The 243,793-nt window shown below is 38.9% G+C and overlaps 1 protein-coding gene across 2 annotated transcripts; it reads left to right on the top strand.

Annotated features, from left to right (window-relative positions):
• The first annotated feature begins 22,001 nt into the window (after nucleotides 1-22,001).
• LOC150076324 (rho GTPase-activating protein 20-like) lies at nucleotides 22,002-240,459 on the top strand. Of its 2 annotated transcripts, none has more exons than XM_090387127.1 (9): nucleotides 22,002-22,359; nucleotides 102,421-102,481; nucleotides 106,220-106,381; nucleotides 130,467-130,576; nucleotides 130,706-130,898; nucleotides 131,796-131,943; nucleotides 195,658-195,794; nucleotides 213,823-214,044; nucleotides 240,339-240,459. In XM_090387127.1, exons 1-9 carry the CDS (start codon nucleotides 22,325-22,327, stop codon nucleotides 240,414-240,416), a joined length of 1,146 nt encoding a protein of 381 aa, XP_090243253.1. In that variant the 5' UTR covers nucleotides 22,002-22,324; the 3' UTR covers nucleotides 240,417-240,459. The 2 variants fall into 2 exon arrangements, with proteins under 2 accessions (XP_090243253.1, XP_090243254.1); XM_090387128.1 differs by lacking the exon at nucleotides 22,002-22,359 and adding an exon at nucleotides 44,282-44,378.
• The last annotated feature ends 3,334 nt before the right edge of the window (nucleotides 240,460-243,793 follow it).

Consider the following 243,793-nt stretch of genomic DNA (forward strand, 5'->3'; position numbering starts at 1 on the left):
ATGTCGGCAGCGACGCTGCGTGGTCTAGATCGGTGTGTTCCAATCCGGTCACTGATTCAGTCCAGGATTGTGTTATTTCATGCAGTTGAATTCCGCGTCCGTTTCTCTAGATTCAAATGTAGATGTTGTTCTTTGTTAGAAGTGCGTAGTCACATTTTGTGATGGTGTTTCAGCTTCCGTGATTAGGCGGGCTTAATTCTTGTCTCTGTCCTTAGTCTTGTCATAATATAGTGTTGCTTTGTTACTCCTCTGCAGTTTTCTTTCATGTTATTCAGTTTCAGTCTCTGAGTCTTCATTCGCGTTTTGATTGGGTTGTGGGTTCATTTGTTGAGATTGTATGGTTCAACGCCTAGCGAATAATTCCTGTGCATAATCAGTGAAGGCTGTGTATGATTCTTTGTCATCCAAGATATATTGTTCCTGGTCTTTGGGGGAGTGTTTCGATTTTGTCACCGGTTGACATCGGAGGTCGTCATATTGGTGGCAGTCAAACATTAGTTTAGTCCACGTTTCTTGTTGCAGTCTGGATCGTCTGATATTCCCAGTGCGGTTAGTTTGGAATTTAGGGCGCCATGTCCTGTGAGCAGGTAAGTTGCAAATAGACCTGGTGCATACCAAGTTGGGAGCTTTGACTGGAATCTGTTCACAGTGGGGAAAAACTTCCTGGTTATCCGGCCTTTTGTAGAGGTACCCCACCGCGTTTACCACAACTGCAGCAAGTGGGCTTGAAGCCTTGTTTTTTCTGCTGCACGGTTGTTTCCTGGGTTTGCATGTTTGCATGTGTTGTTTCCTTGCGGAGTTGTTGTAATTCATGGCTCCACCATGACATAGCCCCTGGTTTCGGCCGTTTTCTTTTGATCGAGATGTTGGCAGCCTCTGTAACGATTCCTGTGATGGTCATTTGTAGGTCATCAGGGTTTCTGGCAGTGGTTAGTTCTTGTACGCTGGCAGTGGTTAGTTCTTGTATTGTGTTAGTTCTTGATGCAAGTTCCTGTTGAGTTGATAGGTCAGGACCCTATGGTCGGATGTAGTCCAGGCGTCCTGGACCGTCCAATCAGTGATGTTGCCTGCTATATTTCGGGTGGCGAGGGAGACGTCGATTGTTGCCAGTTCTCACCATTCTGTTACAATATACTGAAGACCAATCTTAACTTTCCTAAAGTCTCTATTTGTTATTAGTCTTTCAGATGAACCAACAATTCTTCATCAATACAAACACTATATTCAATTATCTATCCTTAAAACATAATCAAAACTTCTCATATAAACCTTACTACCCTTCTAACACATTATAATCATTTGAACAACAATTTAATCTATTACTTATCCTTCGTTTCCTTTGCATTTTACAATAACCTTTTTTAACATAAAAACTCTGTTAGTATATATAATTTACTTCAGAGATAATTTATCTATCATTTTACTTCTAGTGCTACCCCCCCCCTTTTTTTTAATTAATTACTAAATGTTTCACTAACAGTCGTTAACTTACAGTACTTACTATATTTCTCACCTACTTCTATCTTTTTTCTTTCCTTTCCAGGGAGGTTTCAACCTTCCATTTTTGGCTCTCTGAGGATCTCCTTCATCTGCTTCACCTGAATCTGCTACAGATAATTTTTAGGAACTCTTCGCTGCATGGGACTGGCGTCCTTTCTTCACCTTATTCGGGCTACCATCCATTCGCTGCTTCCTTCTCATCGAGCTACTAATTCCGCATTTTCGCTCCTTCTCTCTCCACCTTATTAAAACTTATTCACGAAAAGAAAACTCACAGGGCATCTCACACTAACTCCTTCTCTACTCCACTTTTTACAGCTCATCCACAAGGAGATAGCTCATAGGGTGCCACCCTCGCTTCTTCGCTCCACCTATTAAGAACTTATTAAATTAAGAAATATTTCCCAGCGCTCGTTGCATTCGGGTCACTACCCTTGTCTTTCTTCCGATGTGGATTAGACTATAGCATACAGCCACTGCTCTTGTCTTCCAATGACGTACAGGCTTATTCCCCTTACACTCCATAATTTCTAACACGACAAAAAACTCAACTGTCAACTGTTACCAACTCATATTTTCTACCACGACCAAACACTCAACTGTTTGTCCTAACTCATTTTTCCAAACGCCGAAAAGAATCTCAACTTTGTCTCTCCCTAACTCATTTCCATAAACACACACATAAACTCAACTCGGGGTTCTGTGTGTTTCCTACTCAGTCACTTTTTTTAACCCATTTCGACAAACACCGACAAAACTCAACTGTGACAATCCCATTTTCTTGACTATCCCATTTTCAGAAACACCGACAAGAATCTCAACTTTGTCATCTCTCTCTCTCCCCTTTCACTCACCTTTTTCATCTGAATTACGTAACGCCCTTGTTCTGAGTCTTAACCAATCTTTCTCATTTTATCAAATTTCACTCTGTTCTTATTTTCCTGTTTTATTTTCTCAAGCTGACTCCTTATTGCTCGATCTAACTTCTTACTTTAAGAAATTTGTAAAATTTCTCAGGCTGTCTGTACCTTTGAAGTCAGATGCTTTAGCAGACTAATTTCACACGATCTACAAAACTTGCCATCACCGACAGCCAGACGCCAGTCTTAACTCTAATTCCAGCAATTTTCCCGTATTTACTACCTGTCTCTTCTCCAGATATCACCGATCAAAGAAATGTCCCGACAGTACCATGTCCCATTGTTTTCCAGAGTTAACACCTATTACCAACAGCAGTTGCTACTCGTTTCCATTGTTTTGGTTTGTCTGTGTGCTGGGAGTCGAGTGTACCCAGGTTGCTAATAGCCTTTCAGCTTACCGCTACCCTACTATAAACGTTGTCTAATTTAATCCTTTTTTTTTTTTTTTTTTCTATGAGAACCCCAAACACGAGAGGTATTAGAACGTATAGTACTTAGTACCGTGCTTGGGTTGGAGGTTGAGAAGACGAAAGAAGATATTTGTTGATATTGGACTTGAACTTCTGTAGATTGTAATTTTCAGGAAATACGTATGAAGGAAGGTTGTTCCAGAAAACGGCAGTTGAATGAATAAATGAGGAAGATGAAAAGTTGGTTCTGTGGGTTTGACGTTGGACAGTAAATGGATGTTGGCTGGTGGCGGCACGTGTTCGGACTGTTTTAAAAGAGAGAGAGCAGGAATTATAGAAGCCAATTCAGAAGAACAGTGCCCATGGAAGTATCTGGAAGAGGCATGCAGCAGAAACAGTGCGTCTATGAGAAAGCGAGTGGAGAGACTCTGTTAGAGATGAATCATTAATTAACCTAACTGCCCTCTTCTGAATGGAATCAAGAAGCCTGAGAGAAGTTTTGGGGGCACCACCCCAGATGTGGGAACAATATTCCATGGCAGGGCGGATTTGCGATTTATACAGAGTGAGCAGCTGTTTGGAAGAAACGTAACGCCGAGAGCGAAACAGAAAACCAAGTTTTTTAGATGCAGAGGAAGCAATAGTTGTAATGTGCTTGTGCCAAGAGAGATTAGAAGTCAGGGTAATCCCCAAAAGAGATATATCATTTTGCCTAGAAATCGGAGTGTCACTAAAGATAAGCATAGGAGCAGAAGAATCCTTTTTGCGAGATATAAGACAAGATTGAGTTTTAGAAGGGTTGAAATCAACTAAGTTGTCTTTGCCCCACTGGAGAATTACCTGAAGATCGGCATTTAAGGAATTGGCAGCAGATTTTCGAGAAGTTTAAGCTGATTGAGCTGGACAAGGTTTCTCAAAATGGAAAGTTGAATGCAATGTGCTATCATCGGCAAAACTATGGATAGGATTTCCAGTCAATGGAAGAAGGTCATTGATATTCAAGAGGAAAAGAGTTGGGGAAAGAACTGAACCTTGGGGGACACCGGCATTAGTGGAGAAGTTAGAAGACAGAGAGCCATCTACCATCACCCTCAGTGAGCGATCAGAGAGAAAACTGGATAACCAATTACTAAAAACAGTTGGCAAACCATAAGATGGAAGCTTGTTTAGAAGACCTTTATGCCAAACACGATCAAAAGACTTTGAGATGTCAAGAGCAACTACTTGTGTTTCACCAAACCTTTCCATTGAATTAGTCCATAAATGGGTAACATAAGCCAGAATATCGCCAGTGGATCGACACTGACGGAATCCATACTGGCGATCGTTGATCAGACGGAAGGTTTCTAGGTAGTTTAAGAGTTGGCGGTTAATTGATTTCTCCATTACTTTAGAAAGAGTAGAAGTAATTGCAATGGGACGATAATTGGATGGGAGGGATTAGTCACCCTTTTGAGGAACTGGCTGGATATGAGCAAATTTCCAAGCAGAAGGAAAAACACCTTTGGAATAAGAAAGTGAAAAAAGGCGGCAAAGAATAGGAGTAAGTTCAGGAGCACAGGTTTTGAGAACAAGTGGAGAAATACCATCAGGACCTGGAGCTTTCTTAGCATCAAGATTCATCAAAATCCTTCTGATATCCTTTTGACGGAAGACCACAGGAGGCATTGAATGGAGCGTGTTAGGAATGGTGGGTGGGAGGTATTTTACCAAGATCATTAATACATGAGCTTGAAGAAAAATGGGATGCTAGCAGGTCAGCTTTATCCTTGGCTGAAGTGACAACAGAACCATCTGGTTTGGACAGAGGTGGGAGCAGAGATGGGCAAAAGTTGCGGCCAATAGCTTTGGCAAGAGACCAGAATGCTCGGCTACCATTAGGGCAAGAAGCAAGTTTTCTACTCTTAGCCTGTTCAAACTCTAGTTTGGACTGATTAATAACTGCTTTACAATTGTTGCGAGCTTTGGTGTAGGCAGAAAATGAAACTGAAGAATTAGAAACAAGCCAATTACGATATGCAACATTCTTCTCTTGGACAGCCTTAGCACATTTATTGGAAAACCAAGGTTTAGATAAAGGACGAGATTTTAAAGTGGAGTGTGGGATAAAGGATTCCATTCCTGCAAGAATAATTTCACTGACACGATCTGAGCAAACGTTGACATCAGAAGTTTTGAAACAGTAATCAGACCAAGGAAAAGAAGAAAAGAAGTCTCGCAGGTCATCCCATTTTGCATTCTTGTAATGCCAAACAATACGAGGTTGGGAATAGCCATGAGATAAAGGTTCCATTGGAGAAGAGACAATCACCAAGTTGTGATCTGAAGTGCCTAAAGGACCTCTCACTTCAACCTTGTACTTAGAAGGGTTGTTTGTGAGAAAAAGATCAAGCGTATTGGCTGTATGATTATGATTGTCCGGTATTCTTGTAGGTAAATGAACAATCTGTGCTAGGTCATTAGTAATTGCAAAAGCCTCAGCATCTCGACCTACTGGGTCGGTGTGACTAGAAAACGGAAGCCAGCTGGAGTTGTGAACGTTAAAATCACCAAGGAAAATTACCTCACTGTTAGGAAAGCTGGACTGGAGAAAGTCAAGTTGCAAAGAGAGGAAGTCAAAGAGCTCCAAGTGATTAGTGGAGTTGGGAGAACGGTAGAGACAACAGATGAATTTTACACAATGAGGTAGACAGATTTTAAGCCAGAGAAGGTCAAAGAGAGGAGATTCCAAATTGCCAAATCTCTGACAGGGAATATCAGAACGGACATATGCACAAGTACCACCTTTGAGGCGAAAGGAATCATACAGCAAATAATTTGGACATCTGAGATGAGCAATAGTTGAATCAACTGATAACTGAGATTCAGTCAGAAAAAGTACATGAGGTTTGGATGACTGCAAGTGGAAATGGACATCGTTGAGATTGGAATTGAGACCACGTATATTTGTGAAATGAATTAGGAAGTCCTTGGGAGGTTTAGATCTTTTCGCAGATAAGCTTGCTCTATTATTTTGACAATTCATGGTGTATTCAATAGTAAGAAAAAGTGGGTGGGACATGCTGTATGAAGTAATGAATTTTTTGGATATGGCGTACATGTGGTAAGAATATACCCAGATCCTTGACATAACGTGGCCACGACAATGCCCCCCCGCATACACACTACTCGGACTCCCTCCAGTCACTATCTGGCAGAGTAGAGGTAGCAAGATTATACACTAGCTGATCCGGAAGCCTCCTAGAGAGTTACCAATAGGTTTGCTATTGTCCGGTGTACTATCTAGCGGCCGGCCTGCGAACACCGTTTTAGAGCTGTACCCTCGAAATGTAAGGAATATTGGGTCTCGCCACGACATTCATCATAACCTCAAAAATCATCAATCACACTGCATGATGGAAGAGATAGGGAAGGGTTGGTCGGAACTTAGCTCTAGAGACTAAACATGGGTTCCACCACTTCAAGCCTCCAATAAGCAAAGTGGTGGTATTTCACCGGTTGATGAGAGTCATCTACCACCTAGTACTGCCTGGTAACATAGAGGGGCGGCGTACCTCCATGTGGTGTGGGCGCCACACCTCGACCCCTGCTTACGTTGGTTCACACCTGGGTGGTCCCCCACCATGTACTTGTGCATGAAGGTTATACCCAGGATTACTAACAGTCCCACCATCGTGAAGGTGCAAGCAGAGGATTTGGCTGTCATAGAATGACCTTAGTAATATCCTTGACTTGTAGGGTTTCGCTGCCCCATATTGCTATATTATAAGTTTTAATTTAAATTAATCTCACTTTTCTATAAAATAATATACTTGTAAGATTTTGCATCCTACAAGCCTGTTCTAAATCGAGTTGGAACTGATTACTAACTGTTTTGCAATCGTGCTTCTTGTTCATCTATCCAATGTGATATTCTTATATTGACAACTTTAGCACATTTGTTTGTAAACTAAGGTTTAGATATGGGATGAGATTTTAGGATAGAATGCGGAACAAAGGATTTCATCTTTACAAGAATAATTTAACTGACACGATGTGAACAAAAATTGTTGTCAGAAGATTTAAAAGAGTGATCCGACCAAGCAAAAGAAGAATATAAATCACGCAGCTCATCCTGTTTAGTATTCCTGTAATGCCAGATGATAGGCTGGGAATGGCCGTGAGAGAGATGCTTCATTGGAACAGAGCTCATTACAAACTTGTGAGCAGAAGCGCCAAGAGGACCATTAATATTGATCCTGTAATTGGAAGTGTTGTTAGCCAGAAAAGATTAAGGGTGTTGGGGTGTGGTTAGGTTTGTCTGGTATTCCGTTTGGTAAATGAAGACTATGTGAAGTCATTAGTACTTGGTAAATGCCTGGGCATCTCGATTAGTTAAGTCCGTGTGACTAGTAAACTGAAACCAGCTGGAGTAGTGAACATAAAAATGACTAAAGTTTTACTTTACTTGTTGGGAAATTTAGGCTGGTGAAAGTCGAGTTGGGGTGAAGTACGTTTGCTTGGCAGGCATCTATTCAAATGTAATCGCATTCATAGTAGCAAATGAATGTTCCAACAAAATCTGAAGTTCCGGTCGCCTCTCTTGCCCCCTAAGCAGATTTCACTATACCTGAAACATGCTGCTATTGCAGTTCGTTATGTGTATGGGATGCTCTCCTTTTCAGGATTTAGATTTTTTCCGTTATTTTTTCCATCCCGGATATATTCGGGTAGACACCCATGACAGCATCTGGCTTTTTTTGCTCCCATGGTGGGCTCACCTATATGTTGATGTGTGACATCTATAGAATTTATGGTATAAAAATGGCTACAGAATCTATTTTTTCTAATAAGCAACCTACTTTTGATTAGAGATCTATGAATAAAGATGAAGATTTTTTTTTTCTGTGCACTGGTTATTTCTATACGCCGTTTAAGAGTCCTTCAGCACCTTGTTTTTTTAAATAAGCCATATTAAAATATTTGATTTAGCTTACCGATAATGGATGCCTTGCTGAACGATTTTAATCTTTCTGAATGTTTATAATAATGATTTTAATGCTATTAACAACTTTCCTTCTAATGCTAGAACCAACAATTCTTAAATAAATTTTCTGTTTATACTTCGGGACGACCAGACGAGTTCACAAAATAGAGAAAATACAAGAAACAGCACCGTATTTACAGTCGCGGGCTTAAACCTCGGCCACTCAAAGCACATAACTTATGCACATATCCCTAACCACTCGGCTACGGCAGCTCCAACCAACGTAATATGAAAGTAGAGATAAAAGAAATGTGTGTCCAAATTGAGACCATCTAGATATTTCATCTTTGAGCAAGTCTAAATACGTTCCCATTATTCATTTTTATTTCAGTAAGCGTTAGCGCCATTAATTGCATTAATGGCGCTAACGATATATGAAAGGAAGAAGTACCTGTCCTTTTCCAGTTACGAATGCAAAAATAAGTATTCTTGCTATAAATACAATTCATCCTATTTTGACTAGATTATAAACTTCTGCGGCTTCGGATTTTATCATCCTTAATTTGAAACCACCGATCATATGAAGGCTAGACAGTGCACCGCTGTCTGTCCCAGAGATAATTCTCTGTGGGCGGAATTGTGGGATTGATGGGTCTTTCGTTGTTAACGGTTCAACAGGTGCGAGCGCTATCACTGCAACAAATCTCATTTGTTGCTGTGATTAACAGAACTCTCGCATGTTTTTTTTTTTTAATTCTTCACGAGACGACAACCTTCCCAGTATATCTGTAACAAGTTGTAGTCATCCTAAATAGCCCTGAAAATATTTAGCAGCTGTAATTTCATCTCTGCACTGAGTTCAACACATTAAATGATTTTCGTAATAATTTTCACTTTAATTATATGTAAATTAATGTGATTAAATTAAATTCAAAATCAGTTCTAATTTAAATTGGGTTTTAAAACAGTTGTGATGAAATATATATCTGAAAAAATATCCAATAAAAAATATCCAACCTTTATATATCTGATCCGGAACTCAGCCCAGCTTGGGGCATTATTTCCGATGGGGAAAAAGGTTCCAAGACGCATGTTTTCGCTCTTTGCGACGATTTCAAGGACCACATTAATCGCGTAACTCCAGGAATACTGTAAATGTAGTTTGCCCAATAAATTATCAGTAGTGTCATTCGTTAATCGTTAGCTGTTATTAATGCTACGTTTTTCAAACTTAATATTTAGGCTGGGATAAGGAATTGTCTTCTTAGATAACAATACAGTCACCTCTGGTATACTTTAAAGATAAATATTTAATATCAACTGGTTGGCCTTAAGTCAAGTGTTTCAGGCTATTACATTTTGATAAGAGTTAGTGCTACCCACAAACACCTACTATAAAATATATACATGTGTCTATATATATATATATATGTATGTGTACTCACACAACTCTTTTTTGTGTTTCCGTTTCTTTCTTTCCTTTTTTTTTTGTTTAAGAAGTGGGACTATTTGCATTGTTATTAATACTTAATATCAGTGCATGATCGGTGATAACTGCACTGATGTTTTGTTAAGACAGGTTAATTTTTTTTTTCCGATGCTGCTAAAGGGAAAACATTTTCCCTTAAAATGGGTTTTGTTATTACAAACATCAACTTCTAACATAAACATTCAATGGGGATTTTGCTTTTCTGTTGAGGTTAGATGATTCTTATGAATTTTTTCCTGATTACAAAAATGAAAACAATTTGTCACAACACAATTTAGATGTAATTTTATTTTTAAAATTTTTTTTGCTTTGTTTTAGTTTTTTAGACTGTTAAAAAGGCTATAATCTCCTGGAAAACATTTCTGCCTTTTTCAGCCGTCATAAAAGGCTTCGCTATGTACAGGGCCATATAAAGATTCTTCGTGGCATAATGGTAGTTGGAGAAGGATAGGTTTCAATTCCTTCAGAAGCTGGAGGGAATTCTTAAAGGCTCTTCACTCAGTTGTAATTAACTGATTATTGGGAGTGGAACAGGAACTCATCCCCAGTTATTCTGAGTTTTTCATCCAAAAAGGTTTATTGCTTGCCATCCTTTTGGAAAAAGGCTGGGTTCTAAAAAAAAAAAAAAAAGGCAGTGCATATCATCTTAATTAACTCACTTCAATTTTTCCTGGTATTTCACAAGTATTTGTTCAATTCCATCTTTAAATATAGATAATTTCCCATCCCCACAAATAGGAGGTGGGAAATTAGAAAACCACCACCAACAGTCAGTCAGTTAATCTTCCCCTAAGCACAAATTTCTGAAACTGTCCTATTTTAATTTTATGTCCCTTTTAGAAGTTTTAAACACTTCATATACACTGGTGTTCAAAGAAAGTGCATCACATTTCTAACCTTCTTAAAGGCTCTTCACAATGGTACGTTTGCATTAATGACTAGCATCACAAATAGAAATATAAACAAGAGATATTTATTAATAGTTAAGGCAAATCTAAGTAATATTTGACAGATGCTCTCAAAATATTCCAAAATGAGCATTTGTAACCTTTATACAACAGTATTGGTAAACACGACAATTATGGCTGAAGAGTTATCAGAAGACCCTCAGTTTGCTTTCTTTTATCATTTTAAATGGAAAACAAAATGAAAAGTTCTGCAGGTGCAAACTAATATTTAATTGAACCGCCTCTGGCCCTGATGACAGCTGCACACCGTCGAGGCATTGACAAGATCAATTTCTGAAGATAATCAACTGATAGTTTGTGGTTCCAAACACGAATTATGGCTTCCTGAAGTTCACGAAGGGTCTTTGGTTTCTTTCTGGCAACTGCAGATTCCACACGATGCCAACAGTTCTCTATAGGATCCAGGTCCGGGCTGTTTCCTGGCCAGCTAAGAGTTGTAATGGACTGTTCTTCCAACCATTTTTTTCACCTGTAACAAATGTGAAAACATTACTGTCGAACCTCTAATGAAGAAATGAAGCTAAGGTAACTACAGAAGTGCCTACTGGCACTTTTCGCCCGATGACAAGTCGAGTCTGGGTCGTCCTGAAAGATGCCGTTACTTGGCAGGTTGAAATGATCTCCAATGGTTGGCAGCAAAATGCCTTCCAATCTAGCCAAGTGTCCATTGGCATTTACGGAACCTTTTATATACTGCAGGTGACCTACTACGCGATACGAAATGCACCCCCATATCATTTGGCTGGTAGGGAATTTCACTGTGGACACTATACAGTCTGGATGGTATTCTCCACCACGTCTACGGCGAATCGTTTGTCTCCGATTAGAGCCATGCATGTTGAAGTTCTTCTCATCCGAGAAAATAACTGACTTCCACTGCTCGGGGGTCCATTTGACATGCTCCTTACACCAAATTAATCGGGACATTTTAATTTTTTGTGTGAGGAGGGGCTTCTTCTTAGGACGTCGTCCTAAGAAGAAGAAAAAGTCCATTTTTGAAGAGGCGTCTTCTGACTGTTACTGCACTTGCTACCACTCCTGCATGTTCTTCCCATTCTCTTTTCAGCCAGACGAAGAAAGTTTACGGTTTTTAAGGCATAAGCGCTTCAAAACGCGGTCCTGTTTTGGCGTAGAGGCTCGTTTGCGTCCAGTTCCTTTTTTCCTATCAGTAGAATCAGTATTCTTGAGTTTGGAAAGAAATCTACTCACTGTCGACTGATTACAAGACACTCTATAAGCAATATGACTGGAAGAACATTCTCCCTCACGTAAAGCAACAGTGGCACTCTTTTTTCGTGGTGTCAACTGCACATAACTCGCCATCCTGACACAAGCAAGCAAGGAATGGCTGCAATTCTTGCAGAGCGTGCTTATAAAGCTGAAAATAATAGCTGATGCAATATTACGTTATCAACCACACGTGTCAATCTTATCTGATGCAATCTGTAAGACATATTGCCATATATTTATGTTATTCGACGACAATTACAATTTTAAGGGGTGATTCACTTTTTTTGAACACAGGTGTAGGTCACTATGCAGATTTCTTGTTTCCAAATATTGCAATTTGCAGAATTAATAATTATTATTATTATTTTTTTTTTTGTAAGAATACTGCTTTTTGCCCGTAATTATTATGGTTACCCGTCTCCGTATCCTTAAAATGAAAATATCAAACCTTTATATTGAAGATTTAGCCTTTGCGTTATACAGGGTTTCTCTAAAATATTGGAACAAACGTTTAGGGGAGGTTGGTAACATCTAAAGGAATGGGAATCGCATTGGAAACGTGACCGTAAGTCGGTAAATGGCGTTGTTCTTCAGTTCGCGAAAGGGAAATTTTCTGGTTTACTCATTCAAGCAGTAGTCGCCGCACGAAGAGCATGCATCGATATACGAACTGTGAGTTGGCAGACATGCACCTAGTGTATGGATTAGCAGAGGGCAATGGACGAGTTGCTCAACGAATTTATGGAGAACGCTTCCCAGCCAGACATGTACGGGACCACCGTTTGTTTGCGCGTGTGCATCAAAATTTGTGCGATTATGGGTCATTTAGAGGTAACAGGAGTAGTGTGGGCAGACCACGTTCGACGCGAACTCCCGCCATGGAAGAAAGTGTGTTGAATGCTGTCCAGAATAATCCTACTACCAGCACACGTGCCGTTGCCTCTGCCTTAGGAGTGTCTCGTTGCAGTGTAGAACGTGTCTGGCACGACGATTCCTTACACCCCTTTCATCTCAAAAGGGTTCAGTTACTGTTCCCCCAAGATCATCCTGCACGTATGGCTTTTGCGCAGTGGTTTCTCCAAGAAAGTGTTCAAGACTTGAATTTTCCAACCTATGTTATGGTCACGGATCAGGCTTATTTCACTCGGGAAGGCTTATTCAATCAGCATTATGCTCATGTGTGGGCTCACGACAACTCACAACATCGCTTCGCAATAAATGTGTGGGCAGGTATGGTCGGTGACTACTTAGTCGGCCCATACCTGTTACCATCCCGCATGAACTCCGCTAAATATCGGATCTTTCTTGAACAAGTTCTACCAGGGTTACTTGACGATGTTCCAACAAATGTGAGACGCAACATTTGGTTTCAACATGACGGGGCGCCTGCCCATTATGGAAGGTGTGTTCGTGACCAATTGAACAGGCGTTTTGGGCGTCGATGGATTGGCTGTGGTGGACTCATTGCCTGGCCCGCACGCTCACCTGATTTATCGAGCCTTGATTTCTTTCTGTGGGGAGCCCTCGAATCTATCGTGTATATATCGCCTGTGGAGACGGAAATGGATCTCGTGGCGAGACTCGTCTGCGCTGCTGCTACTGTCAAAGAAACTCTACGGGTGTTCGACCGTGTCTGCCAATCTATGTTGCGTCGGTGTCACGTATGCATCGTGTCTCATGGTGGAACCTTCGAGCATCTGTTGTAACATCATGAAATGCATCCATCTCGTACTCCATTGTTAATAATATTATGTCAAATAAATGTTTGCCACTAATTACTGTGTTGTGTCGTTTGTGCCTCTGCTACTACTTTCCCGTGACGTTTCCGGTTATGGGTTCCTATGTGATTCACATTCTTTTACATGTTACCTAACTCCCCTAAATGTTTGTACCAGTATTTTTGAGATACCCTGTATAACGGAATAATAATTTCATTTTCTCTGATGGCATGTTTATTGCATATCAATAATAGAATCCCATGAGCTATCTTAAAAACCTGTTGGTTTGTTGTTTTTAGTTTCCGCACTGCTGATATCTACTGTATAATGATTCTTAACCTCTTTCATTACAAATTATATATTATCATTAATTACGCTACTGACATTCTTATCACCAAACTTAGACCATAAACTTAAAATTTCGCCATCAGTGTCATTAATAATATCTTAAACAGTAATATCCTCAGTACTAAACCTTGTGGCATGCCCTCTTGTAAACATTGGTCCATGAAAAGCACTGGACGTTTATAACCATTCTGTTTACCATTAACTATCTCTTTATCCACGAGGAACTGTATCAAAATTCATGAGGAACTGTATCAAAAGTTTTGCTTAACTCTGAATTACATAAAAATTATTTTTTGCATTCTAGCTTATCAATTTGGTGAAACCGTGACTCAACAGAACTATATGATTTCCCCTATACCATTCCTTATTCATTTCCATTCCTGTCTAGTCGAAAATAATATTAAAATTCTTTATTAATAGAAATGTACAGGGGAACGATTTCCGCTACAGGCAACCAGATGCCTCTATTGTGTTCTTAATTAAGGATTTCATGATTTTCTCGTGTACATAGTGGCATAGTAGTATTTAGGTTCAGGCGCCACCGGTGGTTTCCCACATCTGCGCCATATGTACTCTGTGATGAAATGCGGAACTACTACACAGCCAGAAAAAAAGTGTAATGTCTGTTTAATGTAGTATTGTGCTTTTTTCTGTTGTGTCTGGCTGCTTGGCCGCGGGGCCCCTACTGGGACCCTACGTTGCCCGCCACAACCACTGGGAGGTGAGCCAGGCTGCCCATTATACTCTGGCTGCCTCTGAAAAAAGTTTTTTTTTTTTTTTTTTTTTTTTCCTGAGGAGAGCATATGGGGGAGTAAGAGAAGAAGAAGAGTCAGAATGTGGGGAACAGTAGTTGGAGTGGACCAATAGGGAAGGCAGTCCACTCTAAGGTAGAGGATGGAGAAGGGAGTTGAAAATCACAGGAGCAGGTGCTCCTGTGTGAATCCTGCACCCAGGGTGCTTGCATTACCCTACCCCAGTCGGGGATTGCAGGGGTGGCACGTTATTCTGTTCTGCCCTGAGTTCCGCAAGTCTTGCTCTTCTAGAATTGAAAACAGCCTTGGCGTAGTGCGTTAAGGCTAGGTATGTGGCCTCTTCTTGAAGTAAAGTTGACTCCTGATTGTGGGGGTTTCCTTGAATCTCTGTGAGAAATTGAAGTCTGGCATTGTCGTAAGTGAGACACTCGTACATAAGGTGTTCCCAGGATTCCTCTTCACCACAGTGGCAATATGGGTTATTTTCTATTCCCATTGCTGTTAATTTTTGCTGGAACGGTCCATGGCCTGTAAGCAGGAAGGTGACTTGCAATCCAGGCGAGTACCAGGGAGGAGGCTTTGGGGAAGTCCGACTAATTAAGGGAATAAACCTTTTGGTGATTGCTCCTTTAGGCGTTGTGTCCCATGTTTCTTGCCAGAGGTTTTGTAGGTGGTCTGCAATTTTTCTTCTTTCCTTCTTAGGGTCATTTGCATGGTTCAATTGCAGGTTTAACAATTGAGTTGGGATTCCCTTCTTCAGGCGCTGGAAGAGACCCCTCTTGACAACTTCCAGATAGAGAGGTAAGTATCCTGCAATGACTTGTAATGCAGGGGTGCTGACAGTACAGCACGCCCTGGTAACCGATAATAACATAAACCTTTGAATGGAATCAAGCTTGCGCTTGTTCCTTTCCAGGATTGCCTTTTCACACCAGATGGAGGCTCCATAGCACACAATCGGGACATATACTGCCTTATATATTAATGATAGAGCTTTATTCTTTAGGCCCCAATCCGCTCTACTAATCCGCCTTATCATTGCAGTGTATTTTCGGATTTTAGCTGACAGGTATTTAAAAGTGGGGATGGAAGGATAAGTTGGCGTCTAGACACAGGCCCAGATACTTGATTTCTGTGTAGAGACGGATCGGGGTGTTGTTAATTTTCATCACTGGTGGCCGTCGGATTTGGAGCTTTCCTTTTAGAAGGATTGACTTTGTTTTTTCACTGGAGATTGTTAATTTGTGCATGGCAGCCCAGTCTTGAAGTTTTCCCAGTGCAAAGTTGGCTTGTACTTCCAATGTGGCTCTTGTACCAGAATGAATAACCAGTACGAGATCATCAGCAAAGGCCAGGGGTTTGACCTCGCCGAGATCCATCCCCAGGAACTCATCCAAGACAATGGACCAAAGAAATGGCCCAAGAACAGAGCCCTGAGGACAGCCTCGCAGTATATTCCTGGTGACTGTTTGGTATTTGTTGGTTACCTGCACTGTTCTATTGCTGCACTGTTCTATTGCAGTTATATAGAATGCTGGACGTCTTGGCCTGCCGAAGTCTTTGAAGTATGCTGGGCCACCATAGTCGATCGAAGGCCCCCGCAAAGTCCACCATTATGGCAGAGAGTATTTAGATTCTGTCTGGGTAGCTAGAGAGATTAATCTGTGGATAGCATCTTCTGTACTGCAGCCCGTTTTAAAACCAAATTGATGCGGAGATGGTAATTGTTGCTTTTTGTAGTAGTCGGTGAGACGGGAGAGCAAAAGACGTTCTTGGAGTTTGGCCAAAACAGGAAGCAGGGCTATTGGTCTGTAAGAAGTCGGTACTTGAGGTGGTTTTTTCGGGTGTTTTAGGATTAACTTGAGTGTTGAAATTTTCCAGAAGTCAGGAAATGTTCCTTCAGCTAGGCATCTATTAAATAAACTTAAGAGAGTTATAGGATAGTGTTCTGCGAACTTTTTTACTACGTCAACTTCCAGCAAATCCAAGCCTGGGGTTTTACCCTCCTTCGTTTTGGCCAGGGCCAAATTCATTTCCAGGGATGTGAAGAGCGGTTCACTAGTATCTGATATGTATGCCCTGTTCCTGTCAATGATTTATTGTTGCTCCAGTGTCGGTGCCAAGTCATCAGTTGGGTAGATATTGTCCAGTATGTTGTTGAGAAAATCAGACCAAGAGTATGTCGAGGTTCCATCCGGCCTGAGTGTGGTTTCCAAAACTTCACCTCTGGGTAGCCTGTTTGTAATGATCCGAAATACAATGCCCCATGGATCGCCATTTCCCACTGTGGAAACTAGAGTTTGCCATGATTCCTTCTTACATCTGCGTATTTCTTTGGAATATGCATTTCTTATCACACGGTAAGCCTCTCGTGCTGCAGCTACTTCTCTCGGGGGAAGGTGTACACGGGCTCGTTGAAATGTCTTCCTGGCTAGGTGGACTCTTATTCTCAGATCTCGCAAATTTGTATTCCACCAGGGGACCGCGTACCTGTATTGTCTTCTACGCGGGATGGAAGCATCACAGGCACTCCTGATGGCAGCAGTTACCTTGGTAACGCTTTCTTCAGGTGTGAGTGTAATAGGTAATGGAATGTCTTCCGGAAAAAACTTGACCAATTCCTCTTGGAATCGACCCCAATCTGCTTTTTTGGTGTTGTATCTCACTATGTCTCTAGGAATTGGTGGTGCACGTTCCACTGAACGAACGAGGGAGATGGTACAGTTGGTTGCTTTGTATTTTTAATTTGCATATAGACAACAAGACCATGTTGTCTAGTTATGCCAAAGCAGCTATGGCTATGAAGCGCCAGTGTATTGTCTGTAAATTGTGCGTATGCTGTGGTTGATTTGTCTGTTTGCTGAACGCAAAACCAGATATATATAAGGAACATGGAACCCTCGCCTGAGATCAACTAACTTAGCCACGTTGTGTAAAATATCCATAGAAATTCTTTGCGTCGTTGGCGGGATTCGAACGCAAGACTGGTGATTATATTCACTGTGATGGTTTCTTTAGCCTGCAAAAACGGTTGTAGATTTTCCTCCCCATCATGACCGACACGGGGGAAAACGCAATCTTCTTTCGAGGCCGACTAATTCGGCTACCACGTTCAAGAAAACCTGATAAAAATTCTTCTCTCTAAAACAGGATTCCAATTAAACCTTTTCTACGCAGTTTGTAGAAACATTGATCGAACCTTGGTGCTAGTCGCGAAAGCGCCAGGTACAAATGTCTAACTTACAGACCTTTATTTACTCACTTCTCCCTCTGAACCATCTTTGTGAATAGGAGAGAAATTTCTACATCACTAATTTGTAGGAACTTTGCCTCAATACAATGTTGCTTTATTGGATAGATCCATCAGATCTTATCGATGAAACAATCTCAGGCGGAAATGCAGCGGTTTCTGTATTTATTTCGGGTTTTTCTTCTGCTAACATGCAAACCAATCCATGAACATTTGCCCGTTGGCTTATATGCGCCATTTATATACTGTATTTACCCAGCAACCGTCTTAGTGGGCTTACTGCATATATGTGTACCTTGGGACTTTATTTTAAGGAAAGATTGAGTTCCTTTCACTTTTATCCCCTAAAATAATGAGAAAAATTATGCTGTGTATAAAAATATTTTACTACTTAGTAATTAATTTGTTAATTTTATGTTTAATAGATAAAATTAATTTATTATTAATATTTTTCATTATGATTAATTTATTATTAATAAATGAATCATATAATGTTCTTTTATATTACGATAACTTTTTCACAAATGCATTTTAGTTTTTATTTGATATTTATTAATGAACTTACTGCACCAACTATTTTGCAGAATTGAAAATGATATAAAAGGCTATCAGTTAAAAAGAAGAAAAAAAAAAAGTCGGTTGAAAATAAAAAGCAGTTAGAAGGATTTTGTGGTTTCAGATTGTAAAGTTGGAAGGGCACTAAGGACTAAGCAGTCAAGACAGCAAAGTTTCTTTTAAAACCGTTAACAGCATGTTGACTCATCCTGCTGTTTGTGATTTATTTGCTATTGACTGACACTTTTAAACCTGTTTCTGCCTTGCACATATCTCTTTAGCACCATTCACTTCGCTGGGCGCGGTGTCCAAATAATTTTGGTAGATAAATTTATCTACCTGTATTTACTCTTGTAGTCAAGTGTTTCTCACTATGGTGGTTGGTTACCTATGGGACAGTGTAAGTCGTTCAGTTTGCTGTTTGTCCTTTCAACATAACTCCCACAAAATTTACTCCTTCAGTGTCCCACAGGTTAGCGACCATAACTTTTTTAGCTAAGAAAAGTTTTAAACTTGGAGGATTAATTGTTCTTTCAACGTGTATAGATTTGGAAACTTTGCAACTAGAAGCGCGAAAGTTTTACTTTTCTTTATCTTTTTTATTACAGGGTTTTAATTTTGTATGGACAAAATTCGTGTTCTTTTGTATAAAGTGTGTGTGTGTGTTGCACTTGAAACTTTGCGTAGTGCCTAGTTAGATATCTAAATAGCAGTTCATTACTAATCTGAGGAAAGGATGTTGTTATTTATTATTTGGTTTTTAGGAGCATTAGCAACTAAGGCTATATAATGCTCCGGGGATATGCGGTGGTCATTCCCTGACTTTTCCGCATCCTCTGTATTTGGTGGTGACGGGCTCGAACCCCGGTCTACATCAAGAAGCGTGTGCTATGCACTGCTGCTCCTTCCCACCTGGCTACGGAGGCGCCGTCTGAGGAAAGGAATCAAGACTTTGTGATAATGTGCAGATTCAAGAATTGCATCAGTACGCGGTTACTTCTATCTAGTGCAACGGTTCGCCAACCCAATGGGAGAGCTTGGTAGAAATATTCCAGAGAGTGCGCGAAATAATGCCTGAAATTTAAAATAATTATTATTGTAGATTAGCATTAGTAGTGGGTTATGATGCAAGAAACCAAGCTTATACAGCAGTAGCCAAAAAAAAAAAAAAAAAATTTCCCATTTCACCTATCCACTCGCTCCAAAATGTTGTCCAGTTCTTCCTTGAATTTATTTAAGCTATCAACTTCCACAACGACAGATGGAAGTTTGCTCCAGCAATCAACTATCCGCTGGCTAAAGGAAAAATTCCGCACATCTATTCTGCAACTGTCTTTCCTCAATTTGAATTTATGCCTCCTCAAGTGCGTAATCTGATCAAGAGGAACAATCCCATCAATATTGAGCTTGCTGAAACTATTCAAAGCCTTCTACAATCATGCAAGATGTCAGATCACCTTGCAGGTGCCTAGGCTCCAGACGCTGAAATTTGCAGAACTTAAGCCTTTCTTGATAAGAGCAACCCTTTGTTCCTTTCACCAAGCTCGTTGCCCTTCTCTGTACTCCTTTCAGCAGCTCTACATCCTTCCTAAAATGAGGTATCCAGATCTGTATTCAGTACTCATGGTGTGGCCTGACCACTGCCTTAAACAAGGGGATAATCACCTCCTTATCCCTGCTAGCAAAATTCCTGCATATCATTGACAAGACCTCATGAGCTGCTCTGGCACCTTGTCTGCACTGCTCAGAAAACTTCGTATCTCTCTGCACAATTACCCCAGGTCTTTTTCATTCTCCAGTACCCTGAGTGTAGTACCTTACAGTTGGCACGTTACCCAGGGGTTACTGCTGACCATATGCAGTACGTGGCATTTGTAAATGTTATACTTCAATTGCCACTTCTCAGTCCACCTGCCCAACTTTTCTAGATCCTCTTGTAATAGCGTACTGTCATTAACAACCCTGCCAACCTTTGTGTCATCTGCAAACTTGGACATTAAGCCTGATATACCTTTATCAATATCATAGAACATAGATAAATATTTAAGTGAAATTAAATGCAACAAGGCATCATATCTTTAAGATTATAATAATCTATATAATATTGGTATAAACACACCATAGACAACTCTTAAACAAAAAAACTGCGTTAGTAGTGTGAAGGGCATCATTTTTCTGTATCTCATATTGTGCTCTTCCTTCACAACGAGTTGCCATGTATTGCACTACCTCGAATAAGTAACGCGTCACTAAAAGAGAAGACGATAACTATAGAAAACAACAACGGGCCCAACACCGAACCCTAGGAGACTCCACTAATAACATTATTCCACGAAGAAGCAGTGTCCATTGATTACCACGCTCTGTCTTCTCCCACTCAATCAACCCTTTATCCATAGCAGCAGCTTGCCCTTAATGCCATACTGCTCCAATTTGTACAGCAGTCTTTCATATGCAGCAGTATTAAAAGCTAGATTTATATTTTTATAAATATTTAAAAACAGAAAGAATTTATTTACAGCATAGAGCCAATTTTGTTAAGCTTGTGGTTGGGGTCCGTGGTATATTAAGCTAAAAAGGAACTCTTAAGTCGCTAAAGTTTGGGAACCACTGATCTAGTCAGTGAGTTCAGTAGGCTCATGAGTGGCTGGACAGGCGCCTCCGTAGCCAGGTGGGAAGGAGCAGCAGTGTGTAGCACACGCTTCTTGATTAGACCGGGGTTCGAGTCTAATCAAGAAGATTATATTCCCGCATATTCCCGGAGCAATATGGCCTTAGTTGCTAATGCTCCTAAAAAAACAAACAACAACAGTGGCTGGTCAGGACGATATTTATTCCACAAAAGGTAACCTGTTTGATATGCATCAGGTACTACTGTCTTGGCTACCTCCCTTCTGGCCACTTTCCAAGTTAATGGCAAAACCAGTGAATAGCATAGAATTTCGTTCAGGTATAATCAGTCTTCACTGGACTTTTCGCAGTGTTGTGCCATTTGAAATTACGAGTTAATTGACTAAGGAGATTGTTTCAGTTTTCTAAAACTCCAGTATTAATATTCTGGAAATAGCATTATCATTTACTTCCGTAAATAAATTCCTTATCATTAATACAATTACATCATACCAGAATCACAATCCCAAGTGAAATCATGGCTATTTTAACAGCATATTACACGTCTGATTACTGTTGACGTAAGAGCTTCTACCTTGAAACAAGCTTAAGCCATTAGCATTTTGAACTGAAATTACAAATTAAACTATGGGCATAGTGACAGACGTTCTTCATGGACGGGGATTTCATACTCCCATTTGCTGAACTGTATTACTGTATTTGTATACGATAAATACCGAAGAAAAATCTTATTTATTTAAAAGAACATATTAGATTTAATAGGTTTTTGGTGTTGATCACTTTCATAATTGGTGCTGCCAGTTTACTGAGGAGAAAATAACATCGAAATTCGCTTTATCTGTTCTCTATTCATCAAGTTACATGAATAAGATAAGAGAAGATAGTGTGGAAAGAACAAAAAACCAAAAGTTTAATAGTTTTTATGTCTCGGGAACCAATTCATTGACCGGCTTACTCATACATCGCTGTTCTTACTTAAGAAGGAAGGAAGGAAAGGAAGGCAGCAAATTTAATTAAACATCGCCTCCGTATGGACTGACTTCTGTCTCGTGATGCTTCCAAATAGCGATATCTGTTTTCTTTTTCTCACCAGTGTTGTGACTACGTCATAAACGAGAGCCGCTTGTTCCCTTCCGCATCCGTTGGAGTGCGATAGGTGGCGCATCCCCCTAGGTTCGAGAGTGGAACAGTCCCGCAGTTCTGTGTGCGAAAGCCACTGCTACACCTGGTAAACACGGAATACTTGGCCGTGTTGTCAGTCGTAACTCTTGCTCTTTACCACCCACATGCACCGACCCTCCCACGTTCTTGGCAACTTGCCAGGTACGTTCGTCCGTACATACTCCAGCTCATCAACTTTCTGACCAGTCACGTGCCCAGCACGATCCTCACGCGGTGTCTGTCTCCATTGCGAACTGACCTGGAAGGTGCGTCATAGCGTCTGTTGTTTCACTCTCTGTTGTGTTGTGTTCGTCGAGAATCAGCCGACCCTGACGATAGTGGCCACGGAGAGTGACAAAGTATTCTGGCTGATGACAGGAAAAAGGTGAGGGTGGGGTCTGCTGACGGAGATGGCGGCTCGATAGGATGGGAGGCCTCACCTCACGTCGGCAACAAGAAAGGTGAGTACAAAGTTAGCACCCTCGTGTAACACTACAAAGGAGACGTTATGGCTCTGTATAGTCGGCAGTCTGCTCACTGGCCTCAGTTTTTCTCTTTTTATCTCTAAAGCGCCCTCTATTTCCGTAGTGTTCCTCGTAAAGTAGCTTCTGTATTTACCGAATTCGAAGTGTGAAGTAGACCCGGCACTGTCTACAATGTTAATGAAACACCACTGCATGCAGACAACAATTCACTCCTCATCGTTCGGCTACTCTCTTTTTGTGTAGACTTGGCATGGGGACGCCACCACACATCACTGGACTGACGTAATACCAGTTACCTGCTTCGGCCACCCCGCCACGAACTTACAGTTCTCACCGTCGGGTTCGGGCTAAAAGTGATTTTCTTCCGTCGGTGTGGTTGTTCACCCCGCTGTGTCTGGAACTAACAGGCTTGCTATCACCTAATGAGATTCTCACTTAATGTATAACTTTCTTCACTTCACTTTTGTCGGGACTAGCATTTCCATTAATCACCAGAAGCGTAAAAGAAGCCTTTTACTAGTAAACATTTGCTATGAAGAAAGTAGTAACTTTATTTACCTTTTTAACAAAAAAATTTTTGTTTGAAACTACAAAAGCATAATTTTAAATAATTACTCATGAGGATAACAAGTAAAATGAGGTACACAGTAAACTGTCTTTCTGTTGAACTACGCGACTACGATAAGAATATATTTTAAACTCTAATGCAGTAGGGCTTAAAGCCTCAAGCTGTGAAAGAGATTAGACTGTGTACTTTTTTAAAGTAATAAATTTGATGTCTTGTTCGATAGTAAACTTACATTATTGCCAAAAGTTCACATTCCAGGTTTATGTATTTTATTTATTTATTTTGCCTTCATATATTTTAGGTCTCTCGACCCACTGTGACAACTTTAATAAAGTGGGTAGAATGTTATATATTGAATCTAAAGAATGTAACTCCTTCCAGTTAAAGCTGTAATAATTATTACTATTATTAATTGCTAATTATTTCCATTACAATAATAATTGTCAACGGCCACCGTATTCGAGTGGTTAAACGCGAAGCTACAGCAGTACTACAGCAGTTTAAGTTCACCGAATATGATGATGTTTTTGTATTCTATTGCTTGAACTTTTTGACTTTAGTTTTCTTCTCGGAGTATAAACATAAAATTTTATTAGCTAAATTAAATTACAATTATGTTTATTATCATAGGTTTCTTTCCAAAGGCATCTCACAAATGAACAAACAAATACTTACAAATAGAGTGATTGCAGTGTATTTTAAGTATTTTGTTTGAGTTCTAAATTATTTCTGTTCACTAATGCATGGATTGTAGTAGTCAGATATACTTTACATCTGGACGGATATGTTCATTCACCTTATTAAGACTGCCGTATTATCTCAGACACTCTGCTGCTCCTTTGTATTTTTTAAGAGATTCTGTAGTAACTTCTCTGTAAATTGGGTTGTAGAACCACAGGTCTTGTTTAGTCTGCACCATGTTTAATGAGTGAAGTATTGCCTTTAGGAAGTGTCTTTTGAAACTAGACGGTATCTCCAGGTTGGAGAATTTCAACAGTGTCTTGCTGGGAGTCTCTAACTTACAGTGCTCTAGATTAGCGATAACCAGAGGCCTGCCAAAACTTTGTATGCGGAAAGAAGATTTGATAAATTTTTAGAAGCGCCCTCACCCTCCACAAAATATATTCTAATCTCACGAGAAGGCAGCGCAATGTACAAAGTTGTTCCCAAGTATTGCGGACAGGCTTTTTCATTAATGACGTTGAACAAATCACCGCACCGGAACCGACTTACAGATGAAAATTTGAATTCAGTCATGCGATGAACAAACAAGTATCACGCCCGATACTAAACATTTAGTTTCTGCTGTACAAGCTCAACGATCACATTAGTTAAGTATTCTTATTTTTTGAAATGTTATTTTATGATCATTATTAAAGAAGTTTAAGCTTTTGTTTTATTTAATTATTTCTTCATGTAAGAAAATATTCTACTAATTGTATGTAGCAAATAATTAGCTACATACAATTAGTAGAATATTAATATTCTACTAATTATATTAATAATATGAATATTAATGCATCAAATAATAGGAATATGATGCAAAAAAGCAAGCTTATACACCATCACCCAAAAATTCACCCATCCATTCGCTCCAAACGTTTGTCCACTTCTTTAAATTTATTTAAGCTATCAACTTCCACAACGACAGATGTAAGTTTGTTCCAGCAATCAACTACCCCCTGGCTTAAGGTAAATTTCCGCACATTTATTCGATAGTAACTAAGGTTGAGTCCATGCACCCCTCAGGTTTGTAATCTGAGCAAGAGGAAGAATCCCATCAGCATTGAGCCTGCTCAATCCATTCAAAGCATTATACACCTCAATCAGATCACCTCACAGGTACGGGTGCCTAGTCGCCAGACACTGAAATTTGCAGAACTTAAGCCTTCCTTGGTAAGAGCACCCCTTTGTTTCCCTCACCAGTCTTGTTGCCCTTCTCTCTACTCGTTCTAGCAACTCTGCATCCTTCCTAAAACGAGGCCTCAAGACCCGTACGCAGTACTCAAGGTGTGACCTGACCATTGCCTTATAATAGGGGATAATCACCTCCTTATCCCTGCTAGCAAAATTCCTGTATATCATTGACAATAACCGATTACCTGCTCTGGCAGCCTGTCTGCACTGCTCAGAAAACTTCATATCTGACTGCACAATTACCCCCAGGTCTTTTTCATTCTTCACTACCCTGAGTGTAGTAACATACAGTTGGTACATTTCTCTGGGGTTACTGCTTCCCATATGCAGTACTTTGCATTTGTCAATGTTAAACTTCAGTTGCCACTTCTCAGCCCATCTGCCCAACTAGATCCTATTGCAATAGCGTACTGGGATTAACAACCCTGCCAACCTTTGTATCATCTGCAAACCTGGACATTAAGCCTGATATACCTTCATCAATATCATTGATAAATATACAAAACAACAATGGGCCAAACACTAAACCCCGGGGGACTCCACTAATAACATTAGTCCACGAAGAGCAGTGTACATTTATTACCACTCTCTGTCTTCTCCTTCCCAACCATCCTTTTATTCATTGTAGCAACTTGCCCTTAATGCTATACTGCTCCAATTTGTACTGTGTGTAACAGTATCAAAAGCTTTCCTGAAATCCAAGTGTATAATATCAAAATTATATTTTGCATCGAGTTCCTGTGTAATTATGTGTAAAATAATGTGTTATTCCGTTTTTGCACAGTATTTGAGACTTTTGTCAAGCTCATTTCGTTCTATGTCCCACAGATCATTGTAAAATGATTATATGACCCATTCGTTTAAAAAGTTTAGCATCGCTGCTCTGGATGTTTAAGTGGTCATGTTATGGTGCGGTCACTTTCTGTAGTATATGAGTAATTCGAGAGTGTATTCCAAGTCATGAAATTTTTAGTTAATAAGTTTAAATAACAATGTTGTTTTATGCGTATCATTGCTGTATTTTTGCAGGAGGAAATTCGATTCTGCCTTCTGATTTCCTGAAGTGACAGTTCCACGTTTGTTTATCTTTAAGCAACTGATTCAACTTGTGGCCTAATGTCTCCTCCAAATAAGCTGAAGATCAGAATTCATATTATAATTCACTTTTCTTTTTCTCTCAGTAATATTTAAATATCCGAAGCAAAAGTATAAAGTGATTGAAATTTTAGCTGTTGATATCCCTGTGTTCAGTTGCTTAAATCCAGTAAGATAGTTTTTACTCTTTCCTAATTTAATGCAAAAGAGGTATTAAGTCCAGTTTAAAATGTACAATTAGGAAAAAAAAAAAAAAAAAAAACGGAATTCATCAACAAATAAAATTTTGGATACACTGTTTTAAATGAATAAATGATCATAAATCACAAAATTAAAAATATTCAAAGTATAAAACTGTAAATGTTCAAAATTTGAAACTAAGTATGCAAAAATACAGAAATCCCTCTAAACAAAACTAAGAAAGGAACGAAAAAGGTGAAGAATAATATATAGATAAATGAAGAGAAACAAGATTACACTATGATTTCCATATATTAATCTATGAGTAGGAAAATAATAAAATTTAAATATGTAAGCTAAAATTTTTCGCTTATTAAAACTTTGATTATATTTTTTGGCGCTTTCGCATGTACACAGTAATGAATTAAAACATTATGACCACTTACCTAATAGCGTTTTGGGCCGTCTTTCGGCGTGGTAATCGTTTTCACCCAGCGACTCCTCGAAACCACAGAAGGTGTCCTCAGGTAGGTATCCTGTACCAGCTGAACAGAAAGATGTTCTGTAGTTCGCGCAACGGAGTAGGGCACTGGCGTGGACTGGCAAATGCTGCGTTCCACCGCATCCCACAGATAAATAAATAATAAATTTTCTGTTTATAATCGGGGACAACCACACGGTCAGAGGAGTTCACAAGGTAGAGAGAATACAAGAAACAGCACCATATTTACCAGTCACCGGCTTGAACCCCGGTCACTCAATGCACGTGTACTTATGCACCATTGGACATGATCACTCCGCTAAATATTCCATAGAATTGATGTCAGGGGAACTTGGCAGCCAGGGAAGCACAAGAAATGCTTGGATATGATCCTTGAATTATTCCTACAAAATATTGGCCTTGTGATACGGGGCATTATCTTGTTGGAAGAGTCCAGTGCCATCTGAGTACATGGTAACCATGTAGGGAAAAACTTGGTCCGAAACAATGCGCGGGTAGGATCTGGCGGTGAGGGTGGTATGCTCACTGAGAATGAGGGGACCCAGTGACGTCCATGAAAACAACCCCAAACCATAATGCCATCGCCGCTGGACTGTTTTCGTCCAACCGTGCAGTTTGGTTGCAGCTGTTCACCCGTCTGTGGACATGATGGAGCTGTTGGAACGTTGATTCATTAGACCAGGCGACTCTTTTCCAGTCGTGCGATTTCCAGCAACGGTGCACTTGTGCCCATTTCAGACGTTGTCAATGACGGTGGTAACCATGGGCACATGAACAGGTCGCTTATTCAGTAGGCCTATCCGCAAGAGCGTCCGCTGAATGGCGTGCTCATAGACATTTCTCCGTGTGCCTTGGTTGTATTCAACCGTTGATCGAGGAGTCTCTTGTCCTGGACAGCACGTGTCAACGCCGTTCACTGCGACTGTCAACCAGTTGGTGGTCTCCTCATCCTGGTACGTTGGGTGGTTGTGTGTCCCTCTTCAGATTATTCCCGCCACCACTTCACTACCGCTGCCCTCGAACAGCTGATAAAATGCCCTCAGGTCCTTCCCTTTCTCCATTGCACGGGCTTCGTACTGACGAATTGACTTACCGTGCCGTCACTATACAGGGTGTTTCAGTTAAACGTTTCAGAACTTCTAAGAGGGGTAGGGTACATCCTGACAACTCGAAATCATATAGCAATGTGCGGTCGGAAATGCTTTCCTGAAGCGGTGTTGTACACAGAAGCACCATAAAGAAAAGAGACCGTAAGTGAGAAATCGTTTTAATAATACATGAAAAGAAGCAAAAGGTACATGGATTAAAGTAAGTGTTCGAAGTTTCTTCCACGGGCTACAATGCACGCCTCACATCTCCGACGCATGGACATCCGAACATTCTGGAATACTCCAGGCGAATTTCGAATTTCTTCGGCAGCTACTGCGATTCTTGCAACCAGCTCCTCAGCATTGTCAACAGGGGTGTCATAAACTAGCGATTTCATATGACCCCAGAAATAAAAATCAAGACATGATAGGTCGGGTGACCGAGCAGGCCAACGCACGGGACCACCACGTCCGATCCACTGTTGACCAAATGTGACATCCAGGTAGTTACGAACATCTCCGCTATAATGGGCAGGGGCTCCATCGTGTTGGAACCACATTGTCTGTTGCGTCGATGCAGAAATCTGTTCATCTCTCAAAAGTTGTGGCAATACTTGCTGCAGAAAGATCAAGTAGGTAGGTCCGGTTAGACGACACGGTAACAGGTAAGGTCCGATGAGGTGATCTCCCATAATACCGGCCCATTCATTGACCGAAAATCGAATCTGTGCTGCACGACGACTTCTGTGTACAATACCGCTTCAGGAAAGCATTTCCGACCCCACATTGCTATATGATTTCGAGTTGTCAGGATGTACCCTACCCCTCTTAGAAGTTCTGAAACGTTTAACTGAAACACCCTGTATATGTTTCCCCGGTTGGTGAGTCACTGCGTATATTGTGGGATGCGCCCATCCGTGCAGACAGGGGTGATCATAATGTTTTGGCTCATGACTGTATATACAGGGAGAAAAAAAGAAACTTAAAAAAAAAAAAAAAAAGAGCAAGCGGGAGAAGAGTAATAAATATTATACAATTGTAATTAAATTAAGCGGCTAAGTTTAAAGAACGTAAACGTATAGATTTTCATTAAATGTTCTATAAAGTTATAATCTCAGTAATTAATTGATAAGATTACTATATTTACTTTTCATTTCTATTAAACACAGAAAATGAAGAAACAAATTATTTAATTTAAAAAAAAAAAAAAGAAATTTAACGCTCCTGAAATGTAATGCATTGTGTACATTAACTGACTTGTTAAAAATAAGTAACACAGAGTAACATGAAATGGTAAAATCTGAATTACCGACAACTGAATGAAAATATTATTATTATTATTATTGCTCTTATATTATTTCTCCCTGGTTGGCGGTTCCACCTCGTGACAGATATTGCTACCAAGTACACAGGGTGGTTGTTGTTACTTCTGGTGTTACTGTTGGTCGAAGAACTCTCTGACTATCCTACAGGTGTTCAGGATTGCGATTTCTATAGTTCCTTGTAGGTGTTCGCTGGGAGACCTATTGCTGCTAGGCTATTATGTAGGGTCTTTGGCACCATACCTGTGGTTGACACGATGATCGGGATGGTCGTTACTTGTTGCATATGCCACATATCTTTGATCTCCTGTCTTAGGTTTGTGTACTTCCTAATTTTTTCCCCATGGGTTTTCTGCAAGTTGCCGGTGTTGGGTACTGCAATGTCAATCAGATAGGTAGCCTTTTCCTTCTTGTTCACAAGGGTTATGTCCGGTCTGTTGTGCGGGATTGTCCTATCAGTTATTATGGGGCGGTCCCAGTACATCTTGTGGGTTGGGGTCTCTAGGGTTCGTACTTGTACGGTACACTTTCTTCGATCAACTGGTATTTCCTTGCTAGCTTCTGGTGTATTATCCTGGCTACCTGGTCGTGTCTATGAGTGTACTCAGTTTATTATTACTATTATTATTATTAGCTATATGGTGCAAGGAAGCTTTAGGCTAATGCTACACCAGCCAAAAAAAAAAATTCCTGAGTTATCCTGAGAGAGAGAGAGAGAGAGTCAAAGAGAGTCAAAAGTAGAAGGGAATCACCAATAAAGAGAAGAATGATGATACCCAGCTCAGGACCCTGGGTGTGCCAAGCCCATACTCACCAGATGTGAGTACCTGGCCTATTTTAAACTGAAATTAAAAATGAATTAAAATACACAATTGACAGCTAGATACAGTTTCTGTAGTGAAAGAAAAACATTCAAGAAATTTGTGTCTTGCATTTTTATAATCGTTAATGATTGAAATCGTTAGATTTATGAAAGGATCCAAGTTTAAGTCATTAATAAGTTTGAGTATCCTTGTTGATCATCACCGTACTGTCTTTTAAAGTTACTTGTACAAAAATATAACGTGTGTGTTGTCGTGTTTCTTTATTTGGAACGTGGAATGACCCCCGAAATTAGAAGATTGCTTTAAAGCTCTGTAAAAATCAATAAATAAATAATAATGATAAAATCATTTGTGACGTTTCTGTGTTCTTGTAACTAAAGGGTATAATATTTATTGAAATAATCGGGATACTTTTCTTTATGAAAATGAATCTCACTATCAATTCGCAGCATTTGTTTCACTGCATTTTTTGAATCGTTTCTATTGCTGCAATTTGGGATTCCGAAGTAGGAGAACACAAAATCGAAGCATATTCCAAAACTGGAAGTAACAAAGCTACATAAAGGCTTCGATATCAAGAAATGAGCGAGTCTGGTAGACGAAATGTCTCAGAAGTCCTAATAATCGATCGCTATGCTTTATTATAGTGAAGGAATCTTGTAAATGACGCTTCGGCTAACTTATGTTCTTAAACAGTTATGAAATTTATGCAGTTCCAATATTTATTAGTTTTCATCTATTATTTTTCCTTGTTCCTGTAGCCATACTGTAATTTTTTTGGTGAGCTCAGATTCCAATTACATGAATATGATTCAGATTGCTATTGCTATTGAATGGAATTGTTCAGATAATTCAGTTATTAAATGGCATCTATTGAAACTTGTATGTAAAATAGTTGACCACATCATGGTGTAATGTTATTTAAAAGTTTAAAACACATAAACAAAAAAAAAAAAAAAAAATTCTGTGTAACGAATTTAGAGAGTATGCTTTCCATTCAAAATAGGAAGCATACCGAAAAACTTACTGCTTCAGCTATAACCAAACTCTTTTCTCATTTGAGATATAATAGGTGGAACAGGACCAGGGTATATCTGCCAGGGACAAAGGTTGATGGCGTTGTAGAGTAGATATCATCTTTTAAGGGTATAAAAGGTAATATTGTTGTACACGTTGGCACTAATGATATTTAAGTGTAGGAGACCGGCGGAATTACTTAAAAAGTACAGGTCACTGTTGGGAAAAAAAGCTGTGAGTTAGGGTTGAATTTGAAAACGTCTACAATTCTGCCCAGACACGATAAGAGGGAGTATATGATGAGAGCCTTGTTGATCAATTCGGCCCTGGAGAGATTGTGCAAGATAGGTTCAAGGGGGAGAATTTTTCTCAGCCTGGTCTGTGCTTGTTAACAGGAGAGATTGCTTGTACAGGGACGGGATACTCTTAAATGGAAAGGGTGCAAGAATATTTCCTGATGCTATCGAAGCAGAGTTAGGTGGGTCGGAATACTGCTAGCTTGGGGAATACACAGAATAATAGATTACCAGTAGCCGCTGGCAGAGGTAAAAATGATTCTTGCACTGCTTCTATTGGAATGAGCAGTAGCCTGGAAAACAAGATGCAGGGGATTCCAGAGACTGTTGGGAGTAATTGCGGATCAAGTAAATGCATGGGCTGTGTTAGGGTAGCTAAGAATAGGAACAGTTGCTTGTACACTAATACTAGGAGTTTGGTAAATAAATTTAATGAATTTTATGTGTTGTTCAAAACATCAAAGGCAGACATTGATGGGATATCAGAGACATGGCGTCAGACAGATATAAGGGACTACTGGGAGTCATTGCGGATCAAGTAAATACATGGGATGCAGAACTGGAATTTGGGGAGTACAATGTGTACAGGAAGGATAGACAGGGGAGGAGGGATTATGCTATTAGTTAAGAAACACATAAAATTCAACGAAGTACAGCCAGTAGACATGGCTGGACAGTGCAGTGTCGAGTCAGTTTGGCGTGACATAAGCAATGGGAAAGCAAAATTTAGAATAGGAGTGTGTTTTAGGCCTAATGACTCTGATGAGTATAATAAATGAATTTAAATAAATTTTCTGTGTGTACTCCGGGACGACCAAATGATCAGAGGAGTTTACAAGATACACAGAATACAAGAAACAGCACCGTATTCAGCAGTCACGGGCTTGAACACCGGTCACTCAAGGCATGTGTACTTATGCACCTGCGCGCCTGACCACTAGGCTACACAGCTGTACAAAGAAATAGAGTGGGCTAGTAAATCAGAGTGTCTTATAATGGGGGTTTTTAATTTCCCAGATATTGACTGGAATTTGTGGATTGGTCACTTACACACTAGCAAGGATTTTGTGGATTTATTGGATTGTTTTCTACCGTAGCATGTTCGAGAGGCAACTAGAGGGAGTTATTGCTGTTATTTGGTTTTTTTTAGGAGCATTAGCAACTAAGGCCATATTGCTCCGAGAATATGCAGTGGTCATTCCTGACCTTTCCGCATCCTCCGTATTTGGTGGTGACGGGCTCGAACCCCGGTCTAATCAAGAAGCGTGTGCTACGCACTGCTGCTCCTTCCCACCTGGCTACGGAGGCGCCTCTAGAGGGAGTAATACCCTTGATCTGACTATTAGTAGTGATTCTTCATGCCTGAAGAATCTGCAAATAAAGGAACCACTAGGTGGCAGTGATCACAGTGTGCTGAAGTGGGATTTACTGAAAGAGGTAACTACCATCAGGGGTAAAGGGAAGGGTTTTTGCTTTCGCAAAGGTGACTGTTGTCTGAGACAGTAATTAAATTCTATACGGTGGGACCAACTGATGATGATGTTACCAACAGCAAATTCAAAATGGGAAGCATTTAAAGAATTAATCTTGGAAGCTACTAGGCTATTCATACCAACTAAGAAATATTGTTCAAGGTTTTGGCCTAAATGGATGTCAGATGAACTAATTAGACACGTGGCAGAGAAGACAAATGCATGGGATACATATAAATTAACAGGTGACACGGAAGCCTATGATAGATACAAGCTGGTCTGTAACCAAATTACAAAGGAGGTTAGGCAGGCAAAGGCAGATTACGAGAAATATTTGGCAAAGAATGCAAAGAAAAACAGCAAAGAGTTCTTTACTTATGTAAACTCTATGAGGAAGAGGATGAATCAGATTGGTCCACTTGATATCGATGGTTCAACTGTTGATGATCCTACTCAGGTGGCTAACAAACTAAATGAGTATTTAGCATCTACATTCATACATGAGGAGTTATTCAAGGAGGGGAATGCCAGAGGTGAATTAAACTCTGGCAGTGAGCTAGATGATTTTGTAATAACTGAGAGGAAAGTGGAAGAGAAATTGTTGAAGATAAACATAAGAAAGGCACCTGGGGAGGATGGGGTATATCCAGTTATATTAAAGGAGGCAGCCAAGGCAGTAAGTAAACCATTAGCCATAATTATGACAGCTTCCTTAGACTCAGAGGAGGTACTCATGGACCGAAGATGTGCAAATGTGACCCTAGTCACAAACGAGGATCAAAGGGCGACTCAAATAATTACAGACCTGTTAGCTTATCTTCTGTTCCAGGGAAATTAATGGAGGCACTGGTTAAAGAAGCACTGCAGATTCATCTAGAGAAGACTTCAGTTATAGCTCGGACACTGCATGGGTTTATTAGGGGGAGTTTTGTCTGACCAGTTTGATTGGATACTATGGTGTGGTCACAACGGAACTGAATGCAAAGAATAACTTTGATATCATATATTTGGATCTTAGAAAGGCTTTTGATACTGTTGCACATGGAAGACTGCTGCACAAATTGGAGCAGTGTGGCATTGGAGGCAAATTGCTTCTATGAATAAAAGGATGGTTGAGTGGGAGAAGACAGAGAGTGGTAATCAATCGACACTGCTTTTAGTGGATTAATGTTATTCGTGGAGTCCCCCAGGGTTCAGTGTTGGGTCCGTTCTGTGGTACTACACTGACAGTGGTAGAGAATGAAAAGGACCTGAGGGTAATTGTGCAAGCAGGTATGAAGTGTTTTGAGCAGTGCCGGCGGTCTGCAAGAGTAGCTCATGGTGTCTTGTCAATGATATACAGTAATTTTTCTATCAGGGATAAGGAGGTGATTGTCCACTGTTGCCTCTGCGGGTTAAGTCTTATTATGGAAATGTGAATTTATTGTTAAGGAGTAATGTAATCAATAAGTGTGTGTGTGTGTGTGTGTGTGTTTTTTTTAAACTATTTTTCATTTTGTACTGTTCTGGAGAAGGGAATTTGTACTATGATCCATGCTAATTATAATACAGGATGGTTATAATTAAGCCAGTTGTATATTACGCTTGTATATCACAATGATTGCTAAAATTTCAAAATGTAATATTACAATATGATTATTAAAAAAGTTAATGAACTTGCTTCTGATGGATACAATGATACAATTGTTCAATCCTAACAACACCAGATTTACCGAGTTGAAGTGACACAATTGCCTTAAGGCGTCAAAGTGCCGGTGGCTTGAGTAACTGTGCATCAGGATTCTAGACAGACTACCTTAATCCAGCGTTGAATCCACTGGGCCTGATAGTAGATAAGGCATAAACGGAGATCTCCTTCCATATATTGCAACTTTATACGAATTTTTGGCTTAAATGTTTTCAATGCTGAAAACGCAGTCTCGAATAGTTGAAAATGGCAGCAAAATATCCGAAGCTTTTCCAGATGTTGCAAGATATTGTTCTAGGGACAGGCACATCGCAGATAAAGATCGTGAAATTTCATTTTAAACGTTGTTGCACGTTAACTGGATAGGTTCTTCCATCTCCACAGAACTGATTGATTTAATATATTACTAATTACAAAAAGACACTAATTACCACGTAACAAATGCAGCAAATTAATAAATATTATAGTAAGGGTTATGCCTGATAAGGTGCTGTTCTCCCTGGTTTCTTCATTATTTCGTATTTTTTGTCATTTGGTTTGCGTTAATTATTTGATGATAATAAATTAATTAATGTTAATTCTGTTTCTTAAGATTTAGTTCAATGTTAATTCGCAGACTTGCGTTTAGTTTAGACCTACTGATTGGTTGGAGCGTTCAGATGTGTATTTGTTAAGTTTGCTCTCCTTAAACTTATAGAGGATGTGGATATATCATATTTTATGATTTGGAGTTTAGGTTCATTATTTTCTTTCTGTTTTCGGATCGTATACGGACATCTGACTAGATAGCGGTCAGCGACTGAAATACGATTCTTTTTGGAGTTTACAAGTGTTGATGCCCCCTTGAACAGGTGCTGCTTGTGAGCTCCTTGTCTTTAATTTCATTTTTATTATGAAAATGACATTCATACTTTGAGTGTGACAGTGTCTCTCTCTCTTATTTTATGATTTAATTTAAATATTTGGGTATCTTTGGTACTCAGGTAGTAGAATACTTGTGTACTAAGAGCTGTGTCGCTTGTGTGGCTGCATGAAGCAACAAATGCACTTTACCAAGCATAATCTTAATTGTAGTATTAATTTGCTGCATTTGTTTCGTGGTAATTAGTTTCTTTTTCAAAATAGTCCTGGAGACATAAGACGTTTGTTTTTGTAATAATGCATCATATTTATTGAAGAGATCTGCGAAATAGAGTGTAACGACGCTGATATATTTTTCGTAAATATTGTGGGAAAGCAACTGGTCAGAAAAAGACCGCGGAGCAGACAAGGGTATAATCAAAATTTTTCCAGACGCTGGATTTCTATGTATTCTGTTTATCTGACTTACTTTTCTTCATATAAATTTACCATTGCAGGTACAACTAAAACACAAAATCGTGTACAGGATAACGCTTCTGCACTGCTGTTAGCACAGTTTCTTAGTTCTTCTGCAACTGTTGGAGGCTCACCGATGATCCTAAATTTACGTTTTTCTTATTTCAACACGTGATTACACCTATTATTCCAAAATGAATTGCTTTAAATTATATTCGACAGTGCGCTGTATCGAGTTATGCCGATGGTGGGATATGAGAGCGGAAGCCATACATCAGCAAATCTCGATGGTGGGATGAATGTGTTAAATTTTGTGGCATATGTTGAGTTTTTCGCAGTATGCCACTTGGGATTGTTTGTACTCTGACTGACTTTGGAAGGGAATATTATCAATATTCCCAGTGATATGTTTTGTATATCAGTTTGCTGAGCTGTTCTTTCAGCACATTTGCAATACAAATTACTATCACATTCAACGGTTTTATCTTGATAACGTGTAGCTTTCTCATACTGTGTTGTGACGATAAAATATATTGTGCTGTGTGACTGTATACAGTTTTTTTTTTTTTTTTTTTTTTTGGTGGGGGGAGGAAGGAGAGGAGTGCCAATGAATGTGAGTCATAAAAAGAGATCGATTTTGCAGTACTGCCCACACAAAGTTTGTGACTCATGTGCTCGGAATCGGCGAACACTTAGTTTTCACTATAATGATTTTTTTTTTTTTTTTTTTTTGTTTTACTCTTGTTTTAGCAGATCTCAAAGATCAAGTATGGCAGATTATGAGGCGTACGTTTTCGAAGAGTATGCTAACTTGTATCTGCTACTTAGATAGCGTCGTGGAAATGGAGCAGATGCTGTTCGACAGCATGACTTGAAATTTAAATTTCCGTTTATCTCTCTGTACGGGGTCAGATGAATTTCTATTGCAGCGGATATATACCAGCGTAACAGTTAACAATAGGCTGCGCACGTGGCAGCATGCAGCCGCGATCTCGCAACGTTCACATCAGCATCTGTGTATGTTACCCCAGAACGAATTGGGGTACTTCAGCCCAGAGCATCCCAGTTGGCCAAACCAGTAGTCATTTCTTAGCGTGGATTGTAGAGCGAGAGAGAGAGAGAGAGAGAGAGTGTGTGCACGGGTGGAGGGAGGGGACGCCGGAAACTTTACTCTAGAGCAGTGGTTTTCAGGCGTTTTTTAATAACGGCACTCCTAAGTAATATATTTTATTTTGCGGCACCCCTACTCAATTTTCTGCCTGTTAGATCCGATTCTGTCTCTTTTTATATATATATATAAAATATTTAAAAAATATATGTTATATGATATTTATTATAAAAATCACATTTCATAATACAAATTATATGCAGGGTGATTCACTACCAGTGCGACAAACTTGCAGGAGGTGTAGGGAGCACAAAGACGAATCGGACTCACATAGCATTGCAGGGTCCGAAATGCCTTCGTCATGCGGTAGAGGATGTTGAACGGGAGGTCGCGTGAACAGCGATCCCGCTGGAAGTCAGCATTTGCGAACCGGTTCCCGAGGCAGTAGGATGGACGAGTATTCAAACGTTGAACTGTCCGACATGCACCTCGCGTACGGAGCTGCGGACTGTAACGGGCGCGCCGCTCTGCGCTTGTACCAGGAACGTTTCCCGCACAGGCGTGCTCCTCATCATACGATTTTCGCACGTGTGCACAGAAGGTTACGTGAGACTGGTTGTTTCACGAGAGGTACTATGAATCGAGAGCGAACGACGAGGACGCCAGACAATGAGGAGAATGTCCTACGTCTTGCAGAAGGCAATCCGAGTACGAGTACTCGAGCGATAGGCCAATCCACTGTATGGAGGATACTGTCAACAAACCAAATGAATTCATACCATCTGCAACGCGTACAATCATTGGAGCCTGCGGATTATCCACTCCGGAGGACTTTTGCTACTTGGTTTCTTCAACAGAAACGGTTCGCAAATGCCGACTTCCAGCGGGATCGCTGTTCACGCGACCTCCCATTCAATGTCCTCTACCGCATGACGAAGGCATTTCGGAACCTTCAATACTATGTGATCCCGATTCGTCTTTGTGCCCCCTACACCTCCTGCAAGTTTGTCGCACTGGTAGTGAATCACCCTGTATATACAGTATATAATTTTATTCTTTATATAGAGGTACTAAGTAAACATCAATTATAGATCACCACAAAATTGAAAAGATGCTGTATACCTTTTTATAATGAAATAAACATATACATTAAAAAATAATAATAAGTTTAAGTAACTTAAACCCAAATTACGTGGCAACAACAACAATGTTGTTGCGGCACATTAAGGTGCCGCTGCACCCCGGTTGAAAACCACTGCTCTAGAGACTAGATGTTTTTTTTTTTTTTGTTTTTAAACTAACTTGTTATAACTTTTTTCTATTCTGTGCTAGTAATGATATTTGATTTGTAAAGATCTTTTGCTTTTCGTTATGTTCCAACTTTGAGTGGTGTTTCTCAATCTCCCCCCCCCCCCCAGTAAGTAATAGTGAATCCAGGATTACAGATTATATTGAATAAATTTTTTAATGATCAAGCCAGACTTTAGGTGTCATAGAAATGCAATATTGTTTTTCATTAAAAATTAATTGAAATTGAATCATGAATTAAGTTAAATAAAGACAGATACGTCTAGAACACAGGTTTAATTCATTTGAATGAGTTTTAATGATGAAATTTAAAATTTTCAAAAACAAAGAATGCGCATATTCATTTTAATCTCTTGAACAATGTTGTTTATACTCTCAGAGAAATATTAATTTGAATAAGTTTTAAATGATACAGGTTTATGTACATCTCAAATGAATAATTAATTTGATGTCACACTTTTATTTATACTGTCAAATAAATAAGTTGAGTAAATCTATGACATACAAGATTTAAACCAAAATTTAGAAATCAGCAAGTAGATATTTACGGGTATTTTCACCCTTGGCATCCCCGCCATTATTAGTAAAGATCGCTTACTGAGGCAACACAAAAAGCCACCACCTAGTTGTCACTGAGGCAGCACAGTATATAATGTTCGAACTAAAAAAAGATTCAAATTAGTGTTTTAAGTATTAACATTTGATTTCAAACTTAAAATATGTTATGCCACTACATTGGCAATGACTGCTGGATATAATAGTCCAGTTTCATTAGGATAACTGTAGCTAGTGCGATGTTCTCCTCTCCTATGCGTCAATATATGCGTGCGTAGAGACGGTGTTCTCTTTGTACTGAAGTCAAAAAGGAGAATAAAACAGCATTGCGACTAGTGGCAAAGCTACCATACTTCCAGGTTCTTCAGCTCAGGAGGATGAAAGGAAGGGAAGGGGATGAAGAACCAGGAAACCGATTGCTGGTTTGGTATGTTTGTTTAAGATCACTTGAGGACGTTTAGAAACCTAGTGTAAGGGGTTAATAGAATTTATAGTCTTTCTTTGCATCCCTGATCACGACAAACAGCTTTATCATGTTTTTCAAATCCCATCCCATATGCACATAATGACTGCATTGGGCTACAAAGTTTTTGCAGTCATAGTGCAAAACTGACGCATTTTCGAACCATACTTTTTCTGTAGTTCCTTGCTCTCTTTCCCGAAGAGTGCGAGAATTGAAACAACAGCTAACCCTTGAAATAATGCAAACAGTACTAGTAAAATGAATGGCACCTACAAGTCATGCACTTCAGTGAGTTCCGTTTACCAAGAACAAATCCTTATATAAATCCTCATATGAAAAATTAAATCATTATTTTGAAACAAGATCAAGAGAGAATATAAAGTTTATATTATAAATGGTATACCATTCAGTTTGGCATGATGCAAACTACATCATCAGCAAGGTTTCAAGGTTTTTCAAGGTCCTCCTGTTGCGTGCGATGAAAAATCTATTCTCGTTTGTTCTTTTGATTCATAAAACCGTCACAGACTCACAGCATTTTTATGGCTCGCAAAGCTTGAGTTTCTGAAAGAAAACTGGTTTGTCTATCTGCTCTTTTGTATATTCATCTTCGCATAGATTTCTCTTCTCTCGCTCATCATGTCATCATCAATTTGATTACAATTTCAGTTTATAAAACTTTTATGTTCGTTTCTATTAATCATTCAGTAATTGGATTTTTCATCACCACTTAAATCTGAGTTTAGTTTTAATGACCCCAGCAAAAAAGGATTTTATCAGGTTTCTAAGGTTTATAGCACTGTATCTCGTCTCCACACTTCCCAACGTTTGTGTGTGTGTGTGAGAGAGAGAGAGAGAGAGAGAGAGAGAGAGAGAGAGAGAGAGAGAGAGAGAGAGAGAGAGAGAGAGAGAGAGAGAGAGAGAGAGCACATTAAGGATAGTTTCCTGAAACGCACATCAGAATCCAGCAAGTTTCATTGACTTACAAGAACTTTAAAAGCAACTCCTTTTACTTTTCACAGTTAAGAAACTCACTAAAAGCTTAATTAAGATGGATTACCAAAGATATGTTTATAGAAGTCAATGTCAGGTACTTTCTTCTCCGATTTGAAACCGTTCTGGCAGTTTTAGAATGAATTGACCAAAAAATAAGGGTATTGCGAATTTGCACATTACTCAAAAAATGTACTAAACAAATTAATAATGGGAAACATTCAGGACTGTAGATTGCGTGTTATAAATTTTTATTGTGTACCTAGACTACTTGGGGTATTCAATACTAAATTTTGCTAAAACTGGATATTTAAACTCAACTTTTTTTAACAGAGTGATGCCTCTAGCTAATAAATTAGATATTGAATTAATTGCTGATAATTTCAGCTTGCAAATTTAATGACTCAGTAATTTTGTTGGGTATATTATTTGAATACCGTATGTGATTTTATAAGTATATTTTATACTCAAATAAGTATTATTTGAGTATATGATTTTATTCCGATTTATGTTAATTAAGAATATTAATAATGTACGAAATCTAAATTAGGCTAATCTAATAATGGGATATTGAAAGATTTCTGTACTTGCTATGATATTATTATATTGAGGGAAAAGATTTTTCCTTTCAGATTTGTGCATATCTGTATATAATTTACACCTGAGTTGGAATTTTTTTTTCTAGTTTTTTTTTTTTTTTTTTTTTAAATATTTGTTAATGATATCGATGTAGTGTTTCAAGTTTGATGTCCGAGTTTTCTGGTGATACAAAGTGGGGACCCAGTGTTAATGACAGTATTCTACTTCGAGAAGATATAATCTAAGTGAAAGGACTGAAAAGTGGCAACTGAGGTTTAGCATTGATAAATGCAAAGTACTGAATTTGGATAGCAGTAATCCGAGAATAACATACAATTCGGTTGGCACCAAACTCAAGGCCGTTAATAAGGAAAAAGACTTATGGGCAATTGCACAATCTGACATAAAATTCTGTGAGCACTGATAGAACAGCGCATGGGACTCTGTCAATGGTATCACAAGAAATTTCTAGCCAGGATATTAGGCAACATCTCAAATACTGTGTACAAGCTAGAAGCCTCATTTTACGAAGGACTTAGATCTGTTGGAAAGGGTACGGAGAAGAGCAATAAGATTAGTTTGGGTATCCTTACCAAGAGAGTATCCTTACAGAGGGTATCCTTACCAAAAAAAAAAAAAAAAACTGGGTTTTGGCAGTTGCAATCAGTGGAAACTAGACATCTGCGTCGTGATGTAATTGAGGTGTGTAAGGTTTTAAAATGATTAAGTAAACTAAATCCCGATGGCATCTTTACTCTTTCTCAGGAGTATACACAAGAGAACATAAATATAAAAAGGATGAGTAGAATAGAAGTTCTGTTATATAATGATTGTTGGAATAAACTTCGACCTAATTCTGTGGACGTGGATGAATAAATTTAAAGAAGGTTTGGACAAATTATTGGCGGGAATGGTCAAATGAAGCGGGTATCTTCTTTTCTATACAATGTATGCAATATTGTATACATTGTATAGAAGCTATTGAAATATTGTATATTTATGTACATACAATATTGTTTATATATATTTACAATACATACATACATATACAATATTTCTTCATTTTCTTTCTTTTTCTATTTATTTTTTTTTTTTTTTGTGCGATATTTCACAGTTTAAACTCGGCATACTCAGTTGATTCCCGTGGTCCCGACCTCCCTGTGGCTGGTGAAAAATTTTAATTAATTTTCATTGTCCCTACATTTCCATCCTCTTACAGTATATCTTTTCAGTTTTGTTTCTTCGGTGCTGTTAATTTTAAATAAATATGTATATGTGCATATAGAGCATACAGTTTTTTGTTTTTTTTTAAATGGTGGCCGAGTTAGTGGGTTTCATGGAGTACATGCAATTTACAGACAATACATTGATACCTCATAGCATTAGTTGTTCTGGAACACACACACACACACACACACACACACACACACACACACACACACACACACACACACACACACACACACACACACACCCTATTATATAATTGTGGATATAAATGAAATAGTGTGATGTAATGAAGTAAGCATATAAAAGAACATTTTCATTTTAAACAATAATAATGGTAATGAACGGCAGACGGTATAGGTTTAAATGAGTTTTGAGGTTATGAGCACAGGGCATTTAAATTTGATAAAAGCAGAAAATAGGTTAAATCAGCTTATTATTTGCAAGTACAGTATAAAGGCAGGATGCGCGCCAATATTTTTCCGCCTTTTTTTACAGTATAGTTTTTTGCATTCTTTATTTAATGTGCATATTGCGCTTTATTTGATAAAGCATATAGTGTGCGTAGCAGTAAAAACAAAGTGAGGCACAGTATTATGTTATGCAATGATGGAAAGGCGATACAATTGTTGAAAGTTTCATTTCGAAATCAGGTGGTGATCCAAATTTACCGGATGTGGGAATTTGTATTATTTATTGTTTATTTACTTTAAATTTCTTTTATTTATGAAATTTCCTGCTTATAATGATGTACTATATTTTTACGATAAATATCAGGAAAATATTTATAGTAATTAAATATTATATTCATTTTATTTAAAAAAAAATTGTCTTATGCAGTTGATGAAGTTGAGTAAAAGTTCATAAAGATCGAGCCCACGTTTTGGGCTCGAGGATAATGCTCTACATTCGTAAATTACTGCTAACAGTTCACTTAAAAGCCGTCCTTCGTGGCAGCTTAGTGGGCAGGATACATCACCGTTTGGAGAAGTCCGGTTCGATTCCCGTCGAAGACTGGAGGAACATTTCTAAAGTCTTCTTCAATAGAAGCTGTAGTGCGCTAGTCTCTAACGAAAGGAGTAGGGCCCCATCCCGAATTATTCCTGGTTTTTTTTTTTTCCAATTCGCGAAAAAAAAAAAAATCTGCCCGCGAACACACATTCACACACATGTAATATACATTTACCACTGTACGAGTACAATGTTGCTTTTGCAATGGGAAATGTAGTCTCCTAATCCTACTATACCTAGCTAACAAGCTCATTGCGTGATTATTATTATTTTTACTTAAAAGCCAGTTTTGTTTTCAAAATTATTTTCTACTTCTTTTGACAAAAATATATATAGAAAGAATTAAGTATTAGTTTAATAATTGCTAAAGTCCTTCGAGTTCAATTTTATTTATTTACGTGTTGGTGAGATGTAAATCCTTTATGCACACGCTGAATTAATAAATAGGTTCCAGTCGCTCTAAGGTCTTCGGATGAGCGGAACCTCGCTTGAACTTTTTTGATGGCACATCGATGAATAAATACAACATCTGTGCAGCGAAGGGTACACGACAGTGTTCCTTGGAAGAAATTCCATCGTGGTGGTAATCCTGTTTTGTTCATTGTTCAGTCCACATCATGCAGCGCGTTAATTCACGCACACACAAAGCGTGTTACATGTTTACGTGCGACCTTCCTGTTATGAAGATTCCATTTAGAACTTCGAAAACGGGATGTTCTATTTTCGTTTGGTGTGCATGACGTGCGTGCTGCTGTTCCCTTATCATGACTCTCAGCGCTGGACAAACACAGGAAAACGGACATCTGATTAACTACACATCGTTTGCATTTACCCTGAACATGAAGGTAGACTGTTATAAAATGAGTTAATCAGGTGAGGGCGACAAGTTTTGAGGGTTCGTCTGATAGGCACGCGATAATAATAAATATAACCCGGTGTTGTGAGGGACAGTGTCGATCCGGCTAGGGAGATACGTGATGAATTTCTGCTTGTAATTGGACACTATCAGGATATGAAAGGTTATCAAAGTGTGACGTTATCAAACGTCGGAAAGTTGTATTTCATGACCTTTGAATGTGCCGCTGCAATACGCTGCAATATGCTATGGAAAGCGTGAAAACAAACGTAAAACAAGATAATGAATATTTTTTGTTTCATTCACAACGCAGTTTTCTTTGAGGAACTTTGCTTGGTGTTATTTTTCCTTCTAATAGTATTCAGCATAAGTTTTGCTTCCGTCATTCCCTGATTCAGCATGCAACAGAAGCTTAATTGGCACATTTATGCGTAAGTGCGCTTGTATATTTTATGCATTGTATATGTAAAGGCAGCGCAACAGGTCGTAGTCTGAAGGTGTGGTAAAATATATTCCTTATAAGAGAGTCAAGTCCGAACAACTGATTTGTGTTTTGGGATTCTTTTATTACCCTATTAATAAGAACCAGAAGTGCTCGATAGAAGATGAGGTATGTACTTGTAGTATAGATTATTTTTAAGCATTTTAATGTTTTCTGCTTTCAGATTGAATCCATATATAGAAGCGTATGTTATAACGTGTATTCAGATCGTTTATATTGAAAAGGTTATACTTTGGCCACACTGTATTTGCTAGAAAATTAGTATTATTTAAATAGATATCAAATGCATCAGCATACTGGCTTTGAAATTATTTTACCAAAGGAGTTACAGTATATGCTTGTCATGCAGTTTTCAGATCTCTGCCGAATTATGTTTATGAACAGACTATGTACTTGATCAAGTGGCTTCGTTCTTATAAAGTATTCAGATCGTTTATATTGAAAAGGTTATACTTTGGCCACACTGTATTTGCTAGAACATTAGTATTATTTAAATAGATATCAAATGCATCAGCATACTGGCTTTGAAATTATTTTACCAAAGGAGTTACAGTATATGCTTGTCATGCAGTTTTCAGATCTCTGCCGAATTATGTTTATGAACAGACTATGTACTTGATCAAGTGGCTTCGTTCTTATAAAGTATAATCAAAGATTTTTTTTTTCACCATAAAATCACACGTCGGCAGTGAATGCTGGAGTTTTACATCTAAAATCGCAACTGTGAGTACGTTTTTGTTGAAGTGCAGTATTCTTAAATTTTTATTTCGAATTGCATAAGTATGGGGGAAGGGGGGACCTTAGCAGTGCGAAATCCAATACAGTAGCAAATTGATATCAATCACACTGGAAGACAGTTGTTAGTTCAGCCACTGCTGGGTTTAACCTACTTGCAAAAGTGGTGAATTCGCTCCTCCCTAGTAGTTATATCAAGAAGAAAGATAATGATAAACACTGCACGGAATGAAACCTAAACAATTAACTGGCTCAAGCAGTTGGGAGATAATGTAATCGTCTCGCATACGCCCAGATGATGAAATAACTGTTCCTGTGAGCAGCAAAAATAATGGCCGTTATTCAAGCGGTGATTAAAGGGATAATTAATGGCGTTCAACAACGGATATTGAATAGGCTCCATTTTTTTCCCTGTAAAAAAAAATTATTAGTGGAAAATAATAAAAATAAAAGCCACTGCCACCGAAGAAAGTAGTGGTTATTTCGTGGTTTCATCATCCATATTTAAAGAATTTTAAATTCAGTGGTTGCCGTTTGTCGTAACTATAAATTATGCATTAAGAAATCTTATTTCTTTGAAATATGTTCTTTAATAATTTCTGTTTTAATTATCGCATTCCCCCACTTCATATGGGAATACAATAACTTACCGTTGTCCAAACAGTACTACAGCATTGATCACGGACCAAGGCCGGAGTTTCTGCGGGGACTTCAAGGTTGTGGGGAACCCCGGAACAACACAATCACTGATTGTCCAGGGACCGCGATCACATTTATAAGATGTCTAAAATATATGTGCCCCAGAGTTTTCAAACTATCCAAATCCGACATTGGTCACAACCAAACTACAACAATGAAAATAAACCTGCGTAACATGTGAATTAAAAAACGTAGTTTTTGTGCTGAGTAAAATGGCAGCTTTCTCTTCTTCCACCTTCTTTTCTACTATATCTAGACATACCTTGGTACGATCGACAGTGCTTTCTTTGTTCACTTCCTTCTTCGGAGACTAGAAGAATTCTTAAATGGCTCGTAAATCTGGTAGAAAGCTTCAATTAACTCACCTCAAGCAGAGAGAGAGAGAGATCCCCGTGAGTTATTCCATGTTTAAAATCGGAGGGGGCACAACATGCAAATAGATCAGTGAACATACAAGTGTGCACATACTCATATAATAACCATAAAGACAATGTGAACTAGCATATCAGAAGAACTGGTGCATTATTATCGAAATAGTTAGTGGATTCCAAAAACCACCAGCCCAAAGCAAAGATTTTACACGATCTGTTTTAGTGAATTCAAGAATATGAAAGAAAGATACTATTGAGTGAGGATCAAATGATACTGGCATATTCTAGAATAGGAAGAGTCATGGTTCTGAAAAGTGCCTTGATAACTTTGTTCTCTATAAAGTTTTTAGCAACGTTCCTGGCCGTTTGGTTGTGAGATAACATAGGTATTAGTTTGATTAAAGAGTACTGTGCGCTCTGGATTCATTATTATTATTAAGTTACAGTTGCTCAGAGCGAAACGGGTACAAAAATATAGATTGTGACAAGTTTAATAATAGGAAATATACATATATTAGATTAGATACATACAAAAAAAAAAAAAAAAAACCCTATATTTTTGTATCCGTTTCGCTCTGAGCAACTGTAATTTAATAATAACACGTATTAGTTAATCACGTTTTGAAATTAGTTGTCCAGTTTCCTCTGGTTGTCAAAAGGAGCGATGGAAGACGGCTCTGTCCTCAAAATCTGCAGTTTATCAATGCTAGTCTACCTTAAGGCTCTATTCTTTCACCGACTGTTTTATTTTTCCCTTGTACACGAATGGACACTTTATTAGGTACGCCTACCCGAAATGGAATGTTCCTTCAGCAACATGGTACGTACAAGTGCGCGTACCATGCTATATCGCATGGTACGATCACGTGTTCGTACCATGCGAAAAAGCAGGTGAGTAGGTATGTAGGCATTTTAGTGCGAGAATGGGCAAGATGAAAGATTTAAGTGACTATGAATGTGGCACGATAGTTGGCGCCAGTATGAATGTATCAGAAACTGCAACTCCGCTGGGGTTTTCACGTGTCTTGAGTGCACCGAGAGTAGTCCAATAACCAAGTAACATCCAGGCGAATGGTGATCCTGTGGTCAAAAACAGCTCGTTGATGGAGGGGATCAACGGAGGCTGACAAGACTCGTGTCGCGTAACAGAAAGTCAGCCAAATAACAACTAAGTATAACAGTTAGTAAGGCCAGATTAAGCAAGGAAGCAGCCTTTTCCAGTATCGGCAAAAAATAAAGTAATAATAATGAGGGAAAAAAAAAACTATTTCCATTCTCGTAAGGTAGCTATTCAATTCCGCTTTGTATTTATCCAGGCGCCTCCGTAGCCAGGTGGGAAGGAGCAGCAGGGCGTAGCACACGCTTCTTGATTAGACCGGGGTTCGAGCCCGTCACCACCAAATACAGAGGATGCGGAAAGGTCAGGGAATGACCACCGCATATCCCCGGAGCAATATGGCCTTAGTTGCTAATGCTCCTGAAAACCAAATAACTAACTAACTAACTTGTATTTATCCAGATTCACTGTCTCTACTATGTTAGGAGGAAACTTATCTCAGTGTTCGACAACCCTCTGCCCATAGGTGAACTTCATGAGATCCAGTCATCTGTTATTCCCTGATATTTTATATTTGTGTCCCTTGTTTTATCCCACCTACGAGTAAGAACAGACCTTCCTCATTCATTTTACTTAAACCCCTGCAGCGCTTTATACATCCCAGTCAGATATCTCCTTAGATGTCTAATTGTCAAATTTTGTAGCCTTTCTTAAAAAATTGAATTGTTTTCTACGTTTCATTTGATATACACTTCAACAATACTGAATAGATTAACCGGGAGTATTTGTTTAGATTTACTAGTTCAGCTTGTATCACTATATATTGAGTTGTGGTCCCAAGTCACTTTATATGCCTCCTCTGCTCCAGCTATTAATCTCAGAGGATTCCTATCTGTGAATACTGTATTATCAGGTGGCTTAACCAACACCATGGAAAGCCATTTACTATTTCAAGAAGTATCGTTCACGCCAACCTGGATTGGATTCCTTTGCAACTCACCATCATGAAACTCGACATTTTCATTCCGTCAAAGTTTTCACAGGAAGAAGTTCTACATCCTCTGAGATTGGCTTCCGACCACAGTATACCCTATTGGTATAGTCAGACGCACTGCAGCCACTCAGAACAGGATAAAGAACCTTGGAGGTTCTTCCCTTCCAATACTGTTGGAATGTTCCTCACTCTGGACATAGACTGTGACCAGTTATACAGAGAACAGGCTTACCAATCCGAGGTAGTGTATCGAGTATATACACTCCTTCTTAGCCCCTACGACACTCACATTGAGCACAAGAAAGGTGCTACCGATAAAGTAAACCTGTACGTTTTCTTTTGACTATAATTATTGTTATATCTTTATGTATGTTTTATATTTAATTTATTGTGCTTGTTATATTTTATATCCAAACTTACTGTAGGACTATGGCCGGCTTTAGGGTAAGGTCGATAGGCACTGACCTAGCTAGGGCGCTTAGGTTTAGGGGGAGCCAACGCCCCCTAAACCCTGGTGCAAATTGGTAAAATTAATCATTCTAAAAAATGAAAATCTTCGCATCGGCGGGAAGGGGCGCCATATGTCCTTTAGCTGGCCCTGTGTAGAACTAATGTAATTTAAGTTAATGTAAATCTTTGTTGTGTCTGGGTATACACTTCCGGGGTGAATTTTGTACCTTGAAATCATTAAAATAATAATAAATTGATCTACTTCAAACAGATTACATAATGCAAGTGATCCTCATAATCACTAATGCGATGTGGAAGGAATCATTGGCATTATTACTGTACATTTAAGTTGTTTTAATTCTTTGAATTTTCTAGATTTTTCTTCCACACGGCACATAGTATAGTTAATTATTTGGAATGCGTATTTTTATAACTTTTTCTGATTAGGAGGTACAGCTTTTTCTATTATTATCTTTATAACATACTCGTATCTGCAATGGTTTTTACATACAGTACGTAAAACATTAAAACAATAATGATTATTTGCATGTTTCTTTTTTGGAGTTGTGAAATGTATGTTTTCCTTGGCCTCGCAAAATTTCGCTGGAGTTGTCTTTATATTTATAGTTAATATAAATGAAAGTGCAAAGCTTATTAATGCGATACTCACGATGTCTGAAATGCCTGGGGGATTCTGAATTGTGGTTTTAAAAGAGCAGTTGAGTTTGCTAACTTCCTCAAAAGGAAACTTTCAAGCTCATTGAGACTACATCCCACATTGACCTATTTTATGGTTGTTGGCACCTCGTAAAATAATTGATAGACTACACTAAGTTCCTGAATCGGAAGGACAGGTAGAATGATTCAGTATTTTATACACTCATCCGTCAATGAAATGCGAACATTCCTGATGCTTTGTTGGTGCGGTACATGGAGCTGACTGCAGTTGTTTTGAACTTTCATGCATGCAGATACATAACTTGAAAGAACTTATTTTCTTAAGATTTCCTGAGGGGAGATAATTGTTAATGAATTTGTGTTGCTTACTTTACTTTAGTTTTTTCATTGTGTTATTTTTAGTTATCTTAAGAATTTGTATCTAAATGTTTTGGAATTTTTTATTTTAAATACTATCTTTTTTACTCTACTATTGCACTTGCTGTACAGATTTTGTAACACTTGATTAATGTATAGAATTGGTTAATGTACAGTTTTACATTAACCAAATTCTTCCCTGAAAGGAGCGGGGGCTACAGAAGATTCCGGAGAATCTCCTTTAGTCCCTGAGCTTATCACAGACATTCTTCCAGGTATGACAGGCTATGGCTTCCTACCTTAGATTCTAAAACGCTGATTGAATTGATATTCAGGTGTCAATTATGAGCCAGGTGGACCGAATTTCGGTGAAGTCCGGTCGTTCTGTTAGAGCCAAATCCTCTGCTTGCATCTCGTATGCTGAAGGTACAGAGGCGTGAACTAACGTGAGCTGGTAGTCGAAGCATGGCGTCCACATCACACAAAGGAGTAACGTCCTTCGTGTCACCAGGGCAATATTAGGTGGTAGATGACGCCTATCATCCGGTGTAACATCACTACTTTGCTTATTGGAGGCTTGAAGTGGGAAAACCAATGGTTAGTCTCCAGAGTAAAGCTCCGGCACTCCCCTCTCTTCCATAATGCATTATGAGTGATGTCTTTTTGAGGTTATGATGGGTATCGTAGCCCCCTCTACTCTTATTTTAGGTAATGCGTGCACCATGTTTAACAAACTAATAGAACAAAGTATTTAAAAAAGATCTAAACCCCCTAAAAACTTCCTCATTCGTTTCCCAAATAAGTTCTAATTTCAATAATGTCCATTTCTACCTATCGTCTTCCAAGCCCCACTTATTTCTTATGACCGAATCCCAATTATCGGTTACTGCAACCACTGCTCACTTAGCTTCCCTAATTATTTGCTTTATGATTCCTTTCGCCTCGAAGGCGGTACTTGTGCATATGTCCGCTCTGATATTTCTTGTTAGAGACTTCTAATTTGGCTTCTCTTTTTGTTCTTCCCTGGCAAATCTCTCTTTCCCATTCTGTGAAGTTCCTCTATTGCCTCTATAGTTCTCCCACCTTCAATAATCGTTCTGAACTCTGACTTCCTTTCTTTGAAACTCAATTTTCTCCAATCTAACTTTCCTAACAATTAGGTTTTTGTAATATTCCTTGATAATTTTAATGTTCACAACTCCAGTTGGCTACAGTTTTCTAGTTGTACGGAGCAGATGGAATCATTAAGCTGGGAAGCATCATGTAGGATCCATTAGGTGGAATGATCATATAGCAGTAAAACAAATCCACATTATTTTTATCATGAGGGGCTAGTGCCCCTTTTAGCACTTGTCTGGGACCGCCGCTGAATGTACATGATCATAGTTGAGACCTTTGCTTTGAATATGAAATACGCAGGTCTGTTCAATGCTTGTAGCATTTCAGTAGTAGGCCGACCTGGCTACATGATCTTCAGTTTGAGCACCATTATGAACTTCTCCCGGAAATATGGACAGTGAATATGTCAAATTGAATATTAGTGAACCAACTAACTAGATGTCTGATGCCTTGGTTCCACTGCTGGTTTTAATTGCTCAGTAGTAGACTTTGTGGATACTGACGATACCATTGCACTTAATTGCTTTGTTCGTTCAAGGAATGTTCTTAAGGATTCTCTAATGACAAATTAGTTTTTTTTTTTTTTTTTTTTTTAACTCCGTGGCTGAGTTAGTCGGTCTCAGACGTAGATAGCTAGGTTTTCCCTCCCGAAACTGGGGTGTTTTCGTCCAGCAAAACGCAAATCGACCAAAGAACACACTCAATTTACAGACAATACATACAGTATGGGTAGATGTAATCATCTACCCTGATATCAAAATTTGGTTGGTTGTTGTATACTAGAAATCGATTTAAGATCTTTTGAGCTTAAAATAACACACACACACACACACACACACACACACACACACACACACACACACACACCTTGTAATTACAAGAATCCACTCCCTCTGAATTTTTCTTATGTAAAATTGTGCAATCCTTGTTGAAGGAAGACATAATTAGATGTAGATTGTGCCTTTTTAGTGTTCTCTAAATTTTTGTGTAATCTACCCGAATGCTTCACTTGATTCTTTGTCATATTGCTTCCCTCGTCGATTGGTCTGGAAGTCGGTATGACATTTTCAGTTTCCCAGAAACGATTTACTTCAATTAGTATTGTTCTATGGGGCTTGCCGGTGTGTGATAGAAAGCAATTTAGCTGTATCGCTTGTGTTTTTCCAGCATTCTCCATATATTTCGAACCATCTTGCATAAATTTTCCTTTGAATAGATTGGCATGGCTGCTTGTGTGAATAATAAGAAAGCCTTTTTTTGTATAGCCCTCTAGCTGTAAGGTTTTCGTAGTGAATTTAAATTATTGATGCAAAAAACTAAATACCTCTATCGTAAAATTGATTTTACATTTATATATTAATGTTACAATTTACATTTAACAATTATTGTTTTACATTTATTATATCACATTTACATATTAATGTTTAATAAAGACACTTTATTACATGAAAGTTTATTAACTAAAAGGATAAATTGATAGAATTCACAAGACCGTCCCAATAACTAAATAAACTTGGCTGCTTATCGGATTTCTATGTTGAATTCCATCTTCAGCCCTGGAATTTGGGTTTAGAAGAACACTAGATCATTGGAGAGAACTTGACCGTTCCTGAAATTAAAAGAATTCTTGTGGAAATTCTCTCATGATCTAGTGACCTTCAAAAACCTAAAATCCAGGACAGAAGACTGATTTCAAATTAGAAATCCGAAATATAGCCAAGTTTATTTAGTTATTTGGGCTTTTTGGATTTTGAATCTTATCGATTTATTCTATTACCAATAAACTATTAACGTGGTAAAGTGTCTTTTAGTAAATACTAATACCTAATAATTTTTTCACTTAATGAATTGTTTTAAATTCTTTAAATATTTTGTGTCAAAGGCATAATGTGGAATTCATCAAGTCTGAGAGAAGGGAGATCTACCAGAAGTAAGTTCAGCTCCTACGACTGCTAACAGATAAATGTCCTAACAGCTGTTTAGGAGCCGAACATATATCCAGTAGCTTCCCCTTCTGTCTAGATTTCATAACGAATTCCAAAAGTAATTCAAAATATTGGTATTACATGAGCTAAGTTTCCGGTTTGGAATTTGCAACTTTGATATCAATCCAATAAAAATTTTGTTTAAAAACGTGGAATCAGGTGTTTGTTATTTTGTTTTCAGAATTTGTTTTATATTCTCTTCCTTCAGTTACTCACTTTAAATAGTTTACCTCACAATTTCATATTCGCATTTTCCACTCCTCAATTCTAATGTATTAAATATTCTCATTCCTCTAAACGTTTGAAACAGTCGTTGAACTTCGTAAAACTAGCTTCGCAATATTGAGTTTCAATAAAAGTGAAGTACGGAGTACGGCTATAATAGAATTCGGAGTTAATGAGTTAATTCTCTGAATATTGAGTGAAAAGCAAAAAAAAAAAAAAAAGTCACCTAAAATACTGGAAAAACTAAAAATAAGGCTGGGCGAAATTAATGCAAACACTGTACAAATAGATGTTGAAATTATTCATCCTCATGATGCGTAATTCCTTTCTTATTATGAAACGAAGGAATATTTCCCTTGCTTTCCTGATGAAAGCAGTCAGTTACCTCTGACCATTGCCCTAAAGCTATGCTTCAGTTTAACCCATTTTTCTTTAACTTGACACGTTCTCCATTAACTTTTACCTTACTTTGATAGAGTATAAATCGCAACGTGGTCAGATAATTTAAATTGATTAAAGAGGTTTTTTTTTTTTAATCATTCTTTTCAAGCTAAACAAGCTACAACATGCTAATTCAAATAAGATTTAAGCTTCGCACTCATCTGGAATCTCAATGAAGTTCAGAATTAATTATTTTTTTTATATATCTCAGGAGAGGAACACACTGTATATTAATAAGTTAACCTAGTTTGATTAACACTGAAGTATTCATGTTTCTTACCCAAACTTTTCATCGCAGATTATAAAGTTGATCTCCTAAGGCCTTAAAAACATTTCATTAATTCAATTTATTTCTGAATTTATTTGAGGATATAAATAACTTCACAGATTCTGATTTACTTATTTTAGAAATGTTCTAATGAATTGCATTAAATTAGTATTAGTATCAGCCATATAATGCAAGGAAGCCATAGACTTTTCCTGCATTGGCAAAAAAAAAATAAATAAATAAATAAAACCAGATAAAAAAATATTTATATAAAACTCATTATGCGCTTCTCTCCTTTCGTAGATATCCGGATCACCTTTGAATTTATTCAAACTGTCAGCCTTATCTACCCGCGAAGGCAACTCGTTCCAGTAAGAAACGTTTCGCTGGCTAAAAGAAAACGTCCGACGATCTAAACCTCTTTTCCTGTAATTTGAATTTATGGTCTCTAATTCTGGAATTCTTTATAACAGTGAAAATCCTGCCTTCATTGATTTTACTAACTTCTCCCAGATTTTTATAAACCTCAATCAGTTCCTCTCTTACGTGTCTGGTTGCCAAGCTATGTAGCCCACATAATCGAATTCTTTCCTCGTACGGTCGCCCTTTTGTCAGTCCCACCATGTGAGTTTCCTGTCTTTGGACTCTTTCAAGAAGCCCAATGTCTTTTTTCAGATTAAATGTCCGTACTTGGTCACAGTATTCCAAATGTGATCTTACAATTCTTTAAACAGTGGGATTATGAGCTTTATATCTACTGGATACAGTGGCCAGCGAACCAATCCTTGGGCCACTGTTACCCACTTCTGACGTTGCACCAATCTGAATAATATCCATTAATCACAACTTTTTGTATACAGTAATCTCTCATAAGGAATTAGTCAAATGCCTTGCTAAAATTCAAATAAACTATGTAGAAATTGTTCCTTACAATTAGCTCATTAGTAATTGTGTCAAAGTAGCTCACCAGGTTAGTTAAATATTATTTTCCCCTAAACCATGTTGTGTGCTTTTCAACATGCCATTTTTATCAAAATGATCCTGGATTGCACTTTAAGATTTTCTCTACCACTGAAGTTTTACAAATCGGTCTGTGGTTACCGAATTTACTCTTAGAACCACCTTTATGTATAGGCAATACGTTGGCACTTCTCCAATTTAAAGGGATCTCTCCCGAGTCCAATGATGCCCTCATAATTAACCTCAGTGGTACATCTCACTCTCTTGCTGCCTCCCTCAAAATTACGGGTAAATGCCATCAACTCCAGGAGTTTTACTTGCCTTTAGGCTCGAAAGTTATTTCTAATAAATAGTCATCTGTAATTTCAAAATTACTAATTTCATATCGCTCATCCTCACACGCACAGCTTTCCCTCGCATCTTTACCCTCCCCCCGCTTAGAATCTGACAATCTGTTGGAAACGTCATCAGTTGTTGCTCTCAGCAACCATACCCTTGTTCTGGTCCACTTGATTCACATTCAAAACATAATTACTTTATTATACCTTATTGTAGCGTTTTTTTTTTTTTTTAAACACAGTTTCCTTCACGCCAGTGCACCGTTTACAAAGTATCAAAACCACAGCCATTGAGTTTAGATGTACGAAATTTAAAATTGAAAAAGTTACCACCAAATTTAAGATTATAGGAATTAAATAAATTTCGCAAAACTTTCACTAAACTGTCTGGCCAATTGAAATACTTTGTGTCTCCATAAACCACGTTTATTTTCTGGCTTCTTGAAAAGATAATATGTATCGTGATTTGTTTTTATGCTTTTAGTTGTAACTTATCTGACCTCATATTAATACATTAATTTTTACTTAAAGCACTGAGCATTTAAAGCATTTTATTATTTTAAGTAAACATTTTAAAATGTATTTTATATATAGTGAAGTAGAGTGGAGGAAACAATATATATGCTGCCACTGACGTAATTTTTCTTTTAATATTATGTTTCCCTCACTCGAAGTAGAACTAATGGATCCTATAATCGAGGTGGTTGATCAAATGAAACTGCATCTGATCCCTAGAACTCGTTCACATGTATTATAAATTTTATTTCAATCGGACAGGGAGGAGTGGACATACCAGTACAGACTTTTATGTCCACCGCTCCCTGATCATTTCATATACTCGCTTTTCATACGGAAAGTAGACAAATAAAATAGTCTCAGACCATTGCAAGGAATGGTATAAGTGCAACGCTTTGTTGTAAAAGTTAATCTGTTAATAGCTTTTTTATGATCTGGGAATTAACAGAAATAGTGAGTATTAGCACTCCTTTGCATCTCACTTGCCCCTCGACGTGGGCACCTGTACGTGGTGAGGGGACCTCCCAGTGATGCTGCTGGTTTTCCAGATTAGCATCACTGGGATCTAACGCCCATACCTTGGTTCCAGGATTACATCATTGGAATCCGGCGTGTGCCGCGACCCGTGTATTTCGGAAAGGGGGATCCTGGTGGTTGAGGGGCCCAGCCTTAATACACCACTTTGGCCCCTGCTTCGACAAGACGGGAGGTCCCGGAACGGCCCGACTGGGATCAATCGGCGGGTGGTTTTTTACTACTAAGGTCAACTGCGTTCCAATAAGTCTCCCTCCCTTTGGTCCTGGGACGGGATAAAGACTTATTGGTAACGTGGGTATGGTGCTCCTAAGCGAACTCGGCGTCCCATTCCTGTACGCAGTACCTGCTAGTTCACGAGTGGGCATCCCCTCGTAGGGCTCCGTGGTGGGTGAGGTACTTAGGCATCAGACACTTTTTCTTTACTCTTATGAGTAATTTAAATTCTATTTCTTTCTTCTATTTCTTCCTTCTGGATTAGAAGGGTTGGCAGGATCACCAAAATCCGTAAAACGGCTGCGTTCTGGCGATCCTTTACTCGAAGACTTAAATATAAAGCAAGCAGAAAGAATATGAAACGCGACATCCATAGGGGAATACCAATCAATGTAACACCCCACAAAACTTTGAACTCTTCACGCGGTGTCATTTCAGAGTGGGATCTTCTTCATGTCTCTGAAGAAGAGATCTGCTCTGAACTAAAAGACCAAGGAGTGACAGCTGTCAAGAGAATATCAATGCGGAAGGAAGGGAATCTCGTCCCTACCCTAGTTCTCATCCTAACATTTAACACCCCACGGCCTCCTAGTTCCATCAAGGCAGGGTATTTAAACTGCCCAGTGAGGATCTATATTCCAAACCCACTGAGGTGTTTTTAATGCCAAAAATACGGCCACTCACAAACGGCTTGTCGTGGTAACCCTGCCTGTGCTCGATGTGGTGCGAAAGACCACGAGAGCAAGGAATGTTCAGCTTCTAAACCGATCTGTGTAAATTGCCAACAAGATCATCCTGCCTACTCCAGAGCATCCCAGCCTACTCATCCTGCCTACTCCAGAGCATGGAAGGATGAAAAAGAGATCCAAAAATTGAAAACGGAGCTGAATATCTCCTACCCAGAGGCCAGAAAACGCATTCAACCAATAAGTAGCGGGAAGCCTTCATATGCCCAGAAGGTTTCTGTACTTTTATGTACTATCTCAGTCATCTCAGTTTGTGTACTATCGGTACACAAACTGAGATGACTGTACCGCCAAGAGAGTCATTCACACCGATTGCCCGCTATTTATTGAGTTCACAAAAGCCCACCAAAAAAACGCAGTCAGCTGCCACTCCTATATCCGTACCTCCTAATGCTCCACCACTACCAAAACCAAGTGGTAAAGAGCCAACAGTAATAACAGAAACAATGGATGTCCAGGACAAGGAGGTACCGGATGAATCAGTCTTGGAACTCTTTGCGGAGGAAGAAATGGACACGGGACAGCGTCTATTCTTCCCCAAAAAAAATAAATCCAAGACTGACAAAATAAAGCCCTCAGCACCTCGGAAGCCGCCTGATGGACCCACCAAGCCAAAATAATGGCTAAATTCCTACAATGGAATTGTCGTGGATTCCGGCGAAATACTGATGACATCAAGGCTCTCCTGCAAAAGCACAAGCCAGTTTGCTTTTATTTGCAGGAGACTTATCTAAAGGCAAATGACGATCCCACCATGCATAACATCACATTTTTTCGAAAGGTTAGAATTGCGGATGGTCCTGCTCATGGAGGAGTGGCTATCCTTGTGGGCAATCAGACCCCAGTTCAGCCCTTGCTAGTTACAACCAGCATAGAGGCTGTTGCAATTCGCCTTTCAGTGGGATTTTTATTAACTGTGTGCTCTATTTATTTGCCACCTGGGACTGACATCCCCCAGGAAGACCTTGATGATCTTGTAACGCAGTTGCCTCCCCCTTTCTTACTTCTCGGGGATTTTAATGGACATAACACCCTGTGGGATAGTGCTAACATCAGTGGAAGGGGACGAGTCATAGAGCGTATGCTAAATGACAATGACCTTTCCCTTCTAAATATTGGAACAAACACCTTCTTCCACATGCCTACCCGTACTTTTTCTGCCATTGATCTCTCTATCTGCTCCCCTTCTGTACTCCCTTCACTCACTTGGAAAGTGGAGGAGAATCCTTACGGAAGTGATCACTTCCCTGTGATAACCTCGTTATACAGTGAGAGACCGTGTCTTCCTTCCAGGTTACCACGGTGGAAGATTGATCAGGCTGACTGGTCTGCCTTCCAACATCAGGCAAATTTTGATCTCAGCACCGTCAGTCAAGAGCCCATCAATGATGCAGTAATGTACATCACAGAAATTATCGTCCAAGCAGCTGCGAATGCTGTTCCAAAAACATCTGCCTGGTTTCCACCATTTCCCAAACCTTGGTAGAATTCACAATGCACAGCATCAAAAAAGGCTCAAAACAAAGCGTGGGGGATATTCTGCCGATATCTTACCACGACCAAGCTTATAGCCTTTAAACGCTTACGAGCCAAAGCACGCTATATCTGCCGTCAGAGTCAAAAGGAATCGTGGATCCGTTTTACATCATCCATTAACCAGTCTACCAACTCTAAGGTAGTCGGGGATAAAATCCGGAAAATGAAGCGAAAATATACATCCCACCCTTCTTCAATCCTAGATTATAATGGATGCACTATTGCAGATCCAACTGCAATAGCCAATTCTCTTGGGGAAACATTCTCTAACATCTCTGCAACATCATCGTATTCCCAGAGTTCCTGGTTCTGAAACATAAACTCGAAAAACAGGCACTTAATTTTAAGTCTAAGAGCGTCTATCCCTACAACGGGGCATTCACTATGCAGGAACTAAAAAGAGCCCTTACTCTTTCCAAAGCAAGTGCTGTTGGACCAGATGGCATTCATTATGAAATGATTAAACATCTTTCACTAAAATCTATGGATTATCTGCTCTTTCTATATAACAGAATCTTTATTGAAGGGCAGTTTCCGGATTCCTGGCGCAAGGCAATCGTTCTTGCCTTTGCTAAGCCAGGAAAGGATCCAAAAGTCACTACCAATTATCGTCCTATTGCTCTGACTAGCTCTCTGTGTAAAATCCTGGAGAGAATGGTTAATTCTCGTTTAATATGGTACTTAGAATCAAATGACCTTCTCTCCAACATCCAGTGCGGCTTCCGAAGGAACCAGTCCACTTTGGACCATCTTATTAGACTGGAAACATCCATCCGGGATGCTTTCCTAAAACGCGAACACTTGGTGTCAGTGTTCTTTGACATGGAGAAAGCGTATGACATAACTTGGAGATTTGGCATCTTAAAAGATCTGCATAGCCTTGGTCTTAGAGGTCAACTCCCCATTTTTATTAAAAACTTTTTAGCCAATCGATCTTTCCAAGTTCGTGTGGGATCCTCACTCTCTCGTTCCTTCAGCCAAGAGGAGGGAGTACCACAAGGATCAGTATTAAGTGTCACGTTTTTTGCCATCAAAGTAAATTCCATCACAGAACAACTTCTTCTAACTGTAAACAGTGCCCTCTGTGTTGATGACTTTAGCATATTTTGTCAGTCATGCAGCATGAAGGTTATTGAAAGACAACTGCAGAAAGCCATTGATCGTCTCAACTCCTGGGCACTTGCTAATGGCTTCAGGTTCTCGCCGGAGAAGACCGTTTGCGTACACTTTTGCCGTATGCGTAATCTTCATCCTGAACCTGAATTAAGGCTCGGACAAAATGCTATTCCAGTAGCAGCGGACACAAAATTCTTGGGACTCGTATTCGATAAAAAGCTGACCTTTCTGGATCACATCCGTCAACTCCGCACAAAGCGCAGAAGAGGGCTGAATATTCTGCGCTCTCTTTCCTCAACATCTTGGGGTGCGGATCGATGCACCCTACTACGCATCTATCGTGCACTTGTACGGTCCAGACCAGATTACGGGTCCCTGGTATACAATTCGGCCAGAGACAGTGTACTTCGATGGCTGGATCCTGTCCCATCATCAGGCTCTCCGTATCGCTACTGGAGCATTTCGAACATCTCCTGTCCAGAGCTTATACGTCGAAGCAAACGAACCACCGTTATCACTTCGACGTAAGCAGTTGTCTCTAAAGTACGCCTTAAAACTGAAATCCCTGCCAGACCATCCTACGTGGCCATTCGTTTTTGAGCCACGATGGGAAAATTTGTACAACACCCGTAAGACTGCCAATCGTCCTTTTGGTATTTGTCTCCAAGAGCTACTCAAAGAAGTTAATATCAAGGTAGACAAGATTGCCCAAACACCAAAACAACCCCTTCCACCCTGGCATGCTCATGTCCAAACATGTAACTTTTCCCTTAGAAATTGGGGAAAGTCGGACACTCCATCGTCTATCTACCTGCAGCTTTATTCAGCACACCGAGCTGAACATTCTGACTTCGCACCAGTTTACACAGACGGTTCGAAGTCGGAATCATATGTGGGATCTGCCGCTGTCTTTACAGACAGCACTACATCGGAGCAGATTCCCTCTGAATGCAGCATATTTACTGCAGAACTGCACGCTATAGAGTTAGCCTTGGATGACATTAGTAAATGCCAATACCAACGGTTCATTTTATATTCTGATTCTCTCAGCGTTTTACAGGCTTTAATAACTGCGAGATATAATTCTCATCCAGTTCTGTCTAGCATTCAGCAGAAGATTCACTTCCTCCGTGAACGTGAATATGATATCCGCTTCTGCTGGATTCCTAGCCACGTTGGGATTAGTGGAAATGACTTGGCTGACTCCGCAGCCAAATCAGCAATTCCCAATAATAATCGCTGCCTGTTAGTCCCCTATACAGACTACAGGCAAATAATACACATGAAGATACACTCCCAATGGCAGGATTCGTGGAATAGACAGACTGCGAATAAATTATATCGTATAAAGCCTGTAATTGAACCGTGGCAGTCTAGTCTGCACAGGAATCGTAAGGAGGAAGTTGTTCTTGCCCGGACCCGCATAGGACATAATCATTTGACTCATTCGTTTTTGCTAAGGGCTGATGACCCTCCTATGTGTGAGTCCTGTGGCACAGATTTATCCTTGAGACACATTTTAATTGATTGTCCAGATTTTAGCAATATCCGTTTTACCGCTTTTAATCATCTGACTGAGCCGTATACACTCAGTCCGATTTTATCCGACAATGACAAGGTGTCTGCTCTTTTTAGCTTTTTGAAATCAATAAAGGTTTTTAATCGTATTTAAAATTTTTATGTTATTGTTATTTCTTTTATTGATTTACCTTTTTTATATATTTGTTATTATATATCTGGACATGGTGGCCTAATTAATTAGGTCACTGAGATGTTAAATTTTTATATATTACCTGGTCTTGGCGCATTATAGCCTTAGTTGCTAATGCGCCAATAAAATCCAAATCAAATCAAGCATCTCACTTGCATTTTAAGAGGATATAGCTAAGCCACTGGTATATCAGTTTAATGACAGTTTAATAACTGGTTTACTAGTGATTAGACACCTGCCATCCCACTTCTGTCCTTCATTAACTTGGACTAACCCAGTGGTTATCCCTGACTGCTTTATTATTTAAAAAAATATATATAAAAAAAAAAAAAAAAAAAAAATGACCAGACGTCTTTTGAACCAATTCACACCTAGCGATCAGCTAGTGGGCGAATACTGTACGTTTACCTTCTGTAAGGAGAAAATCTTTAACTGACCTCGGTATACTTTGGTTCTCTTGCTTTCGGAGAATGTTTCAGTTTATAGCACGTGAAATTTTTTTTGAAAACAAGAAAAGCCTCTGTTTTTTTTTATTAAATGTTTTGTCCTTATCTAGTTGGAATGCTGCTGTACCCTATCCATTATTATCGAAAATGATAGTGTTATTCGCTATACCTTTCTTCCTTCCCTTCCATATTGGATCACTTTCGGTTTAAAAAAAAAAAAGGTGCCATTTTGATTTTAAGCATGACCTAGACACAATGAGTTGGGTTGTTTAGCATATGTATTGAGTAGTGAAGGACATGAGGCATAATATTTGTTTCTTTGTTTCTTATGCTGACGATCTGAAGTTCTACGTGAGCTCAGATCATAATCATCAGACTCATGATATCAACCAACAAGCTTCTAGGCAGATATCGAGCTTGGAAAGTTATCTGGCCACAATAGGACTGCATCTGAGCCCTTCCAAATCAGCACAACTGACGATAACCAAGAAGAAAGCCAAAAATGATATCCAAATCTTTGTGAGTGGGGAACCGGTGCAAAAGGTGACCTCTCATACTGATCTTGGCCTCACCTGGGACGTTGGGCTCACATTTCAGCCTCACTTTGCCAGGATGAGGCAGAAGACGTACGCTGCTCTTTGGGCAGTGCGTCAAGAGCTCGTTGGTGTGCATCAGCCAGCGCTGCTTGTTCGGCACATCCTGAGGTGTATTACGCCGATTCCTCTCTATGCTTTTGAAATTTGGTCATCTGCCCCTGCCTCATACCTTCAGAAGTATCTTAGTTTAGAGTACTGGTTGCTTAGATGGATGAACAGGGTGGTAGGCCATCCCCTAACTATCTCCAGATCTATCGTACAAGCAAATCTAGGCACCACTCCCTGGAGACATATCATCATGACAAAAAATGTTCTCACGCTTGCACGGCTTATAACGAGGCGAATTGATGCTCCATCAGTATCCGCATTAATCTCTGGCCCGAGAAGGGCAAGGGGGGAGCACCCCGACTCCTGTTTCCCTCTACGTCTTATGCTGTCAAACATCGATTCCCTGAGGAACATGTTTCCAGCCAATTGTCTTCGGATCTTCAATAAATTTAGGATCCACCCTGATAGGTTCTGTGAAGACAAGCCCTACAGGAAGGAAATCCTCAAGAACTGTTACCAGATTATGAACCTATAATACTCACCTGCTCCTGGACAGACCTTTTTTTTTTTTATTTATTATTATTTTATTTATTTTTTTTTAACTTGCCTCTTTGTATATGACAAAGACTTTCTGTCTTCAAGTAATCATGTATATTACTGTATATTTTGTACATTTTTGTTTATTTAATCTGTAAAAGTCTCGGGTCGAGCACGAATGTACCCTTGTTTATTGTACATTGTGTTCCTCGCACCTTAGTCTGTATTCACACCCTTCTGGCATAGAGCCGTCCCGGGGTGACCCAAGGTTTTTGGGAAATAAACTGATTTTAATAATAATAATAATAATAATATTGTGTCCGTAAATTGCTTATATTATGAGTTGTCTGCTTTTGAGGCATAAAAATTCTAGTTCTCGGAGAAAAGACTATGCATTTATCTCGTCGATACTGAAACACGTTGTGGCCAGTTCCAGAACATTCACACTTGTCTCTCGAAGACTTATTAGAGGCAGTCTTCATGTCAACGCCACACAAGATGATCTTAAAGTGCACGGCACGGCAACTTATTTTAGAGTTCGCTGGATCTACAGAGCGGTTTGTGTCGAGATTCCGATTGAAAATCGGAATCTCAATTCCTTTTTACTTTAAGTAAACTAGTTTACATCCTGCTAACGTCGCAGAAAAAGACGCATAAAGAGGTGAGTGCCAAAAAAAAAAAAAAAAAAAAAACTAAATGTATGGGAAGACAGAATATTGCTTGTAATTGTGTATATATTTTTCGTTTTGTTTGCTGGACGAAAAATCCCGGAGGAAAAAACCTTGCAACTCTCGCGTAAGACCGATTAATTCAGCCACTTTGTGAAAATTGCATAAACATTCCTCGTGCCATTGGTGGCATTCGAACTCTGGCTTTTTTCCATCCGGTGTGGAAAAAGCTGATTATATTCACTATGCTATCTGTGATGGCCACACGTTTGGAAGTCTTTTTTATGGGCGTATGAATTAATAGCGTTGGCTGGAATCTCTTTCAACGGCTGTACAGATCTCCATGTTGATCTTGTTTGCTCTTTTTCAGGGGCAGTTGGTCCAGAATATTTTTAATTGATCATAACGCTTATCATATACATATACATACAAAAAATACAATAAAAATCTTGTTATTTGTGTTCTGTTTGATTTGAACTCTTAGTATTCCATTTTGTTTTAAAATAAACACTTTTGTTTTAAAGGTTAATTCAGAAAAACTTTCAGAATTCAGAAAAGTTTTTCTTATATTTAGAAAAATATAAGAAAAACTTTTATTCTTTTTGTAATATTTGTGTCCTACTATCATCTGTATTAATTTACGTTGCTGGATTATCAATAAATTTGCTCTTTATTATGAATTGAAACTTGAAAATATTTACATAACTACATTCTATAATTCGGACTCTCAATAGTTCAGACTACCCCTTTAGTCAGAATTATAGAATATAATTTTTATGTAAATATTTTCAAGTTGTGGTTCGCAAAAATCAAGTAAATTTATTCACAATCTAGCAAGATGTTAATTTAAATGGTATTTGAGCAAATTTAGGAAAAGTACAATTGTATGAAAATATGTATATTCAAAACACAATTGGATACAAAGAGTTCAGATGAAATAGAACCACAAATAATATATTTTTAAGAAAATATATATATTAAAGATTTCAGATTTTTTAAAGAAACTTTAATTGTGTTAAATGTTAATAACTGTTAATTTAATTAGAATTACGTTCCTAATCCTCTGTCCGTTTTAAAGAAATGGCAAATGTTCTGTCAATAAAGGATATAATTTTGTTGCCGTTTCCTAACGTCGTTCTTTATTTTTCTTAAAAACTAATAAATATGTTTCAAATTACTCTCAGATTTAGCAAATGTAATAATTGTATTGAAACAGCTTCTGCCTTCACTTTACGCTTTATCTGCAGATTTTTCTCTTTGAAATGGTGTTGCTATTTTATCTTCTTCTAGCCACACGTTCTTACATCATCTCTATATCCTCAAACTGGAAATCCGTAGTAGTACTAGCTGAAGTTTCTTCTGCCATTTCAGACTTTAATAATTATCATATCCTTCTTAATCTGAAACTGAATTCAGCTAAAACTCAATACATCAACTTCTCTTTTGCTAATTCCTGTCCAAGGTCAACCTGTATGCGCAGTTTGGGAATTTAGTTCTTGGAATCTTTTTTAGACACCTTCAAAACCCACACACAGCAGCTTCGCAAAAGAATACGAAAAATCTGACTGGTGAAGTTAGAATTAATAAAAATTAAAAATCTGAAGATTATTTTAAAATAAATAAATATTTATATATTTTTTTGGAATTACGTATGTTGCCAACCTCTGGTCAACATCTGCCGCCTCTAATTTGAAACGTATGTTTGCTAACCACCTGTTAGAAACCCAATTCCTTACGTGGGCTTGAAAACATGTTCAACATTTTTATACAGATTACGGCTTCTTGAGGAATTTAATTTTTCCTCTGTCACACGTCATGTCTTGAAGTAAGTAAGAGATTATGTAAACTTAATGATTAATCATTTAAACTTAATTTCAACTTTATATTTTTACCTTTCCTTTTGTGTAAAGGCTTCGTTGGTCTTCGTCGGAAGGATGTGCTGGGACATTTGGATGGTTTTATTTCTTTTACAGATAGTGAAACAGACAGACTTTATCATTAAGTTCTTATTTAGGGGAACCTCCATTCTGCAGAAATAAAATATATAAAAAAGAAAGCAGTCCGAAATAGGTCCGAATTAAAGAAGTTACTTTTTAAAAGATTTTTGATTTATTTATGTTTTTGTTTCTTAAAATTTGAACACACCAGTGTACCTAAACCCTCTGCCTTTCTGGTAGGGAACATTATTACGTAAGCTTTAGTCGCACTTTCTATACTACTACTAAAAGAAGACAAGAAAAATGTGTTTTTTGTAACTATAAACATTGTAATTAATTAATTAATTAATTTTAAAATTAATTTAAATATAAATTTCATTTTATATAAATATATAAAAACAAACATAACTATATTAAACATTATTAAAAGTGATAAAACTACCTTTCTTGTGGCAGCAAAATTCGCTAATACTAGTACTTTTGCCACCCTTGTAGTATAGAACTTGTAGTGGAACAGCTATAGCGTTAGGCCTGTACCCAAGGTCTACAATCCTTCGCTAATTAAACATTACCGCCCAGTCTCTAAAGTCTCAATACTACTGAAGTTATTTGAAAAAATGATGCTACCAGTCCTCACCAAACAGATCCTTGCAGATAAGTCTCCCCAGATTCATCATGCTCTCTCACCGCGATCGATGACTACAAACTCGCAACCACAAATGCCATATTATCAGCGTTCAAGAGCATTCAGGAGTTGTCCAATTACTTACTGAGATATAGAGGCTACGTTTGATGCTGTGAATGTCCCTTTTCTATTGTGGCTTTTAGAATTGTACTATCACATCCATTCTGTGCTTTCCATTCTATCCATTCTGTGCTTTCTCTCTGCTCTCCTTGGCAAGAGTTTGTTGTGATTGACATAGAAAGAAGATGCTATTGGAGGACTGTTACCGTTGGAGTTCCCCGGGGCGCCATCCTCTCTGGTTGTTATTCACTGCAATTATAGCCCAAGTAGTACGGAATAACTAACAAATCATCTCCTACGCCGATGACCTTAAGATTCTTACTCCAATTGGGCCCAGTCCCAACTTTTTTCTAACCACTAACCACATTAATAATTGTCTAATGAAAATTGCATCCTTTCTTCAGCACTTCAGCCTGATTATCAACCCCAAGAATACCAAGGTGATATTCTCTGGAAAGAACAATCCCACAGTAATCGCTCCAACTTTTGGTAACACCCAAATCCTTGTTGTAACTACGCATTCTGACTTAGGTATAATGTTTAACCTTAAATTCCGTTTTAATACTAAGCTGGATAAACTCGCATCACGAGCTTCGAGTCTGTGTTGGACAACAAAACAAAATCTGCTGCATATTAAAGATCCTGGAATAATTAAAAATACATCAGAATGATTGTCTACACACCACTATTGCACATGTCGGAAGTATGGGCTTCGGCTACCCTAATAATCAAAAAGCCTCTGAATATTGGCTACTGAAGGGGGCCAGTCGGAAGTCCAATCTGCCGCTGCAAAACAGAACGACAGCATTAGCAAATTCAATGGGGGGTTTCCCGTCTCTCCGAGACTATTGATTCCCAGAGACTGGTCGCCACAGTGAAAATGGTTGCAGTACTTATTTCTGACCCATCCATATGGGATTCGTGCTGCTGGAGAATTTCTCCCCCGGCCTTGTGGACTGCTCCAAAACTCCCCCCCCCCCCAAGAATACGAGAATTTCCATGACGGATCGTATTTCCTCCCTCTTCAGGTGTTTTCTCAGGTCTATAAACTTGATGCTGACCTTCTGAAATTTGCATGTGACAAAAGCTATAGAAAGGAAGTCTTATCCATGCAACGATAACAATTGGACTAAGCATATTCGTCTTTTTTTTTTTTTCTTTGTGTGTGTGTGTGTGTGTGTGTGAGACTTGTAGGCATATCTGGTTTTGATTCTTGCATTATGATGATGCTTCCCAAAAAGAATTAACTGTCATGTGATATACAAACTGGAGGTGTGGAGAGCTTCTCTCACTGTTTGTTATTAACTTTAAATTTTTTTGTTTGTAAATACCCTTTACTTTGTATGTAATTTTCTCTCATTGTAAATGTTAGCATAATATCTGAGACGGTCGTTCACCTCTATTTATGGTAGCAAGCGAGATTCATCTGATGTACACGGTTGAAATTCAGGTTTTTCGCATTTTCTTCAAGTTGTATTGACTCATCTATAATTCTTCCAAAGCCACCAACTACCCAACCTGGTCTTCTGCGGACCAGGTTGGGTAGTTGGTTGAGGATCTTTTGTTACATTGACTACTCTGGTCACAGTGTGCTAGTTCTTTTGTACGGTTTGTTGCGTGTTATGTTTGTAAGATTTGCATGTTTGGCTGGCTGAAATACCAAGAAAAACTCACGGCGAAACCCTACTCCATTGCCTGAGATTGGTTAACTAATGCATCGATTGAAGAGTTTTTTAAGAATTCTTCAAGTCACCAATGGGATTTTTCTCAGACCTCAAACGAGTGACTTAGCGAACTCACTATAGGCTACTGGCATGGAAGACCATAGATACAGGAAAACGTTTTCTATGCAGCATAAATTTTATTGCAGATGAAGGATTCGGACAAGCAATTGTGTTTTTAGAAGAAAATCTAGAAACTTCTATTATATAAAAATAAGTCTGCTTAAGTGGTATTTCAGCTCTCTCAAGCCATAGGAATAACAAATATCCTCAGCAGGCAAGCATTATTTGTGTTTTCGAAGATATTTTCAGTTTCACAGATGTATAAGTTTTTTCTTTATAAGTATCCGGTTAAGAACTGTGTAAGAATCGACAAAGTTTATGAAAAAGCAAAACTGTTTGCCATTGCTATTTGCTTAACGTTTGTAAGCTTATAAAGGGAGAGGGAACATTATTACAGACTTTATTGAAATAATGCCATGAATTATGTGTTAGTATTTAAGGAAAGGGTCAGTCCTTTTGATTCCAAATCCATAAGCCCTTCGAAGTTTATTGAAAGTGATTTGTACCAAATTTCATCAAAATCCGTCCATAAAAACGCACTTGTCATACTCATACTGATGGAGAGACCGATGATATCAAGTTGTTGTGTTTTAGGCGCATCAGCAACAGACCATATTCTGCCATTGTACACTGTATGTCTGTACAAGTGGCCGATTTGCACGTTGTGAAGGCTGTAAACCCCGTAATAACTCACGGAGAGAAACACTACACCTCCACTTAGCTCCTCGGCTAACTTCATCCTCAATTAGAGATGACTTTAGAAATTCTTCCAGATATCCTTGGGAATGGAACCCACATCTCTCTCTCTCTCTCTCTCTCTCCAAACGACTGACAGTTAGCGAAGCCACTATACTGTCATGGAGGACAGGATAACACGCGCGTCTTTGCTTATAAACTGCATCTGAAAAGCGAAATGGAAACATTTAGAGCAATGGTTCTCAACCTTTTTTGCCCCATGCACCCTTTTCACCATATGTCAGAATGTCATTCCCCCCTTTCCAAGATTGTCTAACTCAAAAAGCTCCAAAATCTGTGCATAAAACACAAGAAAAGGTCAAATATAACTATAAATGGAATATTTCCACAGATAAAGTGAAATATTTATCTTTATTTTTAATATAATATGTGACATCCAATAAAGCGTGATGTTCTGTAGATTATGTACAATCTGTAGAATTGTAGTTTGTAGGAAGATCAATATTCCAACAGTTTGAGTCTGTCAATCTGTGGTCCCAATTTTCCCCCCTGAAACCCTAAAATTCCCCCTGGTTGGGCACCCCTGATTTAGATCCTTACCATCAGTCAAAACATCAGCATGGTCTTGAGATAATTTTGCGGTAATATACACCTCTTTTTTTTTCTTTTTTTAAATACTTGCACGTACAAGTACAAACTTATGTCTAATCCAAAAATGAACTTTAGCTAAAATTGCTTACAGTAGTTAGAATATTTTACTTCGTTGCAGTTAAAAAAAAAAAAAAAAAAAAAAAAAAGGATTTATTGGAATTTTATTTCATAATATCATTTCATTTCATAATCTGATCATATATTCTGCCCTGGAGCTTGTATCCTAAATGTGAATATGAATTTTTGAAATATCACAAAAGCAGGATGAACCCACTCGATAGGCTAAGAAAACTCAGTAGCAGTCGAAGAACAAACCGAAGCACACAATATCGTTGGTTAAAGCCATGCGAAATTCCATGTCAAAGACTTGATTTGCTCTTAGAATCGTCACAAGAATCTGTTTTTGACATTTCAGTGAGTTAGCGTTGTTATTGCTAGTGAGGTAGAAAAGGAACTCGTCATAGGCGAGTTGAAAATTAATGGATTCTTCTATGCTCATGAGTGTGGAATGCTAACTGGCCTAAAATTAGGCCAGGTTATGGAAGTGTGTCAAAATGACGGAATTTAAAGTATTAGTTATCGGTAGGTGTAATTACCTAATGGAGTAGATATGCTATGCTGTCACATACGTATTTAGCGGACAACACTGCGCTACTATCCCGAGACCAACATATGTCACAACTTGGTTATCATTCAGGCACTGCATTTAAATGGATTAAAGTCGGAAAACACTGTGTGTGTAGCAATAAGAGTAAGTAGTTGTGGAACTATTCTCTGACCTTTCAACCTAATAAAGTGCTACGGACCGAGGACAGGTACATGTAATTGAATTATTCAATTTCGGAATGAATTTTGACTAACGCTATTTTGTGAAAAGGTTATTATAAAAAAGATCCTCTCATCCAGTTGGGAATAATATATACATATATAAATACATATCCCTCCCCCCCCTCCGAATGAAACCTAAGCCTTTTCTGCACGGTGTAAGTGTTTATTGGCAGCACTTTGGTGCTGCCAATAAATCATGTTGTTAGCCGTGAAGGGTGGTATTATTGCGTTGTAATAAAAATTATTTAAATCTTCATTTGACCATTTATGTGCCACATGATTTTTTAATATTGATTTCCATTATCAAAATCGTCTTTCTTGTGTTGAATGGAACTGCCATTCATCCAGAATTTGCAATTGCGTTGCAGAAATTATTACTGTATAATCTTTTTGAGTTATCATTTGCTTAAGTTACAAAGTTTCGGATATGCTATCCTTCTGGCGAGGAGGAGGGCGGGAAATTGTATTGATGTGTGTGCGTGGAATATTTGTCTTGTTTATTGACAGCAAGCTTTCAGTATTTTTAAAAATGCTGGATGTTTTTTAAAACAAATTAATTAATGTACGTAGTGCGTTACATTTCAGGAGCGTTATCTAATAATAATAATTCTCGATTAATTAAAAAAAACGCAGCGAGTTTTATGCGCGGACCGAGAACATTTCCTTTCTGCGCATCCGCCACATTGGTCATTGATAGCTCCAACCAGCGCGTAGCAACAGTTTCCATTGCTTCAGCTACATTATATAGTACAGGTTAACCTCTATATATGCGGTTAATTCGTGCAGTGAGTGTACAGTATATCTCTAAACCGCATATATCAAAGTTAAAAACCAATGGGAAAAATTCTAATTCATCCATGATGTTTTGGAACATTCGCCAGAAGACTTAATTTAGACCTTTAAAATACGTTTTAACTATGTACATAGATAGAAATATAAAGAATAATGAAAAGAAAGTAAGCTAAAAAACGTTTATTAAAGAAATTAGCTACAAATTGAGTGAAAAATGGATATGCTACTTTCTAGAAAAATATATTTCAAGCGTCGTTTGAATAGTTATAGCCTTCTTTTTCTCTTCATAAAATTTACGATAGCAGCTAATTCCATTTTCTATTGTTCGGCGAACTAGCATACTTCTTTTCACATTCGGATCTTAAACCATAATTTGTTGTTTAACAGTTTCCAAATTTCGAAACATCTCCTCGAATTCCTTTAATGAAATTTCTTTAGAGACATATTCCTCTCCTTTAGTTGCAATTTCTTCTTTCTCGTCGTAAGCACGCTGTTGCTCCAATTCTCTAAGATCCGTATCAGTGACTGGCTGTGAATGTAAATCCAAGTATTCTCTGATATTAGGGGAATCATCTTCAAAGCCAAGATCCTTTCCAACGCTAATTTCTTCAATAACAGCATAAACTTTTTGGGCATATTTTTTTTTTTTTGCGCTGTTAAAATTTTTTTGTTTCATAATCGGCTACACTATTCGAAATTTTAGAGGGCATATATAGAGGAATGGTATTAATTTTTGTGACCGTATTAACTGACACTCGTATTGATCGAAAACGTATATATCGAGGTTTACCTGTATATGTATAGTCTATTTAGTGTAATAAGAGCTATTATATGCTCAATATCTCCTATATTTTGCAACCTTCAATAAATAATACAGGGATTACAGGAAGATTACAGAAATAAATAATACAGGGATTACAGGAAGATTACAGAAATAAATAATACAGGGATTACAGGAAGATTACAGAAATAAATAATACAGGGATTACAGGAAGATTATAGAAATAAATAATACAGGGATTACAGGAAGATTATAGAAATAAATAATATAATAATAATAATATATAATTTATCTCGGTGTCACCTGACAAAGGGATGTCCCACAATGTTCAGTCTACAGCCCTTTTGTTCTTTCTGGCCATAGTTATTCGCACCTGCACGCCAGTAGTCGCTGTCACCATTCCCGTTGTTATTGTTTGTTCTTTGCCACGGTGGGAACTGAAATGTATCCCTAATTGCTAATAGCTTACCGCTCCCTTCTCTAATTCAATCTTGTCTAATTTTTAATTCCTTGTGAGTGACCTAGAATAATATTAGTGACTGATGTTTACTGTCCTATTTTGCTATTTCCTAAGCTTTATTTTAAATAAATCTCACTTTTTTCTAAAATATTAACATGTAAGATTTTACATCTTACAGCCGTAAGCTTAACAATAAAATAAGTCTCAAAAATTATAATAATAAAATAACAACTATTACTAAAATTATTATAGCTTAACCCCAGGGGCTCACATATGGTGAATATGGGCTTGGCACACCCAGGGTCCTGAGCTGGATATCATCATTCTTCTTTTTCTCCGTGATTCCTCCCCCCCCCACCTCCTCTCTCTCTCTCTCTCTCGGGGTAAATTCAAAAAATTTTTTTTGGCTAGTGCAGCATAAGCTTCAGGCTTTCTTGCACCATATGGCTAATAATAATAATAATTATCATATAAGGATATATTAAATGGTATGTTGCTGAGGGTTAGCACCATTCAGTACACCGAAATAATAATCAGCAAAAGCTGTTTCTGATTGATACCTGCCAGTAATAGTAAGACCTAATAATATGCTAATAGGCGTGAGTTAGAAAGATGTAAGAAAAAAGTAATTTTTAATTGACGTGTTTTATTCTTTTATTATTCTAACTCGCAGATGAATATACTGTACAGTATTTGCATTCCTATTGCTAATATAATAGTTGCCTATTATAGTTCTTCTAGTATATGTTACCCTAGTTGTGTAAGCGGTGAGGTGTTTGTTTAGAAAATCACGTCAGGTGTGGGTTTCTTTTGTAGATCATGCATGCAGCTAAGAAGATTACATAGATTTCGAAAGGAAATGTTAGGTTCTGTAAAAAAAGGTTGAAAAATAAAGCAGTTCGTTTATTGCAGAGGTATTCCAGTTAATTATCGTAGCGATTAACCAAGATCGCATCATTTCATAGAACTCAAGGACCTATCGGTGGAAGGGGAAGAAGATATGATAGAGCAGGTGCATTGTGTTCCCATTCTTCGAGCTACCGAATAACTTAAGCACACCGTTAAGCACGATCCCTATTCTGCAGATTGTTACCACCTTTCAGCTCTCTTGAACGTCGTGATCAACATGAGAGTATGGAGGCCGTTTCAAGCTGTTATATTGATTACTAATGAACTGATTAAATTTCTGTTGTATGCGCTTTATTGGCGCATGCTGTAATATTATCGTATGCACCCTGTACATGACTTCTGCTGGTTTTCAGTAGGCGTAACGACACGATTTTAGTTTTAAACATGTTAAAAATTGATTTAATTATTCTCTGTAATTTTTGTAGTAAATTATTAATATGATTTTTACGTTGGTCAGTTAACTGGTGCTAAAAAGGTTTAGAATAAAATTTTTAAAATTAAATAAGATATTAATATTTTTGTAATTATTAATAATTATGATACAAATTCGTAATTATTAATGAATAATTTTTATAAAATATTAATTTGAAAATGAAATAAAACTTGTTTTGAGAAAGCGCCATCCATCTTTGATTAAAAATGGGGGCTACTTTAAATTCCTTTTAACATGGTGGTGAATGCTTATTCCAGCCATTTTTTGAGATGACGAACCAAATAAAAACACATTCGACAGAGTGAGCACTCTAGGAACATTCGCGCAAAAGATTTGAGCGGACCACCACCTTGTTTCTGGCGGATCCAAAAAAAAAAAAAAAAAAAAAATTCTCTTAGGGCACTTTAGGGACCCCCTGCACATGCACTGAAGTCTCGTTTGGATCGGTCTGTAAACATAAATTATTGGAGGGATAGATGACAAAGACTTGATGACCTCATAAGCCGCTTTCCATTTATGGAAAGTAGGTTAAAAACGATTCAAACGAGTTTTCAATAAAATTTTTGACTGTCTTTATTCCCGCTGCAAGTCGTAAATGCCATTTTAAATTGCTAACGGTTATAAATTTTAGTTTGTTTATATCTAGCAGGAACTGGACCGTCTAGTCGTGTCATTCATCATTGAGAAGATGACGCGTCTATCAACTCGATATGGTCACATACGAAATGACACCGCTTATCTCCACAATACGCAAGTAGCATTACGTAATGCTACGTGTTCTTTATTGTATGGATGTTTCCTAGTAGTGACCTTGGGTAACATTCATTAGCATCTGGTAAATTTCGGCTAATTTAATCAGACAATGGACTGGTATAATCACATTAAAAATAAATAAATAATTATTTTCGTATGGGAAAACAAAAATACTCCTTTATATATCTCACGAACAATCTTATTGATTACAAAAGCTTATAACCGAATAAAAATTAATCCATAATCATTATTTTTGACGGTTTATTCTTTATTATTATTTTTTTATTAGCCCACTGTCGAATTGTTCTTAAACTACAGTATTCTGTTTCTAATTAGTTAGAAGAGGGGCGTTACATGGTTATTCATATTATATGGATATGAAGTAGAGTTATCGACGTTAAGCTACTACAGGTAAATATTAAGCTATTTCATTGAATGTTACAGAATTAAACACCTCAATACAAACAGTTGTTTCACTTTCGAAAAGTCAGTTACTTTCTCTTAGAATGATTCTTGGATTGATGCGGAATGGAAACTGTGACTTCTCGAAACGTCGCCAAACAGTTTAAGTGTTTTCATTTAACTTTGTGACATTCTCAGTAAAACAACTTAATCTTTACACATGATATATAAGGCGCCTCCGTAGCCAGGTGGGAAGGAGCAACAGTGCGTAGCACACGCTTCTTGATTAGACCGGGGTTCGAGCCTGTCACCACCAAATACGGAGGATGCGGAAAGGTCAGGGAATGACCACTGCATATTCCCGGAGCAATATGGCCTTAGTTGCTAATGCTCCTAAAAACCAAACAACAAACAAACAAACAAACATGATATATAGGCGATTTTTTATGTAAGGCAATTTGCAAACTAATAATATTGATTTTTTTTTTTTCAGACATGAAAAATAGTATTTTTCAATAGTAGTGGCATGAGATGCAAGAAAGCAAGTGTATGAGCTCATGCAGCATCAGCCAAAAAAAAAAAAAAAAAAAAAAAATCACAGCATTCTTGCGAGGTTGATAGGTTAAATTTATTTAACCTATCAACTTCCACAACGACAGATGGAAGTTTGTTCCAGCAATTAACCACCCGCTGGCTAAACGCAAATTTCCGCACATCTATTCTACATCTGTCCTTTCTTAATTTGAATTTATGCCCCCTTAGGTTCGTAATCTGAACAAGTGGAAGGATCCCATCAGAATTCAGCGTGCTCAACCCATTCAAGGCCTTATACATCTCAATCAGATCACCGCGCAGGTGCCTAGTCTCCAGCCATTGCAATTTGCAGAACTTAAGCCTCTCTTGGTAAGAGGATCTCTTCATTCCCCTCATTAATCTTGTTGCCCTTCTCTGTACACGCTCAAGTAAATCTACATCCTTCCTAAAATTAGGTCTCCAGACCTGTACGCAGTACTCAAGGCGTGGCCTGACCATTGCCTTATACAGAGGGACAATCACCTCCTTTTCCCTGCTAGAAAAATTCCTATATATCATTGACAAAACCTGCACTGGCAGCCTGTCTGCATTGCTCAGAAAACTTCATATCTGACTGCACAATTACTCCCAGGTTTTTTTCATTTTCTACCACCTTAAGTGTAGTACCACACAGTCGGTACGTTTCTCTGGGGTTACTTCTACCCATATGCAGTACTTTGCATTTGCCAAGGTTAAACTTCAGTTGCCACTTCTTAGCCCATCTTCCCAAATTATCTAGATCCTGTTGCAGTAGCACACTGCCATTACTGTCATTAACAACCATGCCAACCTTTGCATCATCTGCAAACTTCGACACTAAGCCTGATATACCTTCATCAATATCATTGATAAATAGACAAAACAACAGAGGACCCAACACCGAACCCTGTGGGACTCCACTAATAACATTAGTCCACGAAGAGCGCCTCCGTAGCCAGGTGGGAAGGAGCAGCAGTGCGTAGCACACGCTTCTTGATTAGACCGGGGTTCGAGCCCGTCACCACCAAATACGGAGTATGCGGAAAGGTCAAGGAATGACCACCGCACCGGAGCAATATGGCCTTAGTTGCTAATGCTCCTAAAAACCAAATAACAACAACCACGAAGAGCAGCATCCATTAATTACCACCCTCTGTCTTCTCCCACTCAACCATCCTTTTATCCATTGTAGCAACTTACCCTTAATACCATTCTGCTCAAATTTGTACAATAGTCTTCCTTGTGCAACAGTGTCAAAAGCTTTCCTGAAATCCAAATATATGATATCAAAATTATTTTTTGCCTCCAGTTCCTTTGTAACCACATCATAATATCCTATCAAATTTGTGAGACAAGAATTTCCCTTAACAAACCCATGCTGTGTCTGAATTATTGCTGCAGTCTTGTCTAGATGATCCTGCAATGCATCTTTAACCAGTGACTCCATTATTTTACCCGGAACAGAAGTGTTGCCTAAGTTTGGTGAATCGCTTGCATAAAGCAGGAAGCACGACTCCAGACTCGTTGATCATCTGTTGCAAAGGCTTTATATTAAGTTTTCATAAAGCTCTTGCCTTGTATGGGAAAAACGAAGTTTACTGTTCAGCCATCAAGAACCTAATACTTTAGGGCAAAGAATATCTTGACGGTAAACTGAGGAGCACTAGACCAGATTTCGACAGAATGAGAACGATGCATCTTTTAAACATGATTTATGAACTTTTTTTTTTTTTTTTTTTCTTGAATTGCTGCTGTTTCTTGCTTGATTAGCCATTTTGCTTTTTGAATTTTTTTAGGAACATATAAATAGTGAGAAATAAGGGAAAGATTTTTGTCAAAAACTAATCCTAGGTCTTTTTGAGTATATATATTTTTGAAACTGAAACATCTGCAATTTTAATTTCTATGTGCTTTGCTTATTTCTGTAGGAATAAGCTGTTTGAGCAGATTTGTTGGCATTTATAGTCAAATTGAAATTCTTCAAATACTTTATAATTCCGCACATCTGTAAATTCGCATCATGGCAAATGTCATCACAGGCTTTGGAAATAATAAACAACTCTAAATCATCGGCATAAGCCAGAAGATTTGGATTTTCTTGTTGTTGTTTTTGTTTTGGTTTTTAGGAGCATTAGCAACTAAGGCCATATTGCTCCGGGATATGCGGTGGGCATTCCCTGACCTTTCCGCATCTTCCGTATTTGGTGGTGACGGGTTTGAACCCCGTCTAATCAAGAAGCATGTGATACGCGCTACTGCTCCTTCCCACCTGGCTATGGAGGCGCCCTCGGATTTTCTTGTAGAAGTGGTTGTAGAGATACTGGAAATATAGTACTGAAGAGAACTAACACCCCCTTGAGGAATGTCTGTTGTGGTTGTGACGAAAATATTATCGGTATTAGTGGGGAAGAGGAGAGGTCTGTGATTTAGGCCGTGCTGCAGATAATCATTTCCTCATTGACCAGTGTGTCAATGAGGAAATGATTTTTTAGTATTTCAATGGCTTTCCTGTGATTAATGTTGTCGAAAGAACCTTTGATGTCCAAGTAAAAGATATCGCATTGTGCTTTGCGGTATTTTGAAACGCAGTTTGGATGCGCACAATGGTGTCGGCTAGGCTTGTTATTGTGGATCGCCCTCTCTGGCCAAAATGCATGTTGACAGGTGCATTAGCGAAGATCGCATCCTGAAGATATGGCAGCATGATCTTACCAATAATTTAAGTGATTATTGACGAAACAGCAGTTGGGCGATAGCCTGTACGGTTAAGTAAATTAGTATGCCGCTACAGAAACAAACGAAGAAGGGGGAGGAAATAGAGGTAAAGAATATTGCAGAAGGAATGCGTTCCTTCTGTAATCTAGAAGGAATTATAGGCTTTATGGCCTGCCGACCACAGTTGTCGCCTATTTTATATTATGTTTGTTTCATCCTATTGGTCACGTTGTTGTGGATGATTTTCGTGAAATTTCGCGTATGGATCTGCTACCATCGAGAAAGGCGTTTCGCCTCTAAGTTTAAATTAATTGACATTTTTGGAAATTTATATTATTTTGGTATTTTTACTAATTGGCGTTCTTTCTAAATTATTTTAGGAGAGCTTTCCTTGTGTAACATCCTTTATCCCGATTTATTCTTCCCCATCCTTTCCTTCGATCGTTGCTGTAGATGTACTGATTTTCTTTTCCTTTTATTCGTCAATTATTAGCATTCCATACGACTGCATATTCTTTTATATATTTTTTTCTGTCCCCCCCAAAAAAAAAAATGAATTTAAGACAGAGTTCAAATTGCAGATATGTTTCCATGTACTTGTGCATATTTTGTACCACTTTTATTTTCCCATAAGTGTAATTTTCATTCTTTCAACTGTAACTAGTTGTATGTATTCCGCTAGAAAAATGTCATAGTAAATCGTGGAACTGCAGTACAGTCTGATTTAGACTGAAAATTACACTTAAGAAATGTGATTTTTGACTGACACACTTACATCTACTGGTTCAAGGTTTAACGGTTCATTCAACCAAGTTCATCAGACCACATTACCAGCAAAGTTAAATTGTGTTGGTTTACTCGTGATGTCCAAATGCATTGTTTGCTTAGATGTAATTTAATACTCTAATGGACTGGCACAGCCTGCAACACAAAGATTTCCATGGCATAGATCAGTAACCCCAAACGAAGGTTCATTAACTTCTTCCGGGGATTTAAAAAAAAAAAAAAAAAAAAGGAAAGAAAAGAAAAGCATTAAATTAAAATGCTTGTAGTTATGTGATGAAGAAAGGAGTTTATTTCAGGTAAAAAGTACGATTTTTGCTTGCAAACCTGTTCAGACGATAACGGGAAGTAATCTTTATAAGTTCGTGAGCTATAATCAGTGCTTACCTCCACGTGGTGTGCGTGTACCTGTTATGAAGTCATTCTTTCAGGACCGGTCGTTATTTCATCAGCCACGTTTCTCATCCTGTGGAGAAGTACACTTGATGTAGTGGGAGTTGACGTCCTATGAAGCTGGATTTTCTAGTTTTGCTCCTAAATGTGTCGACTCTCGTGCTCTGTGCCACTCTGACTTGTCTGACTTGTTTATAGCACACTTTACTGTACTTCTGATCTTACTTGGTAGCAAACAGGTGAAGAGACAAACAGAACCAAAAAAAGAACAATTTTTCTGCAAAGTTCGTGAATAATTACCTTAACGGGCAAAGTATATAACAAAAGGGAATAAAGACAACCGACCCAGTTGCTGTAAAGGAAGCAAAGAGTTAAGGTACAAATATTACTCAACTAATTGTCCTACCGGAATAGAATTTCAATATTCTGTTTAAAATCAGAGATCGGACGCGCTGTGTTATCGTATAAACGGTTACACTGTAACCTTGCAATGCTGAACATGTAAACTGCACAAGTTTCTTTCACTCCAAACTTGAAAAACAAAGTTATTTCAAAACAGTAAAATTTTAAAAGCGTAATTAGTAATTTGAAGGCATTTTTGTTTCAAGAGTAAGGAGTACCGTTCTCTGGAGTGGTAAAACTGCAGAGAACGGTACCCCTTACAAAATGGCGTCGAGAAGAAGAGGCGGTAAGTGACGTACGATTCGTAACTCCGTTCACTCACTGCGTTCCCCCTCTTCTTCTCGATGACTGCACGTGGCGGATGTCACGTAATATAACAATATATCGGAGCTGAAAAACAACAGAATTAACGGCAAAATGACAATTTTTTCGGAACAGCAAGTAACAGAAATGCAATTTATTCGGGGAAGACAAAATGTCACGTAACATAACAACATCTCAGAATTAAAACGAAGAAAAATTAACAGGAAACACCAATTTTTTTTTTTCAAAACAAGAAACAAAAAGGACCGGTTTTTTGCTTGAATCCTTCCCGAAGTCGCATTAAAACCTAACCTTTTTTTCACTAAACCCAAATGAAAGTCGATTAAACACATGTCCTCTCTTAATTATTTTTTCTCCAACAACCGGTTTTTGCTTGAAGACCTCCCGGAGTCGCGTAAAAACAACCTTTTTTCACTAAACACAATTGAAAGTCGACAAACACGAGCAATTAACAATAAAATTCCTCTTCGTATATGCACAATATACCAATAGAATTTTTTTTATTGAAGAACGTAACAACTGACACAACACTAGGTTAATAAGATGGGAAAAGAAAACTCACCTCATCAATCCTGGCATGCGGGCTCGCGGCAGCAAAAAACAGCGAAAAATTTTAACTGCGGAACAGGATCTGACAGAATCTCAGTTATCGGTTGATTCAGCTACTGCTCATCTCAGTTGCCCAAATTATTCGCTGTATGATTCCTTTCGCCTCAAAGGTGGTACTTGTGCATATGTCCCTTCCGATATTCCCTGTCAGAAACTAGGTAATTTGGAATCTCCTCTTTTCGATCTACTCTGGCTTAAAATCTCTCTACCTGATTGCGTCAAATTCAGCTGTTGTCTCTACCATTCTCTCAACTCCACTAATTACTTGGAGCTCTTTGACTTCCTCTCTTTGCAACTTGACTTTCTCCAGTCCAACTTTCCTAACAGTGAGATAATTTTCCTTGGTGATTTTAATATCCACAACTCCAGCTGGCTTCCGTTTTCTAGTCACACCGACCCAACTGGTCGAGATGCTGAGGCTTTTGCAATTACTAATGACCTTGCACAGATTGTTCATTTACCTACAAGAATACCGGACAATCCTAACCATACAGCCAACGTGCTTGATCTTTTTCTCACAAACAACCCTTCTAAGTACACGGTCGAAGTGAGAGGTCCTTTAGGCACCTCAGATCACAACTTGGTGATTGTCTCTTCTCCAATGGAGCCTTTATCTCATGGCTATTCCGAACCTCGTATTGTTTGGCATTACAAGAATGCAAATTGGGATGACCTGCGAGATTTCCTTTCTTCTTTTCCTTGGTCACATTACTGTTTCAAAACTTTTGATGTCAACGTTTGCTCAGATCGTGTCAGTGAAATTATTCTTGCAGGAATGGAATCCTTTATCCCACACTCCACTTTAAAATCTCGTCCTTTATCTAAACCTTGGTTTTCCAATAAATTTACTAAGGCTGTTCAAGAGAAGAACGTTGCATATCGTAATTGGCTTGTTTCTAATTCTTCAGTTTCATTTTCTGCCTACACAAAAGCTCGCAACAATTGTAAAGTAGTTATTAATCAGTCCAAACTAGAGTTTGAACAGGCTAAGAGTAGAAAACTTGCTTCTTGCCCTAATGGTAGCCGAGCATTCTGGTCTCTTGTCAAAGCTATTGGTCGCAACTTTAGCCTATCTCTGCTCCCACCTCTGTCCAAACCAGATGGTTCTGTTACTTCAGTCAAGGATAAAGCTGATCTGCTAGCATCCCATTTTTCTTCCAACTCGTGTATTAATGATCTTGGTAAAACACCTCCGACCATTCCCAACACGCTTCATTCCATGCCTCCTGTGGTCTTCTGTCGAAAGGATGTCAGAAGTAGGGCTTACAATACCGATCAAAATCTTAATACCTGTATTTCGGTATTATTAATTTATGAAGCCGGATATTCCAAAAACAAACGTTTTTTCTCAATAAATTTTGATGACAATTATGTGCAATAAAGTAAGGGAAAAAAAATAAGTACTGTTAATTACTTGAATTCGTGTTTTAAATAAACTTTTATTGCAATAATAAATATTCTGAAAAAAATCATTAAAATACAGTTATTCTAATAACAAAAAACAAAAAAAAACCCATATTGTTACTGCAACGTTTAGTTATGTTTAAGCGTCCACACTACCTGTCCGAATAAAGCGAGCTCTTAAGAAACATAAACAATCAATAGTATGATCATTTAAAATAGATCTAATTTTGGTACATACAGTATTTGATTAGCGGCAGAAAACGCCCTTTCGGATTCTATTCTGTTACTATTGTACTGAGATAATCATAGACGATCTCAGTCCATATTTTCTAGGCTTTGAACTTTTTTAGCAAAAATAGTTAAAAGTACTGTATTTCGTTAATTTCCGACTCAAGTTCATCTTTTAAAAATCTCATTGGAGTCAGGCAATTTCTTATTTTGGAAAGAATTTGCGGAACACTGATGTTCTGTTCTATGTTGGTCTTCCATGGTTGAATTATGTTCATCATTTTCTGAAGGAGAAAGACGTTTTATTAAAACGAAGTATAATTTTTACTATAGTATCTTTACTGAGTCTGGGAGAGAGCCAAGAGTGAGGATAAGGAATAAAGAAGAGAGCAAAGAGGACAGTTAAAGAATTCTTCACATATATAAATGCAAAGAACAGAAGGACAAATCAGATTGGATTCTTATGTAATGGACGTGGGATAGTATTAGATAACATAGCTGAAGTTGCAGATGCAGATGAATTCAACAGTTACTTTGCATCGATATTTACATAAAAAAAAAACCTTTTGTGTCAATGAGATATCATGGAAGTAAAGTCGAAAAAAATGTAATTAATGATGTTGAAATTTCAAATGATTATTTAATGAGAACTTTCGCGCCTACAGGCGAGTAAGGCTCCTGTGGTTTATGGCATATATCCTATAATCTTAAACGGGGCGGGCACCAAGCAGAAGGTTGTGATAAATCGTTATTCCTCAGATTGGGTTAAAGTAAGAAGTGCGGTTCCCCAAGGATCAGTATTGGGACCACTGTTGTTTTTGATTATCTTAAATGACATCTATGAAGGGATGGAGGGCGTGAGGTCTAAACTTGCAGATGATGTAAAGATCAGTAGAGTAGTTAATGATCGCCGCCAAGCAGAGCTTCTTCAGAGTGACCTAGATAGAGTTCCGGGATGGTCAGAAAAGTGGCAGCTATGCTTTAATTCAGCAAAATGCAAGGTCTTACATCTGGGGAACAGCAACCCCAAAATAACTTATACACTTGGTGGAGTTTAACTAAAGTCAGTAGTGGAGGAACGGAACTTGGGAGTTACGATACGGTTAGACACGAAGTTGACCGAGAATTGTGGACAGGTTTCAATGTTGCATGGTGTCCTATCGATGATTTATCGAATATTTGTTAGTAGAGATAACGACGTCATAACCACATAAAGGTGATTTTATAACCTTTATGTGATTAAATTATAAACAATTTTTTTTTTTAAAATTAGTACCGAAAAACAGGTATTTTTTTTTATCAATACCAGTATTTCAATACCGGAAAAAAATGACCGGGATCCCGGTATCCGAGATCTGGTATTGTAAGCTCTAGTCAGAAGGATTTTGACGAATCTGGATGCTAAGAAAGCTCCAGGTCCTGATGGTATTTCTCCACTTGTTCTCAAACCTGTGCTCCTGAACTTACTCCTGTTCTTTGCCGCCTTTTTTCACTTTCTTATTCCAAAGGTGTTTTTCCTTCTGCTTGGAAATTTGCTCATATCCAGCCAGTTCCTCAAAAGGGTGACAAATCCCTCCCATCCAATTATCGTCCCATTGCAATTACTTCTACTCTTTCTAAAGTAATGGAGAAATCAATTAACCGCCAACTCTTAAACTACCTAGAAACCTTCCGTCTGATCAACGATCGGCAGTATGGATTCGGTCAGTGTCGATCCACTGTGGATATTCTGGCTTATGTTACCCATTTATGGACAAATTCAATGGAAAGTTCGGTGAAACACAAGCAGTTGCTCTTGAAATCTCAAAGGCTTTCGATCGTGTTTGGCATACAGGTCTTCTGAACAAGCTTCAATCTTATGGTTTGCCTACTGTTTTTTGTAATTGGTTATCCAGTTTTCTCTCCGATCGCTCACTGAGGGTGATGGTAGATGGCTCTCTGTCTTCTAACTTCTCCACTAATGCCGGTGTCCCCGAAGGTTCAGTTCTTTTCCCCACTCTTTTCCTCTTGTATATTAATGACCTTCTTCCACTGACTGGAAATCCTATCCATAGTTTTGCCGATGATAGCACATTGCATTCCGCTTTCCAGTTTGAGAAACCTTGCCCTGCTCAATCAGCTTCAACTTCTCAAAAATCTGCTACCAGTTCCTTAAATGCCGATCTCCAGTGGGGCAAAGGTAATTTAGTTGATTTCAATCCTTCTAAAACAATGTCTTGTCTTATATCTCGCAAAAAGGATTCTTTTGCTCCTATGCTTATCTTTGGTGACACTCCGATTTCTAGGCAAAATTATATATCTCTTTTGGGGATTACCATGACTTCTAATCTCTCTCGGGCACATGCACATTACAAATATTGCTTCCTCTGCATCTAAAAAAAACGTGGTTTTCTCTTTCGCTCTCGGCGTTTACTTTTCTTCCAAACAAGTGTTCACTCTGTACAAATCGCAAATCCGCCCTATAATGGAATATTGTTCCCACATCTAGGGTGGTACCCCCAAAACCTCCTCTCAGGCTTCTTGATTCCGTTCAGAAGAGGGCAGTTAGGTTAATTAATGATTCATCTCTAACAGTCTCTCCACTCTGTCTCATAGACATGCTGTTTCTGCTGCATGCCTCTTCTACAGATACTTCCATGGGTACTGTTCTTCTGAATTGGCTTTTATAATTCCCGCTCTCTCTTTCAAAACAGTCCGAACACATGCCGCCACCAGCCTACATCCATTTACTGTCCAACTTCAAACTGACAGAACCAAGTTTTCAACTTTTCAACTTCCTCGTTTATTCATTCAACTGCTGTTTTCTGGAACAACCTTCCTTCATACGTATTTCCTGAAAATTACAGTCTACAGAATATCTTCTTTCGTCTTCTCAACCTCCAACCCAAGCTCGGTACTAAGTACTATAGATTCTAATACCTGTCGTGTTTGGGGTTTACATTAAAAAAAAAAAAAAGATATAGGATACAAACACAGGACGCCACGAGGAACCACGTGGCAAGCTAACTGAATATTAATTTTTCGACACTTACGGTAATTAAAAAGATGTTAAAAGGAAAATATGAACAATTTATGAATATTTCCAAGTTTCACTTTTCTTTAACTCAGGACGATACGAGGTAACAAGCGAATATAACCAGCAAACCCAGCAAGCAAATGTGACTATACGAATTTCGCATTTACCGCTGCAATGACGTCGTGTCATGTGACGTCCTCCTGAAACGAGGGTGGGGTGTATGAGTGGGCGGAGTGAACCTGTCAATCACTGCCTTCCCCCCGCTTCTCGTCGCCATTTTGAAGGATGTACTGCTAAGAGGAGTTTGACCGAAATAGTTATTAATTATTTTTTTATCCTATCTTCCCTCCCCTTCCTACTACTGTAAGTAGTAGGAAGGGGAGGGAGGGAAATTACGTACTAAGCATTGGCGATAATAACTTTAGGATTAAGAAATAAACTTAAAATAAAAAAAAATAAATGTTCTTGTTTATACTCCGGCACGACCACCAGGTCAGTGAAGTTCACAATAAGTCAATCAATAATAATAATAAATAAATTTTCTGTTTATACTCCGGGACGACCAAATGATCAGAGGAGTTCACGAGATAGACAGAATACAAGAAACAGCGCCGTATTCAGTAGTCACGGGCTTGAACCCCTGTCACTCAAGGCACGTGTACTTATGCACCCGCGCGCATGACCACTAGGCTACGGCGACCCCCAAATACAAATTGTTAATCCCAATACGACCCAATACAAATTGTTAATCGTATTTAGCAGCCACGGGCTTGAACTCCGGTCCATTCCAACAGCGTGTGCTGCTGTACTCGCGCTTTTGACCACTCCGCTACATCAATTAAACTTGAAAAATTGCTAACTATTTTTAAAGTGATCGATTCTTTCAAATGACGAGCAAAAAGTTGGCATATTTTCATTTATAGGTAATTTAAGATACTTAGAAGTAAAAATACAGTAGTCAGGTTCTTCTGAAAAGCCAAATATAAAATTTCAGAAAAAATCCGTTCACTGAGAATTATTATATGCGGACGGATGTAGTGAGTTTTATGCAGTTGTAGAAAGCTTAAGACATTTTTTATTATTCTTAATTAAAAAAAGGCTCGACGCAGTCGAGTGGTCAACACGGGAGTGGAATAGTACGCCCGTTGGAGTTGATCGTGGTTTGAGCTCATGGCCGCTAAAGACAGTTAATAATAATACATGTATTCTTGTCAAAATGATTAGTTGCAAATTCCTCTGACCTATGTCATCATGTCGAAGTATAAATAGAACCTTTATTTGTTATATAATAAACTGCAACCGTATTTATGCATTACAGTACTCCCCTTTGTTTCCATGCTCATTGCATTCTGCATATTTACTTTCAGTTATGATAATATAATATTCAGTATTATACTGTAGCTAAAGAAAAAGAAGTGGAAAGCCACTTCAATCGGTCAATGATCCGACACTTATCCCGTGATAAGCGAAGCGAGAGATGCACTCAAAAAATTTTAAATGAGAATCAAACCGGCGAACATGAAATTCGTATTCAGCGAGGTCCTACAGTATTTTTTTATGATCTCGTCAAGACATTGCTGTCCATACGAATCACGTGTTATTGATTTCTATATTATACCCCCGTATGTCATGCGTTATTTTAAGCTGAAGAAGAACCATCGCCCCTCGAAAGCTGCTCACTGTACTTATATTTTGAAACTTTATTGATTTTGTCAGTTTCTTATTTTACTTACTGTGTTTTAACCCGCTTATTGATTTTATCAGATTTATTTTACCAAAATTATATTTTACTTATTTATTCAATTTATTAAAGTTGGTTTGTCGTATCGGTTGTTACAAGAAGCTTTCCGCGTTACGCTTTCGTGTACGGAATGACGTAAGAGAAGTTACTCCGCCAAAGGAGAAGCCTTCTTCAGAAAGTTTAGTTTTCGTGTTTAAAGCCGAAACCGCTTTAGGTTAATATAAAAAGTAAACAGTTCTGGCCCAGCCAGTGAATAGTTTTCTAAACTCAATTTCTAAGCATAATTATTATTTTTTATCCTTCGGCCTTGAGTTCTGTCTAATATAACCATCATTTAAATCCTCTGCTGGCTTTAGGGTCAGGGTCTGTTATATCCGCTCAGTTGTATGCGTGTTCACGTGCTGATTTCCATATTTGAAAACTGAAAAATTGGAATAAATTTTGTGGAGGAGAAGAATCCTTTGACCTCCACTTGTGGCTGGCCAACTACATTTCCACGATCAGAAAATCGTAAAAAGCCCTTACAGTCAGAAATAGTAATCGAACCCAAATTTTCCAAATTCGTCGCAAGGCCGCTGTCTCATGGAGGAGCTGGTCATTATTCACACCGGAGTTAAATGGTAACGTAATTTGAGTTTGCATACATGAGTCGTAGTCTGGAAGAGATTAATATTATTTAGAAATATTCTTGGTACTAGGTAACTCTGAGAGGGGAAAATTAAGTTTTACTATTAAGCAGTGTAATCTGGATCTGAAATAACGAAAATGAACAGAGTACTTAAGAATTTTGAGATAAATAAAAGTCTGAGACTCAAGTCTTTTTGAGATAGCCAGATGGGTAAAATTTTTAGTCCGGAATGCAAATAATCACTTTATTTTTATGATAATCATCACTCATTTCTTTCATTCTTCTGTACTTGTACTCCATCTGAACTGAATTTGTTAAAATAGAATTGGCGCACTACTTGTGTAGTTTGAATAGCCGATGGACAAAAAAAATTCAAAAGAAAAAACAAAATGTAATTGACTACTGTATTATATCTAGCTTAAAATTTAAAAGCGAACTGTATTTCAGGCATTCCAGTCTGTTTTTTCTTTCTTTCTTTTTATTAATTACGTGGTGGAGAGAGGAAGTCAGAGCTTCGTGCCATCCCAAAACCTGTTTTAATTGTATCGTAATGATTGCTATTTAGCTAAATGACAATTACGCGCGTTGTTTTTACACAGAAAACGATAAAAATGCTTTAAAGCTTCTTGACATTCTCTTGTTTTTGTTGCCAAGATAATATGAAAGATGCCAGTTTCTCCCAATCACTTTCGTTTCGCCATTCTTCTAGACATAATTAATTTTCTACACGCATGCACACTGCGTTCTAAATGTTTACAATATAAATATTTAGTTCCTGTATTGTAAAAAAAAAAAATTTAAAAATATTCTGCCAACATCTAAATTTTAACATCGATTATTTTTTTATCTAATATGAAGGCACTGAGTTTTTTAGAACACTCGTCCTAGTTCCTGTTCATAATTGTGACCTTATGGTGAAGGTACTTTAAAATTCCCTCTAGACTCCAAAAATAGATTTCTTTATAGCATTTTCTTTAACGATCACATATGCGATGTAACTTTTACCCTTTCTCGAAGCTACAAATAAATTTCTACTTTGCCAGTCCAGTTCGCTGATCGAAGTTTTTAGTGCACGAGTGCTTTGATGAAATTTTCCAATAATACACCGCCCACTACTCTGCACCGCAGCTATAATGATGATAATAATAAATAAAAAAAAAAAAAAAAACTTTATTTGAACTACTACTTACCTTTTAAGAAGTAGCTATCAGGATACATGGATACATTGTGTGAAGAGCAGCCGTTTCCATCTTTTTAAATCCATGTTCAAGTAATCACTCGTCTTCGCATTACTATTTTTAACCTTACAAAAAATTGCTGAAGCGCTGTGAAAGTTTAATGTATGATGACCTTTTATTTTATTATTTTATGTGTATTTTTCTGCGTTTTTCGACTGCTCGGAGTTACAGAGAATTCGAGTGTCTTTCTAAATTCCTACATGTAATTTATAATTAACCTTTATAAATATTTCCCGATTTCCTTTGGAAAACTGCTTCTTTTAATTTAACAAAAATAATTCCTTCCTACGTTTATTTCAATAAGCAAATAAACAAGAGTTTAGACTAGCTATTTTCAGTATGCTTCCTAGTTTATTTGTGCATTTATTTATATAAAACTGTAAAAATAATGCTTAATAATAAAAATAAATAAATAAAGAAAGAGATGACCGCGAATGTAAGTGGCTGGATAAGCAATATCCAACAGCATGTCGCATAATATATAAAAGCAATATGGGAGGGGGGGGGGTTGGAAGGGGGAAAACGCGCGATGAAACAAATAAATAACGAAGACAAAAGTAGAAATGAAAGGAATATGTATATAAACATTTTGAAAAAATATTAAGTATGGGACAAATACAGTCAAAGTTATAAGCCAATAAATAATAAATTTATAGCGGTTCCACCTGACCACACCGAGGCCAAAAAGATGTAAAATATCTCTACGATATACAATAATTTTTTTTTGTTCTTTTCTCTGTTTGTCCTATATCTACTTTACTTTTGCAGTTGGTTTCTCGTATAATTTTAGTGATATTTCGCAATTTTTTGACCTCGGTCGTGGTCAGGTGGCGCAGGTCTAAATTTATTATTTATTGGCTTATAACTTTGGCTGTATTTTTATACCATACCTAAAATTTTTCAAATATATATATATATATATATATATATATGAGAGAGAGGGAAAGAGAGGAGCGGGTAGATTAGTAAATCGAGTACTTGCCTTATAGATGGACTCATTTTCTATTCAAAGTCATTTAAAATCGTACATGTGGAAATGCATAGATTGACGTCATCCCCTCGCAACCCTTGTAGCTCATTCCAAAAAAAAAATATTCCCAAAAAATTACAATTTACTCTTTAGACTAACTGAACACGCCGGAATCCCAATAATACCTATTGCTATCATTGATAATGTTTAAACGATTTCCTGGTTATGAACACCGAAAATATATAGAATAGAACATGTCACATCACTCCCCCCCCCCATTTTTATTCTAGTTTAAAAAATCATCTCCTTTTAACATGGTTTTAGTTCTTTCGCACGGCCAATTTAGGGATTCAGACCATATTTATCGGGTCAATAAACTGATTTAATAATAATAGTGGAGAGACAGAGCATAATGGCCGAACAGCAGAAAGGATGCAAGCGGCTGAGCAAAGGATGCAAGGAGCAATTAACCATAGATGCTGCGGTTATGGAGCAAGCGCCGCAACATGTACACAGCCTACATCGATTACCGCAAGGCCTCATAGCTGGCTAATAGAGGCGCTGAAAATCTACAAAGTCAATCCAATAGTGACAAACTTCCTAGGAGAAACGATGGCGAAATGGAGTACTGCCATTAAGGTCGAAAACATCACAACCAGGCCAATCCCCATCAGGAGAGGAATCTTTCAGGGAGATGCCCTGAGCCCATTGTGGTTCTGTCTCGCACTTAACCCGCTATCTACCATGCTCAACAGTAGCAAGTACGGTTATAACCTCAAAGAAGGAAGGAAGAAAGAACCTGTACACCCTCACCCACCTGATGTATATGGATGACATCAAGCTCTACGCGGGAACCGAGAAGCACCTTCAGCAACTACTCCAGATCACCGAAGAATTCAGCAAGGATATTAGGATGGAATTTGGTCTAGACAAATGCAAGATCCACGGATTGCGTCAGGGAAAATTAGTCAACCGAAACTACCAGCTGCAGAGTGGTAAAGAGATCGAAGCCATGGCAGAAGGAGAGGCCTACAAATACTTGGGGATGGTGCAGTCTCAGCAGTTACAGCACAATGAAATTAAGGCCTGCCTGACCGAAAAATACCATCAGAGACTCAGACGCCTGCTGAAAGCAAAGCTGAACGGAGGGAACACAGTTAAAGCCATAAACACCTATGCAGTCCCAGTGCTAACATACTCCTTCGGGGTCATAGATTGGACTAACACTGAGCTGGAGGATATCATGAGAAAGACAAGGACAATGATGACTAAGAGCCGCCAACACCACCCGAGAGCTGCCGTGGAGAGACTGACAATTGCTCGGGAAGAAGGAGGAAGGGGCCTGATAGACCTCATTGAGCAACAGAAGGCAGCGATAGTTAACCTGAAGGTTTACTTCCAGAAACACACAGCAGCACTCCACTAGGCCATAAGGAAGATAGACAAGTCGTATACCCCACTTAACCTAAGCGAGGAGTCCCCCCCCAACCAGGAGGTACAAACGAAGCTAGAAAGATGAAAGATGGGCAGAGAAGACACTCCATGGCAGACACTACAATGATCTCCATCAGGGTCACATAGATAAAATTGCTTCCAATGCATGGTTCACGAGCGGGACGCTCTTCCCCGAGACTGAAGGATTCATGCTCGACATCCAAGACCAGGTAATCAACACCAGGAACTATAGAAAATACATCGCAAAGGAGCCCGGAATATCAGATGACACATGTCGACGATGCCACCCAACCCAACCCCAGAAACGATCCAACACATCACGCGGGGTGCAAGGTGATCACCCAGACTGAGTACACTCATAGACACGACCAGGTAGCCAGGATAATACATTAGAAGCTAGCAAGGAAATACCAGTGGATCGAAGAAAGTGTACCGTACTACAAGTACGAACCCCAGGCAGTACTAGAGGCCCCAACCCACAAGCTGTACTGGAACCGCTCCACAATAACGGATAGGACAATCCCGCACAACAGACCGGACATAACCCTTGTGGACAAGAAGGTAAAGGCTACATATATGATTGACGTAGCGGTACCCAACACTGGCAACCTTCAGAAAACCCATGGGGAAAAAAATCAGGAAGTACACGAACCTAAGACAGGAGATCAAAGAGATGTGGCATATGCAACAAGTAACGACCATCCCGATCATCGTGTCAACAACAGGTATGGTGCCAAAGATCCTACATAACAGCCTAGCAGCAACAGGTCTCCCAGCGAATACCTACAAGGAACTCCAGAAAGTCGCAATCCTGAACACCTATAGGATTGTCAGAGAGTTCCTCGACCAACAGTAACATCAGACATAACAACAACCACCCTGTGGTTGTTGTTATGTCTGATGTTACTGTTAGCAATACCCGTCACGAGGTGGAACCCCAATCAGGGAAAAATAATATAAAAGCAGCAATAATAATAATTTCACCTTTTCAGCGAGTTTTCGTTGTACTGCGCACTAATTCCAAATCAAACTGACAAAAATGTTGATAATACAAGGGATACTCAAAAAAAGTTGTCTAATTTGGTAGTAAAGAAATAACAGCCTATTTATTTTTTTCCCAATACATGTCTTCCACTTTCACTTTAAGGACAAAAAGGATATATATATAAAAAAACAAGTCTTTGTTCTAGTCTCTGAAAAAAAGCTTCCTTGAGACCGCCATCACTTGTAAATCGATGCGCACGCAGGTGTTTCTTCAGATTTCTGAAGAGAAAACAATCAGTGGAGGAACAAGTCTACAGTTTTTTATATATCAAAGCATATTTATATTGACCGTCCCTCGTAGAAAGTATCGTCACGAGATATGTCATGCCCTCGAAAGTGCACTTGCAAAAGCTGATTCGGAACAGCTGTCAGAGCGAGGACGCTTTCTTTTTAATAAATACCTAAATATTTCTCTTCGGGAGGTGTTATTTATTTGAGGGCGCAGTGAAAGAGAATTTGTAGAAATTGATGAGTGATTCTGATTGATAAACTATTCTAAAATGGTTTTTGCAGGCTTGAATAATAATAATTAAATGAAGGGACGATGACGGTCCCACTGTTCTGCATATTTCCACTGTTTCACTGTCTCTTTAATTTTGCAGGTGCAACAAGATCAGCTAGCGGTCACTAGTGTGTTTTTAACATGATAGTAAAAAAAAAAAAAAAAAAAAACACACTCAGACCATCGCTCTTTCATAATATTTAAATAATTGGAAAGCTTCCTAATCGCTTAATTTCAAGTTTATCATCATATGAAAGCAAGCAAAAGGTCTTTAAATAATAAATTGTCTTATTCAATTTATTAAAAGGAACAAAAAATTAATAAAGTGGCGTCACGAGATATGTAATGCCCTCGAGGTGCACTTGCAAAAGCTGATTCGGAACAGCTGTCAGAGCGGGGACGCTTTCTTTTTAATGAATAACAACCTAAACATTTCTTTGACTCATATTCGCTCATGTGGTTTGGTAGAGAAACTATTCCAAAGCGTCTCTATACGCGTGCGTTGATGATTTCTATGGTATGAGAGACAGTTTTTGAGAGTGGTGCATCGTTTCTCTTGGCACGTGTGTTCTATTGACTTACGACGCCACTGCATTATGTACGTAACATTTAATCATTCATAACATCGGTTATAAATAAAAATAAATATAAATCAGTAATAAATACAAAAAAGTATTTACTTCTTTTTTTTTTTTTTTTCACAATGTTACTGTGGCAGTGCCATGGCAAAGTGGCACTTTAAGTGATTTGTCACTGCTTGAGATAATATATAAAACACTTTCAAGCTGATGCGCCTCTTACAGCACAAATGTGAGCATTTATCACATTTCATCACATTACACAATATAAATTGCGATGTAAGTTCAAGTAGAGCAGTGGAACTGCTCCATTCGTTTTTTGCCATTTTAAGCCTAGGTAGAAATATGCCCTTTTAGCACAGTTTAAATTCTCTGATATGTAGAAAATATGATGTGCGACAATATAGGAAACTGTCACTGTTTCATCTTCTCTTCTCTTCCCTTCTGCTTGAACTCACTGTTGGGAAAATGTCATAATTATTAATAAAAAGTGTCCTACTTCCTCATCTCCACTCTTGTGGAGCTGCAGTTTTGAGGAGATGGGGAGGGGAAATTGTGGTAGCGGTTAACCCATAACAGCAATTCTAGTTGTGATTATAATTTTCTAAGTGAAATGACTGATACTTGCAATTCAACAGAAAATTTATCATTATAGCCGGTGTATCATTATAGCTGCTCCACTTCCAAGTACGTTATGGCAATCTTTATCGATTTTGAGGGCGCTTTTGATAATTTATGGTGGGAAAGTGCCCTCAGCAGACTCCGTTCCAATCACTGCTCTCTTCAGCTTTATAAACTTGTTAGAAACTATTTTGCTGATCGCACCGTCACCGTCATCACTAAAAGCACGAAGATTAACAGATCTGTCTCCCGTGGTTGCCCCCAAGGATCTATTTTAGGTCCCTTGATTTGGAACCTAGTTCTCGATGATTGGCTGCTTAGGACTCCTGAATTTCAAAATGTGCGACAACTTGCGTATGCAGATGACATTATCATTTTAGTGAATGGAAACTCAAGATCTGAATTAGAACTCTATGCCAATAAAGTACTCTTTGAACTATCGTCCTGGTCCTCTAAGAACAAATTAAAATTATCCCCAACAAAATCGAAGATCATGATTTTTAAACACAAATTAGACTATCGCAGACCACCAGTTGTAAAACTTGACAAGAAATCACTTCCACTTGTCCGAAGCACCAAATTTTTAGGAGTCATCATCGACGACCGCTTTTCCTTTACTGAGCATATTCAACATCTGTCTGTCAAAGTTAAGAGTTTTACCGCGATGCTGCTCCAAATTACCAGACATGACTGGGGACTGAACACTAAAACCCTACATCTATTTTACAATGCTGCCATAATCCCAATTACAACCTACGCTGCCAGCCTTTGGTTTAGACGTACTGCACTCAAAACAGTACAAACCAAGTTATCCACTATTCAACGTTGCTTTCTCCTCAGCCTACTTCACGTTTGCCGAACAGTATCAACTCCAGCTTTACAGACTCTTGCAGGCACCATACCACTTGACTTGCATGTTGTGTTTAGAGGGCTTTGCTTTTACATCCGCAAAGGCATTTCCGTGGAATTTCAGGGAATCATTGTTAACCCTCAGACTGATCCCAAAACTGAGCGAACCAGATGCTGGAATTTGTTAGTGAATACCTGGCAGAATAGATGGAATTCTACCGAAAAAGGAGCTATCACCAAAAACTTCGTTCCCGACGTAACTGCACTACTTGCATCATCCACCAGAAAATGGTTTTCACCCTCACTGTTTACCTCCTACATACTAACTGGGCATGGTTCGCTTAACGCAAAACTCTACCAATTCAGACTTTCCAATACAGTCTCCTGTCGATGTGGGCTACCGGAAGACTCTCCTCACGTACTTTTTGAATGCTCCATTTACGATGATCTAAGATCGGCTCTTAAGGCAACAGTACCAAACTTGTGTCCCGGAGGTGAGAAGATACTCATTTCTGTCAACAATTTCCAGGCCCTTCAAACCTTCTGCAATGCTGCTTTTAATCGCAGGAAGGCTCTCAACCTCAATGTTAATTCAAGAAATGAAACTGAAAATGCATCATAAATCATAATACAACTGTGCGCTGCCTCGTCGTCCTGATGACGTCATATACAAAATTGTTGTGGCTTTCAAGAACACACAAAGATTTTGACAGATGCTGCACTTCTCTGACTCATCCTTTATCAAGACTCTCTTCAACTAAACCTCTGCTCAGTGATACCGTCATCTACCAGAGACTTCTGACACCACTCCAGATTAACAGAATTCAGAATTATATCTAGAACTTGTTCCTGCCGATCATGATTGAATGACATTACAACTTCTGTTTGACAATACACCTTTTCTCTTTGTGGACCACTTTGGGCAGCACTGCATACAGATGTGGGCAAGAAATGGATAAAGATTTTATTTTTATTTTTTTTTTTTTTTTTTTTTTTTTACTTTATGCTATTCTCATCCTTATTTCTTCGTCTTCTGCTGTCCTTTCTCCTGGGAGTGTGTGTGTGTGTGTGTGTGTGTGTGTGTGTGTGTGTGTGTGTGTGTGTGTGTGTGTGTGTGCGTGCGTGCGTGCGCGCGCTGTTGCCGGCTTGCTGGCGCGGGGTTCTTTTGAATGGCTCCAAATCCTCTTTGGACATTCAGTACGTGACTGTTGAGGTTGGCCATGGTTCTTGCGCAGTTGAGGCCTACCTCCCCGTGGTGTAGACGGACACTGGGCAGGCTTTCCAGGTGATCGCCTGCCTGGTGACAAAACGGCCAGAAACAACTAAACAACACAACAACACACACACTGCACGAACATAACGTTACACACATTTCTGGCCTGTTACAGTGCTTTCTGTAACCATCACAGTGTACAAAGACGGAGATGAACTTTCGTTCAGGTGCCGTCCTACATAAGATACTATACATGTCTACATGTCTACATTATAGCCGGTGTACGGCTTAGTAGCATATCATCTCTAAAACTTTGAAAGATTTTTTAGAGAGTCATATCGAAATCTGTTTTACGATGAGTGAATGATATTGTGATTATTCGTACGACATAATTATGTTGAAAGGCAGCATTATCTTGTCTCGGCCTTTTGATATATTCACACAAAAGTGCATCCCTGTTTTGATTTTAATTTTTTTTTTGTATCTCTACTCATCCTATTTTGGGAATACTGTATTATTTCCAAAACTAGGCGGTTGTGAATAAATATTGTCATCTCACAGCTTCCAACTTCGGTCCTGTTGATCCCACCGATGAACCCCTTGGCTGTTAAAAATATAAGGGCTTATGTGAGAGTTTCTTTGAGTGATATTTCATTTGGTACTTTACATTTCGTCCGTTTCATTCATTGGAATAACAAAGGTACAAAGTGAATATAACTTTATCTTTTTCTGTCCATCGAAGAACACAGATCAGTAATTAGATGACGTAGTTGCTCTTGTTCTCGACCAGTCGCAAGTTGTTTTTCTCACACCAGGGCCCTACATATAACACAAATCTGAATCTCTCTCTCGCTCGCGCTTATAAAAGACGGAAGTTGCAACATTGTCACTCCCTGTGTCTGTCTATGAATGCAACATTTACAATAAGCACAGACAGAGATGGAGGAAACTTGAGAGCCTTCCGGGGAAATTCATTTGTTCTCCATCTTCTGACCTCACCACCATCTGTCAGTTGGCTATTCACTCTGACACTTCATTTTGTGTAGTACTGTCAGAGTCCACCAAAATGGCCAAGAACTACAAGTGGGTACGGTCATGGGCACCCAAACTGGCCGTGAACAATCAACAGTTCGTGATGAATCTTAAGAAAACAGTCAATTTTACTGATGGAAAATAAAAATGAATATACTGTACATGTATTTCAAATATTCAGGGATTTAACTGCATTTCGTTTTAAAACAAATTACTTAAGCCTTGATATCTGTTATTTCTTCTATCCTAGAAACCAAAACGTGGGGAGGAGGTGGACAGTATTGAGTAACGCCGCCGTAGCCTAGTGGTCAGGCGCGCGGGTGCATAAGTACACGTGCCTTGAGTGACCGGGGTTCAAGCCTGTGACTGCTGAATACGGTGCTGTTTCTTGTATTCTGTCTATCTTGTGAACTCCTCTGATCATTTGATCGTCCCGGAGTATAAACAGAAAATTTATTTATTTAACGGCCAAACAACCGAAAAATACTTTTGTTTCTGTATAGCGAGCACTTGAAATTTTACGGAAAAAATTTCCGAATTTCTCCGATTTTAATGAAATTTGGAATGGCTCGATGAAAGATAAAATGCCATCGGAAATCGAGTGATGGATACGATTAAGACAATAGGAGCATTTGCAAATGCGTCTAAAAATATCGGATACACAATAATATAAGAAAACGTTGTGATCTATGATATATATATATATATATATATATATATCGTTAATAATATTATATTTTATATGCAAAAATGAAATGCAAATTTTGTGATTAAAGACCAATTTGAATTTGATTGCATAAAACTATTAGAAAAAATCTCTCAAAGAAAAGCAATAATCCGTTGCGAGAGCATAATCCTTCCTAACCGAGTTGTTGGCAAAGTAAATATAACCAACTATTAACCATAATCGAATGAATCGATTATAACCTCTCGATTATACCCATGTACTAATCTAATAATTGTTCGAATGATTTGTCATAATCAAATGAATTGATATTCATTATACTGTGAAAGTTTCTAATACCGCCATGAGCTCTCCTAACAGCTTAATTTTTGCCGCTATCTTTATGGAAAGAGGTACGTTAACCGTGAGTTCAGGTTTTTGATTGGAACGGTCTAACCCAACATGCAAATAATATCCTTCCACTACACAGTTTATGCTATTCAAAAACTGAATCCAGCGGCAGTTTTCTCCTTCGTTGTATGCTGTTCAGTGGTGTGGGGGAATTGTTTTTATGCCCAAATATATAGGAAACAAACGAATATCGATTAATATTAATACTCTTATTATAGATCAGCACACCCAGAACATCAGAGAAATTTTTCCATTAGAGCCGTGGATAACAGAATAGAATACACAATTCAGGAACCATGCCAGTCTGCATGATGCCAATTTAGCCCGAAATGAGGAAATGCCATTAAACCAACATTTTTATTCATTTATTAATGTTTTCTCTTTTGTCAGAATTACCTGGGTAATTCATACGCTCCATCACCTGGGTTTAAATACGTTTTAAATACGCTCCATCACTTGGGTTTAAATGCATAATGCATTTAAACCCAGGTGATGGAGCGTATTTAAAACCCAAATGCCTGGGTTGTAAATACGCTCCATCACCCCAACAATGTCATTGATTCATTAGTCAGCCGTATCTAGTTACATCTTTTCAACAGTCGTATCTGCAGTGAAGTTGGTGGTCCAATAATCATCACAATTGTGGTGGGGGGATAGGATTATCGGTGGTAACTCCAAAGAAAGTTGTTCTTGTACAGTGAAATTATGGAGAAATGAGAGGCTATTTGTACTAAGGCAACTTCAGAGTTGCCATACTCTATATTTACATTTTGGAAAGATATATACTGCCTATATTGTGACAGTACTGTGGGAATGGATTCTACTTGTAGTAATATGGTAACATTCTCAGCAAAGGTGAACTCTAATACCGAATTAAGGCGAGCTGCCTGAACCAAGTTTAGTTTAGCTCGCCATGATTCGGCACTGGAACGCATCATCTTTCTTACCAACACAACCTTCTTCGACTGGCAGTTGATAATTGCTTTAAATGAGGGGGAGGGAAATATCATTCCCCCATCTTAAACGCCACTTCAGTTTGGAATAACAGATCCTGCATGAAATTCGGCCACATGGAACTCCTTTATGATCTACAAAGCTTGTTCAGTTTGAACATTACACCGTGGAGGTATCTCATCATTATGCGTAATTTGGCAGTCTTTCTAAACCCCCCACACCCCGAAGAAAGTAGAATCAATAATTTGGCCTCAGTCATCAATCACAGCAGACTTTAATGTCATTGTCACACAATTTTGAAATAAAACTCTTAAGTTACTGTATCTTTAAAATAATTAAGAACGCACATCGTAGTAGAGACTTCCTTGATCCAATACTGATGCACCGCAACCCATCAGAAACATCTCACTCTGACAACAGTGAATCTCTGTAGAAGCGTATTTCCTAGATATTTTCGGTATTATTTTTTATATTTTTCATGTCAGGAAAGTGATCCTTCTACTTAGTTACACGGTCTTTCCTTTTTGTGTCTTTTCTATCAAATTTTATAATTCGAAACTTAAATTTTTCCTTTGTAGCCTCATGTAGAACGTACATCCTATTGTTATTTTTTCGATCGTTACATTTTTTGGTTTATCTTTTATATAACTGTTAATGCTGCTGCTACTACCTAGCTGTCTTGGGGTGCAACTGTGACCTTTTAGGTTTTAAAACTGATTTCCGTTTATTTATTCCTTGGAGAGAGTGAAGAAGGCATGTATTTCCATGTTGGACTCTACGCGTCCGTTGTTTTGTCTTCTGCATCGTCTACTGCAGTCAAGAACTTCCTTAGTGTAGAATACTGGATCCTGTGATGGCTAAACAGGACGCTCGGAAAATATTTTAAAATATCAAGAAGCATCCTCCATACTACCTTTAACTGAACTCCTTGCGAATTAATCATAATCAGGATTAATATCATCACCCTGGAAAAATTACATCAAGAATAGGCGCACCAAACTTTTCCAAAACTATTTCGCTTCTTCGCAGCCAAAGGATAGTACACGGAACCGAGGATCAATACCTCCAGTACGATAAATTTCGTGAACCAGCTCGACATAGATATCGAGAAACTGAGTGCCAATAGATCCTGTAGAACTGCCATTTTTCAACAAGCCTACCAGCTGATGGGCTCTAGCTTTGCAGCTCTAGGAGGCTAGGGTCATCTCGAGAGATGCGCTCCGCAAATGTCAATTATATATTGTATATTTATTATATATAATTCATTGCATTTATTCCACTCTTCCATTTTCATTTTATTTATTGTCATGTTATTTCTTGTTTTAGCTACCCCACTAGCATATAATACCGTACTGGGATGAAGTTGCGCCCTTCAAATTAGTAAATAAATAAATAATGCATATGTGCTACTTTAACAGAAAATACTCCATATTGTTTATTATTAAAGTAAGTGCTGGTTATGATCCTCAGGTAACATGTGTGGTCACTATTACGAACGTTCTGCGTTCGAACCGCACGTAACCACAAAAAAAAAAAAAAAAAAGCTTATTGTTAAATACATAGTTCGATTTAGTTACCATAAAAGGAAAATCTATTTCTGAAATATGCAGAATAACTCAGGAAATGGATATCTGTCAGGGGAGAAACTTAATAGGAGTATGATTACTCCAGGTTATTACCGAGATCAGGTTCCTACGCTATTAATGAAAAAGTTCAAGATTCTTAGTGGTTTCGAAGTAAACTACTTCGAACTTAGTCAACTACTATTTCGTCATTTGTGCGTGGTTCTGTGGGGTGACGATTCGGAAGTTATTCTCAGAGTATTCTACATACTAATGAGATTCAAGTCGGAGAGTTCGGTGGCCACTTCCTTTCGGGGAAATGTTCTCACTCTGAAGAAAGTCCTCCACTGGTTGCACGTTACAGTAAAGAGTATTATCGTCCTTTAGGAGCTGAGGCCTACTGTACCCAATAAAGTCCGACATAGGGCTCAAGGATTTCTTCTGTGGTAGGTGTCGAACTCCATACATTCATTGCACATTTTATCTGTGCAGGCTATCGGGTCACCTCCTCTGTAGCCTCGATATACATCATGGATTGGCTTCGGCTCTCACTCTCACCCTTTTAGATGAAGATACATCGAGAATGGGACTGTAGCCCGAGACCTGACTCATGACCTTTGCTTTTAGGTTTGTTTGATGACGCAAGTTGAAACGGGTTCCTCTCTGCGATGACATGAGAAGGTCACAAACTAAGTTGTCTTTCATACGGACCTCTTCCGCAGCCTACCGGATACATTTCTGCTGGAGATATTCCGTCCGTAACACAGCTCTCTTCCAAACTCGGAACAGAGTTGTTGTGTTGCGTTGTGTTGCTATCTTCTTATGTCATTTGGCAATTAGGCCTGGATGATATAGACAGTGCGCCAATTAGGCCTGGATGATATAGATAGTGCGCCAATTAGGCAAACTTCCATCGGGCCACTCGTTCCTTATTACCCACACGCTATCTTTATGCTATTGTTCCATAAAAAGTTACTCAGACGTTTGATATCCGTCTGCAATCGAACTGAGTGACGCATAGTCGACCGCTATATTTAAAACAACCCATATTTGCTTATCAGCACATGTACTCATTTGATTAGCTACTTGATCCTTGTGCACAATTTCAATTCGATTTGTAAAGCGCAGGTATGCAACTTGACTATAGTCAAGTTGCATACCTGTTTGAGAGCTGCTACATGTTAGAATTCTTTCTGCACTGGAACTGGCACCATCAGAAAATGATACCTAAGATATTTTTCCTTGGTTTTCTTTCAGCCGAAAAATTTGTATTTTTTGGTGTAATGTTTCTCAGTTTTTGCCAGCAATTACATCCGAGTGCAAGTGCTATGTTAGATTTATCGAAAACTTGCTTAGCAGAAGGTACTTTGTTGTTACCAACATTACAAATCATTGATGACAAAAATTTGAAGTGTAAGTGCCTCTGTCTGTTTCTGTTTATCCATCCATTTTTAATAATATTTTACTATATAGCACATTACAGGTACTCCAACAAAATATGTAATTGAGAGAGTTCACTTAAAATGATCCAGTCATCTCATTGAAGTGATCGGATGCGATGAAATGATTCTTGATAAGTTTTCCTGAACATTAACTTGTATTTCTAAGTAACATAGTTTAATCTTTGTACAATAAGGAAACTATAATGAAAGAATAACCTTTGTTTTGCAAAATACAACTGATTCTCCTCTGAGTAAAATGCTAAGATATTCAACAACAGTAATATTCAAAAACTTTTTTTCAGGGTAAAATTTGGGCTACCCTTAGAGGAATCTTGTAAAAACGGTATCCCGCGTCCTTTGCTGGTAAGTATTTTCAATATATTTTTTCGATACTTAAATAGAATTAATATAAATAAATAATTCGAATTCGCGTTTGAATTCGAATTGATTTATTATGAATTACAATTTCAGTTCCCGTCAGTGACTGGAGAAATCTTTGCAGTGTTTTGTTAACCATCATTTGGTGGTCTGTCTAAGGGAAAGGTAGCTGTGAATTTATCATCTCCACCTAGCGGACTGTACTGAATGTAGGACCTCTGCAAAGGAGCAGCCAACATCTGGGCAGCTGCTGCCTGGTGCCCGTCCCCAGGCAGGAGTAGCCGGGCCTTGTTTTTTTTATCCTCTTACATGCCAAAGCGCACAAAATCCCGCACCCACTGGAGGTAGTGCAATAACAGTGGGTGCCAGCTATCCCGCTCCCAAGCTTGGGAGCCCGCAAAAAAAAAAAAAAAAAAAAAAACACAAGGCCGAAACTCCAAAAACCCATCGAAGTCACACAGCCGAGACAAACATTTTTAAAGAACCCTGCAGTTTTCAATAGCATTATGTATATCAGTTACCCTATTAACGTTAGCATTAACAAGGAAAGAAACTATTAACATTGATTACACATTCCAGTGAGGTTTACCAGTCTCTCTATTTGCCAGTCAAACTGTTCAAGATATTTATAGTCTGATTTAATTTCTTCCCTAGTAGGAGGATCTGAGTTCATTGGGTGGGTCTATAGAAGTTCCTCAGGCGACTTCCATGTAGAGAGTTCACATAGTATTCCTGAGCTTTAGGCTATAGGAAATGAAACCTTAAAGGTTACCTCTAAAGCGATTTATACCATTCTGCAAAATTTATACATCAGGTGACTTACCAGGAGAGGAAGTTCTCAGTATGCACTAAAACACTCGCAGTAGCACTGAGCATTCTTGCAGAAGGTTTTCCTATAAGTGTAGTTATAAATTTTCAGTTAGAAAGCAGAAATTGGAGTTTTTTTTGTGTTCAATAGGCTTGATGGCGTTTTAGATTATTGCAGGAGTCATCTTCTGGGGTAAAGATCTTATTTTATTTAGTTTTTTTAAAATAAGATTTCATAAGAGAGAAGCGTGTTGGGGTGCACAGAAGTATGGATGTTCTTAACTGTGTGGTTAAGCAATTATTTGCAATTCTTCACGGTTAGCTTCCTAATAATTTAGGTACGTTTATATACAAAGCTTCTTGGTGAGCCGTCCATCGTCACTTAGAGGAGAAAGGGGTATACCTATCACTTCCTCTTGCGTTGGTGACTATCTTCCGATATGTTCTTCCCAAAAGTAAGTTAATTTGGATCATTGTGACTCCATAGTAGAGTTTCTAGCCGCAAGTATTTTCTTGAAAACTGCCGCAGAGAACTGAAATGTAGCGAAGACATCAGAATTTGATGCCACTGTCAGGTATATTCAGGGATTTTCATGTGTTGTTTGGCGGATCCCAGAGTTCCCCCCCCCCCATAAGCCGCTATTGTACTTCTTGTGTTGAAGCTTACTCCAAAACCGGCCATTTGCATGTAGTGTTGGGCGTGTATGATGTGTTCTGGTGTTGTGTTATCGGCCGGTGCCTGGCTCTTAGCAGGTGAGAAGCAGTAACACCTGGTCACTACGTCCCTTCCCCATCCCCGCCACGTGGAGGCGGCGAGAATCAACTATCTCCTGCTGGGCAAGCCCAGAGCATAAGACCTGAGAGTGCTCGAAAAGAATGAAGTTGAAAAGGAGAAATACAAAGGGAGAAGTTTGGGAGCTGGGGAGGTAAATGGATAGAATAGAGGAGATCAACAGAGGGACTCTCCAATAATTAGAAGTGAGAAGTAGTAAAGCAAGAATAAATTTGATGCCACTGTCAATATAAAATAAAGACAGTTAGTTCGATTAAGGGAAACCTGAGTAATTTAAAAAATAAAGTAAAGACAGGGAACTCACAAGTACCGCCTCTTCAAGGGAACATCAGCTCTTCTCCGAAAAGGATAATATTTCAGTCGATCGCCATCCAGCCAAATGGCAGCGGATGTCCTTATATGATCCGAACAGAAAATAAACAATGAAGAAACAAAACTGAAATTTGTAATATATGCCATGGTCACAGTCCTCTACAGTTTAAAAAAGCAAACAAAACGCAAATTTAAACATCGACTCAGCCAATTGACTGATCTAAACCAGAAGCGGATGTGCAACTTAAAAATAAAAACTAAATCATGACAAATAGAATTAACATAAATAAATTACAATTAATTAGTTGAAACCTAGTGAAAAAGCAAGGGATGGTCATGAGCATTCAGACTAAGATGGAAAGAACGGGACAGAAGAAAGAAAAAATTAAAGGGGGAAGGAAACAAAAGAAAATGCAACAGAATGTGTTATGTCAATAACAAAATTAACTTTCGTGTAAGTTAGTGCAATGCATCATTTCTACACGCAGCCAGCTACTAAGTAACTAGGAATTGGCACCATTAAGTACATCTCGTATTGTGAATACCCTCACAACGAGTTACCGTGATATTGCACTACCTCGAATAAGTAACGCTTCACCAACGGAGAAGACTATTGTTACTTATTCTCGGCGGATACCGCCACCCAGACGGCACCGTTTCAGAGATCGTTGACTGCTCATCGGTGGGTGAGCAGGTACCCTGGTGTTGCAGTGATGACGGCTCAGTTGCGAAGTATAACTCCGCAATATGAGAAATGCCTAGTGGTGTAAAAGTAATTAAGATCATAGAGCACTTTAGGGCTGTAAGCCTCAGGTTGCTAAACAGTTAACTGACTTAACAGTTAACTAAGTTAGTGCAAGTTACACATCAGTTAACTATTTCGCAACCTGAGGCTTATAGCGTAAATTTCTCTATGATCTTAATTACTTGTACACTACTAGGCATCTCTCATTTTGTGGAGTTATACTTCGCAACTGGGTTGTCATCATTGCATCACCAGGTTATACCTGCCCACCCACCGATGAGGAGCCAACAAGCTCCCACGTTTGGGTGGTAGTATTCGCCGAGAATAAACAATAATAGTCTTCTCCATCGGCGAAGTGTTATTTATTCGCGGTAGTGCAATACGATGGTAATTTGTTGTGAAGGTATTCACAATATGAGATGTACTTAATGATGCCAATTCCTAGCTACTTAGTAGCTGGCTGCGTGTAGAAATGATGCACTTGCACTAGCTTACAAGTCAGTTAACTATTTCGCAACCTGAGGCTTAAAGCCCTAAAGTGCTCAATTAATAAAATTAACTTTACAATAAAGATAAATGGTTACGTCTTAACACTACTGTAGAAAAAGAAACACTAAATATGCCACGAAACTAATGCGAAAAATTAATGCCATGATTAAAGTTGTACATGGCAGGGAGCAATTCTGCTATCTGGTAGAAGAATCGCAACTTGTCATTTATAACGCTGATTGTAGAATTAGTTTTGTGGTATATTTTATGTTCATTTTCCTAAGATAAATTTAATTAAAAAACCAATAATTGATTATTATTATTATTATTGTGCACACTAGTTATATTTTCCATTCATGAAGCCTTAGCATTCATTGTTAAGCTGCATTATGAAGGAGCGTGCGTAAGTCTGGATCCTTACCGTATTAAAGAATTTTTTCACTTTGAAGTATGTAAATTCATTAATAAGCCGGTAACTTTAGTTTTGCTTCTTTTTTTTTATTTTTTTTGTTTATTTGTTTTACTTTTTTGTTGAAGGACGAGTGGTACATCTTAAAAGATCTGTTTTATCATATAGACCATGCTGCTGAGGTTGAACAAAGAGGCTCCCAACAAGAGGAACGTGTTTCGAGCTCCAGGTCATCATGGGAGTGTGAAGAAGCTCATTCATTTCCTGCAGAGGGGCTATTTAGTTAACATGGAGGACACGCCAGTCTATACTATTGCATCCGTACTGAAGGTAAGTTTTCTTATACAAGACATTTGGCTCAGATAACTACAGACTACCTTGAAGATAAAATCAGTGCGTTCTTCATTCCTTCGTGACGGTATAATGGTTTCGCCACTTGTCGCTCGTCTGGAGAAGGCTGGGCTCGAATCCCGGATTTACTTTGCATTAGTTTGTGACTGGAGGAATTCTTAAAAGCCCCTTAATCGATGTCAAGGGGAGAGATTTCAGGCCGTGAATTTTTCAGGGAGCACAACATGCAAATCTGCCCGTGGTTACTTGTATGTATATATATATATTGCGCGCGCGCACACACACACACACACACGATCTGATAATTCAGAGACTGACTTTGTATCTTGAAATTGCAGCATCGTAGCGACCGAATTGTTGCAATATATTCGCAACATCTCGAAATTTTAAAGCATGAATGGTCCGTTTATCTGCAGTCATTCTGAATTAGTGCTTGTTGAATAGAAAGCATTTTATGCATTTCATCATATTATAAAATGAGTGATTTTCCTGAGCATCGAATTCATATCAGATTTTGTTTCAGATTAGGGAAAAGTGCAATACAGGGTGATTCAAAAGTCTTCCATACATAAGGAATAATGTTTCTTTCTTTCTTTTTTTCTGTTTTTAGCTACCCTTCTAAAATGCCTTTGTCTAAAGAAGAGCGTATAAAAATCATTCTCATGGCCGGATCAAGTAGCTGTCGCAAAGTTTCAATGGAATTTAACAGCAAACATGGCAAGCACATCACACACGACACTGTTGCCAAACTTATTGAGAAGTTCAGAAAGACTGGAAGTGTTACTGACCAGCCGAGAAGTGGTCGCCCACGAACATCCACTAATGAAGGCACAACCGACTTGGTGCTGGCAGCGTTTGCAAAGAGTCCCCAAAAAGCACACGACGGTTGTCTGCAGAAAACAGTGTCTGCCAATCGAGTATCGTCCGCATCATGAAAAAGCACAAATGGCATCTATACAAAATACAAACGTTATAGCATCGTAGTGAAGACGACCCGGATAGGCGGATGGACTTTTCTGAATGGGCAGTAAACAAATTGGACGGAGACACACACACACTTCTCACCTGGGACCTTGTTTACTGACGAAGTCAATTTTTACGTTAACGGAGAAGTTAATCGCCAAAACTTGCATTATTGGAGTGATACCAACCCTCACTGGATGAGTCCCTCAAAGATGCAAGATGCGGGAAAACTGATGGTGGGTGCGGGATATGGGAAAACAAAATTGTCGGACCTGTTTTCTTTGACACAAATCTGAATGCTGAAATGTATCTAAACATGCTGCAAGACACTATTATGCCGTCTCTGCTAAACGAGGACGGAGAATTTCCGGCGTATTTTAAGTCGGGGAACCACCCCATTAGGTATATGCATGCACTGATGATTGTTGGATCAGCAGTTTCCAAGTTCCTAGTTTGGTCGCAATGGTCCCGTGGAGGGGCCTCCGAGGTCCTCAGACCTCAGCCCACACGATTTTTACTTGTGAGGGCACTTGAAGGTCATGGTGTACCAGGAAAAGATACGAAACATGAATCACCTAAAGAAACGTATTCGAAATACAATTACGATCAGATGTGTTAACGCGAGTTCCACATGAGTGGGAGAGACGCATCCGTATGTATTTTTAAAGGAATGACAACCATGTAGAGCAAGTTTTGTGAATAAAGTGACATTTTGTTAAAACAATTGATTATTTTCTCTATGTATGGAGACTTTGGAATCATCCTGTAGAAACCCAAGAAATTTTAATGACAGCTTTCAGAGACGGTATGTGTTATTCGACGTCTTCTCAATGGTTCACAAAGTTTAAAGAAGCCCCCCCCCCCCACGCTTCTGTCGAATGTGATTTCTCTGGCCGCCCTTTAACATCAAATCTAATGATTCAGTCGCTAGTGTTCGTGACCTGATCAGGAGTCATCGATTCAATTCAAAAAGCAATGATTCAATTTCTCTTCTTTGATCCGATCAGAGTGGTCAATGTCTAACAATCCGCGAAGTTCTAGTGAATCTGGTCTTTCTTATGGAACGTGTCAATCAATTTTAAAACAAGATTTGGGAATGCGATGCGTTTCAGCTAAATTTGTGTGTGTGTGTGGCATCCTCGTGCAGTCGACACACACAGTTTCTTCCATCATTACTGGTGACGAAACGCGAGTGTGTGATTATGACCCCCAAAAGTCTAGAAGAGTAAGACAATCTTGATCAAATGTGAAGATCATGCTTATTGTAATTTTTGATTCACAGGGCTTTCTTCGTTATGAATTTGTCCTTCATGGTCAAATAAGTGAACCAGGAACACTACAAAGCATTTCTACGGTGATTTCGTGATGCTGTTCGGAAAACACGGCTGGAAAAATTGAGCTACATGGAATTGGTACTTTCATCGTGAAAAGGCCCCTACACCTGGAGCTTTCCATTCAAGAATTTCTTGCGAAGCACTCCATCCATCACTGTGGTTTTCCCATAGGCCAGCGCACCAGATTTCTCCCTGTGATTTCTTTCCAGCTTTACGCCCCCGTGAAAGGTCACACATTTGCAGAGACTGCGGAAATTATTAATAATGCAAAATAGGAACCATTATCAACTCAAAGAACCTATTGGAATGATTCCAGAAGACTTGGAATCAGTGGATACAGTGGCAAGAAGGCTACTTCGAAAAGGAGCGAGTAGTCGATAAGCCTTATCATTTCCCAAATATTAGTTCAGATCCTGAACTTTTTGATTACATCAAGCGTGTGTGAGTGTATTTATATATATATTTTTTTCTCTGTAGGTTTACATGCTAAATATTTCTCTGCGTGAAATCGAATGGCTATTAGAATTTCAATGTAGGCGAATTTATGCCATCTTTTCAAAGTAATGATGTCCGCTGCCATTGCATTGTGGTTTGAGAGAGAGAGAGAGAGAGAGGGGGGGGGGGATAATCTTAGTAGCTATTATATACTGATTTCCATTCACCTTATATGAACGTTCCTCTGCTGTTAACGGGTTCTTTGACCAATGTCCAAACAAAATGAATAGGTCATGCATATCCGTTTCTGTTATTCCAATATCAATATTACTTTCTTATAAAATTTGAGTGGTGGTTAATGGGGTGTAATAAATATTATCGTTTTGATAACAGCCAGATAGTAATTCTACAGGGTGTCTCAAAAATATTGGTACAAACGTTTGTACCAATATTTTTGTACCAATATTTAGGGGAGGTAGGTAACATCTAAAGGAATGTGAATCGCATAGGAACCCATAACCGGAAACGTCACGGGAAAGTAGTAGCAGAGGCACAAGACAATAATTAGTGGCAAACATTTATTTGACATAATATTAACAATGGAGTACGAGATGGATGCATTTCATGATGTTACAACAGATGCTCGAAGGTTCCACCATGAGACGCGATGCATGCGTGACACCGACGCAGCATGGATTGGTGGACACTGTCGAACACACATGGAGTTTCTTTGACAGTAGCAGCAGCGCAGACGAGTCTCGCCACGAGATCCATTTCTGTCTCCACAGGCAATTCATACAAGATAGATTTGAGGGCCCTCCACAGAAAGAAATCAAGGCTCGATAAATCAGGTGAGCGTGGGGGCCAGGCACCGGGTCCACCACGGCCAATCCATCGACGCCCAAAACGCTTGTTCAAATGGTCACGAACACACCTTCCGTAATGGGCAGGCGCCCCGCCATGTTGAAACCAAATGTTGCGTCTCACACTTGCTGAAACATTGTCAAGTAACCCTGGTAGAACTTGTTCAAGAAAGATCCGATATTTAGCGGAGTTCATGCGGGATGGTAACAGGTATGGGCCGACTAAGCAGTCACCGACCATAACTGCCCACACATTTATTGCGAAGCGATGTTGTGCCGCATGGGGTCGCACACCGTGTGGGTTGTTGTGAGCCCACGCACATGAGCATTGTGCTGATTGAACAAGCCTTCCCGAGTGAAATAAGCCTGATCCGTTAACAAAACATAGGCTGGAAAATTCAAGTCTTAAACGCTTTCTTGGAGAAACCACTGTCCAAAAGCCACACGTGAAGGATGATCTTGCGGGAGCAGTAACTGAACCCTTTGGAGATGAAAGGGTTGTAAGGAATCGTCGTGCCAGACACGCTGTACACTGCAACGAGACACTCCTAAGGCAGAGGCAACGGCACGTGTGCTGGTAGTAGGATTATTCTGGACGGCATTCAACACACTTTCCTCTATGGCGGGAGTTAGCGTCGAACGTGGTCTGCCCGCACTACTCCTGTTACCTCTAAATGACCCATAATCGCACAAATTTTGATGCACACGCACAAACAAACGGTGGTTCAGTACATGTCTGTCTGGGAAGCGTTCTCCATAAATTCGTTGAGCGGCTCGTTCATTGCCCTCTGCTAATCCATACACTAGGTGCATGTCTGCCAGCTCATAGTTCGTATATCGATGCATGCTCTTCGTGGGGCGACTACTGCTTGAAACCAGAAATTTTCCCTCGCGCGAACTGATGAACAGCGCCGTGTACCGACTTTCGGTGATGTTTCCAGTTATGGATTCCTATGCGATTCACATTCCTTTAGATGTTACGTACCTCCCCTAAACGTTTTTACCAATATTTTTGAGACACCCTGTATAGTGATGCTATTTTGAATAATAACAATAAAAACAGCAAACTGGGACTTGAACACAAAGCCCGATCGGTATACATCAGATGTTACATAGGCATATTAAGCTAGACATTCCTCAACGTGACACATCGCTCAACTAGGAAAAAAATAATAAATATAAATAAAAAGTAAATAATAAATAAATAACCGTATTTCTAAATAGCCACCGGATGAGTTCTTTCATATCGAATGAGTCGAAGTGCCTTCTAACTCTTAATGAAGTTGGATCAGTTTTTACGCTTATTACCTGGCGTTTTTTTTTTATAATCTGGAGGTTATGTTGGAAATTATAAGTAAATACAGAAATATCTTTCCACATCAGCCCACTCGGCCAGCGCCATCTAGCTATTACAAAGTCCTAACACTGATTTGTGACGTTAGTAAGTACTACGAAATCTTGACGAAATGTCTCTTTTTGAAATCCTTAATTTCGACTTGTTTCATATTATTTTTTTCCTGCGTGGAATAAAGGACGGCCAACAAATAGATATTAAATTACTGATGTCAGTCGATATCAATACGATACAGATAATGCCGAAGAAATATTCGATACCGATAAATTGATTTTTCTATATTTTTATTTTGTTTTCTCATCAGTACTTGCTTTCGACGACAATATAAATAAGATCTTTATTGTAAAGTTTACCGGTACACGCAGGTATCACGACCCTACAATACCCTTTACGGCACAATGCCAGGGGTTAACAAGCGGCAGAGATAACCTCGCCGGGATTATAAAGATTAATTATAGGCAGATTATAAAAAAAAAAAAAAAAAAAAGTACTCAAAGCAGATAACATTGACTTGGAAGGAAAACTAATATAAAGTAACAAAAATAATACAAATTGTGATAACAAAAGATATTTTCCTCGAGTCCAGTTTTCTGAGAGTTTCTTGCCCAGCCATAACGATCTGAGATCAGTTGGTAGTTGTGGACACCACGTGCAGATCTAGGATGAGCCCTCTATACTTTTTATCATCTATGATTTTGAATAAGTCAGCATCTAGGGATTGAACCAGATGGAGCTTCTGATAAGGGAGGAACCGATCTTTCAAATGTAGCCTCGAAGGAAGAGCAGGAAGCTTGGGAGTGGAGCGGAGAGCTGGTTGGGGAATTCGCCAGCACACTGTGTCCCAAACGTTGGGTGCTGAGACTCTCCCGGAAATCATTTTTACAGTGAAGATGAGTCTTCTCTCGTGCATTAATACTGAAAACCTGGTTAAATTCAGCGCTTTTGCCTGCGTATTTTGCGCTGCTGTGGTGGGAGATGACACTTCCAGGTTGCCCACTTCAGGAGCCAGTATTCAGCGGCTTTTAATGGTTTAATTGTGGTGTCTGCAGCTGAGCCCCACAACTCTACTCCATACAGTACACTTCCGAAAATCATCATCCTGATATACATTTTTATCAGGTTTATGTTGTGAATGTGTAGCAAGTGCTGCTTGGCAACCCACCGTTTCTTGTTGAATTTAGCACAGAGTTCTTCTATATGATGATGGAATCGTAATTTTCTGTCGAAGATTACACCCAGATCTCTTTGCTTTTCAACGCAGGGGATCGGGACTCCGTCAATCGCAGGCTGAATTATAGTTGGTATGGGTTTAAGTGAGAATACCATGATGGCAGATTTCTCAGGGTTCACTTGCAGGTCAAAATTCGTGAGGTACTGCTGTACTTCGGGTGAGGTCTTGTTGATGGTTGCTGTGGAGTTTTTTGCTTCATCGGTCTAATTTATTTTTGTGAAGATCTTTAAGTCATCTGCATATGATATCATATCTGTTCTATTGTGTATTAGCGGGTAGTGATAGCTGTGAAAAGAATTCCAGACAGGAGTCCTTCTTGCGGAACGCCTGCTTGTATCTGTCCAGTATACCTTTGCTTTCCTATGTACATTTGGATGATTCTATTCTGAAGAAGGGATGTCAGAAACTTCAGTACTGGGCCTGTGATGTGATAGTAAATTCGAAGGAGTTTGAGCAAGACTGGGATGTGAACACTATCGAACGCAGCTTGTAGATCAAGATATGTGATTGCCATTTCTTCTTTCTCCTCAAATGATCCAAGGATGGCATTAGTAGTCATAATCAGGTTACTAACTGTTGATCTGTTTTGCAACGAATAATGAATTTGCTGCGGTTGGTTGGTTGGTTGGTTTTTAGGAGCATTAGCAACTAAGGCCATATTGCTCCGGGAAATGCGGTGGTCATTCTCTGACCTTTCCTCATCCTCCGTATTTGGTGGTGACGGGCTCGAACCCCGGTCTAATCAAGAAGTGTGTGCTATGCACTGCTGCTCCTTCCCACCTGGCTACGGAGGCGGCACAATTTGCTGCGGCCTGTGAGGGAGAGTGTGCATGGTAAGTGTTTTCAGTACTGTTTTTTTCAAACAATTTCAGTAGACACGAGGAACAAGAGATGGGTCTAAAGTGCCTGGCTTCAGTTGGCTGGGAAACTTTTGGGAGGGGCCTAACAGAATATAAATTCCATATTTGAGGGAAAAATTCTCCTTTTAATATGCTATTAAAATTATTAGGAGGGGATCACTTAGAAACGAGCTCAAACATTTAATGATAAATTGTGTTACTTTGTCGATTCCCGCTGTACCAGTTGCAGGCAACTTATTAATCACAGATAAAAGGTCTTGTCTTGTTAATTCGATGGTTTCAAGTGCATCTCTGGGCACATCATCATCAGACATGGGAATATCACTGGGCTCATGGTGGTTTTGCTGAACTCGTGCAATCAAGTCCATCCACATTTCAGGATCAAACTGTGGAGGGAGTTCACAGTATTTCTGTGGGTATAATGGACAGCCCTTACGAAGTGTGGTTTCAATGTGATGTTTTATGGCTTGAGACTTGAGGCGGTTGAAGCTTGCTCATCCTTTGGAGTACGCAGTTCGGTCCGGAGCTAGTCCTGTCATTTTCCACTGTTTGTACAGTTCCTGTTTAAGCTTAAAACTATTGCTCAGCTCAGGAGTCCACCATCCTCTCGTACGTTCAGAGATCCTTATTTTCTTTGAGGCTGCATAATTAGAAATTGTGATGAGTCGGCGAGTTAAAAAGGTCTAAGGCAAGTTGATTATCACATTGCTCAAGTGCATTCCAAGGAATTGCAGTGGCTGCTTCTAGACATTTAGTAATGTTGAGTCATTTTGGGCTCGTTATTATCTTGGTGTGGACCTGAGTCGAGACGTAATTTGGAGTCGGAAAATATAAGTTGATTAAAATTGGCATGTGATTAGATTGAAAAGCTATTTCTGTTGTAGAATCAAGTTCACAATTGCTTGATGATAGCACAAGATCAAGATGGTGGTCACCCCTGGTCGGGGAGATTATTAATCAGATGGATTCCTAATGGGTGAAGGTTATTTAGCAATCTGGACTGAAGATGAACAAGTTGAGGGGGAAAGTTAAAGTCTCCACAGATAACATGCCTTGCTGAGTGACGGAGCCAATTGGTTATCTTGTCGACGGTTTCGGCATCAGGTCCTGGAGGGGTGTATATAACTGCAAAATCAATGCGAGCAGATTTAAATTCGAATGACACAATTAGCCATTCGAACTTAGTGCTATTATAGTTCTTAGTAACAAGTATATGTGGTGTTTTGTAGAAGAGTCCCACTCCACCTCCCCTTTTGTCCTGTCTGGAGCAGAGAATCACGTTATATCCAGCCGACACTGCATATGGAAAATGCTCCTCATTTCGGCCAAGCCAGGTTTCTGTTATGCAGAGCACATGAAACTCGTGCGAAAGTAGAAGCTCTTCTACAGTTTCAAGCTTGTTACGGATGCTACGGGCATTCTGATAGAATATACAGATGCTATTATGTCTGGGGATCTTTCTTAGTACCCTCTGCGGTCTTTTTTATTTTTGAGGACGTTTCTTTCAGATATCCTAACAGGAATTATTGTGAATTGGCCTCCATCCATGATTTCGGTAGTCGATATGTCGTCAAATTCTAATACATTAATATTTATAGATGAACAGATTTATGAATACGTTAACAATTGCTTAATTAATATTAAAATTATTAATTGAAATTTTATTTAATTGAAATTATTTAAATTTTATTTAATTGAAATTATTTAAATTTTATTTAATTAATTAACATTTCAGTACTGAATAATTTATTTTTCAGTTCGAACCAAAAATCTCTTCTCAGTTGCAGAATGTTAGCAGGATTCAAATGGAGTCTAGTTTATCAGAGAGCAACAACAAAAAGCCGTTTATATTTATTTAATAACTTATTTATTTTTAACACATTAATTATTAAATACATACATGTTGCTATCGCCACCTAGTTATAAAAAAGCAACAACAAAAATATTTTGTACATAATTACGAAATACATTTTTTAGACTTGCTTTGTAAACTTTTTTTCTTGCGTTACTTTACTAATACTAAAAATACACAGGCTTGCATTACATACAAAAATCCTGAAGGTCTACATTTCTTATGACTGTGATTTAACATTATAACCTTTAAGGATGAAATATCCAAATTTGCTGTCGAACTTTAAAGTTATTCAACTTTCCTTATTTTGAAAAAAAAAAAAAAAAAAATAGCGCTTATGTATAAGTAACACACGACCCAAAGTAATTATAGGTGGGGCGCCTCCGTATCCAGGTGGGAAGGAGCAGCAGTGCGTAGTACACGCTTCTTGATTAGACTAGGGTTCGAACCCGTCACCACCAAATACAGAGGATGCGGAAAGGTCAGTGAATGACCACCGCATATCCCCGGAGCAATATGGCCTTAGTTGCTAATGTTCCTAAAATCCCAAAAAAACAACAAACAACAACAATTAGATAGGTAGGTGTATGTATGTATTTGCTTGTCACAGTGGATTATGAAACCTGAAGTTTCATAATCCACTTTGTGTGAGGAAAGCATAGCTGCGTTATTGTCACGCGTGTCATTGTAAGTTCAGTGTTTTTTGCTGTGTTGTATGAGTTTAGCACTTTGGTAACTATAATCACTTGGAACAAAGCTTTCTGGTTACCGTCCCAGGCTACGAGGAGGTGGGCCATTTACTGATAAAATAAAACTCGATTGAGCTTCCTTCCACCTGCCTAGAGGTCATGAAAGGAAAGTCCTTGATAGTTTAGAAATATCCGACGAGGGTGAAATGACTTTCTCCCTCAGAAAGGCCTGGATTTGTTGTATCGAAACCGACTGGCTTGACGTAGCCGAGTGGTCAAAGCGCTAGTGCAGTAGCACACGCTCTTTGAGTGGACTCTGGTTCAAGCCCGTAACTGGTAAATACGATTATTTAGCAGTCACGATCATACGCTAAATATGATCGATTTATTGTAAACTGCACTGACCTGGTGGTCGTTCCGGAGTATAAACAAGAAATCTTTACTGCTGGCCACCTTCACGGTTCAGAAAACGTTATATAGCATTTGTGCTATATAACGTTTTCTGTGCTATATTAATGCACACTAACATTTTGAAAATTTTAAACCATTATACAATAAACTCGTTAAAATACAGCATTTTACAACAATCTGGAATTCTTTAACGTCCAGCACATTTTACAAACAAAACAAAACAAAAAAAAAAAAAAAAACTCGCGGAAAATTTTCTTATTAAGAAAGCAGTCGCATTTATCTTTAAGAATCCATGAAAAAGGGTGTCATTTCTTTCTTTATAAGACGTTTGTTGTACTGTCTTGTCCTTTATCTGTTTTTCCTTGCTAGAAGGATTTAAACTGCATAGATAATGCAATGATCTTAATTCTCACAGCAGAAACAAAACATTATTATTCTTTGCATCCAGTTGCTCTGTTATTGTACGCTTTCAAACAGATGGCCTCACCAAAAAATTAATTGGCCATTTGTTTAAAATATGAACCTGCTGTGATATCCTGTTTCAGGACTAACTGTCACTCCTCAGGTAGCAGGTGGTTTCTAGTAATAACACTCGAACAAAACAGTTGTACAGGAATTGTTCGACGTGAACTGCCATGCAGTTTACGCAATCAGTTTAGAAGTTTTAATATAGCTAAAATTATTTGCTTTGTCTGAGTTTTGCCTCTAGAAACCTCATGCTTTTTGATGAGGAACCAATTAACAATGTCTCACCTTTTAAACAAATGGGCAGTTAACCTTTTGGCGATTCCATCTGTTTGGAAGTAGTGCAATACCAGGGCAACTTGTGACAGAGGCAAGTTTGCGTTAGGTTGTGAAAATTAAGACTATTGCTTATCTATGCATGTTTACATCCTAATGGCTGCAGAAACAGATGAAACGGCATGACAGACCTGCAGGGCATCGTAATTTTTCTGAGGCACATAGCCTTAGTTATACAACATTATGAATGTGAATTTCTCTCTTTTAGTGCTAACTTTTATTCAGTAAACTTCTTCATTTAATGCAAACTTCTCTTGCAAATTATAGCAATGTGGCTGGTCATAAAAATTGCACTACCTTGCCATACCTTGTGTGAGCCGGTGACTAGTTTTACCTTACTTTATTATTATTATTATTATTATTATTATTATTAGCCATATGGTGCAAGGAAGCCTGAGTCTTATGCTGCACCAGGCAAAAAAAAAAAAAAAAAAAATTCTGAATTATCCAGAGAGAGAGAGAGAGAGAGAGAGAGAAGTAGAATGGAATCACCAAGAAAGAGAAGAATGATAATATCCAGCTCAGGACCCCGGGTGTGCCAAGCCCATCCTCACCAGATGTAAGCCCCTTTAGAACAGATGAGAGCAAAGAGCTACAGAAAATACCCAGTGCGGATACAGCGGCAAAAAATCTATGCTTAATTAAATCTGTGGTTAATTTCTTCCATAAACAGCAACTTACTGAGGCGCACAATAAAAAAAATAATAAATAAATAAGAAGATTTAATTCTGTTCAACCAAGGTTTTTGCCTCCATTATAACTAATCATACGGCTAGTCGGCAACATGACTAAAGTAGAGGGAAAAGGAAACGCTATGAAAGGGGAAAGGCTTAGTGAGTGACCTTGAGCCACTTGTTTTTCTTTATGCTTTCTTAGTTATAAATGGCAGGAAGAAAAAAGAAACTTAGAGATCTTTGTTATTTACATGCAAGAAATTGATTGACTGAATTTCTCCATAGTACGTTATTGAAATTTGATAAAGACTTCAGGTACCCCGTTAAATTAACTCTTACCTAAGAACTTTTTTTTTTATCCTCCAATGTGGAAATTTTTTTTCGCTGAAGTATATTCATTTTTTTTTTTTTTTTCTAATGAAAACCCCAAACACGAGAGGCATTAGAACCTATAGTAGTACTTAGTACCGTGTTTGGGTTGGAGGTTGAGAAGACGAAAGAAGATACTGTATTTGTTTCTCATTATTAAATATCTCATTATTATCCATGTGTTTCTGAAACGTCTCTTAAAAATTTGAGTTTTTTTTTTTTTTTTGTCACAGATACTTTATAATCTGGTTTTTTGTAGCAGCAACTTTTCATATATGAAAACCCCAAACACGAGAAGTATTAGAACCTAGAGTACTTAGTACCATGCAGGGGTTGGAGGTTGAGAAGACGAAAAGAAGATATTTGTTGACATTAGACTTGAACTTCTGTACACTGTAATTTTCAGGAAATACGTATGAAGGAAGGTTGTTCCAGAAAACGGCAGTTGAATGAATAAACGAGGAAGATGAAAAGTTGGTTCTGTGAGTTTGAAGTTGGACAGTAAATGGATGTTGGCTGGTGGCGGCACGTGTTCGGACTGTTTTGAAAGAGAGCGCGGGAATTATAGAAGCCAATTCAGAAGAACAGTGCCCATGGAAGTATCTGTAAAAAAAGGCATGCAGCAGAAACAGAACGTATATGAGACAGAGAGTGGAGAGACTCTGTTAGAGATGAGTCATTAATTAACCTAGCTGCCCTCTTCTGAATGGAATCTAGAAGCCTGAGAGAGGTTTTGGGGAACACCTCCCCAGATGTGGGAACAATATTCCATGGTAGGGCGGATTTGTGATTTGTAAAGCGTGAACAGCTGTTTTTGGAAGAAACGTAACGCCGAGAGCGAAAGAGAAAACCAAGTTTTTTTAGATTCAGGGGAAGCAATATTTGTAACGTGCTTGTGCGAAGATTAGAAGTCAGGGTAATCCCCAAAACAGATACATCAACTTGCCTAGAAATCGGAGTGTCACCAAAGATAAGCATAGGAGCAGAAGAATCCTTTTTTGCGAGATATAAGACGGGACTGAGTTTTAGAAGGACTGAAATAAACTAAGTGTCTTTGCCCCACTGGAGAATTACCTGGAGATCGGCATTTAAGGAATTGTTAGCGGATATTCGAAAAGTTGAAGCTGATTGAGCAGGGCAAGGTTTCTCAAACTGGAAAGTGGAATGCAATGTGCTATCATCAGCAAAATTATGGATAGGATTTCAAGTAAATGGAAGAAGTCATTAATATTCTGTCTCATACTGTACCATTTAAATTGACATTACAGTGCATGATAACGTTTGATGTGACCCTGTTTATTGTTATTTGTTTATATTCAACAGACTGAACTGTTAATTCCATTTTAACCACGAGCACTACCTTTTAGTCATTATGAATGTTTGCAGATGTAAATAAGTTCAGTCCTTATTGCTTAATATTCACTGAAGTGTATTTCTTCAAACTTTCTTAACCACTCCAAAATCCGGCACCTCTCAATCCCCGAAGGTGACAAAGGGTTTACTTTAATTTTAATAATAATTAAAAATGGCTTTTTATAGTGCTGGTTTGATAGTTAAGCCCCAAGACAAAGGTGTTGGGTAGGAAATACGACCAGTTTGGTGATCGTGAAACTAAGTATGCCAGCGTCTCTCAACATAACGCGGCCCATAGATCGTTAAAAAAAAATTCTGATATATCATTTTAAAGTTAATATTTATAAACAGAAGAATTCGTTTTTGGCTTCTCTCAAATTTTGATATCCAACGTATAAATATAATTAACACTCTAATTTGTTTTTTTTTTTTTTTTGTTTTTTTTTTCCCGACCCGCTAATATAGCATGCCGACTTCAGAATACGCACAATATAAATAACTGAATAGTTTAGAGGAACCCTCGAAAACTATCATATTATCTGGGTATATATATGTTCCAGGAATAAATCCTTTGGGGTTTTGCGTCTGTGTCTGGGCTTAACTCGATGATATTTCATATAGTGAGTGCCCTTGATAATAAATTGTACGCAGTTTTTCCATTTTCATTACGTTAAGTGTATCTTATAACAGTGTGCAGGCTTTTCAATTTCCGGTAACCTTTCGTTCCTCCGTTTCTTTCTTTCTTTTTTCTTTTCTTTTTTTTTTTTAAGGCATATAACAGATTTCTGTTAGCTTGAAATCGACTTTCATTAGAATGTAAGTAAATTAACTTTCCCATTACAAAACGTAACGACAAACGAATGGCTCCATCAATGAACAGTTCAGTACACCTCAGTGTGCCTCTTGGTATGCTCATTTCAAAATAATACCACCCTGCTAAAAATTAGTCACCTGTGTAATTTTCAGTTATTAATGTGTAACCCCTCCTCTTTTCGCATGAATCATGAATTCTCAATGCTTAGGATTCACCTAGATTCATTTAATATTTTTTATCAATATTAAGCCATTCTGAAAACAATTGACCCCATAATTAATTTAGTTTTTATGGATGCCGTTGTGTTTTCACTTTCCGTTCAAGATAGCTCATATGTTCTTTGTAGAATTTAAATCTGTTCACTTGAATGGCCGATTTAAATGCCCCGTCGTTCGTTCGTGTTCTCCATATCAGTTTAAAACGGTAGATGTCCTGTGAACTGGCCAGTGTCATCCTGGAATACAGGAATATCGAAATCATAAGTGATCCTCTAACATTCAGCAGATACAACTTGAACATTCAGAATGTTTGTATAGCCAGCCTGTTTCATCCCGGTTGGTATTTCAAGTAGGGGACCCAGTTTTCCTAATAATTAAAACATCCCCAAAGCATCACTGATCCATCACCAGCTTGTACGGAATCTTGTATACAATCTGAATGAGATGCCTTCTTGATTCTCCTGCGAACTCACTGTCTGCCATCATTAGAGTATACTGTATATATACAGTATATATATATATATATATATTTTTTTTTTTTTTTTTAAATTTAATGGCGTTCCCAGCCAGCTTTCCTGGCAACCCCGCAACCTATTTACAATGCAGCAAATATACAACCACTGAATAAGTTGATATACAGTTATCTTAGATTCCCTCGTTGGGGATCAGTTCATTCTCAATATATGTCCATGTCACATGCAGTACCATGAAGGCATCTGAAAGTATAAAAGTCCCAACATAACGTTGTGATGACTTCCAAGGATCCAAGCGATAGGCAAAATTTGGATTTGTCAGACTACATCACAGCTTTCCAGTCAGTTTTTTATGGCTTTTTTTACTCACAGCTCTTAACATTGTAGTTTTTTTTATGGGGACCTTACTCCAGATATCCATATTATGCAATTTTATTCGCAGTGTTCTCTCAGAAATCGGCTGATAAGGTCTTCCGTTAACTTTTTGCAGCAGTTTTTTTCTTGTTTGAAATCGTTTTTCGTTTACTAGACGTGATAATCGTCACTGATCACGTTCACTTATCACAGACTTTCGATTAAAGTTCTGCTGTCGATTTCTGGTTTATTTGGCCTCGCACCATTCCGAAAAAACTCTTATTGCTGTTCTTTCTGAAACACCAAATTCAGCTACTTTTATTATTGAAGGGTCTTTAGACTTGACAAATGCCATCACTTCTTTTGCTACTCACAAACAACTTTCTGCGCTCTCATCTTTCTTGGTGGGTACCCTTGTCCGGTGTCTGTATTTGATCTACGTGCAGGCTTATTGGTGAAGTGCTAGGGCACAGAAGTAGCCTAGTGGTCAGGAGCGAGGGTGCATAGCATGCGTTCCTTGATTGGACCGGGGTTCAAGCCCGTGACTACTAAATACGATAAATATTTGTATTGACGATTTATTGTAAACTCTACTGACTTGGTTGTCGTGCCGGAGTATAAACAGAAAATTTATTTAGGCCTGACGTAGCCCAGTGGTCAGGAGCGAGAGTGCATAGCACGCGTTCCTTGAGTGGACCGGGGTTCAAGCCCGTGACTACTAAATACGATAAATATTTGTATTGACGATTTATTGTAAACTCTACTGACTTGGTTGTCGTGCCGGAATATAAACAGAAAATTTATTTACATGCATTTAAGTGACCGTGGTCCAAGTCCGATACTAAATACGGTGATCTTGTATTCTCTATCTTATGATCTTCTCTGACCATATTTGGTCATCCAGGAGTATTAATAACTATTAATACTCCTGGACTTTTTTTTTTTGTGAAAATTTGTTTGGTGTCACAATTGTGGAAATCTTTCATTCAAAATGTACTAGGAACTCACTCTTTTCTACTTCATTATTGTCTGAGGATGTCATGTGCGAAACGATGCGCTTTCCTCGGGAGGCTATCAGATGTGATGATCTGTACCACCAACACTAAACACATGCAATTTGGATTCCACTTTTATTTCCAGAAAGTATAACCCCAGTTTCAACGTGACGTGAACATGTGGTTCATATTTACCGTCTTTTAGTGTTGATTTAGCGCTGGTAAGTGAGATTTAATGAGCTCCTCTTGATATCGATTCTGTAATGGCAAACATTTATTCGTTAACCTATGTAAACGTAAACTTGATTTTTTTTATTGTTCTAATCACAAGCGTTTAGGATAATTCCCTTTTCGTAGTTATTAAAAACACTTGGCGTGGATCAATAAACGGGAGGGAGGGAATTGATTCCGATAGTTTCTGGAGTCACGCCGCGTGCCACCTCCAGGTGGCACGCGAGGCATCTCCAACGTAATATGTGGAACGCTGCAAGAAAAGGTTAGTTAATTATCTGAACTGTTCAGAAGAAAAGTTACAGTAAAAGTGGTGAAAATGTGAACAGCCAAGAGTTAATTCTTTGTCAACAATATTCATTGTATTCGCCTGAAGTAGGGATGTCGCGAAGAACTAGTTGTGTGCAAGTTCCAAGCCGTAATCAACATTCATTTCCAGTGTGGACAAGGAGTGAGGGATGCTGCATGTGACTAAAGGATTGACACAGATGCCGTAACATGTTACGTGTTCTGAAGTTTTCAGAGCAATAGTTATCGATAATATCCTGTATCTAATCCGCGTTTAAGAATATAATTATGGACTCCCACAACCACTCATAGTTAGTTTGAAGGTTTTTTCGTTACTTCGTAGAACAAATATTCCGCATGATATGAAAAATATAAAGTAAAACAAAAACTCACTAGAAAATATTTCTTGAACACCAAATGCTGTTAAATTCGCCAAGTTTAGTTAAGTAAGTTTACAGTGTCTTCAGTTTCACACAGAAACCAGTGAAGTATGACAGATTTTTGTATTTAATTTTTCAGTTGATAAAGAGGCTCATCGCCTTGAAAGCTACTTCGTGCTTATTTTTATCACTTTTATTTTCATACATGTTTTTTTGCTTTTATTCTCTTTATATTAATACTTTATCTTTTATTATTTTTTTGTATATTTATTGACTGTATATAATTTCAGTTTTAATTTCTACATAGTGTATTTATTTTCTTATATTTAATTTTATCTATCAGCATCCGTGTACTTAACTTATTTTTAATAAACTTTACTTATTTTGACTGTCTCGTCGGTAGAAGCAATATTTATTTCATAAATTTTTCAGTTCTTTTATTTCCATTTTTTTCCTTGAATGAAATCGTCCTTGTTTCAGGAGTATTGTGGTATTAGAAATAGTGCTATGAGTGATATAACTTCAATAAATACTGCTCGTCATTGAAACCCCCTTCACAGGAAGAATGGATGGATTAAACTGAAAATTTGCTTGAATGACTGTAACGTATATGGACGTAAACGATTAGCACATCAAGCTGAGCCCCGGTAGAGTGTCCAGTAATGAGTCTGTTGCCACCCTGACTTACCTGAAGATTTTATAAAAACTTGTGTAAGCGTTTTATAGCGCGAGCGGATATAGGAAACAAAGAAAACAGTAAGCGAATGACGTCTAAGGTTGTTTAATTCCTTTAACACCTGAAAGCGGGTCAGATCATTGGATTGTCAGAAACTGGATGGTCAAACACGGAAAATTCCATTCGTGTGGTCGCGATGCGGTATCGGCAACAATGGATACAGAAAAGTCCGACCTGTCATCAAAAAAAAAAAAAAAAGTCATTAGGATTACCCAAGAACAACTTCATCCACCAATGATATTATTTCCATAAATTATGTGTGTTTTCTGGTCGGTTTGTTTGTTTTTCTGGACGAAGTCCCCGACTTTCAGGGAGGGAAAAACCTTGCCGAACTGAGCCACTGAATAAAAAAAGCCCCCAAGTTCCGAGCAACATTAACGACGGGTCTTTTCCACCCGGAGTGGGAAGGAGTGTGATTATAATCACTGTGCTGACCACGAACCACGAGCACTGGACAAGTAGTCGTGTAGACATATATAGTATTTTATGTACATCGGCTCCAGAACGTTAGATCATCTCTGCCTTGGTGCACTGTGATAATGCAGAAATCTGTAAAACGGCCAAAAGTGTGTGTGTGTGTGTGTGTGTGTGTGTGTGTGTGTGTGTGTGGTCAGGTCTCTGGTGGCTCAGAAGAACATCAGAACTGGAGGATTGAGAGATATGCTAACTAGTAACAGAAAACACATTTGTCATAATCCACCATACCTTCAATATCTTAACGTGTGCCCGGGAGCACAATTAGCAAAGGACTGCGAGAAGTGGGGCTGCATCGTCGTCGTCTTTTGCTTCCTCACCTTTCATGCCATTCAATAAATGAATAATTGCGGACGGCTAGAATGCATCTTATTTCCCTGCGCTACTACAGATGCAGAGCTGTTTAGGTTGTTGAGTTTTAGATGCATTAGTAACTTAGGCTACATAGTGCCGTACATAATATGTCTGTAAATTGCTTGTGTTCTGTGGTTGATTTGCTGTTGGTGGACAAAAAACCCGAGTTTCCGGGAGTAAAACCATGCTACCCTCATCTGAGACCCACTTACTCAGTCACGTTGTGAAAAAGGTCCATAAAAATTCCTCGCGTCATTGACAGGATTCGAACTCAGGTCTTTTCCACCCGGTATGGAGAGAACGGTGATTATACGTATAAACGGTGTTACCTCTGAGGACAGCTGCAAAGGGAAAATTTTATTTTATTGATAAACAAGTAACCATTACCCGTGTATCTGAGAGCAGAACAATGAACAAAGATGATAACAATTATAAGAGAGAAATCCAACAGGGAAAAAAAAAAAATAAATAAATAAACATTAAATAGGTTCAAATTATACTGTATGTACAATAAGAAGTGTAGAGTAAGTTTAATTATCGGCAGAATAAAAAATAAAATAAAGAAAGAATGAATGAAATTAAACGAATGGTATCGTGTCGTCTTTAATCACGTTTCTCTTTGTGATCCAATGACTGTGGTATGCGCACCCAGACACACATACACCCACCCACGCGGAACAGAGATAATCCATCCTGCATCTGGGAGCGGTATACCGCCCCAACACTTGGAATCATGGTGTGGGGAGCTATCAGTTACCATAGTAACACCTCCAGTTACTGATGACATTACGTTAAGACTATTTTAATACCATTTTCTGCTTTTTCTACTCTCCATCCCAAATGCTATTTTCCATAGCGTAATGTGTTGCGCAGGTCTTTTCTCCGTTGTAGTATAAACTTGCTAGTGTACCAACAATTCTCAGTTATGGTGTGATGTGTCAGTTAGGAACAAATGTTCTTTGCAAGAGTTACACTAATATTTATATCCGGAGAACCCTGGCTTTCATGTAATCGTCTAGTAGTTAGTTAGGACAAATCCCGTGTTCTAAAAACTTACTCAGATGGACGTTGAGCAAATCTGCAACATCAAGATCGCGTTGTGATTATTTTCACCTTTGACTCCTTTCTATTTGATTAGAATCAAAAGCGCCGCCTTAACAGTTCTTTATCAGTAATCCATTCAAAGAAATCATGTGTCATCAGAGAGTAATCAATAGGCAAAAATTAGCAAACAAAACATGGTTTATTAAACATACTAAATTGTTACAAAATACAGTTAGACAAAACAGTGTATAAGTCTTTAGTAAAATAGCCTTGAGCTTTATACCTTTACTTATTTAGGTAACCAACGGATTAATTAATAATGGTATGGGTTTTCAACTTGTTATGTTCTTCATGAACATTTGACAGCCAAAGAGCGTTCATACATCGCGTAGCTGACGAATATTACACCACATTGGTGGAACATGTAAGATTGTAGGCCATGATTAATATTCAGTCTTAATATTTAATTATAATATTCAGTTTTAATGTTAATTAGGATTATTCAGTTTTAATATTTAATTATAATTAATTCTAATTAAATAACGTCCGGTATTCATGTACAAGTTATAGTATCTATTAAATATGAAATGCTAAGTAAAATAACAAAACTCTCATCAAAGTATGAGTGTGCGTGAGGATCGATGTCTTTAAGCACATAAAAAATATATAAAAGGGGGGGATGGAAGTATGTTCGACTTAGCGCAATTAAGTTCCGTTTATAATTAAATAACGAGGGTTAACTTACCCGAATAATTCAGCATCGCCTCAGGAACTGTAGTTACCGGACAGTAGTTCATCTCGATTCCTTCCTATATCTCATTAACGAGTTTTTTGCCTTCTTCTTCTTCCGACTTTTCGTTTCCCCTTCTTAAGAATATTTTCTTCACAATCTAAAAAAGATTATCATTGCGACGGCTCTCTATCTTAACAAAATCCTAACTCAAACTCCGCTAACTGCCCTTACAAGTCACAGCTCTTTCACCGACCAACTCTCACTGTCCAAGGCTCGGCTCCAACTGCCTCGAACTCCGACTTCAACTATTCCCACACCCTAACTGTTAACCGAACTGCCTTCCCCCCTATTTCCCTTCTAGTTAGTTTCGTCAAGCGGAAAAACATCTGGGGAACTGTATTTTTACAGCGTTCAGACTCAACCGAAAATCCGATTTATGAAAGTCGTTGAAAGAATTACATGTTTGTATGAGGCTCGCCCAAAAGCCAAAACGGACATAAAATCGTCTACTCCGACACAAGAAACTATGAAATAATAAACACTCTGCTGATGCCTGAATCAAACACAATACTAGCAGTGTTCTCCGAAAATCTAACTCCCCTGTTTTTCGTCAACAATACGCTTGCCCGCTCCGAACGAGTAAATAGCGTCGGACGGTGGTTTTGGAATTTCGTGGGTGCGGCTCTGCTCCCATGCGAAAGCGAAAGTAATTCTGCCTTCTCCGGCGAAGTAAATATCGTATGACAGATACAGTGCAGCAAAAAAGTATGAGGCCCTTGTGCCCTCTAAGAATGTACCAATACGGTTAAAAATAAATGCATTTTTAACAAATGCCAGTCCACGTACGGTTCTCATGTCATGACGGTAGTGATGAGGACATTTTTCCTTGGCCTTCACGTTCATGAGCTCGCCCATTGAATACTTGGGGTGTGACGGAGCGTTCACTGATCTCTGCCTCTCAACCTTCTAACCAGTGTTGTCCAGCTCACAGTACAAATACAAGAAGCATGCCTCAATGTTCACCAAGATGTGACATTCTCCACTTTCTCGATTCCCTACGGCATAGTTTGTCGCTAGTATCGCTGTTTATGGAGGCCATACTTTATACTTATAATAATTGCATTTTCGGTAGTAAATACTTCCGAATTGATACAGAAACTTAATTATTTTTTGTATACGTTGGTATATTCACTACAGTCATTTTGAGCTTAAAGCATATACTCCTTTTATTGTTTTTATTTTAATCAATCCGAGGCAAAGATTTCTTCCAGAAACGGCAGCATTTGCCAGAAGTAATATAACATGCAATATCTTGTTTACATAAGATATTGTATGAGATGCAACAGGGATTACCTTTATTTGTTTTGCTATAGGATGGCTTATTTCGACCAACCCTCCTAATCCAACGGGATAACAATTAATTTGTAACAACGATATAATTATAAGATTAATTAAACGTCTTCCCCACTGCCAGAACAGTAGCGGGACAACCCCATGGTATCAATATTGGACGTCCAACTCAACCCAGGGTTCCAACCACCACCACCACCCCCCTGCCAGTAAGGAAAACATCAGGTCCAGCAACATTAAAACTAAATTTAAAATTGATGTAGAAAGCTTAATTGCATATAGAGCAATATTCTCTTCATTCCTTAAGTTGGACTAAGGCTTTTCGAAACTACATGTTCACAGGAAGAAGAACAAACCAAAAAAAGTTAACCAGAATTTTTTTTTGTCCTATGTAGTACTTTTTTGTTTTTCACGCATGCGCATAAATGACCAATTTTTCTGGTTAACTTTTTTGGTTTGCTCTTCTTCCTGTGAACATCTAGTTTCGAAAAGCCTTAGTCCAACTTAAGGAATGAAGAGAATTTTGCTCTATATGCAATTAATCTTTTTACATCAATTTTAATTATAATTAAATTTTAAATTTAGTTTTAATGTTGTTGGACCTGATGTTTCCTTACTGGCAGTGGGGTGGTGGTTGGAACCCTGGGTTGAGTTGGACGTCCAATATTGATAACATGGGGTTGTCCCGCTATTGTTCTGGCAGTGGGGAAGACGTTTAATTAATTTTATAATTATATCGTTGTTACAAATTAATCGTTAACGCGTTGGACCAGGAGAGTTGATCGAAAGAAGCCATCCTATAGCAAAAAAAAAAAAAAAACATAAAGGTATAAGATAATAGAAAAATGAATAATTGAGCATTTAATAGTTCTCTATTATCAAATAAGATATTGTGTGTGTGTGTGGGGAAAGTAATGTGACTAGTAGGCAGGTTTGTAGAAAAGGATAATGTGAACTTACGGTGAGATTAAACAAAAAAGTTAACAGTTTTCAATATCGGGATCACATCACATTTAGAATTGACACATGGATTGACGTTAGCCCGAAGGAATCAAGCTAGATCCTCTCGACCAAAGTATTCCCTGCAATGATTCATAGAACGCCTACCCAGGAGCGTCAGGGAAGGGAAGCAGAAGCAACCTGGAACAAAGGAATACGTTTTACTGCATTCTGGTAGGTCTTGTCTTCGCACATCCGCTCATAGTCAGTATCTGGCTTGTCAAACTGTCCTGTGTTTTGAGAGCACATTCTTTGAAGGCACGTTAGTCTGGTTGCTTAGGTCTGAAGAGGCGAGTTATTCAGGGCTGTAGTGGAGGCTATACGTCTTATACCGTCTGGATTTTTTTAGGTGAATAGCGTATACCTTCTGGATTTATATATATATATATATATACACACGGGTATACCCTCTGGAATTTGATTAATAAACACAGTATACTCCCTGCATACGTAACATTCACAGAGTATACCTTCTGCTAATTTTGCGACTACAGCACTGGAGTTGTTACTTCTGAGTGAACTAAGCTCACTGGGCGTGATAGCATCCTTGTCATGCTTGGGACTTCAAATTGGGGTGAGACCGTGAGAGTAGTCTAGCGAGAGTGTTTGTTTTGACCAGATGAAACTGTTAAGGCGCAGGTACTAGGGAGACGGATGTTACTGACAATGGCAAATGGCTTTCCTTAGAATGCCTTTGCGTCACCACAGGATCTAATATTCGATGCCCGGGAAAATTATAAGCTGTGACTGTGCAGTAGAGGGCCAAATTGCAGAGGTATTAGCGTGAGTGATTAGTGTAGGTTGATAGACGTCAGGCAGTTCACGTTTAGCCCTCCATGGAACATCCAGGGTTTTTCTCTTGGAATTGGCAAAGCGTTGGATAAAGGAAAGCCGATCATCCCAAGATATTCATGATGCTGGATTCTGTTGATGGGTTGACTATCTAGGAGGATAGTGACATTATTTTTCCGTTTATTAATGAAGTTATTGCGCTGATTTTTTTTTTTTTTTTTTTGATTTGGTAGTTGTTGGCGCATCGGCTTCTGTGGCCATATTGCACCTCCCAAGGTTTTTGCAGTACTTTCATCCAAGCCCGAGGCGGGAATCGAACCCGCGACCTTTGGGTTGCCGGGCAGGTACTTTACCCACTCGGCTAGCCCGGTCGGCTAATATTGCACTGACTTGGACGGGTTGAGTTCTGAGCCGATGGCTTTGAGATGTAGAGTCAGTGTTCTTGAAGGATCTTACGCACTCCTAACATCCTGTGTGTTGACATCTTCAGGTCATCTGCATAGAAGAGATAAGACAGTTTCAATGATGAGCAGCGTATAGGTAGCACAGACTATAACATCTTTTTATAATGACCCTGTATCTGACATTGATTAATTTGTTGATCAGTTTTTTTAAATATTGGTTACTTTCTCCTTACTAGAAGTTTCTGCGTAAGCTTCCTGGAGGCATTTTCGGATGGGAAAATGAGGAGAAACTGTTTCATGTAATGGATGAAGAAGATATAGAAGAAAGGTTTCTTAATATTCACAGGTAAATTTTAAAAATGAATGATTAATAGCATGAATTTTTGATTAATATTGGTACTAATTATGGTCTAGGAAATGTACATTGAGAGAGAGAGAACAGAATTAGAGCACAACTTGAACTGTGCAATTCCAGAATCATCACATCACTTCCTATTGCTGCTCAACATCTTCTGGTACTTCTGTTTGGAACTTTCCGAGCCATAGCCAATAATCCTGATACAGGGATGACGTCAGAAGCATTAGGTGTGAGTGTAGCCCCAAGTGTGTTCCAGTCCTGTGTCACGGGAGGCACAATGGCCCGAATGGAGGATGTCATCAGGTTCAAGGTGAGTTGGGTTAAGTCTCTTGTTGAATCTTATATACTAAGATTCAACAAGAGACTTAACTTGGATACTGAGAAACTAGTTACATTGCGAAAAGATATCTCTTCCGGACACCCCATCATTACATTTTGACTTTTTTAATTTATTTCTCATCTATAATAAAAGTAGAGCTTTTATTATAGATGAGAAATTTTCGTATATTGTTTTCGTATATTGTTCTACAATTACCCTGCACGCTGAAAATATTTTGCTTACCTTAATATGGAAATCACGTGTGTACTAATGTTTCTGCCTCTTTTTCCGGAATTATTAATACTAGCAAATTAATTTTTTCCCCCAGAAAAAGGTTATTTGCAAATCATCATGCATTTAATTTTCTTTTCCTTTAAAGTGGGCTTCATGATTTTTTTCCCCTCGTCATTTCAGCAAAAATTGAGAAAACATATTCAGGCAGTTCAATTTTAGTTTACTATTAGTTTAATTTTATTACCAGTATGATATCTGAACTTAAAATTTTCACATTAGCAGTACTCCGTTTCTACTTGCAAAAAATTAGCAATTTTCATCGCAAGAAAATTTTACACTAAAATGAGAAATCAAATGAATAATTTTTATGGGATTGTGTCAGAAGAATATTATCCAAACGGATAACTCTTTCATGAATTGAACGAAGAAGACTTAGAAGAAAGTTTATAAGGATTCAGATAAATGTTCAAGATTAATAGAGATATAATAACAATATCTTCATCTGGATATAGTAATCTTCTTTTGGAAGACTTTGTGCTAAACTATTATGAAATTATCAATTAAACTTTTTCTTGTGTTTTATTGTGATTCCAATGTTATGAATACATAAAATTTTTCTTTCGACAGTTGATTCGACTGTTTCCTCTTTTTCAGGTAGCGACACGCATCACAAAGTTCCTAATCGATCATTTCGGGACCAATATTTTTGGCCAAGAAAATTATGAATACTACTCTCACATAACTGGCCGAGTGGGTGATTTGTCTCACAGTGTAAATAAAACATTCCAGCAACTAACAAAAAGTAAGTTCAAACACAATTCGACTAGAATAATACTTAGCATAAAATATGATTAGATGAGACTTGAGTGAATATAAAATCAAGTGGCAGAATAACTCGAAAGCTTTCAGGTATGCAGTGTTGAATTTAGATCATTCTGCTTAAGGTGTATGTGGATGATTAGTAAATCTTCAAAGGGATGCGAGTAGCGTTTCATTTGATATGTTTTTATGGAAACACATTAATCACACTAGAATATAATAACCTTGAATGAAACTATTTCGTCTTTTGGTTCATCCTCTGAATCGAACATTAAATAGACCGCTGATGACTGGGCTTAACAAGTCCGATATTGTTTTGGTTAATTTTTTATACCTCAACGGAATTCTGAAAATTGCCCACTGGGTGAAAATTCTATATCCCAAAGATTCAAGTTTCACGGTTCTCAATTTGGAACCATTCCGCTGCATAATGGAGTGGTGTTGCTGATCGGCGGTGCTTTTCACATGGCTGTTTCGTGTGTGTAATTCGAATAGTGGAGCGTTGGGCAGTCTGTGCGGTGTTGGGCAGTGGTATCGTCACCGTCCTCCCCACACCAGGTGGAAAAGGCCCCGGCTCGACGCGAGGGACTTTAGTAGTCTTTTTTTTTCAATCCGTGGCTGAGTTAGTCGGGCTCGGGCGTAGATAGCAAGGTTCCCCCCCAGAAACTGGGGTTTTTCGTCTAGCAAAACCGACTAGAGAACTGCATGATACATGAAATAAGAGTGAACGCAGAGTGAACTGCATGATACATGAAATAAGAGTGAACGCAGAGTGAACTGCATGATACATGAAATAAGGACGTATCATGCAGTTCATGGGACTCCGTATCTGCACGTTACTACAATATTGCTCTACGGCCTGAAGCGCAGTACTGTAGTAACGTGTGCACATTACAATTTCTTAAGAGAGAGTTTTGCTAATTTCATCTTGCTCTGCAGTTTTACCAGTTGATGACATCTCTATTTGGCTTTTGATAGTAAATTTTAGAATCGTATCCGAAACTCAATATAACTCATAATAATAAACGAACTTATTACTCTTCATTATATTAATAAAAAAAGACTAAGAACTTCATATCAGTACGTTATCTGTCTAACACTGCACTAATTTGTTACTAACAATTTTAATTTAATTACATTCTCATTTCTTATTCATTGCTATGATAACAATATCTTATGTCAAAGTACTTGTACTCCTATTTAGAATTTTTCTTGGCTCCTCCGTAGCCAGGTGGGCAGGAGCAGCAGTGCGTAGCATACGCTTCCTGATTAACCGGGGTTCGAGCCCGTGACCACCAAATACGGAGGATGCGGAAAGGTCAGGGAATGACCACCGCATATCCCCAGCTCGGATAAAGGGTAAGGGTTGGCGTCAGGAAGGGCATCCGGCCATAAAAAGATTTCATGCCAAAACAGTAAAAACGCTGACCTCATATATAATGGGAAAAAGGCGAGGACAAAAAAAAAAAAAAAAAAATAGAATTTTTCTTATGCCCCCAGAGGCCTGAAGACGTGGCCCAGTAGAATCGTGAAAAGTTTCCAATGTTTAAGTGTAGATTGATGTAGTAAATACATTTTTAAAATGCATTCACGTGGTAGGGGATAAATGGGCTATAGTTCCCCTTGTGATCAAAATAATGTGGATTTTTTAATGTTACGTGATAATCAAAGCTTAATGATTTTCCGGAATGCTGCTTTAGCTCCCCACCCCCCGGGAAATCCTGGGACTGCACCCAAATAATGAGTTAGCAGGGTAGCCACAGCAGCTTGTGCGCCATTAAACACCCATACCACACACACACACACACACACACACACACACACACACACAGTTAGCAGGGGAACTTTTTCAAGCATTATGTACAATCAAAATGGCTTTCGAGTTTCTTTTCCTAACCTGAAGCATCTTAACCTTATAAAAATACTCAGTGAAAATAGTAATAAATTATAGGCGAAGTATTTTTAATTTTCAATATTAAACGTAGTAAGAGGTTTTTAAAGGTTTGCACTACAAGACTATGCACAAAATAAAATAAAAATTACATCCAGGATTTTTTATAGAAGAAAATCTTTATTGTACAGTAAAAGATACAGATACAATAATGTGCCCGCCACAGCCAGGTGGCCAGGGGCTTGACAATGATATGGGGTAATATAAAAATATGTACAGTATAAAAATTTGTACAGCATAAGAGATAACATAACAATTAAAAACGTAGCATTAGCCATTCAATAGATATGAGTATGTACATAGTTGTGAGGCAGACAGTACACCAAGGTATGTACACGTTCATATGTACAAAGCACATATTTAAGCATATTCAAACAAGTCAGAATATTTCACAGTGCCAAATTGATGTTCGGTATTGCATTTTCTTGTGAAACAGTTCATCGATTTGCCTGCGACGTGCCGTTCTGCGCCTCATAACAGATAGCAGGTGGAGGTATCGGTATGAGTGGACATCAGGGGCCAAACAAAAGGGGAACAAGTTCGGCCAACGAGCGCCTGTAATTGCGATCAGAAGCGAATTTCTGCAGGTCAACTCCGATCATTAGCAGGGCTTGTACTGTAGGAAGTACTTGGCCAGGTAGGAATCTGTCACTGATCTTCAGCCTGTTCCGTTGTAGCTGAAGAAGAGGGGGTGGCTCGTAAGGAAGGAAGAGGAACATGCCACTGGCATATATCCCAGAAGTCAGGGGAATTGATTTTGCCAGCCAGCATTTTGACTGTGGTCGCAGTTCTCCTCATGCGGATTATTTGAGGCAGCCGCTTGATTTGGAGTTGGTTGGCCATGCTGATGGTCCTCTACTGAGGGGGGGAGTCGATGTTTGTGGGTTGCCCACTTCAATATCCAGTATTCACTGGCGAAGATGGGCTTCATGAGAGAAGGTACTGCGGATGCCCATATTTCAGAAGCATACAGAAAGGTAGGATACAGAACGGTTTCCAGATATCTGATTGTGGTTCTTGCGTCTGTGTTATGAAGAAGATGTTGACGGGCAATCCAGCGCATTCGGCTGATCTTGCGTAGAACACATTCGATGTGACAGTTGAACCTAAGGTTTGGGTCGAAGGTTACACCGAGATCTTTGTGTTTAGTTACACTTGGAATAGCTGCACCCTGCAGTGAGAGTTGTTTGGATGTGGGACACTTCTTCAGAGAAAAAACCATAATAACGGAAAAACCATAATATCTAATTGTATTACTGATTTTCTCATTAATATAGGTTGGTATATTGCATTTATGAGGAATACGTACTTTTCTGCTCATTTCTCGAAAGCTATCATTATACAAGGTGATTCTTCATTAAGTACTATCGTTTGGTTGGGGGAATGCATTTAATGCGTCATTAAATGCATCCCCCCAACTTTGGTTGCTCAAAGTTTTTGATCCATTTAGTTGGAATAAATTACAACTTGGTTGCTCAATTTCTAGCCCACTTTCATTGCATTTGAGACTTTAACAATGTTGTGAAAATGCAGCAGAGGCTGTGTAGTAGTATTTCAAATATTCTCAGCGACATCCCAATCAAGATGTGCCAAACTTACATTTTTAGTATGGATCGGCTGTTATGCCCTGTGAATGGAGTTGGCCATGGAGGGCATCCTGAACCATGTGCACAAACCAATCGCGCCTCCGTAGCCAGGTGGGAAGGAGCAGCAGTGCGTAGCACACGCTTCTTGATTAGACCGGGGTTCGAGCCCGTCACCACCAAATACGGAGGATGTGGAAAGGTCAAGGAATGACCACCGCATATCCCCGGAGCAATATGGCCTTAGTTGCTAATGCTCCTAAAAACTAATTAACTAACTAACTAACTAACAAACCAATCGTCATGGAGTATTAGCATAACCACAGTTGTTTGTTATTCGGTTTTTAGGAGCATTAGCAACTAAGGCCATATTGCTCCGAGGATATGCGGTGGTCATTCCCTGACTTTTCCGCATCCTCCGTATTTGGTGGTCACACGTTCGAACCCCGGTCTAATCAAGAAGTGTGCGCTACGCACTGCTGCTCCTGCCCACGGAGGCACCATAAACACAGTGACTTGTTGCATTTACACAAGAATCAAATTCTTATAGAAAGTCAGATACATATCTTTTGATGTAAAGGGCGCAGATCAGTTCTACAAACATTCTCCGTTACGAATGGCAAGACTCGAGCCCATAATCCCAGGATTTTCGATCAGTTTGTGGGCGAAGGTATGAATTCCAGAACCTTTATAATCTCTAGATGTCAGATTATTGAACCTTTCAATGACAATAATGGTTATTTTTTAATGCCTGTTATAATACTTTATACTTAAGGTTACCATAACAGACAACCTGTATTATATTTTCCACATTCTACTGGATGTATTCCAACTAATTGTCCAGAAATCGTTGCCTAAGCTCCTGGAAGATGTTCCATTAGGTATACGCACTCGCATGGAATTCATATGACTAGCCATTATAGTTATCAGGTATGCACCTCATAGGACAACTTCAAATGAAATGTACATAAGTGTTATTTTGACTCGAAACTTTGCGTAGACAAACGCTATGTTGAGTTACTAAAGTACGAAACTCGCGTAATAAGCAAAGGAACACTAGCAGGTCTCGTAATGGATATCTCAAAATGGTGTTTGTATGCACTCTTTTGTTATAATTGTAAACCATTTAAGAAACGTTTTGGGGGCTTCCTTCCCGGTGTGTTAGATGCGCAACGCATCTAACGTTCCCCTTGCACAGCCCTAAGATTTTATAACATGGTTGACACATTCACTAGGCCCTAGCCGTCTTTCACATCTGTTCATTTCACCGAGATGAACCCATAACAGCGTAACTTCGCTAGACACAAGGAAAATTGTAGCAGGTGCAATCTTTCCTTTTGCGACGCGCCGATACATGGTTATTTTTAACCTATTATAATACTTTGTACTTAAAGTTACCATAACAGACACTGTATCATATTGCCCATAGTCCACTGATGTCTTCCGACTAATGGTTACAAAGTTTGATCTGCTGTAGTGAAAAACGATGCATTTGAGAACTGATACTGATCTCATAATACTTATATAGTAGCACAATTTAGCCCAAGACGCCGATGAGCGAGCCATAAAACCAACAAGTTAAGTAATATACGCATCGCGTTACACATTTTTTGAGCCGCGTTCGATTATCAAATCGTGTATCCCAGGGATTAAACACTCCAATACTGTACTGTAAATACTCTGGTGTTCAAAGAAAGTGCATCACCTAGGAATTTCACATTTCTAACCCTTTTTCGCGATGGTATGTTACATTAATGACTAGCATCACACATAGAAATATAAACAAAAGATATTTATTAATAGTTAAGGCAAAGCTAAGTAATATTTGACAGGTGCTCTCAAAATATTCCAAAATGAGCATTTGCAACCTTTATACAACAGTTTTGGTAAACACGACAACTATGGCTGAAATGTTATCAGAAGCCCTCAATTTGCTTCAGTTTATCATTTTAAATGGAAAACAAAGTGAAAAGTTCACCAGGTGCAAACTGATATTTAGTTGAACCGCCTCTGATGACAGTAGCACACCGCCGTATCATTGACAAGATCAATTTCTGAAGATAATCAACTGATAGTTCGTGGTTCTAAACACGAATTATGGCTTCCTGAAGTTCACGAAGGGTCTTTAGTTTCTTTCTGGTAACTGCAGATTTCACGCGATGTTAACAGTTCTCTATAGGATTCAGGTCCGGCTGTTTCCTGGCCAGCTAAGAGTTACAATGGACCGTTCTTCCAACCATTATTTCCACCTGTAGCAAATGTAAAACACGTTACTGTTGAACCTCTAATGCAGAAATGAAGCTAAAGTAACTACAGCAGTGCCTACTTATTTTTCGTCCGATGACAAGGAGCAGAGTCGTCCTGAAAGATGCAGTTTCTTGGCAGGTTGAAATGGTCTCTAATGTTTGGCAGCAATTCGCCTTCCAATATAGCCAGGTATCCATTGGCATTTACGGAACCTTTTATAAACTACAGGTGACCTACTCCATAATACGAAATGCACTCCCATATCATTTGGCTGGTAGGGAATTTCACTGTGAACACCATACAGTCTGGATGGTATTCTTCACCACGTCTACGGCGAATCGTTTGCCTTCCATTAGAGCCATGCACGTTGAATTTAAAATAAAATAAATTTTCTGTTAATACTCCAGGACGACCAAACGGTCAGAGGAGTTCACAAGAGAGATAGAATACAAGAAACAGCACCGTATTCAGTAGTCACGGGCTTGAAACACGGTCACTCAAGGCACGTGTACTTTTCTTCTCATTCGAGAAAATAACTGACTTCCACTGCTCGGAGTTCCATTTGACATGCTCCTTACACCGAATTAATCGGGCCTTTTTCATTTTTTTGTGTGAGGAGGGGCTACAAATCCATTTTTTAAGAGGCGTCTTCTGACTGTTACTGCACTTGCTACTACTACTACTCCTGTATGTTCTTCCCATTCTCTTTTCGGCTCAGACGAAGAAGCTTTACGGTTTTTAAGGCATAAGCGCCCTGTTTTGGCGTAAGGACTCGTTTGCGTCCGGTTCCTTTTTTCCTATCAGCAGAACCAGTATTCTTGAGTTTGGAAAGAAATCTACTCACTGTCGACTGATTACAAGACACTCTATAAGCAGTATGACGGGAAGAATATTCTTCCTCATGTAAAGAAACAATAGCACTCTTTCTTCGTGGCGTCTGCACGTAACTGCACGGATTTATTTTTTTTTATTTTTTATTTTATTTATTTATTTTTTTTTTTGGCTGGTGCAGCATAAGCCATAGGCTTTCTTGCACCATGCGGCCGTTACTAATACTAATACTAACTCGCCATCCTGGCACAAGCAAGGAATGCTGCAACTCTTGCAGAGCGTGCTTATATAGCTGAAAGTAACAGTTGATGCGATTTTACGTCATAACCTATGCGTGTCAATGTTATCTGATGAAATATGTAAGAAATATTGCCATATACTTACGTTATTCGGACGACAATTACAATTTTAAGGGGTGATGCACTTTTTTTGAACACCAGTGTATATGCCCCAAACTTGATGTCTTGCGCGGGGATTGATCAATACTAAATGTGTGCTCCTTGTTTCATGTTAAAATATCTCGATTACATCCCTATGGGTAAGTTCGACATTATCGAGTACCTCATGATGTGAACTATCTAAAGAAACTTGTTCAAGTTTTTCAAAAACAATTAGATAACATTTATTGGTAGTGGCGATTAATACAAGGAAACAAACTTATATAGCAACAGCAAAAAAAAAAAAAATAATAATAATAATAAATAATAAATAAAATTAAATTAAAAAACAAAACAAAACATTACCCAATTTATCTGTCCATCACCATCTAATAATTTGTATAATCCTTCCTTAAATGTATTCAGACTACCCACTTCCAAAAACACCACATGGATGTTTGTTCCAACGATCAACTCTGGCTGAAAGTGAAATTTCACGAAATCTGTCTTGTATATTCATTTATAAGGTATGTTCGTGTCAGACGGCACCTGGGATTTCTCCCATTTATGCGTGTGTTCGCTGTATCGAGGACAAAAAAAAAAAAAAAAAAAAAAAATCAAATTATTGTTTTAGGGTTGCCCGTAATTAAATACATTAACCCGTATTTCGTGTCTGTAAATTGCGTATGTTCTATGGTTGATTTGCCTGTTTTGCTGGACGAAAAAACCCCAGTTACTGGGGAGAAAAACCTTGCTATCTACGCCTGAGACCAACTAACTCAGCCACGGAGTGAAAAAAGCCCATTAAAGTTCCTCGCGTCATCGACAGGATTCGAACCCAGGCCTTTTCCACCTGGTGTGTGGAGGACGGTGACGATACCACTGTGCAACCCGCGCAGACGCTGTATCAAGGACAGTACACTGTCAAGCCAGAGACTTGAAAGTGTGTGGGCCATGTCTGTGATGTGTTGTGCCCATTGTCCGGCTTATTGGCCGCCAGGCCCGTAGTGGGGGTCCGATGCTGCCCATACCTCGCCACGTGAAGGCTAGCCGGGTGTGTCCAGAATCATGACAAGTTGCTCTGGCAGGTCTTCTGCCACCTAGTTTCCTGGGAATTCAGTGGCTAGGACCTAAAAAAAAAAAAAAAAAAAAATCTACGCGTTTGACGTTAATTCTTAATAAGATTGCTGTTAGCAAATCGCTGGTTGGGGTTGGGCTAGAGAGATGAGTTAAAGGCCTGATAGATCGGGAAGAATTTTGTTGTTATTAAATTTAGACGTGTGGGCTATACGTTAGATGAAAGATAATAGTGGGAGGGAGGAGAGGGGAGGCTGAAGACTGGGGGGTAGAAGTAAGGGGTCGATAGAGGAGATGTTAGGCAGTGTGGCATGCCCATGCCACACCAGAGGGAAGTTTGGATGGCAGGTGAGGGAGACGAAGAAGAGTTATCTCCCCCTGCCATGGATAGGGTATACAGGTAGAGTGGGGGGGGAGGCTGAATACTGGGGGGTGAAAGGCAGAAGTATGGGGACGATAGAGAAGGCGACCCCAGGTGGTCAGTTAGGCAGGTCTCATGCCTCACCAGGTGAAGAGATGGGTCGGCAGGGGAGGGAGGAAACAGAGCATGTCTTCCTCCTGCCAGGGATAGGGAATTAAAGATGAATAGGGTTAGGGTACCCCATTCAGCTCGCCATATAGCATTTGGCAGCGGAGCTGCTGATGGTCCTAGTCCGTTCCCAGGAGAGATCGGACCGAAGCGTGATCGTTCATGGGATGGTTCCCGTCCGTTCTGCAGTCTTTACAGTCAAATGGTCCGGGTTTTCTTGTCGGCGTTTGTAGGGTCTTTCTTGTGTAATTTCCCATCCATGTGGTGTTTGCGTCAATGTTGTTTATAGAGTCATTTCTCATTGATTCGACTTTAGGTCCACTTCAGGGTTTAGTGGACCTAAATTATCGGAGGCCATTGGTTTCCAGGCGTCTTCTGCGGGACGATTGCCTTCGAGGTTTGTTCAATTCCTTATTGTGTCAGTGGTTGGTTGCGGTTCGCTGCGATAAGAGCCCTCTGTCTTGTGAACAGGGCCAGTGCATAGCTGGAGAAAGCCTGATATTCTTCTCTAGTGTCCAAGATCTGGTGCTCCTGGCCGTATGGTAGATACTGTATTTTGGTGATGAATGCACTACAGAGGTCGTCATAGAGCTGACAATCATGCATGAGGTGCTGCCAGATCTCCAGCCCCCCCCCCCCCGCAGGTGCAGATGGGATCTTGCTGTATTCCGAGTAGGGATAGCTTTGCATTCAGAGCTCCATGTCCTGTCAGTATGTATGTTACTTGTAGGCCTGGGGAAAACCAGGGTGGGAAGTTCGGAAAAACCCGGCCAATGTTGGGCAGAAACTTTCTGGTGATTTCGCCTTTTTGCGAGGTGGCCCATCTATCCTGCCAAACCTGCAGCAGGTGGGCATGCAGCTTTTTCTTTTCCATAGTCTTGCTATTGATGATATCGGTGGTTAATCCCAAACATGTCTGTAGGATACCCTTATCCAGGTGGTGTGTGAGGCCCCGTCGAATGATTTCTAAGTCCAGTGGAAGGACACCAGCAAGGACTTGCAGGGCATGCGTTCTCACTGTGCTGCAAGCTCGAGTAATGGTCAGAAGGATTGATCGGGGAATCGAGTGAATGATTCGTTTATTGACAACAGTTATGGCTTTGTGATACCATGCGCCAGATGAATACGTGACTATTGGGATCACAAAGCCATAACTGTTGTCAATAAACGAATCATTCACTCGATTCCCCGATCAATCCTTCACAACAGTTATGGCTTTGTGATACCATGCGCCAGATGAATACGTGACTATTGGGGTGAAGATGGTTTTATAGAAACGGCGTAGCACCCGTCTGTCTAGGCCCCAGTCTCTGCGAGTGACTCTGGCAACCAGTGCAGTGTACCGTCTGACTTTTGTGCACAAGTATTTCAGGTTGTCCTGAAATGATAGATTCGGATCTAGAATCACGCCTAGGTACTTTAGCTGCTTTGAGAATGTAATTGTTTTCTGGTCAATCTTGATTCGTGGAGGCCGCCTGAGGTTGAGGCACCCCTTGAGCAGAATGGAGTTTGTCTTTGCAGGGGATATTCTAAGTTGATTTTTCTTTGCCCATTCCTGAAGGGTGGACAGAGCCCGGTTTACCAATGTCTCCAGTTGTGCCCTTGAGTCTGCTGACACTGTTAGTAAGAGGTCGTCAGCAAAGGCCTGTGATTTTACCTCGTCAAGGTCTATGGCTAGGAAGGAGTCCATTACTACGTTCCACAGTAGTGGTCCAAGGATCGAACCCTGTGGACAGCCACGAAATGTATTCTTGGAGAGAGTTCCATAGGGAGCAACAATCCTGATGGATCTGTTTGTGAGGTAGCTCTTGATGACGCTGTAGAGGTTGCCTGGGATCCCAGCAACCCGAAGCCTTGCCAAGACGCGCGGCCAACAAAGTGAGTCGAACGCCCCAGCAAAGTCCACGGCAATCACGAGGAAATACTTCTTGGTGCATCTTCTTACTTGTTCTTGTAGGTGTGTTAAGGCGTCCAAGGCTGAGCGACCCCACCTGAAGCCAAATTGGTTGGGTGAGGCTAGGCCAGCCCTGTCATAATATTGTTGTATTCGTCCATAAAGGAAGCGTTAGAGTAGTCTACTTGCAACTGTGAGAAGTGCAATCGGTCTCTACGACTCTGGGAGGTGTGTTGGTTTGGTCGGATTTTTCAGGATTAGTTTGACGTTTGCTTTCTTCCACGAGGTCGGGAAGGTGCCACAGTGAAGACAGAAGTTGAGCAACAGGTTCGGGGCACACTCTACTGTCTTTTTGATGATTTCGGACTCCAAAAGGTCCGGTCCAGGGCATTTATTTCCTCTAATGAGGGTGGCAGCACTGTTGAGCGCCTCCACGGTGAAGTGAGGTTCTGTCGTTGCTGTTTTATAGCTTTCATTTTCTAAGCAGAGTTGGATCTGCTCTGTCGTCTCCGGTTGTATAGCTGAGTGGAAGACCTGTATCCAGGATATTGGAAATGGTCTGCTCCCAGGTTGTGGACATGCCTCCTTGGGTCAATATGGTGGCCGCAATAACTTCCCCTGGGGGGAGTTTATTCATGATCAGTTTGTAGCCGATTCCCCAGGGGTTCTCGTTTCCCGTAGTGGAGACCAGGCGCTCCCAATAATGCTGTTTACAGCTTCTGATTTGGGCTGTGTAAGTGTTCCTTGCTTCTTTGTAGCGTTGTCGGAGTACTTCGACCTCCGCCGTCGGCCAGGAGCGCCTGGCCCGCTGAAAGGCCTTTCTTCTGGTTTTGTATATTCATTTATGCAATAATGTTCATTATTGCATAAATTGGGATTGATTAACTCATGGATTCCTGAACTGCGAGTTGCAGCTCTCTGAAAAGGCGTCGCGGTTTATTTTTAAAATTTGCTTGGGTTTTAAATTTGATTATTAAATTAAACTCATTTCCAGTGAAACGGATTTACTGTATTTGTCCGGTTATAAGACGCTGTGGCGTGAAAGACGCACCCTAATTTTGTAACAGTAAATTTAAGAAAACAACTTTTGAAAAAAATTTATCGTTAATACATGGAAATTTAAAATTCAATAAAAATAAAACCCAAAAGCCAATAAAGAAAGGTATAGGATTATTACTCTTATTATCTTAGTATTATTAAACTTCAGATTCATTACTGACTTGAATCATCATTATCCTCAACATCATCATAATCATCATTATCCTCAACATCATCATAATCATCATTATCCTCAACATCATCATAATCATCATTATCCTCTTCACTAGTATCACTGTCACTCGCATACAATAAATGATGTTCAGTGCCATCCATTGCATTTCTTATACCACATTTTTAAAGGACTTGACCACAGTTTCAGTCTTAACATCATGCCATGACTTCAGCACCCATTCACACACTTGTGCTGTTGATGGACGTTTCATCTTTCCCGTAGGCGTCGTATCATGGTTCCCCTCTGCCATCCATTTATTACATTGCTCCCGCATGTTATTCTTGAATGACTTATTGATGCTGACATCTAATGGCTGTAACATGGGAAGTTAAACACCCGGAATTACCGCTAATTCTGTGTTCATCATTTCGGCCAGTTGTTTGTTTTCAGTCCTATGTGCTCTAAACTGATCCCATACTAGTAGTGCGCCTGCCATTGATTAGGGCTTAAATGTATAACTGGAATTCACTTGTTTCTCCAACAACAGCTTGGTATTTATTGAAAAGTGTACCAACGTATAGTAGTTAACTACTATACTTGAACTCTCGATTTTGCGCATGTGCTGTTTTTCCACTTTCTGGCTTCTAAGACGCAGGGCGTTTTTTAAAGGTATTTATTAGTGCATCTTATAAGCAGACAAATACAGTGTTTTAGTTGTAAGTTGTAAGTCTCTATCATTATTTTATTTTATATATAGAAATGCGGTTAATTATTGATTATAAGTGGTATATTCATGTTTTGCCCGGCAGTAACCCAAATGAAATTATTAATCTAATTCATGAAAGCCGCAGTTTTATTTACCATTTTAGGGGGTCGCGGTTTTGCAAAGTTTGAGAACCCCCGAGTTAAAAACATGGAATCTGGTGCACAAACAAGAGCATCCTAAAGAAGTCCTGAAAATTTCAAAAGAATTAAAATTACTTTTCCAAATTAATAACAATGTTTCTGTAGAGGCGAAACTCGGCAGCTGTGAATTAGAAATTTGTTCCGAACCTTCCTGGGTATTAACTGAACACATATGCTGAAAATTGATGTCGATCTAACTTTTCCTTCTCGAGTAATGCCCGAACATTCGAAACTGAAATATACCTTCATAAAATTGCTTATTCCCCCCCCCCTTTTTTTTTTTTTGATTTTTATGAAATTTAGGGTAGCTCGACGAGTTTTCCTAAACGATTCAAATATCAAATTTCCTAAAAATCTATCCACTGGGAGTAGAATCGTTTCACCTGAACGGATATGGTGAAAAAAATACGTGCTTTGCGCATTTGTAACGACTCTAGCAACAACAATAAAAATATACAAAATGTTAACTGCGGGACTTTCGCCTTTAGAAAAAACAGAAGAAACTCATCACTGTACTTGGTCAAAAGTATAGCCTCTATTGGATAAAAAAGAAAAAAAGGTATAGTAGAGTACAGATCAAGAATTAAACAAGACAATCGATATTGACTATGGTTACCTCGTATCCCTGGTCGATGTGAAAATACAGTTATACTTTGAAATTGACCACTCAGCAACATCGTTTGAGCTGAGAGTAGTTCGAATTCACGTGACTGTAAAATACGGTTAATGTCCACATGACTGGTTATAAAAAAAAGTTATTTTGTCTATGTGGTGCTACTAGCAGCATAAATAGAATTTTTAATTTTGATAACTGCTTCCTGTTTCCTTAATTAAGTACATATTAAGGTTTGGGGCTCTTTTCATAAACGAACAGAACCATTTTGCGTTTTGTTCCTTATATGTTCCTACATAGCATAACATAAAAATTTTTTTATTGATTTAGACCAGTGCTTCGCACCCTTTTTTGAATCACCGCCCCCCTAAAAAAAGCCCTCGCCAGGGCTTTTTTTTAGCCCACCAATATAAAGTAAAGCTAAATAACTGAAATAAATATTTGTCTGTTTGCCTCCAAAAACGTAAATGCAGCCCTGCATGTATGTGTGTGAATTATAAAGAAAATGATTTACTGCACTTTATTCCTTCTTCGTAAAAAATTACAACTACATAAATAAAGTCAGTTATAGTCACTTAAATTAAATCATAAAAATTAAAGTTAATTACATAAATAAGTCACGATATTAATGGAAATAGTTAATTATATTATAATATTTAATGCGATGGATGAGCTTGGTGGAGATTTATTAGCTTATCAATATTACTCTCTCTTTAAAAATTACAGCTGTGAATTACAGGCTCAGAAAAAGCGATAAGTGTTTGCATTTTTATTTACATAATTGTTATTTTATATTGTACTTAATACGTAATCTTATAGTTATAGTTACGCTGGTTATTTTTATTTTAATTTAGATAGAGTTTTTGTGGATTACTACTTCATATACGTAAAACCGTTATTTCGTTCGAATCTTGCAGCCATTGTTTTTGTATATAGTGGTAGGGAATTCCAAATTTTTAATTGAGGTAACCAGGTAGTTCTAACGTATAATTATAGAAACAGTAATACGCTGCACTGTTTCTATTAGATGCGTAGTATCGACATTTAATTAATTTAATTTATTGATCTTATTAATTTAAAATAGCATGCCCCAAACTAGAGCAGCAAAGCAACGGGCACAAATGGCAGGAGTGCTGTGACTCGGGGGAGAACTGAGGGGGGGGGGCGATTCTCCAACGCATCACAGCCTAAAAAAATGTGCAACTTGTGAAATGTTTGCCGAACTATCTGGAACGGAACATGATATTGGCATGGGGGGATGTGTGTGCGCGATGTAAAGAGTGTAAGGAAATCAGGCGACAACTTAACGTTGTTATGGGCCTATATGAGAGTTTGAAGGACAGGGTGGATGCCCTCGAAGGATCTAAATTGAGGTGCCCATCAAGCTCTCAGTTGCCGACATCAACGCCAGAGCTTGCATTTGGTCATCACGCAACACAGCGGCAACCCCCAAGGCAGAATGCGCTGGTCCCACAGGAACTATTAGTTGTTAGTGACTATTGTCAAGGAAACGGGGAACATGCATTGTAAAAAGGATAGGTGGAACAGTACCAGGGTATGTCTGCCAGGGGCAAAGGTTGATGACGTTGTAGAGCGGATATCATCTTTTAAGGGTACAAAAGGTGATATAGTTGTACACGGTGGCACTAATGATATTAAGAGTAAGAGACCGGCAGAATTACTTAACAAGTACCGGTCACTTTTGAAAAAAAGCCTGGAATTAGGGTTGAATTTGTAAGTGTCTGCAATTCTACCCAGACACGATAGAAGGGCGTATATGATGAGAGCCTTGTTGACCAATTTGGCACTGGAAAGATTGTGCAAGGCTCAAGGGGTAGAATTTTTTTCAGCCTGGTCTGTGTTTGTTAACAGGAGAGACTACTTCTACAGGGATGGGATACACTTAAATAGAAACGGTGCAAGAATATTTGCTGATGCTATCGAGGCAGTGTTAGATGGGTCGGAAAACTGATAGCTTGGTGGGGGGGGGGGTACAAGGACTAATAGTTTAACAGTAGTCGCAGGCAGAGGTGAAGATGATTCTTGCACAACTTCTATTAGAATAAGTAGCGACCTGGAGCGAGGGGTGTTGCAGGTTTCAGGGACGGATGGCAGTCATCGTGAAATAGGTGGGTATATGGGATGTGTTAGGGGGAATAGGAGCATGTATGCTTGCATCTATACCAATGTGAGAAGTATAGTAAATAAATTTGATGAATTTGAAGTGTTGGTCAAGACATCAAAGGCGGATATTATTGGGACAGCAGAGACGTGGTGTCACACAGATATAAGGAATGCAGAACTGGAATTTGGGGAGTACAATGTGTACAGAAAGGATAGACAGTATACGAAGGGAGGAGGTGTTATGCTGTTAATTAAGAAAAACATAAAATCAAAATAAGTGCACCCAGTTGATATAGATGAACAGTTCACTGTTGAGTCAGTTTGGTGTGACATAAGCATTGCGAAAGCAAAAATAAGAGTAGGAGTGTGTTATAGGTCTAATGACTCGAATGAGTACAATGAACAATTGTACAGAGAAATAGGGTTGGCTAGTAAATCAGAATGTCTTATAATGGAGGATTTTAACTTCCCAGATATTGACTGAAACTTGTGGGTTGGGCACTCACACACTAGTCAGACTTTTGTGGATTTATTGGATGATTGTTTTCTGCAGCAGCATGTTCGAGAGTAAACCAGAGAAAGTAATACTCTTGATCTGGTTATCAGCAGTGATCATTCGTGTATTAAGAATTTGCAGATAAAGGAACCACTAGGTGGCAGTGATCACATGTACTGATGTGGGATTTACTTAAAGATTTAATTACCATCAGGGGTAAAGGTGAGTACAGTGGTCTCAGAAAGTTTTTAAATTCTGTACAGTGGGATCAGCTGACGATGTTACCAACAGTAAATTCTAAGTGGGAAGCATTCGAGTAATTAATCGTGGAAGCTACTAAAAGTTTCATACCTATTAAGAAATATTGTTCAAGGTTTAGGCCTAAATGGTTATCTAATGAACTAATGAGACTCGTAACAGAGAAGAAAAATGGCATGGGATGCATACAAATTAACACGTGACACAGAAGCCTATGATAGCTACAAGTTAATCTGAAATCAGGTCACAAAGGAGGTTCGGCAGGCGAAGGCAGATTACGAGAAATCATTAGCAAAAGATGCTAAGAAAAACAGCAAGGATTTCTTTACTTATATAAACTCTAAAAGGAAGGGGATGAATCTGATTGGTCCACTCGACATCGATGGTTCGACTGTTGATGATCCTGCTCAGATTGCAAACAAACTGAATGAGTATTTTGCATCTACATTCAGACTTGAGGAATTATTAAGGTTTGAAAATGGCAGAAGGTTAACAAATTGTAGCAGGATACTTAATAATTTTGTAATAACTGAGAGCAAAGGGGAGGAGAAATTGTTGAAGTTAAACATAAGAAAAACACCTGGGGTGGATGGGATCTATCCAGTTATATTAAAGAAGGCGGCAAAGCAACTAAGCAAACCCTTAGCCATAATTACGAGAGCATCCTTGGACTCAGGGCAGCTTCCCACGGACGAGATGTGCAAATGTATCCCCAATTCACAAAGAGGGATCGAAGGGTGACACGAGTAATTACAGACCAGTTAGTTTAACTTCTGTTCCGGGTAAAATAATGGAGTCACTGGTTAAAGATGCATTGCAGGATCATCTAGACAAGACTGCAGCAATAATTCAGACACAGCATGGGTTTGTTAAGGGAAAGTCTTGTCTGACAAATTTGATAGGATATTATAATGTGGTTATAAAGGAACTGGATGCAAAAAATAATTTTGATATCATATACTGTATTTGGATTTCAGGAAAGCTTTTGACACTGTTGCGCATGGAAGGTTATTGTACAAATTGGAGCAGAACGGTATTAAGGGTAAGTTGCTACAATGGATAAAAGGATGGTTAAGTGTATCCAACCAATTTGATTGGATACTATGATGTAGTCACAAAAGAACTGGATGCAGGGAATAACTTTGATATTATATATTTGGATCTTAGAAAGGCTTTTGATACTGTTGCACATGGAAGACTGCTGCACAAATTGGAGCAGTGTGGCATTGGAGGCAAATTGCTGCTATGGATAAGGGGATGGTTGAGTGGCAGAAGACAGAGTGGTAACCAATGGACACTGCTCAACGTGGACTAATGTTATTAGTGGAGTTCCTCAAGGTTCGGTGTTGGGTCCATTGTTGTTTTCAGTGTTTATGAATGATATTGATGATGGGATATCAAGTTTAATGTCTAAGTTTGCAGATGATACAAAGGTTGGCAGGGTCGTTAAGGACACTACTGACGCTATCCTGCTGCAACAGGATCTGGAAAGGTTGAACAGATGGGCTGAGAGGTGGCAAATGAAGTTTAACATTGACAAATGTAAAGTACTACATATGGGAAACAGTAACCCCAGAGCAATGTATCAACTCTGCGGTACTACACTGACAGTGGTGGAGAATGAAAAGGACCTGGGGGTAATTGTGCAGGCAGATATGAAGTTCTCTGAGCAGTGCAGACGAGCTGCAAGAGTAGCTCATGGTGTCTTGTCAATGATATACAGGAATTTTTCTAGCAGGGATAAGGAGGTGATTATTCCCTTGTATAAGGCAATGGTTAGGCTACATCTTGAGTACTGTATACAGGTCTGGAGGCCTCATTTCAAGAAGGATGTAGAGCTGCTGGAACGGGTACAGAGAAGGGCAACAAGATTAGTAAATGGAACAAAGGGTTGCTCTTACGAAGAAAGGCTTAAGTTTTGCAAATTACAGAGTCTGGAGACTAGGCACCGGCGAGGTGATCTGATAGAGGTGTATAAGGCTTTGAATGGTTTGAGCATGCTCAATGCCAATGGGATTCTTCATCTTTCTCAGAATAATCACCTCAGAAGGCATAAATTCAAATTGAGGAAGGACGGATGTCGGATAGATGTGCGGAAATTTGCCTTTGGCCAGCGGGTGGTTGGTTGGTGGAACCGACTTCCATCACTTGTTGTTGAAGTTGATAGCCTAAACAAATTTAAAGCTCAACTGGACAGGTATTTCGAACGAACGGAGGGGTGAAATGGGAGAGGGTTTTTTTTTTTTTTTTTTTTGGCTGATGCTGAATAAGCTTGCTTTCTTGCATCATATGCCTCTACTAATGCTAACTGCTAAGTGGGAGAAGACAGAGAGTGGTAATCAATGGGTGCTGCTCTTCGTGGACTAATGTTATTAGTGGAGTCCCACAGGGTTCGGTGTTGGGTCCACTGTTGTTTTGTATATCTATCAATGATATTGATGAAGGTATATCAGGCTTAATGTCGAAGTTTGCAGATGATACAAAGGTTGGCAGGGTTGTTAATGAAGTAATGGCAGTGTGCTACTGCAACAGGATATAGATAATTTGGGCAGATGGCTTAAGAAGTGGCAACTGAAGTTTAACCTTGACAAATGCAAAGTACTGCATATGGGTAGAAATAACCCCAGAGAAACGTACCAACTGTGTGGTACTACACTTAAGGTGGTAGAAAATGAAAAAGACCTGGGAATAATTGTGCAGTCAGATATGAAGTTTTCTGAGCAATGCAGACAGGCTGCCAGGGCAGGTCATGGGGTTTTGTCAATGATATATAGGAATTTTGCTAGCAGGGAAAAGGAGGTGATTGTCCCTTTGTATAAGGGTCAGGCCACGCCTTGAGTACTGCGTACAGGTCTGGAGGCCTAATTTTAGGAAGGTTGTAGATTTACTAGAGCGTGTACAGAGAAGGGCAACAAGATTGGTGAGGGGAATGAAGGGATCCTCTTACCAAGAGAGGCTTAAGTTCTGCAAATTACAGTGGCTGGAGACTAAGCACCTGCGCGGTAATCTGATTGAAGTGTATACGGCCTTGAATGGGTTGAGCACGCTGAATTCTGATGGGATCCTTCCACTTGTTCAGATTACGAACCTAAGGGGACATAAATTCAAATTAAGAAAGGACAGATGTAGAATAGATGTGCGGAAATTTGCGTTTAGCCAGCGGGTGGTTAATTGCTGGAACAAACTTCCATCTGCCGTTGTGGAAGTTGATAGGTTCAATAAATTTAAGGAGAAACTGGACAGGCATTTGGAGGGAATGCTGTGATTTTTTTTTTTTTTTTTTTTTGTGTGATGCTGCATAAGCTCATACACTTGCTTTCTTGAATCACATGCCACTACTACTACTACTTTAATATCTGTAAGTAGAAGTCGTAAATCGCCACGTTTAACAACATCTAGATAATTTCTTTGTTTTGTCAGCGATTGAGATACAGCACTGAAACCGGTTTCGACTAGATATGGTGTTGGAAAAGAAATAAGTAATTTTTTTTCAATTCCGCACAATGCAGGATAATGGTCAGGGATTTTCTTTTGTAACCAAAATTCCTGATATGAATTTTGAAATTTTGGCTTCAGTTCAACTTCATTTTGTAATTCAATCAATTCTTCTACAAAACGTTCGCCGTCGTCATTATTTAAAAAATGATTTTTAATCCAATCTGGAATTTTCAAATTAAGGAGATCTTCGAACCTTTCCCGCATATCTCTGTGCAATATTCCTAGATGATTACAAAAAGTTAGTAGAGTTTCATCAGCTATTTTTTCTTTTTTCTCTATTTCCAACAGAGTTGGAAATTGATACAATTCATGTCGTCCTACGGTGCGCATAAAAAGCTTTAATTTTAAAATAAATGTTGAAATTTGAGTTTTCCCCTTAATAACAGTTACATCTTATCCTTGTAAATGTAAGATTCATTGAGTTGAATCTAGTAAATAAATCTGCAAGATAAGCAATATCAGTTTTCATTTTCTTGAGGTCATTACTAAGGTGATTGTTCCTATCTTCAAAAAACTCGACAACAGTATCAAAGAGTTCATAAAATCTGTTGAGACAGTTGCCTTTTGACAGCCACCGAACCTCGGAGTGCAGTAGCAATCGTTCAAAATCTTCACTGTTTTGATCACAAAGCTTTCGAAATATACGATCATTCAAAGAATGTGCTTTAATTTTGTTTATAGCAGTAATAACAGTTTGTAGAGAGTTTTGCAGTTGATCACCAAGTTTTTTCGCAACTAAATGCTGACGGTGAGTGACACAATGAACAGTAATAATATTTGGCACAGCATTTTTTAAATAAGCCATAAAACCCTTGTAACGGCCAATCATTGATGGTGCTCCATCCGCCCCCGTCGCTCCCTTTCACGCCTAATGCCTCCATGGATAATTCAAACGTCCGCCAGGGGGCGATATCGCCCACTGTGAGAAGCACTGATTTAAACGGTTCGCATAAATAAAAAATATCTATTACGAGGGTGGACTGAAAAACAATGCTTCTTATTGTATAACTTTTGTCGGAATCAGAGATAAATCAAAAAGGGAAAAAATCCTACTATACTTTACTTCTATACTATATCATATGATAAAAGGGAAAAAAAAGTAGTCTTTAATTTGATGTATTTTTTTGCACATAGCTCTAGCTAACTCGAAACATTTCGTCCAGCGCTTAACAAGTTTTTGTTCTCCGTTCAAGTAAAATTCAACTGAGAGGTTAATTATCTTTCCACGGCTGCTTGAACTTTTTCATCTATGTCAGAGCCCTCCTCGGTATGCCGGAGTAAAGCAAGAGGCAACACACAAGCCCATACCTAAAATTGGGAAAGAGGACACAGCATGGATGGAGACTAACCTACGGAAAGGGACTGATATATATTCTCAGTACCCATGCTAAAAATACCACAATAAAAAGGAATACATGCTGACTGCAGCACTGTCATTTCAGATAGTCATAACAATGGACATAAACTGTACATGTACCATAATAAACAGTACCAGGAACAAAAGACCAGTCAACCCCAACGTGGCAAAAGTCTAAGACACAACAAGTGAGTAAGGGAAATGGAGAGTATACCCTATGCCACAGAAATATGACAATAACAAGAAGTAATGATTGCAACATGGAAAACAACAAAAATAAATTCAAGGGCATGGTACTGAACTACATCCTCAGTGCCCATGTTTCAGACAACACGGTGCACTTACCACACAAGTAGTTTAGCACCATTAAGAAAATACATGTTGACTACAATAGTACCTTCTTAGGGAACCTCAACAACGGTCATAAACCTTATATGTACCACAAATTATCAGTACCAGGCTCACTCAGACCAGTTAACCCTGTCAGTGCCTGGGCCTAGGGCACATCTGGTAGGTATAGGAAGCAGTGAATAATTGTCCTAGATCATGGTAGTAGTGAATAAGTGTCCTAGATCACAGTATGAACCACAAACTATTAGTGCCAAGCTCACTAAGACCAGTTAACCCTGCCAGTGCCTGGGCCCAAGGCTCATCTGGTAGGTATCATCATCATCATCAGCCATTTTCAATCCACTGCAGGATGAAGGCCTCTCCAGCAACTTTCCAGTTCCTTCTGTTTTGAGCACTGGCCATCCATTTACTACTCAAAAACTCATGAATTTCATCTACCCACCTCCGCCTTTGTCTTCCAGGTTTTCTTCTAGCTCCTCTTGGGTACCATTCTGGTAGGTATAGGAAGTAGTGAATATTTGTCCCAGATCACAGTAGCACTGCAAGAACAAGAAGGAATGATTGAGGCATAGAAGACAACAAGAAGGGAGGAAAGGGAAGGAAAGAGAGTAGAAGGAAAAGGGGAAGAAGAGAGACAGAATAAAATCAAGGGGCAGGTCACTGAATCACATTCCCAGTGCCCATGCCTCAGACAGCTCACCCTGCAAGGAGTTAAGTGCCAATGAGAACAAAGCAGGTTGACTGCAACACTGACATCACAAATTACACCAAGGGCCAAAAACTTTGTACCTCACATCAACAGTACCAGGCACAATAAGGCCAGTTAACCCTAACATTGCCAAAGCCAAAGGCACATCAAGTGAGCAGAGGTAATGGGGTGAAATTCCCAGGTCACAATAGTATGACATGGACAACAAGCAAAGATTTGAGACATGAACAACAACAAAGAAGAAGGGAAGGGGAAGAGAAGAAACTTTGTCCCCTCATTCCCACTCTTGGTCAGGATTGAGCCCTGCAAGAGATGGAATAGTACATCCCTCCCACTCTTGGCCAGGACTGAGCCCTGTGAGAGATGGGGTATAGGGATATCGAAAAGTAAATGATAGTCCTTATATTATTATAGTTTAATTTATTTTATTTTATTTATTTTATTTTAATATATTTTACTTTATTTTATTTATTTTAATTATCTTATTTTATTTTACTTTACTTTATTTTAATTGTTTTATTTATTTTATTTTACTTTATTTTAATTGTTTTATTTATTTTATTTTATTTCATATCTAAGGGGAAATAAAACCAAAAAAGTGTGCCCTGGTAATTCTGAGGGGACCTTCCCTGATGCATTACCCGGCCACACAGGATTAACTTGATGGGACATCAGACGTCCAAAAACTTAACCACAGGACCGGATCAGTCCGTGTCCTCTTAAGATACAGTAGATCCTGGCTGCCTCCATGTGGCTAGGGATGGGAGTGAGGGGCTGTGACACAAACCTGCCACAGCCCCCTACTGCTAAATGCCAGGTGCCGGCTAACACACAACGCAAACACAACACTAATGCACACCTAATTACATATTTCATCTATCAGATGCATTTTTTTTTTTTTTTTTTTTTTGTTTTGTGTTAAATATATACGTGAAATTTTGATGCTCTTTTAAGTTCTTTTCTAAGCCGGCAACTTGGCAAAAAGCCTAACAAACGGCGGATATAGGGGAAACTCTGGAAGCCGCTAATAACTTACAAATACACTTTATCTGTATACATGTCGCGAATGGATATATATGTGAGAATGTATATAAATTGTATATAAATCTTGTATCATGTATATATAAATGGATGTATATAAATCTTGAGAATGTATATAGAATTGTGTGTATAAATAAATGAAAATAAATGTATGTCAGAGCCGGTCCTAGCTTCAGGGAACGTAATGGTTTTGGGATTTGGAATCCTTTTGAATCGAGGTTGCGGGACAGAGGCAGTTCTTAGTGTGGTGCGTTGCACCTCCCTAAGAACTGCCTCTAATTGGAGTTATATCTGTTATTTCGGAAATGTTCTTTAAGCTTGGGGAAAGAAAAAAAAATCGCTAACTGCCAAATATGGACTATATAGAGAATGCGTAACAACTTCAAATCCCAGCGAAATTCTTGCCAACGTTGCACATGGCTGAGTAGGGTTGAAGCTCGTCTCGTCATGTTGAAGCAGCATTATTGCATTGCCAGATTTTATTTAATTTAATTTATTTATTTTATTTTATTATTTTTTCTTTTTGAGCGTGTGCAAATCTCATTGTACCAGACTCGATTGTGTGTCCCCGTTTCTTTTCCAAAAATTCTGTGTAGATAACACCTATATAGAGTCCAGAAAAGCAGTTAACATCACTTTGCTGTCTAATTCTTGGAAATTATAGTGGTGAATCCAGGATTCACCTTCTAAAAAGGATCACAATGTTTAAAAGGTCAGACATTATCGACAGACAAACCCAAACACTGCACGTTGTTTGAATTGCGTGTTCAAAGGATGCTTTAGTTTAAACGTGGTCTCAGTTCCAACCTCAGTGATGTCCATTTCCACTTACAGTGTGCCAAGCCCAACTTACTTTTTCTTACAGAATTCCGATTATCGGTTGATTCTACAACTGCTCATCTCAGTTGTTGTAATTATTCGCTCAACGATTCCTTTCGCTTCAAGTTGGTACCTGTGCATATGTGCACTCTGATATTTCCTGTCAGAGACTTAGTTGGAATCTCCTCTTTTTCGTCTTCTTTGCTTAACCACATTCTGTCAAATTTATCTGTTGCCTCTATCATTCTCCGAACTCCACTAATCATTTTAATTCTTTGGCTTCCTTTCTTTGAAACTTGACTTTCTCCAGTCCAACTTTCTTAACTGAGGTAATTTTCCTTGGTAATTTTAATGTTCACAACTACAGCTGGCTTCTGTTTCTAGTCATACATATCCAAATGGTCGAGATGCTGAGGCGTTTGTAATTACTAATGACCTCTCTCAGATTGTTCATTTACCTACCAATACAAGCCAATCCTAATCACACAGCCAACACTTGATCTTTTTCTCCCTAGCAACCATTCCACGTACACGGTCGAGGTGAGTGGTCCCCTAGGCACGTCAGATCACAACTTGGTGATGGTTTCTTCTCCAATGGGGAAGAAACTTTTCTTCTGGATATTCTCAACCTCGTGTTGTCTGGTACAACAAGAATGCAAAATGGGATGAGCTGCGAGATTTCCATTCTTTTTTTCCTTGGTTGGATTACTATATCAAATCTTCTGATGTCAATGTTTGCTCAATCGTTTCAGTGAAATTATTCTTGTAGGGATGAAATTCTTTATTCCACACTCCACCTTAAAATCTCGTCCTTTAGCTGAACCTTGGCATTTTCAATACATGCGCTAAACTTATTCAACATAAGAACGTTGCATATATTGCAATTCGGTAACATACAAATCTCCAGGTTGGTTTTCAGCCTACGCCAAAGCTCGCAATAATTATAAGCGGTTATTAATCAGTTCATCCCAAACTAGATTTTGAACAGGCTAAGAGTATAAAACTTGCTTCTTGTCCAAATGGTAGTTGAGCAGTCTTGTCTCCTGCCAAAGTTGTTGGCCGCAACTTTTGCCCATCTCTACTCTCACCTCTGTTAAAACCAAATGGTTCTATTGTCGCCTCAGCTAAAGATAATGCCGACCTGTTAGCATCATACCTTTCTTCTAACTCTTGTATAGATGAGCATGGTAAACCACCTCCAACCGTTCCAAGTACACTTCATTCACTGCTTCCTGTACTCTTGCGAAAAAAAATGAGAATTTTGACCAATCTTGATGCCAAGAAAGCACAAAGAACAAGTGGTATTTCTCCACTTGTTCTCAAAACCTATGCTGTTGAGTTTCCACTGGTGTTTTTCCTTTTGCTTGGAAATTTGCTCATGTCCCTCCCATCCATTGCACTTACTTCTACTTCTTTCTAGAGTAATGGAGAAATCGATTAACTGCCAACTCCTAAACTATCTAGAAACCTTCCATCTGATCAATGATCGTCAGATGGATTCCATCAGTGTGAATCCACTGGTGATATACTGGCTTATATTATCCATCTAGGGACAGATTCAATGGAAAAGTGTGGCGAAACTCAAGCAGTTGCTCTTGATATTTCAAGGGTTTTTTTTTATCGTGTTTGGCATAAAAGTCTTCTAAATAAGCTTTCATCTTATGGTTGGCCGTTGAACTTTCGTTCAGGTGCCGTCCTACATAAGATACTATACTATACATGGTTGGCCAACTGTTTTTTGTAATTGGGTATCCAATTTTCTCTCTCACCGCTCACTGAGCTTGAACGTAGTCGGCTCTCTGTCTGTCTTCCAACCTCTCTACTAATGCTGGTATTCCCCAAGGTTCAGTTCTTTCTCCCACTCTTTTCCTTTTGTATATTAAAGACCTTCTTTCATTGACTGGAAATCCTATCCATAGTTTTGCTGATGGTAGCACATTGCATTCCACCTACCAGTTTGAGAAATCTTGCTCTGCACAAACAGCTTCAGCTCTGCACAAACAGCTTCAGCTCTGCACAAACAGCTTAAGTATCTATGGAACTTACCAGTTCCATAGATACTTATCTTCAGGTAATTTCCCAGTGGAGCAAAGATAACAGCTAATTTCAATCCTAAAACTCAGTCTTGTCTTATATCATGCATAAAGGATTCTTTTGCTCCTCTGCTTACTTTCGAGGCACTCAGATTTTTAGACAAGATCACTTATCTCTATTAGGGATTAACCCTACTTCTAATCTCTCTCGGCATAAACACATCGCAAATATTGCTTCCTCTGCATCTAAAAAACTTGGGTTTTGTCTTTCACTCTCGGCGTTACATTTATTCTAAACAGCTACTCATGTATACAAATCCCAAATCCGCCCTACCATGGAAAATTGTTTCCACATCTGAGGTGGTACCACCATAACTTCTCTCAGGCTTCTAGACTCCATTAAAAAGAGAACAGTTAGGTTAATTAATGACCCACTCTAACAAAGTCTCTCCACGATGTCTCATTGACGGCGCCTCCGTAGCCAGGTGGGCAGGAGCAGCAGTGTGTAGCACACGCTTCTTGATTAGACCGGGGTTCGAGCCCGTGATCACCAAATACGGAGGATGCGGAAAGGTCAGGGAATGACCACCACATATCCCCGGAGCAATATGGCCTTAGTTGCTAATGCTCCTAAAAACCAAATAACAAGTCTCATTGACGTTCTGTTTCTGCTGCATGCCTTTTCTGTAGATACTTCAATGGACATTGTGCTTCTGAATTGGCTTCTGTAATACCCCTTCTCTCTTCCAAACCAGTCTGACCACTTGCTGCAACCACCAGTCAGCATCATTTTACCGACTAACTTCAAACTCACAGAACCAACTTTTTTTCTTTCTCATTCAGTCCTTCAACTTCGTTTTTCTGGAACAGCCTCCTTTCACACGCATATTTCCTGAAAATCACAATTTACAAAATTCAGTCTATTGTCAACAGTATCTTCTTTCATCTTATCAACCTCAACCCATGCATGGAACTAAGTACTAAAGTATTATAGGTTGTAATACCGTTCATGTTTGAGATTTTCAATAATAATAATAATAATAAAAAAAAAAAAAAAAACCAACAACTTGTGAACGAACAACCTGACAGAAACGCTGCTGTGCATAGACTGGAATTTATAAGCTTCGTGAAGCATCATTCCTTACTGTGCCACCTAGCCCTGAAGTTATGAACTAAGGGGAATTACTTTTTATTCTGTCTTCGCTTCATGTCAGTCCTCACGTAATACTCCTGAGCCATCCGTAATTGAACTAAAGTCGAATAAATCAAATATGACAATTTATGATTTATTAATTTTTGTTTATTATCCCTCCCCTCCCCACAGACACTTATATACGAGCATCTGGAGTTAATGAAAGCGTTTCAGATGTTCGGGTATCATCGAAGTTAAAGTCGGATCGACATCAAAATTTTCACGTCTGTTCTGTTAGTCCTTTAGAAAGTTTGGCACCAATTCTGTAGTCCGTTCTCTGGGTGGCCGTAAAGTGGGATTTGTGCAGCAATACTGCTCGGAAAGTAAGGTTAAGTTACACAAAAAAAAAACGGTTTAACTTCTGTAGAGTCTACAGAAAGATTGCTATAAATTTGGAAGAGTAGTTCCGATCCTTTTCGAAATTTCCGGCCTTGTTTAGAATATTCTTATGGACCTTTGTATCAGATTTAATATTTACAAGTTACACCATTTTTCTTGTGTACCTTACCTTACCTTCCGAGCAGTATTGCTGCACAAATCCCACTTTACGGCCACCCATCACTCGAATATCGCATGGATAAGTTTTGGCATTTCCCGCCTCGGGCTTGGACCAAAGTACTGCAAAAACTTTGGAGGTGCATTATGGCCACGGAAGCCTATGCGCCAACAACTACCAAAAAAAAAAACAAAATAATAAATAATAAGTTTTGGCAAACACTTCTTACAGTATAGGAGATTATATTATGTGAGGTGTGTTATGTGACAATTAAATGCGTCTAAAATGTACATGGTTCGTGTTGGCGCCCAAAAATTTTAACCCAATTTGCATATACGTGAGCCCGTTAGAGATTGTTGTTTGTATTTTGACTGAATATTTGTTATGGAATTTCAATGAGCAAGTAGAGTAGAAAAGTTTTAAATTGGAAACCTGCTTACTAATCACCACTCCGTCACAAGGGTGTGGAACTAATAGGTGTCTATGGCTGCCATAACTTGTGCCTACCTTGTTTAAGTTACACTGACTTATGGTTTATATTGTATATTATAATGAAGATTTAAAACATAATGGCCTAATACATAATGAAAGACCACGCTAGGTTACGTTATACACGTGAACCAAATCATTGCACTGAGAGACTACGTCGTTTAAACGATCTTTACTTCCTCTTTTAGGAGTGTCAGATTCTTTCGAGCTACTACCAGAAGTTGAACTAATTATAGAATGCTTTCGTCAGTTAGCCCGATTATGTAGGCAGCCAACTGGATTTTTTTTTTTTGTGTATGTATTTATGATGTATCTGTCTTTCCGGTTGTAAACATTCTGCAGCTTCTATAACAACCCAACTGGTAGTTGAAAATACTCGGAGGTCCTTCTATATATCAGGAACGATTTGAATATCAAGAACACTGGTTATACAAGTATATTTACTTTAGGTGACTACTTATAGAGCTAGCTTTGAATAGAAACAGCTTCGTAAAACAGCCAGCGCGACTAGCTCTGTGGCTTGTATCATAATCGAACTAGACATTTTCCACACCGTGTGGTGTGGAAAAGGCCTGGTTGGAAGCACTTTGTGATTGGAAGTGAAAGGCCTTCATGGGGGGTGTCACGCCGTAGCTAAGTTAGTCTCAAGCGAAGGTTGCATGATGTTTTTTAACATAGGAAATTTGCAGACACTTCTCGTGGACTTAGATGCTTCGATGCTTATTCTAAATAACCCAACCCAACCTAACTTTAATTGGGTTCAGGTAGCTGACTTGTAGGTCAGCTACTTGTGGAAGGATCTACGTTGTACTCTGTCTTAAAATCAAAGTAGATTTTAGAGATAGGTGGTGTCTGATTATAAATACCGCGGTAGTTTCTCGTCGTATGCAATTCTGTTTTGTTTTAGTCACATGTGTTGTGTAGAAGACATTTAGAAGTTGTTTATAAGCGACTCTGCCACTTTTTGAAATGAGCTATTCAGAAGAACAGTGTTTGTATAAAACTTTGTAAAACAGCTTCAGAAGCACATGACATGTTATGAACATGTTGTACGTTATAAACATGTTTGGGGAAGATGCTTTGTGAAAAAATCAAACGTTCGGGCGGTTTTCAAGCAAAAGCCATTCATTCTGTCTGTTGGCAGTTTTCGGTCAAAAACTAAATGCATGTGGTTTCCTACCCATGCTTTACTCCCCGATTTCGCTTTCTGTAACTTCTTGTTACGGGGAGTAAGGTTAAAAGGCTGAAACTTAGAAGAGGAGAGCAACGATATGTTGAAGATTCTGTAAAAATTTTATCGCACGAGATATTTAACAGTATTACAAAAACAGAATTTGAGGCATGCTCTGTATCATGGTGGAGTCCGTGGGCTTGGTATGTCAATCCCCAAAGTGAGTATTTTGTGTGTGTGGGGGAGGGAATGGCGCAAAGTGCAGATGCGAGGATTATTCAAAAAGTAATGGCAACACGGCTGTTACAAAAAATAATAATAATAAATAAAGTAAAGAAGAAGAAGAAGAAGCTTTACAAGTATTTTACATTCCTCCAAGTAATCTGCCTCCTCCTGTGCAGCTCAATCCCAAACGTGCGGGCGCCATCTGATATCATCAACAACCTTGTTTTGTTGAAGAGTGGTGAGGGAGCGAAATGTTGTCCAAAAGCAGTGAGTTCTGTTGGATCCTTCATATTTTGGAACAAACCTGTTAAGGATTTCCCTTTTATCTCCGCTGCATTAGCACTTTAGTAGCATCGCCACATGACATCTAGCATCTTCGTTCAAGATCATTGGCATTGCATTCTAGGCTATTGCCGGCTGCAAATGCTTCGCTTGGAATGAGTGAGAATACGCTGCATATATTCCAAATGTGTTCAATGGGCGACAGATCTGTTTAATATGAAGGCCGAAGAAAAAGTCCGTATAAACTTTGCACTATTGGGATATGAGAGCCGTGTGTGAGCGGATATTGTCTGCTGTAAAATAGCGTTTAGGGGTGGAGAGTAGAAAGGGTCGAGGTACTGGTTATAGAACGGTTTTAAATAATGTTTCCGTAAACGTGTCATTAATAACGATGAAATATAACGACGGACTGCCACATAAGGTCAAAGGAGTTTACAAGATAGAGGAATAGAACCACTGTTAACTCAAAGGCGTGTGCTATTATACCCTTGTGTTTGGCCACTCGGCTACGGCGGCCTGTGGTTACGGTGCGTTATGTGTGAAGGATTAGGATCATATTAATGTTACGTAATGAAGTTTTAATAAAAATAATGAATTGAATGGAGGTATTTGGTTATATAATGGGAAGTGGGTCAGACTGGTACGAAATGTTGCAAGGGAATACCCCATCCCAAAAAAAAAGGGGGAGGGGCTATGCAATTTGTTGTGAATGACTCTATCCTTATTTATAAAATTACAGTGTTAACTTTTTTTTGTGTATCAAAAATTATATATTTTTCATACTTGGAACTTTGCCATCCATTTGGCGATCGCTACTATGCTTTAACAAAGTTTATGGTTTAAAAAAATTCTTTTGTATACCCATTAAGAACGATTAGCTTTTGGAGCGGGATGGAGAGGTAGTCGTACTTAGACAGAGAGCCATGTTAACAGCAAATGTATAAATAGCTACTGTACCGTCAGAGAAAGAAGAGTATGAGGGAAACGCAGGAGTGATTTAGAGAGACCGGCGGAACTTCTAGGGGGAAGCATCAAAAATTCTTTCACAAAGCGCGGCCCATTGGTATATCAAGCGTTAAAAAAAAGGTGATATCTTCTTGATCGTTGTTAAGATTAAAAATAAAATAGCGCAATGAGAAATTAATCTAAGTCACTTGATGGAAAATTTTTACGAAGTAAATAAAAAATCACGATGAACACAGTGTCTCAATTTAAGTTGTACGTTCTTATTGGAATGTTGCCTACTGAAATCTGATAAGCCGCACTATAATTGCTCGGTCCTTTCTGAATTCATTAAGTTGGAATAATAATGAATTTATAAATCCTCTCTGCGTGGAATTGTCCGCAGTATAAAATATAAAATAAACTTTTTTATTGCATATGATTTTAAGCGGTTCATTCTAGCAGTCCACTCAAGTTTTTCTGTAGTGCGAAAATTTTAACGCTATTTACACAGTACGCTAGCCTGAGACTCCCTTTAAGATTATCGCTTGCATTTTGGGGTGAATATTAATCATGGAATTTCGATGGACAGGCCAAATGACAGAAGTACTCGTACTTCTAGCGTGAACTAGAATAAGCAGATCGAGGAATCTATTCTTGGAACGCAGATGGCGGATGTGGTTCATTTTGTCAAAGTCACAGGGGCGCCTAGATACTTCTTTCCTATATTGGGTATCTGGGCATTTAGACATTTGAGGGTGCTGTGCTTGTTCACCGTCAGGTGGAGGATGTTTGTTCCCAATATTACAGTAAGTGAGAGGATAAAATATACACTCAGTAATCACTGAATTATGAACACCCGATCCGTTTTGGACTATGCTGCATGGCTCGCAGTACAAAAAGCCGAACAGCTTCCTATGCTATATCAGTGATAATTTGGATCTGGTTGTGCAAGTCAGAGTGATAAAGTAGCAGTTATGGGATGTAGTAAAGATATCACGGAGTTTCAAAAGGGCATGATTGCGGGAGCTCATGCATTGGGTGCTTCCATATCGGAAACGGCACGTCTTGTCGGATGTCCTCGGCCCACTGTGGTGTACAAAGAAATGGTGTCGAACAGGTCAAACCACCACTTCCTGCCGACAGAATTGTAAAGGATTATGCAAGGTGGACGTTCGTGGTGAGCCAAGGGTGCAGCGCGTTGTAAGGACAGAACAGCAGGTCATTGTGCGACAGTTGATATCGCAATACAATAAGGTGAATGCAAGAACAATATCCAAAATGATGATGTCCCGCACATCATCATGTATAGGGTTTTACAGCAGAGGACAGAGATACCCTCTCCTCATTTCGATCATCGTCAACGGGGAATGCTGAGGTATCAACAGCACGCTAGTTGAACACTTGAATCGAGTGTGCTAATGGGATGGGTCCAAATACCTAGTGCAACACGCCGACAGACGCCTTCGTGTGTGGCTCAAGCAACACGAGTCCATGGACCCATCGGGCATCATCAGCCATTTTCAATCCACTGCAGAATGAAGGCCTCTCCAGCAACTTTCCAATCCCTTCTGTTTTGAGCACTGGCCATCCATTTACTACCCAAAAACTCATGAATTTCATCTATCCATCTCCGCCTTTGTCTTCCAGGTTTTCTTCTAGCTCCTCTTGGGTACCATTCTGTTATTTTCTTAGTCCATCTGTCATCATATCTTCGAGCTATGTGTCCTGCCCAAGACCATTTTAGTTCTTTAGTTTTGATAAGAATGTCCTTTACTTGAGTTTGCTGCCTAATCCATGTGTTTCTCTTATCTAAAAGTCTGATACCCAATATAATTCGTTCCAATCTTCGCTGTGTAGTTCTCAGCTTCTCTTCCATTCTTTTGGTGAGTGCCCAAGTTTCACTTCCATAAATCATGGTGGGGAGTACACGTTGGTTCATTATTTTACGTTTCAGACAAACTGGGACATTGCTCTTCAGTATGTGACTATATTTCCTGAATGATGTCCATCCAAAATTTATTCTTCTCTTGACTTCCAGCCATTTATCATTATTACAGCTAATAACTTGTCCCAGATAAGTATATGACTCCACCTTTTCAATTACTGCTCCTTCAATCATTATTTCCCTTTCTGTGGCATACTTGTTCATCATTACTTTTGTTTTAGCCATATTCATCTTTAGTCCAAAATCCTTACTAACCATACATAACTGATTAAGATTTCCCTCTAATTCTTTGGGATCGTGGCTTATGACCACAGTGTCATCTGCAAATCGTAAATGGTTTAGGTACTCTCCGTTCACATTGACTCCTTTCTGCGACCAGTCTAATCTTCTGAAAGCTTCCTCAAGGGCAGCAATAAACAGCTTCGGAGATATTGTGTCTCCTTGTCGAACTCCTTTCTCGATTTTAAATTTGCTACTGTCTTTGTCTAGTCTAATAAAGGAGGTAGCACTCTCATATATTTTCTTCAAAATCATAATATATGGGGTATCTATGCCTTGTCTTTCCAGTGCCCGAAACATTGCCTTATGCTGTATGGAGTCAAATGCCTTTTCATAATCCACAAATGCCAGGCATAATGGTGTTTTATATTCATTTGCTTTCTCCATTAGCTGTGATATTACGTGAAGGTGATCCATAGTTGAGAATCCTGTAATAAAGCCAGCTTGCTCTTTCGGTTGATTCTCATCAAGTATTCTTTCTAATCTGTTAGTAATGACCCTTGTGAACAACTTGTAGATGTGGGATAACAAGCTAATTGGTCTATAATTTCCAATTTCTGATTTATCTCATTTCTTATGCAGCAAAACTATGATTGCATTATTCCACTGCTTAGGCGTCACACCTTTTCTAATGGTGTGACGCCTTAGAGCCTTGCCAGTTTTTGTGTTATGTCTCTTCCTCCCAATTTTAACAACTCTACAGTAACTTCATCTTCCCCCGGGGCTTTCTGATTCTTCATTTTCTTCAATGCATGTTCTACCTCATCATCAGGAAGAATATCGGGTATGGCATATGTGTTGCTACTTTGCAATCCATCTTCCCCACTGCTGGCATCATTCCCCTGCTCCTTGTATAATTCTCTATAGTAGTCTTCTGCTATTTGAATTATGCCTTCTGTGCTATTTGAATTATGCCTTCTCTGCTGTTTATAAGTACACCATCGCTATTCTTCAGTTTCAGTATCGTTTGTCTTTCTGTATTACTGCTCATGGCTGCTGATTTAAATCCTTTGTTTTCCTTTAATGCTTGTTCTACTTTTCTTGTGTTAAATCTTCTTATGTCCTCTCTGAGTCTCTTTCTAATGGCTTTGCATAACTCAGTATACTCAATTTTCTCCCTGTCAGTGTTTTTCTTGCTTTTCATTTGTTGTCTTCGGTTCATCATGACAAGTGTTTCTTGACTAATTTTTTCTTCTTTGGATTTCTCTTTCCTTGTAGGTTTCTTGGGCTTTATCACTTTCAGAAAGTTGTAATATTCCTCGTCGATATCTTGGTCCTGAGCAGTTTGCAGAAGCTCAAACTTGTTCTTAAATTCCAGTACATACTGCTTTTTCTCCTTTTCTGTTATCTCAAAGACATTTGTATTATTTACTCGAGTCAGTTTTTTCCTTTCCTACATCTATATCAAGTGTACATCTTACCATTCTACGATCACTTCCAACATTTACCTTATTCAGGACGGTAACATCATTCACAATATATCTTCTGTTAGTGAGGATGAAGTCGATTTCATTAGTAGTTAATCCATTTGGACTCTTCCATGTCCACTTTCTGTTCACCCTTTTCTTGAAAAAAAGTGTTCATTACTGACAGTCCTTGAGATTCTGCAAATTCCACGTCTTTCACCTCTTTTATTTCTTTCACCAATTCCAAAATTTCCTATAGTTCCTCTTTCTGCGCTGTTTTGCCCTTTTCCAACCTTAGCATTGAAGTCCCCCATAATAATAGTGTAGTGGGTTTTCTGCTCATCTAGAAGGCTCTCAATTTCGGTGTACATTTCTTCAACCTCTTCATCATCATCATGGCTCGATGTTGGTGCATAAATCATTATAACCTTTAGCTTGTACCTCTTAGAAATCTTGAGCATTAGTCTTGACACCCTTGGTGATGTACTTTTGAATTCCAAAATGTTGTTTTTAAAATCTTTATGGACCAGAAACCCAACTCCACCTTCACTCCTTTCACTGTTTCCATTGGTGTACAGCAGATTTCCACTTGATAAACTTATAAGTGATTCATTTCTTCTTCTTGTTTCAGCCAAACCGTTGATGTTCCAATTCACATTTTTTAATTCCTTTTCCAGCTCTAATATCCTGTCTTCACCGATGAGTGATCTTACGTTATAACAGGCCAAGTTCAGTTTCCGTGCATGGCAGCCTGGTCGTACCCAGAGATTCTTAGCACCCTCTGCTTCCACTCTGATCCTCTCGCTGCCGTAAGAGGGAGAGTGAAAGCTGCTGCGGACTGAGGGCCATTTTTTTTTTTTTTTTGTCGTGCTGTCATATGCTGGAGGGTTTGGTCTTTTCCTCTTCATGCTGACCAGGCGTCTTGAAGAGACCACTCTACACGTTCGTTGCCACCTAAGTGACGTAACAGGGCTTACCATCGAGAAGGTGTGCATGAGTGGATAATAGGGATGCAGGCCAACCGGACTTCTCGTAAATCTTCTGTAATAGAGAGATATTGGATCCATCAGTGTTTTAAGCTGAGTATCTGATAACACACAGGATACCTGTTCCCCTATAAACCCCTTATCTAGGCAGGTGGCGGTGGTTGCTTAATGTGGGGCATGTTTTGTTGGCAATAACTAGACCCATTGTACGTATGAACCAACGTTTCACTGGTAAGGTCTACCGGCAGCTCTTAGGAGACCATGAACATCGCCATGTTGCAATTTTTTACCGTAGAGAAACGGGATCTTTCAAGACGATAATGCCCGTGTCATTGGGTCCCCACTTTGCAAGGGTTGTTCGAGGAATAAATTGCAGATATCAGCCATGTTGATTTGCCTTCAAATTCGCCTGACCTTAATCCATTTGAACACCTATGGGATGTTTTGGAACGGGAAGTGAGGCGTATGGACACGCAACCGTCAACACCGTCTGCCACTTGTTTGGAGAGAGCTGGGTTCGATTTCCGTCGAACCGAACGAATTTCTAAAGGCCTTTTCAATCGAGGCTGTTAGTCGATCTCAAGCAAGGAAATATGGTTTCCGTCGTGAATTATTCTCGGTTTTTATTCCATACAAATTGGCACGTGAAAAAAAACGTTAAAGGGATATGAGATATACAAGATATTTTAAATGTCTCCTCAAACTTTGTAAGCGTGCTGCTGAACATACATGTTGATATTAGTATTAGTAATGGCCGCATGGTGCAAGAAATCCTATGGCTTATGCTGCACCAGCCAAAAAAATAAAATAAAATAAAATAAAAATATCCGAACAAAACAATGATAAAAACAAATAATAATAATAATAATAATAAATAAATAATAATAATTAATAAAAAAAAGGAAATTAAACCTATAATCCCACGCGCCTCCCCTACCTGAAGGCACCATCCAGATGCCCCTTGAATTTCCCCAAATTGTCGACCTCTACCACCCATGAAGGCAACTTATTCCAGTAATTTATAACTCGCTGGCTAAAATAAAACTTTCTGCAGTCCAATCTAAACATTTCCCCCCGTAACTTGAATTTATGTCCCCTAGTTCTAGCACAATTTATAATCTTGAAAATTTCGTCCTCATTCATTTTACTGATGCCTCTCAGAGCCTTAAATACCTCAATCAAATCTCCTCTAAGGTGTCTAGTTTCCAAACTCTGCAACCCACATATTCGAAGTCTTTCTTCATAAGGACGCCCTTTTGCAGATCTCACCAGCCTAGTTACCTGTCTTTGCACCCTTTCAAGAAGCTCGATGTCTTTCTTTAGGTGCGGTCTCCATACTTGAACACAGTGTTCCAAGTGTGGTCTAACATAAGCCTTATATAATGGGATTATCACGTCCCTATCTCTACTTGCAAAAGTTCGATAGATCATCGATAGGACACCATGGGCCTTCCTTGCAACCTGTTTACAATGCTCAGAGAATTTCATGTCTGACCGTATCGTAACACCCAAGTCCCTTTCCTCCAGTACTGGGTTTAACTTACACAGCTGCCATAGCTGCCATTTTTCTGACCATTCTATCTAGGTCTCTCTGAAGAAGCTCAGCTTGACAGTGATCATTATCTACTCCACCAATTTTAACATCATCTGTAAATTTAGACATCACGTCCTCTATCCCTTCATCAATGTCGTTTATGAAAATTAAAAACAACAGTGGTCCTAATACTGATCCTTGGGAACCCCACTTCTTACATCAACCCAACGTCATATGCACGTAGGTCTGCAAACGCTTCCCTACCGAGCTATATCCATTTTCTTTTCTTTTTTATTTTTTTTCTATAAGTTCAGGTAAAGATACTCGTAATTTTTTAATTAAAGTAATTAATGCAAATGAGAAGAAAACTTTACGTGCCTCTTTGTCAGAGATAGCGTGAGAAATTGCCTTTTTGAGCAGTAATACACGCCTTAGAGCGTTTTCTCATAAATTGTTAAACCTATTAGAAAATCCGAACTGTTTGACAATCATCCACTATCCGTGAAAATTTGTGAGAACCTTTGTGTTACGAACTGTGGTAACGTAAACAAGAACCTTGAGATATCCCCATAAGAAATCCAGTAGATATAAATTTGGCGAGCATACAGGTCATGCAGTTGGTTCCACATCCATCAGTCCAATACCCAGGATACTTATTCTCAGGCAATGAGGCTAATATATGCCAGAGTCCATTATGCACAAACCATATTTGGCCTTGAGCGTAGATGGCAGTAAAAATGGACTAATCAGATAGTCACTAACGAAGCTGATGCTGAGACTGGGTGATAACATAAGTATTTTCTTATGTCCATCAATTGTTATGAAAATTCTCTTGTGAATTTCAATTCATTTGTGAAATGTAGACAATGGAGAAAAAGACAATCGTTGCAGAAGCTTACAAAAGATGATTTGAGGATGAAAATCATCTTGTGAGAGGGCCTTCATTCTTTTCACGAGATATGAGGAAAACTGCTGCTCACAAAGGATTTACCACACAGTTGAATGTTTAACACCAGATACTGCTACTGCAATTCTCGGGGTACTTCTAGGATCTTCCTCGATTGTGTCCTCTACCTGTTTCTCTAAAGCAGTTCTGGTTCTTCCCCAGTCAGCGGAAATAGGCGAAAAGAATCCTATCTCTCGAAGAAGGCTGGACATCGTCGTTGTGGAAAAGTTCCCCTGTCGAGAAGATAAAATCTATTCTCCAGATATCTTCTGAACTGTTTTGAACAATGTCATCGAGACTACTAACTGGCAAAATACTGTAGAGGAAATCCTGGATCACCTTTTCCTTGCAACGATCCTGCTTACGATATTGCTGAATGTTCTATCTGGAGTGCCAATCTCACATATCATACCGAGGATACTGTTCCATCGTTCACGGATGATGAGCTTAAGGTTGAGCTCATAATTGTATTGAGAATCCAAAATCTGTTCTTCTCTCAAGACCTGCTTTCTCCGAGGCAATATGGCTTTTGTAGAGGTAAGTTCTGCGAAAATGCAATTGTAGATTTGCTTTTTCATGATGAGTCTTCTCGTTCTGAGTACGAACTTGCCATATTTGTTGATTTCGAAGGCACGTTTGATTCCCTCTATTGGAACAGCACCCTAGAACTTCTTACAACAGCTGGTTGCTCTATGCAGTTATTCAAGATCGTCAGTAGTTATTACCAGGACAGGAAGGTTATCTCAAATCGAAATCCCAACATGTTATCCGTGATATTTCTAGAGGGTGTCCCCAGGGTTATGGAACCCCTCATTTGGAATATTGTTTTGAATGAATGGCTATGTTATGCCTTTTCTAAGACCCTTGTCAGCGCCTATTCGGATGATTTGACCATTTTCATGAGTGGTTCATCTAGATCTGCTTTGGAAGTTCAGGCTAATTGTCTTAAATGACATTGTTAATTGGACCAAACTAAATTGGACTTGACAAAAACAAACATGGTTATTTTTAAAAACAGACTTTATAAAACTTCATCACACTTACTTACTTACTTACTTACTATCAGTTTATTAACACAAGGTTCACTGTTTTCGTCCCCCTGGTTTCCTATGCTGTTCCACAGAGTTATAAAAAAAAAAATTCAAGCTAAGCTACTATCTTTCTAAAGACGTATGCTTCTATTTATTCTTCAAGTCTTTCGCGCTGTTTCTTTTACCGCCTTGCAGGTTTTGGCTGGAACAGTGCCACTGGATTTGCACCTTGCTTTTTGAGGATCATCTTACCGTACAAGAAGAAAATCCCCATGGCATTTTAAGAATATCTATTAACTCTGAAAATGATATTAAAAGGGAAAAATTAATATACTGGCGAGAATTGATTGACATCTGGCAAACCTCGTTTGCCTCTTACCTCTTCTGCTGGCTGTATGACCCGTAGCTTCATCACTGAAATTACTTTTCTTACTAAATAAAAATTAGAGGAAATGGTTTTCAATGAGCTTTTTCACATCGTTCTTAATTACAAGACACGGGCCGATTAATGACAAATTGTTTCCATTGGGATTAAAAGATTCATATTTATGTATAAGTGGACAGGCTGAGGATTAGAAATACATTCTTTTATATATGTATATAAAAAAAAAAGAATGTAATTGTTGTAATGACTTGAGAGATGCTCTTTCTTCTTCTGTTGTTTGTATGGCTCCTGCTAACGTAACCTCTCTCCTCGACAATCAAAACTCATTTAAAGCCCTACAAGACTTCACATATAGTATATTCAACCCTAGGGAAACCTTGCAGCCTATAAATACAGATGTTATTACCATCTTATCTTCCTAATCTGACAATTTATCGCAGCTTCTTTTTCCAACAAGTCTTACCTGCTTGACTTTCAGTTTATCACTTGGTATATGGAAATACGATCATCAACGTCTGAACGTTAATCAGTTTCCTGTCATTCTTCTGGACAGACTGTGGTTCTAAAAAAGGACCTAAAACCACAGTCTGTCCAGAAGAATGTCGTATAAAGACCTTTATACGACATTAAGTGCGACTCTACTGACCATCTGTGCCTTAAAGCGATTTTTTTAAAGAACAATTTCTTGGGATTTCCAGCTTTCTGCTGCTGCAAAGATCTCTTTATGTTTTTTTACGCAGCAATACATTGTATCATCTTTTGTCAACATTATTGGATGTTGATGCCAGAATAAATAGTGTCAACACTATTTATTCTGGCATCACTATTTATTCTGACAGCAGAATTACCAGATTTATGGGTGACGACCGCCATCTGGTTTTCTTTCATTCCTGATGATGTGTCCTACCTCCTTGTACATTTTTTAAGCCATTTAAAGAGCAGGATTTTACAGACCGCCAGCTTGCTTCTTGGGGGTGGGATATACAAGGTTGTTAAAATTAAAGTATCCTTATGTAGAGGGCTCTGGAGCGAGTTCTAAAGTTAAAAACAATAAGTGGGTTCAAAAATCAATTGAACACAATTGAAATTGCGTTCAATTGATTTTTAATTATTTTTTACTGTAATGTAAGATTTTCGCTTTTTTAATTGTTTTCGTTTTAATTTCTGGAGAGTATCATACGGAAGTGTTCTACGTATCATATTGAGTATTTTATGTTTCATGTGGTATGAAGTAATAAACTGCGAATTTTCAGATTGGTGCTATAGATTGTGGCGTTAATGCTATTGTAATAGTTATAAATTAAACATTATACGCACATTATTTTACTTAGGGCATGATCCTATTTATTTTTGGATTCTTATTTGCTGTGTATTTATAACTTGAAAGGAAGGCCTTTCAGGCATTAACGGACACGACATACGTAAACAGGAAGACTCGCTTGAAGAACTCCTTCTCTCCATTTTCATAACTCTCCGGGTAATCCAAAAGGAAAATCAGGAACTAAGAGAACAAAACATGAAACTAATTGCCAGTCAGAAAGTAATGGATAAGAAACTGGACACTGTCCTAGCACAGCTACAAGATATTAACAGACCAGATAACCAGACACCTGAACATTTACGAGCTGGCCCTGCTACCTATCCTAAAGAAGCAAAGAATGAGCATGATACTCGCCTCAGGACTACCTTCCCAGGTGAAGCAAAAACAGTATTGCTCGAAGGTGATCCCTGCAGAGAACAGACACGCCCTGAAATTATGGAAAGTACAAAAAACTACTTCCCGATCATTACAAATCCAGACTGCAGAACAGAAACAGAGCAGAGACAACTGTCGCTAGCACTGCGTTACCAGCAAACCAACCCTGCATAGATATGAACCACTGCCCCAACATAGAACCATATGCACCGAAACAACCTATCAACGCACAGATGGTTACTCTCCCGTCAAAATTGGCTTACCAAAATACCTCATGCCTACACTAAAGCATAAGTTGTGACACCAATGAAAAACCCACTTATGCCAATATTGGCTCCCAGCAGCAACTCTTACAACAATCGCGACCTAAATCCCCTTGGGAAGTGACATTAATGGCCAATGATCCAACTTCTCACCAATATAGCTCTGTAAATAGAACGGTTACCCAGAGGGCTAGTCCCATTCAAGGAACAACCCCAGCATGGCCCAACAAAGCCATACCACTCGACCAATCCAACATATTGGAGACAATATAACATCCATTGAAAACAAAATCTAAAATCCTCATATCGAGACTCGGGCCTTCAAAAACCGGTGCCAATATATCTAAGTTCTTTGAGGAGCAAATAGGGATCAAGGTCGCTGTGAAACCTTTGAAAACAAGATATCCCTCCTATGCTTCATTCATTATTACTTGTAACAAACATGATGAACTAAAAGTACTGGACACTAGCACCTGGCCACTGGGAACTCTAATAAAAATGTACAAAGAACGGACCTCTTCCTCGCCCTACCGCATGAGATCGAATACAATAGAGGATAGCAACCAATGAAAACCCCATGCCAACTTGTCCCAATACTTCCCCTTAAATGCTTCTACCAAAACGTATGCAGTATCAGCAATAAACTACATCCTCTACAAACAATCACGTTACTATCTGAATATCAGTTCATCTGCTTGATCGAAACCTGGTTATCTCACGGAAGGCAACTGGATGTAATAGGCCAGCCTCTCGATTATCTCAGCCTCCATAACTCCAGGGATAACAGACGCGGCGGAGGTGTTGCACTGCTCTATTCATCTAGTTTTAAACAATTGAGATTTCAGGTGACCGAATCAGATAACTTCGAAGCCCTATGTGCTACATTTAGAAAGTATGCCATACTACTACAAATTTGTCTGGTGTACCTACCCCCCGATCATACAGAATATTTCCGGAGTGAACTACAAGCACGGATAGCAGCCAACGTAGCCCCCAATACCCCAACCTTCATTATAGGTGATTTTAATATGCCTACGCCTAGACATGATGAAGCCTCTGAAGATCTCAGAACAGTTATTGGTACATTTGGCTTAGTTCATCAAACCACACCTCCTACCAGGGAAAACCAGACACTGGATCAGTTATTCCACAATATCCCGCACCTTAATCTGACCACTGATCATTACAGCTTCCCTTCTGATCACTCTCCCATCATGTTTGAGTTCAACGTTACTAACGACTCAAACGCTGGCGAAGCATTCGGGAATGAAGTGCTGACCAAAACAGTATACTCTATCAAATACTTAAACCCAGAGATCATCTTGGCACGTCTCACAGAAATAAACTGGAAGGATCTACAGCAAGAACCAATGGACATCGCAATATCTAGCCTTGCTAACCAGCTAGTTGAAATTGCCACCCAAGGAGCATCCAAGAAAATAAAATTATCTGACAGATCCAATGCATGGTTCAATGCTGAAGTCAGAGAAGCATTCAAGAGGAAACAAAAAACTTTCAGAAAATGGAAAAAGTTTCAATACTCAGCTGACTACCAGATGTACAAGAAGGAGCGGGCAACCTTCCTTAAATACAAAAGAAAAGCAGTCCGGCAACTGGTACTCAACAGAATAAATCACTTTAAACGTATTGCATCCAAATGCAACAAAGTTTTCCGTATGGAAGAGAAGGTATTTCAGGAATGAGTATCTTTGATTTTCAACGAGGTGCCATCAGACCCAAAAAACTCCAAAACTGGGCGATTTCCTCATACACTCTAGGCAGCCCCTTTCAACTATATCTCTAACAAAGCAACACCTTATAAATACCACCAATAGACTTCCCAATAAAACTTCAATTGGTCCTGACGGATTTCCTCTATTCATGGTTAAAGTGTGCAGTGCCTTCATTGTGGAGACCCTTCTGTCAATCTTTAGTATGGAAGAGAAGGTATTTCAGGAATGAGTATCTTTGATTTTCAACGAGGTGCCATCAAACCCAAAAAACTCCAAAACTGGGCGATTTCCTCATACACTCTAGGCAGCCCCTTTCAACTATATCTCTAACAAAGCAACACCTTATAAATACCATCAATAGACTTCCCAATAAAACTTCAATTGGTCCTGACGGATTTCCTCTATTCATGGTTAAAGTGTGCAGTGCCTTCATTGTGGAGACCCTTCTGTCAATCTTTAATCAGATATTAAATTCCGGATGAATCCCGACAATACGGAATCACTACAGGGTACAACCCATACCCAAAAGAAGAAACCCTAAGGAACCTAAGGACTTCAGACCGATCTCGGTGGGCTGCACTCTATTAAAAGTGTTTGAGAAAACTGTCTTATCAGCACTGATCGAACAATGCTTCTCTCATAGATCAAAACATCTGCATACCGTGATCCCCAAAAGATCTACATATACAAACTTACTAGACATCCTGTTTAAAATTCAAACTGCTCTCAACAGTAAATCTCAGCTGGACGTCCTCTTCCTTGATATTTCATCTGCTTATGATAAACTCTCAATTCCCGCTCTCATCTACATCCTGGAAAAATACTTTGGCATTACAGGAAGTCTGCTAAAAGCCATCAACCTCATCCTTACGCCAAGACAACTCATCATCAGCCATAAATCCTTCAAACAGGAGCGTGTTATATAACGCGGGGAGTACCGCAGGGAGGTGTCCTGTTCGGTTTATGGTTCGCCGCGGCCCTTGAACCTTTCCTCTCAAGGTACACTGATTTCTCATCATATGCAGATGACCTAAAATTATATATAAAATCAAATGACCCTGAACAAACCCATCTAATAAATCAGCGAGCCGCCGTCCTGATCAACAGCCTTGTATCCTATCTACTGCAGATAGGTCTGGAGTAGATAGTCAAGGTTGGAACGATCGCGTTTGATTTAGGTAAAATTGCATGTAGAAAGCGCAGCGTGGGGTTTTACGCTGAAAACTATTTCTAGAGAGCCTAAAAGGTCGGGAAAAATTTGATATGATTTAAATTTGGACATGTGGGGCAGTCAAAATTTAAGTCACACTAAAATTTGCCCAACCTTTTAGGCTCTTTAATGAACCTCCCATAGGTAACTGTCCAGCTGACCTTTGAATTTCCCCCAAACTGTCAGCTTCTACCAACCATGTAGGTAACTTATTCCAGTAATTTATAACTCGCTGGCTAAAATAAAACTTCCTGCAATTCAATCTAAACATCTTCCCCCTTAACTTGAAATTATGACCCCTAATTCTAGAATCATTTATAACTGTGAAAATTTCATAATCATTCATTTTACTTGTGCCTCTTAGAGCCTTAAGCACCTCAATCAAGTCTCCTCTAAGGTTCCTAGTTTCCAAGCTCTGCAACCCACATATTCAAAGTCTTTCCTCATATGGACGCCCTTTTGCCGAGATCGGCAAAAGGGTGTCCATATCTCACCAGAGGAGTTACCCATCTCTGAACCCTTTCAAGAAGCTCCGTGTCTTTCTTTAGGCATGGTCTCCATACTCGAACACAGTAATCCAAGTGTAGTCTAACAATAGCCTTATATAATGGGATTATGACATCCTTATCTCCACTAGCAAATATTCGATAAATCATCGATAAGACACCATGGGTCTTCATTGTAAACTTCCACAATGCTCGGAGAACTTCATGTCTGACTGTATCATAACGCCCAAGTCCCATTCCTCCACTACTGGCGTTAGTTCAACTTCAAATGTATAAGTTATTTTCGTGTTACTGTTCCCCAGGTGTAATACCTTACACTTTGCTGGATTAAAGCATAGCCGCCATTTTTCTGACCATCCCTGAAGTCTATCTAGGTCACTCTGAAGAAGCTCTGCTTGGTGGTGATCATTTACTAATTATAAAGTTATATATATTTAGAAAACTATAACTTTATAGTTTTAAATGAAAATTCGAAGGAATGGACCCCACAAGAACCCACGAGATACCTAAGCAGAGGCCAAATAAAATCCTGTGGAGAGTAATAGACCACCTCAATCGGCAAATAATGCCACATTACCTTGACAACAATGGTGCAGCGCTGGAGACTATCCACACAGCCGTATACTGTGTTATTCCTCTGTATTTGTCCCTCTGTATAAGGCAATGGTCAGGCCACGCCTTGAGTACTGCGTTCAGGTCTGGAGGCCTCATTTTAGGAAGGAAGTCGATTTACTTGAGCATGTACAGAGAAGAGCAACAAGATTGGTGAGGGGAATGAAGGGATCCACTTACCAAGAGAGGCTTAAGTTTTGCAAATTGCAGTGGCTGGAGACTAGGCACCTCGCGGTGAGGTGTATTGATTGAGGTGTATAAGGCCTTGATGTATAAGGCGCTGATTGAGGTGTATAAGGCCTTGAATGGGTTGAGCACACTGAATTCTGATGGCATCCTTCCACTTGTTCAGATTACGAACCTAAGGGGACATAAATTCAAATTAAGATGTTATTATGTTGTTGTTATTTGGTTTTTAGGAGCATTAGCAACTAAGGCCATATTGCTCCGGGATATGCGGTGGTCATTCCCTGACCTTTCCGCATCCTCCGTATTTGGTGGTGACGGGCTCGAACCCCGGTCTAATCAAGAAGCGTGTGCTACTCACTGCTGCTCCTTCCCACCTGGCTACGGAGGCGCCTACAAATTAAGAAAAGACAGATGTAGGATAGATGTGCGGAAATTTGCCTTTAGCCAGCGGGTGTTTAATTGCTGGAACAAACTTCCATCTGTCGTTGTGGAAGTTGATTGGTTGAATAAATTTAAGGAGGAACTGAACAGGCATTTGGAGGGAATGGTGTGATTTTTTTTTTGTTCTTTTTTTTGGCTGATGCTGCATAAGCTCATACACTTGCTTTCTTCCATCTCATGCCACTACTACTACTACTACTACTACTGTGCTGCCGTAGCAGCTACTATGAAAAGAAACGACAGACCAGTAGCAGAAGAACTGAAAACATAAGAAACCACCAGCTCGGGGAAGAAGACTTCAGCAAAAGATAAAAGAATTGAGAGTCAAGATAGGTCAGTTGACCAAGTACCGACAGGGTAATAGAAGTAAGAAATTGATTGGAAAGGTGAAGAGCATCCTCAAGAGAGAGACGGCGTCCACAGCAAAAATGAGAACAGAAATCGGAGAATACTTGGACACACTGAAGCAGAACCTCGTCGCACTCAGAAAGAGACTACACCGATACAAAGAGGCTTCCCAGAGGAAAATAAACAACCGAATTTTCGATTAGGACCAAAGAGCGTTCTACAGGAAACTGGGTGAAGATGAGACAGGAAACGGACCACCCGAGAAGACGATCAAGGAGTTCTGGGGAAATATCTGGAGCAGTGAAGTAAGACATAACTGCAGAGAACCCTGGATAGAAGTAGAACGGAAGAAAACCAAGGACATACAAGAGATGTGAGAGTGGGAGATTCGAGAAGTAAAACAGTCGATCAGGAACACCCACAGCTGGCAAACCCCAGGAATTGATAACATCCACAACTACTGGTACAAGAAGCTCACTTGCACACACAAGCACCTAGCAGAGCAGTTCACTCGAATGATAAGGCACCCGGAGACAATCCCGAAGTCTCTCACTGAAGGAGTTACATATCTGAAGCCTAAAGATGAAGATTCAAGAAACCTGGCGAAATACAGGCCAATCACCTGCCTCCCAACGATGTACAAGATCCTGACCAGCTGCATAACCAAGAAGATATCAGACCACTTAGACAGTCAGAACATAATGGCAAAACAGCAGAAAGGATGCAAGGAGCAATTAACCATAGATGCCGCAGTTATGGCGTAAGCCTACAAGAAGCACCACAATCTATACATGGCCTACATCGATTACCGCAAGGCCTTCGACTCCGTACCTCATAGCTGGCTAATAGAGACCGTGAAGATCTACAAGGTCAATCCGATAGTGACAAACTTCCTAGGAACAACAATGGTGAAATGGAGTACCACCATTAAGGTCGAGAACATCACAGCCAGGCCAATCCCCATTAGAAGAGGAATCTTTCAGGGAGATGCTTGAGGCCACTGTGGTTGTCTTGCACTCAACCCAGCGGGTTGTCCACCATGCTTAACAGCAGCAAGTATGGATATAACCTCAAAGAAGGAAGAAAGAACCTGTACACCCTCACTCACCTGATTTAATTGGATGACATCGAGCTCTACGCGGCAACCGAGAAGCAACTCCAGCAACTTCTCTGGATCACCTAACAATTCAGCAAGGACATCAGGATGGAATCTGGTCTAGATAAATGCAAACCCACACACTGCTCCAGGGAAAATGAGTCGGCCGAAACTACCAGCTGCTGACTGGTAAAGAGATTGAAGCTATGACAGAAGGAGATATCTACAAATAGCTAGGGATGATGCAGGCTCAGCAGTTAGAGCACAAGGAAATCAAGAAATGCCAGACCGAAAAATATCATCAGAGACTCAGAAGCCTGCTGAAAGCAAAATTGAATGGAGGGAACACAGATAAAGCCATAAACACCTATGCAGCTCCTGTACTAACATACACCTTCGGGGGTCATTGATTAGACTAACACTGAGCTAGAAGGAGAATGATGACCAAATGAAGAAAATGAAGAAAAGGAGAATGATGACCAAAAGCCGCCAACACCACCCAAAATCTGCCATAGAAAGACTGACAATTGCCCGGGAAGAAGAAGGAAGGGGTCTGATAGACCTCATTGAGGAACAGAAGACAGTGATAGTTAACTTGAAGGATTACTTCCAGAAACACACAGTAGCATTCCAGCAGGCCATAAGGAAGATAGACAAGCGGTATACCCCACTCAACCTAAGCAAGGAGTTCCCCCCTAACCAGGAGGCACAAACGATGCTAGAAAGATAGGCAGAGAAGACAACACTCCATGGCAGACACTACAATGATCTCCATCAAGATCACAGATAAAATTGCTTCCAATGTATGGCTCACGAGCGGGACGCTCTTCCCCGAGACTGAATGATTCATGCTCGCCATCCAAGACCAGGTAATAAACACCAGAAAGTATAGAAAATACATCGCAAATGAGCCCGCAATGTCAGATGACACATGTCGATGATGCCACCTGGCCCCAGAAGCGATGCAATACATCACCACAGGTGCAAGGTGATCACCCAGACTTGAGTACACTCGTAGACACGACCAGGTAGCCAGGATAATAGATCAGAAGCTAGTGAGGAAATACCAGTTGACCAAAGAAAGTGTACCATACTACAAGTATGAATCCACAAGCTGTACTGGGACTGCGCTATAATAATGGATGAGACCATCCCGCACAACAGACCGGATATAACTGTTGTGGACAAGATGGAAAAGGCTACCTACCTGATTGACATGGTGGTGCCCAACGCTAGCAATGTCCAGAAAACCTATGAGAAAAAAATTAGGAAGTACCCGAACCTAAGACATGAAGTCAAGGAGATGTGGCATATGCAAGAAGTATCAACCATCCTGATCATCATGTCAACCACCGGTATGGTGCCAAAAATTCTACATAGCAGCAATAGGTCTCCCAGACAGCACCTACAAGGAACTCCAGAAAGTCGCAATCCTGATCACCTGTATGATAGTCAGAGATTTCCTTAACCAACAGTAACACTAGACATTACAACTACCCTGTGTACTTGGTAGCAGTATCTGTCATGGAGTGGAATCCCCCAATCAGGGAGAAATAATACAAGAGCAACAATAATAATAATATGCCAGTGTTAATGGTATGTGGTTATAAGGTGGACATTATCGCTTTGATTTAATAATAATAATAATAATAATAATAATACAGCACATTGAGTGGAGACAATAACTACATTTTTAATAACTAAGATTAGTTCATAGTTTTTCAGGTAAACGAACCCCTTCTTCAGCAAGTGAATAAATGCATATAGAATACTAACAAAATACAGATGTTAGAGATATAATAAAATAAATACTAAATGAGTTGTGCGCGCTCAGATGCACACATGGTCGCGAGATTGTGCAAACATTATTCACTAGATCGGTGTTCATTGATAGTGCACAGACGTGTATGGGATAGCTGCCAGCGTTTGACAAGTTTCAAAACTGTTGGTTCAAAGATAGAGTGTAGCGTTGAACCCTTGCAAGATTTAAGAGCTCTTTGGACAGCTCGATATATTTAACGATTCTAGCTAAAGGCATTGATGGTAGTGCCAGGATTGGTTGATCACCTCACAATCACGTCTGGGTTAAGGTCATGATGGGTTTATCAGAAATGTACTGCAATTGCGGAGTGCTAGTGTCACCTAGCGTGCTCTGCGAGGCGATCCTGAATGCATCTTGTGCTCTCCCCTATATAGCAACTGCTGCAATCATGGCAAGTTACGCGGTATACTATTCCACTACGTAAGAGAGGGGCGATGGGAGTTTTTACGTTTGAGACCAGAGGACGTAAGCTCCTACCAGGGAGTTGTATGCATTTCATGCAGTACTCCCCTAGGACCTTAGAAATCCGGTCTGACTTGCCCAAATAGTAAGGAATGTAGGCATAGTCACGTGGGGACAGCCTCGGATGAGTTGCAAGTTCTTGTGCTTTTAACAAGCATCTGTCTAATGCATGGGTTGGGTACCTGCAATTGATTAGGTTAGCTTTTACTCTGGAAATCTCGATGCGCCTAGCTTGCTCTGAGCTGGAATGGCTTCAGACTTGAGAATAGAGCATGTGCAGTGCTGTTTAGATGGCAAGGGGCATGGGCTGATCTGTAGTCGGTAAACTGCCCGCACCACATTGGCTTATGGTACACCGAGGTTTCCAGGACCACCGTGGTCCCACTCACCTCACTAGAACATCCAGGAATGGAAGGGACCCATTCACTTCTAACTGCACAGTGAATTGGATGAACAGTGATAAGGAGTTGAGGTACTCTAACAGCGTTGACTCTGAACCACGTGGGATGATGGTGAAGATATCATTAATATATCTGCACCACACTGTAATCGGTACAAGCAGGCTCAGGAATATCTGTTCCTCTAATTCCTCCATAGTGATGTTAGCAACGACTGAGTGGACAGGGGTGCCCATAGCCGTACCGTGTATTTGTTTGTACAGAGAATCGTGAAAGGTGATGACACCGCCTGACAAGCATAGGTTGAGGGCAACACAGATGTCCTCTGTAGATAGCGATGTTCTATTTGATAGGTTGTGGTCACTCTCTAGAGGTTTCCTGGTACAGACAACGGCCTGTTGGACGGAATGGATGTAAACAGAGAGACAACATCGAAGGACGCCATGATCTCGCCCAGGGACTGTAACTTCTTTGATTAGGTGAAGGAATTCCTCACTATTGTTGACTGTATGGATGGTATTTCCAAGTAGATGTGCTAGGGGTTTCACAATGTGTTTAGACAGTTCTTACATTGGCGAATTGCAACGGGACAAAATGTGTCAGAGAGGAATGCCTGGCTTGTGAACCTTTGTAAGTCCCTAAAATTGTGGAAGTTGGCAGCCCATGGCATGCAATTGCCATTGTGGCGATGTTGAAATCTTCCCAGATTTGAACCATTCATAGATCAGTTTGTTGACGTCCTAAGACTTTGATGGGTGGGTCACTTACAGACTCATAAACATTGGGACCTTGCAGGAGGACGAGAGCTTTGTCCAAATACTTCGACTGGTCTAATATAACCGTGCGACGTCCTTTGTCGGCGGGAAGCACGATGATGGTGCTGTCTTTTCTGATGGAATTAAGAGCAGCGTGCTGACGGCAGTTGAAGTTGGAGTTCGCTGGTCGTGCATGTCAAAGGACAGAGGCCATTCTGAAGCGGATGTCATTAGCAGTCTCTTCAGGGAGGTTGACTATGGATACCTCTACTCCTGTGGCGATTTGAGTGATTGGTGTTCTCGAAGGTAAGACTGAACTTCATACCAGGGCTAAGAACATTGATCTGTTCAGAGGTTAATTGCTTACTGCTTAAATTCAGAACAAAATTAGCGTTATTAGTAGGATGCTTGTTTGCTCTCAAAGAGTGAGCTTCTTTGGTTAAGTTAATAAACTCCAGCTGTTGGCGGGAACGGTAAGTGTCAGACACATGGTTGGCTTGAAAACAAAGGGTATGAATTAGGCTAGAGAATGTCGCTGGGGAGATCATACCTCTTAGTTCCTGCATAAGCCTGGATTTGTTGAAACTGGCTCTCCGAAGTTCAGTGTAAAGGTGACCAATCCGCACTTTCAAGGTTTGGAGGCTGAAGTTGAAGCAGGCATGCGAGAGTGGTTGAAGGGAGCCTTGTAACGGAAGCCTTTGGGAATTATGCGATTGGATTTGCATCTGTGTGTGTGAAGCGTAAATGCTGTTTGTTCCATGCCGGTGAGATGACGGTCTTCTAGAGTTCAGCACAAATACTGTATGCATGGAGGCTATAAAACGAATGTATAAATTGGCCTGGAGTACTGGATTCCATGGTGTGAGATAATGATAATAAAACAGCACATCAGTAGAGACAATAACTAGATTTTTAATAACTAAGATTAATTTGTAGCTTTCAGGGTAAACGAAATCCCTTCTTCAGTTTAGAAATCCTAAAACTCTATAGTTTTAGGTTCTGTAAACTTAGCCATTCAGTTTAATTACAACTGTATAATATTTATTACTCTCCTGTATACAGTAATACCTCAGTTAACGAAGTAGATGTGTTCCAGAACTTTATTTCTTTATAAGTAACTTCATTATTGGAGGTAGAAATACCATAGCAGGAATGTGGATACATTCCTACACTTAAAAAAAGAGATACATATTTTACAAAATAAATTTATTTGAAATTAAAATCACATATCATATTAAGAAATACAGTATAAAAGAAAAGTTTGCAAAAGTCAAACAGTAAACTCAAAGGCATGAAAAGAGTACAACAGAATTGTAAATAAGTAGTGCATGAGAAATCAGAACATATAGTTTTTGTTGCTGCTTTATTATAATGCCCTTGCACTTCAACAATGCTGTAAGTAGCTTATAGACCTAGTAAGGATCGTTAGTTTATTCTGAATTGAGACAGCGAGATTTGAAAGTTAATTAATACTTAAGTGTCCGTAGATATAAAGTTCGTAAGTTCCTGCCTTTGTGATACAATAGTTATATACCGTACTAGATAGCTTTAGTTGAACTTCGTTAGCAGTTAAATTGTACTTTTAAATAAATACATAATGACTTAGATTACAAACGTAACATAATTAATTATATTTAACATAATTAATAACATAACATAATTAATTATAATTAATTAATAAATGAATAGAATCATGACTCAGACCAGAGCAGCAAAGCAAAAGGCTCAAGCTAATGGAACTGCTGTGGCTCAGAGCAGAACTGAGGGGGGCAGTTGTCCTCTGACTCACAGCCTTATAAAATGCACTGTTTGCTTGATGTTTGCAGAGCAATCGGGTACGGGACATGATACTGCCATGGGGGATGTCTTTGTGTGTGCGCGCGATGCAAGGAGTGTATCGAGGCAACAACTCAGCGTTCTTGGGGGCCTATATGAGAGCTTGAAGGACAGGGTGGATGCCCTCAAAGAAACTAAATTGAGGGGCCCATCAAGCTCTCAGCTGCCCACATCAATGCCAGAGCTTGCACTTGGGCATCACGTGACACAGAGGCAGCCCCCAGGGCAGAATGCGCTGGTCCCGAAGGAACTAGTAGTTGTTGGTGACTCTATTGTCAGGGAAATGGGGAACATGCTTTGTAAAAAGGATAGGTGGAACAGGACCAGGGTATGTCTGCCAGGGGCAAAGGTTGATGACATTGTAGAGCGAATATCATCTTCTAAGGGCACAAAAGGTGATATAGTTGTACATGTTGGCACTAATGATATTAAGAGTAGAAGACTGGCAGAATTACTTAACACGTACAGGTCACTGTTGAACAAAAGCCAAGAATTAGGATTGAATTTGAAAGTGTCTGCAATTCTGCCCAGACACGATAAGAGGGAGTATATGATGAGAGCCTTATCGATCAATTCGGCCCTGGAAAGATTGTGCAAGGCTCAAGGGGTAGAATTTTTTTCAGCCTGGACTGTACGTGTTAACAGGAGAGACTGCTTCTACAGGGATGGGATACACTTAAATAGAAAGGGTGCAAGAATATTTGCTGATGCTATCGAGGCAGTGTTAGGTGGGTTGGAAAACTGCTAGCTTGGGCGGAGACAAAGACCAATAGATTGACAGTAGCCACTGGCAGAGGTGAAAGAGATTCTTGCACTGCTTCTATTAGAATGAGCAGAAGCCTGAAAAACAAGATGCTTGAAATTTCAGAGACTGCTGGGAGCCATTGCGGTACAAGTAAATACATGGGTTGTGTTAGGGTAGCTAAGAATAGAAACAGGTGTAAGTATACTTGCGTGTACACCAATGCTAGGAGTTTAGTAAACAAATTTGATGAATTTGAGGTATTGCTCAAAACATCAAAGGCAGATATTGTTGGGATATCAGAGACGTTGTGTCACACAGATATAAGGGATGCAGAACTGGAATTTGGGGAGTACAACGTCTACAGAAAGGATAGACAGGATAGGAAGGGGGGGAGGGGTTATGCTATTAGTTAAGAAACACATAAAAACCAAGGAAGTGAAGCCAGTCGACATCGCTGGACAGTGCAGTGTTGAGTCAGTTTGGTGTGACATAAGCATTGGGAGATCAAAATTCAGAGTAGGAATGTGCTATAGGCCTAATGACTCTGATGAGTATAATAAGAAACTGTACAGGGAAATAGAGTGGGCCAGTAAATCAGAGAGTCTTATAATGGGAGATTTTAATTTCCCAGATATTGACTTTAATTTGGGGGCTGGTCACTCACACACTAGCAGGGCTTTTGTGGATTTCTTGGACGATTGTTTTCTACATCAGCATGTTCGGGAGGCAACTAGAGGAAGTAATACTCTTGATTTGATTATCAGCAGTGATTCTTCATGCATTAAGAATCTGCAGATAAATGAACCACTAGGTGGCAGTGATCACAGTGTGCTGAAGTGGGATTTACTCAAAGAGGTAACTACCATTAGGGGTAAAGGGAAGGGTTATTGCTTCCGTAAAGGCGACTACGATGGACTGAGACAGTATTTAAATTCTATACAGTGGGACCAACTGATGATGTTACCAACAGCAAATTCAAAATGGGAAGCATTCAAAGAACTTATCTTGGAAGCTACTAGGCTTTACATACCAACTAAGAAATATTGTTCAAGGTTTAGGCCAAAATGGATGTCAGATGAACTAATGAGGCATATGGCAGAGAAGAAAAATGCATGGGATACATACAAATTAACACATGACACAGAAGCCTATGATAGATACAAGTTGATATGCAACCAAGTTACAAAGGAGGTTAGGCAGGCGAAGGCAGATTACGAGAAATCCTTGGCAAGGGATGCAAAGAAAAACAGCAAAGAGTTCTTTACTTATGTAAACTCTAGAAGGAAGGGGATGAATCAGATTGGTCCACTTGATATTGATGGGTCAACTGTTGATGATCCTGCTCAGGTAGCTAACAAACTAAATGAATATTTTGCATCGACATTCACACATGAGGAGTTATTCAGCGAGAGGAATGCCAGAGGTGTATTCAACTCTAGCAGTAAGCTACAGAATCTTGAAATAACTGAGAGTAAGGTGGAGGAGAAATTGTTGAAGATAAACACAAGAAAGGCACCCGGGGCGGATGGCATCTATCCAGTTATATTAAAGGAGGCAGCAAAGGAAGTAAGCAAACCCTAACCATAATTATGAGAGCTTCCTTGGACTCAGGGGAGGTACCCATAGACTGGAAATGTGAAAATGTGACCCCAATTCACAAAGGAGGATCAAAGGCTGACACAAGTAATTATAGACCTTTGAGCTTAACTTCTGTTCCAGGAAAATTAATGGAGGCACTGGTTAAAGAAGCAAGGTGACTCTATTGTCAGGGAAACGGGGAACATGCTTTGTAAAAAGGATAGGTGGAACAGGACCAGGGTATGTCTGCCAGGGGCAAAGGTTGATGACGTTGTAGAGCAGATATCATCTTTTAAGGGCACAAAAGGTGATATAGTTGTACACGTTGGCACAAATGATATTAAGAGTAGGAGACCAGCGGAATTACTTAACAAGTACAGGTCACTGTTGAAAAAAAGCCGTGAAGTAAGGTTGAATTTGAAAGTGTCTGCAATTCTGCCCAGACACGATAGGAGGGAGTATATGATGAGAGCCTTGTCGAGTCGATCAATTCGGCCCTGGAAAGATTGTGCAAGGCTCAAGGGGTAGAATTTTTTTCAGCCTGGACTGTACTTGTTAACAGGAGAGATTGCTTCTACAGGGATGGGATACACTTAAATAGAAAGGGTGCAAGAATATTTGCTGATGCTATCGAGGCAGTGTTAGGTGGGTCGGAAAACTGCTAGCTTGAGGGGAGACAAAGACTAATGGATTAACAATAGTCACTGGCAGAGGTGAAAGAGATTCTTGCACTGCTTCTATTGGAATGAGCAGAAGCCTGAAAAACAGGATGCAGGCTATTTCAGAGACTGCTGGAAGTCATTGAGGTACAAGTAAACACATGGGTTGTGTTAGGGTAGCTAAGAATAGAAACAGGTGCATGTATACTTGCGTGTACACCAATGCTAGGAGTTTAGTAAATAAATTTGATGAATTTGAGGTATTGCTCAAAACATCAAAGGCAGATATTGTTGGGATATCAGAGACGTGGTGTCACACAGATATAAGGAATGCAGAACTGGAATTTGGGGAGTACAATGTGTATAGAAAGGATAGACAGGACAGGAGGGGAGGAGGGGTTATGCTATTAGTTAAAAAACATATAAAATCCAAGGAAGTGAAGCCAGTCGACATTGATGGACAGGGCAGTGTCGAGTCAGTTTGGTGTGACATAAGCATAGGTAAATCAAAATTGAGAGTAGGAGTGTGCTATAGGCCTAATGACTCTGATGAGTATAATAAGATACTGTACAGGGAAATAGAATGGGCCAGTAAATCAGAGAGTCTTATAATGGGGGATTTTAATTTCCCAGATATTGACTGGAATTTGTGGGTTGGTCACTCACACACTAGCAAGGCTTTTGTGGATTTATTGGATGATTGTTTTCTACACCAGCATGTTCGGGAGGCAACTAGAGGGAGGAATACTCTTGATCTGATTATCAGTAGTGATTCTTCATGCATTAGGAATCTGCAGATAAAGGAACCACTAGGTGGCAGTGATCACAGTGTGCTGAAGTGGGATTTACTCAAGGAGGTAACTACCATCAGAGGTAAAGGGAAGGGTTTTTGCTTTCGTAAAGGCGACTATGATGGTCTGAGACAGTATTTAAATTCTATACAGTGGGACCAACTGATGATGTTACCAACAGCAAAGTCAAAATGGGAAGCTTTCAAGGAACTAATCTTGGAAGCTACCAGGCTTTACATACCAACCAAGAAATATTGTTCAAGGTTCAGGCCTAAATGGTTGTCAGATGAACTAATGAGACATATGGCAGAGAAAAAAAATGCATGGGATACATACAAATTAATGGGTGACATGGAAGCCTCTGATAGATATAAGTTGGTCTGTAACCAAGTCACAAAGGAGATTAGGCAGGCAAAGGCAGATTATGAGAAATCCTTGGCAAAGGACGCAAAGAAAAACAGAAAAGAGTTCTTTACCTATTTAAACTCAAGAAGGAAAGGGATGAATCAGATTGGTCCACTGGATGTTGATGGTTCAACAGTTGAGGATCCAGCTCAGGTGGCTAACAATCTAAACGAGTATTTTGCATCTACATTCACACATGAGGAGTTATTCAGGAAGGGGAATGTCGTAGGTGAAGTAAACATTAGCAGTGAGCTAGATTATTTTCTAATAACTGAGAGGAAAGTGAAGGAGAAATTGTTGAGGATAAACATAAAAAAGGCAGCCGGGGTGGATGGGATCTATCCAGTTATATTAAAGGAGGCAGCAAAGGAAGTAAGCAAACCCCTAGCCATAATTATGAGAGCTTCTTTTGACTCAGGAGAGGTACCCATGGACTGGAGATGTGCAAATGTAACCCCAATTCACAAAGGAGGATCAAAGGCTGACACAAGTAATTATAGACCTGTTAGTTTAACTTCGGTTCCAGGAAAATTAATGGAGGCACTGGTTAAAGAAGCACTGCAGGATCATCTGGACAAGAATTCAGTTATAGCTCAGACACAGCATGGTTTTGTTAAGGGCAGGTCTTGTCTGACCAATTTGATTGGATACTATGATGTAGTCACAAAAGAACTGGATGCAGGGAATAACTTTGATATTATATATTTGGATCTTAGAAAGGCTTTTGATACTGTTGCGCATGGAAGACTGCTGCACAAATTGGAGAAGTGTGGCATTGGAGGCAAATTGCTGCTATGGATAAAGGGATGGTTGAGTGGCAGAAGACAGAGAGTGGGAATCAATGGACACTGCTCAACGTGGACTAATGTTATTAGTGGAGTTCCTCAGGGTTCAGTGTTGGGTCCATTGTTGTTTTCTGTATTTATAAATGATATTGATGATGGTGTATCAGGCTTAATGTCCAAGTTTGCAGACGATACCAATGTTGGCAGGGTTGTTAAGGACACTACTGATACTATGCTGCTGCAACAGGATCTGGAAAGGTTGAGCAGATGGGCTGAGAGGTGGCAAATGAAGTTTAACATTGACAAATGTAAAGTACTACATATGGGAAACAGTAACCCCAGATCAACGTATCAACTCTGTGGTACTACGCTGACAGTGGTAGAGAATGAAAAGGACCTGGAGGTAATTGTGCAGGCAGATATGAAGTTCTCTGAGCAGTGCAGACGAGCTGCAAGAGTAGCTCATGGTGTCTTGTCAATGATATACAGGAATTTTTCTAGAAGGGACAGGGATGTGATTATTCCCTTGTATAAGGCATCGGTCAGGCCACACCTTGAGTACTGTATACAGGTCTGGAGGCCTCATTTCAAGAAGGATGTAGAGCTGCTGGAACGAGTACAGAGAAGGGCAACAAGATTAGTGAATGGAACAAAGGTTTGCTCTTACGAAGAAAGGCTTAAGTTTTGCAAATTACAGACCTGGAGACTAGGCATCGGCGAGGTGATCTGATAGAGGTGTATAAGGCTTTGAATGGCTTGAGCATGCTCAATGCCGATGGGATTCTTCCTCTTGCTCAGAATAATCACCTGAGAGGGCATAAATTCAAATTGAGGAAGGACGGATGTCGGATAGATGTGCGGAAATTTGCCTTTAGCCAGCGGGCAGTTGGTTTGTGGAACAGACTCCCATCGCTTGTTGTTGAAGTTGATAGCCTAAACAAATTTAAGGTTCAGCTGGACAGGTATTTCGAACGAACGGAGGGGTGAAATGGGAGTAGTGGTTTTTTTTTTTTTTTTGGCTGATGCTGAATAAGCTTGCTTTCTTGCATCATATGCCTCCACTAATGCTAAGAATTACAGGATCATTTAGACAAGATTTCAGTAATAGCTCGGACACAGCATGGTTTTGTTAAGGGGAAGTCTTGCCTGACCAATTTGATTGAATACTATGATGCAGTCACAAAAGAACTGGATGCCGGGAATAGCTTTGATATTATATACTTGGATCTTAGAAAGGCTTCTAATACTGTTGCACATGGAAGACTGCTACACAAATTGGAGCAGTGTGACATTGGAGGCAAATTGCTGCTATGGATAAAGGGGTGGTTGAGGGGGAGAAGACAGAGAGGGTAATCAATGGACACTGCTCATCGTGGACTAATGTTATTAGTGGAGTCCCTCAGGGCTCAGTGTTGGGTCCATTATTGTTTTCTACATTTATAAATGATATTGATGATGGTATATCAAGCTTAATGTCCAAGTTTGCAGACGATACAAAGGTTGGAAGGGTTGTCAAGGACACTACTGACACTATGCTGCTGCAACAGGATCTGGAAAGGTTGAGCAGATGGGCTGAGAGGTGGCAAATGAAGTTTAACATTGACAAATGTAAAGTACTACACATGGGAAACAGCAACCCCTGAGCAACATATCAACTCTGTGGTACTACACTGACAGTGGTAGAGAATGAAAGGGACTTGTGGGTGGTTGTGCAGGCAGACGGGCTGCAAGAGTAGCTCATGGAGTATTGTCAATGATATACAGGAATTTTTCCAGCAGGGATAAGGAGGTGATTATTCCCTTGTATAAGGCAAAGGTCAGGCCACACCTAGAGTACTGTATACAGGTCTGGAGGCCTCATTTCAAGAAGGATGTAGAGATGCTGGAACGAGTACAGAGAAGGGCAACAAGATTAGTGAATGGAACAAAGGGGTGCTCTTACGAAGAAAGGCTTAAGTTTTGCAAATTTCAGTGTCTGGAGACTAGGCACCAGCGAGGTGATCTGATAGAGGTGTATAAAGCCTTGAATGGTTTGAGCATGCTCAATGCTGATGGGATTCTTCCTCTAGCTCAGAATAATCACCTGAGAGGGCATAAATTCAAATTGAGGAAAGACAAATGTAGGATAGACGTGCGGAAATTTGCCTTTAGCCAGCGGGTGGTTGGTTGGTGGAACAGACTTTCATCTCTTGTCGTGGAGGTTGATAGCTTAAATAAGTTTAAGGCTCAGCTGGACAGGTATTTTGAATGAACAGAGGGGTGAAGTGGAAGTGGGTTTTTTTTTTTTTTTTTTGGCTGATGCTGCATAAGCTTGCTTTCTTGCATCAAATGCCTCTACTAATGCTAATGCTAGATGTAAACTATATGAGTATTGCTATTTTTAGGATAACATTAATTGACATGCTAAATTAACAAACATGCTATCAATTTTAACGGGCCTGTAGTAATTGCCATAAGTTTAGTTCAGGAAAAATAGCTCTACATAAATATCAGGATAAAACAATTGTGTGATTGGAAGCTACTTTTCTTTCTTTTTAATTGCTTTACAAAGTGACACTGCAGTTTATGAATGTTTTAGTCCCCAACAACGTGTAAATCAACCTCTGAACACATTTATGTTTATACCTGCACTTGTGCAAACACAAGATAAAAGAAACCCTGTGAATTACTGTGTTATAACCAAAATAATTGATGTGGCAAAATCCCCAAAACATGGACAACCCTGCTGTACTTAAGCCTATATCTTTTTACTAACATTTTCCCCCCATAAATTTAAAAATAACATCAGATATGAAGTTTAAAATTTGTGCGGTTATATATTTAGCAGGTTCTTTTGCTTGGGGTCCATAGGCAGGGTCCCATCAGGAAATTTCTTGGCATCCTGGTTGCCCAATATGGCCTTGCTCACCTAGCACTTTTTTTTTTTTTTTTTTTTTAAATTGGATTCATTTAAGTTGCACACTTCTCCCCTTAACATGAAGAAGATATCCATGATGGGTTGTGGGGAGAGAAAGCAGATAGCAACCAACTGTATTTCTCGAACAGTTTTGGATTTGCTAGTCTCATGTTGCTTGTTATTCGTTGCTTTGTATTCTTAGGTGATGCAAAATGCACTTCTGTCCCAAAGTCATACCTCCATCATTGTTGAAGATGATGGTAGGTACAATCAATTTCTTTAGAAATTGATTCCACTAGTATTATTTCTTCTCTTGTGTTCTTGCTGTTGAAACATGTCTTCAACTCCAGCTTGCAGATACACTGCAATATCCTCCACACTATTTTTTTAGTAGTTCTATGACATTTTGTTTATTGTACTTCTGTGACATTTTGTTTATACAGACCGTAGGTCTGTATAATCATGCATAAAAGTTTTAAAAGAAATGATCAGAACAGAGGCTGCAGCACATTTATACATACAGTAGCAGATAAAAAAACTGCATCACTTGTGAATTTTGCAAATAATGTGTTTGTGCTACATTGTGGGTTGTAGAAATGTTCAAAATGCATTTGTTAGATGGAACATATATCTTTGTGAATGAAATCCAATAAAAAGACTCCACCTGATATATCTAATTGCCATAAATATCTTCCCAAAGGGTAAAATGCATAATTAATGGCAGTATAAGAAATCATGCAAATAGCAGTATGAGAAATCATGCAAATGGCAATTATGACCAACCAACCATTTTATTGCATTTATGTGTACAAACTGAAATGACAAGTTAACATAATAGTATTATGTACTGTAAATCAGCAAAATGTTCCTCCTCGAGCTGCAGTTACAGCCTTGCAATGATCTGGATAGAGTTAATCAACTTCTGGATATACGGTTGCCCAATTTCGTGGTACCACACCCTTACAATGCTCTCCTGCAGCTGAATCTTACTTGTTGGCTTCTTCTGAGTAATTTTAGACGACATTATGTACGAGCGATTTTAATAGGGTTCAAATCTAGACTGTTGCCGAGCCAGTCCAACACTGTAATGCCAGCATTTCTCAGGTATGACTGCACCTTAAGGGAGAAAAACAAGGGAAAACATTGGTGTAAATATGTTTTAAGCCTTGTGAAACATGAGACAAACTCATCATTAAATCTAAATAGCATAAAACTTACCAATTTTGCTGTGTGGCAAGGTGCTGAGTCTTGTTGAAAAATGCAATTTTGGATGTCTGTGTGGTGATCCCTAATAATGGGTTTCAGGCACTCCTCCAAGATAGCAGTGTTGGTTTCTGCATTCACCGTTCTGTTAATAAACTTATTTTGCCCCACCCCTTTGCTTGTTATGCACCACCAGACCATCTGACCAGCGGGGAACTTTATAGTCGGTGTTATGCAGTCAGGATGGCATGCCTCCGATTTTCGTCTTCTGACATATTGCTTCCTATTCAAGCTATGCAGGTTGAATTTTGATTCATCAGAAAAGATGATGGTGTCCCATTGCTCTGTTGTCCATGAAACATGCATTTTAGCCCAAGCAAGTTGCTTCTTCCTCATTTGTTGGGTCAACAAAGGCTTCTTCTTCTTGGGCTGATAGGCATGCAGACCACATTCCGAAAGCCGTCTTTGGATAGTTCGTGCACTTGTTTCTACACCAGAGGACATCTCAAGGTCCAGTTTTAGATCAGGAGCACTAGCATGGCAATTACGAAGGCACAGCCATTTCAAATATCGATCTTGGGAAGGTGTAGTCACTCTCTTATGGCCTTATTCAGGTGTTCTGTTCACATCACTGGTTTCACGCTTTTAATTTCAGCACTCGGGATACTGTTGACTGGTGGCAGCCTATTTTATCAGATAGCACATGTAGAAAGCCCTTCCTCGGACAGAGCAACAGCTACACTTTTTTTTTCTTGGTGTCAACTGAACATATGGAGCCATGCTTACACCTCTGCAAAACAGGATACTAATGACTGTGTATATCTTTCCAATGCCATATTTATAGAAACTGCTGATGCAATACCTTAAAATTACTGTCTGATGCAATACCTTTGCTTTGCAATCTTATATGTTCCCCTTCAAATGTTACTTTTTTTTAAGGTGATGCAGTTCGTTTGTTCGGCAGTCCTCCTAGTGTGCCTAGAGCTTCTAATATTTGGCAGGGGATATCCGAAATCCCAGAGAACCTTAGGAACTAATCTACACAGCTCTGTACAGAGCAAGACAAAACAGAACAATAAATGGCATATATGGAAAATTGATATTACTGTACATACAAGGAGGTGGTGGAGTGGGAGATTCATCCTAATTGGTAGTATTAATTGGTGATTGCAACTGGCATTTCTAGATGCAGTCAGCAGCAGTGATTCAAAACCACCTAATGATGACAACAATTTATTTTTGTTTGTCCACAAGTAGGGTGACTGCAAGTGGAATTGTCATCTTCATATCATATCCATGACTGTTGAGAGCTATTGAAAGTCTGTAGGGGGAGGGGGCAAACAGCCTCATGAGCCATCCTTTCCCCTCAGATTCTTCTTTTCTATAACTTCTGGGATATGGGCCCAGGGAAGTTAACCTTTCTTCCCCTTCTCAACTTCCTTTGTCGTATTTGTAAGTTGTGTGTGTGTGAGTTGGTTTGTACATTTAAAAACATAGAATATATGTGCGCTGCCTGAGAAACAAACTGCTTCTCAGTTCACCAAATATTTTCTTATATTGTTTAACCCAAAACTGATGGATTTGCTTCATTGATCAATATAGTATGAGCTACAAAGAATTTATTTACAAATTTGTGTTCTCATAAGGAAGTTCTTGAAGCACAAATCTTAGAAGTTTCTATGGAGTTATGAATAAATAAATTTCCAATTGTATTCTGCACAGTTAGTGCCAGAGGAGTTTGCAGCTAACTGGAAAAGCTACCATACTACTAGGTCTGTTACTTTGGGGGGAGGGGTGGGGCAATAGTTAATTTGGTATAGTTGATTAAAGGTCACATGGGGCTGTTCAGCAGTCTGGTGGGTGGAGAGTACATATGAACATGTGTACGCACACTGTCTCATGGCCATATGTCCACCCTTAATAATGATCTTGTATAATAACAAGTTTAATTATATAGAAGTAATCATATATTGCTTGAATAGTAGAAAACTGTGCCTATGCAATTTAACTACTGTATACTCACTTCATAATCTATATTAATATTGGCAGACAAATGGCATGAAGTAGACAAATGGCAACCAGCTCTTCTCTCGCCACCAGCCATTGCTGTAACAGAGGATCTAGTCAGTCCAGCAAAAACTACCGTCCGTACTTGGGAATTCACAGAGGAGAAAGAAAACAGACAAGTAAGAAAGTTATTTTCTTTTATATCTGTTTTTGGAATAATTATTATTATTATTAGTAGTGGCAAATGATGCAAGAAAGCAAGCTTATACAGCATCAGCCAAAAAAATAAAATAAAAAAGGTTGAATTTATGCCCACTCATGTTGTTGGAACACGAAGAAGGATTCTGTCAGCATTGAACTCACTCCATTCAAGGCCTTAAACACCCCAATCAGATCTCCTCGCAGGTAACTAGTTCCAGATGCTGCAGATTGCAAATCTAAAGCCTTTCCTAATAACAGCACCAGTTTTCCCCCCCTCACCAATCTTGTTGCTCTTCTCTACACTTGTTCCAATAGATTCACCTCTTTGCTAAAATGAGGCTTTCAGACTTAGCATTAGCAATGGCATATGAATCAAGAAAACAAGCTGATATAGCATCAGCAAAAAAAAGTTTATGCCCTCTCAGGTGATTATTCTGAGCAAGAGGAAGAATCCCATCGGCATTGAGCATGCTCAAGCCATTCAAAGCCTTGTACACCTCTATCAGATCACCTCGGCGATGCCTAGTCTCCAGGCTCTGTAATTTGCAAAACTTAAGCCTTTCTTCGTAAGAGCAACCCTTTGTTCCATTCACTAATCTTGTTGCCCTTCTCTGTACTCGTTCCAGCAGCTCTACATCCTTCTTGAAATGAGGCCTCCAGACCTGTATACAGTACTCAAGGTGTGGCCTGACCAATGCCTTATACAAGGGAATAATCACATCCCTGTTCCTGCTAGAAAAATTCCTGTATATCATTGACAAGACACCATGAGCTACTCTTGCAGCTCGTCTGCACTGCTCAGAGAACTTCATATCTGCCTGCACAATTACCCCCAGGTCCTTTTCATTCTCTACCACTGTCAGCGTAGTACCACAGAGTTGATACGTTGATCTGGGGTTACTGTTTCCCATATGTAGTACTTTACATTTGTCAATGTAAATTTCATTTGCCACCTCTCAGCCCATTTGCTCAACCTTTCCAGATCCTGTTGCAGCAGCATAGTATCAGTAGTGTCCTTAACAACCCTGCCAACCTTTGTATCGTCTGCAAACTTGGACATTAAGCCTGATACACCATCATCAATATCATTTATAAATACAGAAAACAACAATGGACCCAACACTGAACCCTGAGGAACTCCACTAATAACATTAGTCCACGTTGAGCAGTGTCCATTGATTACCACTCTCTGTCTTCTGCCACTCAACCATCCCTTTATCCATAGCAGCAATTTGCCTCGAATGCCACACTTCTCCAATTTGTGCAGCAGTCTTCCATGCGCAACAGTATCAAAAGCCTTTCTAAGATCCAAATATATAATATCAAAGTTATTCCCTGCATCCAGTTCTTTTGTGACTACATCATAGTATCCAATCAAATTGGTCAGACCTGCCCTTAACAAACCCATGCTGTGCCTGAGCTATAACTGAATTCTTGTCCAGATGATCCTGCAGTGCTTCTTTAACCAGTGCCTCCATTAATTTTCCTGGAACCGAAGTTAAACTAACAGGTCTATAATTACTTGTGTCAGCCTTTGATCCTCCTTTGTGAATTGGGGTTACATTTGCACATCTCCAGTCCATGGGTACCTCCCCTGAGTCCAAAGAAACTCTCATAATTATGGCTAGGGGTTTGCTTACTTCCTTTGCTGCCTCCTTTAATATAACTGGATAGATCCCATCCACCCCGGGTGCCTTTTTTATGTTTATCCTCAACAATTTCTCCTCCACTTTCCTCTCAGTTATTAGAAAATCATCTAGCTCACTGCCAATGTTTACTTCACCTACGACATTCCCCTTCCTGAATAACTCCTCATGTGTGAATGTAGATGCAAAATACTCGTTTAGATTGTTAGCCACCTGAGCTGGATCCTCAACTGTTGAACCATCAACATCCAGTGGACCAATCTGATTCATCCCTTTCCTTCTTGAGGGGATAATCTTATACAAGGGGATAATCACCTCCTTATCCCTACTAGAAAAATTCCTGTATATCATTGACAAGAAACCATGAGCAACTCTTGGAGACCATCTGCACTGCTTAGAAAACTTCAAGTCTGCCTGCACAATTACTCCCAGGTCGTTGTCATTCTCTACCACTATCAGTGTATTACCACACAGTTGATACATTACTTTGGGGTTACTGCTTTCCATATTCAGTACTTTACATTTGTCAATGTTAAAATTCAGTTTCCACCTCTCAGCCCATCTGCTCAACTTTTCTAGATCCTGTTGCAGCAGCGTACTGTCATTAGTGTCATTAACAACTCTGCCAACCTTTGTATCGTCTGCAAACTTGGACATTAAGCCTGATATACAATCATAAATATCATTAAAAAATACAGAAAACAACAATGGACCCAACACTGAACCCTGAGGAACTCCACTAATAACATTAGTCCACGAAGAGCAATGTCCATTGATTACCACTTTCTGTCGTCTTTCACTCAACCATCCCTTTATCCATAGCAACAATTTGCCTCCAATGCCACACTGCTCCAATTTGTGCAGCAGTCTTCCATGTGCAACAGTATCAAAAGCCTTTCTAAGATCCAAATATATGATATCAAAGTTATTCCCTTATATCAAAGTGACTACGTCATAGTATCCAGTTGAATTGGTCAGACAAGACTTCCCCTTATCAAAACCATGCTGTGTTTGAGCTATAACTGAAGTCTTGTCTAGATGATCCTACAGTGTTTCTTTAATCAGTGCCTCCATTAATTTCCCTGGAACAGAAGTTAAACTAACAGGTCTGTAATTACTTGTATCGCCCTTTGTCCGCCTTTGTGAATTGGGGTCACATTTGCACATCTACAGTTCCCCTGAGCCCAAGGAAGCTCTCATAATTATGACTAAAACTTGTATGCTAAATTCAAGATGTATCTTAACCATTGCCTTATACAAAGGGATAATCACTTCCCTATCCTTACTGTCAAAATTCCTGTATATCATTGACAAAAAAAACCCCATGAGCTGTCCTGGAATCCTATTTGCACTGCTGAGAGAACTTCATATCTGACTGCACAGTTACCTCCAGATCTTTTTTATTATCCACTGCCCTGAGTGTGGTACTGCATCACTGGTATGTTAATCTTTGATTATTTCTCTCCATATCGGGTACCTTGCAATTAAATTTCAGTTGCCACTTCTCAGCCCATTGGCCTAATTTTTCTAGATCTTTTTGGAGTAGCTTATCTTGATTACTGTAATTAACCACCCTGCCAGCCTTTGTATCACCTGCAGACTTAGACGTTAAGCCTGATATTAGCATTAGCATTAGTAAAGGCATATGATGCAAGAAAGCAAGCTTATGCAGCATCAGCCAGAAAAAAAAAAAAAAAAGTTCCACTTTACCGCTCCATTCGTTCGAACGGAGGGGTGAAGTGGAATATACCTTTATCAGTATCCTTAATAAATATAGAAAACAACAATGGGACCAACACTGAACCTGTGGGACTCCACTAATAACATTAATCATGAAGACCGGCCATTTACAGCCACTTTGTCTTCTCCCACTCAACCATCCCCTTATCCATTACAGCAACTTGCCCTCAATGCCACACTGCTCCAGTTTATATATATCAGTATTTTATGTTTAATATTATCAATAGCTTTTCTGAAATCTAGTATATGATGTCAAAATTATTTTTTGCATCCACTTCCTTTGTTACTGTGTCATAGTATCCAATCAGATTGGTTACTATTATGGAGTAAGGGCAGGGGTGTAACTACCGTATAGTAAAAGTAGGCAAAGCCTATGGGCCCTACTTCACCAGGTAGATGCAAGTAGGGGCCACTGCTACTATGCTAGGGCTATAGACAGATGCAACATATAATGAAAATATTTTTCTCACTGAGCTCTTCAACAATGTGATACATCTAGAAATAAGATAGTATGAATCAGAGCTGTAATACTCAATATGTTCTACGTTGATAATAATATTAGTAAATTAATAAGAGGAGTTTACCTCAATATAGTACGTAGAACACTTCCGTATGATACCCTCCAGAAATTAAAACGGAAAAAACGAAAAAATCGACAACTTACCGGTACATTAAAGTAAAATATAAATAATTAAATAATCAATTTAACACAATTCAAAATCAATTTAAAACAATTAAAATTCAAATTAACGCGATTAAAAGAATCTAATGAAAATATTCAAAACGATTTTCCTTCCTCGAGAAGCTGACAATGCTTTTCGACCGACTGTTGTGATCACAGGAATGAAAATTACCGAATCAGCTTAAACCTGCAACTTAAGTAGTGATTATATGTCTTCGCGCATGTGCGTAAAGGTCTACGCATCGGAGATCAAATATGGCCGCCGAACATTAACAGAATTCTCGTGTAATTTAATTTCAACGGTTTCTGCAATTAATAGTCACGTTGAACGTTAAGTATTTTGGCCTCGTTAAATAAAAAAGTATGTTTTTCGTTAATGGCATGAAAGGCTAATTCTGACGCTGCTGAACGAGAAGCACGAACTGAGGCCTCGTGTTGATTTACACGAATATTAAGAGAAAACCGCGTCGAACCTTGGTAAGACGAGTCGCAATCACCGCAAGAAATGTTGTTATACCAGATCATTAATTTGTGTTGCGAACGCGGAAAGAACCGAGCGATTGTTCAATATAGTGTGTAACTTCCGTATAGGCCTAGCTATAATTTTAAATTTGGTATCTTTAAAGAATTTGTTAAGCTGTTTGTGCCACTGTTCAACATATGGGACAGAAATAAAGTATTTTTTGATATTACTATTGTTGATTGGTGTAGTATTTTGTATCCTATCCTTAGTTTGTACCCTAATTCGATTTATTGTGTTAATGGGATATCCCCTGTTTAAGAATCTGCTAGTTAATATTTGTATTTCTGAGTCCAAAGCAGAATCCGTCGTTGAATATTTATAGGCATTTAGCAATTGATTAAAGATAATCGATCTTTTGTAGGTGAACGGGTGATACCTATTATAATGTAGAAGCATACCGGTGTTTGTTGGTTTTCGATAGATGCTAAATTGTATTTTATTCGAGTCCCGGGTAAGCGTGAAATTTAGAAAGTTTAATGACTTAGTATCCGTATCTTCCCTTTCCAATGTAAATTTGAGTCTAGAATGAATATTATTAAATGAATGTAAAATGTCTTGGATAGTACTACTATCGGTAATAACTAGAACATCGTCTAAATACCTCCCATAGTATGTGATACGGGGACAAAAAGGTGTCAAATGTATCTGCTCAATCGTTGAGAGATAGATCTCTGACATTAAGCCACTCAGGCTCAAACCCATTGGTAATCCAAAAATTTGTTTGTGCACCTTGTCTCGAAAGGTGATGTAGTTAGCCTCAACTAACAGTTTAATTAAGTGAAAAATTTCCTTAATAGGCAGATTCGTATAATTAATCGGTGTCGAGTTTTTATTTAACATATCCCAAATAATATCTAATGTGTATTCAACGTTTACATTCGTATATAATGAAGTAACATCTAGTGAGAATAAATTGTCATTGTCGCCGAGTCTACAGTCTTTAAGATTATTAAATAATGTATCGTAGTTCTTAATCCCAAGTTGTATAACCTGTCTAAAAGGTTTTATAATGTTATATACATGGGCTAAGGCTGAAAAAGCCGAGTTCCTGTAGGAAACAATAGGTCGAATAGGAAATCCAGTCTTGTGTAATTTTACCTGACCGAAAAGTGCAGGAATATTGTATGTATTGAAGGACTTCAATACCTTCAACTGAACCATAGTAATGTAGTCGTTTTTACGATATGTGGTTAACGTTTTATTGTATTGATTTACCAAATTGGTAAGTGCCGGGTCTACTTCACGATAAGTGGAGGTATCAGACACAACTGAATCTAACTTATTAATATAATCATGTTTATCTAGTATTACCACTGTATCTCCTTTATCTGCCCTCTGTATAATAATGTCCTTATTTTCCCGAAGTTCTCGTAAAGCTGAACTGTCATGTGTATTCAATTTAGGAAGTCGCATTTCTTTTATGTTATTCACTACTTGGTTAACTTGTTGAATAAATACATCTTTTTGTGGAACATTACGAAGTCCAAATTCAATATCAATTACGCATTGTTTTTTTGGCAGTTTTCGAGGTGGTAAATTATAATTTAATCCTTTGGATAAAAGTGAAATCTGGTCCTGCGATAGTGTACACGAGGAAAGATTTGTAACCTGTTGATATGTCGGTTCCTTGGATACTGGGTGAGGGGGTGTTCGTGAACTAGCCGACATATTCTGTGGTAGTACGTTATGTGTCTGTGGGGGGGGGGATGTCACCCAACTCGTGTGAACTTGGTCGCAAGCCCGCGACAATGTGTTAGAATTCGCATGAACGTGTCTTGAACTATTCGATAATGTTTGCAACTTATTAACGTGTCTGTTTTTTATTTCTGAGGCCTGTGCTTCCCGTCGCAAATCTATGGAGGTCTTCAATACAGACCAATCGTTCGGATGTAGATAATTTTTTAATTTATCGCGAAGCTTCCTAACCTGGGAAAGGTATTTTTGTTTATTCGAATATCGAGATTTTAAGGCAAGCTTGACAATATTACGCGATGTCGCCAGTGTTAGTTGTTTTATGCCTGAAATTTTTTGATTTAAATTCACACTGGCAAACTTCGGAACGATGTTGTTTTGAAGGCAATATTTTAGGAAAGAAATATGGTAACTTTGGGCCGAATACCTTAGTGTAGATTTAATGTAATTTTGTACCAAGCCATTCAAAAAATCTCCCATAATTGTGTGTATCGATTGTATACTACTGGAGAGACAGGAAGTGAATGAAATAGTCAATAAGAGTTTAAAAATTAATTAGATAGTATGAATCAGAGCTGTAATAATCAATACGTTCTACGTTGATAATAATATTAGTAAATTAATAAGAGGAGTTTACCTCAATGTAGTACGTAGAACACTTCGGTATGATACCCTCCAGAAATAAAAACGAAAAAATCGACAACTTACCGGTACATTAAAGTAAAATATAAATAATTAAATAATCAATTTAAAACAATTAAAATTCAAATTAACGCAATTAAAAGAATCTAACGAAAATATTCAAAACGATTTTCCTTCCTTAGTAGGGAAGGAAAAATCGTTAAAAAAACCTTACTAAGGAATTTTCCTTCCTTAGTAAGGAAGGAAAATCGTTTATGATTCTTTTATTGCGTTAATTTGAATTTTAATTGTTTTAAATTGATTTTGAATTGTGTTAAATTGATTATTTAATTATTTATATTTTACTTTAATGTACCGGTAAGTTGTCGGTTTTTTCCGTTTTAATTTCTGGAGGGTATCATACGGAAGCGTTCTACGTACTATATTGAGGTAAACTCCTCTTATTAATTTACTAATCTAGAAATAAGGAAGGAATTCTTCTTATATCTTATCGCCAAAACATAACAAACCCAAGTGGTGGCAGTCTTTATTTTGATTTTACAAATGCAACTTTGTATAGTGATCAGACATCTGTTCGGTTGCTGTATGTGTCAAATCGTATGGTGTTCGGGATTCCCCAACTTGATAAGAGGAGAGGGGGATAGGCCCCACGTATATGAACATTTAGCCATATAGGGTGGTCAAAAGTTGTTAGTTGATTAATTTCAATTCAAGTTTGTTCAAGTTCAAGTCATTATCAAAACAGCAGTTGACATACCAAAATGTATTTGTTTATTATTGCTATTTGTATTTAAAATATAAAGTTTAAAATTAAATTAATAAAATTTTTAGTTAAAAATGGATGAAAAGAAAAGGGGAAAGTGTGGAGCTGAAAAAAGAACAATGAAGAAAGCAAAAGAACAAGCAGATCATTTCTTTACAAAACACAGTAATGAATTATGTCCAGAAGAAGGTAAAGAAAAGACCAGTATTGAATCAGAAAATGTGGAAAAGAATGCCGCTGGTGTAATATATTTGCGGATCATTTAAATCAAGCAGGTTCATAAAACGAGAACAATTTAATAATCACAGATATGCCTTCGTGGGAAATTAGTGTTGAATGCACTGCACTGTTTATTCCCTCAAATGATCTTGGAGAATACTTGGACATCATTTCCGATGAAACAAAAAGAAACATTATGAGTTTGTCACGTCAGAGACCTAAAAGGCCATTTCCAAGGGATCCTGAACAACAAAGTAGAAGTTTCAGTGACACGTACTACTATTCTACTTCAATGTATGGTCCAGTTCCTCATTTGTGGCTGTGCTACTCACAAATTTTAGATGCTGCATATTGCCAACCATGCTGGCTGTTTTCAAATATTAAAAATCCTGTGTTCCAGACTACGAAATTGGAAAAATCTATCTTTTGGATAAAAACTCAGTGTTTCTCAACATCATATCATATATGTGCTATACATGAAATGTAGCAAAAGAATGCAACAATTGATAAAGATCTTGAGGAACGAGTAAGATACAGATCCTCATTTTGGAAAATGGTACTAGAATGGTTATTTCGGATAACACTTATGTTGGCTAAAAATTCTTTAGCATTTCACGGTCATCAGGAAGGATTTTCAGAAGATTACAATGGCAATTTTTTATTTCAAGTCCATTTACTTTCCTACTATGATGATGTAATGAAACAAATTATTAATAAGCCATCTGGTTCAATAACTTATTTACGCCCCACTATCCAAAATGAGTTAATAGAATGTTTAGGTACCAAATTAACAAAAGAATTAATGCTCAAAATTAATTCAGAACCATTCTATTAATCAATTTTAGATACTACTCAAGATCTCACAAAAAAAAAAAAAAAAGGATCAATTAAGTGTTATTGTATGACATGTTCACATAATTTTCGACGAAAATGAAAAATCCAAAGATTTTGCAATTTGTGAAATATTTTTAGGATTCTATGACATGAATGATCATTCGGCAGAAATGATGACGGATAATATAATGAAAATATTACACAAACTAAATATTCCTGTTTAAAAATGTTATGGTCAGGGATATGATGGGGCTAAAGCTATGAGTGGGTTTATAATGGTGTGCAGTCACGCATTAAAAGGATCCAATCAAATGCAGAGTACATTCATTGTGCAAGTCACAATTTAAATATAGTTATTAATGATAGCATAAACTGTTGTAATAACATTTCATCATTTTTTGACATTCTTCAAAATTTGTATAATTTTTTTTGGAAATAGTACAAAAAGATGGGATCTTCTTTCTAAATTTAATGGGGATTCTGAAGTTACATTAAAAAAACTCAACCCTACTTGCTAGTGTGCTAGATTACAGTCAGTAACAGCTGTGAAAGTTCATTTTGCAGATATCATAAAAGCTTTGACAGAAATTAATCTTAAATCAACTAAAAAAGCAGACCGAGATGAAGTGCTTAAAATAATGAAGCAAACAATGACATTTCATTTTATTTTCATTTGTATATTTTTGAATAACATGATATGTGAAATTAATTATGCTTCAAAAACTACCGAAGCATGATATAGACCTCAATGAATGTACTTCTTTATTGGATTGAGTCAGTAAAAATTTACAAAACATTTGAAATTCATATGAATGAATCTGAGCAAATTGCCCAGGAGTTTGGGGTAGATCCCAAATTTGAAGATACACGAAAATGTAGAACTAAAAGACAGTACGACGAATTAGCTTCAGATTTTTTTGTTTGATAATAGAGATCAGTTTTTAAAATCAGTTTTTTACTAATTTTTTGTAGTTTTTAAAATTAATTACTGATTTTACAGTGTTTTTTGTATTATAAACAAAATTATAATACAAATTAAAAATTGTTTCAAAAGTATAAAGTTAGTAAAAAATTATTTTGCAATACTAGAACCGAAAAAAATAATATGTCAAATGCTGATATATTAAGTGAGTGTGAAAATCTCATAAAACAGTATTCATCTGTACTCTCTCCCCAACTGCTGATTCAATATTGTAATTTAATCAAACTTATTAAACAAGGTTTATCAGCAGACAATTTTTTATTTGTTAATTTGAAAATATAGTGCCCTAGAAAGTGACTTTTCAGAAATTTTTACTTTATATATGTTATTTTTTACCCTGCCATGTCAGCTGCCCCTGCCGAAAGATCATTTAGTAAATTACGAATAATAAAAGATTAAAAAAGAAATGCTATTGGTCAAAGTAGAGTGTGCAATCTTGCAGTGTTGGCTATTGAGCATAAATATGCCAGTAAAATGGATTTAAAAGATATTATTAATGATTTTGCAAATGTAAAAGCACGAAAAGTAACATTTTAACTTTTTTCATAAATTTATTAGTTCTAGTATAATTTTTTATGTTTGTCAAATTGTATTTAATAAGTAGTATCATATTGTAATATTAATTTTCATGTTTTTGATGTTTGCAAAATTATAAAGAAATCGTAAATAAAATACATATTATTATTATTGCTCTTATGTTATTTCTCCCTGATTGGGAGTTCCACCTCGTGACGGGTATTGCTACGAAGTACAGAGGGTGGTTGTTGTTATGTCTGGTGTTACTGTTGGTCGAGGAACTCTCTGACTATCCTACAGGTATTCAGGATTGCGACTCTCTGGAGTTCCTTGTAGGTGTTCACTGAGAGACCTATTGCTGCTAGGCTGTTATGTAGGGTCTTTGGCACCATACCTGTGGTTGACACAATGATCGGAATGGTTGTTACTTGTTGCATATGCCACATTTCTTTGGTCTCCTGTCTTAGGTTCTTGTACTTCCTGATTTTTTCCTCATGGGTTTTGTGCAGGTTGCCAGTGTTGGGTACCACTATGTCAATCAGTTAGGTAGCCTTTTCCTTCTTGTCCACAAAGGTTTTATGTCTGTTGTGCGGGATTTTCCTATCCGTTATTATGGCGCGATCCCAGTACAGCTTGTGGGTTGGGGTCTCTAGTACTGCCTGGGGTTTGTACTTGTAGTATGGTACACTTTCTTTGATCAACTGGTATTTCCTTGCTAGCTTCTGAAGTATTATCCTGGCTACCTGGTCATGTCTGTGAGTACTCAGTCTGAGTGATCACCTTGCATCCCGCGGTGATGTGTTGGATCGTTTCTGAGGCCAGTTGGCACCGTCAACATGTGTCATCGAACACTCTGGGCTCCTTGGCGATGTATTTTCTGTAGTTCCCGGTGTTGATTACCTGGTCTTGGATGGCGAGCATGAATCCTTCAGTCTGGGGGAAGAGTGTCCCGCTCGTGAGCCATGCATTAGAAGCAATTTTATCTATGTGATCTTGATGGAGATCATTGTAGTGTCTGCCATGGAGTGTGTCTTCTCTGCCTATCTTTCTAGCATCGTTTGTGCCTCCTGGTTGGGGGGAGACTCCTTGCTTAGGTTGAGTGGGGTATACCGCTTGTCTATCTTCCTTATGGCCTGCTGGAGTGCCGCTGTGTGTTTCTGGAAGTAATCCTTCAAGTTAACTATCACTTTCTTCTGTTGCTGAATGAGGTCTATCAGGCCCCTTCCTCCTTTTTCCCGGGCAATTGTAAGTCTCTCCACGGCAGATTTTGGGTGGTGTTGGCGGCTCTTGGTCATCATTGTCCTTGTCTTTCTCGTGATATCCTCCAACTCGGTATTAATCCAATCTATGATCCCGAAGGAGTGTGTTAGCACTGGGACTGCATAGGTGTTTATGGCTTTAACTGTGTTCTCTCCCTGCCATGGCTTCGATCTTTTTACCAGTCTGCAGCTGGTAGTTTCGGTTGACTAATTTTCCCTGGTGCAGTCCGTGAGTCTGGCATTTGTCTAGACCAAATTCCATCCTAATATCATTGCTGAATTCTTCGGTGATATGGAGTAGTTGCTGGAGGTGCTTCTTGGTTCCTGCGTAGAGCTTGATGTCATCCATGTTCATCAGGTGGGTGAGGGTGTACAGGTTCTACCTTCCTTCTTTGTGGTTATATCCGTACTTGCTGCCGTTGAGCATGGTGGATAGCAGGTTAAGTGCTAGACAGAACCACAATGGGCTCGGGGCATCTCCCTGAAAGATTCCTCTCCTGACGGGGATTGGCTGGTTGTGATGTTTTCAACCTTAATGGTGGTACTCCATTTTGCCATCATTTCTTGTAGGAAGTTTGGCACTATCAGATTGATTTTGTAGATGTTCAGCACCTCTATTAGCCAGCTATGAGGCATGGAGTCGAAGGCCTTCCGGTAATCGATGCAGGCTGTGTACATGTTGTGGCACTTCTTGTAGGCTTGCAAGGAGCAATTAACCATGGCATCCATGGTTAATTGCTCCTTGCATTGCTCAGCCGCTTGCATCCTTTCTGCTGTTCAGCCATTATGTTCTGGCTCTCCAAGTGGTCTGATATCTTCCTGGTTATGCATCTGGTCAGGATCTTGTACATTGTTGGGGGCAGGTGATTGGCCTGTATTTTTCCAGGTTTCTTGTATCTTCGTCTTTAGGCTTCAGATATGATTCCTTAAGTGAGAAACTTAGGGATTGTCTCTGGGTGCCTTATCATTCGGGTGAACTGCTCTGCTCGGTGCTTGTGTGTGTGTGTGTGTGTGTGTGTGTGCAAGTGAGCTTCTTTTACCAGTATTTGTGAACATTATCTATTCCTGGAGTTCACCAGTTGTGAGAGTTCTTGATTGTCTGTTTTACTTCTTCCCGAATCTCCCACCCTCCCATTTCTTGTACGTCTTTGGTCTTCTTGCATTCTAGTTTTTTCCAAGGGGCTTGGTTGTTATGTCTTACTTTCCTGCTCCATATGTTTCCCCAGAACTCCTCAATCTTCTTCTGCTGTGGTGGTCCGTTCCCTTCTTTCCCATCTTCTCCGAGACTCCTGTAGAAGCCTCTTTGGTCCACATTGAAGATTCGGTTGTTTGTTTTCCTCTGGGAGCTCTCCTTGTATCGGCGTAGTCTCTTGCTGAGTGCAAGGAGGTTCTGCTTCAGTGTGTCCAAGTACTCTCCTAATCTCTGATTTTTTGTCTCATGTTTGCTGTGGACGCTGCCTCTTTTGAGGATGCTCTTCACTTTTCCAATTAACTTCTTACTCCTATTGCCCCATTGGTACTGGATGAATTGGCCTATCTTTACTGTTAATTCTTCTATCTTCTGCTGAAGTCTTCTTACCCAAGCTGGCGGTTCCTTCTGTTTTTAGTTCTTCTGCTGTTGATCTCTCGTTTCTCTTCCATTAATCCTTGTGGCTGCTACTGCAGCACAATGCATGGCTATGTGGATGTCCTCCAGTGTTGCACCATTTCTGTCGAGGTAATGTGGTATGATGTGCCGATTCAGGTGGTCTGTGACTCTCCACAAGGTTTTATTCGGCCTCTGCTTCGACATCATGTAAGTCTTTATGGGGTCTATTCCTTCGAATTCTGTTAGGGCCTTCTTCCACTTGTCCTCTATTCTGGATATCATGGCCTCGTCTCTTTCCACTTCAGCTGCTGGGGGTTGTATTTTTTCTTGCTCTTCCTTCTCTGGTTTGGTGGTGGTATGTTCTTCCTTCTCTGGTTCCGTATTCTTTATCCTTTGTAGTTGATCGCTCATGTCCTGCTTGATTTTTTCCAAGTAGCTATCAGGTTCTTCATGATGATGGTCCTTCTCTGGTCCACTATTCGCTGGCCTGAATATCCGGGAATTGCTCCAGCCATTTGGTATGTAGTCTCGCTCTGTAAGTTGTCATATCAGTCTCCAGCTTCGTTATTTCGTAGTATGCTTGTATGATGTACATATTAATTTCGATGCTCCACTTCATGAATTGGCGTTTTCTCCCTTCCTGGGTGTCACTAGCGCAGTTGCCCCGGAAGCACTTCCAGTTGGTGGGGCTGGATGGATGGTCTTGCCCTTCTCTTGTGGTAGCCATATGGGGGGACAGTGGCACTTGCTCCACTGTCTTCTTCGAGAGACTGTGTGATTTTTCGAACTAACCTCTCTGCCTAAGGCCTGTACACGAGTGACTTTATCCTGTGGCCACACTCGATGCAGTATGATTAATATTTCTCTGCGATATCATCTGTGGAGGTGGACCTGTTTAGCTTTGGCTTATGTCCAGTGGTAGTTCTCGGGAGCAATGCCAGATGACGCCACAATCTGCCTTAGCTGCCACTCCAACCTTGGGGTAGGTAGGTCCCTTGGAGCAACTTTCACAATGTTTATTTATTTATTAATTTTTATTACTATTAATTTATTATTATTCTAATTTATTACTATTATTATACCGATCTCCCAGCGTGATAGAGCCGCATTCGCTTCTGCCAAGGCAGTTCTCGAACCCAGGTCCATCAGGCTGGTAGTCCAAGGCTAGTAGCAATGAAGCCTGAGGCTTATGCTGCACCAGCCAAAAAAAAAAAAATTTCTGAATTACCCTGAGAGAGAGAGAGAGAGAGAGAGAGAGTGTGTGTGTGTCAGAAGTAAAAGGGAATCACAAGAAAGAGAAGAATGATGATATCCAGCTCAGGAACCTGGGTGTGCCAAGCCTGTACTCACCAGATGTGAACCCCTGAGGTATATTTGTTATTAAAATGATTCAACATTTCTTTTATATTATACCTAATTAAAATTTATTTTAATAAAAATAAGTAGCCCAAAATTAATTCTTGCCTAAGGGTCCAAAAAACTTAGTTACGCCACTGAGTAAGGGACATTGTTATACATCTCATGTTGTAAGATCCTTCAGAACATGAGATGCATAATTATATACTTTGACTAAGTAATACTTCTCCATTAGAGAAGTGCATTGTTACGTATTTTCAGTGGATACCACCACCCAAATGGCTGTTTTGGGACTAGCTGATCTCTCATCATTGAACAAGTAGGTTCCCCAAGGCATAAGAGGTGACAGCCCAGTTGTGAGTTATATAATGATGCCCTTATGCAGATTTTGGGTTGTAATTAACTACAGACAGAAATGATGTGAAGCACTGACTTATATATCCCTAAAAAGTTTTCTGTGGTTCTGAGGCTAACAGCTGTAAATATTACATTACATTCCTTATAATCGAAGGCAGTGCATGGCTGAGTTGATTCAACAAATGGCACAATGAAGCTCTGGTTAGGAATATGACAATGAAAATTTGGACACCTGCTTTCATTGTCTGCATGCTTTTTTTCTAGATACTTCCATGGACACTTTCTTCTTTTGAATTAGCATCTATAATTACTCCCGCACGCTTCCAAACTGGTCTGAACATATGTCGCAACAATTCAGCATCCATTCACTGTCAAGCTCCAAACTTAAAGAAGCAACTTTTTCTCTTCCACATTTATTTCTTCTGCTTGTTTTCTGGAACAACCTTCTTTCACATATATTTCATGCAAATTATGATTTACAGAAATTCAAGTCTAATGTCAACAAGTATTGTCTGTTTTCTCAACCTTCAACCCATGCATGGTACTAAGTGCTATTTGTTTGAGTATGTGGGCTACAAAGCTTTAAAACTGGACTGATAATGTGAGGTTCTGAGAGAAAGTAAAATGAAGGATGGTAGAATTTTCACTGTTGGCAATGATTTCAGAAGTAGAGACCATAAATTAAAATTATGGGTTACGATATTTAGACAGAATAGTAGGAAGGTTTTTTTTTTTTTTTTTTGCCAGTAAGTGTTAATTACTGGAATAAGTTACCATGGATAATTGAAGCCGGTAGCTTGAGGAAATTCAAAGATCAGCTGGATAAACATCTATATGAGGAGGGAGTCAAATAGGTAGTTTATTTTATTTTATTATTTATATGTTATTTTTTTAATTAATGAATTATTATTTAATTTTTTTGGTTGGCACAACAAAAGCCTAGGGCTTCCTTGCACATATGGCTAATACCTTTTGTGTTTGGGGTTTTCATAAGTCATAATGTAAAGGTTATTATTCGAAAGAAATAAAATCAGTTTACAGCTGAAGTTGCTTTTTTATACTTCAAGACAATTTCCCAGGACCATAGAAGTTAATTGCTTATGGCAGTCAGTAAAATGTAGCTATAATTAGCAATGGGGCATACATTTTTTTTGTCTCAAAATATCAATTTATTGTTCAGTATGAACAATAAATCCAGTTTGGCGTAATACATTTATTGAACAGTAAATTCAGTTATAAAAACCATACTAACCCACACTGTATTACCTCTACTAGAAGTCATTTTTAATGTATATATTAAATTGTGGACTAATTTGTAAAAAGATTCATAAAGCACTTACTTAACTAACCTATAACTGCTCACCAAGGATGAAAAATGTATGCTAATTGTCAGCTTACAGTATATTTAATCAATTTCCCACTATATTATAAACCACACTGTATGATGGCATTTCTCTCACTCATACTTCAATATTTTGTCTATCTTCTAATACAATATCTATTAGAAGAAAGGCAAAATATTGGAGAAATCTTTATATTCTTTAAATTGATAGTTAAATATGTTAGAAATAAAACATTTCTCCATTGATTCATAATAAGTGCAATATGGTCTCAGGAGTATTGTTCCACTAACTTTCTAACTCAATTCATGAACAAGAAAGTTTATTTAACAATTAATTCAAAATGTGAGGTTATTACTGGCTTTAATACTGCTATATCAATGTAAAAACGTTGATATAACAACTTCCATTCCTTTGTATTTGAACAGGAAAAAATAAATATTTCAAGTTTGTTCATTTGTAAAAGCATTATATTGTACTGGTATATCTTATTGCACATTCTTTGTTCATACATATGACGTTCGTAATTTGGATAAAAACTCTGTAATTCTTAAACTCTTGTGTTATATCAGTATGCCATTAATAATTAATTGTAATTCATATAAGAAATTTAACTTAATTTTCAGAGTTTAATTATCAACAAACCATATAATCATATCATACTATCAGTTTGCTCTAACATCTTAAAATTTTTTCTACTGCAAAAGTTTTCCTTCATGACCAAAATACTATTTATATTGGTGAAAATAATAGTGAACAATGCTATCATGGCCATGTTTAATGGTGGTTATGCCGACCGGGCTAGCCGAGTGGGTAAAGTACCTGCCCGGCAACCCAAAGGTCGCGGGTTCGATTCCCGCCTCGGGCTTGGATCAAAGTACTGCAAAAACCTTGGGAGGTGCAATATGGCCACAGAAGCCGATGCGCCAACAACTACCAAATCAAAAAAAAAAAAAAAAAAAAATGGTGGTTATTCTACTTGTGTACGATACAAAAGAGCTAAAGGAACAGTCAAAACAAACTAAAGGTTGTTTTATTGGCATTAGCAGTGGCTGGCAAATGATGCAAGAAAACAAACTTATACAGCATCAGCCAAAAAAAAAAAAAAAAAAAAAACCACCATCAAGGAGCTTTGTGTGATTTTTATTATACAAAATATAAAATATATTTTTTTTATTTTATGTTAAAAAAGATAAATATATATTTTTTTAAATTTTAAATAATTAAGCAAAGGTCTAATAAACTATAGTTCCATGAATGCTAGCTTATTGGACTTTTGCAAAAATAAAATAGGTAGTACAGGATGTTATAAATAATGTTACATTTGAAGAAAGGAAAATTGCAGACCTTGAGAGTATGTTGTTAGGTATATAATATTGGTGTAAACACACCATAGACAACTCTTAAACAAAAAAACTATGTTAGTAGCTTGAAGGACATCATTTTATCTGTATCTCATATTGTGCTCATCCTCCTTCACAACGAATTGCCATGTATTGCACTACCTCGAATAAGTAATGCTTTACTGATAGAGAAGACTATTGTTACTTATTCTTATTTATTTACCCTTCAACATTTTAACTTGCCATCAAAGTGGAAGCAGTGTTAGATTGTGCATAATGTCTGTCATCAAAAGGAAGTGAAACGCTGAAACTTTGTTTGGAATTCAGACATGGGATTAGCCATTTCAGGGCTGCAGTAAGTATGATGGTAATATTATCTAAGTGATTTTTAATGGTATGAATCAATTATGTACAGTATATAGGGACTTAGATGAGGGCTCCTTTCATGCTCTAAATCAACTTTTTTAAATTTGTAATAACAATGTTTGTAGTCTGATCTAATTAACTGTTAGAATACTTTTCAGACAGACACACCACCACCATCCATTCCATCTGTACATCAGCTCACCATGGACCAGCTTAAAGCTGTCAATCAACATGCAGAAAGGACCAAGTGCCTATCCTATTTGCCCCAGGTACATCAACGACAAGTAGCCCGGATGCGCAGTAGGTCTGAGTGGTTCAGGAGTCCTTGTGCTTCCCCTCTTTTAGTAGCTTGGCCCTCTACAGATTCCAGTAACACTGAGGTTAGTGTCATATTCTTACACTTGAGGTTAGTGTCTTATTCTTCTTATAGAAGAGTCATTTGTGCATAAAAAATACATTCTCATTTTCACAATTGTGACTTCCTGTTCCTTTAATATTTTAATAAAAAGGGTTGGAGGATACAAAGTGTACAACGATGAATTTTGAACTCTTGGAAAAGGATAACTTTTTTGGAAAATTTTGCCCTTTTTTTTTTTATTTAATTAACATACTAAATTATGAGTTGAATAGTCCTAGTCACATTTATTAGCTTATTTTTAAATTTAGCTAGAGATTTTGTAAGTTAAGACTTAATATTCATTTTGTATTGATGGTTTGGTGTGAAAATTGTACCACTAATGTAGTGCATGGTAGTGGAATGGAATTGTAGGGTTTTAATTGTAGTAAATAAGTAGCTCAAAGGTTCTAATCACAGATTGGCAATTTTTTTTGTTTTTAGAAAAATTTAATGTAATTTAAATCAAATTTAAAACAGAATTAAATCTAATTTAAAACTATACAAACATAATGGTGTAGTGTAATGCGTAATGTAAACTTGATAGCATAATATGTATTACTGCATTTAGGTATCTGTTAGATTAGTGTAGTAGCCCAAATTAAATTAAATTTAAATGGAAATCATGCCTCAGACTAGAGCAACAAAGTAGTTTAAGTGCTGTGGCTTGGGGGAAAACTGAAAGGACAGTTCTCTTATGAATCATAGCCTTACAAAATGGGGTTCTTGTGTGATGGTTGCAGCTCTATCTGGAACAGGACGTGATATAGACTTTGTTTGTTTTGACAAATGCAGTGTAAAGAAATTAGCTGTAAACTCAGTTTTCTGATGGGAGTTTATAACAGCTTGAAGAATAGGGTGGATGCCCTTGAAGGAATTAAAATGGTGGTGGCCCATCGAGCTCTCACCTGCCCAGCTCAATGCCAGAGCTTACACTTGTGCATCAGGCAACACAATGGCAATTCCCAAGGCAGAATGCACTGGTCTCAAAGGAGGTAGTTATTATCAGTGACTCTAAATATAATAATGCAGTATCGCTGAGAAAAACAGATAAAATAAAAACAGGTTGAAGTAAAATTCCTTTAATACACTTGGAACAAATTAAAATAAACATATGCAACATACCTGTCAGAACTTCAGTTTCAAGGCTTTAAACATCTGGATTAGCCTCCACCATGATCTACAGGGAGTTTCTACCAGCAAAGCCGTCCTTATGCGTGAACCGAGAAGTCTAGTTCCCACCACCATTTATTCCAGTGTGATCCAGACTTTATGTTCCCAATCAGTCTGAGAATCTGAGTGTTATTGCTCTCGACTGAAAAGTAAGTTTAACAAATTATTTCAGAAGGCCTGTAACACCAGTCACCAGTAAAGTGCTCCTACAATGGACTGCTCTCAGTTTGTGCTGAATTTAAGTGATAGGCGCTTGTCTGCTGAGCAGTTAGATCTACTCACCCTAGGGATGAAGTTTGCCGTTTTCTCACGCAGTCCTCCAGTCATGGAACTTGCAATGGGTGTTGAGGCATCATTGACACGTTACCTGAGGAAATTGCAAATGCGATTTGCCTAAAAACTGCAGAAATCCTACCATGTGCCCGTCTAGTCAACTCTAAACCGAACAAACATCAAATCTCTGCCCTCAATGCATTGAAAAGGGAATTATACTATATTCATTTTACCAGCAGATAAGGGACGTCAAACGGCCATTTTAAACCAGTCCAACTACAAAGCAAAAGCCATATCTCTTTTACAAAACACCTCCATCTACAAACCTGTACACGACTCTCGTGTAAAGACCTTATAATAATGGGAGACCAACGTAAACAGCCTTGTCTACACCTGGTTTAAGTTGGGCAAAATCTCTGCATCCACACTTTGGCACCTGCATGCCAGATTTCACAGTTCTGTGGCCTATCTAAGGTCCACAAGGAAGGTGTGCCTTTATGACCTATTGTCTCCAGTTGTAGTTCCCAGATGTACAAGTTATCCAATTTGGTTTCCAGTCTGCTCTTGCCCTTGGTAGGCAAGACTGTTCACACCATTTCCAACAGTAGAAAATTTCTAAGCCTGGTCTCTAATCTATCCATCTCAGATGATCGGGTTATGGCCTCGTTCAGTGTAGTGTGTCTCTTCACTTCAGTCCCAGTCCAACTGGACATCACATGTGCCAAAGAATTCTTGGACAACAATTAAAACCCTGAGCAGCAGAACTTCCTTAACTGCCGACGACATCTGCACTGCTCTCAGGCTGTCCTAACTGATGGTACTGTTATGTGCGGTGAATCCCTTTACTGGCAAATTCATGGTACAGCTATGGGTACACCCGTTAGCTCAGTCACGGCAAACATTGGCAGGAACTGGAGAGTCATTAGCATTAGTAGAGGCATTTGATGCAAGAAAGCAGGCTTATGCAGCATCAGCCAAAAAAAAAAAAAAAACCCACTTCCACTTCACCCCTCTGTTCGTTCAAAATACCTGTCCAGCTGAGCCTTAAACTTATTTAGGCTATCAACCTCCACCACAAGGGATGGAAGTCTGTTCCACCAATCAACCACCCGCTGGCTAAAGGCAAATTTCCGCACGTCTATCCTACATCTGTCTTTCCTCAATTTGAATTTATGCCCTCTCAGTCACTCTAGCTCAGAAAAATCACCTTGCAGGTGATTTTTCTGAGCTAGAGGAAGAATCCCATCAGCATTGAGCATGCTTAAACCATTCAAGGCTTTATACACTTCTATCAGATCACCTCGCTGGTGCCTAGTCTCCAGACACTGTAATTTGCAAAACTTAAGCCTTTCTTCGTAAGAGCACCCCTTTGTTCCATTCACTAATCTTGTTGCCCTTTTCTGTACTCGTTCCAGCAATTGAAATGAGGCCTCCAGACCTGTATACAGTACTCCAGGTGTGGCCTGACCATTGCCTTATACAAGGGAATAATCACCTCCTTATCCCTGCTGAAAAAATTCCTGTATATCATTGACAATACTCCATGAGCTACTCTTGCAGCCCATCTGCACTGCTCAGAGAACTTCATATCTGCCTGCACAACCACCCCCAAGTCCCTTTCATTCTCTACCACTGTCAGTGTAGTACCACAGAGTTGATACGTTGCTCTGGGGTTGCTGTTTCCCATGTGTAGTACTTTACATTTGTCAATGTTAAACTTCATTTGCCACCTCTCAGCCCATCTGCTCAACCTTTCCAGATCCTGTTGCAACAGCATAGTGTCAGTAGTATCCTTGACAACCCTGCCAACTTTTGTATTGTCTGCAAACTTGGACATTAAGCCCGATATACCATCATCAGTATCATTTATAAAGATAGAAAACAATAATGGACCCAACACTGAGCCCTGAGGGACTCCACTAATAACATCAGTCCACGATGAGCAGTGTCTATTGATTACCACTCTCTGTCTTCTCCCCCTCAACCACCCCTTTATCCATAGCAGCAATTTGCCTCCAATGTCACACTGCTCCAATTTGTGTAGCAGTCTTCCATGTGCAACAGTATCAAAAGCCTTTCTAAGATCCAAGTATATAATATCAAAGTTATTCCCTGCATCCAGTTCTTTTGTGACTGCATCATAGTATCCAATCAAGTTGGTCAGGCAAGACTTCCCCTTAACAAAACCATGCTCTGTCTGAGCTATAACTGAAGTCTTGTCTAAATGATCCTGCAGTGCTTCTTTAACCAGTGCCTCCATTAATTTTCCTGGAACAGAAGTTAAGCTCACAGGTCTATAATTACTTGTGTCAGCCTTTGATCCTCCTTTGTGAATTGGGGTGACATTTGCACATTTCCAGTCTATGGGTACCTCCCCTGAGTCCAAGGAAGCTCTCATAATTATAGCTAAGGGTTTGCTTAATTCCTTTGCTGCCTCCTTTAATATAACTGGATAGATCCCATCCACCCCGGGTGCCTTTCTTGTGTTTATCTTCAACAGTTTCTCCTCCACTTTACTCCCAGTTATTTCAAGATTCTGTAGCTTACTGCTAGAGTTGAATACACCTCTGGTATTCCCCTCGCTGAATAACTCCTCATGTGTGAATGTCGATGCAAAATATTCATTTAGTTTGTTAGCTACCTGAGCAGGATCATCAACACTTGACCCATCAATATCAAGTGGACCAATCTGATTCATCCCCTTCCTTCTAGAGTTTACATAAGTAAAGAACTCCTTGCTGTTTTTCTTTGCATCCCTTGCCAAAGATTTCTCGTAATCTGCCTTCGCCTGCCTAACCTCCTTTGTAACTTGGTTACAGATCAACTTATATCTATCATAGGCTTCTGTGTCATGTGTTAATTTGTATGTATCCCATGCATTTTTCTTCTCTGCCATATGCCTCATTAGTTCATCTGACATCCATTTTGGCCTAAACCTTGAACAATATTTCTTAGTTGGTATGTAAAGCCTAGTAGCTTCCAAGATAAGTTCTTTGAATGCTTCCCATTTTGAATTTGCTGTTGGTAACATCATCAGTTGGTCCCACTGTATAGAATTTAAATACTGTCTCAGTCCATCATAGTCGCCTTTACGGAAGCAATAACCCTTCCCTTTACCCCTAATGGTAGTTACCTCTTTGAGTAAATCCCACTTCAGCACACTGTGATCACTGCCACCTAGTGGTTCATTTATCTGCAGATTCTTAATGCATGAAGAATCACTGCTGATAATCAAATCAAGAGTATTACTCCCTCTAGTTGCCTCCCGAACATGCTGATATAGAAAACAATCATCCAATAAATCCACAAAAGCCCTGCTAGTGTGTGAGTAACCAGCCCCCAAATTCCAGTCAATATCTGGGAAATTAAAATCTCACATTATAAGACTCTCTGATTTACTGGACCACTCTATTTCCTTGTACAGTTCCTTATTATACTCATCAGAGTCATTAGGCCTATAGCACACTCCTACTCTCAATTTTGATCTCCCAGTGTTTATGTCACACCAAACTGACTCAACACTGCACTGTCCAGCAATGTCGACTGGCTTCACTTCCTTGGTTTTTATGTGTTTCTTAACTAATAGCATAACCCCTCCCCCCTTCCTATCCTGTCTATCCTTTCTGTAGACGTTGCACTCCCCAAATTGAAGTTCTGCATCCCTTATATCTGTGTGACACCACGTCTCTGATATCCCAACAATACCTGCCTTCGATGTTTTGAGCAATACCTCAAATTCATCAAATTTATTTACTAAACTCCTAGCATTGGTGTACACGCAAGTATACTTGCACCTGTTTCTATTCTTAGCTACCCTAACACAACCCATGTGTTTACTTGTACCGCAATGGCTCCCAGCAGTCTCTGAAATACCATGCATCTTGTTTTTCAGGCTTCTGCTCATTCCAATAGAAGCAGTGCAAGAATCTCTTTCACCTCTGCCAGTGGCTACTGTCAATCTATTGGTCTTTGTCTCCCCCGAAGCTAGCAGTTTTCTGACCCACCTAACACTGCCTCGATAGCATCAGCAAATATTCTTGCACCCTTTCTATTTAAGTGTATCCCATCCCTGTAGAAGCAATCTCTCCTGTTAACAAGTACAGTCCAGGCTGAAAAAAATTCTACCCTTTGAGCCTTGCACAATCTTTCCAGGGCCGAATTGATCGACAAGGCTCTCATCATATACTCCCTCCTATCGTGTCTGGGCAGAATTGCAGACACTTTAAAATTCAACCCTAATTCTCGGCTTTCGTTCAACAGTGACCTGTACTTGTTAAGTAATTCTGCCGGTCTCCTACTCTTAATATTATTAGTGCCAACGTGTACAACTATATCACCTTTTGTGCCCTTAAAAGATGATATTCGCTCTACAACGTCATCAACCTTTGCCCCTGGCAGACATACCCTGGTCCTGTTCCACCTATCTTTTTTACAAAGCATGTTCCCCGTTTCCCTGACAATAGAGTCACCAACAACTACTAGTTCCTTCGGGACCAGCGCATTCTGCCTTGGGGGTTGTCTCTGTGTCACGCGATGCCCAAGTGCAAGCTCTGGCGTTGATGTGGGCAGCTGAGAGCTTGATGGGTCCCTCAATTTAGTTTCTTCGAGGGCATCCACCCTGTCCTTCAAGCTCTCATATAGGCCCACAAGAACGCCGAGTTGTTGCCTGATATCGATACACTCCTTGCATCGCGCGCACACACAAAGACATCCCCCTTGGCAGTATCATGTCCCGTACCCGATTGCTCTGCAAACATCAAGCAAACAGTGCATTTTATAAGGCTGTGAGTCAGAGGACAACTGCCCCCCTCAGTTCTGCTCTGCCAGAGTCTCCTGCCCGTGGAGGAGTAGCCATACTTGTAAATACTAACATACCGTCCAGACCGATCCAATTAAGAACCAGCCTAGAAGCTGTGGCAGCTCGGATTGCAGTTGGTATTTCAGTTACCATTGTTTCGATTTACATTCCACCATCTCTATCACTGGCCCAATCAGAACTTGACAACCTCATCGCACAACTTCCAACTCCAGTTTGTCTTTTCGGTGACTTTAATGGCCACCATCCATTGTGGGGATCAGCTACAATGGACAGAAGAGGCAAGTTGATCGAGGAATTTATATATAATAATGACCTAAATTTATTAAACTCTGGATCTCCTACCTACATCCACCTACCTACAGGATCTACTTCTCAAATTGACTTGTCAGTTTGCTCACCTTCCATCTTTCCAATCATGACATGGTCTGTATTAACTGATCCTTTTAGCAGTGACCACTTTCCGATCATTTGCTCCTTACAAACAGGAGTAACACCAAATCCTGATAAACGATCCTCTTGGAAGTTTAAAAAGGCGAACTGGGATGGCTATTCTGCTCAAATACTTCTAGACAGATCTTACGTTAAAAAAGAACCTATTGATGATGTAAATACTTACATCACCAATCAGATTCTGACTGCAGCAAATACTTACATTCCAAAATCCAAGACATATCACAATCACCGAAATCACTGGTGGAATGCAGATTGCTTCACTGCCAAACAGGAAAAAAACCGAGCTTGGAATAATTTCCGTAAGAATCCCACCACTAATAACCTCATTGCTTATAAAAGGTTTAAAGCAAAAGCAAGGCAGATTAGACGGAAAGCGAAACGAGACTCGTGGATCGCTTTTGCCTCAACAATCACAAAAGACACCGACACACGCCTCATTTGGAAAAAAATACAGGCACTAAATGGGAAATTCGCTCGTATGCCCTCTCCAATACTTCATTGGAAAGGGAAAGACCTATCTACAGCTGAAGAAGTTGCTAATGCACTTGCTGAATCATTTGCTACAATCTCTGCTTCTGCCTCCTATGGGTCCACATTTCAGAACATCAAAACTAGTGCAGAACGATATAAAATCAACTTTTTCACGAACCGTTCTTTCCCGTACAACCAACCCTTTACATTCATAGAACTTCAAGAATCGTTAAACAGATCTTCAAACAGTGCTGCAGGCCCAGATGGAGTTCATTATGTTATGCTGAAACATTTAATTCAAGAAGATTTGAGTACCATGTTAATCTTTTATAATCGGATATTCTCCGAAAATGCCTATCCTTCCTCCTGGCGTCATTCTTTCATTATTGCTTTACCAAAACCAGGAAAAGATCATTCCTGTGTTGAAAACTATAGGCCAATATCTCTTACGAGCTGCCTGGGTAAAGTTTTCGAAAGAATGGTTCACACTAGGCTTACTTACATCCTGGAGTCACAAAATCTCCTTCCAGATCATCAGTATGGCTTTCGGAAGAATAGATCGATGCTGGACGTGCTTATCAAAGCCGAATCTCATATCCGCAATGCCTTTGTCATGAAACAACATCTTGTCATGGTCAACCTAGATCTTGAAAAGGCATTTGACACTACATGGCGTCATGGGATTATTATGGACCTTTACCACTTGGGGCTTAGGGGCCATTTGCCGAAAATAATTCAAAATTTTCTGCAATTGCGTTCTTTTCAGGTCCGATATAAAAATGTACTCTCTGCATCTCACATTCAGGAAGAAGGAGTCCCGCAGGGATCGATACTTAGTCCAACACTATTTTCAATCCGAGTTAGCAGCATAACACGAGACATCCCAAAAACTGTTGAAACTTACATGTACGCAGATGACCTTACAATTTCTTGTCGATCTCAAAGTATGAACACCATCGAACGGCAGCTCCAACTTGCTATTACCAAAATACAATCGTGGACTTCACGGAATGGCTACAAACTATCAGAAAAGAAATGCACTCTCACCCACTTTTGCAAGAAACGAACTCTCCATCCCGATCCGGAATTACAAATAAACAATATTCCAATCCCGCTTGAGAGTACCATTAAATTCCTTGGAGTGATATTAGATAGCAAGCTGAATTTTCAAGCTCACATCTCTCATTTAAGAAATACATGTCTAAAGCATCTGAATATACTGCGATCAGTCTCGGCTATGTCATGGGGCGCTGATCGGTATACACTATTGCACCTTTATAGAACTTTAATCCGGTCACGGCTAGATTATTGTTGTCCGGTGTATGACTCTGCCAGGAGCACTACTTTACAACGTCTAAATATTGTCCAGCACAGTGCTCTCAGGACTGCGTTGGGCGCTTTTAAGACTTCTCCAATCCAGAGTCTCTATATCGAAGCACACGATCCTCCATTACATCTTCGTAGGAAATCATTATTGCTCCACTATGCTGCTAAGATCCAGAGTCTTCCATCTCACCCCAGTTGGGAATATCTTTATAATACTCGGTGGGATTTGATATATGACAGCAAGCCAAATGAAAACAGACCTGCTTCACTAAGGATTAAAGAGCTTTCTCAGAGTTGGAATATCAATTTAAGCGATATTTTTCAGAACACAACTGCTCCTGTTCCACCTTGGACATACGTTTCTTCCTCCCACGATACACATTTTTTGGAGTGGGGAAAGAATACTGTACCTTCCTTTAATATCAGGCAGTTGCACTTAGCTCACACTACTCTGAACTCCCATGCCTGTAAAGTCTATACTGACGGATCCAAAACAGCTACTGCGGTTGGTGCAGCTGCAGTTTTTCCTTCTGTAACGGTTACAGCTTCACTACCATTAGTCTGCAGCGTCTTCACAGCCGAATTATATGCCATCAAATTAGCACTCAGTAAAATTATTGAACTTTCCATCTCACCTGTCATAATTTACACTGACTCACTCAGTGCTGTTTCTGCCATAAGGAAGAATTTTTCATCTTCTCATCCTACCTTGAAACACATTCATTCTCAGCTATTTTCCTGCAGTGTGTCTAATCAATCAATCAGTTTTTGCTGGATCCCTGGCCATTCTGGTATTCCGGGAAATGAAAGTGCGGATCTTGCAGCTAAAAATCCTCATCCAGCTGGCCCAGAACATCTTCAGGTTCCTTACACTGATTATAAGCCTGTTATTCGCAAAGCAAGTTACGACAATTGGTCACAGATCTGGAAAAGTAACACCAACAATAAACTTTACCAGATAAAGCAAGAACCAAAGCTGTGGCTCTCAGGCTTTCGACAAAACAGACGAGAGGAAGTAGTACTGGCAAGACTCAGAATTGGACACACTCATCATACTCATCTGTTCCTGCTACTGGGAGAAGATCCACCCCAGTGTTCATCCTGTGACAGTCAACTTACTGTTAGGCATTTCCTCTTCGATTGTCCCCTATATTCAACCATACGGTCAAACACTTTTCAGTCAGTCTCTAGGTTGAACCTCCCACATGATTTAACTCATATCCTGGGAAATGAAGCAAACATAAATGAACTTGTAATATTTTTAAAACGTATTGGACTATATAGGAGTATTTAATTTAACACCAACAGTGCTATATTTCGACTAAATAAACTATGAACAGACACAATTTGGCCTCAGTAGCCCTTGTGTCGTTAAGCTAAATAACAACAACAACAACAACAGTTCTGCTCTGAGCCACAGCACTTCCATTAGCTTGAGCCTTTTGCTTTGCTGCTCTGGTCTGAGTCATGATTCTATTAATTTATTAATTAATTATAATTAATTATGTTATGTTATTAATTATGTTAAATATAATTAATTATATTACGTTTGTAATCTAAGTCGTTATATGTATTTATTTAAACGTACAATTTAACTGCTAACAAAGTTCAACTAACGCTATCTAGTACGGTATATAACTATTGTATCACAAAGGCAGGAAAGTTACGAACGGTAGCGGAGTTGAAACACGTGGAAACCCTTACCAATACTTTTATGCAATTACAAGGCCGAGTAAAGAATAAATACACCAAATTAATCAGAAAATCACAAAATAATGTTATACTACTAAATTTAAATCAAAAGTTTTAGAAAAACAATAATTTCAAATGAATAAATAAGAAAAATCCACTTAGCGGCTTTGAACACAACCGTCTCCTAGTAGCCTCGTCAGCAGTCATGTCACACATTTGTGGGTCTGCCAGTTCCTATAGCCTTTTTTGTGTCGCTATGTGGATGACGTGTTTGTGATCATTCCCTGTGGGTCAGGAGACCGACTTTTGCATTATCTCAATGCCCTGCCACCCTTCCTTCAATTCATTATTGAACTGAAGTCAGGCAATGCCCTTCCTTTCTTAGATTCTTTGGTTCAGCGCGAGGGCGCGCATTTAAAGAATTCACCAACTACTGGTCAGCACATGCTCACAGCCAACTTCTTGGCACCGCACAGGCCTTATTAACCCATGCCTGGACCTACTCCAGTTCTGTGGATGAAAGGCGCACTGAGATCGTTAAGGGAAAAGCAGGTCTGGCAAAATGCGGCTACCCTGCCAGTGCCTTAGATAAGTGTGACCTGCAGGCCCGTGACTGCGTCGCCATCCCTAGACCCACACGCAGCGATGACCCCACCTCGACCGCCTTTATCCCATACTACCCGAACCTGTCACAACAACTTTCTAGGGTCTTACAGGTTCTTGGGATAAAGTGCTTGCACTTTCCGGGCAGAAGATTGTGGTCCTTCACTTCGAGTGTTAAGACACCAATTCCTCCACTCCTACGGAGTGGTTTGGTGTACTGCATTTCCTGCTGTGACTGCACTGGCTGCTATGTAGGTGAAACTGGCAGAAGACTCGGAAATCGAGTCTCTGAGTATGAGAAAGCAATTCATTCTGCAGACATCGAACACTCGGTGATCGCCGAGCACTTCTGGTCTACCCAGCACAACATTGACCATGCCACAATGTCGAGATTATTGACTGATCCTGCTACTACTGTCATTGTGTCTAGTTGGAATTGCTTTACATCTCCTGTTTTAGCGATTCCTTTAACCGAAACAGAGGTCGTATCCATCCCACCACTGGGGAACCATCCTCCTAAATGACAAACATTGGCATCTACAGCCTAGCCAAATGTTACAGTTACAACCGCAAACCTCTACTTCCAACAACTAATTATTATCTGCACCTGTATCACGTGGTATCCACTTTGCATGACCACTATAGCTGAGTGCATGATATTCTGTATTTTGTAATAACGCTTACAACTGAGGAAGGGTGTTTTCCGTCCAAAAGCTATTGTGATTTATTACTTTTATTTTAATTTGTTCCAAGTTTTTTAAAGGAATTTTACTTCAACTTGTTTTATTTTATCTGTTTTTCACAGTGATACTGCATTATTTTGTTTAGTATGAATCCTGACACCATAGGCCTGTTTCTATTTATCAGTGCTCTATCGTTAGTGAAATATATTGGACAAGAGAATAGGACTGAGGTATGTCTGATGAAAGCAAAATTAGATGATATTGTGCAGGAGGTTTCATCTTTTCAGCACACAAAAGGCAATACTGTTGTATTCGTTAGCACTAATGATATTAAGAGTAAGAGATATGATGACTTACTTAAAAAATACAGGGCAATGTTGGAAAAAAGCTGTGAGTTAGGATTAAATTTGAAAATGTTAGGAATTCTGCCCAAACAAAACAGGAGGGAGTATGTGTTGAGAGCCTTGTCAGCCAGTTTGGTCCTGGAGATACTGAACTGTTTTTACAGAAATGGGATACACTTAAATAAGAGTGCAAGAATATTTGTTTGCTATCTAGGTCATGTTAGGTGGATCAGAAAATTGCTAGCTTCAGTGTGGGGATACATAGATTAATAGATTAACTAGAGCCACAGGCAGAGGTGAAAATGATTCTTGCTGCATGTTCTATTGGAACATGCAGCAGCCTGGAAAGCAAGGTGTTGGGATTTCAAGACTTGCTGTGAATCATCATGGAACATGGGCTTAATTAGGGTAACTAAGAGTAAGAAGGTGCATGTATACTTGCATTTACAATAATGCTAGGAGCATAATAAATAAATTTGAAGTACTGAATAAGTTATCAAATGGAGAAGTTGTAGTAGGGATATTGGAGATATGGTGTCACTCGGACATCTTATTTCCGAGTGACACTATGGGATACAGAATTTGAATATGGGACTATAATGTGTACAGAAAGGACAAGAGGAGGAGTTATGATTCTTAGAAGTTAAGAATCATTAAATCTGAGCAGTGCAACATTGAGTCAGTCTGGTGTGACATAAGTGCTGGGAAAACAAAAATGAGAGTAGGAGTGTACTATAAGTCTAATGACTGTGATGAGTATAACAAACAACTATACAGAGTGGGCCAGTAAATCAGATTGTCTTATAATGGGGATTTTAACTTTCCAAATATTGACTGGAAATTTGTGGGTTGGTCACCCACACACACTGGCAAGACTTTTTGAGATTTATTGGATGACTGTATTTTACAGCAACATGTTAGAGAGGTAACAGGAGGAAGTAATTCTCTTGATTTGGTTATCAGCCACAATTCTTCATGCATTAAGAATCTGCAGGTAAAAGACCCACTGGGTCTTTTACCTGCAGTACCTGATCACTATCACCCACTGGGTGGTAGTAAATTACACCATCAGTGTACTGATCAGAAGCGGATTAAGGTCGGTTGAGGCCCCGGGCGCAGAAGAAAATATTGGGCCCCTTAAAAAAACAGAGAGACAGGAAAAATAAAAATGCATGTTAACCATTTTTTTAAATAAATAAAAAATATTATGTACTATTAATGTTTTATTTTCAATAAAATTTGAATATAATATATGTATTATATTATATTTGCGTCTTTTTTCGGCCCCTGATAGATGTCGTTTCATTTTTCTAGCTACCATTGGTAGCCTACCAGTGAAAAGAAAAATATAAAATTTAATGGTCTGAATGATTAGAATACTAGAGAAGAGATTTTTCGTTATAGTACAATAAATTAATGATTAATTAAAATTCAAAAATTATTCATAAACTACGAAAATCCAGGCGCTGATGTAACAACAGGAATTAATTTTATCTTAATATAATTTCAACAATATACAATATACGCGTATTTGCATATATCGTAAGTCTGCATAGCAGGAGAACCTTTGTAAGTACAAAGTAGAAAATATGATTCTATTGCTCCGATGAGTGGTAGCGCAGCCGCGCGGAGCCTATGCAGCGTAGTATGTGCATAGTATGCACTGTGGTAATGAAAATAAGCAAATACAAACATACTATCAGGTTTTACCGCCGATTATAAACTTGTACGTAATTAAAATTGCACGTATGAAACCAAACTTGGTGTCATTAGAAAAAAGTGTAAAGATGGGGTTTTGAGGGGCCCTCCAGAATTCGGGGCCCAGGGTGCACGCCGTTAAATCCACCTCTGGTACTGATGTGTGATTTTCTTAAGGATATATCTACTGTCAAGGGTAAAGGTAAGGGCTTTTGTTTGTGTGAGAGTTACTACAGGGTTACCGACAGTTTTTAAATTCTATGCAGCACTACAAAGACTTTAAAGTTAGTCCCACTTGGGACTAATTGATGATGTTATCAATAGCAAATTATAGAAGAGAAGCATCCAGGGAAGTAATTGTAGAAGATGCTAGGCTTTTCATATTAAAGAAGAAATATTGTTTTATGTTTAGACCTAAATGGACGTCAGATTAACCAATTAGATTTGTGGCAGAGAAGAAAAATGCATGGGATGCATATACCGGGTGGTTATAAAATAATTTTCCCTATTCAGGAGACCCTAGTGCTAAAATGGTTAGAATTAACACAGTGAAAATCGGTGACAATGTCATTTAGGGTATGGGGAAGCAATTTGTAGAAGGAAAAAAATTGTTTTTTTTTTCTTCTACAAACAACTTTTACATGTGCACTGCACATGTAAAAGTTGTCATTTACTTCAAGACATGCTGCTTATGCAAACTACATTCTGGTAGATAAAAGCAGAAAGGCCAATGCCACTATCAATAACCATTATGGCTCTTACAAAAAAGGAATGTGCTCGTTTAGTGAAACTATTCTACCAGAATAATAGTAATGCTAATGCAGCACTATGTGAATATCGAAAACTTAAAAGGTTTACGTAAAGGACCTTTGATGTCAGTGGGGCTTTGAAAACTAATAAAGAAATTTGAAGCAACCTTTAAGAAAATTCCTAGAAGTCAGAGTAATCCCCAAAAGAGATATATCATTTTGCCTAGAAATCAGAGTATCACCAAAGATAAGCATAGGAGCAGAAGAATCCTTCTTGCGAGATATAAGACAAGACTTGAGTTTTAGAAGGATTGAAATCAACTAAGTTGTCTTTGCCCCATTGTAGAATTACCTGGAGATCGGCATTTAAGAAGTTGAAGCTGATTAAGCACGGCAAGGTTTCTCAAAATGGAAAGTAGCATTCAATGTGCTATCATTGACAAAACTATGGATAGGATTTCTAGTCAATAGAAGAAGGTCATTAATATATAGAAGAGGAAAAGAGTGGGGGAAAGAACTGAACCTTGGGGGACTCCAGCATTGGTGAAGAATTTAGAATACAGAGAGCCATATACCATCACCCTCAGTGAGTGGCCAGAGAGAAAACTGGATAACCAAATACAAAAAACAGTTGGGAAACCATAAGATGGAAGCTTGTTTAGAAGACCTTATGCCAAGCATGATCAAAAGCCTTTAAGATGTCAAGAGGAACTGCTTGTGTTTCACCGAACTTTTCCATTGAATTTGTCCATAAATGGGTAACATGAGTCAGAATATCACCAGTGGATCAACGCTGATGGAATCCATATTGGCGATCTTTGATCAGACGGAAGGTTTTTAGATAGTTTATGAGTTGGCAGTTAATTGATTTCTCCATTACGTTAGAAAGAATAGAAGTAATTGCAATGAGATGGTAATTAGACGGGAGGGATTTGTCACCCTTTTTAGGAACTGGTGGATATGAGCAAATTTCCAAGAAGAAGGAAAAACACCTTTAGAATAAGAAAGTGAAAAAAGGTGGCAAAGAACAGGAGTAAGTTCAGGAGCACAGGTTTTCAGAACAAGTGGAGAAATACCATCAGGACCTGGAGCTTTCATAGCATCAAGGTTCGTTAATCCTTTTGACGGAAGACCACAGGAGGCATTGAATGGAATATGCTACAAATGGCAGGAGGTGTATTACCAAGATCATTAATACATGACTTGGAAGAAAAATGGGATGTAGCAGGTCAGCTTTATCCTTAGCTGAAGTGACAATAGAACCATCTGGTTTTGACAGAGTGGGAGCAGAAAAGGGAAAAATTTGCGGCCAACAGCTTTGGCAACAGACCAGAATGCACAGCTACCATTAGAGCAAGAAGCAAGTTTTCTACTCTTAGCCCATTCAAAATCTAGCTTGGACTGATTAATAACAGCTTTATTTGTTGCGAGCTTTGGTGTAGGCAGAAACTGAAGGGTTGCAAACAAGTCAAAATTCTTCTCTCTTAATCAGCCTTAGCACATATATTGGAAAAACAAAGTTTAGATAAAGGACAAGAGTTTAAAGTGGAATGTGGAATAACGGATTCCATTCCTATTAGAATAATTTCACTTACATGATCTGAGTAAATGTTAACATCAGAAGTTTTGAAACAAAAGGAGAAAAGAAAATCGCACAGGTCATCCCATTTTGCATTCTTGTAATGTCAACCAACGTGAGGTTGGGAATAGCCATGAGATAAAGGTTCTACTGGAGAAGAGACAATCACCAAGTTGTGATCTGCGGTGCCTAAATGACCACTTACTTCGACCGTGTACTTAGAGGGGTTGTTTGTGAGAAAATTATGAAGAGCGTTGGCTGTATGAGTAGGATTGTCTGGTAGGTAAATGAACAATCTGTGCGAGGTCATTAGTAATTGCAAAAGCCTCAGCTTCTCGACCAGCTGGGTCTGTGTAACTAGAAAACGGAAGCCAGCTAGAGTTGTGAACATTAAAATCACCAAAGAAAATTATCTCACTGTTAGTGAAGTTGGACTGGAGAAAGTCAAGTTGCAAATAGAGGTTTCAAAGAGTTCCAAGTGATTAGTGGAGTGGGAAGAATGGTAGAGACAACAGATTAATTTGACAGAATATGTAGAGAGATTTTAAGCCAGAGAAGATCGAGAAGAGGAGATTCCAAATTACCAAGTGTCTTACAGGGAATATCAGAATGAACATATGCACAAGTACCACCTTTGAGGCAAAAGGAACTATACAGTGAATAATTTGGACAACTGAGATGAGCAGCGGTTGAATCAACCGATAACTAACTGATCATCGTAACCTCAAAGGACATCAATGATACTGCATGTTGGAAGAGATGGGGAAGAGTTGACTGGAACTTAGTCCTGGAGAGTAAACATGGGTTCCACCACTTCAAGCCTCCTATAAGCAAAGTGTTGGCATTGCATTGGTTGATGAAAGTCATCTATGTAATGTACTGTATGTAAAGTGCTTTGAATAATTTTATGCTGGTTCCCGTACAAGTTTCACGTAGTTCAAGAACTTGTGATCAGCAACAATGAATAGACTTTGCTGTATGATTTCTGGCTCGTATGGAATTTGACGATACGTGGACGCGAACAATCTTGTGGTCTGATGAGGTACATTTCACCCTTCTTGGGGCTGTAAATGCACAAAACTGCCAAATACGGGAAACTTCTCGTCCATCTGTTGTGCATGAAAGACCACTACAAAGTCCATATGTTACATCACAGTAAAGTTTATAATCGGACCATTTTTCTTTGAAGAGTCTACATCTCGTGGCCCCGTAAGGTGTACGGTAACTAGTGCACGGTACTGCGCTCTTTTACGAGATCACAGTATTCCCGCTCTGCAAGAAAGGCAATGCTTGGAGACTGTAGTGTTCATGCAAGAAGGTGCATGAACCCACGTTGGTTGACAAGTGAAGAAACTACTCCATTCAACATTCAGAAATGATTGCATCATTTCTAGAGACTTTCCGCAGTTCTGGTTAGCCAGATCAGCAGATCTTAATCCCTGTGATTTTTGGCTATAGGGATACCCGAAAGGCAGAGTTTACTGTGGTGGCATACATACAGACACATTGATTTGAAAGCAAGTATTAAACAGCATGTAGCTAATATCCCTAATGAAATGTTTACGTGAAAATATGTCACACGCAGTCCTCCATTTTCAGAATGTCATCTCAAGTGAAGGAAAGCACATAGAACAATATCTCCGGATTTCTAAGTTCTGATATTAAAATCTAATCCCAAGTTTTTAACACTGACAAATGCAGTACTTTGCATTTGTCAATGTTAAACTTCAGTTGCCACTTCTTAGCCCATCTGCCCAAATTTTCTAGATCCTGTTGCAGTATCACACTGCTATTACTGTCATTAACAACCCTGGCAACCTTTGAATCATCTGCAAACTTCGACACTAAGCCTGATATACCTTCATCAATATTATTGATAAATATACAAAACAACAGTGGGCCTAACATCGAACCCCGAGGGACTCCACTAATAACATTAGTCCATGAAAAGCAGCATCCACTGATTACCACTTTCTGTGTTCTCCCTATGCCCCCATTCAAAATGGACTCCCATTATTGACCTGCCCTTGTATATCAAGTGATACAGAAGCCTATAGTAGGTATAAACTACACTGTAATCAAGTCAGAAAGAGGTTACGCAGCTAAAACAGATTATGAGATGTACCTGACAAAGAATGCAAAGACTTCTTTACTTATTATTATTAGCAATAGAAGGAAGGGGTTGAATCACATTGGTCCATTTGATGTTGATAGTTTAACTGTTGATGATCCTGTTCATGTTGCTGACAAACAGTAGGTATTTTGCATATAAATTCGCACATGAGGAATTCTTTATGGAAAGAAATGGCAGAAGTTTATTGAACTCGAACATGGAGCTAAGTGATTTTGTGATAACAGAAAGGAGAGTGAAAGAGAAATTGTTGAAACTAAACATAAAAAAGGCACCTGAGGTGGATGGAATCTATCCAATTATATTAAGGAAGGCAGTGAGGGAAGTCAGCAAACCCTTTGCAGTAATAATGAGAGCATCTTTGGATTGGAGAGGTCCCTGTGGACTGGAGATATATGAATAAGGAAAAATAATGAATTTGCTGGTTCAGATGTAATGCACGATCAAGACAAGAATGCAATTATACTGCAGTCACAGAATGGATTTGTTAAGGGAGCAACATAACCTAATTTGATTGGATACTATAATGTAGTAATAAAGGGATTGGATGTAAAAAATGATTTTGATATCATATACTTGGATTTCGGGCACTGGAAAGACAAGGCATAGATACCCCATATATTATGATTTTGAAGAAAATATATAAGAACGCTACCTCCTTTATTAGACTAGACAAAGACAGTAGGAAATTTAAAATCGAGAAAGGAGTTCAACGAGGAGACACAATATCTCCGAAGCTGTTTACTGCTGCCCTTGAGGAAGCTTTCAGAAGATTAGACTGGTCACAGAAAGGAGTCAATGTGAATGGAGAGTACCTAAACCATTTACGATTTGCAGATGACATTGTGGTTATAAGCCACGATCCCAAAGAATTAGAGGAAAATCTTAATCAGTTATGCACAGTTAGTAAGGATTTTGGACTAAAGATGAATATGGCTCACATCCTTTTGACGGAAGATGAACAAGTATGCCACGGAAAGGGAAATAATGATTGAAGGAGCAGTAATTGAAAAGGTGGAGTCATATACTTATCTGGGACAAGTTATTAGCTGTAATAGTGATAAATGGCTGGAAGTCAAGAGAAGAATAAATTTTGGATGGATAGCATTCAGGAAATATAGTCACATACTGAAGAGCAATATCCCAGTTTGTCTGAAATGTAAAATAATGAATCAATGTATACTCCCCACCATGACTTATGGAAGTGAAACTTGGGCACTCACCAAAAGAATGGAAGAGAAGCTGAGAACTACACAGTGAAGAATGGAACGAATTATATTGGGAATCAGACTGTTAGATAAGAAGAGAAACACATGGATTAGGCAGCAAACTCAAGTAAAGGACATTCTTATCAAAACTAAAGAACTAAAATGGTCTTGGGCAGGACACATAGCTCGAAGATATGATGACAGATGGACTAAGAAAATAACAGAATGGTACCCAAGAGGAGCTAGAAGAAAACCTGGAAGACAAAGGCAGAGATGGATAGATGAAATTCATGAGTTTTTGGGTAGTAAATGGATGGCCAGTGCTCAAAACAGAAGGAACTGGAAAGTTGCTGGAGAGGCCTTCATCCTGCAGTGGATTGAAAATGGCTGATGATGATGATGACTTGGATTTCAGGAAAGTGTTTGATACTGTTGCACATTAAAAAAAAAAAAAAAAAAAAAATGCTGTAAAAATTGTAGCATTAAGGGAAAGTTACTGCTATGGATAAGGGGATGGTTGAGTGGGAGAAGAAAGGAAATGGCTACAAATGGACACTGTTCTTCATGGACTAATGTTATTAGTGTTGTCTCCCAGGATTCCCTGCTAGGCCCATTGTTGTTTTCTATATTTATTAATGATATTGATAAACATAGCACATAACCACGCTTAAACAGAAGCTTATTTTACCACAATAAAACAAGCTTCTGTTACATATTTTAGTATTTGTTATGTATTACCACGTAACCCGCATCTGTCTTCTCTCATTGGTGAATAAATATCACTAGGAGGAAAATTATTTTAATGTATAGAAAGATAATGGTGTTTTATATTCATTTGCTTTTGCAACGATTACCTTATTATTATTAGCCATATGGTGCAAGGCCTGAGGCTTATGCTGCACTAGCCAAAAAAAAAAAAAAATTTCAGTAACCTGAGAGAGAGAGAGAGAGAGAGAGAGAGAGAGAGAGAGAGAGAGAGAGAGAGAGAGAGAGAGAATCACCAAAAAAAGAGAAGAATGATGATATCCAGATCAGGATCCTGGGTGTGCCAAGCCCATGCTCACCAGATGTGTGACCTTGGAGTTCACGTAATATCGCAGCTAATGGAGAAAGCAAATGAATATAAACACCATTATCTTTCTATACATTAAAATAATTTTCCTCCTAGTGATATTTATTCACCAATGAGAGAAGAGAGGAGAGAGAGAGAGATGTGGGTTACGTGGTAATACATAACAAATATTAAAATACGTAACAGAAGCTTGTTTTATTGTGCTAAAATAAGCTTCTGTTTAAGCTTGGTTATGTGCTATGTTTATCTAACATGATAATGAGGTACCATTCTTGATTTCTGTATGTAATGATATTGATGATATTAATGGTATATTAGGCTTAAATGGTATGCTACTGCATCAAGGTCTAGAAAAATTAAGCAAATAGGCTGAGAAATGGCAGTTTAAGTTTAATATTGACAAATGCAAAGTACTGCATATGGGTAACAGTAATCCCAGATTAACATACCAATTGTGTTGTAGTACACTCAGCATAGTGGAAAATGAAAGAAAAAATCTGTAGGTAATTGTGCAGTTAGGGGTAATTTTGCAGTCAGTTAGATATGAACTGCTCTGAGCAGTGCAGACAGGACTTCTCATGTGGTTTTGTCAATGATATACAGGATTTTTTTTAGTAGGGATAATTACAATGATTATTCCCTTGTACAATGCAATGGTTAGGCTGCATTTTGAGTACTGCATACAGGTCTGGAGGCCACATTTTAAGAAAATTTGTTGATTTCAACAAACCTCGTTCCAACAAATCTCATGTAGATTTATTGGAACGAGTGCAGAGAAGGGCAATGGAGATTGGTGAATGGAATGAAAGGAGGTCTTAACCAAGAAAGGCTTCAGTTGTGCAAACTGCAGTGTTTGGAGACTATGCGAAGTGATCTGATTGAGTTGTTTAAGGCATTGGCTTGAGAAAATTCTATACTGATTGAATTCGTCCTCTTTTTTTTTTTTTTTTTTTTTTTTTTTAATGTAAACCCCAAACACGAGAGGTATTAGAACCTATAGTACTTAGTACCGTGCTTTGGTTGGAGGTTGAGAAAACGAAAAGAGATATTTGTTGACATTGGACTTGAACTTCTGTAGACTGTAATTTTCAGGAAATACGTATGAAGGTAGGTTTTTCCAGAAAACAGCAGTTGAGTGAATAAACGAGGAAGATGAAAAGTTGGTTCTGTGAGTTTGAAATTGGACAGTAAATGGATGTTGGCTGATGGCGGCACGTGTTCGGACTGTTTTGAAAGAGAGAGCAAGAATTATAGAAGCCAATTCAGAAGAACAGTACCCATGGAAATATCTGTAGAAGAGGCATGCAGTAGAAACAGTACGTCAATGAGACAGTGAGTGGAGAGACTCTGTTAGAGATGAATCATTAATTAACCTAACTGCCCTCTTCTGAACTGAATCAAGAAACCTGAGAGAGGTTTTGGGAGCACCACCCCAGATGTGATTGATTTGGTAGTTGTTGGCGCATCGGCTTCTGTGGCCATATCGCACCTCCCAAGGTTTTTGCAGTGCTTTGATCCAAGCCTGAGGCGGGAATCGAACCCGCGACCTTTGGGTTGCCGGGCAGGTACTTTACCCACTCGGCTAGCCCGGTCGGCCCCCAGATGTGGGAACAATATTCAATGGAAGGGCGAATTTGCAATTTGTATAGAGTGAACAATTGTTTGGAAGAATAGTAACGCCGAAAGCGAAAGAGAAAACCAAGTTTTTTTAGATGCAGAGGAAGCAATATTTGTAATGTGCTTGTGCCAAGAGACATTAGAAGTCAGGGTAATCCCCAAAAGAGATATCATTTTTCCTAGAAATTAGAGTGTCATCAGAGATAAGCATAGGAGCAGAAGAATCCTTTTTGCGAGATATAAGACAAGACTGAGTTTTAGAAGAATTGAAATCAACTAAATTGCCTTTGCTCCACTGGAGAATTACCTGGAGATCACCATTTAAGGAATTGGTAGCTGATTTTCGAGAAGTTGAAACTGATTGAGCAGGACAAGGTTTCTCAAAATGGAAAGTGGAATGCAATGTGCTATCGTCGGCAAAACTATGGATAGGATTTCCAGTCCATGGATGGTCATTAATATACAAGAGGAAAAGAGTGGGGGAAAGAACTGAACCTTGGGGGACACCGGCATTAGTGGAGAAGTTAGAAGACAGAGAGCCATCTACCATCACCCTCAGTGAGCGATCAGAAAGAAAACTGGATAACCAATTACAAAAAACAGTTGGCAAACCATAAGATGGAAGCTTGTTTAGAAGACCTTTATGCCAAACACGATCAAAAGCCTTTGAGATGTCAAGAGCAACTACTTGTGTTTCACCGAACCTTTCCATTGAATTAGTCCATAAATGGGTAACATAAGCCAGAATATCACCAGTGGATCGACACTGATAGAATCCATACTGCAGATTGTTGATCAGACGGAACGTTTCTAGGTAGTTTAAGAGTTGGCAGTTAATTTATTTCTCCATTACTTTAGAAAGAGTAGAAGTAATTTCAATGGGACGATAATTGGATTGGAGGGATTTGTCACCCATTTTAGGAACTGGCTGGATATGAGCAAATTTCCAAGCAGAAGGAAAAACACCTTTGGAATAAGAAATTGAAAAAAGGCGGCGAAGAACAGGAGTAAGTTCAGGAGCACAGATTTTGAGAACAAGTGGAGAAATACCATCGGGACCTGGAGCTTTCTTAGCATCAAGATTCATCAAAATCCTTCTCACATCCTTTTGACGGAAGATCACAGGATGCATTGAATGGAGCGTGTTGGTAATGGCGGGAGGTGTTTTACCAAGATCATTAATACACGAGTTGGAAGAAAAATGGGATGCTAGCAGGTCAGCTTTATCCTTGGCTGAAGTGACAACAGAATCATCTGGTTTGGACAGAGGTGGGAGAAGAGATGGGCAAAAGTTGCAGCCAATAGCTCTGGCAAGAGACCAGAATGCTCGGCTACCATTAGGGCAAGAAGCAAGTTTTCTACTCTTAGCCTGTTCAAACTCTAGTTTGGACTGTTTAATAACTGCTTTACAATGTAAGCAGTTATTAAGCAGTGCTAAGGCTGTTCTCTTGAACAGCCTTAGCACATTTATTGGAAAACCAAGGTTTAGACAGAGGATAAGATTTTAAAGTGGAGTGTTGGATAAAGGATTCCATTCCTTCAAGAATAATATCACTGATATGATCTGAGCAAACGTTGACATCAGAAATCTGATGTCAACGTTTGTTGAAACAGTAATCCGACCAAGGAAAAGAAATCTCGCAGGTCATCCCATTTTGCATTCTTGTAATGCCAAACAATTCAAGGTTGGGAATAGCCATGAGATAAAGGCTCCATTGGAGAAGAGACGATCACCAAGTTGTGATCTGAGGCGCCCAATTGACCTATCACTTCAACCATGTACTTAGAAGGGTTGTTTGTGAGAAAAAGATCAAGCGTGTTGGCTGTATGGTTAGAATTGTCTGGCATTCTTGTAGGTAAATGAACAATCTGTGCAAGTTCATTGGTAATTGCAAAAGCCTCAGCATCTCGACCAGCTGGGTTGGTGTGACTAGAAAACGGAAGCCAGCTGGTGTTGTGAACGTTAAAATCACCAAGGAAAATTACCTCACTATTAGGAAAGTTGGACTGGAGAAAGTCCAGTTGCAAACAGAGGAAATCAAAGAGCTTCAAGTGATTAGTGGAGTTGGGAGAATGGTAGAGACAACAGATGAATTTGACACATTGAGGTAGAGAGATTTTAAGCCAGAGAAGATCGAAAAGAGGAGATTCCAAATTACCAAGTCTCTGACAGGGAATATCGGAACAGACATATGCACAAGTACCACCTTTGAGGCGAAAGGAATCATACAATGAATAATTTGGGATGAGCAGTAGTTGAATCAACCAATAACTGAGATTCTGTCAGAAAAAGTACATGGGGTTTGGCAGGCTGCAAGTGGAAATGGACATCGTTGAGATTAGAATTGAGACCATGTATATTTTTGAAATGAAATAGGAAGTGTTTGGGAGGTTTGGATCTTTTCGCAAATAAGCTTATTCTATTAGTCTGACAATTCGTGGTGTAATCATTAGTAAGAAAAGGTGGGTGGGACATGCTGTATGAAGTAATGAAATTTTTGGATATGGCATACACATGGTAAAATATACCCAGATCCTTGACATAATGTGGCCTTGACAATGCCCTCTGCATACACACTACTCGGACTCCCTCCAGTCACTATCTGGCAGAGTAGAGGTAGCAAGATTATACACTGGCTGATCCAGAAGCCTCCTAGAGAGTTACCAATAGGTTCGGTCTGGTATACTATCTAGCGGCCGGTCTGCAAACACCGTTTTAGAGCTGTACCCTCGAAATGTAAGGAAGATTGGATCTTGCAACGATGTGCATCATAATCTCAAAAGTCATCAACCATACTGCATGATGGAAGAGATTGGGAAGGGTTGACTGGAACTTAGCTCTGGAGACTAAACATGGGTTCCACCACTTCAAGCCTCCACAACAAGCAAAGTGGTTGTATTGCACCAGTTGATAAGAGTCATCTGCCATCTCTTTTTCAGATTATATAAATGAGGATGCATAAATTCTAATTGAGAAAGGATGGTTGCAGAATAGAAGTGCTGAAGTTTGCCTTCAGCTAGTGGGTTGCTGATGGTTAGAACAAACTTTCACATGTTATTGTGGAATTGGGTAGTTTGAATAAATTCAAGGAAGAACTAGGCAAGCTATTAGTGGTGATAGACAGGTGCTGTGGGAATTTTTATTTGACTGATGCTTTATAAACTTCCTTTCTTACATTATTTTCCTCTACTAATATTTTATGGAAAAGCAAGGATAGCCCTTACAATATTGCATTGATCTCTTAGCTTTTCGTGTTATCACCAGAATTCACTTCTCTGAGATGAATTATAACTGTCATATACTTGAAATGGAATGCTACTGTCAGACAGAAATTGTACATGTTGGACAGACAACTTATGTGATTGAGACCTGCTAATATTCATAAAATCGGACAGATGCTATACTGTTGTGATTTTCTCTTGTAGAGAATGTAGGGTAAAAGCTTATTTTTATTCCTTTGTCTTGTTGCAAGGTTTTTCTCTTCCTTTAAGCAGGTCTTTGAAATAATTTCCATCTATTCTGATTACATCTTACGTGGATGCAGTTATTCCTGGAAAATATCTCAGGTAAGAAATTTCTTGACTTGAAATATAATCTTAAGATCCCATTTATTATGTTTAGTATTCTATTTTTATTTTTGATGTGGTTAAATTTCAAAACATTGATTTTAAATTCAAAATGAAGACTCAATTCTTTACAAGAGAAAATCACAATAGTATAGCATCTGTCCGATTTTACAAATATTAGCGGGTCTCAATCACATAAGTTGTCTGTCCAACATGTCTAGTAAAGTTTTGAGACACCATGATTCCCATAATATTTTTATACAGAAATTGTACTTGATGGCTGTTTTTGATTCTTATTGCTATCTCCTCCAAAGGTGGCCACTCATCCCATCGGTGCAGAACCTCACAATATAAGGATGACTTAAATCACAAAATGCAATATAGCATCAAGCAACTGATTGTGTGTGAGATCAATATCATAGTATGGGGACTTTTTATTTTCTTTACCTTATTTGTAAAATATCTGTGCAAATCATTTTCAATTCAAATGCCTTACAATGAATTTTACAAAGCACTTTTCTTCTTTTTTTTCCTACCATCATTTGGCGTTATGTTAGTACTAGTACATTCTACTATTTTTTGGTCTCCAGAAGTATTAATACATAAGCAGATATTTACTATTAATGTTTTGATATTAGCACATTGAGTTCATCAAAAAAAAAAATTGTTTATCCCTTCCTTGAAATGTGGCTTTGCTCAAGGGCATGTTGACTTTTCTAAAACTATATGTTTTTAATTTGATTGTATCCCAACTTTCCATCAATCTTCTATTAATCAATTTAGGAATTTATCTCTATTATTATTATTTTTTTTTATCTCTAGTTGACTCAACCAAGAAAAGGAGATTACAATTGGTTGCTGAAGACATCCACAGAGACTCTAGATCACCACCAATATTGAATAGTTGAGGCAAAAAATTCGGTTTATGAATGTGTGTTGGGGGGGGGGGAACAAGAATTTTGTTTGTTTTTACTTTACACTCAATGTAGATTTGATAGAACAGTCTTGTCTTCCAGGCAATTTGTTTTGTTCACTGTTCACTTAGGCAATTTGTTTTGTTCAATAATTTTCGTGACAAATACAGTGAGCTCAAAAAAAATAAATAACAGAACAGAACATTAAACCACATTTAAGTAATATTTTTATCTGAGCAGACTTTAGATTTTTCTAAAGTATCTATATAAAGAAGATTCCCCAAAATATATCATCCAAAGTACAATATAAAAGTAGCAGTCTCTGTCTTAGATGTCTTACAATGCATTGTTATGTAGACACCTCACATTTTCATATAAATATGAAAAATCTGATTAAAATATTTTATTAATGTTAATTATGCATAAATGTTAATTATGTAAAAAAAAAAAACAACACAGAGTGATTGTTTTTTTTATTCATCATACCATTTTCTTCATCTGAAGAACATAAAATATTGTTTAGAAACAGAAATTAACATTAACTATATTTAACAGTGTTGGAAAATTCATGCCGCAATATGTGTTTTCCACTTTTATCAATGTTTCACAGTTGCAATGAATATTCGTCAACATTTCCTCCAATACAGAAAATATTTCTGCTTCAGTTGCTTTCTTCAAGGCAGGAATGGTGTGTGGATTCTGAAACACTCTTTGATCACATGGGATCAAAGATAAAGATAACATGGGTTTAAATCAAGTGACATTGGAGGCCATGTCAGTCTTTTGCCATACACCTCAGGGTAGCAATTACAAACCACACTGATGTCAAATTTCATCCAGGAACACTAGTACTTCATGTTGAAAACATTTGTGATTCATGTCAATTGCCATATCCATAGAAGAAAGGCACAAAAATGTCCCTAATGACTGATATTTTAGCTGAGCTAGGTAGATGTTACTCGTGATATGTGACTGACTAACACTAGCCCAAAAGTGCCAAACGCAGAGAGTGCACACCACACATTGACTCTTTGTGCATGTAATGGATTGTCAACAATAATGTGTGGATTCTTAAAGCCCAAAATCTTGTATTTTGCTTATTCACATGCCCATGTAAATGAAAGTGCACTTTATGAGAAAACCAAACTTTGTTCATAATGTTAGGTTCATTCTCTAAGAGTCCAATGAATTCTGTGGCAAAGCTGAACATGCTGTTCTTTCACATTTGGTGTTAGTAGCTAGCTGAGCTGAATTTTGTGAGGATATCCAAACAAATCACTTTGACAAATCTTCCATACTCTACTGTAAGTCATTCTCATTTGTAGTGAAAGTTTACACAAACTCTTCCTTGAGCTTCTCAGCAAGATTTCCTGAGCTTTGGCAACCTGCTCTGTTATCCTTAATGACATTACCATTTTCTTTGCATCAGCTGTTGAAAACATTTTTCTAAAGTATCTATATAAAGGAGATTCTCCAAAATATATCATCAAAGGTACAATATAAAAAGCCAACCAAATTTCCAAACCTTTCTCTATAAAGTATTGATGTTAGTATGAAAAAGTTGAAGCATTATGAAATGCAAAGAAAATAAATAGTATGACAAATAAAAAAAATCACCCTGTACATGTTTATAAATGTTATTTATTTATATACACAAGCAAAAATAAAGAAATTTTATTATTAAAAATAATTCTGACATTGGCTAATAGGCTTTGTAAAAATGAATATAAAAAATTTAGTTTCCTAGTTTTTGGGCATTAAGCAGTTTCCTTTCTTAGGGCTCAACACTGTTCTAACTACATTTAATAAGTTTCTGTACTCCTTGTACTAGATAGTATGAACCAGAGCTGTAATGCTCAATACGTTCTACGTTGTTATCAATATTTGTAAAACACTTCTGTATGACACTCTCCAGAAATTAAAACGAAAATTTTGAAAATCTTATATTAGGGTAATAAATAATTAAAAATCAATTTAACACAATTAAATATAATAAAATTAATTAAAAGAATTTAACAAAAACATTGTTTTGCAATTTTTTTGTTAAATTCTTTTAATTAATTTTCTTATTTTTAATTGCATTAAATTGATTTTTAATTAACTATTACTCTAATGTAAGATTTTCGATTTTTTCGTTTTAATTTCTGGAGAGTATCATATGGAAGTGTTCTACGTACTATATTGAGGTAAACTTCTCTTATTTTACAAGTACTCCTTGTAGAAAGAAAGAACTCGTGAGTAAGAGAAAGTTATTTGTAATCTATTTTTATCAGAACTCACTTGACAGTATTTATCTATCAAATGTTTTTATCATTTGAATTGCATATAATGTGAAAATAGATAATGCTCCTTTGAAGCTTTGCAGAAGTCTTCCTTACTTTGCCTTATTCTAAGCTAAAGACAGAGCCAAATATGCATTCCTGAAACTAAAGGTTATATCCTTGACTGAATTTTTCATACTACTTGAGTGTGACTTCTGTCATGCAAAAGGGGAAGATGAAAAGAGAGAGATGCAGTTCATTATCCTGTAGTATATAAATATTATGAACAGTTATATTCTTTTTATCTAGCTCAAAAGTAAACTTGCGTTGGTTAATAAAGGATTGAGTTATAAAATAGGGAAGTGTGTGTACGGGGATGTCTAGAGTGGGTAAGGTAATGCACCATGAGTCTACAATAAGAATTTTTTTAAAAGTGTGGAATAACTGAATCAGCTGTTTTAACCCTAAGCTGTTAATGTGATCTGATACCACTTTTTAAAATTTATAAATGAAAACAAATTCTCCCATTCCCCACCTAAATGACAGATGCCAAGTAAGTAAAAGTGTCTTCCTCCTATGCAGTTCCCATTCCCATGTGACATCTGCAAGGAGCCAGCAAGAGCCATCTAATCTTGCTGTAGAGCTTTTTGGTTTTGCCTGCTAAATGCAAGCAGTTGATAGAAATACAGACATTCATGTTGTGTCTGCCAAATGCAGTGTAAGCTTTTGTTTCAATTTGGGGAGATGAGTAACCTTAAATTCTAAAATTCAGTAAAAAACTCTCTGTTTTTTTATTTTTAAATAATTAAAACAAGTGTTTTACTTATTCAATGAGCAAATGACACGTGAGCAAATTTGTTCCATTTAGAAGCACAAGTTGGATGAAATGGATGAAAAAGAAATTTCTGGGTGACATACACTACAGAGGTAATTTTTTTAAATTAAAGTGAAAAGAATATTCAATAAATACAGAAATATTACCAGTAATTTTTCTGTATTTATAGAAATATTACCTGAAATCTTGATTGTTTATATAGAATGTAATATTCATATATATATATACACCAAGACAACTTTTATCTTCAAATTTTGTTTAAAACAT

The sequence above is a fragment of the Mastigoproctus giganteus genome, chromosome 13, assembly GCF_048544385.1.
Source record: "Mastigoproctus giganteus isolate SK-2022 chromosome 13, ASM4854438v1, whole genome shotgun sequence".
NCBI lineage: Eukaryota > Metazoa > Arthropoda > Arachnida > Uropygi > Thelyphonidae > Mastigoproctus > Mastigoproctus giganteus.

What these genes read in the sequence shown, in the direction of transcription:
- LOC150076324 (XM_090387127.1), top strand. Translation starts at nt 22,325, where the DNA reads ATGGGAGGCCTCACCTCACGTCGGCAACAAGAAAG. An exon ending in TCACGTCGGCAACAAGAAAG is followed by an intron (nt 22,360 to 102,420) that starts GTGAGTACAAAG and finishes ACTTTTTTTCAG; the next exon opens with GGTAAAATTTGGGCTACCCT. An exon ending in AGGATGTCATCAGGTTCAAG is followed by an intron (nt 130,899 to 131,795) that starts GTGAGTTGGGTT and finishes CCTCTTTTTCAG; the next exon opens with GTAGCGACACGCATCACAAA.